Source organism: Felis catus, chromosome A3 (assembly GCF_018350175.1).
Source record: "Felis catus isolate Fca126 chromosome A3, F.catus_Fca126_mat1.0, whole genome shotgun sequence".
Taxonomy (NCBI): domain Eukaryota; kingdom Metazoa; phylum Chordata; class Mammalia; order Carnivora; family Felidae; genus Felis; species Felis catus.
The window spans coordinates 37,506,778-37,795,135 of NC_058370.1; the positions used below are offsets into that span (position 1 = coordinate 37,506,778).

The 288,358-nt window shown below is 40.6% G+C and overlaps 2 protein-coding genes across 7 annotated transcripts; one reads left to right on the forward strand and one right to left on the reverse strand.

Moving 5' to 3' along the window:
* Window positions 1-2,167: 2,167 nt before the first annotated feature.
* On the reverse strand, window positions 2,168-121,897 carry LOC109498084 (translation initiation factor IF-2-like). Of its 3 annotated transcripts, XM_045053881.1 has the most exons (6): window positions 120,321-121,897; window positions 120,032-120,163; window positions 119,495-119,554; window positions 118,728-118,820; window positions 110,388-110,512; window positions 96,085-99,246 (listed from the first exon to the last, which is right to left on the reverse strand). In XM_045053881.1, the coding sequence occupies exon 1, from the start codon at window positions 121,383-121,385 to the stop codon at window positions 120,465-120,467; it is 921 nt and encodes a 306-aa protein (XP_044909816.1). In that variant the 5' UTR covers window positions 121,386-121,897; the 3' UTR covers window positions 96,085-99,246; window positions 110,388-110,512; window positions 118,728-118,820; window positions 119,495-119,554; window positions 120,032-120,163; window positions 120,321-120,464. The 3 variants fall into 3 exon arrangements, with proteins under 3 accessions (XP_044909815.1, XP_044909816.1, XP_044909817.1); XM_045053880.1 differs by lacking the exons at window positions 96,085-99,246; window positions 110,388-110,512 and adding an exon at window positions 2,168-2,291; XM_045053882.1 differs by lacking the exon at window positions 118,728-118,820.
* On the forward strand, window positions 120,584-155,623 carry BTBD3 (BTB domain containing 3). Of its 4 annotated transcripts, XM_023251467.2 has the most exons (5): window positions 120,584-120,710; window positions 147,002-147,290; window positions 147,782-147,872; window positions 148,464-148,582; window positions 151,622-155,623. In XM_023251467.2, the coding sequence occupies exons 2-5, from the start codon at window positions 147,148-147,150 to the stop codon at window positions 152,652-152,654; spliced, it is 1,386 nt and encodes a 461-aa protein (XP_023107235.1). In that variant the 5' UTR covers window positions 120,584-120,710; window positions 147,002-147,147; the 3' UTR covers window positions 152,655-155,623. The 4 variants fall into 4 exon arrangements, with proteins under 4 accessions (XP_023107235.1, XP_044909814.1, XP_003983834.2 ...); XM_003983785.6 differs by lacking the exon at window positions 120,584-120,710 and having other exon boundaries at window positions 145,019-147,290; XM_019826836.3 differs by lacking the exons at window positions 120,584-120,710; window positions 147,782-147,872 and having other exon boundaries at window positions 147,152-147,290.
* The last annotated feature ends 132,735 nt before the right edge of the window (window positions 155,624-288,358 follow it).

The window sequence follows — 288,358 nt, forward strand, 5'->3', positions numbered from 1 at the left end:
TTCAAACATACCTTATGGGATCATTTTCTTTCTACCTGAATAAATTCCTGATGTGCTTTCTTTGTGCTTACAGACTCTGTTTTTATCTAAAAATGTCTTGGTTTCACACTTGCTCTTTCTCAAGTTATACATTTATAGATTGACAGGTATTTTCTCTCAGCGTTTTATAGATCTTATTCCCTGACTCCTGCCTTCCATTGTTGATGTGAGAAGCCAGCTGTCGGTCTAATCGTTATTCTTTTGTAAATTAATTTTGTCTTTTTTTAAATAACTGATTTGTAAGACCATCTATCTTCAGTTTACTACAAGTTCACTGCCATGTGTCTAGATGAGTTTCTTTTTGTTCATCTTTCTTGGGATTCATTGGAAATCTTCAATCTGGGGACTGATGTCTGATCAATTCTAGAGACAACTTAAGCATTATCTTTTAAGAACACTCCTACTTCCCTTATTTCTTTTCCCCAGTTTAGACATATTAACTATAGCCTTCACGTTCTTAAATGCTTTCTTCGTATTTTCCATTCCCTTGTCTGTCTGTATTGCTTTCTGGGTAATTTCTTCAGCTCCCATTTCCAGTTCACTAAGTAGCTCTTCAGTTGTATCTAATCTGCTGTTAAAACCATCCATTGGACAGCAAATCCATATCTGAAGCTTTATGCCTTGAAAATACACAAGTCCACATAGGTTTTATAAAGGATATTCCTTGTAGCCTTTTTGATATAAGAAAAAGCAAGAGAGAAAACTAAGTATCTCTCAGGAGAGAAATAGTTCAGTAAATCACACACATCTGTTCAATTAAATTAACGCTACAGGACTACCTAAAGCAAGGGTTTTTCTTCTTATATTCCAACTTGGATCAATGCCCATCTACATATAGTAGAAAAATATAAATTCCAATGTGTGTTTATGTGTGTATGTGTGTAGATAGAAGTGTCTAAAAGTAGGTACTTCAAATTGATATGTGCTTTTAGCATAAAATGCACTCTGGATTTCAAAGACCTGTATACAAAAGATGAAAATTATCTCATTAATAATCGTATTGATTGCATGTTGAAATAGTACTACAGTTTTACGGAGTTATATAAAATATGTTGTTTAAATTAATTTCACTTGTTTCCACTTTTTTTTTGTTTCTAGTAGATATTTTTAAATTATATATTATTTAAAAAGCTGTTGATTTTCTAATTGAAAATTTATTTTACTTCTCTAGAATTGCCCTCCAATCTTTTTACTGGTAAAGGCAATACTGATGTTCTCTATTTCTTTTCTTTTTTAATTTTTTTATGTTTATATTTGAGAGAGAGAGCACAGGTGGGGGGCAGGGTTGGCAGAGAGATGGAAACAGAATATGAAGCAGGCTCCAGGCTCTGAGCTGTGAGCACAGAGTCAATGCAGGTCTCGAACTCACAAGCCATGAGATCACGACCTGAGTCAAAGTCAGACACTTAACTGACTGAGCCACCCAGGCACCTCGATGTCCTATTTCTTAGTCACACTTTCAACATACCTTTATTGCTTTGAATATATCCATCACACATTATAGGCATGATTCTCAACTGTGTTGTTTCTGCTGCCTATCTCCTATGGTGGCTCATTCCCTCTTGCATTTATTAACATTTGGAACTTTGTGACAACTCTGGATATGAGTTCCATTTCTCCAAAGCAAATATGCTTGTCTTCTGCCAGGGATGTGGAGCTCTACCACTCCGGCACAAATTAGAACAAATGTTCACCTAATGAGTTTGGGGGGAAGTCACACAGCTAATGTGACTTTTTTCCCCTCACTTTTTAATGTAGTATAATATATATGCACGCAAATGTGTTTGTATCATAAGTAAAGGGCTCAGTATATTTTTGCAAACTAAGTATATCTATGAAGTCAGCATCCAAATAAAGAAACAGAGTATTACAGGTACAGGTACAAGTACGTCAAAGTATAAGATCCCCACAGGCTCTGCACTTGAAGGTGGCAGATATAGATATAGATATAGATATAGATATAGATATAGATATAGATATAGATATAGATATAGATATAGATATAGATATATAGATATATATAGATATATAGATACATAGATATATAGATGTATCTATAGATCTATATATATACTTGTTTTTCTTTCACTCCTTGGTAGTCACAGCAAAGGTCGGGTTCAGCAAATACCTGCAGGGTTTCCTCTATGGGTCCAGTCTGTTTCCTGGGGCTTGGCTCTGCTCTCTCACTTGGTAGGGTTGTCCTCCGAGTATCTTCTAAGTGGCTTTGTCCTCCATCTGTCTTGTAAGTGGCTCTAGGCAAGGAGGGAAGTGAAAATATCCGCATGGAAACTTTGTTTCTAGCACTTCCATATTCTTCAGATTTGAGTTTTTCTTTGGCTTCTGACCTTAGAAAAAGTTCTTATTTTCCCACAAGCTCAGAAATGTATGATGAATACATATGTGTGTGTGTGTGTGTGTGTGTGTAATACATATATACACACACATACACAGACGTATATATAGAGAAAAATGTTGCTTTTAACATTTAAACCAGCAATAGGAAATTAGTTCAGTAAAATATCATGAATGATAAAGATGAAAAATTCTCAGCATCAAAAATCTTACTTTTTTGGAGAGTATTTTAATAATATGTGAAAATGCCCAGGATATTATTAAAAAGAAGACAATGACTGAAACCTGTAAAATGTGGTCTCAAATTTGCATATTTATATATACAGACCTAAGATAGAAGAAATAAATGAATTTAAGTATTAACTGTGGTTTTTTTCTTGGGAAAGGATCCAAACATTCTTTTCTTATACTTTTCTGTATTTTATGTGAGATACATATCCTCATTTTACACTATGAAGAAAATTAGGAAGAATTAAGAAAAAAGAGCAGGAACCAGAAACCGCCTTTCCCATCCACTTGCACTCCTTGTCACACATTCAGACTATGTCAGTGACATGTGAGAAACTGGAAAAAAACTGAACAGTCCCAATAATGCTCAACAAGCCAACGCTGCAGCGAGGCGGGCAGCAAAAGATTCTGCCTTCTTCACATGCTGATCGCCAACAAATGGAAAAGGTGACTTCATTGTGAAGGAGGCTTTGACTCTTTCCCCCTGTGGCTTTTCTTTTTATGTCGTAGCATTAAGCTGCCTCCTCCAAACAACACACGGCAGGTATAAACAGGATATAACAAAACTCCTCCTCGTATCCTTTCATTTAAAACTCGGATTTTTTTTTTTTTTTTTATTTCTCAGCTTGATTGACTTTGTGGAATCCTGGAAGGCATAGGATTCAGGGAAGGAGGAAAAAGCAATAGCAGCTTATTACCAATTTGTGTTATTTGCAAATAAATTATTAGGAAGAACTGTGCCTTTTTCCCAATCTTTTTCCATTGTTGACCTGCCCTCATGCTTTTTTGGGCACTCATTAGAAAGTAGGACCAGTTATTTAAGACCACTTTAAGACATGACAAAAAATAGTAGAAGATGAAAATAATTTGCCTACAAGTATACTTTTATGATTCTGTCTTTGGAACTGTGAATACAGGTACTCCAGTCTCTAAGGTCTTGCCACTCAAATGTGGTACACAGACCAGTAGCATCGGCATCACTTGAATGCCTGCTGGTAATGCAGGTTCTTAGGCCCAAGCCCAGACCTGCTGAATCAGAATCTCCAGGGATCTATGGTTCTACAACTTACCTAATGATTCGTATACACACTAGCACTTCAAAACCACTTGTGAGCATCCAAAAATAATACCAAGCAATCACAATTCAAATAGATAAGAAAAGGAGACAATTTTATTCCTCCAAATATCTGAATTTCCTCTCTCATATGAAAGGAAAGCTTACTGTAAGTTCTCACCTTAGTAGCCACAATTAAGTGTGGGAATTCTATGTCTGTCAATAAACAGAGGTCGGGGCTACATTTAAGCAGCCTGGTCCATAACTGCTTCCCTTCCACAGTCAAACCCCAGGAATGGACTTTTTGTTCAATTTCTTCTTTCATCCTCTTTGAAGAGATGCAACTTTGAACTAACAGTGTGGCTGCTGGGAACTTCTTTGTGCCTGCCATAAATTGTGTCTTTCTCTCCATGACCCTCTGGTGAGCCAGTGCAAAAATAGGGTCGAAACCAACAAAAAAATGCAAGGAAACAGGAAACACTGTAACCATAGGAGTTGGCCAGCTTAATTTACTTCTTTTTCTTCTGCACTGCCATGCTATATGATTTTCTACCTTCCTTTTTAGACTCATGGTTGATTGAACACATCAAAAAGGTTTTGACAACAAGCATATGACAGACTATGAAAAGTAAGCAAAAAATCAAAACTATGCTTTTGGAATGTTCTTTTTTTAGTATCATTCACCACTAAGAACCGACACTTTTATCGATCTAACTTTTGAAAAATATTGACTAATTATTTACCATGTATGTGTTAGGAAGATTTCAGGTTAGAAATTTCCTCACATAAAAATGTATTTATCCTATTTCCTATTGTCTCAAATGCTGCATTGTGATAATATATTAAACTCTGCTATCATAGTAATGTGTATGGATGACTGTGCTCCACATATTTTTCTCCCTTGCTCCTATTTCAGTTATCTATTACCACAATAATGCCATGTAACAACAACAAAAAAATCACAAAACCTTGGTGGCATAATACATCAGTGTTTATTGCTCACATGTCAGGGGTCAGCTGGGTATCTTCTCAGAGGGCTGTCTGTTGGCTGGGCTTGCTCACTTTTCTGTACCCACTGGCTGTCCATTGACCTAGATCATACTCAACTGGGCTGCCTGTATCCATCGCATTCTAGGAAGCTACCTCAGGTCTTGTCTCATGGAGATGACAGAGACATAGGAAGAACAGGGCTTCTTGAGTCAGACTTGGAACCACTGCACTGGTGCTTCTACTTCATTCTACTGACCAAAGCCAGGTACATGGTCAGTCCAGAGACAGGCAGAGGACACCACAAAGTTACATGGCACAGGGGGTGGATGCAAGAAGGGTGAAGAATCAGGGTCATGTCTGCAATCAATCTACCCTGCCTCCTCATCCAAGCCATCAACAAGACCTGCCAATACCACCTTGGAAATATTTCCCACATCTTTCCAACTTTCTCTCTCTTATTCCTACCACCATTTCAGGTCACTCTGACCTCTTGGCTTTAGGCTTCTAACTGTCCTGTCCATGTATTTCTTGTCCATTGCTCCTTAGGCTATTCTCAAAACAGTAATCAGAAGAATCCTTTTATTTTTTTTTTTATTAAATTTTTTTTTAACATCTATTTATTTTTGAGACAGAGAGAGACAGAGCATGAACAGGGGAGGGGCAGAGAGAGAGGTAGACACAGAATCTGAAACAGGCTCCAGGCTCTGAGCTGTCAGCACAGAGCCCGACGCGGGGCTCGAACTCACGGACCGTGAGATCATAACCTGAGCCGAAGTCGGACGCTTAACCGACCAAGCCACCCAGGTGCCCCCAGAAGAATCCTTTTAAAAAGAAAACCTACTCTTGCCACTCATTTGCTTAAGTCCACTCCACTTGGTTTCCTACTACTCTCAGGATAAAGGCAGAAATCCTAAATATGAGGTGTAAGGCTCTGGGCCATGTGGATGAGGAGCTTGCCTCTCTCATCATCCCTACATAGCTCCCCTGTATACTCAAGGCTCTAACCTCACCAGCATTCCATCACTTTCTCCAAAGGTGCACTTCTGCACATCACAAGGCCTGTTTACCTGTGGATCCCTCTAACTCAGATAATCTTTGCCCAGTTCAGTTCTTAGAGATCCATTAGATCTCCTTTCAAACATCTCTTCCTCACCCCCCTCACTCCCCTGGCACCATAATGAGTGCCCTAGTTTCATGCTCTCAGAGTCTCTTGTAATTTTCCATCACTGTCCTTAACAAGTTAACTAACAATTATCTGTGTCATTCATTGATTAACGTCATCCCTCATTAAACTACAAAACTCCATTATATCAGAGGTCATGTGTATAAGTTCAATGTGGTTTCCTAAAACATTTACCAAACTATAAAAGAAAAACACATTCCATTTTACTTAATTTTTTTTTTGAGAGAGAGAGAGCCAGTAAGGGAGGGGAAGAAAGAGATGCAGAGAAAGAATCTTAAGTAGGGTCCACGCTCAGTGTGGAGTCTGACATGGGGCTCGATCTCATAGCCCTGAAATCACGACCTGATCTGAAATCAAGAGTTGGACAAGAGCCACTCAGGTGCACCTTTTTTTTTTTTTTTTTTACCTAATCTTGAATGCAAGATTTTTGTATCATTTAAAAAATTGTTTTTGTTTGTTTATTTATTTATATTATTTTGAGAGAGACAATCACAAGCAGGCTCCATGCTGTCAGCCCAGGGCCCGATGAGGGGCTCGACCTCACAAACCATGAGATCATGACCTGAACTGAAATCAAGAGTTGGACCCTTAACGGACTGAATCACCCAGGGCCCCAAGATTTCTTGACCTTAAATGAAATGACTATGTGGTGCCGTGTACCTGGATTCCTTTAAAAAAGGCATTCCAAGTAAATGTAGAAAACAGCAATCATTTCTCTGCCTTCCAAATTTATCAGCCAAATCCTCTGTTTAATTTGAGCACATATGCCTTGCCCATGGGAATAAAACAATGAAACAGATTAACCAGATTGCTGGTAAAATTATTTTTGAAAGTTTGTGTGTATTTTTTGGTCATTTTAAAAATGATTCCTATGTCCTCTGTAGGAATTCAAGTCTGTGTCAAAAATGAGTAAAGCAAAGTGTTAAGTTTGTATTCTGACAACTGAAAAGCACTGCCTACACATTTGACATAAATAGTATTTCCCTCTTTTACAAAAACCTGAATTATAATGAAAACTATAAAGCATATGTATACAATAGTATTTAACAGCGATTTGGCATAAACAAATTTAAGTATTTCAGACATTTAGTTGATGTGTTTTTATATGGGTTGACCTGACTGATGAGCCAATGTAAATATGATAGACTGTCCTAGTAAAGGCACTTATTATATTCAGGAAACATTTTCCTCTAACCTTACACTTTTCTTTTTTTGTGATCCTATACTCATCCCCAGAAAGGGCAGTCCCAGAGAACATAGCATCTCCTCCCTCCTTGTCATGAGTGGTTTGACCCAGTTTGGACCTCTGATTCAAACCGGACCTGAGTCCTCCTACTGGCAGTTTGAAATTAGGACACAAAGACATTAAGTTGTGTGCAACTGCTCAGGTAAATTCCAGGACTCCCCCTTTTCAGGGAGCTATTCAGTACAGTGTATGTAAAGGAAGAAAGGGGAATAAAGGATATTCATAGGAAAATCAGAGAATTCTTGTAGTGAGACAAGCAAGGAGAAAGAGAAAGTATACACAAGCAACCAAAACAGCCTTGTTTCCTGATACCATTTGTTTCCGAGTCCGCGACTGGTAAAGCTTGGCTGTGTTTTCTGTCATGTATTCTGAGACACTTCCTTCAGTCTGTGTAATAAATTCCCTTACGATTCAGAGTGCCTGTTTCTTACAAGAAAATAATTTCTGACCAATACGGAGATATTCAAGAGGAAAGAAGAGACTGGTAGACAAGCTCATGGCCCAGGGATGATTGTGTTTTGCTTTTTCAGAATTTCCCTATAGAGTCTGAGTGCTTTCATTCTTAGAATGGCCAAATATGAGTCTGACTTTATCTTGGCATTTAATTCTTATGGTGAATTGCAACCCTAAAAGGGTTTCTGTGGGAGAATCCGATGCATTAACTGTCAGCAAAAAACTTTCAAGGAGTTCTTTCACCGTAGCTGAACATCAGAGCCACTAGTAAAATGTATAAGAACACAGAAGTTACAGCCTGGCTACCCTGATTCAGTGGATCTGGAATGGACACAGAGCTGCCAGATTGACATCCACAGGCGATTATTGAGCACAGCATCAGTTAAAACTACAGTGCCCAGAAAATCAACCCACCAATCCTGCCTTTAAAATGGAAATTGTAGGGGCGCCTGGGTGGCGCAGTCGGTTAAGCGTCTGATTTCAGCCAGGTCACGATCTCACCGTCCTTGAGTTCGAGCCCCGCGTTCGAGCCCCGCGTCGGGCTCTGGGATGATGGCTCGGAGCCTGTTTCCGATTCTGTGTCTCCCTCTCTTTCTGCCCCTCCCCCGTTCATGCTCTGTCTCTGTCTGTCCCAAAAATAAATAAAAAACGTTGGAAAAAAAATTTTTTTAAAGGAAATTGTAGGGGCACCTGGGTGGCTCAGTTGGGTAAGCATATGACTTCACCTCAGGTCATGATCTTGCAATTTGTGGGTTCCAGCCCCACATCGGGCTCTGTGCTGACAGCTCAGAGCCTGCAGCCTGCTTCAGATTCTGTCTCCCCCTCCCTGAGCCCCTCTCCAGCTCTTGCTCTGTTTCTGTCTCTCTCTCTCTCTCAAAAATAAAGAAACATTAAAAAAAAATTTTTTTAATGAAATTGTAGAGGTGCACCTGGGTGGCTGAGTCTGGGTTAAGTGACCAACTTCAGCTCAGATCATGATCTCACAGTTTGTGAGTTCGAGCCCCACCTCAGACTCAGTGTTGGAGCCTGCTTTGGATTCTGTGTTTCCCTCTCTCTCTGCCCATCCCCTGCACACACTCTGTTTCTCTCTCTCTCAAAAATAAATACACATTTAAAAAAATGAAATTGGAGCAGGGAACCTGGGTGGCTAAGTCAATTAAGCGTTGGACATGAACTCAGGGCATGATCTTGTGGGTCACGAGTTCAAGCCCCACATCAGGCTCTCTGCTGTCAGTGCAGAGTCCACTTTGGATCCTCTGTCCCCCTTTCTCTCCGTCCCTCTCCCACTTATGTGTGCTTTCTCTCTCTCAAAAATTAATAAATATTTTTTAAAAAAGAAATTGTAGAGGCCATTATCAATTTATTGCTGTTTAACAAACAGCCCAAAAATTCAATGGCTAAAGTAATAGGAATTATTGATCATGAGTCTGTGAGGCAACTGGGAAGATCTTCAGGTTTTGCTTGGATCCACACATTTAAACAGGGTCATGTAGATGCCCTGCAGTCATAGCTGGACCCTCATGTATTTGGGGTCAACAGGCTGGCTGCTCTCAAATGGCCTGAGTTGGGACAACGGGGTCTCTGCTATGTGGTTTCTTATCAAGTAGGCAGTTTAAGATTCTAAGAAAGGAGAGCAGAAGTGTATGAGGCCTCCAGAGGGGAAATTCAGAACTGTCACAGCATCATATCATCTGAATTCTATTGGTTATAGCAGGTCACAAGGCCAACCTAGATTTAAGGGGTGGGGAAATGGACTCCATTTCTGATGCGGGGAACCCCACAGTCTTGTAAGTGATATGGATACAAGGAGGGGTGTATCATTATGGCAAATTTTTGCAATCCACCTATCAAAGGCCCATAAAGAGTTAAGTAAAACTCAAGGTAAAAAAGAAACAAATTTCCTGATATTTGGTTGAGTATTTTTCTACTACCCATGCTTAAGATCCCTTTTTACAAGTTATAAATACAGATTCTCCTTTCCAGCTTCCCTTGGACAAACACCTGAGAATACTAATGGCAAAGGTTGGCTTCGGTTCCTTTTTGTTCAAGGCTTCATGTCAGATTATATCAACTAGCACTGCCTGAAGAGAGTCACTAACTGCCAGGTGGCTTAGAAGGACTCAGAACACAAAGCCAAGAATGCTTCTCAAATTCAGCCTAAATGACCCAGTCACCTCCATTAGGATGAATGCATCTTGGGATAGTGCAAATTATGAAGATTTCATTCTGCTTTCAAATGCAATTCTTGGGAGTGATTGCTGTGTCTACTAAGCAGCCAGATAAGCTCATTTCAGCAGAGGCAGAACTGGATGCAAATCAAGTGAAAGCTAGATGCAGAAACTGGAGGAAAGCAGAAAGCACAAGTGAGAAGAGAGCAGAGAAATCAAATGTAATAAATAGCCATTTACATGACAGCTTTGCTCTAGGAAATGGTGTGGAGAGGGGAAAGGGCCATCATTGACATTCCAGGTCTTCTGACAACAATGCTTCTAGAGCACTCGCTACTTCCTGCATCCCAAATCCCGTATCACAGAAATATAATTAGATCTTAAGCAGAACTAACAAATATTAGGACCTGCCTCTCTCAGAGCAGTAATCACAACTTTGGTGGCCTAATGAAATCTTCTGGTGAGTTTTGAAAATACTGACGTCTGGCCCTAGCCCCAGTGACGTTAATCCAGGTATGACTTGAGCATTGGGACATTTTTTGAAAACTTCCCACTTAGTTTTAATATATGCCTAATTTGAGAACTTAACTAGATGCATGGGTAATTCTTAACTCATGCAACCAATATATTGTTTTAAGCATCTGTTGTGTGCAAAGCATTTTTCCAAATGCTGTGACCAAGAGGAAGTAGACCATTTGGTCCAAAAAACAAAAGTGCCTATGCAGGTGAAGGCACCACAAGTTGAGCCACATAAAGACAAATCTAGTGTGAAAAAGATCAATGGCATGCTAGGACAGTAGGCAGGAGGGGTTAGCCTTCCACTGCTACTAATGCCCAAACTTGTTCAGAATTACCCACAGGCTTCCACTGAGCAATCAGTCACAGGCTGGACAAATGAATCACTCAGGATTCAGAGCCCAAAATCCCAGATGTGAATAATCATTCAGCCCCATGCCCCGTGAGTGACCCTGGATGAGTGATTTAAGTCTTCAAAGCTTCAATTTCCTCTGTTGCAAAATGAGAGCCATACTTGTTTCCATCTCACAGAGTTGTGAAGTAAATGAGATGGGTTTGGTTTAAGTAGAGCAATAAGCACAATGTCTGACGTATAGTAAACGGTCACTAAATGTTAATAAGTGATTGATAATTTGACATAATTAATACTAGAATAACAACAACAACTAATAATATCTGATCTTCAGATCCTGTCCTGAGGAGATTTCTTTGACCAGGGTAAAAAAAAAAAAAGTAAATTCTCAAAGGTAGCGGAAGTGAGAGTCAAGGTGGAAATAGGAGGCAGAAGAGATAAGTGAAGAGAGAAGAGAGAGGCAGAACTCAAGTGAGGATTGGTGCAGACATATTTTGAATAATTTCAGATGTGTTGCAAGAAAGCCAAGAGGTCCTGGTAGGTCCACCTCCACCCTGCTTCAATAACACATATGAAAGGATTTAAGGAGACCCCAGAGGTTCTCCTTCATGCCTGGCAAGTCACTCTTCATTCCCCACTAAAAACTGCTTCAGAGAATAGCCCTGAAAGACATCAGAAATAATCCCATCACGCCTTGCTTTCCTCTTTTCCTCTAGTCACCAAACATATATAGGTCATCCTACATGTCCACAGCTCTCATGCTTAACTAACCTTGTTTATCCTCTTATCTAACCCAACATAACCCCTTCTTGACTCCTCAAACCCATCCTCTCCATCATCTTTAACTTCATATGGTGCATGTTCAGCAGAACCCCCAATATCCTTATCTTCTTTCTGAAATGAGCCCTTCGCTACTTTGGCTCTAATTGGAACCAGTCTTCCCCAAGGATATGACTCCCTGAAGCCACCCCAAGTACTAGCTGTAATTGTTTGATTCTCACTCCATTTACTACTAAATTTGGAAGAAACTTACTCCTTATCACTGCTTCCAGATAATTGGTCTTTTCTTCTCTCTAAGCAATTCCATCTTCTTAGAATCTATTGCCATTAGGCTACACCAGCTGCTATCTCTCCTTGTTGCTGCCATTTACAGGTCCATCAGAAATTTTCTCATTCATTAAAGATTTTTTAACAATCTCTTTACTTCCAGAATTCCAACAGGATTCCAATCAACATTCTTGGTCATTTCAATGGCCACATAGCTTATTTATCCAATCACCCTGACCTTCCAGAAATCCTTATCTGCCATAAGCCATCCCTTCCCTCTCCCTACCTCAGCCACACATTACCCTGGCCATCTCTGGACCTTGACATTTCCTTGACATTACCGCTAACTTCACCTCCTCCAAATGTGAAGTTTAAACATCCCATTCTCTTGCCACTACCCCCTATCTTTCTACCTTTCTTTTTAAAAGCCTGACTCCCTCTATAATGTGACTTCTGATCCGTTTACTCTTCCCCCTTATCACTGTTTTATCTCCTCCATAGCTTCCCTTTCCTCCTCTTCTGGCTTAGACTCCACTCATCATTATGATGACACCTTCATCCTAGCATATGCATGATCATATTCTCATGTATTAATCAGAATACTGCTGAAATAATCCTACAAATGATGCAAAATCCCTATGGCTGATAAGAGGAGTGCATAGATGCAGATTTCTGAATCATGCATCTGCAGGGCAGCTGGAGCAGTTCTGCATTAAGACACAAGCTTGGTTCAGTTTCGCTCCACATGTCCTCATTCTGAGACAGGAAGTTGCCTAGAGCAGGCTTTCCTCTCAGTGCTGGCAAAAACTTAACAGACCAGCCAAATCACGCAAACCATGTTTCAAGTCTCTGCTCCTCTGACATCTGCTCTCATTCTACTGGCTAAAGCAAGTCACATGGTCAGACCCAAGGTCAATGAAACAGTGGTTAGTGACATGCACTGTAAGTCACATATTAAGGAGTGTAGATGTATAATCCTATTTATTGGATAAAGTGAAAATCGGGAGCAATAATACAACCCACCCTATCTCAACTCTAATCTCTGTCTTCCTCTGTTGAAATCACTTAAAAAGAAAAAACCTGCTCAAATTCCCTGAACCCACCCTCAGAAATCTTGAACAGAGACAGAGAAAACCTCCACAGCCTGCTCACCTTATAGTGACCTCATCTGATATTCATGACCACTGACCTCAAGTACTACTTAAGTGATGCCCAGAAATTCGCTAATTCTCTAGTAAATTTGTTCTTCTTTTTTGAGATAACTATTTCACACCCTTCAGTTCTCTCATGCCCAGCACCCAGCCCCTCCATCCTACCAGCAGGTGACTTCTTATTTCTCTGAGAAAATTAAACAAACAAACAAACAAAAAACAATCAAAGAGAACTTCCATATTCTACAATATCCAATTCACAGCCTTTCTGCTCAGAGCCTATGGGCTCTGCCTCCCCTACTGGAAGATGTTTTTCTTCTCATGGCTCCACAGGGATACCTAACCTAATCACCACTTGCCCACCTAAGGATTTTGCTCTTCCAGGTATTTGTCCCTTTCCTCCATCATGAATTTCCCCATTTCCACTAAAACATTCTTAGCAACGTACAAACATTCTGCAACATGCTGTACCATCTTTCAACATCAATGAAAGCTTCTTTAACACCCTGTCTCTCTTCAACTACACCACCATTTTCTTTTTGCCCTCAAAAAGTTACTCTTTTTATCTCTACTTCCTTGCTCTTGTTCAGGCACTGATCTGTGCCAACCCAGTAAATCACTCTTGTCAACATCACCCATGACTTCCAGGTTGTCAAATACAATGGCCAATTCTCATGTCTAACTTACCAAATCTATGAGCAGCAGCTGAATCACTCCATGACTCAGGGGCTCTGTAAATCATTTTCTTCACATGGCTTCTGGGACACTGCAATCTCCTGGTTTTCCTCCTACTCTGTTATCTCCTTTGATGTCTGTTCCTCTTCATGTTGGGAGCATCTGAGGGCTCAGTCTAAAGACATCTTTTTTTTTTTATCTAACTATAATTATTGCTTAAATTATGTCATTCAAAGATATGGCTTTAAGTATCATTAATGTTTGGATGTCTCAGTTTTATTTTTCCAGTTCCACTTTTACCCTAAACTGCAGGCACATCTAAGTGTCTCTCAACATTTCTAAACTCACTTAAATGCCTCTGTTATCAACCATTGTTGGTTGCTCATTCCAGATCCCCTAGAGTTATCTGTGACTTGTTTCTTTCTCTTGTGCCTTTTGCCTGATCCATTTGCAAGGCCTGTGGGCTCATCTTCAGGTTATATCCATAACCCCACCATATCTTTTATCTTGTACTAATACTACCTAACCCAAGCTACCATCATCTCTCTTCTGGGCAACTACAACAGGCTCCTAACTTGTCTCCCCATTTCCATTTTGCTTTGCTATATAGCCCAATCTCTACTGAATAGTCACAGTCATCCTCTTAAAATATAAGTACCACCATATCACCTTCTGAGTCGAAAGCCTTCAAATAGAAGTACAATCATATCTCTGTCTAAGTCAAAAGCCTCCAACGCCTCTGTTCCAGTTACTATTGCTACATAACAAATTACCCTTAAACCTAGTGCTTGAAACAACCATTTTATTATGTTCAAAGATTCTGTGAGTCAGAAATTCAGACAGGGTACACAGGGAATGGTTTGTTTCACATTGTCTTGAGCTTCAACTGGAAAAACTCAAAGGCTGGGATGATTCGATGTCTGGTGGTTGAATTATAGGAAGGTTCATTCATTCATTTGAGCTGGTATGACCTGAAGACTAGACTGCTGACCAAAACACCTGTTCATGGTCTCTGCATGTAGCTTGGCTTCCTTATATAGTATGGTAGACTTGGGCATGATTGTATAAGTACTCCCACAAGCAAGGCAGAATATATTCTGCTTTTTTATTACTCAGCCACTGAAATCATACAGCATTACTTCCTCTATACTCTATTCATTGAAGCAGTCAAAGGCAGCCCAGAATCAAGGATGGGAAATTTAATTCCCGCTCTTCATAGGGGACTGGCAAGGTCACATGCTAAAAGAGCACAGGTGATAAGTTTGCTACCAGCTTTGGAAAATATAATCTGCTATCAGCCTCCCATCACACTTGTAATAAAATCCATAATCCTAAAGGGATCAAGCAAGAGGATATAATTTTGTAAATATTTGTGCACCCAACATAGTACCAGCTAAATATATAACATGCAATATTAAAAGACCTTAGGGAAGAAATAGACCATGATACAATAATAGTAAGGGACTTCAGTACACTCCTTTCATCAATGGATAGACCATCCAAATAAAATCAGTAAGGAATCACTGAACTCAAACTTCATGTTGGACCAGATGGACTTAACTGCATTTACTAAACATTTCCACCAAAAGCAACAGAACCCACGTTTGTCTCAAGCTCACATGGAACATTCTCAAGGATAGATCATATATTGGGTCACAAAACAAGCCTCAACAAATTTAAGAAGACTGAAATCGTATCGATTATCTCTTCCAACCACCCGGTATGAAACTAGGAATCAATTACAAGAAGAAAACTGGAAAATTAACAAACATGGAGATTAAATAACATGCTACTGAACAACCAATGGGTCAAAGGAGAAATCTAAAGAGAAATAAGAAAATGTCTAGAGACAGATGAAAATGGAAATATAACTTACCAAACTTACAGTATGCAACAAAATCAGTTCTAAGAAAGAAATTCATAGCAATAAATGCCTAAATTAAGAACCAAGAAAGATCTCAAATAAGAAACATCCTGCCCAACCTTGTTTTTGAATAGTATTATTCAATAAAAGGAGCTAGGGCTTCTAGCAGAAGCGTCTGATTCTACACAAAGGAAGGATACATACAAGATGAGCCTAGACATCCTGTAGTGCTAGAAAGTAAATAAGGGCTCAAAACAACAAACCTCACATTGAGGGGAGAATGCCAACCTGAAAGAATCCTCAATGGTTAATTAAACCTGAATTAATTTAACAGAAAATAAGATAGTGCTAGATTATAACCAAAGTATAAAAATAAATATTCATGAGTCCTTAGCAATATAATTTTTTAAAAAAGGAATAACTTTACTGTGGAAAAACCTGAAAAGCACTGCTTTAACCAAATGATCAAGGTCAACAGCAAGAGTGATAAATATGCTCATTGTATGTACCCTCAATATGATGTGATGATCTATCTCTATGATCTTCCTCCCCAAAACCCATAACTCCATCCTTATCACCAGAAAATTATTAGACAAATCCCAATAGAGGGGCATCTTAAAATATAGCTGACCAGTACTCCTCAAAAACAAGCAAGTTTAAGAAACTGTCACACAAAAAATACATGGGGCAAAAACCAAGGAAATGTGAATGAAGTATGGACTTTAGTTAATAATAATGTATTAATACTGGTTCAAGAGTTAGCAAGGATGTAGATAAATTGGAACCTTCAAGAACTGCCTGAGGGAATATAAAATGGTTCAGCCACTTCAGGAAAACAGTTTGACAAATCCTCAAAAGTTGAAACATAGGGTTACCATATGACCCAACAGTTGCATTCCTAGGTATATACTCAAGAAAACTGAAAACACACATTCATGCAAATACTTGTATAATAATGTTAATGGCAGTATTCATAACTGCCAAAAAGTGGAAACAATTCAAAATAATTCAAATGTCCATCAGTAAATGACTGGATACATGAAATGTGGTAGATTCTTACAATGGAATATTATTTGGCCATAAAAAATAATGAAGCACTGATTCCTGCTACAACACAGGATGAACCCTGAAAACAGTATGCTAAGGAAAAGAAGCCAGGTATCACATATAGTATGATTCCATGTATATGAAATATACAGAACAGGCAAACACATAAAGAAAGTAAATACAGTAAAACCTTGATTTGTGAGCATAATTTGTTCTGGAAACATGCTTATAATCCAAAACACTTGTTTATCAAAGCGAATATCCCCATAAGAAATAATGAAAACTGGATATGGAAGCTTACTCTTGTGTGGAAAAGCAAAGGACTGTCCATAGGTGCTTTGAGGTGACAAAAAATACACTAGTGCCACTTGTGGGCACCTCCCAATGTTCTGAAAAATCACTGATTTCTAACAAACACTGTGGCCTGAGACCAAGCAACTGAGCATGGGAGAAGATCACCCACAATCCCGCAGCAAGTGAGAGAGAGAGAGAGAGAGAACGATTGGCTCAGTTGTGATCATGTGATGTTTGGTGTCACATACTAATCATATTACAAGACATCGCTTGTTTACCAAGTTAAAGTTTATTAGAAATGTTTGCTCACCTTGTGGAACACTCGCAGAACAAGTTGCTCACAATCCAAGATTTTACTGCATTTTTTTTTGTTTGTTAGAGAGAGAGAGAGAGAGAGAGAGAGAGAGACCATGACAGTAGGGAAGAGGGGCAGAGGGAGAAAGAGAGAATCTTAAACAGGCTCCGTGCTCAGCACAGAGCTCAACATGGGGCTTGATTCCACAACCATGGGATCATGACCTGAGCTGAGATCAAGAGTCAGATGCTCAACAGACTGAGACACCCAGGTGCCCCTACATTCTTTCTTTAGAAAGAAAACCTCGAGGGACTCCTGGGTAGCTGAGTCAGTTACGTCCCGACTTCAGCTCAGGCCATGATCTCACAGCTCATGAGTTCGAGCCCTGCATCAGGCTCTGTGCTGACAGCTCAGAGCCTGGAGCCTGCTTCAGATTCTGTGTCTCCTTGTTTCTCTCTGCCCCTCCCACACTTGTGCTGTCTCTGTCTCTCAAAAAATAAATAAACGTTAAAATTTCTTTTAAAAAGAAAGAAAACCTAGAAAGTAGGTTGCCAGGAGCTGGGAAGAAGTGGGAATGAGAGAGAGTGATAGGCAAAATGTATAGAGTTTCCTTCTAGGGTCATGAAATGTGCTGGAATTAGGCAGTAGTGATGGTTCCACAACCATGTGAACATACCAAAAACCACTGAATTGTGCACGTTAAATGGAGGTGATTTTGTATTTGAATTGTATTTCAATAAAAATATCTGATGTGTATCTTCAACTTACAGCACATTTCAATTCAGCACTCAATATCCACATGCAGCCATCAAATACTGTGTTAGATAGTGCAACTATAGACCCTTGTTACTCTGATCAGAGTGTGGTTTCAGGACCAGTAGCATCAGCATCACCTGGGAGGCAGTTAGAAATGTGGAATCTCAGGTCCCAGTCCATAATCTGCATTTTAATGAGATCCTTGGATAATTTTTTTTAACCTTGCAAAGTTGTATTTGAGAAATAAAAATGTAAAGGAAGACTCAAACAAACGCTGAGAAAGTTCACCAACACGAGATTTGTTTTTTCTTAAACGTATATATTTTATTCCATTCTATCATCTCTTTACATTTTAATTTTATTCTGAGGATCGTTGACACACATTACAAGAGCTTCCCATTATGGAATGACTAAGTCACAGGAACAAAAGGTAGAGCTGAGGGAATACAGTTAGCGGTATTGTGTGGTGGCAGATGATAGCACACTTGTGGTGAGCACAGCATAGTGTTAAATCACTATTTGCACACCTGATTCTCAGGTAATGTTTGTGCACACCCAAGTTTGAGTAGCACTGATTATAAAAATGTTGCTGGCAGCTAGCCCTGTGCAGTAAGTCTATGATTGCTCAGCAAAGAAGAAATCATTCCTTAGTTAGATACAAATTATCTAATATCACCCAATCAGCATTTCAATTCTTTTCTACTCACCTCTCACCCAGCATGTCAGAATCCAATCTTGTTATTGGCCCCTAATTGCTCCTTAGACTTTAGGACAGCCCTGGCTGAGAGTACCAGTTCCAGTTATTCCAAGTTCAGGGTCACTGACTAAATTTAGTGACAGCTCTTTGTGTCTGTAAATCTACTAAGGATGACAGTTTTGAAAACCATCCAACTTTGCTTACCCAGGGTTTTGTCTCCAGCAGCCAGGAGGCTGTGGAAGAACAGCCATCCATAGAGTATCCACAATGTTTAACAAACTGGGGCAACTGTGGGTCAGATATTTTCCACGTTCATGGGAGCAGTGTGTGCTAATTTTATAAACAATTCCCGACATTCCACATCTCCCTTTCTCCTAATATAAAGACAAAAAAAAAAAAAAAAAGAAAGAAAAAGGCAGAAGAACAGGGGGAGTACAACACATTCATTTTAATTTATATTTTAGTTTTACTTAAAACAAACTGCAGTGAATTCTTTCAAGGACATTCGTTATTCATTAAAATCTATTCTTAAAAAGTTGAGGATACATTCTTACATTTCCTGGCAAGTGATTCTATCTTTAAAGGACTCTGGGTTCTAGGCCTTTTCCTGTTACTATGGAGTAGGAAATTTCAAACAAACAAAACATGATGGATATTTACAACATTGAGGAGTTTCCTTTTTTTCTTTGTGTATCCTGAACCTACTTTCCCTTTGTCACTGTAACGTTTATGTCCTTTTTTTCACCTGAGAAATACAGAATATTAAGACTACATGAAATATTACATTTTTAATTGAAAACATTGACATCTAACTTGATATTATCCCCAATGTATTCATATACATAAAATAAAAACATATCATGAGTGCTGTAAATACGTTGTTCATCCATATATAGAAGACTTCCTTTGTACAATGAACTTTATACAATGGAATGGAGAATACAAAACAGTAGGAGACATGCGCTCTGCCTCCCCAAAGTGTGTGATATACTAAGAACATACACATAATGAAACAGAGCCAGAGTTATAAAAGAAAGTTTGAGGTATGCAACAAGCATTTCTAAAGTTTATGTTATAACAGTGAAAGAGAGAGAAGTCACTCTGGCATGGGGGAAGGAACAGGTGGCCAAGAGAAGCTGCTGAGAAAAAGTGGCTTTTGAGCTAAAATTGGAGGATGAGAAGAATTTGGAAATATGACAACATTGGAATACATCATTTGAAGAAAATGGAAGAAGTTTTTCTTTAAGCTTATTTATTTATTTATTGAGAGAGAGAGAGAGAGAGAGAGAGAGCGCGAGCGAGCAGGGGAGGGGCAGAGAGAGAAGGAGGGAAAGAATCCCAAGCAGGCTCCATACTGTCAACACAGAGCCCAACGCAGGGCTCGAACTCATGAACTGTGAGATAATAACCTGAGCCGAAACTGAGAATTGGTCGCTTAACCAACTGAGCCACCCAAGTGCCGCTGGAAGAAACTTTTAAAGGGCCATGGAAGAAGGTAAATAAAAAACTAATCAACTTCTATCCTAGGAACCATTTTATTAGCATTATCCTACAGAGATTGTGGCCAGATCAACTCCATGTTCTGAAGACCAAAGAGGAGGAAAATAAAGTTGAATTGCAAGGTATAATTGCTTGCCACTGAAACAGCTGGGGGAGAAGACGAAATTCACAGTTTTCCTCTGAGGAGGTGAATATACTATCATTGAACAACCTACTGATGAATTAAGTAAAAATGGAGGACTTTTACGGTTGTTATTTTTATTTTTAGGTTGAACCTTGTATGCAACCAGTATTAATTAATTAGTTAATTAAATCAATACTAAGTAGCTTTAGCTTTAATATATACTAAAAAATTTGTTTTAATAGAATTTCAAAATTGTTTTTCCTTTGTTCCTTAAAGTTACAAAGCAAAAAGAAGAACGCTATTGATTAAGAATTTGAAAGCACATCTTTTTAATGCATAAACTATTTTCTTTCAAAAGTAAAAACTAGGAAATTAGCGAAGTAGTTGTAACTTTAAGAGAACCATCAGAGTCCTATTAAAAGTACTGGCACATTCACTGAAAAGTTTTCTAAAAACTCAAGGGTCTTTTACACATCTTCCAGGAGAAACTACCTGCTAAGTTTTGCTAAGGTAGAACTCATGAACTGAGATAAGCAAACATTTTATATTTTAATACACATGCTTGTGATTCACACACGGAAGACCAGCATTTTTTTGGCTTTTTTTTTTCTCATGAAAAATAATGTAATGTTAAAATGAAGTGATTTTTCTGAAATCTCCAAACATATTTATCTTTTTTCCTCTCATAATGTCAGGCATTTTTTTTTTGGCAGATGATGTTGAAAACAGAAAGTGTTTAGTTTAACTACTTGGGCAGCTGTGGGTTCTTTCCTTTTCTTTCCAATTAATGAATAAGCGCTTCCTTGCAGCAAAGAATGGGACTGAAGTTAGCATTTAAATGACAATATAACAATCTTGCATAAAAACAAGTATCTGAGAGGGAAGAAAAATGCCCTCAAGAAACATTGTATGTTTATGCATCTCACGTATGTAGCCATCTCTGCACCTGTTTTCAGAGGGGAAGAATTCCAGGTCATATACAAGAAATAAACTTCTCTTTTCAAGTTGATTGTTTCTAAATCCAGCTCAACATAATGGATCCTCACAGTTTGCTTTTCTTTCAACAAAACACAAAAATCCCAAATAGTTCTGATTTGTACAAATAATCACCCCCACTTCAGAATATGTGTATGTCTTCTTAAAAGTTTCATTATTAATAATTATAGTTAACTTCCTCTCTCCCCTGCTATCATTAACCCTGTCCAGTCCACATTAAATTTTGTTGAAGGCTTTGGTTATTAGAATGTGGTGGGGAGATGGGGACGGGGTGCAGAGAGATCCTCTCTGGTTAAGAAATGACAATGTCAGCAATATTTTCAACATCACCCCCACAGTGTTCCTTTGGGATACAGACTGAAAGCTCTCTGAACTTGCAAAACGCTGCATCCCCCAAAAGAAATGTGGTCAAAGAGGACACTACCTTATTTCTCTTAAACTTTGATTAGTTTGAAAGGCCTGCCGTTGGCATTTTGAATGATGTTACCAATAATTGAGGAGCTCCAGATTCTACTCTGAAACACGCCTGCAGCCCTGAACTTCTAATATTTCTGGGGCATGACCTCTAACTGTCAATGATCACTTACTTTCCACAAAGGTATTTTGGGGCAAACACTGATTGCCTGAGGAGTCAGGAACACATTAAGCTCCAGATGCAATAACGTACGGCAGTGGTTGGGAATTTCATCTTCATGGGGACAGTCATCACCGGGGATCACCAATGGGTAACTCACAATTAGTCACAAAGTGTTGAGGGTACCAAGGCTGTATGACCCTCCAACAACAATCAAAGCTTGTAGCATCCAAAGGAACAATTATGTCCCTTGTAAAAACATGGCCTTTTGGAAATATGTAAAAGACCAAACTTCAAAGCTATATAAGTGGTTGAAGAAAATATAACTGAAAGAGAATGAGTATCCAGAAGAACAAATAAAATACCCTTTTAAATATATTAAGAATATTTGTGCTACTTCTTTCTTTAAGATGAAAGAATATTAAAGTTTGGAAAAAGCATCCTAATTTTTTAAAAGATTTATTTAATATGTGGGGAGCCTGGGTGGCTCAGTTGATTAAGCAGCCAACTTCGACTCAGGTCATGATCTCACAGTTTGTGATACAAGCCCCACATTGGGCTTTCTGATGTCAACACGGAGTCTGCTTGGGATCCTCTGTCCCCCCATCCCCCTGCCCCTCCCCCACTGGTTCTCTGTCTCTGTGTGTCTCTCTCTCAAAATAACTAAATAAACTTAAAAAAATTATTTTTAAAAATATTTATTTATTTATTTATTTATTTATTTATTTATTTATTTATTTATTTTTGAGAGACAGAGAAAGCTCAAGTGGAGAAGGGGCAGAGAAAGAGGAGTGTGGAGCCTGACTTGGGGCTTGAACCCACAAACTGTGAGATCATGACTTGAACCAAAATCAGACGCTTAACCAACTGAGCCAGTCAGGTGCCTCCAGAGCATCCTAATTTTTAAAACTGAGGAACAGACTGTGAAGGGAATTGAAACTTTTCCCCAATAACCACAAAATATTTTCCAGAGCCTGTAGAAATCCTCACAAGAAGGAAACTGATACCAATTCCCCAGAGACCTTTCCCTTATAGGGAGCCCCACAGTATTCTGAAATGCTTCTCTCTAGTCTTATTTTATGCATATATATGCTTCCATATCTTCTTATGACATTGAAGAGGTTTGTTATGACAGAATTCCTCCCTTAGCAGCTTGGGACTCAACTAAGGAACACGCAAAGTGTAAGGAGACTCCACATTTCAGTCCTGTGGGCATATGGATTTTGTGGCACCCCATGAACCACAAAGAATCCCTATCTGTTATAGGAAATATACTATGTCCTTTGACACAGTGAAAAATGCTAATTTAGGGAAAAAAAGAAAGAGCAATGGTTAACTGATCTTAAGACAGAGTATGTATCTGAATTGTTTCATTTGAAATTTCATAAATAACTGATTTTTTGTACTGTGTTTTTGGTCAGTTGCTAATCAAACAAAAGAGAATTAACCAAAGTTCTTGACTGATAAGTGATGCAGTCCTTTAATGCTTCAGTATCTAGCTTAAAGAGAAATTGTCACATAAAAGGGACAGAGAACTTGACAACATGAATGAAAATCACGGGTGTGTATGTGTGTGTGTTTGTGTGTACACCCTCTCTACTTTGATGAATTACATCATGAAATCAAATTTTGCTTAAGGTATTCCACTAGTCACTCAACTCCAACATGTCATTTTGTACAGCTCCCCTTCTGATCACAAGACATTCAAACTGGAACAGGCAAGTTTCATTCATTCGTTCATTCAACACAGATTTATTGAGTGTTACTATATGCCAGTCTGCTCTAGTCATATGGAATATATCATTAATTAAAACAGACAAAGACCTCTCTCTTCATGTGGTTTCATTCCAGTGGGGAGTGAGAGGATAAAAACCATAGATGAATAAGCTAATCAATAATCAATACCACTATGCATTGTAAGAATATAAGTACTATTAAAAAAGTAAAATAGGGTAAAGGAAATTGATTGTTAGCTAGGGCTCAGGTGCAATTTCAAATAAAAAGGTTATATTTGAGCAAAAACTCAAAGATGAGAGAGGGAGTCATGAAATGTATCTAGGAATAGTGTCCCAGGCAGAGGGAACAGCCAGTGCAAAGGCCCAAATGCAGAAGCAGGTCTAGTGTGTTTGAGGAACAGCAGGGAGGCCAGTGTGCAAGGAGTGACTGAGTGAGGGGAAAGCTGAGTATGATGAGCTGGGGCACATCAGACAGGGTCTTGTAGATCAACTGAAGTCTTGCCTTTTACCCTAGAGGAAATAAGAGCCAGCAGTGTGTAACTAATTTCCACCAAAAGGATTCTCCGGCTGTTTTGCTGAGTATTAGCTGTTTGGACGTAAGAGGAGTGGGGAGGCCAGTTAGCAGGGTTTTGCACCAATTTAGACAAAAGATAATGGCAGCTCAGGTCATGGTGGTAATGGCACAGGCTGAGAGAAATGGTCAGATTCTGAATGTATTCTGGATGTATATTAAAACAGGACTGATTCTCTGATTGATTGGAGGTAAGAGAACAATAGCAACCAGGAATGCCTTCAAGGATTTGGGCCTGGGCAGCTAGAAGAATGCAGTTGCCATCAGCTGAGTTGTAACAGGCTGCACCAAAGGCAGTCTTGGGGGGGTGGTGGTAATAAGATGCCAGTTCCAGCATGAGTTTGAGATGCCTTGGACATCCATGTAGAGATACTGACAAGCTGGAACAAGCAATTCAGATCTAAGACTTGACCCATGGTTACCAGCATATGGTCATCAGTATGGTGTTGGTACTTAAATGCACAAAGAGACAGAAAAGTATTTTAATGATCTCAGCTACTACCTCTGCATAAAAATTACATTAAGAAATAGTTTATTATAAAGTTAGAAGAGCTGAGATTTGAATTCCAATTCTTCCATATACGAGCTGGGTTACACTCAGCCAGTTTCCGACCTGTGCGAGAGTCCAATATTTCATCAATAAAATGGGGTGTCTTGAGTCAGTTTCCTAAGAAGCAGAACCTGACAGGGGGAATTTTGTGTAAGCAATGTATTGAGTGTGCTCTCAGGATAAAGAAAGTGGGGAAAGAATGATAGGGCACGGGAGGAGCTAAAAAAAAATTAAGCTTCAGTTCTGGTGCTAGAAATATACCAAAGTTGGTCTTAGCTTGAAGCAAAGGAATCAGCAGCATCTCCGACATGGGGGTCATAACAAATACTACACAAGTTTACTGTGAAATTAGGAGAGCATAGTGAGTGTCACATAGCAGGGCTTCTGTGAAACTTTCCAGTCTTTCCTCATTAAAGATTCACGTCAATTCTAAATATTTACTGACAGGTGTATCCCTTCCTCTCTTGTTCAATGAATGGCTTGCTGCTGGATGGGCTTCTCATTACATACAGATCTATTGCTGTTCCCTTCCATTAGAATTTCCTTATAGAGCTAATAATTCATATATTTTTAAACAGCCTGGCTCTCCAGTAATGAAGCTATGAGCATGTTTCTCTTTTACAGGCACCACAAAAACAAAGCCAGGCAAAGTGCTCTCCTTACCAATCCTGGGCAGAACACTTTAGTTCCAGAATCAAATACCTGCTGCATATCAAAAATGTTTTGTTTTCTTATAAGAATCCTGACCCATGGCAAAGAAAAGGAAAAGTAGGTAAGGAAATGGGATAGATTCTAAAACAATGTTATGTTTATTGCTAAGCTAGAGACCTAGAAACCAAGGCATTTGATCGCTACATTAGAAAAGGACACAATGGAACATATTGATAGCAGGAAGAAATAATTTAACAAGTAGAATCAGCCTTGATTTGTAAAATGTCATAAGGCTAGAGATCAGCTCTGTGTTTTGCTTCTGTCCATTTTCTATGGCAACAGTGGAAGGTTGTGTGTTATGGTTACCTGAGAGTGTTTATCAAAAGAACTATTTTCCTCCTGCCAAGTTTATTGTCAAAAATCACTCTAGGGGGCGCCTGGGTGGCTCCGTCGGTTGAGCGTCCGACTTCGGCTCAGGTCACGATCTCACGGTCCGTGAGTTCGAGCCCCGCATCGGGCTCTGGGCTGATGGCTCAGAGCCTGGAGCCTGCTTCCCATTCTGTGTCTCCCTCTCTCTCTGACCCTCCCCGTTCATGCTCTGTCTCTCTCTGTCTCAAAAATAAATAAACGTTAAAAAAAAAATCACTCTAAAATCAGCCTAAACTGTACCTTTGCACATCTGCAAAAGAACAATTGAAAGATTTATACTCTTTTCCACAAGGGGGTGCTAGGTAGGGTGAGAGCCAAGCAGAGCACCACAATCCATTATCTCCAGCTGCCAGCAGCTTCATCCATTTTCTTCCATGGGCCATAGAATTATCATCATTTTGGCTGTGAGCCAAAGTGCACAAGACTGAGAAGGCTCTGAGCAGGGACGGTAGATGAAGGAGATGTAAGAGACTGACATGAATGCATCTTAATTCAGTCTTCGTTTGATTTCCTCATGTGTAAAATTGGTAAGAGTATCTACCCAGGATATCGCTATGAGAACAGTTAATATGGGTAAATCACCTAGTATAGTGGTATGTAAGCATTCAATACTGTTCTTACTGAATTAGAATCTAAATTCTCCGCACATCAGAGGAGTTTTGTATGGGATCTGTTGTAAAATGCATCAGGAACCTAAAATCAGGTACTTTATGAAAGGAGATCCCCACAGAACAATAAGAGGAAACTAAACTGGACCCTACTAAGAATTACACAAGGTTTTTCACACTTACTATCACATTTAATATTTTAAAAAGCCCTGAGGGGTAGATACTGTGGTTTCCATTTTATAGCTGTGAAAACTAAAGCTTTAGAGAGGTCAAGTGACTTACCTAAATTCAGATATTCACAGAAAAGATCTCTGTATGTGGCTGGGAATATGTTTCACAGCGTAACAATTAAACACATTTTCTGATTGACTGACTGTCTTGGCCCTTCATTCACAAATTTTGGGGGCTCACTGGCCACCCTGATCAAATATACTTTGGCCACCAGGTAAGGTGCCCTTGCAGTAACTTGTTGACTCCTCATTACCCATGTGGATGAGGGAAGGGGCAGTTCCTGGAGAAAGGACTGTGGGGCACACCAAACCAAAGGCATCCATGCCCTAGGAGAGCATATGCTAAATAGTCTTGTATGATAAAGGTAGTCAGTGATTTTAGGATCCCTACCTTCATTCAGTCACTCAACAAATTTTTGAGACTTGGTAATGTATAAGGTCCCTATGATGCTAGATGATTTGCCTTAGGAAGAAAAATAAGGTATATTTACAGGGATGCTTCAAAATAGAGGAAAGATTTATTTTTTTAAGTTTATTAATTTATTTTGAGAGAGAGAGTACAAGTGGGGAGGGGCAGAGAGAGAGGGAGAGGGAGAGAATGTCAAGCATGCTCTGCACCATCAGAGCAGAGCCCAATGCACGGCTCAAACTCATGAACCATGAGATCATGCATGACCTGAGCTGAAACCAAGTTGGATGCTTAACCAACTGAGCCACCCAGGTGCCCCAAAATGGAGGAAAGATTTAAAGAATCAGGCTTCAAGAAGGCAAGAAACCTCAGCTTCAACCAAATTCTCTCCTTAAATGGATCTACCAGATCAAATTTCTGTAAGACTCCTATTGTCCCAGCTTTAGTTTTATTCTGATCCCCTGACCAGCTGTTTGGGCTAGAGCACCCAATTCAGAACCCATAAATGCCCCAGGACCACATTGGATGGGGGGGGGGGCGGTGAGAGAGTGCCAAAGTGTAAGAGAGAACTATTATCAGTTGACAAGGAGGAGAGATGCTGTGAACTTAAAACCAAAAGAAGTACATTCTAAGCAACACCATTAATACTATTATACAAGATGATAAAATATTGACTTATTTTCAGGATTTTAGCCTGATAGAAAATATGTATACAAACATGTATGTGACGCTTTCATTGCAAAAAGTCCTCAATCCTTCACCTTCCTCTGAACTATGTTCTTTGTAACGTGGTTTTGCAATGCCTCCCATCAAGAATTAGGGCCAATTTCTCCCTCCTTGCATCTGGTCAACCTTGTGATTTACTTAACTAATAAAACATAGAAGAAGTGATGACGTGCCAGTTCCAAGCCTAGGCCTCATGGGATTTTGCACACTTTCACTCTCTCTTAGAACCTGCCCGGCCACCATGTGAACCACCATGTGGCCACCATGTGAACAAGCCTGGGCTAACCTTGTTGGATAAAATCTTAAGAGACTACATGGACGACAGCCCTGTCGTCCCAGCAAAGGTTGTCATGGACCACTGAAAGCCTGCTGGGCCCCAGATATGTGAGATCCCTGCAAAGGGCAGAGTTACTTTCCAATCTATAGCTGACCACAAGCACATTTGTGAGCCCAGATGAGACCAAAACAACACAGTTGACCCATAGTCTTATGAAAGATAATAAATTTTTATTATTTTAAGCCATTCAGTTTTAGAAGTCTGTTATGCAGAATAGCTAATTGAAATTTATGTAGTTATAACCCATAAGGGCATTCAATGGCAGTTTAAGAGGGCCGGAACTAAATATTATGGGAATTCAGGGAAGAGTTGGCTTCTGGATTAGATAATCAGGAATAAATGTTATTTCCTTTAGCCCCTCTCTCATAGAGGAAGTCATATTCTGTCTTAGCCTGGAGGTTAAGTAGGATTTCCTTAGATAAAGATAAAAAGAGATCATACATCTCAATTTTAATAAGTAATACTTCATTGGAAGTATTCAATGGCTTTCTTATGAATTTAATATCTTAAATAAAGGTTTATTCCCTTCCTCCATGACTGAGAAGAAATCATACAGATACATAAATTTCTCCTCCTCACATGGCAAGAATCAAGATTAGAGTTACAGTTTTGGAAAGGTAATTATATTTCCAGTGAATAAAGAAACACTCTACAGCAAACACCTACATCACCCCAGCACTTGTCGAATGAAAACCAGCATATTTTATTCATAAAGGTCAACTAATTACCAAGAGTGAATTTTTACAAAACAGAATGTAAAAGGCAATTGTTCTAAGTGATTGTAGCCTAACTGTTATATATTTAACATGTTGAGCTATCCAGCCAAGGAAGGAGGGAAGAAAGAATGGAAGGTAAGAAAGAAGGAAGAGAGGGAGTGAGGGAAAGAAAGAGAAGGAAAAAAAAGAGAAAAAAGAAGACTTAAAATATTCAAGTGATCCCTAGCAGGTCACCAATGAGTTGGTCACCCTTCTCTCCCATGATCAATTATTAAAGCTCTAATTCTTTTTTTCTTTTTTTAAAATTTTATTTGAGAGAGAGAGAGAGAGAGAGAGAGAGAGAGAGAGAGAGAGAGCGCAACCAGGGGAGAGGGGCAGAGGGAGAGAGAAAAAGAGAATCCTAAGCAGGTTCCACACTCAGTGAGGAGCCCAACATGGGACTCAGTCCTACAACCCTGGGATCATGACCTGAGCCCAAATCAAGAGTCAGATGCTCAACTGACTGAGCCACCCAGGCACCCCCATTAAAGCTCTACTGCTAATAATATTGTGAAATAATGAACTATAGGACAAGAATGATTTTCAAATAAAGTACATGGAAATGAGAAGTAATTACTGCCACAAGAAACATGATAAAACCACTATTGGCAATTAAATAAAGGGGAAAATTCTGGAATGCAATTACAATAAAATAATAAACACAAAAACTCCTTTTGTACTTTTCTCAGATGCAATCACATAATCACACTCTCACAGAATTAGAATCACACACATGCATACATATATACCCCTCCTTAAACTGTGTAGCAAGAAGTCCTACCAGAACAGTGTTTAAAAAAAATTTTTTTTAACGTTTATTTATTTTTGAGACAGAGAGAGACAGAGCATCAATGGGGGAGGGTCAGAGAGAGAGGGAGACACAGAATCAGAAATAGGCTCCAGGCTCTGAGCAGTCAGCACAGAGCCTGACACGGGGCTTGAACTCATGGACCGCGAGATCTTAACCGACTGAGCCACCCAGGCGCCCCAGAACAGCGTTTAAATGTAGTATTTTTTTACATGAAAAGTAAACCAGAGGGGGTGGCTGGGTGACTCAGTTGGTCAAGTGTCTGACTTTGGCTCAGGTCATGATCTCCTGGTCTGTGAGTTCAAGACCCGCGTCAGGCTCTGTGCTGACAGCTTACAGCCTGGAATCTGCTTCTGATTCTGGGTCTCCCACTCTCTCTGCCCCTCCCCCACTCACGCTCCGTCTTTCACTCTCAAAAAATGAATAAATGTTAAAAAAAAATTAAGTGAACCAGAGGAATTATCCTCCAATTTACATTCAAAGTTATGACAGTTACTTTTACAAAATGCAATTCAAATTGAACCACTCCACTGATGTAACATTTTCAATGGCTCCCTACTATTCATGCAATCAAAATTGAGGTCTGAGGCCAAGCTCCCTAAAAGCAGAGTCTGAGGCTGGGATTCTTGTGTCTGCAAATTAGTGAGGTGTGTCCTCCAATGAGGGGGAATGAGGGGGAATGAGGGAGAATGAGGGAAGCAGGAGAGGACAGCTGGAAGGAGCTAAGCAAGGATGTGGTCTCAGCTGGAGTCTAGGCTCATCCTGAGCCTGTGCAAGTTCTGGAGCATGAACAACACTGCTCCCGAATCAGTAAACTTTTGGCTACATGTTTCCCCAGTGGATGAGGTTCTATAACCTCTGGGTATTTCTGGGTGAGGTGGCTCTTGTAGTTTAAGGGAAATTCTCTGAGAAGGGGGACTCACAGCAGCAGGAGAAGAACACACTGGCCAACCGAAGGGGATCTGGGCAGAGCACCAGCAGCATCTTCTAGGCTTTGATAATCCAGGCCCCAACTCCCTTGCCGTCTTTACTCCCCTTCCTCCCAACAGGAACATCACAAAGTATGCACTCTCACAGCAATGACTTTGCAAAATCTGTTCCCTTGGGCTGGACTCCCTTTCCCCCTTTGAAACCAATAGCAATTGTTCCCCTCTCAGTACAGTCTCCTTTGATCCTGAGAAAGGATCAGTTACTCATTTTTTTCTTTTGTTTCAAGGCCCTTTGTATAACTGGCTCTTGTGGCATAGCCCATCATTTCAGATGTCTGTTAAATGAGCTAACCCCCTGGCTAGATCATTAGTTCCATGAGGACAGGGATCACATGTCACTTTTTCCTGTCCCCAGCATTTAAATGCAGGGCCTGAAATACAGTAGGTGCCCTATGACTGATTGATGCATAAATCAGTGCCTACGTGAGAACAACGGTCTTCTTTGGGGAAGAACAAAGTCATTCATTCAGATTCTGCTTTCTATTTAAATTAGACAATCTCCAGTGAGCTGTAGTTTACTCATAATCTGGGTGGCTTTGAGCTAAAATGTTGCTATGCTCATTTCACTGACATAGGACATGCAAACAATTAAGAGGACAATAAAAGAACCTTGCTCAAGCAAATGCTGATTCAATTACTGGGGCTCTTTGGCATCAGCCACTGGATTCAATTGTCTCCAAAAGAACAGTCAAAAACCACTGTGTTAAAAGAAGGCACTGATATTGAATCACAGAGGTCAGACTCATCTTTTCCCCTTAGATCACTCTAGATACAATGACTATACTGAACTTGATTTTCTGATAGATACTTTTGACCAGTTCTCCCCACTTCCATGTGTTATGAGAGAGACATAAATTTTTTTTGGAAATGTTTATAGACATATGCCATATATACCGAAAAGTGTACAGATCATAAATAATTATTTTGTAATAATAATCATACATTTTTATAAAATGAGCACATGTATAAAACCAGCACTCAGATCAAGAAGTAGAACATCACTAGCAGCCCAGAAACTTCCAGTTACTACCCTTCCAAGATTAGCCCAGCCTGCTCAGGATAAGAAGAATCATACAAAGGACACTTTTATATCTGGCTTCTGTCACTGAACATCATGTTCATGAAATTCATCCATGATGTTGTGTATAGTTGTAAATCACTGTGTCATAAAACATTGTAAGATATGTAACAGCTGATTTGCCACTTTACTATTTATTGATTAGCAATTGGGTTTTTTTCCAACTTGGGGCTATTAAAAGTAGTGGTGCCATTAAAATTCTTATATCGGTTGTCTGGTAAATATAGCATGCATTTCTGTTGAATTCATTAAAATGAGTGCAGCATAAATGTATTTCTGTCTGAGAGTCATCATTCTCTGTCAGATTACTAAATTGTTAGGTAGAAAATAAAACCATCCACATTAAAAAATAAATAAGTGAAAAAAAGCATTATCAAAAAAAAATAAAGAAAAGGGGCACCTGGGTGGCTCAGTCGGTTAAGCGTCCGACTTCGGCTCAGGTCATGATCTCGCGGTCATGAGTTCGAGCCCCGTGTCGGGCTCTGTGCTGACAGCTCAGAGCCTGGAGCCTGTTTCAGATTCTGTGTCTCCCTCTCTCTGTGACCCTCCCCCGTTCATGCTCTGTCTCTCTCTGTGTCAAAAATAAATAAACGTTAAAAAAATATATAAATAAAAGAAAACTCAAATGCATGAATCAAATGTAACCAAACTTTGAGAAAAAATTGATGCATAGCAATAGGCATATGGGATTTATTACACTCATCCTAATTTTTTGCATATCTTATTTCTCAAATTAAAGTTTAAAACACATATTTCAATGTGATCACCAGAAAACATCAATAACTATTCCCAAGTAGATATAAAATCCACACCCACTTGGGACTAGATAAAGTAACTTAACAAGTACCAAAAGTGGTAATCTAAAAAATAAGGGAAAAAGAACATAGTATGCATTTCTGTTGAATTCATATCTAGGAACAAAAAGACCAGATCAGGGGGTACATGAAGACCCATCTTCTGTAGATACTGCCAAAGCGTTTTCCAAAGTAATAATACCGATAAAGGAAATTTTCAACTTTTAATGTTTGTGGGCCCTGCTCCTGCACTCCCAGGGAAGCTATACTGTAACATTAGCCAAGGTCAAAATGACTGGGCAAAACCTCAAAGCATGGACTGTATTTCTGCCTGGAGCACACATTGTACATCTGCCTTGTTAAAGAAAATAACCAAAGGGAGCATTCTGAACACAAAAAATAAGTAAAAGTAAGAAACTTCCCTGGTTCCCATAAGATTAAAGCCATACAGCCCTGCATATACTAGAAATTTAAGGTCTGCAACTTTCTGAAATGTTCTTTTCTAATAAGTTGTAACTTTTAATGTAAAAAACGTATGTAACCCTACACCAAATGTTCCCTTTATAGGAGCTGAGCACTCTCTTCTACATGAGGATTGTGTATCCCCGCCGCAGTCCTAACTTGGGCTCCAATCAAACTTCTTTTTTCAGAAATCCTAAAAAGTTTGTTCATTTTGTGTCGACGATACCAATTTGAACCTGAATTTCTCCCCAGCTTTATTAGAAATAATTGACATACATCATTGTATTAGTTTAAGGTGTAGAGCATAATGGTTTGGTTTACGTATCTTGTGACATGATTACAGTAGGTTCAGCTAACATCCACCTTCTCATATAAGATATAACAAAAAGAAAGGAAACACATAATTTTCTCCGTAAATTCTACATGAGAATTCTTAGGATCTACTGTCTTTACAACTTTCGTAAGTATCACACAACAGTTATAGTCATTATGTTGTATATTACATCCCCAGTACTTACTTATAACTGGAAGTTTATACCTTTGGACCACCGTCCTCCAATTTCCTCCCCCATTCCCTATCTCTGGTAAATGGACATCTGATCTCTTTTCAAACCTGAATTTTTAAAATCCAGAATTTCATGGTATAGGTCAACCAGTGCATTCCTGCTCATAGACCTTCGCTGGATGGCTAGGCTTATTATGTGTGAGAAACATAATGACTATGCCTGGGCTTATTCACTCTCTATCACTAAACTGATCATTATGAAGGATGAGAACACATCTTATGGTGGATTATTTACTACATACCCTTTACCCTGTGTCAATCAGGTGATGCCAATTTCTATTCCATTTCACTTTTTCTCCTTTGTTCAAAAGTCTTCACTGAAGTTATCAAATCGTTTTTTGTTTTGTTTGGTTTTGTTTTGTTGGCAATAGAATACTACATACTAATTCAAATATGCATATGGTCTTGGAGCCTTATTATGTTAGTAGGAAATAGTCAGTGTCCTGTAATTGAGAACTGGGCTCAGAGGAAATTGTTAAATTTTCATGGAAAGAAAGAGGAATAAAAAATTCTGTGAGAGGGCTTGTAAATATTTTTTAATTTCAATTTTCTCTTTGATACCATGATGTCCAGTATTACGATCACTTAGCTCATACCACTACCCTGGCATCCTGTAAAGTGCCTGACAGAGTAGTTTTCAGTGAACATTTTTAGTCTTAATTGCTTATGATATTCATCAGAGTAAGTAACTCCTGTGCATTTAGCTGATAGTTCTTGGGGGTGGATAAATTGCTCAAAGAAATGTGTGTGTGTGTGTGTGTAACTATTCTGATGGATGGACGACCTTGCCCTCCTCTTATGATATCATGGCTTTCACTGATTCTGAGTGACCATAAAGGTGAACATGTCTAGTGCTATTTTTCACATGACCTGATCCAAACCACTTTGTATCTACACAGGGCATAAATAAAACAACTGAGGTCACAACTCAGTCCAGACTGAAACTGAGAAGCTACAACTGGATGATAAACTGGCCAATTCCATGAACAAACTGCAAAAAAATCAATGAGTGCCCACTGTGTACCAGATACAGTATCTAGACTAGATACACAATCTCTAACTCCTACCACAATGCCACAAGCAAGAATCATTATCCTCCTCATTCAAGTCATTCAACTTACAAGGAGAATGAGGAAGGGGTTGTCTAAAGTAGTAAGCGACAGGGTTGAAAGCAAACTTGGGTCTGATTGATTCCAAACCACTTTGCTATTGCTGCTATATCTCAATGCCCCACAATTATTTATTTAGTGTCAGGATAGAAAAGTAGGGGAAAAAAAACAAAGCCTAATAAAATGTTGAGACTTTTAAGACTGAGCAGATACGGAGAACACAATGCAAGGTTTCTCCCAGGTGAACAAGTCAGCCAGCAGCCCTATTGTGGTGCCATGGCAACACGCAGCATCTTTAGCAGAAGCACCTTAGCTGATAAATGCCTGCTTTCTAGTTTGTGGCATTTTTAAAAAACAGATATTAAGAGAACAAAAACATTCTAGCTTTGGTGTCTTTATTTGAAAATCGTTCTGCACATGGACCTCTGGGGAAATGCTGCTCCATCTTTCAAAGGCAACTTTGCATTTTTACACATGGACGAGGGTTCTTTTTTGTGATTTGCTTTTTCCATGGGAGCTTTCCAAGGCCCCTTCCTTATTTTAAGTTTCAAAATGCTATGATTCTACATCTCATCAAATATAATAGAAAAGTTCAAGTTTAATATATCTTACAAAAATTGCCTTTCTGTAGATTATGCCCTTCAGCTATCATTTTAAATTGTAATTTGCAGTTTTGAAATTCTCCCATGAAAGAAGATGTTTTCTTTAGTCAAAATAGAAGTAAGTTAATTTTTATTGTCTGGCTAAATTGATCCACTTTTCTTCTTTTGTTTGAAGTCATTGTCATGAATTTGTAGAGTTGCCCCATTTTCCAGGGAAATATATGGACTCTTTGGGTCTCAAAGAATCAAAGAAATGTGACTTTAAAAAGCACTTAGGATAAAATAGCTATAATTCTGCTGTAGTTTTATTATTGAATCCAGTTTTTAAGGGACAAAAGATAATAATTAGTTCAGTCAGCTTTCAATACCATCCAATATATATTTTGGAGTATGTAATAAATATGAGGGTTTGGAGACTTGGAATTAAGATTTTTTTGAAAAAGATCTATTCCCTTAAAGAGCTCACAGAGGAGCTGCATTATTTTTGAAAGCCAGTTAGACAAAATAAAGGGTCAAGGAGGGGTTGCCTTAAGGCTAATTAAATGAGTACACTGGAAATTGCATAAACTGCCTACCAAGGTTCTGTAAACTCAATAAAGTATCCATGCTTAAAAACTGTGCTGAAAGAATAGATGCCCTTGTGACAGGTACCTGGAGACAACTTTATTTCATTTATGCCTTAGTAAGCTCTAGAAAACCTAAAAATTATGTATGTCTCATCTGCACCGTCCTCAGATCATCTCTTCTTCTTGGATGAATGTCAAAGACATTATGGAATTAAAAGACCAAAGCTTTTCCTGTGATATTGCAAAGTCCTTGTAAAAATACTTTTAAGTGGTATTTAAATAGCAACTCTAAAAGGCAACAAAATCATTTTCAGTTTAAAGAAAAGTGAGGCAGATAGGAAATTCATATAGATCAATGTAAATGATGTGCAATGAAATTAAATTGAGAGGAGAAAGATACTTGTCAGACATAATTCACATCATTCATTTTAAAATTCACCCAAAGGTAGTTAGAGTTTGGGAATCCCTGCCATTGCTCACTTATCTTGAAACATTTTCTGCTGATTGACAGAAGAATGCTCAATGATACTAGCATATGACAAGGCACATGAAACAGCCACACTCAACTTTGAGAATTGTTGCTATGTGGGAATATTAGTCTTCTCAGACTGTCACAACCAAATGCCACAGACATATTTTCTCACAATTCTGGAGGCAGGAAGTCCAAGACCAAGGTGCCAGCAGGACTGGTTTCTTATGAGACCTTCTTCCCACCCTTTCACTGTTACTACCTTGCCTTTCCCCTGTGCACGTGGACTCCTGGTCTCTCTTCCTCTTCTTATAAGAAGAGGTCACCAGTTCTATTGGATTTAGGCCCCACCCTTATGATCTCATTTAAACTTAATTACTTAAAGACACTATCTCCAAATATGGACATACTAGGGACCCCAACACAGGGATTTTAGAGGACATAATTCAGTCCATAAAAGTGGGGCTCACTCTCAATCTCAGCATTGAAATCTCTAACATCTTAGAAAATCAACTTTATACATTAGCCAAAGTGCCTGGGCTCAGAGTCTTGAGAAAGAAAACTTTCTTTTTTTATTTTTTTAAGTTTATTTATTTATTTTGAGAAAGACAGAGACAATGTGCGTGGGGGAGGGGCAGAGAGATTGGGAGACAGAGAATCTCAAACAGACTCTGCACCGTCAGCTTGGGGCCCAATATGGGTTTTGAACCCACTAAACCATGAGATCGTGACCTGAGCTGAAATCAAGAGTTGGATGCTTAACTGACTGAGTCACCCAGGTGCCCCAGATTAAGAAAACTTTCAATAAAAATTGTTAACCCAGAAGGTTACCCTCTCTCATATACCAGCAACATTTCAAATGGAATGGTGACATCCTGGGGGCAAATCTGTTGAGTAATGCTATACTTATTGTACCCATTAAGAATTGGTTTAATTTACATTTAGACATAATTAGTTTTCTTCTTCATCATCATCCAATTCATAAAATTCACCCAAATTGTTCCCCTTTCACTGGAACAATTCCAGCTTCAGCAATGCTTTTGTCTTTAAAATGGAAGCTCAGGGGCGCCTGGGTGGCTCAGTCGGTTGAGCATCAGACTTAGGCTCAAGCCATGTTCTCACAGTTTGTGAGTTCCTGCCCTGCTCAGGCTCTGTGCTAACAGCTCAGAGCCTAGAACCTGCTTCGGACTCTGTGTCTCCCTCTCTCTCTCTGCTCCTCCCCTGCTTGCCATCTCTCTCACTCTTTCTCTCTTTCTCAAAAATAAATAAACGTTACCAAAAAAACCCATTTAAAATGGAAGCTTGTAGGGGTACCTGGGTGGTTCAGTCGGTTAAGCGGCCAACTTCAGCTCAGGTCATGATCTCAGGGTTCGTGGGTTCGAGCCCCTCATCGGGCTCTGTGCTGCCAGCTCAGAGCCTGGAGCCTGCTTCAGATTCTGTGTCTCTTTCTCTCTCTGCCACTCCCCCACTCACCCTCTTTCTCTCTCTGTCTCTGTCTCTCTCTCTCTCAAAAACAAACATTAAAAACAAAACTTGTTCTAAATAAAATGGAAGCTCACATAAGGAATTATCAGTATCTCAGCTTTTGACAGTAACTCCCTTTTCCCAACCTGGGTACATAAATAGGAAGCAATTATTACTTCTCCTATAAATTATTTAAAATACTGTACATCAGTATGAGTATACACTGCACACAAAATTGTCACACTACTAACTTTATGAGTCAGGTTCCTTTTGGACTGTTTTGTGTCCTTTTCTTGCAGTAAAATTTCCATCCATCCAGTTTTCTCAGTGTGATTGTGTAGGACTTGACACCATACTAACATAGTTTTTCCTTTGATGTCTACTGTTGTTGATGTTTATGGGCCTTCTTTGCTCACTGTAAATTCATACGCAGACACTTTGAAGGTGAGAGTAAGAAGTGTGCTTCTGCAGGTGCATGAGAGACAGTGTAGTGGAATGACAGTCCCATTTTGGATGAAGAAGAACCGAGTTCCAATTCTGATTCTGCCAAAGACTAGGTGTGTGCCCTTGAGAAAGTTGTGTCTTACTTTTCTCATCTACTAAGTGTAGAGAATAAAAGCAGCCTTGAAGAATTGTAAATGCCACTGATTAAAAAATATACTACATTTTGGGCATATAGAAGGGGCTCAATAAATGGTCATTATTGCCATGTCTTCAATCCTCACCAGTGTAGAGGTAATAAAGCTGTCCTGTTCATAGCAATAATTCAGATTTCCTTGACTGAAGCATGATGGCAAAACAATGGTCTTAAATTCCTCCCCTGAGCCTCAAGTAGTTATTTCCGGTCTTCCCTAGGGTGGGTCTCACTTGAATTCACAGCACTTCTTTCAGTCTTCCCTGCTAATCCCCCTGGGGTGATAGCCTCCATCTGAGAAGCAGCTGCCCTCATGATTCTCTGCAGTTCAGTGAAGACTCCACTGGCTGAGCTGCCTCCTTGAGCTTCCCAAGCTCAATATTGTCAGTGGAGCCACTCAATCTTCCCTGGAGCCCCCACAGGCTGCAGAGGGAAGAGAATGCTTCTCTTCCAAACCTTGCCACATGGGCACTTAGGCAGGGCCCCTGGGTCAGGAGAATACCTTGGCCTAGGCATCCTTGTAAAAGGCCACCGTTTTTCGCTTCTCTCCAGACAAAAATAAAGTAAAAATCCATTTTGCAGGTTGGCTTCTGGCAGCATAGCCCACCATTTTCCCAGATTGTCCTTCGGGTCTAAATCCTGGTGCCAGACAAAAGTGGGACTTCCATCTGCCTGATAAATATAGACACCCAGCTTTGTGTTATTTAAACCTCGTGACCACTGGATCTATCACTCATAGATTTTTAGATCAATTTGTCATGGATTATCAAGAGCGTTTGTTATTTCAGGCAACTTTGTGATTCTTTCAAAAATTAAAACATTGTTTCTATATCCTGCTCCAAAGGACACTGGTGTATGTACCTCCCTACAGGTGTTTCCCCTCACAGAGATTATGGATACCCAGTTCAAACTTTTCTGTTCTACATAGAATAGACAGCTGTTTTCCATACATAAGACGTAGGTAAAATGACATAATTCAGGAGGCTTCTAATGTCCTCCTATGTCACTGCTAATCAAGTTAAGCTCCCTTTAGTCACTGGACAATGGACAGCTACAATTTCCAGAAATAGGGTTTACTTTTTTTTTTTAATGTTTATTCATTTTTTGAGAGAGACAGACAAAATGTGATCAGGGGAGGGGCAGAGAGAGAGGGAGACACAGAATCCGAAGCAGGCCCCAGGCTCTGAGCTGTCAGCACAGAGCCCGACACAGGGCTCGAACTCACAGACCGCGAGATCATGATCTGAGCCAAAGTGGGACGACTGAGCCACCCAGGGTCCCCTAGAAACAGGGTTTCGAAAGAAAAAGAAAGCCAGAAATTTCCCACTCAATTAGGTTTTTAAAAGTAAAATAACTTTTTTTTTTAATTTAAAAAGGTTAAATAGAAGGATAGAGACACCCAAAGTATGACATAGTACCTTTGTTTTTACAATAATTTCTTTCCACTCACTGCTTACAAGCTAACCCCAGTTTTACTCCTAGGCTTGAATAGAAGCTATCTGCTAGCTTGGAGTTTGAAACTCAGCACTGATTATTAGTTATTGTGTTAAATCTCTGAAAATACATTTTAAATAGTTTCCTCAGTTATCAGTGGCTTCATGGAGTTGCAAGTTCAAATAGTCTCTATACACTGTGCTCTAAACACGGAAACCGAACACAGAAGGTGCTCTTGGGGAGCAAAGGAAAATAACCATATTAAAAACTAACACCCACATACTTGCATGCTTATAATACTTACACTGTATGCCCAAAACTCTTCCCAGCATTTTAAGTACAGGGATTAACACCTGAGTTTTAATTTTGAGTTTGAGACACCTGAGTTTGATTAAGACTCTGGAGCACCTGGGGGCTCAGTAGGTTGAGAGTCCGACTTCGGATCAGGTCATGATCTCACAGTTAGTGGGTTCGGGACCTGTATGAGGCTCTGTGTTGACAGTTCAGAGCCTGGAACCTACTTCAGATTTTGTGTCTCCCTCTCTCTGCCCCTCCCCCGCTTACACTCTGTTTCCTCTCAAAAATAAGATAAACGTTAAAAAAATTTTTTTAAGTGAAAAAAAAATCTTTCCAGCTGAAGTGGTGAAGCATGGACCTCAGTGAACCCACTCTCCCACAAATAATGAAAATACAAGCAAAACAATCAGATTCAAACGTTTCAGAACTCTGCAATTTAACCAAAGGCACAGAACAAACAAACAAAATCTACTCAAGAACAACTACCAAATCTCATTAAAAAAACAGTGGAGCCTATGCCATTTTCACTCAGGAATATCCCCAAACCCCGTCTCCCCCCAGATCAGGGGTGACGTGGACGTGAGATGCCTGCAGTCTCACAGCCGCTAGAGAACACTGACCTCTTTGGAGCTCCGGTAAAAAAGTTCCATCTCGAGAGGACGCTCAGTCTTTCTTTCCATCAAATGAGCAGCTCCCTGAAACATTCTCAAGCCCAGGTTGGGGTTTCTACTTGATTTGACTTAAAGCTCAGATCAGGTGAAACACGTCCTCATTCCAGGCCATTAGTGAAAACAATAGCAATCTTCTAAAATGATCTTAAAAATTAAAACCTTCTGTTTCTATATCCTGCTCCAAAGGGCACTTCTAGTGGCCTCCTCACAGGTGTTTCCCCTTGCAATGATCCCCTACTCAAAGACACTGGAACCTCAAAGCTGCCTAAGGCTATGGCTTCAGTGGAGGCAAATGAGAGCCTGGACAAAAATTTAAAAGACAAATTTGGAGAACCAGAGGACCATAGGGAACTTTGAAAATCCCTGACCTATTCCTCAGGATCTAGAAGATTCTGTACAGATGCAGGGCTATAATCCCATGAAAAGGGATGTCCCTGAGCCCAGGAAACATGTAAGGAAGGATGAAGCAGGAAGCCCAGTCCTTCACCTCTGACTGACCTTGAAGCCCTAAGCAAGCAGGAAACGAAAGCTAAGGCCAACTCCTATATGACCTGAGGTTCGAAGATGTACTCCAGATAAACCCCCTTGGCAAAAGGTGGAAAGAACACGTACTGGGTCCAGGCAGTTATAAAAACCTGACCTTTCTGTAACCCATCTGACCTGTAAAGTATACCGACCCAGGGGCAACGACTGAATCCTAGTCTTAAATATAAAAATAAGCCAGGGCACCTGGGTGGCTCAGTTCGTTAAGCAACCAACTTCAGCTCAGGTCATGACTCATGGTTCTTGGTTTCGACTGTTGGGCTCTGTGCTGACAGCTTGGAACCAGAGCCTGCTTTGGATTCTGTGTCTCCCTCTCTCTGTCCCTCCATGGCTCGCACTTTGTGTCTTTCTCAAAAATAAATGAACATTAAAAAAATAATAAAAACAAGCATCTTCTTTTTAAGAAAGCTAGCACAGAGGGGTGCCTGGGTGGCTCAGTAGATTCAGCTTCCAACTTCAGTTCAGGTCATTATTTCAATGTTCATGGGTTCGAGCCCCGTGTCAGGCTCTGTGCTGACAGCTTGCAGCCTGGAGCCTGCTTCAGATTCTGTGCCTCCCTCTCTCTATGCCCCTCCCCTGCTTATTCTCTCTTTCTCCCTCTCTGTCTCTCCCTCTCTAAAAAATAAATAAACATTAAAAATATTAAAAGAAAGAAAGAAAGAAAGAAAGAAAGAAAGAAAGAGAGAGAGAGAGAGAGAGAGAGAGAGAGAGAGAAAGAAAGAAAGAAAGAAAGAAAGAAAGAAAGAAAGGTAGGTAGGTAGGTTGTGTTACCGAGTGAAGCTGGAACGCTGGCGGAAAAACCAAGCAGCCCTTGGAGATCTTGGTGGATCAGAGATTTATTTAACACCAGCGGGCTCAGAGGAGACTGTTTCTCCAAAGATCTAAGCGCCGAATGCAAGTGGGGAGGGTAAGGAAGAACCTGGAGGAGGGGTCTCTGAGGTAGAGACCAGAGTCTGTTTTAGCCCCATCAGCTATCTTTGGCGTACTTTATTCACTTCTCCAACATTCCCCCCTTTGATGCCTTTAAAAAAAACTTTTAGTAGGCATCACTTTTCAGGTTTACAGGTTGGTATTCTCGGAAGGCTAAGATACATGCAGTAGTTTGGCGAGCAACAGTGTTTTCAATAAAACATACCAGGGCATTCAGTATACAGGGGCCAATAGATACAAGTAAAATTATGGGGAGGAGGGGCCCTGCCAGGGCAGGAAGCCAGGATGCCCAATCTGTGAGATCCCATCCTTTCCATTGATTGATACTTTCCTGTTGTCTACATTGAATTCTTTCCTTGAGTTGCTTAACCTTAGTTGTAACTATTCCTGACTGGTTTATGAAATAGCAATATTCCTCCCTCAGAAAGATGCAAGGCCCTTCTTTTTCTGAAGTGAGGAGGTCAAGGGCTCGTCTATCTTGCAGGGTCACTGCCGCCAGAGAGTTTATTTGGTTTTGTAAGGTTACTAGAGAATCTGCCACCTGTTCCATATTTTCATTTATCTCTTGAGATAGTCTATGGTATAGTCCTATGGATGAACCTATGCCCCCTATTCCAGGTCCTATTCCTGTTGCAATTCCTGCTCCTATCAGAATGGGTAGCAGGACTGCCCCTTTCGCCCGGGACTTGGGGCTAAAGGCTGTTAGGAACTGATCTTCAGTGTATATGGATATCTCTGGGGTTAGGAAGATGGAATAATGTATCTGAGTCCATTTGGCCTCTAAGCATTGGTAGGCCGAATTAGAACACAGATAGAACACCCCAGGGGTTGAACATAGTAGGGTTGTATTCCTCTTTAAGGTTGTATTTCTTCCACATAGAGAGGTACCATTCATACCTTCAGGGACTGTACAGATTAGATTGTTGGCATTTGTGAGATGGACCCCAGTGGCCAGCGGTCCAATGAAGACAGAGGTGTTGGTTTTGAGATTTTCAGGAGCTTCCCGGGTTAAAGGGATGGGAGTGGCTAAGTAAGCCCTCTGGCTGATGGGCAAGAACATCCAGCATGTTTGGGTGTGATTATCTGTTTTATGGAGGACTTGTAGAGTAGTGTTGGCCCAATGCCAGAGTGGGGAATTGGTAAGCATCTGATTGAGGGCTGAAAGGTTCAAACCTTGGTAGGCTGCGGGGGGAGTGGTCGCCTTTATGGCTTGTATTACCCTATCTTGGGTATCCTTTATAACTTTTTGAAGGGCCCTGTCTTGCACCCCTCCCCCATCCAAGATCCCCCATTGAGGAAGGTAAGTGTAGCAAGCTCGCTTCCCTCTCTGGAGGCCCTTGTTGTGACATGGGTTCCTGACATTTTGGGTTATCTCTACAGTCCAATACTTAGTCCTTGGGGCACCGAGTGACTGACAGAGAGTGGGTGTTTTTCCCTTGTATAATCTTTGTGGAGGGAGGCGAAGGCACTGAATGCCCTTGACCCCCTTATTGTCATATAACAATCCTGGGGGCAAAGTGGGTAAGCGGCAGTTGTGAGGGTGAGAGAGATTATCATAATATACAGGCAATACTTAATAATCCTCCCATCCAGAGGAGGTATGTGAGACCCAGAATGCATCTTTTGTCCCATGTCCAGCTTGTTGGTGCAGTCTCTATCAGCTCAACAGTAAGAAGTAAGATCAGGGCTATGACACCAGTAAGGGGCAAGGGCTGGCAGAGTTGCATCCAAACCCCTGGGCTAGGTTCACGCATTGATTCCTCAAGCTTCTGCTGTGCACAGGCCAGCCAGTTTCTAGGGTGTGGCTGGAGCAGGGCTGGAGGTCTCAGGGGCCAGTTTCCCTTTTGAGGGCCAGTTTAAGCGGGTTGACTAGATCTGGATCACTTTACCAGGTTGTGGGTTCTTCTGAGTTGGCCTTCTTAACTCTGGAGTGATGAACCCATGGGGTGATACCTGAAACTTTAAGGGCTGTAGGAGTTGTTAGAATAACAGTATGAGGAGGCCCAGTCCACCGTGGTCTAAGAGGTTCCCTCTTCCAATCTTTGACCCACACAGAGTCTCCTGGCTGAAAGGGGTGAATGGGAGTCCCCAAGGAAATGGGGGCCCTCTCTGTGGTGTATCTCTGTAACTTCTTTAGGACTGCCCCCAAGGTCTGGAGCTGTTGTCTTATTCCCTTGTCTCCAATCTGGTATAGGTCTCCTGGGAGTTTTCCTAAATGGGGGGGGGGGGGGCATCCATATAATAACTCAAAAGGTCAAAAGGGGAGAATCCTAGTGCCCCAGGTGTGCATCGGGCACACAAGGGGGCCAGTGGTAGAAAATCTGGCCATGGGAGATTAGTCTCTTGGTGGAACTTAGCCAGGGTTTCCTTGGAGGGTGCAATTCATCTGCTCTACTTTCCCTGAGCTCTGGGGTCAGTAAGCAGGTATGCAGTTTCCAGGTAATGTTGAGGGACTTTGTTAGGGTTTGTATAATGTCTGCCACAAATGCAGGTCCCTTATCACTGTGTATGGTTAAGGGTAGGCCAAACCGAGGCACAATCTCCCGTAGAAGAGCTTTGGCCACCTTGTGACTTCATTCCCATCTGGTCGGGAATGCTTCGACCCATCCCGAATATGTGCAGATTATTACAAGCAGGTACCTGAACACTTTATTTGGTTGTATGTCGGTAAAGTCCACCTCTAAGTCTTCAAAACAGGCAGCCCCCATCCTTTGCATGCCAGGCAAGGGCTGTGGGGCAGACCAAGCATCGTTTTTGGCACATGTTACACATTGTTCACTGACAGCTCAGCATAATGCCGGCAGCTGGCTGATATAGTAGTTATTTTTGAGGAGGGCCTCTAGTGCAGTTTTCCCTAGGTGCATGAGTTGGTGATATGCCTTCACTAGGTGTTTTCCCATAGACAGCGGGACAAAGATGTGTCCATTTGGCATGACCCACCATCCCTCTTTCCTTAGCGTGCCCCCTTCTGTAGAGGCCCAACTTCTTTCTTCGTTTGTGTACAGGGACAGGGAGGCTTCCCTCTGGAGCGCAAGAGTCATAGTGTAGGTAGGAGTTTCGCCTGGGTCACCACAGGCAGCTGCTCTGGCTGTTTTGTCGGCCAGGTGATTTTCTTGAGTTATGAGGTCGTCTCCTTTCTGATGTCCCTTATAGTGTAGGATAGCTACCTTATCTGGCAGCCATTCGGCCTCAAGAAGCTTTAGTATTTCTTCCTTATTTTTGATAGTTTTCCCTACAGCAGTAAGGAGGCCTCTTTCTTTATAGATGGCTCTGTGTACATGCATAGTAGCAAAGGCATACTGGGAATCAGTGTAGATGTTAACTCATTTACCTTTGCTAAGGATGAGGGCTCAGGTTAAGGTGTACAGTTCAGCTCATTTGCTGGCCATCCTTCCGGCAAGGCCTTGGCTTCCAGAACTTCGGTGGTTGTGGTCACCACATATCCTGCTCTTCGGCTGCCCTCTTTTAAATAGCTGCTCCCATCGCTCAACAGGGTGATCTCCAGACTTGTTATAGCCTGGTCTTGGAGGTACGGGCAACTGGAGTAGACTTCATCCACTACTTTGGAACAGTCATGGTCGGGTTCTCCCTCCTCCATGGGAAGGAAGGTGGCTGGGTTTAGTGTGTTCTTACTGTTTTGAGAGTGACCCTTGGGTTTTCATAGAGAAGGCCTTGGTATTGTGTCAGCTGGGAATTGAAGAGGAAATGATATCCTTGGGTGCTCATGAGGGACATGACCATGTGTGGGACCTTAACATTAAGCGTTTGTCCCAGTGTGAGTTTGTCTGCCTCCTTGATGAGCAGGACTGTAGCTGCCAGCACTCCGGGGCATGGTGGCCATCCTGCAGCCACAGGATCAAGTTTTTTTTGACAGGTAGGCCACTGGCCGTTGCCAAGGCCCTATGCTCTGAGTGAGCACTGCAAGGGCTATTTTGTCCTTTTCATGTACGAAGAGGTTAAAAGGGTCTTTCTATGTCAGGCAAACCCAGGGCTGGGTTTATTCTGTGACTTTATTTCTGTGAAAGCGGCCCTTGCCTCCTCAGTCCATGCGAGGGGCTCCCAGTCTGGCCCTCCCAACAGGTCATAGAGGGGCCTCGCTATGGCTGAGAATCTGGGAATCCAAATGTGACAGATCCCTGTAGCCCCTAAAAATTCACGCAAGCCTCGTTTTGTTTGGGGCTGTGGCAGTGTGATGATAACTTTCTTCCTTTCCGGTCCTAGTTCCCTTTTTCCTTTTGTGAGGAGGAAGCCTAAGTATTGGACCTGCTGCTGACAAATCTGTGCCTTTTCCCAAGAGGCCCCATACTCCGAGTAGGATAGGAGCTGCAGGAGGGCCTTGGTACCTTTCATACAGTCTTCTTGGGTGTCGCTGGCAAGGAGGAGGTCATCTACATATTGTGGTTTCCCTGGGAAAGTTGGCGAGGTCTGCAGCTAGTGCTTCCCCAAAAAGCGTGGGTGTTTCTTAAAACGTTGGGGAAGTCATGTCCAGGTCAGCTGCATCTGGTGCCCTAATGGGCTCAGTCCATTCAAAGGCAAACAATGGTTGACTTTGAGGAGCCAGGAGGAGGCAGAAAAAAGCATCCTTTAGGTTGAGGCATGTAAGCCATCTGGCTGACCCCGGAATTTGGCTGAGGAGAGTATATGGGTTCAGAACCACTGGGTGTTAAGGAAACAGTCACTTTGTTAATGGCCCTCAAATCCTACTAGTCAGTATCTTCCTCCTGGCTTCTTGACTGGCAAGAGTGGGGTATTCCAAGCTGATTGGCACTCAATTAGAATACCTGCTTCTCTGATCTTGGTCAGTTGCTCTTGTATACCCATTCTAGCCTCAAGTGGAAGGGGGTACTGCCTTTGTCTCTGAGGTTGGGCTCCAGGGATCAGGTCAACAATGATGGGGGCCCGACTCCAAGCTAGTCCAGGTGAGTTATCTTCAGCCCATATGGAGGGGAATGTAAGCCTGAATTCTGAGGGGCTACAGGGTAAGGCCTGGGCACAGAATAGTCTCCATTCTTCTTCCCTTGGCAAGGTAATCACCAAGACCAGGGTTTCCTTCTGCTTGGGTTTAATTGGAGGCTAGTGTGTCCAGTGGGTTCAAAAGTTATGTGGGCCTCAAGTTTGGAGAGCAGATCCCAGCCCAGGAGAGGAATCAGGCAGTCAGATAAGTAGAGGAACACATGCCAGACCTTGTGACCCCCAAGTTCACATTGTCAAGCTTGACAGAATTGCTGTTGCATTGCCCGTGTCCCAGTAGCTCCAAGTATGCTTGCTGTCTTTTTGCTTAAAGGTGCCACTAGGGAAGTAACAACAGAGTATTCAGCCCCAGTGTCAACCATGAAAGTTATTGTTCGGCCCTCTACCTTCATGTTGACTGTGGGCTCATGGGGGGCCAAGAGAGAAAGAGCCCATTCCTCTCAGTACCGGCTGGGTTTTGAGGGCCCCTTCCGATTCGGACATTCATTCTTCCAGTGTCCCTTCTCTTTGCAGTATGCACGTTGGTCCTTTCCTAAGGGGGTTCTGGGCTTTCCCCCTTTTGGTGGTTGGGGTCTTCCATCTTTGCAGTGTCTGTTTCTTTTAGTGCTGATGCAAGAAGCGTGGCCTTCTTTTTTAGTCTTCTCTCTGCTTCCCTTTCGGCTGAGACTTCTCTGTTCATGAAAACTATATTGGCGACCTCTATCAGCTGAGTGATATTCATCCCTGCAAAGCCCTCTAACTTCTGGAGTTTTCTTCTGATATCTGGGGCAGCCTGTGCCACAAAAGAGGTATTTACCATCTGTTGACTTTCTGATACCTCGGGGTCAAACGGGGTGTACACATGGTATGCTTCACATAATCTTTCATAGTAGTCTCTGGGAGACTCCCCAGGGTGCTGCATGACTGACGATATTTTAGTCATGTTCATGGGCTTTTTGGCTCCAGCTCAGACTCCCTGAAGGAGGGCTTCCTGGTATCATCAGATGTGGGCCTGTCCTTCTTCTGTGGTGAAATCCCACGTTGGGCCTTCTTCAGGCTCGGCAGCTTGAGCCCAGACAGCAGGGTCATTGATCCCTGGAGGTGCGTGATCTTCTAGGTACTATCATGTTTCTCTCATTATTCTTCTTTCTTCTGCATTAAACAGAGTACGGAGTAACCGTTGACAATTGTCCCAAGTTGGTCAATGGGTCTGGAAGAGGAATTCCATCAAGTCGACCATTGCTTGTGGCTTTTCAGAGTATGATGGAGTGTTGTGTTTCCAATTGAGGAGGTCGGTTGTAAGAGAAAGGTTGATAATACATCATGGAACGGCTGTACTGTTCCATCCTCATTTTGTCTTTCAGGCTCTCTCGTCTCCCTTACAGGCATTTGGAGGACGTTAGGTCTGGGTATGGGGTGCAGTCTGGCTGCTAGCCCCTGTGGGGGAGGGTTCTATGGGTCTGAGAGGGGCGGGGAGATGGGCAGCGCTGACTGCTACGGTGATGGCACCCACTGTGGTGGCGACTGAGGCGGAGGCTGCCACTGCAGTGGTGGCAGAGGCGAGACAGATGGTGGAGGAGTTTCAATCTCAAGGGGAGAGGGGAGGGAGCGTGATGAGTCATAAGGAGGCAGAAAGACAATATCTTCCTCCATGTCTCCTTTAAATATTAGAGGAGCAGTAGGTCGCTTCTTTGACTCCCTGAGTGAGCCTCCAGATAAAGTGGCTAAAACCTTTGCCTGGCTCTGTATACTAATGATGAATTGCACCCAAGGCAGGGGATTTCAGGCAATTTCAAGCCAGGAGTCGATGTATGGAAATTGATCAGGGTGGCCTGGGTTCCCAGTGACCATTAGCCAAACATGCTGCACTATTGGAGCATCTAATGTCCCTTCTGGGGGCCATCCTACATTGAATATGGGCCATTCTAGTTCACAAAAGGTCCTTAACTTCCTGGGTGTCATTTTCACCCTGTAATCGCCTGAATATCCCTTTTTAAAATTTCTGAGCATGACCTCTAAAATCGTAGGCTTACTCTGTTTTGATCTCATTATTAATTTCTTTCTCGTGTTCGGTGTTGCAAAGACAGACAAGGGGAGGGTATCCCCTCGGGTGAGACGACCAATCAGATATTCCTCTGGTTGCGTTCCTGAGGGAAACTTTAGGTGAGGTTTGGCCGTATTGGACTCAGCTTTGTGACTTGCCATTGGAGTCTGATCCGATGCTGCCCTAGACCTTACACTCTCACCACGACACAGGAGAGCCCATTCAGACTCCATAGACTTTTGGGGACCTTAGTGCCCATCTGTGGAGCCACAAACTCAAATTTGACTGGCAAGCCTGGCCGAGCCGCACATTCACACACACACACACACACACACACACACACACACACACACACCCCAGAGTCTATTACATTCCCTCCTGCAAAATTTTCTACCTGTGACACCTATTAAGGCCTCTGGGGATTGATCAGGCCCCCTTTCACCCTTTTGGCTGGATCTGACTTCTTTGGGGCCCCAGCCTTACTGGTTCCAACGTTGGGTCCATGTCCTCACTTACCAGGTCTCTTTGAGTCCAGTGGGAACAATGGAGCAGGGCAGGCCCAAGGCAACCAAGAAGGAGACTGCCGAAATTCAGGCAGGGTGTGCACCTTCTCCCTTGTGATCCCTTGCTCCCACCACCTCGCCGGTCTCCCAAACTGGTGGCACAATGGGCCAGTGCGGTCAGGTTTCCCGGTCAGGGAACCAAGTATGTAACTGAACCAGGCTGGAACGCTGGCAGAAAAACCAAGTGGCACTCAGAGAGCTTGGTGGATTGGAGACTTATTTAACACCGGCGGGCTCAGAGGAGACCATTTCTCCAGAGATCTGAGCGCTGAATGCAAGTGGGGAGGGCATTTATAGTCGTCAGCTTCCATATCTGTGGGGGTTTTCGTGCACACAGCAAAGGAAGAAGAACCGGAGGAGGGGTCTCTAAGCTAGAGACCAGAGTCTGTTTTAGCCCCATCGGCCATCTTTGGCATACTTGATTCACTTCTCCAACAGTATCAGGGAACTCAGAGAACACACTGCAAAGAATATAGAATCTACAGATTTATAGGAAAGCTACTGAACAAAAAGTAGCAAGAAAGACAAAAACAACAACAAATAGGAGTGGAAGGGGTAGGGGAGAAAGGTGTTACCAGAGTTGTTATAATATATTATCTCCAACATCCAGATTTCAACAACCAATTATGAGACAAGCAAAGAAACAGGAAGGTATTGCCTATGTAAATGAAGAAAACACCGAGTAGAAAATGTCTCTGAAACAGCCCAGATGTGGGCTTAGCAGATAAGCACTTCAAGTCAACTATTGTAAATATACTCAGAGAACTAAAGGAAATCACGTCTAAAGAATTAGAGGAAAGTGTGACAATGGTGTCTCTCCAAATGGAGTCTATCAATAAAGAGAAAGGATTATAAAAAGGAACCAAATAGAAATTCTGCAGTTGAAAAGTTCAACAGAAAAATTTCCCTAGAGGGGCTCAACAACAGATATGAGCTCAGTTGAGAATACCCAGCCTGAAAACAACAGTGTGGCAGCTCCCCAAAAGTTGAACAGAGGCTTAGAATACAACCCAATAGTTCCACTATACTGTGCACACGGATGTTGAGTGCACTATTATTCCTGACAGCCAAAACGTGGAACCAACCCTAATGTCCATCAACTGATGAAGAAATAAAATGTGGCACATTCACACAGTGGAGTATTATTTAGTCACAAAGAGGAATGAATTACTCACACGCGCCACAACATGGGTGAGCCTTGCACACGCTGTGCTAAGGAGCCAGTCACAAAATCACACATATTGTGTGATTCTGTGGAATGTCTAGAATAAGCAAATCCAGAGACAGAAAGTAGATTACTGGTTGCTTAGGGCTGGAGGGGAAGGGAGAATGGAATTTTCTGCTGATGGGTATGGGGTTTCTTCTTGGATGACAAAAGTGTTCTCAGGTTTGATTCTGACAATAGTTGTACAACTCCGTGAGTATACTAGAAACTGATGAATTGCATGTATGCTTTAAATGGGAGAGATTTATGACATGTGAATTGTACCTTAATGACGCAGGTTAAAATTATTTTACTTAACCTCTCTGAAACTGGAATCTGACATCTGTATAATAACATGCTGTGTAGTGAGATTAAATCAAATTGTGAATAAAGTCTCTGAAACAGCCCAGGATATAGCAAGGAATTTAGACCAGCAAGTTTTCTACCAATTTCCTATGAAAGGTAAAAGAAGGAAACAGCAATATAATGAGCATATTTTGTTTTGTTTTTTATTGTGGATTCAATTAGAATAAAGTCATAGTTCCTTCTTAAGTGAGAAAGTATGTCCCTTCAGTAGATATAAAAGACTGATATTTAGCTGAAATCATTCACAAGATAAAATAACACTTTTCATTCATATAAAAAGCTTTATGATAAACAGGTTTCATTAAGAATTTACACATGGGGGCACCTGGGTGGCTCAGTCAGTTAAGTGTCTGACTCTTGATTTTGGCTCAGGTCATGATCTCACAGTTCATGAGATTGAACCCTGCGTCAGGTGCTGTCAGTGTAGAGCTTGCTTGGGATTCCCTCTCTCCTCTCTCTGCCCCTCCCCTGCTCATGCTCTTTCTCTCTTTCTCAAAAATAAATAAACTTTAAAAAAAATTACAGTTGTAAATTTTAGCAACACATGTGACTTCAACAAAGATTTAAATCAAAGAAATACACTGTTCCAGAGCCACAAGGTGTCCACAAATGCACAATAATGTATCTACAGTCAGAGTTGGAATCTGGTAATTTTTAACTATCAAGTAAATTTGGTCAAGTCCTATAATGTAAAAAATAGAGCAATGTGCATTAAGAATCTCCAAAAGTATATATAGTAGGATATGTTTCCTATGACTTCACGATGGAATCCCTTACCTCTTGAAGATGCTTTTGGGACTATCGTTCTCAGAACACATTTTGGGAAACTGGTATGTGAGCAATATACAAAATCACTCTTCTTTTCTGCTCTGCAAATGGACTTTCATGTATCTGCTAAGGCACTAGCTGTTCTTTCTGATGCTGATGAAAGATACGTTCCTTTTCTACAGGAAAAAAACAGGTAAATTTTACCTGCAATTTCAGGATGTCGATAGCCCCTTTCTAAGGGACAATACTTGGTTTTAAATTTTTCCAAACAGTGAAGAATCTTCATGAGCCATGTGAGCTAACTTTTGCCATGGAAATTATTAATCTTCACGGTTCCTTCCAATTTTCTGTATTCCAGACATGAAAGATGAAAGTGTTTTTACACACAACATTGCTATCTGAATAAGAGCAGCCTTTGTCTCTTCTTTTGAAAACAGAAAACATGAAATTACTAAGTCTCTTCTGAAGAATATGAAACACTATGAAAATTACTTGATGATCAAAAATAATACTCCCAGTAATGTTGAAGTGTCTGAGTTCAGAAAACAATGCAGAGTAATTACACTGGGAATCTGTAGCACCTTTCATCCAAGGTGCTCAATACTCCTTGAAGATAACCAAAGCTTTACATTTTCTGCGACTATCTTCATTTCAAATATTTTGTTGCTCAAATACACTGGTATTTGTCCATATGTTCTGAACTTTCATTTGTAAAACAGAGTCCCTGTGCTTACATTCACTTGAAAACAAAGGATGAATCTACATGCATCTTCCTTGATTCAAATGAAGAACAGGAATATGTCAAGAAGGGGAGAATGATCCTCCTGTTTCTAAGGAACTGGAGGATGAACTTGAAAAGGGAAGTAGGGCACAATGCCAGGAAAGTTTTCTAATTCACGTATGAGTCTAGCGTATATTTGATAGGTAATGATGTCTCACAACAGCCACTGTGCTACTCAGGATAAAAAGGTGTTCTTTATTTTTGAGATGGTCTAGACCAGTGCTGTCCAATAGAAATACACCGGAAGCCATATATGCAACTTTAAAACTTTTCAATTTTTTTAATTTACATGAAATAGGGGCACTTGGGTGGCTCAGTTGGTTAAGCATCTGACTTCAGCTCAGGTCATGATCTCTCGGTTCATGAGTTCGAGCCCAAGTCAGGCTCTGTGCTGACAGCTGAAATCATTAGCAAGATTCTGTGTCTTCCCTCTTTCTAACTTTTCCCCACTCAAGCTCTGTGTATGTGTGTGTTTCTCTCTCTCAAAAATAAATAAACTTTAAAAAAATATATATGAAATAAAATTCACTTCTTTTGATACTTGTGTCTATAAGTTTTGGCAAAGGAATGCTGTATTAGTTTTCTACCACTGTCATAACAAAATACCACAAAATTAGTGGATTAAATAACACAAATGTCTTGTGTAGGTCAGATATCTGGCAAAATTCTCACTAGGCTAAAATCAAAGCATTGACAAGGCTGCATTCCTTTCTGAAGGCTCTGAGTAAGATCTCTTTTCTTGCCTCCTCCAGCTTTTAGAGGCTTCTTTGACCTGTGGACTTCTTGCTCATATCCACAGCTAGCAATAGCAAGCTGAGTCCTTGAGGCACAATACAGTGACCTCCTTTTCCATCTCCCTCTTTCATTTTTAAAGATGCTTGGTGATTATACTGAGCCCACCTGGATAATCCAGGATAATCTCCCTATTTTAAGATCCACTGATTAGAACTGTTAATTCTGTGCACAACTTTAACTGCCCTTGCCGTGTAACCTAACATGTTTACGTGTTCAGAGGATTACAAGGTAGACATCTTTGAGGGCTAATATTTTGCCTATCTCCAATGCATAGAGTCATGTAACCACCACCATTACCAAGACACCGAATAGTCCCAGCCCCCCAAAACAACTCCCTCTTTCTATTCCTTTGTACTCATCTATGCCTCCTACTCTAACCCCTGGCAATTACTGATGTATTATCCATCCTTATTGTTTGCCTTTTCCAGATGTCATATACATGGAATCGTTCAGTAGTAGACTTATGAATCCAGCTTCTTTAAATTAGTAAAATAAAGTCATTATCTACCTCGTGCCAAGTATCCACTGTCTGCTCCCTTTTTATTGCTGAGTTGTTTTTCTTTTAGGGATTTGCCTTTTACCCTTTCACCCTTTGAAGGACATTTGGGCATGTCCAATTTTGGAGATTATGAATAAAACTGCTTATAAACATTTGTGTAGACTTACGTGTGAATATAACTTTTCATTTCTCTTGAGTAAATACAAATTGTGAGATTTGGTCTATATGGTCTAACTTTGTAAGAAACTTCCAGGCTATTTTTCAAAGTGGCTGTACCATTTTGCATTCACATGAGCAATGTATCTGTTCCAGTTCTGGGACATCTTTATCAGCATTTTGTATTGTTTTTATTTATTGCAGTCATTCTAATAGGTATGTAATGGTATCCTACTGTGGTTTCAATCTTCATATTCCTAATGGCTAATGATGTTGGATACCTTTTCATGTGTTTGTGTGCCACTTATGAATCTTCTTTAGTGAAGTATCTGTTCAAATATTTTTGAAAATTTTATTGTCTAGATTCTTATTAATGAGATTTCACTGTTCTTTATATATTGTGGATAAATGTTCATTGTGAGATACCCAATTTACAAATATTTTCTCCTAGCCCATAATTTTTCATCTCTATCAGGGTCTTTCAGAGACCAAAAGTTTAATTTTGAAGAAGTATTTATGGATTGTACTTTTGTTGACATATCTGAGAACTCTTTGCTTAACTATAAGTCACAAAGATTTTTCTTTATTTATTGACTTGCTTTTTAATATGGTGAATTAAGTTCACTGACTTTTGAATGTTAAATCAGTCTTGTATTCCTGAAAGACACTCCACATGATCATGAGGTATTACTTTTTTTTCTTATATTTATTCTCTTTTTTAAAGATATAAATGGCATGTAACATTATATTAGTTTTCAGTGTACAACACAATGATTTGATATTTGTGTATACAATGACATGAACACCACGGTAAGTCTAGTTAACATTCACAATTTTTTTTCTTGTGATGAAAACTTTTCACATCTATTCTCTTGGCAATATATACACATGTGCACACACACACATATGTATATATATATAATTTATTTTTGAGAGAGAGAGACAGAGTGTTAGTAGGGAAGGGGCAGAGAGAGGGAGACACAGAACTGGAAGCAGGTTCCAGGCTCCATGCTGTCAGTAGAGAGCTCAAGGTGGAACTCAAACCCATGAACCATGAGATCATGACCTAACCTAAAGTCAGAGGCTTAACTGACTGAGCCACCCAGGTGCCCCAGCTCTTAGCAATTTTTAATATATTCTTCATATTATTAGCTATAATCCATGTGCTGTACATTACATCCCCATGACTTACATATATTATAGCTAGGAGTTTGTATTTTTTTAACCCCTTTTAGTCATTTTGCCCACCCCCTAACCCAGCCCATCTCTGGCAACCACCAATCTTCTCTGTACCCATGAGCTAGGTTTGTTTGTTTGTTTTTGGTTTTGTTTTTTTAGATTCCATATGTAAGTGAGATCATACAATATTTGTCTTTCTCTGAATTATGTCACTTAGCATGATGTGCTCAAGGTTGATCCATGTTGTAGCAAATGGCAAGATTTCCTTGTTTTTTATGGCTAAATAGTATTTCATTGTATAAATATACATATATAAAATAGTATTTCATTGTATATATATTCACATATATGTCATTATATATATTCATTGTATATATGTTCATTGTGTGTGTATATATATATATATGTAGATATACATATATGTGTGAATATACACAATTACACATGCTCTCTCCCAAAATAAATAAATAAACTTAAAAAATCATAATAAAATAAAATATGTTTTTTGTAGGCAACTTGTAATTGGATGTTGACTTTCTCAATAATCTGAAAATCTGTGCCTTTTAATGGAGGGGCAGTTATCTATCCACATTCAATGTAGCTACTAACAATGATTAAATTTAAGTCTATCACCTTCCTACTTGTTCCATTAAATCTGTGTTTCCCTTTTCTGCTTTTTCTACCTTTAACCCATGCATTTTTTAGAAGTGTGTTATTTAATTTCAAAATGTTTGAGATTTTCCTGATATCTCCTGTTACTGATTTCTAATTTAATTCTGAATAGTGAGACAATGCAATTCATATTATTTCAATTCTTTTAAATTTGCCAAAGTTTATTTTATGACCCAGAATGTGATCCATCGTGATGAATGTTCCATGAGCACTTGGAAATAATGTATATTCTTCCATTAGGTGGAATGTTCTGTATATGTCAATAAGATCAGGTTGATTGGTAGTATTTTTCAGTTTTCTCTATCCTTGTGGATTATTTTTTGTTGAATGGCTCTATCCAACCCTGAAAATGGGGTGTTAAAGTTGCCAAGAACAGTTGTGAATCTGTCTTTCTCATTTCATTTTTATCATTTTTTGCTTCATGTATTTTGGAACTTCTTGCTAGGTACAAACATATTTAGGATGTCTTCATGGTGAACCAACCTGATTATTTAATGTGATAATTTACCTCACCCTCCAAAATTACTTTTCCTGATATTAAAATAAGCCTTCCAGTTTTCTTTTGAACAGGGTTTGCATGGTACATCTCTTCCCATTTTTTTAACCTAACTTTATCATAAGATTTAAAATGGGTTTCTTGGGGCGCCTGGGTGGCTCAGTCGGTTGGGCGTCCGACTTCAGCTCAGGTCACGATCTCACGGTCCGCGAGTTCGAGCCCCTCATCGGGCTCTGGGCTGATGGCTCAGAGCCTGGAGCCTGCTTCCGATTCTGTGTCTCCCTCTCTCTCTGCCCCTCCACCGTTCATGCTGTTTCTCTCTGTCTCAAAAATAAATAAACGTTAGAAAAAAAATTAAAAAAAAAAAAAAAGTGGGTTTCTTGTGTACAGGATTTAGTTGGGTCTTAATTTTTTTATCTGATCTAGCTATATTTGATTGGATTAGTTCTACCATTTTATCATTTGTTTTTTATTCTTTTGCTTCCCCTTTCTTATTTTGGAATATTTGAACAATTTTAATATTATCTATTGACTTTTTAAGGTATATCTCCATATCATTTTTAAATGGTTCTTCTAGAAATATATATATATATATATAACACACATATATTTCATATATATATACACACACACATACACATATATATATACATATATATATACATATATATACATATATATACATATATATGTATATATACATGTATATATACATATATATACATATATACATATGTATATATATGTATACATATATACATACATATATATATACATATGTATATATGTATATATATACATGTATATATACATATATATATACATATATACATATGTATATATACATATATATACATATATATGTATACATATATACATACATATATATATATACATATATATGTATATATATATATATATAATTTTCAAAGTCCCCTTAGAATTACTGTTTTACCACTTCAATTATATATAGAAACCTTACAACTATATAGGACTCTTTACCATACTCCCCTTTGAAAATAGTTTTCATATATATTACATGTGATTATATTTAAAAATCTCAAGGCAATGTTATAATTTTGCTTTCAACAGTCATACATGTTTTAAAGAGTTTTAAGAGGAGAAAAATAGTCTTTTATCTTTGCCCAAGTATTTATATTTCTTTCCCTCCTCCTTTATTCCTATTGTCTAAGGTTCCCTTCTGGTACCATTTCCCTTCAGCCTGAAGAATCTCCTTCAGCAGCCCTTCATAGTAAGTCTACTGGTGTCAACTTGTCTTAGTCTTCTTTCATAGGAGAATGTAATTGTTTTGTCTTCATTACTGAAATGTATTTTCTCTGGATATAGATTTTCTAGGTAGGCAGGTTTTTGTTTGTGTGCTCATTTTTTTTGTTGTTGTTTCTTTGTTTGGTTTAATTCTTTCAGTACCTGCAGAAAGTTATTCCCATTCACTGGCTTCCATGGTTGCTGATGAGAAATCTGTCGTTATTTGAATCATTGTTACTTATGTCATGTGCTGCTTTACTCAAGCTATAGCAAGCTTTTGTCTAACTTTGGTTTTCAATAGTTTGATTGTTATGCATCTGAGAAATGCTGTCTTTGAGTTTACCTTTTTTTGGACTCAATGAGATTCTTGAATTTGTAAATTTATGACTTTTGACGAATTTGGAAAGTATTCATTTTTTATTTCTTCAAATACTTTTTTCTGCAACAAACTCTTTCTCCTTCCCTTCTGGGACTCCAATGGCATGAATGCTAGACCTGTTGATATCTTAACATGGTCTCATAAGGCTCTGAGGCTGTGCTCATTTTTTAACATCTTTTTTCTGTGTTGTTCATATTGTTTAGTTTCTTTTGGACTCTTTGCTTTCTACTTCTATTCTGTTATTGAGCCAATCCAGTGTATTTTTTAAATTCAAATATATTTTTCAATTCTCAAATTTCGAATTGGTACTTTTGTGTTATTATTTCTTTTACTCCGCTGAGAAATCTTTCAAGAGTATTAACTTTATCTCATTGAAAATGGTTATAATGGCTGCTTTTAAGTCTTTGACTGACAATTCCAAGACTTAGGTCATGCTATGTTTGGCATCTATTTTTTGTCTTTTCTCTTGAGCATTTGTCAGATTTTTGTGATTCTTAGTATGTCACATAATTTTGTATTGTATCCAGGACATTTTTATCTTGCAAGTTTTTAGGTCCTGATAAAACTCTTTGGAGAACATTGATTCTTATTTAACAAAAAAAATGGTAATCAACATGATTAGCATCAGACTGCCAAGATGTTTCACCTTCAGTGGTAATGGTCCCAATGTCATTTCTGTTTCCAAAATCTTTGCTCTGTTATTTGAGTCTGCCTGGTGCATTCTGTGCTCAGAGGACAGCCTGAGATTTGGGTTGTGATTTATATTGTAATTTGGTCCTCAAAACCTTTGCTATGCTATGCTGGAAAATTCCACACATACTCAATTAGGGGGTGATTCCAAGAGTTATGTCATTACAAACCCAGCATTCAGAGATCCATTTTTCTGGCTTTCTTTCTCTGGGTCTTCTCCCACTCTAACTCCCAGAGGCTCCTTTTCCTGGTTCGTGGAGCCAGAAAGATAGAGACTTCACAGATATTTAGCTTCTCCTCAATGTTGTGTACTTTTGTGTAAATGGAACTACCTTGGGCTTAAGTGGTAAAAGAAAAGAGAAAAAGAAAAATAACATGGATTGTGCATACTTTTTGGACAAGAGATTCTTTTCTGGTACTTTTGGCTAGAAATACAATGTGTCTCTCAAGGTTTCATGTTCCTGCACTCTCACCACATAGTTACAGCTCAGTCACCAGGCTTACCCTGGGCAGGGTTGGGAGAGAAAAGGAAGAAAAAAGAAGATGGGAGGATTCCTCCCACAATCTCCAGCATGTAGGGGTCCCTTTAGTCGGTTAGTCATAAAAAGGGGGTTTTCCTTGAAGTTTTTGCTTTCAGAATGTGCCATGCAGTTCGAAGATTGGCCTTCCCTCAGGTCACAGCTGGAAGGCAAAGGTGTAAAAAGAAACCATGAAACTGACGCCAAAACGTCAACTCTACCCCATATATGGGTCATTACTCATGTTTTAACTTCAGTCCCCAATTTATTTGCATATTCTTACTTTGCACAGGCCTCCAGTAGTTGTTTCTCATATTTGGCCCAGAGTTTCAGTTGTAATCAGTAGGAGAGAGGCTATAGTAACTTTATTCATCTTGGCCAGCCAACATATGTAACCACATCAAACAACCAAAAATGGATAGGTAAATCTGGTTGTAAAAAATACATTTCATTTGACCCAATATATTCAGCACATTATCATTTCAATATGTAATCAATATAAAAATTATTGAGATATTTTACATTGTTTTTCTTACACCAAGTCTTTGAAATTCAGTGTTTATTTTTCACCTATAGCCTATTTCTATTTATATGGGCCACATTTCAAGTGCTAATAGCCACAGGTGACTAGTGGCTACTTGGTTGGACAGTACAGGTCTAGACTCTAGGACAATGCTTCTCAAACTTTAGGGTGTAGAGAGTATCTTGTTAAATTCAGATTAAGATTCAGTAGATCTGGGGAGGGACTCAGGAGATTCTAATACTGCTGCTTGTACACTCTGAGTCACAAGGCTCTAGAGCCAAATCTGTTACTTCTCAAACCAATTTTTTTTTAAGATTTTATTTTAAGTAATCACTACACCTAAGGGCTTGAATTTACAACCCTGAGATCAAGAGTCACAGGCTCCACCTGCTAAGCCAGGCACCTCTTCTTTTTTATATAAAATGCTTATTTATTTATTTTGAGAGAGAGAGAGAGAGAGAGAGAGAGAGAGAGAGAGAGAGAGAGAGAGCGCTCAGGGGAAGGACAGAAAGAGGGAGAAACAGAAAACCAAGGGCAGAGCCCAGCACAGGGCTTGAACCCACAAACCGTGAGATCATGACCTGAGCCCAGATTATGACCTGAGTCGAGATTACGACCTGAGCTGAGATCAAGGATTAGATGCTCAGGAGTGCCTGGGTGGCTCAGTTGGTTGAGCACCTGACTTCAGCTCAGGTCATGATCTCGCGGTCTGTGAGTTGGAGCCCCATGTCGGGCTCTGTGCTGACAGCTCAGAGCCTGGAGGCTGTTTCAGATTCTGTGTCTCCCTCTCTCTCTGCCCCTCCCCAGCTCATGCTCTGTCTCTATCTCTGTCAAAAATAAATAAACATTAAAAAATCAAAAAAAAAAAAAAGAATTAGATGTTCAACCGAGCCACCCATGCACCCCGCCAGGCACCACTTCTTAAACTAATTCTATATTCCAGATATCTATAGAGGCACATAGAATATATCCTATATGAGGGTTCTGTTTCTACATTTCTGCCCTGACAATATGACACTGTTATCCACCCCACAGCATTCCCCATCACAGGGAATATGCTACTCTGGTACTGGCCACAAGTATTTACTTTTGTACTTTTTTTATATCCCATAAAAACCATTCCTGAAGGAACAAATTAGAGAAATGATTTATGTGGATGCTTCTATTTAATCCTTGACAATTCCATCTCCACAACCTTGGTGGCCATTGATAACTTAGTAGAAGGAAGACATTACTAATATTTGGATTTTGTAGGACCTATAAGTCCTAGTTCCATTGTTGAAGCACTTCTACAAAGGGCAGATTAATCATCTTACTTTTTGTTCTGTAATGATAGCTAGTCATCCAGACTCATTTTGGAATGCTTCTTGGGCACACACATCTTAGGTGGTGGCCACAAAAGAACTAAAAGTGAGCTGCATTTGGATAAGAGATTAGCCTCATTGTTAATCCTTGCCTTCATCCCACTAGCTTCTCTTACTTGAAGTGTGTCAATCACTTCTACAAATTCCAAAATACAAGAAAACTTACAGCAGAAGGGAACAGACCCTTCTCTAGGTAAATACCCTCAATTATGAGCTTTTGTGAGGCCCCTCATACATGTGGGACCAGTTTTCAAAAGCTGTACATAGTAGGATCTCACTAATTATTTCCATGAAGGAAAAAAGAAAACTATTATTGTATCACTGTTCATAGACCAATTGTTTAAAAATTCTTCACACATTCTCTTAACCAGAATAAGTATGTGTCAATATCCCAGATATTTTTGACTATAGATAGCTCACTGAATTTCTAGAAGATGTGATACTTTTCACCACTAAGATTTAGAAAACCATATAAAGATCCCTTCCTTAAATTACAAGGGCACAATTTTAAGCAATGTCGCCCTCCTTTTGAGTAAGCCCTAGAAAGATTATTAACCACACAAAGTAATGGACTGATCCATTTGGCCTGTAGGAAACTCAAGCATGACATCTTCGGCAATGACTTGAACCCTGGCACCGGTGTCCTGTTCTCCTTGTGCTGTTTGAGGGGAAAGAAGAACCTAACCACGTTAGGAAATTTTGGTCAGGACAACCTGAACTCCAATCCTCTCTGTATGACCTGGGCTACTTTACTTAACCTCCAAATTGTGAAGAAAATGGTCTAGTTAATCCCATAAAATGGAGAGTTTGAGTAGACCAGACCATATGGGGTTTGAGGACAGACTATGCTGACCTAACCAACCTAACCTGGTTAAAAAAGAAAAAAAAAGCAATATGAGAATGTTAGGCAACATTAAAACTCTTGCAGGAAAAAATCTGAACTGGCTGTGAATACTGCTTTGAGGAAAGAAGATACAGATGATTATAAAGGCCAGAGAGCTCCTTTAAATCTAAAACACTAAAATTTTCAGTGATGATAACAGTAGTATATGAGTACCAATAGTTTACTGGGGGATGGGGAGCAGATTCCAGGAAACACCAGTAAGAGTGGATAGGAACACAAGGCAAGGAAGGAAGCCAATACTGGGTGCATCACAGGCAGGTAATCATTATGAGCAACAGGAGCTCCACCCAGCTGAGGACATCTGGGGGAGAATGCCGATTATCTCAGAGTTGTTTCATCTGAAGGGTTGAGGACAGCTCCCATGGTCAGGGACCTCCCTGTACCTCTTACCTGCCTAGTGAATGTGCAGAGCCTGGTTTATATTGCCAGAGAAAGTCTCAGGAACAGGGTCACAGGTGCCTACACTGAGAAGCAGGCAGCATGCAGAAGATGAGGGCCAAGGGATATGGGCGGGGCATCAGGAGCTTGGCCACTGTCCTCTTTCTCTTTGAGCATGCATGACAATTAGAGAAAGCTGCTTTGCCCTCCACACAGGCCACAAAGAGACTGATAGTAGGAAAGGGGAGGAAGGGCAATAATTTAAATGACTCCTCACTATGTAATCTCATTGAATATGAAATCAACCCTGAAGATTGGATCGCCTGTCTTTTCTGTTTTAATATATGCATTGTCAGTAACGGACACAGTTAACTAAAGGTCTTTTTCTTTCTTTTTCCTTTTTCAGTGTATATTTTCACTGTGGTTCACTTGTTTAACAGTATCATTTACCACGTTTCTATTCTATCTCAAGCAAGAAAAAGAGCAGTTTGCTCACTCTTTGATCTCTATTATATTGGTTAAAAAGATCATCCCTCTCTACACCCTACAGTTTCTCTTAGTTCCACATTTATTGGAAGCAACCAACCCCAGTGGTGGCCTATTTAACACTAGTACAAAACCCAGAAAGTTTAATTGAAAGCACTGTCATTCAAACTGTGCTAGTAGCTTTCAGGGGGAAAAAAAACTGTGTATTTAAGACCAGTATTGAGTGGAACCCCATGGGTCTCAGGACACAGAGCCCAGGGAGCAAAATTTGAAAGAGCTGAGAGAGGATGCCCAGTCATCAACAACTACAATTGGTGACTTAACCTAATAATATAGAGGAGAGAAATCATTAACAGTTTAGGTAAGGGACTGACAAAATAAGATTAAAATAGTGTCTCTTCCAATTAATAATAGAAAGGTATTATAGCACCAAACTGTTCTTTTTTCTTAATAACTGGCAATTAGTCAAAGAAACAAAGAAGATCAGCAAGGTGATTTTTCTATCACTGTACTGCTTGACAACAGTTTTCAATTATTACCCATTGTTTAAGATTAATGTCATTTTTCTCTCCATAATACACAGGGTTAGAAGGTTTTCATTGCTGTAATTTCTATCACTATGAAACTGAAACAAAGCCAGTACATTTTTATATAATTATACTTTCAATGCTTAGCATGTCCATTTCTAAGTTGCTAAAGAGATACTATGTATTAAAAATACGATTAAGCACACCAAGTAAGAGCCTCATAGGATGGATAGAAAAAGGTATCACTGTGTCTACATTCAGTAAGCCAGAAGACTGTTTCTGTGTTGACATTCCATGTGCAGGCTAATCTTTTATAAAATTGCTTTTTGGGGGGAGGCACCTTATATATACATATATATCAAAATGTTAACCCTTTTTCCTCAAAATAACTCTCCAGATGGATTACTATTTACTTCTGATTGATCACTTTACTGATTGCAACAATCAACATATGGAGCTTCTAAAAGTCCTCAGTGAGTAAATAAACAAGCCATTACAATAACAAGGGACACAAATGCTCTACAGAGACCTAGTACACTAATTGGATGGTCATTGATGGATATTAAACAACCAGTGAATAATAATGTGGACAGTAATTCTCTCTATTTAAACATGTACTCATGACATTAACAAACACTTATTGGCCCCTTTGTGTGGAGAACTGTGCTAAGGCTTTTTGGGACTACAAAGATGTATCCTACTTCCCTTCTTTATTCATCTCCATTGTGCTTATGACCATCATATATACTACATATTGTATTTATTTATTTTCCTTGTTGTTAGTTTCCCCCCCCCACTAGAGTAGAGGCTCTTCAAAACAGAGATTATATCAGATACTGTCAGCACCCCACTTTGATCACCTATTATGGGTTAAATTGTGTCTCCCAAAAAAAGTTAGGTTGAAGCCTTAACCCCTAGTACTTCAGAATATGTCTGTATTTGGAAATAGGGTCTTTACCAAGATAATCTAGTGAAAATGACATCATTAGGGTGGGCCATAATCCAGTATGACTGGTATCCTTATAAAAAGGGGCAATTTAAACACAGAGGTAGACATGCACAGAGGGAAGTCAAAGTGGGTACATGGGGAGAAAGCCATGTGTACACAGAAGTTTGGAGTGATATATCTATAAGCCAAGGAATGTCCATGATTGACAGCAAACCACCAGGAATTAGGAAGGGGCAACAAAGGATTTCCCCTACGGGTTTCAAGCAACACTGCTTACCCACACCTTGATTTCAGACTTCAAGCCTCCAGAAATTTGAGACAATATATTTCTGTTGTTCTAAGCCATCTAGTTCATGATACTTTATTACAGTAGCCCTAAGAAACAAGTACATCCCCTCATTATTTCAGTCCATGCTGGCCCACCTTTTATCACAATTATTTGCCCTAGAGTTTTCTTTTGCTGTTGGGATCTGCTTTTGCAGAGGGTCCCAGGAACTAATGTGGTCCCCTTCTGGTGAGCAGCCCTGATGGGGACTGATGGGAGTACAAACACCCCAGCTTCTTTACCCCCTGAGGGGGATGACTCAGGAATGTATTCTGCACTGTTTCCCAGGGTTTCCCAGTGGAATCAGACTCCTATTGTCCACAGTGTTTAACTCACTGGAAAACATACCCTTGTTGGCTCCTCCCTTTGCTGTGCCACTACTCCCTCTTCTACTGGTGATTTCTGACATCAACTCCCAAATAAACTACTTGCACATGAATCCATGTCTCCTTATCTGCTTCTGGGCGAGCCCAGCCTAAGACAGGGAGTTTCTGTATCTCACTGGGAATTCCCAGCATTGAGAACAGTGTCTGGCCAGTAGTAAGTTAAATATATATTTGTGGATGCAAAAAATTAGCCAAGTAGAGTACACACCATTTTATCCTCAAAGACTTGACCAGCTTTCATTGAAATGCAGCAAAATGTAGAGCTAAAGAGTAAGAGCAGGTGGACAGTTGAGAGACAACTGTCCAAGAGAGGCCACTGGAGAGTTTGGATTTCGTGCTAAATGAAATGCAGAGAAAGCAAGTTCTATCAGGGTGGTCAATGGAAGGAGAGAGCACAGGGCCACCAGTGGACTCACGGTTTCCAGTGAAGGGGAGGAGTTTCCCATTGGAGTGTGTGGCACATGGCACACACTCACCACTACTGAAGAGACTTTTTCCAACAATCTAAATCTTCTACAATGGAAGAAGTCAACCCTAAGGCAATGGTATTTTGGCGGCCAAAATGCACAAAGTTTACCAGCACAAGTTCCACAAGTGATTCAACTGGCTGAACCAAGAACAAAACTAAAGTATTATTTCTAGAGAGAACTTGATTTGATTCTGTTTAATTCAAACCAATGTACATTCATTAGATACACTTGAGCTTCTAAGCACTAACGCTTATGAGCTTGAGAGGTATAAAACTAAGAGAAGCCTACTAATTGTGAAATTTAGAGGAGAAGCAGAAGAAAATCTATAGAGATGATTCAAAATACATTTTAAAAGTACTTCACTGCTATTACTACTACTATAATTTCTATCTTTGCCACCCAGTAGCTATATGGGCAGGTATTCTGCTCAAGGTTTACATGAACTATCTCATTTTGACACTGTAACTACCCTGAGATAGAAATTCTCCACTTTTTGGCAGATGAAAAAACCTGAGTTTAAAATGGCAGAGCCGACAGGGCACCTGGGTGGCTCAGTCAGTTAAGCGTCTGACATCAGTACAGGTCATGATCTCACGGTTTGTGAGTTTGAGCCCCATGTCAGGCTCTGAGCTGTCAGCTCCAGCCAAAGCTGGAGCCTGCTTTGGATTCTGTCTCCCTCTCTCTCCGCCCCTCCCCAACTCGTACTCTGACTCTCTCTTTCTCTCTCAAAAATAATAAACATTAATTTTTTAATGTTTATAATGATAGTGGGGGAGAATTCATAGGTCTGCAATTTAGCACATGTTAGATAAGCAAAATCAAATATGGCAGACAGTATTTTTTAAAGATGGCCAAAGGAATGTATATCGTATTCCACATGCTCTTCCTACAACGTAACATTGACACTCCTCCATTGAGAGTTGGGATCTACGTCTCCTCCCTTGAACCTGGGTGGATAGTAGACTTTGGCAGACTTGTGTGATTTCTGAGGCCAAGTAATAAAAGGCAAAATGGCTTTACCTGACACAATCCTTTGGGATATGTACTTTGAGAACCCTGAGCTAATAAGTAAGAAGTTTGGCTACACTGCAGAGATGATCAAGGGGAGACCACATGGAGACCTCCTGTAGAGATAGAAAGCCATGCTGGAGAAGCCGTGGCCTTGCAGCCCCAGTTATTTTCACCTTCCCAACATCAATGACTAGACACGTGAAGGAGTGGACCTAAAGATGATTCCAGCATCCAGTCCCCTTTCCAGCAGAAGCCAAGCAAGGCAGTGATAGCTTTTCCCCATTGAGCACTCCCCAAATTAATGATTTGTGAGCTAAATAAATGCTTCCATTGTTTTAAGTTATTGTGCTTTGAGGGTAATTTGTTATGCAGACATGATAACAGGAACTCAAAAACAAAGGTATATAACTAAGAGAAAGCTAGTCTAATGCAAATTAATTATTCCTTCTTAAATATTTTATTCCTAAAAATGCATGTAAGGAAGATGCCAATATGGGCTCGTAGTATTTGTATTTTTTCCCCCTCTGGTTCATGCCATAACTTTTTTTCAGCTTTATGGATATATAATTGACATATAATATTGTGTGAGTTTAAGTTGTACCACGTGATGATTTGATACATGTATATACTGCAAAGTACTTACCATAATATGGTTAGTTAATGCATCATTTACTTCATATAATTACTACTTTGTTGTTGTTAGGTGAGAACATTAAAGCTTTACTCTCATAGCAGCTTTCAAATATATAATACAGTATTATTAACAGTATAGAGTCACCATGCTGTAATAGATCCTTAGAATTTGAATTCATCTCATAATTGCAAGTTTTTATCTTTTGACAAACACCTCCCCACTTTCCCTACCCCCCAGCTGCTTGCAACCACTGTGCTACTCTGTGTTTCCATGAGTTCAATGTTTTTAGATTTCACATATAGTATGATGTCGTATATTATTTGTCTTCCTATCTCTGGTTTATTTCACTTAACACAATGCCCTCAAGATCCATCTATGTTGTTGCAAATGACAGAATTTTGTTCCTTTTTATGGCTGAATAATGCTCCACTGTGTGCGTGTGTGTGTGTGTGTGTGTGTGTGTGTGTGTGTCACATCTTCTCTTTTTTAAAAAATTTTCTAAATGTTTATTTATTTTTGAGACAGAGAGAGACAAAGCATGAACGGGGGAGGGTCAGAGAGAGAGGGAGACACAGAATCCGAAGCAGGCTCCAGGCTCTGAGCTGTCAGCACAGAGCCCGATGCAGGGCTCGAACTCATGGACCGTGAAATCATGACCTGAGCCAAAGTCAGACACTTAACCAACTGAACCACCCAGGCGCCCCAACATCTTCTTGATCCACCAATCTGTTAATGGACCCTTGGGTTGTTTCCATGTCTTGGCTATTGCAAATAGTGCTGCAGTGATCATGGAAGTGCAGCTATCTATTTAATATCCTGTTTTCATTGCCTCTAGATATATGCCCAAAAGTGGAAATGCTTGATCGTATGATCATATTAAATCAATTTTTTTTTAATTTTTATTTTTTTTAGTAATATCCATACTGTTTTCCATAGTGGTTGCACTAATTTACATTCTCACCAACAATGCACAAGGGTTCCTTTTTCTCCACATCCTCACCAGCATTTGCTCTCTCTAATCTTTTTAATAATAGCCATTCTTAAAAAAATTTTTTTTCAACTTTTATTTATTTTTGGAACAGAGAGAGACAGAGCATGAACGGGGGAGGGGCAGAGAGAGAGGGAGACACAGAATCGGAAACAGGCTCCAGGCTCTGAGCCATCAGCCCAGAGCCTGACGCGGGGCTCGAACTCATGGACCGCGAGTCGTGACCTGGCTGAAGTCGGACGCTTAACTGACTGCGCCACCCAGGCGCCCCATTAATAATAGCCATTCTTACAGGTATGAGATGATATCTCATTGTGCTTTTGATTTTCATTTCCCTGGTGATTAGTGATGTTGAGCACCTTTTCACATTCATGGCATAGCTCAAATCCTGAATGTGTACCTTTTATCAAAAGTGAAATGGATTTGGATACCTCTCAACTTGGTCTCCAGGGAATGTTCTGTCCCTCAAAATCACAGAGTCTTATAGACTTTGATCAATTCTGAAATACACGGCAATGTCTCAGGTCAATAATTAAGTTTATTTTTTACCTATGCAGAAAAGGTTCATGGCCTCTGGTCTCAGATCCAGCCGGTTGGGGTTAATGCCTTTATCCCCTGGTATGGGGAAGACTTATGTCAAAATTTAGGTTGTTTCGTTTTTGACATTAATAACATGAGAAGGCAGCACGAGTATGTGTAACCAAAATCCAATGACTGGTGTATCTCGGTCTGAAAATGGCTATTATCTCTGCACAATTCACAGACTGTCATTTTGATCCCTCCACAATACCTAACCCAACAACATGTGCTGACTTCATATCTCTTTCATGAATAAATATATAACCTCATGTATTCAATTTTCTCTGTAACAAGAAGATCCTAAGGTTTGTGATTAGTTTGTGTATTAATAACATTAAAATACCAAGAGAAATGGCCTGTGTGCATTGATAATATATTTAAGATCCATTAGACACTGGTGATATTCATGAGAAATATTACATTTCCAAAGTTATCAGCCCAGAAAAATTCTCGTCAGCCCACTTGTTCTCATCTTCACCCTCATTCCTTATCTGAAGAAGGGGAAGGTTGAAATGTTCCTACATGAACTCATCTCAAGCTCCAGTCATTTTTACTCTTGCTTACTTTACCCCAGTCTTACTAATAATATCTTAGTACTTACTAATATCCTTGCAAACACCAACAAAATGTTGGCTGCCCAGCCATTGCACTTACTGTTCTCTCTGCCAGGATATCCTCTAGGTTTGCTCTCTTCAGTTTCCTGCCTGCAAAAAGTTTTCACTTTAGTAGGAAAGACCATGGATGTGTGGGTTACTGCTAATCATAGTAGAAGTTAACATTTGTAGCCTACTTTTGGGTTCCCCCAAAAGCAGAATTTGAGACAATTATTTGAGTTTATTCAGCAGGGGACCTCAGGAAAAAATCAGTAAGAAAGTGAGACAAAGAAGGTAGCTAATAAAAGGTGATATCAAGCCAGTTATCACTGTGGGCAGCTGGAGATTAATCCCACTTGGGAACCCTGGGCAATCAACAATCCCAAGTAAGGGGTGAAAAAGTTGAGATGCTTGTTCACCATTGGTTGGGCTACTTTCAACACTTCTGCTCAGTAAAAGCAGCCTCTGGAAGCCAGAGAAAGCCTCAGACAGGGACGAGTGGTTGCTGGCACAGAAGCCAATGTGCAAAGAAATGCCAAGTGCCATATGGATAGGGCACCAACAGCATATACCAGGGTGCTACTGGAAGCTATTTTTAAAACATTTTCTGCCCGTTTAAAGGACTAATGATTATGCATATTTGGTAGGAAAAGTCAAGGCTTCCTGGACGATCTGTTGTTTGATCTGAGTCCATTAGGACTTTGAAGTTACATCACTAACCACTGTATAATGGAGACCAAAGGTCTAGGAAGTGGCTGTCCAGATAGAACAGAGAAGATGAGCAACATAACGAAGGTGAGGAAGCAGAGGCTCTCTGGACACAGGTGTGAAGAACTGCTCATCACTAACAGAAATAAAACCTGTAGATACTGAAATAGGGGGAAATATTTTTAGTTATTTTAAGAAGCTAAAAATATTGACAGGATTAGGTAAAAAGGAAAAATAAAGGCAACAAAATGAAGGAGAAAAATTTTGAAAGATATTTCACTCAAGAGGCTCTGTGAATGGCAAATAAGTACATGAAAAGTTGTTCAACATCACTTGCCATGAGGGAAATTAAAATTAAGACCATGATGAGGGGCGCCTGCGTGGCTCAGTCGGTTAAGCGTCCAACTTCAGCTCAGGTCATGATCTCACACTGTGAGATCTCACATGATCTCATGATCTGTGCTGACAGCTCAGAACCTGGAGCCTGCTTCAGATTCTGTGTGTGTGTCTCTCTCTGCCCCTCCCCTGTTCATGCTCTGTCTCTCTTGGTCTCAAAAATAAATAAAAACATTTATAAATAAATAAATAAATACATAAATAAATAAATAAATAAATAAATAAATAAATAAATAAAATTAAGACCATGATGAGATACCACTACATACCTCTTAGAAGAGCTGAAACCTGGGGCCCTTGGGTGGCTCAGTGGTTAAGCATCTGACTTTGGCTCAGGTCATGATCTCGTGGTCTGTGAGTTCAAGCTCCACATCAGTCTCTGTGCTGACAGCTCAGAGCCTGGAGCCTGCTTCGGATTCTGTGTCTCCCTCCCTCTCTGCCCCTACCCCACTCATGCTCTGTTTCTCTCTCTCTCTCTCTCTCTCTCTGTCAAAAATAAGTAAACATTAAAAAAATTTTTTTTTAAAGAAGAGCTAAAACCTAAAAATGGTGGTAATACTAAATGCTGGCAAAGATGTGGTAAAACAGGATCTCTCGTACACTGCCAGTGGGAATGTAAAATGGCAGAGCTACTGTAGAAAATAGTTTGGCAGTTTCTTAACAAAAAAATAAAACACTAAACGTATGTACCATAGCATTCCTGAGAATTTACCCCAGAAAAATAAAAATTTATGTTTGTACAAAACCCTATACAATTTGTTCACAGTAGCTTTAACAACCAAAATGTCCTTCACTAAGTGAATGGTTAAATAAACAAGGGTATACCATACCATGGAATACTTCTTAGCGAGAAAAAGGAATATACATGTAACCACTTGGGTGGATCTCTAAGGTATAAAAAGCCAATCTGATTCCATTTATAACATTCCAAAAGGCAAATAGAGATGCCAAACAGAGCAGGTATTACGAGGGGTTAGGAGGAAGGGTTTGTGTTACCTATGACTAGGTAAAAGGAGAGATCTTTGTGGTAGTGGAATGGTTCTGTCTCTGTGTAGTGGTCATTACAGGTCAATCTCTGTATGATTAAAATGAAATAGAACTATACTGAGGCGCCCGGGTGGCTCAGTGGGTTAAGCTACCAACTCCTGATTTCAGCTCAGGTCATGATCTCACATTTCGTGAGATTAAGCCCTGAGTTGGGCTCAGTGCAGACAGTGTGGAACCTGCTTGGGATTCTCTCTCTCCCCCTTTCTCTGCCCCTCCCCTGCTCATGCACACGCTCTCTCTCTTTCCCCCCAAATAAATAATAAACATTTTTTAAATGAAGTAGAACTATATATACACATGCACCCAGGTCCCATTTCCTGGTTTCAGTGTTATGGTCACATAAAATATAACAACTCAGGGAAACTGGGCGAAGGTTACATGGAATCTCTCTGTACTATCTTTTGCCACTTCCTGTGTATTTATAATTATCTCAAAATAAAAGGTTTAAAAAAAGGTAATACCAAGAGTCATCAACTACTTCATACAATGGGACCTAAAAATGAACAGCATTGTTCAAACATACCTATAAATTTGATAGTCTTATTATCAAAGTTTTCAAAAGTACACAAGACTTAGCTTGCTAAATCTTCCCAAAGCACTATAGACAACACTCAGATCCAGATACAGAATGTGAATCTTATCTGTTCCCTTCTTGCCACTATCCCCCATTTTCACAAAGGATACTACTGTCCTTACTTTTTTTTTTTTAACGTTTATTCATTTTCAAGAGACAGAGAGAGACAGAGCATGAGCAAGGGAGAGGCAGAGAGAGAGGCAGACACAGAATCCGAAGCAGACTCCAGGCTCCGAACTGTCAGCACAGAGACCTACGTGGGACTCGAACTCAGGAGCCATGAGATCACGACCTGAGCCAAAGTCGGATATTCAACCAACTGAGCCACCCGGGTGCCCCACTGTCCTTACTTCTAACAGCATAATTAAACTTTGACTAGTTTTGTGTTTTGCATAAATAGAACAATTTATTTTGTTTTTGAGTATCCCAATTCTTGTCAATATACTGATTACACTTTTGCATAACACAATTAATCTTCCTCCTTGCCCTAAACCCATATTTTAAGAAAAGAAGGATGATACCTACTCCAGGACTAGGTATTAAGTGCCTCAATTGCACTTAATGATGTAAAAGCCCTTTTCACTCCCAAATGCATGTGAAATGCATCCTATATATTTCCCTTGTGGGCAGTGAGGGGAAGATGTATAGAGGATCAGGCCATTGTGAGATGAAGGAGAGGGGGTATTCTGTGAAGCTGCGTTCTAGAAATGATTTTCAACTCAGTCTAATGCTGCTTTTTGAGATAATTATGTGTGAAGTGTGGTTATTTGTGCCTTCACTTTTTTAGTTCAGTGACAGGAAGTGAATCACCAAAGATGTTTTGATTGCCTAAACAAGATCCAATTTCAAGCAAATCTTGGTAATGTGTACATGTGTGATGCAGACAGAATTCCTTTTTGGGAACTGACTGCTAAAGGAAGTTCTCCAACCTGACAGGAGGGAACGTTCTGTGAATCTCTCAAAGGGAGGTGGAGGCTAACAGTGTAGCCCCTTGTCTACCCTTGTGCCCTGGTGTAATCCCTCTTGGTTAGGTGCCCCCCACCTCAGCCTCACTGGGTTCAGGTACAACTCATTTTGACATGAAGGACCCTCCAAAGATCCTTTTGTCCTGAAGGCTACTGCTATTCAGAAAAAAAAAAAAAAAAAAAAAAGTCCTTTCCCTTAGAGCTAATATTAAATCAGGAAAGGTGTGACTTTATGACCATAAAGCATTTCTAAGCACATGAGAGGTTTTTGTTGATGTATGCAAACAGCTATTAGTGAAACAGGATGAAGGTTTTGATAGCTTTTTCTGTCATAGCCTGTAAATGAGAGATACATTTTATACCCACTATACCCACTATAACTCTCTTCCACATTTGGGCTGCATTTGTTTTACAGGAATAAAGAATAACAGGAAATTGTAACTCGAGGTATACACCCATATGGTATAGTAAGTGCATCAAGGAGATAAGCTTCCAATTGAATCTTAGTCATGAAATCAAAACATCTTTGATGATTCACTTCCTCTCCCTGCCTCCACTGTACTTACGTTATAAATAGACACATTTGTATATAAAAGTGTTGGAAAGCAGTATTCCGATGTCAAATTTATATTCCGATTTTAACTTTTAGGTTATCACAATGGTGTGATATACTCATAGAATAGAATTAGTAATTACCTTTTGTAATTTACAGCCTCTTTTAAAATGTTTAACAGATTAGTGTATTTTCTTTATTGCACTGAATATAATTTTGCACACACCTGCTCCCCCCCTTCCAACCCACCATTTGATAAATCGCTATGGACTTTTGAGTGACAGTCTATGCAATTGACAAGCCTAGATTCCTGTCTTTGCTTTTTCCTTATTTTTCCTCCCTGATGTTTTGAAATAAGGTGAATGAAAACAAGCAAAAAGAATCCCATAGCAATGGATTAATTGATACTAAACTTTCCTCACTATCAGGTAGATAACCAAGAGCACATTAGGAACAACCGTGTAGCACAAAGAAAAGCAGTCCTGTAGAATACATTTTTTTTTTACTGTTTATCAAGGGAAAAAAATCTATTTTCAAAAAAAAGAGAAAAGCAAATCAATGTCAGTTCTGTTTTTTACCACTGCACTTTAATTTGCAGTGGCAAAGACAAGTTGGCCTTTTAGGACCATTGATTTCATTCCAAAGTATTACTGTGTATAATATTAGCTACCTTCCAAATTCCAATAAAAAATGATAGTCAGTGGGATGATATTTGTGATTCAAAAGGTTTTCCAATTGAGGAAACAGAGTAATAATTGAGAAAACAGTAGTAGTCATTATCTTTTTATGACTATTATATGTTTAATCATTGCTTTGTGGGAAAAAACATCCCACATCTTCTCCAGTTTCCTTATAGGTGCATCCCTGTAAAAGAGCTCTAAGGAAAACAGGGGCCCCTTTAAGGAGCAAGTGACCTGGTCAGATAGCCACACAAAATGCAAGACATTTTCAGGATACATTTTCAATTCAATGCAGAATAGAAATTCCAAATGAATGACTAGTTCGTACCAATAAACACGCTGATGTTTCAGTTTTGCTTCTGTTCAGATTTTAGAGAATATAACTTTGTTCCCAATATTTTCAGCCCCACTAAATGCATTTGGGTTTCCTTTCAGGTGAACTTTACAACACGTTTAGCTGATATTTTGATTTCATTAAGCATCTGTTAAAATATAAGTTCAAATGACCTTTCTAAAAGTTTGCATGTTTATAAACATCTGGAGGAAGAATTTCATTTTAACATACCATCTCTGAAATGTGTGTGTGTGTGTGTGTGTGTGTGAGAGAGAGAGAGAGAGAGAGAGAGAGAGAGAGAGAGAGAGGCAGAGAATGAGAAAGAATTTATATGCACGAAAATTTTTTATTAGTGAAAATTTGTTGATTTTTAGATAACGTCAGAGTGAGGCTTTCGGGCCCCATCACAAAGTATTATGGTTTCAAACACTTTATTTTAATCCATTAGATCTCACAGCTTACTTACACTACTTAGGAACATTTTCTCTTCCTTATGCAGAGCTGTGAGAACAAAAGAACCACAATAAAAATAGCTGGCTCCAGTGATGGCTCTTCTTGTGTATAAAAAAGGGAGCGTAACCCTCCCACCCAGCCCTGAAAGACTGCTGGGCTTTATACAAAGCTACCGCATTTTGAGGTTTCTTGAAAGCGTTATTAATGTTTTGGTAACTTTTCAACTCTCCTTTCCCTTTTCCCTGCATTTCACTCGTTATTATTGGGCTGTTCCATTTAGTGACATGAAAGGAAATTGAAGTTGTAAGCTTTGTGATACATAGCTTAGCTTAAAATAGCTCTTCCACTTTTAAACTGTATATGCAGGTTTATCTTATTTTTGTCAAGATTTCACAAACATTCTTGCTCCTATATGTGTGACATGGGATTTTCAGTCTTTCTTCTGGAGATTATGTTATTAGGACAGTACACAATATGTGACACTGACTGAAATTAACATTTTATGCCCTAGCCTTTTATTATACTGTAACAGTGTTAACATTTAAAAGCATTACATAACCTATACTTATTTTTTTGAGCATGCACTATATTTTGTTACTAAGTTTATCATCAAACCTATGTCAAAGAATGTTATTATTATTTTTTCTATAGGACTAAAGTGTTCCAACTCAAGGAATATTCTGCTTTTTGATGAAGCAGTTGGGAAGTGGTATATTGACCGTGCCTCATTTAAAGGAGATAGTTCATTAACTACTTAATAATGCCAATGATTCTTTGTGCATAAGGGCCTCCTTTTAAAGAAAAATCAATTGAGTGTCTTGTACATAATAGTGTTACCCTTCAACATTTATTGATTGGTAAAATTGAGGATGACTAAAAGATATCAATTAATCCAACAAAAATAATTTGTGTTTTACTGATCACAAAAGCATAATTTTGAAAAGTAACATGCAAGTAGTATTATTTCTTCATTTCATAAATAATGTTTTTTGTACTCAAGTACTCAACTTCTGCAAACATGTTCCAAGTTTTCTTCTCCCATTTGTCTAGGATCCATCCCAGAGTAGGAGTCTGGTATATTACTCTAGACAGGTAACTCTAGGCATTAAAAATATAATGAGCTACTCAGTTCAGAAGAAACAAGTGATTAAAAAATGAATAGCCATATGATCTAGCTGAAGTCCTGAGTAGATAATTTGCAGCCCCACGTCTAATGCAGCATTATTCACAATAGTCAACTTAGACAACCTAAATGTCCTTTGACAAATGAAGGTATTAAAAAAATGTGATGCACACAGACACACACAATGAATTTTTTTTAAGGTTATTTAATTTGAGAGAGAGAGAGAGAGCAGGGAGGGGCAAAGAGAGGGAGACAGAGAATCATAAGTGGGCTTCACATTGTCAGTATGGAGCCCCATGTGGGGCTTGATCTCATGAACCATAAGATCATGACCTGAGCCAAAATCAAGAGTCAGACACTTAACCGACTAAGCCACCCAGATGCCCCCATGAAATATTAAGTAGCCTTAAGGAAGAAGGAAGTCCTGCTGTTTGTGACAACTTGGATGAGCCTAGAGGGCTCTACGCTAAGTGACATAAGTCAGACAGAAAAAGACAAATACTGTGTGGCATCAATTATATGTGGAATCTTTTTCTTTTTTAAAGTTCATTTTATAGTTCATTTTATAGTGGTTGCCAGGGGCTGGGAAGAAGGGGGAAATGGGGTCATGTAGGTCAAAGGGTACAAATCTTCAGTTATAAGAAGAATAAGTTCTGAGGATCTAATGCACAGCATGGTGACTATCGCTAACCATCCAGTATTATACACTTGAAAGCTGCTGAGAGTCAATTGTAAGCATTCTCAACACACACACAAACGGTTAACTATGTGAAGTCATGGATGTGGTAATTATCTTGATGTTGGTAACCTTTCCACAATGTATATGTTTATCAAACTCTCATGTTGTACACTTCAAACACATATAATTACATTTGTCAATTATTCTTCAATAAAGTTTAAAGAAAAAAGAAACAAGTGACCTTATATGACTGTTAGCTCACAAGTCGGAAAAAAAAAACAGGCTGGAGCCTCAAAAAGAGTCAGATGGATAGAGAAGGGGCATCAATTACTTCTTTGTTTTCAAACCCCAAAAAGTTACACAGCTCTCTCAGAGCCTCATAGTACAAATATTTTCAATTTCAAGGAGCAGTAGTAATTACTAAGTACTCATTCATAAGAAATGCAAATCATTAAGCTACTCGTTCACTCTTTAGGTTCGTAAATGTCAAGTCTGAGGTGGTTTTGAATTTGATAGGCAAACTGTGTTCACTTGGGTACATGCAGTAGCTACATCTAGACCTTCCATGGCTGAACAAGGTTTTTACATACGTTAACTCTTTAAAGACAGAGATGTAGACAGTATTGGAAAGCAGTCTCCAAAATAGTCTTACAAAAGCATCAGATTATCTCTTGTATCTCTTTAGGAGCAAAGACAAAGAAAGTGACTGATCTTTCTAGAAGATGAAAAAAAATAATAACTTCTTTTTGGTGAATGAAGACACACAAAACTAAAGGCAATGTGTGAACCAGGATTGGATCTCCAACCAGGAAAAAACAATAGTGTAAAGGACATTATTGATATGATTGAAGATATTTGGATAAAATCTGTTGATTGGAAGTTAGTATTCTATCAATATTAAATTTCCTGAATTTGATAATGTACTGTGGTTAGTGATGTGAGTGTTCTCATTCTTAGGAAACATACCCTTAAGATTTAGAGGCAAATGGGCATAGCTTCTGTAACTTATCTTTGGCGGTTCAGAAAAAAAAAGCGTTTGTGTGTGTTTGCGCATGTGCAGGAGGAAAGAATGAGAGAGAACGATAAAGCAAATGTGGCAAAATATTAGTAATTGGTAAATCTGAATGAATGGTATATAGGATTTCTTGTACATGTCTTGCAACTTTCTGTAAGTTTATAATTCTATAAAAATGGTAACATTAAAAAGAGAATACCTCTACTTTCAAAAAATAGTTATGTCAAAATACCCTCAGCATTATATGCTCACTTACTATTTGTTGTTCCAGCTGTTGAGAGCAGCAGTTATCATCTCCAAACTAAAACACACACACACACACACACACACACACACACACACACACACTCAGTAATTAACTGCTCCCCAGCTGAGGTGCAAGCCTGACTTCTATTCTCACAGGAGATGAGACTGGCTATCACCAAAAAGAAGGGAGGTATGTGAATTGAGCAACTCTTTTGTTTTAGTTAGTACTGTTCATAACAAATCACTTTACAATTTAGTGTTTTAAGGGGCGCCTGGGTGGCTCAGTCGGTTAAGCGGCCGACTTCGGCTCAGGTCATGATCTCGCGGTCCATGAGTTCCAGCCCCGCGTTGGGCTCTGTGCGGACAGCTCAGAGCCTGGAGCCTGTTTCAGATTCTGTGTCTCCCTCTCTCTGACCCTCCCCGTTCATGCTCTGTCTCTCTCTGTCTCAAAAATAAATAAACGTTAAAAAAAATTTTTTTTAAAGAACACCAATAAGTTTATTATCTCTCATGATTTTTGTGGACAGGAATTCAGGAACAACTCATCTGGGTGTTTTTGGTTTGAGATCTCTGGAACAGCCAGAGATTGGAGCAGCTGGGCACTCACTGCAAGGGCCCCTCTCTCTCCTAATGTTGTTTCAGAAACTTTCCATGTGATGTCTCCACATGGACAGACTGGCCTTCCTCACAACAAGGTGGCCTCAAGTCAGCTGCACTGATTACATGGGAGTGGAGAATTCTAAGAGGCTGTCCTAAGAGAACCAAGTGGAAGCTACATCACTTTTTGTTAAACAGCCTGAGAAATCCATGGGCATTCATTCCTTCAGACATAATCATAAGCCTGCCCAGATCAAGAAGAAACATAGACCCCACTTTTTGATGTTAGGAATGTCAGGCTCACATTGTAAAAACAGCATGTGGGATGAGAGATTTTATTATGGCCATCTTAAAAACTATACTCCGTCACATCTTTCTAACACATAGTTGTGAAATCACATGAATACAGATGAGCTCATAACGCTCTTTCTCATAGAAGGGCCCCAGAAAATTATGATGTAGTCCTAGACTGTTTAAAGTCCCAGGGCCTATAGAGGAAGAAAAGTTATCTGTCTTTATATCTGAGTGCCTAAACCACTGCTTTTCAGTGTGTTTCATTTCTACAATTTCTAGTCCAAATATCATAGCCATTCTGTTTAAAAGTGAAAATGATACCCTTGAATCACAGAAGCTCTTTTAGTAGAGCAATACATAAAGGTAAGGATGGTCAGTGACTTAATCAAGAGTCCTCTGGAAAACAGCCTGAGGCAGGGTCTTGGGTATAGGTAGTTTACTGGGAGGTTTTCTAGATATCAGGAGTGAGGGGAACAGAGAATGTTAACACAGATAGGGAGATATTCAGTCCAACTGTCCATTATGAAATTGGCCACAGTTGTGGGAAATTGGAGCTTTTGGTAAATGAGTATTAACAGAGAGAAATTATGATCCATCACCTTCCTTCCCCATCAGCTAAGGGTTGCTCCAGTGGGTATCGATTACCCCCACGCTTCCAATTAGTCTAAAAAAGGTGCAGAGCATAAATCAAAGGACAAAATAAGTGTCATGAGTCATATAAGTTCTTTATACATTTTGGATATTAACCCCTTATCAGATATATCACTTGCAAATATCTCCTCCCATTCAGTAGGTTGCCTTTTGGTTTTGTTGATGGTTTCCTTCACCGTGAAAAACAGTAAAAACACAAACAATCTGACTAGAAAATGGGCAGAGGACCTAAACGGACATTTTTCCAAAGACAATATACAGATAGCCAACAAACACATGAAAAGATGCTTGACATCACTCATCATCAGGGAAATGCAAATCAAAACCACCATGAGATACCACCTTACACCGGCCAGAATAAGCAAAAATACAAGCAATAACAGGTGCTGGGGCACCTGGGTGGCTCCATTAGTTAAGAGTCTGACTCATGATTTCAGCTCAGATCATGATCTTGCAGTTGTGGGATCAAGCCCTATGTTGGGCACCCCGCTAAGCATGGAGCCTGCTTGGAATTCTATTTCTCGTTCTCTCTATGTCCCTCCCCTGCTCGTGCTTGCTCTGTCTCTCAAAATAAATAAATAAACATTAAAAAAAAAGAAATAACAACTGTTGGTGAGGATGTGGAGAAAAGAAACCCACGTGCACTAGTGGTGGAAATGTAAACCAGTATAGCCACTGTGGAAAACAGTATGGAGGAGCTTCCTCAAAAAATTAAAAACAGAAATACCACATGATCCAATAATTCCACTACTGGGTGTTTATCCAAAGAAAATGAAAACATTAATTCAAAAGATATATGCATCCCTATGTTTATTGCAGCATTATTTGCAATAGCCAAGATATGGAAGCAGCCCATGTATCCATCAATTGATGAGTGGATAAAAAAGATGTGAGAGATGTGTGTGTGTGTATATATATATATATGTACATATACATGTATATATGAATATTACACAGCCATAAAAAAATGAGGTTTTGCTATTTTAAAAAAAATTTTTACATTTATTTATTATTGAGAGACAGAGCAAGACAGTGCATGAGCATGGGAGGGGCAGAGAAAGAAGGAGACACAGAATTTGAAGGAGGCTTCAGGTTCTGAGCTGTCAGCACAGAACCCGACGTGGGGCTCGAATTCACCAACTGTGAGATCATGACCTGTGCTGAAGTCAGATGCCCAACTGACTGAGACACCCAGGTGCCCTGAGATCTTGCTATTTGTAACAATGTGGATGTACCTAGAGGTTATTATGGTAAGTGAAATAAGTCAGAGAAAAACAAACAACAAACGATTTCACTCATATGTGGACTCTAAAAAACAAAACAAATGAATAAACAGACAAACAAAAAGTAGAATCAGACCTATAAATACAGAGAACAAACCGATGGTTGCCAGACTGAGGGGGTGGGGGATGGGCAAGACAGGTAAAGGGGAGTAGGAGTGACAGGCTTCCAACCATCGAATGGATAAGTCATGGGAATAAAAGTTACAGCATAGGAATATAGTCAATGATTATATAACAGAACTGTGTGGTAACAGATGGTAGATACACTTGTGATGAGAACATCTCATAACATATAGCCATGTCTAATCACTATGTTGCACACCTGACATTAATGAAACACTGTGTATCAACTACCCTCAAATTAAAACAAAACAAAACAAAACAAGTGTCATGACCTTGATACCACCAGCTGCATCACAAGTGATTCTAAAGGATGTGAGGTGGGGCCCAGAGACATGCAAAACACTTAATAATGCTAAACAACACATTCAACACTTAGTGACAAAAAGGCTGCTTTGTGTCAGGAAAATAGTTATAAAATATTAACAATTGTATGAAAAACATTAACAAGTGTAGTGTGCTGAGAGCCTAATTGTTAAATTTTCAGGAATTTTGTGAGACAGTTAAAACCATTATTAAACATTAAATTATATAAACTTTCAATTAAAAAAGTTATTTTAAAAACAAAGTTAATAAGCATTCATAATTCATCACTTTCTAATTAGTTTACTACATTTGCTCTTATATGTATTCTTGAGATTATTTGTCTTTTGTGTCTATATGTTTAAAATACTACATAATGGTCCCAAAGACATGGTCAGTGGTATCACACTGGCAACTTGAAATCAGCCACAGTAGGACTATTTATACCGTGACAACTGGCCACCACTACAAATCAAGGTTTTGTATTTAAAAACGAATAAAAATTAAAAAAAACAGATTGTTAAATATTTTCCAGTTTCCCATCAATCATTTTTGTTTGTGCTTTTATTCCTGCTACTTCTTGTTAATGCCTATTTCCTCCCTTCACTCCCATTCCAGCAACATCAAGTTTATGTTCATTCTCTCAAGGAATAAAAGATATAATAAAAGGAGAGAAATGACTGTTTTCCAGACTTTTAAGTTTTAAAAGCTTAGACCTTGTAAGGGGAAAAAAAAAAAAAGCTTATGTGTACAGATAATAAAGTAGAATCGGGAGAAGGTATGATGTACAAAAGCAAAGCTTACAGTTTACGCACTCCTCAAACCAAATAAAGGACTTTAAGAGGAAAGAGGAACCTGAAGGTGGTTATCCAGAAAAGGAAAACCATGAGATCTTAGGCTCAACTCCTTGGGACAGGATTAATACAAACAAAAACAAACAAATAGGACAGATTTGAAGGCGTGAAGTAAGGAAGCAGATTAACCTCTTTTGGTAAAATCCCAGGTAGTCAGCAAGACCCCAGGATAGAATAAAAGCAGATTATGTCTAGACAATTGGCCCTGATCAACCTCATAAAGACCCTGCCTTCAAAACCATCATGGTATGGGGCTGTAGAATATCTCCTGCAGACCCAGGATGGCATGGCAATAATGAAGGGATCCAATATCCCCTCCAGGCTGCCCACTCCTGATGTGGCACAGTAGCGCATTTGTCTAGCATGCTTGAGGTGGGAGAGAGAAAGCCCCATCTAGGATCTTGCAGACAGAACCTTAGGACTATGCTGCAGTAGTCTATAGGGCCAAAGACTGAGAACCAAAATTAAGGATGGCTCAACAGATGTTAACATGATAGAGAACCCCAGATCACTAATCCCACACCACTTAAGCTATGGCACAGTGAAAGCCCCTGAGCTGACATGAGCCCTAAGCAAGCATGTGGAAACCTTGAATTAACTAAAACCAGATTTATGCTTTATTGTGGTGCAGGGTCTTATAATAGTAATTAACTAGAGTTATAGAAGATAAAAACAGCTGACTTTCTTGCATATATTCGTTTGTGAACTTGGACTGGTACCTGCTGCACCTTGATGGGATGAGAAACAAAGTTTTGAAAACACACCTATTTTCTGAGTTCTTTTTGGGTTGTACTATTTACCACATCAGGCACAAAGAGTATACCTGTTACTTCCAAAGCTCAGACTGATAATAGTCTGTATTGATTGAAGTAGAGGTTATGACAGTGGTAGTCCCTAAGTGATCTAGGGACTTTTAAAGGAGGACCCTTTGGAAACATGAAAAGGGTATTATTAACTCTCTCATGTCATGTCTAACATCTGAGAAACATTCTCTATCAAACATCTATCTGAGGCATCAACATGCTGGAAGAAACCTGTATTTTTCCTTCTCTCTTTATTTGGAAGACTATTATTTTTACAAATATTCATTGCCCTTCTGTGAGAGGGAATTCCATTTCCCTATCCCATTGACATCTGGCTTGCCATATGACTTGCTCTGACAAAGAAATGTGGGATAAGTAACGTATGCCATTTACAGGAGATTATCTCCTATGTTCATATTACCGTTTTTGATCAGCAATATTCTAAAGGTAGGAAATTGAATGTAAAGATGACTTCACTTCTTCACCTCTCCCTTTGTCATATGACCTTGTAGCAACTCCCATCAAAGGTAGAGTTTCTCTTCCTTAGAATCTGGACTGGCCGAGGACATGATTTGGCCAATGGAATGTGGTAGAAGCAGTGATATGCTATTCCATGATCTAATTTGTGGGAGGGCTTACACTCACTGTTTGGGGCTCTTAACACTGTCATGTGAACAAGCCTGGATTAACCTGTCAAAGAATGAGAAAGAAGGATGAATAAAAATAAAGAATAAGGGGGCAACAGATGAGCTGTCCCAGATGAGAGAATCCTAGACCAGCCGGCTACAAGTCAACCACAACATATGTGAATGAGCCAACCAGAGACGAACTGAGCCTAACCTAGATCAGAATTGTCCAGTGGGCATGCAGACTCAGCAGAAAATGTAAATGTTTATTTCTAAATACTGTTTAAATTTTGTGGTGGTTTGAAATTGTAGTATTTAATGTGCCACAGTACACAGATTGAGGATGCTTTGTCTGAACCTCAGGGTGTAGAAGATGTGAAACAGAGCTATAGCCAGCACATAAAGGGCATAAAGTATTAAGAAGAAAGAAATCATTTTTTATTATAAACCCTGTTATGGTCCATTTGTTAGTCAGAATACCCTAGCCCATGTTGACTGATACACATTCCTAACTGTACTTGGTTCCTCGATTTCTGATTTATTTTTTTCCCACTGGTTTATTTCTATGTTTTTCATTCCATAGAAACTGTGTTTTCACATATCTTCTATGATATGAACATCCAGGTACTTCTTTCTTGGGTGTTCATCCTGAATTTTTCCTAAGTTTGGGCCTTAAGGTTCATTCCAAGATCTCTGGGCCACAAGACAGGCTTTTACCAAATTAAAAATTAGTGCACTTTGTTGACTGCTAAGTGTTTGTGACAAAGGCCAAGGTCATGCTTTTTGAAGTCATCTGTAAATTACCTTTAGTATTCATTTACTTTCATTTTTATTCACAAGAATATTTAAGGTGTAGCACCAAAGAACTAACAAAGCATGACTCTTCTTCTACTTTTCAAGTTGCTTGAAATTGCCAAACCCTACTGTGGTATTTCAAACAGCTACCGACCTAAATTCAAAAAAGCCCATTCATATTCTCTAGAAAAATATAGGTACCATCAGAGCACTGTATAAGATTCTTTATTTATACCAGTACATGCTTGCATTCAGCCTATAAAGAGTTGTAGAAATTGAAAGTTTTCAAAGAAACTGTCACCCCACTGTATTTATTCATGTGAAGTATCATTATTGCTTTGGAAAAAATGCCTCAACATTAACATTTTCCTCACTCACTGCAGAAATTAGTTTGTCCTCTCCTGAGTTCTCCTACCTCAACTTTCCATGCTCAGAATGGTAATGGCTGCAACGGATGCAAGGTGACTGGGTAGCACCTACTGTTGAGGAGAAAGACAAGAACAAACACAGGGATGCACACCTGGTCTGAAACCTTTGCTGACTCAATCTCCCATGCTGGTGGGAGTGGAAATTGGTATAACCACTTTGGAAAACTGGCACTATCGGTGGAAGTTCAACATTTGCACCCCTCTGACTCAGCAACCTTATTCCTAGGTATATACTCAATAGAATATTTATATCAGCATTATTTCTAATAGTCTCAAGTTTGGAAACTACCCAAATTCCCAACAGATGTAGAATGGAAACTGTGGTATATTCATACAACAGAATACTAGCCAGCAGTGAGCACAAAAAACTTACAATTACATGCACAACACTCTCAATCAATCTCACGGATACAACATTGAAGGAAAAAATACTCAGACACAAATGAAACATACCATTATGAGTCCATTTTTATGAAGTTTCAACATAAGCAAAACTAAGTTATGGTGTTAGAGGCCAAACTGTCATTTGTGGTGGATAGTGATGTGGAGGGGTTATGAGAAGGGCTTCTGTGATGCTGGTGATGTTTTGTGTTCTGATCTGGATAGTGATAACACGTGTGTGTTCGCATGAGAAAATTCTTCAAGTTGTACATGTTATGTTTTGTGCATTCCTCTGCGTGTCTGTTATCTTTCACTGGAAAGTTAACATAGGCGGGAGGGGTAAGACAAGAAAGAAAACAAATAAAAATTACTGCAAGTTCTTTTTTTTTCCCTCCTGGTGATATCCCATGATTTTCCCAACTATCCCTTTTATAAAGTCTCCTAGCACTGTTGACCTCTCTTTGTTGCATTTGTTCCAGCTAATATTTTAGAATACTAAAATGTATTTTAGAATACATTTATCTGTCAATCGTGTACATGCCAAAGACAGTGCCTGGAACATAGTGGATATTCAATAAATACTTTCAAGTGAATGAATGGATGGATGAATGGATAAATATCTACAGTTTCATAAAAATATTAGGTCAAGGACTGTGTCTAGTTTTGCTCACCGATAACACATGTCTGGAAAAATGTCTGGGACATAGTGAGTCCTCAGTATATATATTTTTTTAATTTTTAAAGGAAGGAAGGAAAGAAGGGAGGGTGAGAGGGTGGAAAAGAGGAAGAGAGAAAAAGTCTAGTTTTCCAAGGGAGAGAGGGCAGTTTTCAGGGCCATAGTATTCTGTTTCCACCATCCTGCCCATGAATTTTTCATGGAAAATTTATGATTTTTTTCCAATGGTAACTTTTATGATGATATTTTGTTGTCACTGACCTCTCAAGTGAATAAACATGGACTGACCAGATTATTATCAGATTTCTGAATGGGGGGCTCACGCCCAATGAATTGGATACCTCCCCACCCTGCTGCTTGTCAAAAGGTAAGCATGGTCCTCAGGTCTGTTTAGAGCTCTATAGCATTGGCTGTATTTAGCGAGAATCATTATAAATGGCATTAATGTAATGGTAATATTTTTGGGTGCTTATGTCCCAGGCACAATGTTACACCATTCACATCTTTATAAAATGCCCAGCAGATAGTTGCTAGTATCGTTCTTAATTTAGAGATGATGCAGCTGAGCTCTGAAGTAACTTGCCTCTGGCCTGAGAGCTAACATGGATTGGAATCCGCATTTAAACCCAAAGGTCTTATTAACACACTGAACATCCCCACCCACTAGAAAATAGCCAGTATTTACCAAGCTAAGTACTTTAATAATGATGACAGGCAATATTTCTTGAGCATGTACAAGGTGCCAGATCCTGTTCTAAGTGATTACATACCTTCTATTTCACTATTCACCATTATACAGAAGAGGAAGCAAAGACACTGAGTCTTAGGGAACGTCCCAAGATTGTCCAGCTTGCAGATGTGGAGGCAGCCTGGCTCCAGTGCCTGCATTCCTAATCACACTCTGCCACCTCTGAAGTGCTGTAACATTTAATCTGCTGCTTCTCTAACATGAGCCTGCAAGGGATAATATGGAGGGCTTATGAAACAGATTTGAGGACCCCATCCATAGTGCTTCTGGTTCAGCACGTCTGCAATAGTCAACTCTCTGAACTTCTAGTAAGCACTCAGGCTTTGCAGATGTTGCTTGTCCAGGGACCACACTTTCAGACAGGCATTTTATCTTAGAAGGACCCCCGACCCTGTCCCCCACCACTGCCAAGAAAGATGCCATCACCTCCCTGTTTTAAAAGGAGGCTTAAAATTACATTATCTATGGTGCTTGACATATGGTAGGTGCCAATCCATGGGTTTTGAATACAGCAATGAAATGAACTGCCCAAGATCACATAGCTTAATGGCACTGTGAAGATTTACATTTACTCTGTTTTATTTCAGAGACAGACCTTTGTAAGGGCTTTCTAGTTTGCTTTTTAAAGAACATACCTCTCAGGGAACCTGGGTAGCTCAGTTGGTTAAGTGTCCGACTCTTGATTTCAGCTCAGATCATGATCTCACGGTTCATGAGTCTGAGCCATGTCTTGGGCTCTGCACTGACAGTATACAGCCTACTTGGGAGTCTCTCTCTCCCTCTCTCTCTGCCTCTCTCTCTCTCTCTGTCTCTCTGTCTCAAAATAAATAAATAAACTTAAAATAAGAATGTACCTCTAACACATTAAACAAGCAGGCCATTCAAGGAGCCAAGGCTCATACATTCTCCATCTCCCACAAGATCTAACATAGCTTCCTGCATGTAAAAAGCACCCAGGAATCATTTGTTAAATTGCACTGAAGTTAGAACGTGGTACTCTCCTTCACATTTCCCCCTGGAGTTAAGATTCCAGTAATTATGTTAGATTAGGAAATACTTGTTCATTATTTTCTCCAAGTGCCTGGTCCATTCCCTCATCTGTCACAATTTAGTTTGCTTGCTCCAGTTTGCTCTTGTGTATATTCTAACCAACAGCAGTTGTTTTTTTCATTTAGACTAACCCTGGAGGCCAGAGAAAATGCAAAAAGTTTCTCATTCATTCCTGTTAAACTTGAACAATATACTGTGATCAATATCTAGTTCAACTTTTATCACTAGTAGCAATAAAATAATGGCATCCAATTATATATTTCCTAAGAGTAAGTATAAGCATTTAATAATGCTTTGTTTTGATCACCCTCATGCATGAAAATTAGGTAGACATTTTTTGTAACATGAAATCAATGCATTGAGGTAGGAAACAGCTACAGGAGCCTTGAGTTCCTATAATTTGCAAAGTTTTAGGGACTTTGCACCACTTGGAAACTGAGCTGAGCCTCTGGTATACTCTAAATAATGGGTTTATGAAAAATATGGTTTTGTACATTCTATGTCCAAAACTGATGCTACCATCTTCCATTTTTCTCACTTGACCATTTTCCTTCCAGATATTTCCATTCCTATTCCTGGTACCACTATTTTCCCAACTGGTATTGCCCTCACTTCTCTTCATCCTGCTTGCCAGCATCTCAACTGCCCTGTCCTCAAGTTGCACTGTCTCCATCACTGATGCTGTTGGTGAGTGCTCAGATCCACTGGCTTTCTTTTATCATTTCTCTGTGCCCATTTTATCAGTTCTCTGTACCAGTTTGTGTTGTTTTGTTCCCAATGGTTATACCTGAGGTGTTCTTTGGAGAGCTTCCCTGTATTGGAACTCTGTACTCTTGATGCTTAGGAATTTATATCACTCTAGGGTGGTCTATAGCCAATGAGTGACTAGTGCAGAAATATGAAAGCCCAGTCCCCTTGCCTTCAACAAAACAAACTCTGAGATGGGGTTTATGCTCCAGAGCTCCTTGTGGGATCAGGCTGAGGCTGGGACTTGCCCTGAAAGCTCAGTCTTGTTTAGTCTCTCCCCCTTCCCTTTGCTGCTTCCTTCACCCCCTTACTGGTTTCTCTTTAGAGTAGTGCCTTGGGAAATTACTTCCCATGGACTCTCATCTCAATGTCTGCTGCTAGACAGCTTGACTCAAGAGAGTCTCACCAATAGTGTAAGCACTTCTAATCACCATCTTGGCTTGTGACTCTTCCCATTTAGCCTACTGTCAGATGACCTCCCAATGTACGTCCCTGATTGCATCATTTCGCCAATCAAAATCCAGCAGTCATTCCTTATTTGCTGTGGAAGTAAGGATAAACTCCTCAGCATGAAGTTTAAAGGCCTCCACATTGTGACTCCAGTCTATCAGTCATTAAACCCTGATATTGTATGCAACTCTCCTCTGACAAACTCCTACCCACTTTCTTACCTCCCTCCTTACCTCAGAACTGTTCCTTCCATCTTAAATGTCCTCTCATTTAATCCAAGTAACAAAGTCCTGCCTGTCAATCAAATCCATATCAAGTGCCTTTTCTGTTATGAACACTTTTTGATCCTCCTTTTTATTAGTTTCCTATTGCTGCCATAATAAATTGCCACCACAAACTAATGGCTTTAAACAACACACAGTTTATCTCACTGTTCTATAGGTTAGAAATCTAGGCAGCCTTGCTTGGGTCCTCTGCTGAGGATTCACAAGGGCAAATTCAGGTGTTGACCATCTGTGCTTTTACCAGGAAGCTCTTTGGGGAAAAATCTATCCTAAATCTCTTTCGAGCTGTTGGCAGAATTCAATTCTTTATGGTCATAGTAGTCCCTGGTCCCCTCTATCATCATAGGCAGTCCTTCTTGGGCTTTGATTCTCTTTAATTTCCCCTTCTGTCACATCTCTGCTACTGCCTCCAACTGAAGTTCTCTGCTCTTAAAGATCACTTGATTAGACTGAGCCCACCCAGAGAATCCAGTGTAACTACCCATCTCAAAATCCATAATGTTAACCACATCTGCAGTCTGTTTTGCCACGTAATATAACATATTCATAGCTTACATGGTTTAAAGTATGGACGTCTTTGGGGGGCTATTCGGCCAACCACAGTTCCCCCTCGAATAAAAATGTTTTTTTCCTACTCTGAAATCCTATAGCCTTTATACCCTCCTTATGGTAATTTTCCTTACACGCAAAGTAGGAATAGCTAACTTACTTCAATCATGTTTACTATGTACCAGGCACAGTACTAAGCACTTTACGTATGCTGACTCAATCTTTCATTAAAAACCGTTTGAGGTCAGTACTATTACTACCTCCATTTTACAAATGAGGAAATTGACACATAGAGAGTTTATAACTACTAAATTATAAAGCCCGGAATGGCAAAGATGATGCTATGTGTTTGTTAAGCTGTTTAATTTTCCTTCCAGTGCCACAGGAAGACTGCCCTACACAAAAGTGAGGCCATGTGACTGCTTCCGGCCTATGGAAAGTGGTCAAAAGTGATGACAGTCACATTTTTGGCCTGGGCCCCTGTAATATATGGCATGGTTTTCTATGCTCAGTCTCTCTCTTTGGCTAGAAGCTAATGACGTCAAGATGGCAGAGCCATCCCATAAAAAACCCTAAACCTCTGGGTCACCTCCTGCAGGAGAGGCCAGTAGGTCCTCCTGATTCACACTGGACAGTGGTATGTGAGTTAAGTGGCATGGTGTTAAATCACTGGGATTTCAGGGACCTTTGTTACAGCAGCTAGTATCACTTACTTTGATGGATACCCTAAATTTCATACCTAGGAAATCTGGCTCTGGAGTCTGTGCCCTTATCTACAATATTATCCCTTCCTCCTTCCTTTTCTGAATAATAATACTTGTAGGATTGTTGGATGAATCCAACTTTCATGGTGATAAAACAAGTGTGGTTTAATGAGTTCATAGTATAGCTTATATTGTGGTGACTCAAACACTTGTATTCTGTCTGGGAGTCTGCAGTCTGATGTCACTTGCCTTTCTACCCCTTGCCATACTTATGCACTGTTTAACATAGATAATAAAGATTTGATGAATTAAATGTAGAAAATGAGATATTTTTAAAACATATCTCAGAAAAAATTCAGTGTACTTGAAAAAGTTAGTCACTTTCGAACATTAAGAAAGCATCCTGCTGACACAGAATCTGCACAAGCTAACAGGCCCTTACCTGTTTGTTTACACCTGCCAGGTGGTACCTTCTTGCAACAAGTTTCTCAGGAAGAAACTTAGGTTACATTGGAAATATCAAAATACAGTAAAGACCTGTCATAAAGTGTTCTACCTAATGATAGATGTGGTTATGTGTTACAAATTTCAGTGTCCTCTCCAGTGAAATAAAGTAGGTCTCTTTCCCTAATACTCAAGGGCATAAGGTAGAGCCCTTTTTTCTCCACCAGGAGAGCATTCAAATAAAACATTTATACATATTTCACTTTGGACTTTCCATCAATTTACATATAATTTGGTGAGATTCATTTGGCAGGAAAACCAGCAGAGAAGAGGGGGATGACTAAACTAATCTCACTCTACTACTCCTGCCTGAGACAGCAGACTCTCAGAAAGACCAAGAAGTGGACATAAAACCAAAGGAACAAAAATACAAACTGCTTATTATAATACCAAATGTCGGAAGTCTGGCATAAATATATCCCAGAAGTGGCTTCAAAGTAATATGCTTCTAAAATGCTTCCAAATGATTCTAAGCTCCTCTAAAATTCATAAATCCCACCTTTTGTTCCATCTATCTGGCCTTCACCATTTGCCACTGTCCTAGAACATGAAGCTTTTTTACGTTTACATTTATGAAACACATGTTTACATATAAACACTTATTTATATCTATAAATATATTTATACTTCAAATGTTTATAAGCATATATGTTACCAAGGGTTGCCAAATTATAATATTTGCAGAAATGTTTATCTGTAATGATGATGACTAAGGCTCTGCCTCCAGCCCTCCCCTCTTTCCTGAGTTTCAGACCCAAATTTTGACTGTGCAGACCTCTTCTCAAGTATCCTGAAGCATATAAGACTCTCAGAGTCCCAAATCAACTTCAATACTTTCCCTCCAAAATGCACTCTTCTGAGGATAGTCCTGACCTGGCTGATAGTCCTGTCATCCACTGCATAGCCTGCCTTTAACAAGAAATCTAGGAGTTACCCTCCATCCTTCCATTTCTCCATTCTCCCACACTCAAACAGTTGCCACAGCCTATAGAATTGACCTCAGAAGTTCTTCATTCATCCCTCCAAAAACTGGTCATTGAGTGTCTACTAGGTCCTTACTTCTGTGTTATGTGCAGATTACATTATTGTGAGGGAAGCCAAAAAATAAGCTACAGCAGAGGAAAGAGAGAGACACAAAGAAAGAGAAAGGAGGGAGGTAATAAATGCTATGAAGGAAATGAAACAAGTCATGTGACGGAACATGATGAGTAAAGCCATGTGATGGAACATGCCTCAGGAAGGAAAGAGAAGAAGGGCCTCTCTGAACAGAGTGGTGTCTGAACTGAGACCAGAATGTGGAAGAGAGGCAGTCCTGGGGCAGCCAGTAGAAGAGCTCTGGGCCGAGGGAACAGCCAGCACAAAGCTCAGAGGAGGACACTCTTTAGTGAGTTCAGGAAACAGGAAACCCAGTCTGGATGAAGGACGAATATTAAGGGGGACAGAAGTGTAAAATAACACCAAGGGAAGTAGACAGCATCAGTTCATGGACAACCTTCCTTTTTAGCTCTATCACCAGGGGATCTTTTAGCTTTGAGCAGGGTGCAAGATGGTCTGTATTATGTTTTGTCAAGAATGACTCTGGCTGCTCTCTGGGTAAAACAACCTCTAATCTACCCTTGATTTCTATGGATTTGCCTTATCTGTGAAGTAAATGTGAGAACAGGAGAAAGCTGGAGCCTATTACTATCATCAAGGCTAGGAATGTTATTGGCTTAGACTCAGATTTCTGCAGCATAGATAGTGAAACATTGCCAGATTTAGAACATTGCTGCGTGGAAAACTCAGAGTACTCACTAATGGAATTGCTATCTCTGTGTGTTCTTGGGTAGGTAGGTGGAGGTACAGAGAGAGAAAAGGGAGAATCCAGGATGACTCCTTTATTTGGTGCCTGAGTAAATATATGATCTCTCTCCCCTATGGCCCCTGCTTTAGTTCAGATTCTCTATAACTCGAACCTGGACAAAACTGCAGTAGTGACCTGGTCTCCATTTTTTCCAGTGTCTCACTCTCCCCATCCAATCCTCTTCAAAGTCTCCTCTCTGTTATCCTGTAAATCTCAGAATTATTTCCCTTAAAATTTGAATCAATATATGGTTAGGAAAAGAGAATCCACACTAAGTATTCTCAGAAAGGATTCAATAAAAAGAATTTTTACTCAGATTACAAAGGGGACAATGTCACTTCTAAGGAGGGGGCAATCTAGATCATTTATACCTGAAAAATGCAGTTGCTACCCTGAAGGCTGGCATACAGAGAGGGAAAAGGCAGTGTCTCAGAACCTAGGAGCTTGGAGAGGTTCCTGAATTTCCTAGATTGCAGCCTTAATATTCTCTAAACCCATCAGGTTTTTTAGAATCTAGTCACCTCTGCATGTGGCGACTCTATTTGGAATCTCATTCCCCTTACACAGGAAATAGCTCTGGAAAGCCACCCTCAATTTCTCCAACCCAAGAACATCACTCTCTTCTTTGACAGCCTTTTGACTCCTTAGCTCTAAGGTCAACATGGATCATACTGGATTACCGTGCATCTATTTACAGCTATCTCACCCACGGGACTACAGATTTCTTGCAAATAAGAATTATGTCTTGAAGCCTTCTTAGCACTACTCCAGAGATGTTTATCAAATTAATAGTAGCCACAGACAAACTACAGGATCTACACTGAGATTTAGACAACGTTTTGAAGTTCCAATTGGAATCAAAGATTAAATACTACTCACCCCACCACAAAGGGATACAGAATAGTGGTCATTTTGCATGTATGACACCTATATCAGTTCCTTTTCGTGCCAAAACCACCCCCCCCCAAAAAAAAAAACAAAAACAAAAAAACCAAAAAAACCTCCTAGGGGCACTGAGTGGCTCAGTTGGTTGAGCATCCAACTTTGGCTCAGGTCATGATCTCGTGGTTCCAGGGTTTAAGCCCCGCATCAGGCTTTGTGCTGACAGCATGGAACCTGCTTCAGATTCTCAGTTTCCCTCTCTCTCTGCCCCTCCCCACCAAAGATAAATAAATAAACATTAAAAAAAAAAAACCTCCTAAACTTTGTGGTTAGCTCAGAATTCTACAGTTTGACTGTTTGACAGTTTGGGCTGGGCTCAGCTGGGTGGTTCTTCTGGCCTCGCTAGGCTCACCTACACATCTCTGGTCACCTTTGGGTGGGTGAGGGGCTGGGTACTCTAGGATAGCTTGTGTCTGCTCCATATGGCATCTAACCTCTAGCTGGCCAGCTTGGGCACAGCTGCTGGACTAGTTCACCGTCACTTCTGCTGCAATCTATTGTCCAAAGGAAATCATGAGGATAGACAAAACTCAAGAAGTTAAGAAATGACCCCATCTTTCGGTGGGAGGAGATTCAGTCCTGATTATGGTGTGCTTGTGGAGTGTCATCTGTAAGCCTAGCCTCAAAAGGCTTTGAACTCCCCTGCCCACTATCTCTGTTGAGACCTTGCCACCACCATGAGAAAAAGCCCACATTAACCTGTGAGAGAACGAATGACTGCATGGAAGAGAGTCCATTTGCCCCTGCTGAGACCATCCTAGATGAGCCCAGTCTGCCGACTCTCAAAGTGCAGCAAAGACCAGCAGAGTTGCTGCCCAACCCCAGGCTAACTAAAGATGCATGAGTGAGCTGAGCCAAGACGAGAAATACAATAATAAATTCTTATTATTTTCAGCCACTGAGTTTGAGGTGGTTTGTTACATATTGATAGCTAACTGATACAGAATTTATTCCCAGTCTGCCACAATACTAATTGCTATGTTGTTCCAAAGTAATCTTTTTGTTGTTGTTTTTAATTTATTGTCAAAGATATTTCCTTGAGTCACTCATTTATACACACAGTCTCTTTCTCAGTCTTCCAATATCCAGTGGCAGGTTTTGTTTCCATGCTTTTTGCAAGGAAATACAGCCTACAGCTAGGGTCAACTATATTACCTGTTTTCAGGACAGTCAGTGGGCAGAGCACAGCCTCTGCATCAAAAGGTTTAATCCTGGTGCTAACACTGACTAGTAGCATATCTTTGGGCAAGTTTCTTTATCTGTACAATGAAGATAATGATGCAGACCTAGCACCCCCACATGAGGCTGTCCAGGTTGTGTACTGCTCAATTCCAACTGTCACCAACTGCTGCTCTCCAGTATATATGCTCTGTGGCTGGACATGGCAGCCATAGGTTGTTGGGGGTAAATACATACATAGTAGTCATTTATTAAGGATTAGCTCTCCTTCCTTCTGTCTCCTAACTTCCAGACATAACACTAAACCCTGAAAGAACTAGCACTCCATGTCCTAACCCAGGGATTAGCAAACTATGGCCCATGGGCCAAATCTGGCCCATCGTGTCTTTTCATAAATACCATTTTATTGGAACACACCCACACTCATATGTCTATGGCTGCTTCTGCTTCACTGTGGCAGACATGTGGAGTTATAACAGCTCATGCTACCCACAAAGCCTAAAGTATTAACGATCAATGATCCAGCCCTTTACAGGAAAAAGTTTGCTGACCCCAGAAATAACCTCCTTCCATCTCAAATATTTGTTGCACATAAGAAGCACCTGGAAATCTTATTTAAAACAATTGGAAAATGAGGACCCAAGATTCTTGGGTCCCACCTGCCAGAGATTCTGATCTATTGATCTGGCTAAGGCCTGAGTAGCTGCATTTCTAAAACACCCAATTTCTGATGCTGCCTGTTTAGGCCCCACACTTTAAGTAGCACTGTCCTAACCATCTGAGCTACTGTTATTGTACCAAATCTTTATTCATAAAATGGCAAGGTATTAATAAATTAAAAACATGTACAAAACTGAACCCACTTTGTGGAAAAGCTCAAAATTATGCCTTAGGAATTGATGAGTTAACAACCGCAAGCCATTTTAAGGCTAAGGTTCCTTACAGATAATTCATGTTTATTCACAGGAGGAAAAAGTTAATCTGGGCCAAAGACAGTAACCACCAGCCACAGTCAGAAATCAAAACGCATGCACAAAAATAAAGAATATATATCAAGCTTTAATTATTAGGCTGTGTACAAAATGAAAACTCCATCTTGAGGTTTTCCTAAATTAGAAGGTTTCCTCCTCCTAATTGTGCCGTTTGTCCAATTCTCTCAAAAATATCTAATAATGGTGTGCTCAGTGACAACCACATACTCCACGGCTCAAAATAATTTATATTTTTCCCCACTAATAACAGATTGCTGATGCTCTTCTGGCAGTCCTCAAGAGTTCGGATTGATCACTAACGAAGCGGCTTACTTAAGATGAACCAGGTCAGATCTGTTGTGAGCCAATGAATGATACCTGAAAATCATCCTACAATGAGCCTTTATAATTATTATAATTAAGCTGGTTGTTATTAGCCTGCTGTTCCTTGATCCCTAATTTAATTTCCTTCAATGATTTCTTCCTTCTACCTATCTTTCTACATCAGTGCTTAAAATAAAAAAAGCAAATCACTTCCTTTTAAAATTGCATAATGTACCTTCATTTTATCTTGATCACTGAGATCATATTCCTTTTATGAGCAGAAAAATGACCTGAGTATTATTTTGCGTCTATTTTAAATATGGAGTCAGCCTCAAAGAGAAAGAGATTGTTAAATGGCTATGGGAGAGTTTACAGTCACTTAGGTGTCCAGTTCAAAGGTATAAAGTTAAAAGTAAATGCTAGCTTCCATAATGTGGGACCTTAGAGGAACGACTAGAACAAAAATCCCACACACTCCATGTGCAGATTCAAAGATTTATGAGCTCTTACAACTAAACAGACACCCACACACTCCAACAGAACTGTCCTTAGATCTCAAAACGTGTTCCTGAAATAAATCCCTTATTCCAACTGGAGTATTACAGTAAACTGCTTTGGATGGAGAAAAATCTGGTTTACATCCTGGTTCTTCCTCTGTCTTTTCCCCTTCCCTCCCTGCTTTGTTTCTTTTTGCCACAGTTCCTTGAGTAGCTTTCCTCATTTATGAGACTCCGAGCTCTTTCAGCTTTAAAGCAGGGATTGAAAATTCCTACCTCAATAAATTCCACAAGTTCTGCTAGGATCATGGTTTGGAATGAAACAACTGTTTGCAATTTTACTTTTTTCCTTTCTGCCTTTCCATGTTTTCCAAATTTTCTACAGTGGATGTACATTTCTAGAATAAATCTGAGAGGTGATATGTAGCATAATACTTAGGAGCATGGACTTCTTCAGAGAGTCTGGGTTCAAATTTAGCTCCACTGTTTAGAGTTGTGTGACATTAGGCAGCTAAGTAATCTATCCATGCCTTAGTGTGTCAGTCTGAAAAATGGGAATAAAATAAGCTTCCCACCTCAATGGATTTTTTGAGGATTAATTAAATTTAGTGAAAAGTGAATGGAAAATGCTCAAGATGTGTTAATCATCATCATCACTATCATCATTTCTGCTACTTTGGTGATTATAAAATAGGGTGCTATTCATTTAATCTTCTGTCATTGGCATATATCTTACAATAATGTATAACCCAATTCTTACTGACTATGTTCTCTACTTCCTGGACACTCACACTGACACATTTTCATAATACAGAGTTTTGGTTGTATGGATGATCCAGCTTTCTGGGATCACCTCCCAAATAATTGCTTGTCTTTGAATCCTTGACTCAGGGTCTGCTTCTGGGAGTTCTCAGACTAAGACATACATTTAATGCTGAGAATACTAAACCTAAAATTCACAGCAGACTACCTAGGAAATAGAGAAGAGTCCAGTGGAATGAAACAAATATTACTTAACTCTGGAAAGCAGGACTTGAAGGCAAGAATGTTTGTTCAACAAGTCCCTGTGTGTAGAGAAAGGTGGGGGTGGTGTCCATTTTGATTTTACTAGTGGTTCTGGGATATAAACTAGCCACCAGAGATCACAGTGAGCTGAAGGAAATGCCATCAGGACATTTCTTGGAGCACACTTGGTGCTACTGTCCAGTTAAAAAAGCAGATGTGAATAGGAAATGCATAAAAGCAGAATGAGATATCTGTGGAAATCGTGAGAAACACATAAATTCAGCATAAATTTAAATTCCTCTAAAAACAAATGCCTTATTCTTCTTCTGGCAGTATTGAAATTTACAAAACCACACTGACCTTCTTACTGAAAACAATTTAAAATGCTAGCTAAAATATAAATAACATATTTTTAAATGTAAGCATGAGTGGGACAGAAAATGTAGAATTCTCAGAGGCCAAACATTGAGTGAGAGCAGAAATCCAGACAGGCCAGCAGAGAGTCACGGCCAGCTTGAAGCTAAGGGCATTTGCAAGTCCAAGGGAACTTGAGAGTTGGCAGTTTTCACAGCCTGTTTTGGGACAGGGTTGGCTGGGATCAAGAGATGCCAGAGCTCACCCACATTAAACAGGGTTCACAAAGGGCTACTCTCAAAGTAAAGATAAATGAAGAAAAAACTGTCCTTGCTGCCTACCTCCTCCAAATCTTCCCATGCTTCACATCACATGGACCAAGAAGGAAAGTTGATGATCTCAGACCTTGGCAATGGGTAGAAAAGAAAAGACATCACTTGAGAGACTAGAGTCACAAAATGTTCCTTGCAAAGATTTGCAATCCAACTCACATTACCTATATGGTCTGAAAAACCCCATGCTGAAAAATTAGCTTATAGTTCTACTTTTAGGGTAAGATTAGCTGCTGTAATGAACCCTGAGATACAAGTGGTTTACTACAACCCACTTCATTTCTTATTTACATCATGTCCAATTGCCAGAGAATGGGAGCTGGAGGTGAGGAGCTCTCCAACAGAGGCGCCTCTGTCTTCGTTACATGGCTTAACAAGGCTCCCTGAACATCTGCATCTACCTGTCAAGAGAATTAGGAGAGGGTCCTGTGTGGGAATGTTCAGGGGTGATATGGTAGAATGTTAAAAATGGTCCCCAATGAATTATGTCTCCTTTTGCCTTTGCCCCTTCACACTGTGACGTTGGAGCTCCTCCCAAGAACAGTTGGAATCCACTTGTCCACTTTGAATCTGAGCTGGACTTAAGACATGTGTTGGCCATCAAAACGCAGTGAAAGCAACATTCCAAGGCTTCTGAGCTCAAGCCTTAAGAGGGCTGGCAGCATCCACATTTTCTCTCTTTTCCCAACTGCCATGTTAAAAGGATGTCCAGGAAATCCTGCTGGAAAGAGAGGCCACATAAAGGCCATAAAAATTTGAACATCACATGGAGAAACAGGCCACAGAGGGCAAAATCATGGCACCCCAGCTGACAGTGAGTGACGAGGCTTCTGATGTGTGATAGAGACCATTGTGGGCTTTCTAGCCCAAGCAAGTGCACAGCTTAATGTAGCCACATAACCAAGCCTAGCCAAAACTAGCAAAATACTGTCCAGTCAACAGACAAGCTCATGAGAAGTAATAAGATGGTTGTTAAGATTTTTTTAAACATTTTTAAACGTTTACTTATTTTTGAGAGACAGAGAGAGACACAGCATGAGCAGGGGAGGGGCAGAGAGAGAAAGAGACACAGAATCCGAAGCAGGCTCCAGGCTCTGAGCTGTCAGCACCATGAGATCATGACCTGAGCTGAAGTTGGATGCTTAACCAACTGAGCCACCAAAGCTCCCCAAGATGGTTGTTGCCTTAAAGCAGTAGGTCTTGGGGGTTAATTGTGATCCAGAAATAGGTAGTTGAAATGGGTGTTCATTCAGCAGCAAGGTGTTTATTGGCCAGATTTGGAAATGGATGCATGACACCCCCACTCATATTCCAGTGGCAAAAACTGAGGCTCAAGGCCATACCCAACTCCAAGGACAGCTGGGAAACAGAATCTAGCTACACCCCTGGGATGAGAAACAAAATATTTTTGTGGACAATTAGCTTGTTTCTACCACAGAAATTGTCCCTGTTCCATAGTTCCCAAGCACTTAGCATAGGCAGAAACAGATACTGTCTGAAGGAATTTACTTTTACTTTAGACTTCAAAGAATTAGAAAAAAGCTAGAAATAAGCCTAAAGACAAAGAAGGAGATATAACTCTGGCTATTACAGTTTTTTCAATAAGAACATAAGAGAACGCTATGCTCAAAATTTTTTAAGTTAAACAATTCCCCAAATAATGATGCATCAACACTGACTCAGGAGCAACAGAAATCTGAGTGGCCCTATGACCAATAAAGATAAGGAATCAGCACCTAAAAGCTTCTCCTCAGGGGCACCTGGCCGGCTCAGTTGGTTAAGTGTCCGACTTTGGCTCAGGTCATGATCTCATGGTCCATGAGTTTGAGCCCCACTTGGGGCTCTGTACTGGTAGTTCAGAGCCGGAAGCTTGCTTCCAATTCTGTCTCTCTGTCTCTCTCTCTCTCTCTGCCTCTCCCCACTAGCACTCTCTCTCTCTCTCTCTCAAAAGTAAATAAACATTAACAAATTTTTTTCAAAGCTTCTCCACAAAGAAATTCTCAAATCCTGACAGATTAGTGGGCAAGTTCTAAAACACGTTTGAAGAAATAATTTAAACATTCAAACTCTTCTAAAAAACAGCAAAAGGAAGAATATTCCCTAACATTTCATGAGGTGAGTATAATCATGTCACAAAAACTAAACAAGAAGCTGAGGAAATAGAAATTTAAAGCACATGTTCACTCACGAAAATATGTATGAAAATCTGAAAGAAAACTTTAGCAAACTGCATTGAGCAGAGTATAGAAAAGACAATACATCATGACCAAGTTAGATATAACTTATGAATGTGAGGTTAGCTGAAAAAATTTGTTTACTTATTTATTTATTAATTTACTTACTTACTGATTTCTCTACATTGACAAAATAAGAGTCTAGTTTCCAGTCTGGAATGTAAGGAGCTTGGAAGTCATTGCTTTGTCCTGACAGTACGTAAAAAGTCGAACAAACTGAAAATCAACAACTCTTCTTAGATCCACCAGAGAATTGAGGTCATAGGGCAAACTGCTGCCCTCAATACTGAAGATACAGATAGGCAGAATGAATCACAACGTACAGGAGTAGAAACCTCTAACCAGTTCAGGGATAGGAAAACTTCAATTGGAATTGATGAGTTGTTAGAGGCTCAGTGGGGATAAAACTGAGAGTTAAGAACTTCAGGGATACAGGTTTTTTTTTTTGGGTGGGGGGTAGTAACCACATTTTTAAGAGTTTTACTTCCTGGAGTAACATGTTCTCACAGTGAAGACAGGAGAAAAATCCCCTGGGGCTCCCAGGGGGAGGGAAAAAGTAGCCCTGTTTTGAAATACACCAGATCATCCTGTTCTGCCCTCAGGAGAAATTATTCAACCACAGCCTAATCTTTTCGAGTTTCATCAGAGCCTAACTGGCCCTGCAGGAAGGGAAATACCCATCTCCAATCCACTCTGGCCCTCCAGTCTCATCGGGAGGTGGGGGGTGGGGTGGGGGGAGGGAACTGAGGGGCACTTGTGAAGTTCACAGCTCAGGGCACAGGCTCATTAAAAGACAGACCTGAGTGGCTTAGTGGGTTAAGCCTCTGACTCGTAAGATGGAGCCCTGACTCAGGCTCTGTGCTAAGCAGCACGGAGTCCACTTAGGATTCTCTCTCTCCTTCTCACTCCCCATGTTTTATCCATCACCAAGTTCTAGAGCTTGTTCTACGTCCAGTGGCTCCTTGCTCCTCAAATCTCCCGCGTATAAACTCACTTCTTTGAGTGACAAAGTTGAAGGACCCTGAAGCACCCTTTTGAGTTCCTACCGTATCGACAAATCTAGAAGCAAAGGAGCCCAGGTATCCTGCATTCCTTTCTGTAATTACTAACGACGCTTCTCCTGCTCCTATCTAAGGGAAACCCTCTGCTTGTTCACTGGGTGCCCATAATTGCCACTCTTTCCCATGGATCCTATCTTTCTCCCCTCTCTATTGAATCATTCTCTTCAGCATTAAAATGTGTAATTTCTCCCAATTTAAAAACATTTTCTTGGCCTTATTTCTCCTCTAGGTAGCACTTCTGTTTTGTGTCCTTTCAGAGTAAAACTTTTTGTAAGAATTGTCTATTCTTCCTTTACACTGCCTCCAACTTCTTTCTCCCATGAACCATCAGAGTTAGATACTCACCCCCAACATGCCAACACTACTAGGATTTTAAAAGTCACTTCCAATGTAAAGTTTAGACAGCAGAGCAACAGCCAGAAAAGGAGAATGAGAAAGACATGCCAATGAAGTGGGAGGAAAACCAGGACTATGTGCTGTCCTTGAAACCAAGGAAAGGAAGTAATTCAAAAGGAAGAAAATCGGGGCGCCTGGGTGGCTCATTCGGTTAAGTGTCTGACTTCAGCTCAGGTCATGATCTCATGGTTCATGAATTCAAGTTCCACATCCTGCTCTGTGCTGACGGCAAAAAGTCTGCTTTGGATCCTGTGTCTCCCTCTCTCTGCCCCTCTCCAGCTTGCACCCTCTTTCCCTGCCTCTTTCTCTCAAAAATAAATAAACATTATAAAAAAATAAAAACATCAAAAGGAAGAAAATAGTGACTTGATTCAAAAGCTGCTAAGAGAAATAACCTTTAGACTTTGCAACCAGTGGATCTCATGGAGACACTGGAATGAAAATCCTACTGCAGGGGATTCAAAAGAGAATGGGAAGTGAGGAAGGCCACTCACTCCTAGGTTTGACAATTTGCTGGGAGAACTCACAGAACTCAGCACAGAGTTGTACTCACATCTGAGATTTATTCCAATAGCAACAGAAAACACAATCAGCAAAGGGAAAAGGTGTAAGGGGTGAAGTCTGGGAGAAATCAGGCATAGCCTTCCAAGGGTCCTCTCCCAGTGGAGTTACACAGAACACATTTAATTCCCCCACCAACAAGTTCAACATGAGTGAACCTGTGCCAACCTGAGAAATTCATGAGAGACTCAACCCCTAAGGTTTTTACTGGAGGCTGGTCATGTAGGCAGCCTCTGCCTGGCATATACCAAAATTCCAGACTCCCAGAGCAGCCATTTTGGCATAAGCCATACTGTTCATGCAAATGGTTTAGGCACAGTCAGCCACTCATTTTTTCTCAGTAAAAGTAAATTTAATCATTAATCAATCAATGCATCACCACCTAGATTTTAAAATTATAAAGGAATTATGTCATTTTTTTTCTTGTTAGTATTTCTCAACTTAAAATATGATCTCCAGGTCTGATATTACATTCTATCTTTATGGTTCTTGAGTCAGCCACTCTTAAAATTAGTGGTGCAATATTCAAGCTCCCTTGTAAGCAGGCCTTTTAAAAGCAGACCTGCTACATTAATTCTTTTCTGCACAAGGAGAGAGTCAGCAAATAGAGACTATTCCTTTCATGAATTTTGATTTAAAGAAGATAAGAGAAATCGGATGGCAGTTGGAGAGAACATAAGATGTAAAAGGATTTTATTTTATCTTATTTTTAATAGGTGCAATCACAGGATGTTTTAATAATAAAGTTCCAGCGAGGAGAGAAAATGTGATGGAGCAAGAGAGAAAGAATACTTAAGTGGAAAAGAACAAGATACTGCACACAATTGAAATATAAGCCTTATGATGCAACATGGGAAGTTCACCCATCATATGAGAGATCATGATTGTTGACTGACATTAATAAATATGTATCTGTGCTAGTTCTAAATTTTATTGACAACAGACTTCAGCAAGATGACAACTTAAAAGATTAAATATACAAAATCAATAGCTGCCCTATTTCAAAAATCTAGTGAAGAAGGAAAACTTCTGTTCATAGTACTAATAGGAAAAATACATCTGGACAGAATATATGAAGGACTTTTATGAAAAACACTATAAAATGTGACTAACTGGTATAAAAGCAGACAAGGATAAATGGAGAGACATATCAATCACTACTCTTAGAAAGAAACACTAAATATTGTAATATTTTCGCCTCAAATTAATTCAACCAAATGTATTCAGTCAAATTAAAACCAGTTTCAGAGGGAAGAAACTTAAAAGAGTAATTTTTAAACTTTTTATTAACTGAATTATCCTCAAGTTATCTGAACCAAATTAATTTTGATTTGCATCAAAACCTAACGGGATTTTATAGGAGTATAAAGTATTAATTTTTTTCAATAATGTTTATTTTTGTATTTTACAAATAACGATTAATTGCAGGAAAACTTAGAATACACCTAAGCACATTTTTTTTCAAGTAAAATAAAATCATCTGCAAATGTAAGACCTGGGGATCACCACTCATTCTTAGCTTTTTGTTGCATGTCCTTACAAGCTTTTTCAATGCAGTCCTTGGTTTGCATGGGCTGACAGGCAAAACTCTGTTACCATGGTTCAGTCATAACTCAATGCCCCAACAAAATGCTTCAAATTTCAGTCTCTATGTCATATTAGCTGTGAGTAACTGTATAAAGAGCAAACTTTGCTTCTAGCTCTTTGGTCACAAATAACAGATTTACATCACCATTGGTGACCAATAGCACGATTCCTTTCAAAGTCTGTCAGTGATTGGTCATTGCACATTGTTATTCTATTCATACACAGACAGCAAAACTTGTAGATGTGTTGCCTCCTTGGTTCCCAGGAATCAACCCATGTCACATTTTAGAAAAATGAATAACTAAAAGGGGAAATTGTCCAACAAAATGAAAGTTCACCAAAAAAAAAAAATCCCTTTAGTGTTAATGTTAAAGGTGAAATTTGAACAGAATGTAAATATTGATGATATTTAGGGATACTAACACTGTTGCCATTGGAGAGGAATTCTGTGAAGGCAAACAAAAGACATGAATGAGGAAAGTAGTTCTGAGGAAAGGATGATGATGTTCCAGGGGAAGGGATGTCAACAGAAATCTCTCCATTAAAGAACCTCTCAGAGATATTTCATGACCTCATCAGTGCAAACGAAAAGTGCTGGAAGATGACCCAAACTTAAAAAGGAGTATGACAATTCACCACGGCATAGACAAGATGTTTGCTCTGTAAGTTATATGACAGGAAGAAAGCAAGCACTACCGAAGCCACTCTTGATAATTTTTTATTAAAAAATAAAACAACTCGAATGTTTCTAACAATTCATATTAGTGTATTAAATACATATTAATCTTACTATTTTTTTCATTTTTATAGACACATATAACAGTAACAGCTTGCACAGTAGTACCGTTCCACACCACCATGCAATACAAGGGGTGCCTGCCTGTCTTTTTCTCATTTATTAATTCCCTCTTTCTCTCTTTCCTTCTCTATTTCATATCAGTACATGTACTTTTACAAAAGTAGCACCATAATGGAAATGTTTTGAGTCCTACTTTTTTGCTTCACATATACTATTTTTATGTCAACAAACAGAAATATATACCATTTTGCATTTAGTGAGTGTGAAATATTCCGCTGAGTGGCTGTTGCAACATTTGTACAATAATTCTCCTATAAAGAACATTTAAACTGTAGCTTTTGCCTTATGATTATGAACAGTCTATACTGCACTTCTTCAAGGTAGAATTGCTAAATCTAAGCAAGGGTAGGTGTCTGTATTTTTTAATTGGATAACATTATTGAACTGAGTTTCTGAAAGTTACACAAATTTATACTTCCTCTTTCAGGACAGAGAACCCATACTCAGAATTCACATCAAAGATGGGTATTTTCAATCTTCCTAATCTTTCCTAATCCAATAAGTAAAATGCTATGTTGCATTTTTTTTTTACTGAATTCAATTTGTATTGTAGCAAAATAAGAAATCATGGCAAATTTCTATTTTACATTAGGAAGTATACGTTTCTTAGGTCAGATAATTTAGAGATAGCCATATTCAAAGAGCCTTTTTTGGAGTTCTCCAAAGACTTTAACCATTGTATAACAATGTTACCTCCATCTTCAAAGACTAGAAAACAGAGGTTGCACAGATAGAATACATGTTTTAGAGTCTGTTTTATTGCTCTTTTCATTGGTCTTCTGGCCACAGATGTTTAGATATTCATAATGGTCTTTGTGTGGACATCTTTGCATGCTAGAGATGCTTCTAACATTGGAATCCCCAGAAAATGGATTAACAAATATTGGTTAAGGGATTGGTTTTATATAAAAAATATAAACATTAACACTCAAAATGAACAGGCATGAGAAAAAAAATCAGCATTAAGTTAAAACTAAGCAAGAAATCAAACTTTTCTTTCTTTCTTTCTTTCTTTCTTTCTTTCTTTCTTTCTTTCTTTCTTTCTTTCTTTCTTTCTTTCTTTCTTTCAGATTTTAGTTTTAAGTAATCTGCACACCCAACATGGGGCTGGAACTCACAACCCGGAGATCAAGTTTCATGCTTCACCAACTAAGCCAGCCTGGCGCCCCTCAAACTTATTTCAATATCAGAACATTAAATTATAAACTTTAATATAATAATAACTGCAAAGTTAAGCAATAAGTTCATAGTTTATTCTGTTGTGAAATGATGTCCTTGCTATCTATGAAGCTTGGCTAGCATAGTAGTTTCTTAATAATTGACAAAACTTTAATATAGAAGTGTTCATACTTCCATTTTTTTTCTGAATCCTCAGAAGGCCTGATAACTTGAGACCTCTCATTCCCACATGGCAACTATAGAAAAGGGCTGAAAAAGTAGCAGGTTCCTTTACAAAGGGGCAAATTTAATAGTCTCTAGCTCACCTTCTTTATTCATTTATATCGCCTGCCTACCTTTGCTCAAGAAAGTAAATCAATCTTGAACTTCCTTATAAATTTATATTACTAGAGGAAAAGAAATGAAAACTTATTATGGATATGATTAGCATATCCATTATACTTGAAAGGGACAGCAAATAATTTTATCACTCTCTTCAGACATTTTATTCCAGGAAATTATTTTTTTCCTTAATATTGTTCTGTTAAGTTCTTTTGGACTACCTGTCCAAATAGATAACCTAATGCTGAAACACTGTGTGAGTTAATGCACCATTTAGGGGTTACATAGATTTCCACTGAATTTTCCACGGTCCTAATGGAAGCACTTATCAGACTTGGTGCCAGTGTGATCTTCTTTGTAGCTAAGAAATCTAGTGCTTTCATTTATCATCCCCACTAATTCCAAGCCACTTTTCTCTAAGAAAAGTGTATAATCTGTCTGAAGTCACTCTCTGTTATTTTGTGGGCACATTTAAATGTCCTCTGAGAAGGGTTATATTCTTCTACTCTAACTGTAAATGATTTGCTTCAGGACAGATTTGGCTAACAACAAAATTCTCAAAATATATGTTTTAGATAAGCAAGTGAATTTACTTACTTACATGTCCTTCAAAACAACCGTCACCTAGCAAAGATGGGCACTGTGTTGGCTCAGCCACTTCTGTAAAGATCCTAAAAGAACTTTTTTGAGTCTTATTCATTTTCAAACATTAGAAAGAGAGAATGAAAGACATTTACTGGTTTCCCATTAGAGGAATAGAATCTATTATGGCAAAGAATAGAGACATGAACAATCCAAGCCTAGAATGATAATTGCCAGCTCCCTAAAATAAAAGCTGACTAATCAGGGTCATTCATCCTTATCTTGAGGGTATCATAGCACATTGACCTTTCCTTGATAGAAGCTTTCTTTTAAAATTATTACTATTCTGTGACTTAATACAGCTATTTGGTCACTAATTGCCAGAGGTCTATATCTTCCTCATCTTTATAGATACACCACAGTGACTAGCTCCTTCATCTGCCCAAAGTAAGGGCTCAGTAAATGCCAATCTGTTGACTTACTCACACAGTGCCTGACTGAACGCTCTTCATGCTCCTACTGTAGGTGGGTATATCCCTTTCACTCATCAAGTCAATCACAATATCCCATTAGCATTAGTTATTTTCTGTCATTTCCATCCTTCTCTTCATTCCTTCCTCTACGGACCAGGATCAGGGACTGGTCATCTCTCACCTGGACTCTTGCAATATCATCCTTATTGTCCTCCCTGCCACTGTGGTCTTTCTAATACTAAATTCTGAATATATCACTCCCCTTTAAACTCTTCAGTGCCATCCTCTCCCTACAAAATTAAAATATTGGGGATAATATAAAAGGCCCTGCAGGAATGCTCTAACACTTGCCCACCTTCATTTCCCACTACACCTATGATCCTATTATAAATTCCAGTATTACTGGACTGTGTCCAAACATGCCATCTCTTTCCGACTCTTTCTTTACATAAACTGTTTCCTTGGCTTGGAATGTGTACCTTTTGCCTGTGGGCCTGGGCAACTCCCACTCATTCCTCTCAGATCCAAGGGCCTTCTCTGAAACTGGCTCTCACTTCTCTAAAAAGACTTCACCTCATCGGGCACATAACCCCCAATACAGTATTCCCCACATGGTAATAAAACTTATTTGGAAGGGTTTCTTACCCCTAAACTGTGAATTCCTCCAAGGAGGCAGCTGTCTCTATTCTTACTTGCATCCTGGTACTTGTTACTGACTGGTCATGGGAGGTGTACACAGAGAAGACACTCAATTCATTTTGATTGAATGCAAGAAAGGACAAGGTTGACTAGTCATTTCCTTGAAAACTTCATTCATTCATTCATTGGGTACTTCCTAAAAATGGATAGGCTATTGTAATGGAAACCCCTGGGAGGCTTAATAAAAAACGAGGCCAGGGGCACCTGGGTGGCTCAGTCAATTAAACTTCCGATTTTGGCTCAGGTCATGATCTTATGGTTCATGAGTTTGAGCTGTACATTGGGCTCCATGCTGACAGTTCAGAGCCTGGAGCCTGCTTCGGATTCTGTGTGTCTTTCTCTCTCACCCTCCCCTGCTCGCACTCTGTCTCTCAAAAATAAATAATAAACATTAAAAAAAAAAAAAAAAAGGCCACTCTATTCATCAGGGCCAGAAGCATTGAAAGCCAAGTCAGAATTCTGCGAAGGGCCAACATATGCCAATGATTAGGGCCAACATGTAAACAAAATAATGAGAATAATGTCCACAATAATTATGTCTTCTTATATGTATACATCACTGAACAGTTTGTGAAGCACTTAGGTGTTTGCAAGCTATTTATCACATTTTAAATCATTACAAGTATTTGAGAAGAGGGTTCTGGGTTATAATCATCTCTAATTTATTGAGAAGGGAACTGAGGCTTAGAAAGATTAAGTGACTATCCACCCTGAGTAGTTCTGTGACTTCTCAGGGAGAGTGTAGAGATACTTCTTTTTATCATGAATGGCTCATGATTTTCTGACTTCCAAAGCATCTTTCTTATGAAAAAAAATATTTTTATAGCACATTATCCAAGACCAAGCTAAACTGTGATGTGGAGACCAGTTGTGACTGGTCATGAAGGCACCCATTCATGGGAGGCAGGGGATTATGTTAGATTGAAATTGTTTGTGAGTTCCTGGGTCAGAAATGGGAAAGATGAAGAGATGTGTAGAAAGGTCAATGGGGGGATATTTTTTCCAAGCTCTCTCTAGCAATCAAGTATAATGACCCTGAAGAGAAAGAGAGGAAAGCCATGAGACATGAGCTGGAATGTGGGATTGGGATGGGGATTGGCCAACTGGATCAAGGTAAGGGGATAGAAGCAGAGGCAGACAATGCTGTGAAGACCAGATAACAAAGACTTTTCTAGTGGAACGTGGAATAGTACTCCCATACAGGGAAAACAGAATGGAACGTAGCACATGTTCTTCAGCCTCACTGAACTTTCTGGCATCTGACATGCTGGGCAAAATCCCTCTCGGTGGAGACACAGCACTTACCTAAAGGGCTTGGTGTCCATGGTACTGGTTAAACCACTTGCCACACACCTTGTGGGCACCAAACACTAATGAGTGGTCAGAGACAAAATCCAGAAGAAAGTCCCTCTGGGCTAAATGGATAGTTGGAAATAATTGGGTTGTTGTGAAGTGTGTTTAGGCCCTGCATTTATGTAACTGGGGACACGGGAAAACAAAGCAAATTTCAGTGTTAAAATCAGTGTTTAACCTACAGGTTAGTGATACCAAGAGGCTCAGTTTCCAACTATTAAAATTAAAATTGAGGGGGCACCTGGGTGGCTCATTTGGTTAAGCATCCGACTTCGGCTCAGGTCATGATCCTACAATTTGAGAGATGGAGTCTCGCATCGGACCCTCTGCTGTCAGCACAGAGCCCGCTTCTGATCCTCTGTCTCTCTCTCTCTCTCTGCCCCTCCCCAGCTCGTCCTCCCTCTCCCTGCCCCCTCAAAATAAATAAAACTTTAAAAGAAATAAAATTAAAATTGAAATCTAGTATCTCGATGACATAATACCATACCTAAAAGAATGAGTAAGATGGAAAACACAGCGTGAAGTTTTGGTGAGGATGAGAAATGACAACTCACATGATGCTGGTGGGATTGTAGATGTGTACAACCACTGTTGGGAGATGTGTACCAGAGCAGAGTATATGCATATCCTCTGACCCAACAATCCTACACATAGGTTTAAGTCCAACAGCAATATGTACCTGTGGCCATCAAAAGACATGTATAAGTAAATTCAGGGCACCACTGTTTGTAATAGGAAAAAAAAAAAAACTAGAAAGGACCAAAATGCCCATCAATGATCATATGGATGAATAAACTTTGAAACAGTCACACACAGGATACTATATAATGATGAGAAAGAACAACTTACAACCACACTGAATAATCTGGATGGAGCTCACAAACTTAACATTGAGCAAAAGAAGACACAAAAGATACATACCATGATTCCACTTACATAAAGTTCAAAACAGGCAAAAATAAATGAATGCTGTCAGAATAAAGGATAGTGTTATCCTGGGTGAAATGGTCAGTAGTGTTCACAAGGTGCATGAAGTAAACTTTTGGGAAGAGGGAGGGTCTGAGTGCTGGTTACCTGGATGTTTTTAAATTGGGAAAATTCATTGAGTTGAATACTAATAATTTGCATGCTTTCTTATGTGTATGTTTTACTTTGATAAAACATTTAAATCTTGATATTAAACATCAAGTCAAAGTAATATAAAGTTATATATATATATACATATATATATATATATATATATATATATATTACAAATAGTGGATATTCTGTCTTCATAACTGAATCAGTAAATTATGATCTCTGAGTTTTACCTTCCTCATTTTAAAAATGGGGAAAATGCTACCTGTTCATAGGGTTGATTTGAACATCAAGTGAGTTAGTGGGCATGAAAAGTAACTTTGCAAACTGTGAAAATGTATACACATGGAAGGTATTCTTGTTGGAACAAAGCAAAAGGAGGTTTTAATTCTAATTTTTAAATGATTTTGCACTGTTAAAGAATAACTCCCTTTGACAAATGATAGTAATTTTAAGTGTTTTGGGTCAAGTTTTAAAAAGCAGGTTTGTCAATTATATAATGGTCTTTAATGTACCCAGATTGTTGCTTTTGTTTCAGAAAACAGAAAATTACATGATAGCTTGTAAATGGCACATTCAATTTCACACACTGAGAATGTTTGAAAAGCGAAAGGTCCACGTATAATGCAGGAACTCAAATTTAATGGCATCAAATGATACATAATTTGATTCGTTCAACACATTCCCAGAAATTAATCACTGAGTGTCAGTATCTTTCCGTCCTTCATGACTTGGTTTGTCAAAAGAAAACTGCCCTTTTTGCCACAGCACTACTTATCAGTAGTAGTTGGTTCTCTGGGTTTAGCATTTCAATCTGTGGTTTAGCATCTGGAAACATTTTAAAAGGTCAGATTGCTACTCCCTTATTCAATTTAGCAAAATTTCAGGAAGCATAATGAGCTTCCTTTCTGTGCCTCCCAACATGCTTAGCAACACCTTTACAAATCAATGGAAACTTTGTCAGAGTAAAAATGGGGAGTAAAGATTAGGAAAGGAAATTGGAAAGCATGACCTATAGCATCTTCCTTTCCCACTGATGTTTCTCGAGATCAAGTGTCTGAACAGCATCACAACAGAACTCTTAGGATAGCTAATTCCTTGTTGGGTGGAAGGGGTTATTTAGCAGCATGGCTGACCTCCAACCACCTGAGGCCAACAGTACCCTCCCCCAAAGTGGTGACAAGCAAAAATGTCTCCAGCCACTGCCAAACATTTCCAAGGAGGGAAGTGGGGGGGGGGGGGTTAAAATTAACTCCAGTTGAGAACTGAGCTTCAGATGGAATAGCTGCTAATGCTTCAGATGGAATAGCTGCTAATGCCAAACTTTCTAGATACAGTTCAGATGTAAGGTGCACCAAGGATGTGAAAATAGCCTGTGGGGTTGACAAACCCTATTGTCCTGCAGGCACAGTGGGTCACTGTGTGGTATGCATTTCTTTAGAACATACCATTATTGAAGGTATTGAATTCTGAGAGGATCAGAGAGGACAAGAAAACAGAAAACATGGAAAAAGAGGTAATCGTTGAAGAGGATGGAGAGGATATTCAGGTCTGCCTGGGAAGGCATGATGCCACTTTGTGTCCCCCTGTACCTGGTGTATACTGGTGCTGCCATGCTCATATTTCTTTACATTCACTGGTGCAAGATGCCTTACAATTAGTAGCACTTGACATTCTTTGCCTTTTTTTCTGGCCACAAAACCACCTTCAGCTTATGAGCAAGGGCTAAATCAAAGTGCAGGGAAGGGTTTCCTTGGGAGCAGCCCTCAGTCTCTGACAGACTAGATGGGTAAATAATGATTCCAGCTCTCTCATCCCTTGATGAATGGGGGTTAGTAGATAATGATCCCAGCTCCCTGGTCCTTGACTGGAATATCCCTGAAGTACATGTTCCATGCTGGCTCCGAGTTTTCCCTGCATGACTGAACTCCAGCCTGTAACTTGGCTGCCTCCCCTTCATTGTTTTCCTTTCCTACTTCACAACCAGTGCTTCCCTGGATCACCTCCAAGTAAACTACTTGTACCAAATCCTGTTTGAAAGTTTTATTCTAAGGAAAATCAGTGCAAGAGTGTCTGGTAAGATACAGCTTAATGCTGTCACATTAGGTTTCAGAATATTCCAAACCCACAAAGCTAACCTTGGGAAAATTAGAATCCATAAGGCTTCCCCTGGTCCAAGAAAGAATATATTCTCCAGCTTTATGAGGAGTTACATAGTAATCATCCTTTTTAAAAGGGCAAACAGCACAACATAAGTATGTGGTGTTTTCTTAGTCTATTTTTTGTCATTTACTCATGTAGGCACAAAATGTTGCATGGTAATTCAAAGCTCTATCAACTGTAATTTACTCTTACAAGGTTATAATCTAGTAACAAACAATTTATAATGCTTGTTTATAGGGAAAAAGAAAAAAATGTTTCTATAGGACTCTGAACCTCCACCAAATAAGTAACCCCAGAGACAGAAATGTACTTGTTTTATTTCTTAAAACATAGCTTAGTCACATCCCCAACTGACAAAATACGATGGCTTTTATTTAATGTCTGGGTTTACGAAGCTCTCCATATATAACCCTTTAGTATATTTTCCTCAAAATTCAATCAGAATGGTTTTACATGATGAATTAAACCATCTATTGTAAAGAAATGCAGTGAAAAATGCATGCTGAAATACAAGTGTTAAGTAGACAATGGACAAGCCGGAAGTGAGCATCAATATTTTATTCATATGAACATTTTTTCACTTATTTAATTGTTCTGAAATCAGGTTTAGAACTTTGGCAAAATATAAAGCATTTAAAACTTTTTTTGATCTCAAGATAATGCATGAAGTCTTTTAAACACATTGTATCTATTTACTGATTGTCTACTTGATCAAAGATCATATTTATTTTCATTATTTATCTACACAATCAAATTTAAAAAGAGGCTTTAAAAGCATAAAAATGACTAAACCACAAAGGAAAGTTCCTAAAGGCAGATACTAAGAAAACTTTGAAAGAAAGATTTCATTTATAACAGGTAGAAATATTCAACACTGCAGCTAAGATAGTTAAAAAAAAAACAAAACAAAAAACATTGCAGAGTAAGAACAACTGGCAATGAACAGAAAACATGATAGGACGAATCAAATCAAACACCAGACATGGCAGACTGACTGCACTAATGCCTGTGCCCTATGGTAGTACCCTCCTGCGCTGACTCTGGGTTTGCCCCTGTGGCTTGCTTTGGCCAGTGAAACAGTGTCAACTTGATACAGAGGCTTGAAAATATGCTTGTGTAGTTTTACACCATCTCTGCAGGGCCACCACTGCTCTCAGAACAAACCTGTACTAGCCTGCTAGAGGATAAGAGACCACAAAGAGCAGAGCTGAGCTGTTCTAGCTGAGACCATCCTAGATGGACCAGCCTCTAGGTACCCCACTAGCTAAATGTGGATGCTTGAGAGCTCAGACAAGTTAGCCAAGCCTGGCCCAGACACAGAATGGCACAGTGGACCCACAGACTTAATGGAAGTAATAAAGGTTGTTATTTTATTTTATTATTTTTTTTTTGCTGTTTAAAAAAATTTAACATTTATTTTTGAGAGAGAAAGAGGGAGAGAGAGAGACAAAGGCACAAGCAGGGGAGGGGCAGAGAGATAGAGAGATACACAGAATCCAAAGTAGACTCCAGGCTCTGAGCTCTCAGCAGAGAGCCTGACCTGGGGCTCAAACCCAAAGACTGCAAGATCATGCATGACCTGAGCCGAAGTTGGACATTTAACCAACTGAGCCACCCAGGCGCCCCTAAAGGTTGTTGTTTTAAAGCCACTAAGTCTTAGGATGGTTTGTCACTGAGAAATACTAGATGTACCAATATATTAAGTACAGATGGACAAAGACTGCTAGAATAGAAATCAAGAGGAGAAATATTTGTCATGGGTGTGGGTTAGCTCTTATACTAACAATAGGATACTGGACACAAGAGTTAAACATATGAAACAAATGTAGCATCACAGAAAGTTTTTATGACCCCATTGTCAGAGGTGATTTCTCTATTAGGACATTTGCTAAACAAACACAAAGTAAAAAATTCAGAGAAGACATACAGAAATGCCACTATTCAACAAATCTCACTCAGTACTGAGATTAAATCCTCACCTGGAATCTTCATGTTACATTTGAACTCCTGGCCAAATTAATCAAAGCTTTGGAATTTTACTAGCAATTATTAATTATATTTAGAAATAGTAGTAATGTAAATACGTCATCTATGCTATTATATATGTTACACCGTTAGTATGTTTCAGCATGATTTTTAAATAATATTGATTTCAAGTAAAGTACAATTGCCATTGCTTTCATAATATTGTTTTGGTAATACTTAAAAAAAATAAACAAGACTAGTAAATCTCAAACTTTGCTGTGTATTAGAATCACCTGAAGAGTTTTTTTTTTTTTAATCCCAATGCCGAAGTGACACCCCAGAGCAAATACACTAGGATCATGGGACTGTGACCCAGACATCGAAAGTTTTTTCAGGCTTCTCAGGTGATTCCCATGTGGAGCCACGTTTGAGAACCAGTGACCTTAGTCCTAGATCCACGCTGTCTAATATGATAGCCACTAGTCACATGTGGCTACTAATTATTTGAAATTTGACTAGTTTAAATAGAGGTGAGCTGTAAGTGGAAAATACACACCAGATTTTGAAGACATAGTATTAAAACAAATGTAAAATATGTCATAAACAATTTTTATAGTTATTACATGCTGAAATGATAATATTTTGAACATGTGGATTAAGTAAAATATATTATTAAAGTTAATTTCACCTGTTTGGTTTTACTTTTTAAAATGCGACTACCAGGAAACTTAGTATTACATATGTATTTGCATTTGTGGCTTTTTTTCTTCTGTTAGATAGCACTGACCTAGACTGTCCCACTAAACTAGACTATAAGGTATGGAAATAATTATTTTAATATTCATATAACTTTACAAAACCTTTCCTAATGAAGTATGGGTTTACATTCCACAAAACTGGATATAATGTTCTAGGAGTTTCATTTTTAAAGAAAAAAACCCTCTTTAACCCAATATTGCATTTATTACAGTGTTTTTATCATTGCTTATGCAAAATCATTTATATGCATTTAATTTTTATGATTATACTCAATTTTATATTAAATTTTTTTATGTTTTATTTATTTTTGAGAGAGAGAGAAAGAGAGACAGTGTGAGCAGGGGAGATACAGAGAGAGAGGGAGACACAGAATCTGAAGCAGGCTGCAGGCTCTGACCCGTCAGCACACAGCCCGATGTGGGGCTTGAACCCACAAACCACGAGATCATGACCTAAGACAAACTCAGACGCGTAACCAACTAAGCCACCCAGGTGCCCCTCAATTTAATATTTTAAAGGGCATGCTGATGTAAAGTTTATTTAATATTCAAAAATAAACGTATAATTAAAATGTGCAAAAGTCAGCATATTGAAAAGTGTCAACTGATCACATTTTATCAGTGGCATAAAATATTAAAGAGGGAGGTAAAGCCTGTAAAGAATAACCAATATTGTGCCACATTATTGAATTCTGATTTCTCATGATCGAATATGCTTATAGGAAGAAACATTTATACTGCCATTCTCTCTACTGGGTGATCGACATTCTACTTGTGATACTGATCAAAATTGAATTCATTTGAATAGCGTTACTAAAAAATCACATGGTGAGTGCTACATATGAATAGCACAGAGCTCATTGTGTTTTAAGTCTAATTTTAAACCATTTAATGCTAGCACACTGGTTAAATTTATAAGGCAACATTCCAGGGTTTGTAATTTAAAAAAAAAAAAATCTGGCCCAGGAAGTATTTTAACTTATTTCACATCTCCTATTATCATCATTATTATTCATCAGATGGTAATTAACATCCATGGCTGGAGGCCATTCCTTTCGATTTTATTAAAACTCTTCCTTTTCTAGTATAGGGTTTTCTTTAATCCCAGATTAATTTATTTCGCATTCACCGTGGCAAAGCTCCTGAAATGAATATATTCACAAACTCTCAAAATAAAATATCCTGAGTATTTAAATTTTTCTTTTTTAACATTTATTCATTTTTGAGAGGCACAGCATGAGCAGGGGAGAGGCAGAGAGGGAGGGAGACACAGAATCTGTAACAGGCTCCAGCTGTCAGCACAGAGCTCGACGTGAGGCTCGAACCCACGAACCATGAGATCAAGACCTGACTCAACCCACTGAGCCACCCAGGCACCCCATCCTCAGTATTTAATGATTACTAAAATGCTAGGTAGTTTCCCCAGAATCATTACATTTTGTAAATCCTGGAGTTAGTTTACTCTCACCCATGGTGGAATATTTCATTTATAGCCAAAAGGAAAAAGGAGGTCACGTTATGACAGGACTGTTATCGGACAAACAGTAGGGTCATCTTTGTCAACCTGTGTAATAGTTTCCAACTCAATCATTCCTTATCTTTTTATGAACCCAAACCCCACCTTTTGTTATTTTCATTTTAGGTTGTTTTTGTTTTTTGTTTTTCCTCATAAATCTCCATTAGGTCAGGAAAAATTTATGTTTTTTTTTTTAACTCCAAAGTTAAATTCTCACTTAAAGTTAAATTCTCCTTTAAACAAAATAACAGCCACAACAATACAGAGAAAACAAAGAGAACAGGAGCTCTCACAACCTGAATGAGTGATAATGTCTCTTCAACCCTACCACCTCTGACAGCTCAGAAGCAAGTGAGGCAGTGGAATGTGGAATGTTATTTTATTTGATATTTATCAACTTTGCTCAAAACAGTTTTAAAAGATGCTTGCTGCTGTGCCCCTCTGGCTTGCGCCACAGGGAACAGCACAAAGCTGGGGGCCACAACGGAGGAAGGTTTAGGAGAGAGAGCCCCCAGCATCAATCTCTTGAACAAGGTAAGATTGACCCATTCATTTATGTGTCTCCTAAAGAATTTGCCACATTCTGCCTTTTAGTTATGATTATTCATTTTTTTCTAGGCTGTTTGATAAATTCCCTGAGGGCAGAGATGTTGCCTAGTACATAGTAAGTGGCAATATTTGTAGATTAAATGGAATATTTTATCCATTTTTGCAAGCTCGCAATAGCTATGGGCCTGCCCCAAAAGGAATTCAATAATACACTCAATACTGTATCATGCACTACTCTGGGACTGGGAATTATTTCAAAAGTAAACTTTTCTTAGATTTCTCCTTCCAAAGTAGCAAGTAGAGTGAATTGAACTGACACTTAAATTGGAATAAAATATTCAGATGTGAATTCATATCTCTGCCTTGCATGTCCAGTGTTTTAAAAGTATAACTAAAGTCTATCTTAATAGCTCATTTGGCATTTACTTGCAAATAATTAAAATATTCATATATATCACTTTTTTAGCAGATCAGAGTTAGGAAGACCAAAATTTTCTGTCATCTCTAAAGTCCATTTATTAAATTTAAAATTATTACTCAGTGAACTGAGGAAATGCTATCACAGTGCCAATATCTACCTTTTCTCCTCTTTTGGTTTTGCCTCTGCTATTCATTCATAAGTAATTCAGACCCTAATATATGCTGCATGCTTTACCTATTTTCATTTAATTTTTCATAACCTCACAAATTAAAGATTATAATCTCTTTTTTTCAGATTCAGATGGTAATTAATTTACGTAATCTTCAGAGATTTGCAAGGGATATTAGTCAGGTTTCTGCAGAAAAACAGAACCAACATGGCTGTCTATCTATCTACCTGCCTACCTACCTATCAAAAGAGAGAGAGAGAGACTTATACTCACATGATTGTGGAGGTTGGCAAGTCCAAAATCTGGAGGGTGGGCTGGCAGACTGGACACCCAAGGGAAAGATTGCAGCTCACATCCACAGGCACTCTGCTGGCAGAATTCCTTCTTATTCAGGGGATGTCTGTCTTTTTCTATTAGGTCCTTCAACTGATTGTATGAGCCCTACCCACATCATGGAGAGCAATCTACCTCACTTGAAGTCCACTGATTTAAATGTTAATCTTAACTTGAAAAAATACCTGTTCACAGAAACATCTAGAATATGCTTGACCGAATATCTGAGTACTGTGGCAGAGCCCAAGTAACACATTAAAATTAATGTGTTCCATTATTCCATTTAATTCCATATCCATCATAATTCCATTTTACAGATGAGCACAGTAAGACTCAGAGACACTAGTAATTTGCACAGTATCAGCAGTTTGTTATGGAACATTTGGGCTTTAGAAAAAGGGGTTTTTGTTTTCCAAAGCCTATACATGTATATATATATATATATATATATATATATATATATACACACACACACACACATATATACACATATACACATACATATATACACATATATGTATACATATATACATATATGCATACGTGTGTGTGTGTATACACACACACACACACACACACACACACATATGTTTTTCAACTGAGTAGAACTAAGTTTTTCCAGGGCTCTCATCTCATGTTAAAAGAAACATTTAGTAACTGTGGCTGTATATCTTAGAGGTCTAATTTATCCACTAATAAATACCTACCAAAGATGATGATCTAATTGAATGAAGTAGGTGTCTGTCATTATAAACAGCTCCGTATCCCTGAAAAGGCAGTGACAAAAGCTAGGGAATCTTGTTCTTCACAATCTCTGAAGACTTTTCCGTGCTTTCCATTCCTGGTGCCAACACTAGAATTTGGGACACTACCACTTCGTACCAGAATATATACTACATTGTAGGTCTCCAGTCTTTATATATTTAAGTTAATCAGACCACCGCCTCCCCTCTCCCCCATCCTTAACATTTTTTAAGTACTCACGAAAAAAAGCAAAATTTTGAGGTTAAGCGTTAAAAATGATTTCCAGAGGAGCTTCAACTACTCTTCCACCCATCGTTTCGGCTCTATGAATGATACATCCAGGTTTTAACCCCCAACAGAGTGTGCAGGGTGTGTATGTGTGTGTGTGTGTGTGTATGTACATATACACGTATATATATATATGTGTATACACATATATGTATACACATGTATACACACATATATAATTTTTTTCCACTTATTCCTTTGTATTCATTCACCTTTCTCTCCAGGTGAACTTCTGACTCCAGCTCTTATTCTTTCAGGCTTCTCAGTGAAGTTTTATCATCACCCCGATCCAGCAGCAACTCTCCTTCCCCAAACTGCCGAAGAGTGTAGTGCACTCGCCTTATCTGTTCAAAGAGAACGATGCAATCACTGCAGGAAAAGCAATCTCAAGCCAATGGTTCCCCCATTAATGGAGACGCCCTGGTCGTCCACAAAGGGTCTGCCAAAGTAGGTGCTCAATAAATGTTTAACACATTAGATGAAGGCACCCGAGAAAAACACCTGCAGTCTGTGGGACAAGGGCGAATGCGCCTCATAGTGAGGAGGTCTCCTGGCCTTCTTCGCCTCTTCTCCCTTTCACTGGTCCAGGGTCACCAGTCTCCCAGAAACAGGACCCCAGGAAGGGACAGGCAGTGCGCATGCCCCTTATTTATCCAGGGCTGCCTCCAGGCGCGTGGCCAGCTTGGCCCCACCCCCTCCCGGCTCCCGGGCGCGCGCGCGCGGCCCCGCGGAGCGTGCCCTGCGTGCGGGTGCCCGCCAAGCCCGCCGGGCGCTGGATCCCCGAGTGCCCGGGCCGGGGCCTGAGGAGTGGGCACCGGGCCGGGGTGGCGAGCGGCGAGCAGCAAGCACCGCAGGCGGCGGCGACGCCAGAGGTGACGAAGAGCGCGGACGGTGAGTGAGGGCGCCGCGGGTGAGCGGGCGGGCGCCTCCGCGCGTGCGCAGCACCGGACCGCCTGGCCAGGGGCGCGCTCTCGGCCCCGGGCCGAAGGGGCCGTGCGCGGCTGGGCTGGGACGGGTCCGCCGGTCGGCGTCGGGCTCCGGGATGCGGGGTGCCCGGATACCCCGCCTTCGCTCTGGAAACGCTGGCCGCGCGGGAAGCCTTCCCGAGGGGTTCCAGGCGGGATGGTGCCGGGCCCGAGAAGAGGTCCTGGCGCTGTGGCCCGAGGGGCTGGGCCAGCTGCAGCCGAGGGACGCGGGGGTTAGGGGGGGCGAAGCGAGCCCACCCGGGCACCAGCCGGTCACACGGGCGCCCGCAGTGTGCGCGACCCGCGGAGGTGGCGGAGGTCCAGGGAGGGGGCGCGGCCGGAGAGCTTTGGCGCCGAGCAGGTGGCGGGGGCCGCGCCCCTGGCCCGGGGAGGCGCCTGCTTGGAAACGCGAACAAACTTCCCTGAGTAACTTTATTGAGGCGCTGCCAGCGGGGCCCGGATTGGGGGCTTCAGAGACCCACACCCCGTCCTTGCCCAGCCCTGGTCGCCGCAGAACCCCAGCGAATGATGGTGGGCTACTGGGGGTCTGTTTTTCTTCTGGTGCTGGAGCTCGTACTCCCAAGTTGTGAGCGTCATTCATGGCCCATTCGCTCTTAAAATAGGTGTATAAGTTTGGTGTTTGGGTAAGAACGGTGTTTGCTGTCTTGGGAAGAAAAAGATTATGCTGCCTAGTCTTTTTATCTCAAAGAAAGTATTGTTAGAGCATTCTGGGGATTCCTATTTATCAAGAAACCTATTGTCCTGTGTGTGCTTGGGGAAAGCCAGTAATTCTATTATTAGCCTTAAAAAGACAAAGGGAGATAATTGTGCTTTCTTTTTCTTTTTTTCCCCTCCTTTAAAAATACTCTTTACCACCTCACCAAATCACGGAGTACAGTAGTTCCCAAAATTGGCTGAAGAAGAGAACCACTGGAGAGTTTTAAAACTATGCTCAAGTAGCACACCCAAGACCAGTTAAAACAACGCATATTTTAAAGGTCCCTACGTGATTCCAATGTGCAAGCATAGTTTGGGAACCGGTGGTTTAATATAAGAAAGTCAAGATTTCAATTTTACGAAGTAGCATTCAGTTTGTAATGGAGGGGATAAAAGTCTAGCTTCATTTTCCAAACACAGGAATCGACAAAGGGTGGTTTGTTTGCCACCGGGGAGGGAGGGAAGTGTCTCTAATGGTTCAAACTTAAACTTAACTATAATGTGACTGTGGCGTCCAGGACATTGTTCTAACTGATGTTTTGAGTTTCCTTTGGGGCTCCTCAGCCCTCCTTCTCTGACCCTGTCATACCCAAGGGGTTTCATTGTCTTTTAACCTCTCAACCCCCCCTCCCCCATCTTTACCCTTTCTTCGTTCCCTTTTTTTTTAACCATCCCCCAATCCCTGGGAGGATCCCCCTCCCCCGGACTGTTCTGGCTCTGAAGGGTTACTGCGGGTTCCTATAGCAACGAGTCCTCCAGGGGAAGTGGGCGGGTCCTCCTACCTTTGGGTTTCAGAATAGGACTCTTCTTTTTCTGAAGAATTTGAATCACTCTTTCAGTTCTTGGCCTCAGTGCAGGTAAGGGTGAGCTCATACAGTTCCAGTTTTTCTTTCTAAGTAATTACATAACTATTAATGCTGTTGCTTGGCATTAATACTGCTAGCAGCTACGAGAAATATTCATTTTTCCGTGTTTTTGCGCTGAGAACTTGTTTAAGAAAGTTCCAAAATGAGGTGGAAACGATGTTTTCTGAAACAGTTTTTTCCTTTGGGGCACACAGACCTAAGAATTGCATACATCATTTCTCCAAAGTCCTAAGACATCTTACATTTAAGAAATTTTAAAAGTGAAATATAATCCTACAGTCATGCAAAAAATCTCTGGTAATTTGTGGCAAAAAAAAAAAAGTCATTATCAGCCTTTAAACAGTTTGGTTCCTAGAAAGTGCTTTGCCTAGATTCTTTACATAAATTAAACCTACAAATTGTAGTGTTATACTTTAACAAAGGAAAGACACAGTTTGTCTACAAATTTGCCCACTGTTTTCCCTTCCCCAACACAGAAAACACATCCAAACAGATAATTTTATGCTCAAAACAGGTATCCTATAGCCATCGAATTCCAGTTTGCCTTTCAAGGAACTGTTAAAACAGTTCTGAACAAAAAAGTACGGAAATATTTACATGTCTTAGGCTTTTTGCTTTTTGAAACCTTTCAAACTTTACTGTGTAAATATCAGAATTCAATCCCATCAATTCCAAAATGCTTTTAGTAGGCCAGTGATTCTGAGCATGCGTTGAGAGTTGAAGAGGTTTTCTCTTGCAACTATCCCCTGTTCTATGTGGTATTTAAACTGTTAACTGGACTATCAAGCAGATTCTGAAAGGCTGATTTTTTCCCATTTTACTCTGAGAAAATAATGATGGAAATCCCTCTCTTTTGATGGACCTTGTAGTTCAACAGTAATGCTCTGCTAAGATAGTAACTTCTCACCTAATCTTTCCTTTTTGCATCACATGCTTCAAAATTGAGGGCTTCTAAGCAACTCCCATTTGAGAGGATCTATTGTTTCTATGGCTTTTAAACATTTTAAAATAAATTATTCTTGCTGTACACATTTAGGGAATTAAAAAAAAAAAAAACCAAAGAAAATAAAACTCACAATCACATCATCCAGAAATAGAACTGTTCATGTGATGGTATGTTTCCATTTGTCCCTTTTTCTTTGCATATTAAAAAAAAAAAGGCATTTCAGTTTCATCTGTAGTTTTAAATATGATCTTTTCGCTTAACCTTTTCTGTGTCTTTAAATCTTTGAACATAAGTTTTAAAAATATTTTTTTGTTTACTTATTTTGGAGAGAGAGGGCACCAGTGGGGGAGGGGCAGAGAGAGAGGGGGTCAGAGTATTGGAAGCTCTGCCCTGATAGCAGTGAGCCCTGTGCGGGGCTCAAACTCAGGAACCACGACATGATGACCTGATCCAAAGTCGAATGCTCAATCAACCGAGCCACCCAGGTGCCCCTGAACGTAAGATTTTCTAATGATGGATATGCCAAAGTTTATTTAATGAGTTTTCTGTTGTTTGACATATTTCCATTTTAGTGGTTGAAAATTTGATATGAAATACTGGTTGCAAATCTGACCTTGATCACTTTGGGTTGGAGTGAACTTTATTAATTACCCAATTCTACCTAATAATGCCTACAGCATAGAGATTTGGAGAGATGGAATGAATCATAGAGGAAGGCCTTCAACAGAGTCTGTCTGGCAAAGGAAGTAGGCTCAGAAAGTAAGAACAGACTTGGAGGCAGAGCTGGGATAAATGCCTATGCCTGAAAGTCTTGGGGTCTCTGACTTGCTTGGGCTGGATTTATAGCAGAATTCCTGAGGCAGAGGTGAACTCTTTTATGACTCTTGAGGCACAGTGCCAAACTGCTTATGCTAAGACACATTGATTCCCTTATGCACCTAATGGTCTCCCACTGTGTCAGCATTCCAGTGCTTAATCTTTCCTAATTTTCTATAAAAATGCAATCTTATTTTAACTTATCTTCTTTGGTAAGTAGTGAACTTAGTGATTTGCTTCTTGTTTACCTTTTCAAAGCTGTCTGTTCAGGTACTTTGCCCTCTTCACTCTTAGTTGGTGATTTAGAAAAATAATTTTGAATACCCGTTTTATATAGTATTCTGCCTTTATCATATTTGCAGTGATTTTCCCCCCACAGCTCATTGTTTGTCTCTTAATTTACTTAATGGTGTTTTCCAAACAGCAAAATAGTTTTACTTTAATGTAGTCGAGCTTTGTCTTGTCTTTTATGATTTTTCTTTTACACATTTATGTTTGAAAAACCCAGAGGTGAGGTAAATATAACTGAAATTTTGGAAATATATTAGATTTTTAGGTTTAATTCTGTATTAATGTATGTATATGAATTGTCTTATACCACCTCCTCCTTACCAGTTAGTCAGTTCTACCAACACCATTTTTTTTTATTTTTTTAAGGTTTTTTTAAAATTTATTTTTGAAAGACCAGAGAGACAGAGCATGAGTGGGGGAGGGGCAGAGAGCAAGGGAGACACAGATTCCAAAGCAGGCTCCAGGCTCTGAGCTGTCAGCACAGAGCCCCAAGCTGGGCTTGAACTTAGTAACTACTAACTGCGAGATCATGACCTGAGCCAAAGTTGGATGCTTAACCGACTGAGCCACCCAGGCACCCCCCAACACCAATTCTTAAAAGTCCATCCTTTCCTCATTGGTTATGGTCTTTCCTTTAAGATCTTGACTTAGTCTTGGGTCTGCTTCTGTTTTATGTCTTACTCATCTATGCACTGATCTCTAAACTTAATGCCAAATATTTTGTACTATGGATTTAGCATACATGAAAATACCTGGTAGAGCAAGTCACGATATTCTTTTAAAAGTCAGAAGTACATTCATCTGTCCTTTCAGATAAAGATTACTATCTTGCTGTCTTTAAACTAATACAGGCACATAGTTTAAATCCAAAAGGCTTACTGTAAAATAAATGGTCCCTTGCCCCTCTCCCCACCAGCCCCAATCCCCTGAGTCTTCCTCCCCAGTGGCAGCCTTTTGACTGTTTACTGTTTCTTCTGAGTTGTTCACTGGGGCCTACTGTAGGCTTTTTCCTCTTGGTCTGGTCAGAGGATTGTCTTCCAGCATCCTGAGCTGAGGAAAGGATCTAGCTGCTAGTGTTCCCGGAGGGATCTGGCAGAGGTTTCAGAATCCTCTTTGTATAGAGGTCACTTTGGGGAAGGTTCCTGTGGGTTTACAACCCAAAGACTTAACTGTTTCATCTACTTTGTCAGGAATCCATCTCCATTCTTGATGGGTTCTGGGACTGTCAGCCAGACCTTTGCAGCAAGTTAGGTTGGAAGGGCATCCAGGGATGTAGAGCTTCCTAAACAAGCTTTATTAACCTAATTTTAGCTTGCTACCCTATGTCACTCTTCTAGGTCAGGTAAGTTGCTACTTGTCTTTCTGCTATCCACATTTGTGATTTTGTTGCAGTTTTCCACTACAGTTAGGTGCATTTTTGATTTTTGGTGAGGACTCTCATCTACATGTACAGTAGTCAGTGTCTCTATTAAGGGACCTGAAAAGTTGTTATTCAGACCTTCTAGCTGTCCTAACAGAGGGCTTTTGTTTGTTTCTTTTTCACTGAAGTCCTGATATTTCTTGTTAATGTTTTTCTTCAGTATTTATCTTTCTGTTGCCATTGTGATGGATTCTTCAAATTGGTTATTGTTAGTATAAGATGGTTGTTGATTTTTGTGTATTTATTTATAGCTGGCTATTCTAAGAGCTTTTAATCTAAGAGCAGTTTATTCTCTTGGGTTTCCTCGTTATATAATCAGTTACCGATAATGATACTTAAATCTACTTCTTTCTAATAATTATACCTTATATTTTGGTTTTATGGCATGCTGACTAATGTTAACATTCTGGAACGTTATAAAATGCTTCTGGAGCATTTGTTATCAATAGTAATGGTGGTAATGTGCAAACCTGCGTTCTTTAATAGGAAAAACAGTAGTAAAATATTGGTTTTTGGTTTATCATAATTCCTCATCAGTAGAAATGAAATATACATTCTATTTCCAATTTACCTAGAGGTTGCTTTCTTTTGTCTTGTTTTGTGAAGGGATAGGAATTATATATTAACAAATTACTGTTAGTAAAAGATTATCATTGGTAGTTCTTTTTGTTATTAATGTTTATTTTTGAGAGAGAGTGTGAGCAGGGAGGGGCAGAGAGAGAATCCCAAGCAGTCTCTGCACTGTCAGTACAGAGCCAGATGTGGGCTTGAATTCACAAGCCATGAGATCTTGGCCTTAGGTGAAATGAAGAGGTGGACTCTTAACCTGCTGAGCCACCCAGGTGCCCGTATCACTGGTATTTCTTTTTTTTTTTTTTTTAATTTTTTTTAACGTTTATTTATTTTTGAGACAGAGAGAGACAGAGCATGAACAGGGGAGGGGCAGAGAGAGAGGAAGACACAGAATCTGAAACAGGCTCCAGGCTCTGAGCTGTCAGCACAGAGCCCGACGCGGGGCTCGAACCCACGGACCGCGAGATCATGACCTGAGCCGAAGTCGGACGCTTAACCGACCGAGCCACCCAGGCGCCCCTCACTGGTATTTCTTAATGGATCAAGTGATTTGAGTCCCAAATATTAAATTGCAGTAAATCCTTTCTTTTGGATAATTCTTTTTTTTTGTTTGTTTGTTTATTTATTTTGTGGGAAAGAGACAGAGCATGAGCGGCGAGGGTCAGAGAGAGAGGGAGACACAGAATCCGAAGCAGGCTCCAGGCTCTGAGCTGTCAGCACAGAGCCCGATGCGGGACTCAAACCCACAAACCATGAGATCATGACCTGAGCTGAAGTCGGAGGCAATTCAATTCATGAGCAAATTGAACTATAACATCATATTCAATCTGTAATTGTCCTCTGGGGTGAGGGAGGATAGAGTCACTAGGACTTTTTCTAAAGAAACTATTCCAAGTTGCTAAATCCAGCAGTCAGTTCTCATCTTTACCTATTGCCTGCATTGATATAATTGGTCATCCCCTCTCTTTTGACATATGTCATTTGATTTTGAAGATTCCACATGCAGCTACTTTTCCTCCTTAAACTACTAGACCACTAGTTTCACTTTTTCTGTCATTTTTAAAAATTTGCACTGGGTTTTCCTCACCAACCTATTAATTTGGAATGCTTCAGGGCTCAGTTCCTGTAGGACTTTTGTCATAAACAGTTGGGAGACTTCAATAAAGTACCACGTAGCTGTTTAAGACTCCCCAATGGATATCTCCAGCAGGGATAGTGCTCTGAAACTTCTGGAGCACATATCAACTACCTTTTTGACTTCTTAACTTGAATACATAAAAGGTACTTCCATTTTAACAGGATTAAAGCTGATTTTTTGTTTTTCTCTACACACCTACTCTCCTTGCAGCCTGCCCCGTTTTGGTGGGTGGTAGGTACAGTTTTCAGATTATTCAAGCCAAAAACTTTGGAATCATCCTGACTCTTCTCTTTCTTTCCACATCAAGACTACCAGCAAATCCTACTTATCTTCAAATGTACCTAGAATGCTGTTTTCCAAGTAAATCCAGGATTTCAGCCCCTTTCCTCACCTTTATTGTTCACATCTTTGTCTAAGTTTCCAGGCCTCTTGACTAGATTATTACAGTGACCTCTCTTTTCTCCTTCCCTGGCTTGCTTTTTAACAAGTTATCTGAATAACAACCAGAGTGATCTTTTTTTTTTTTTAAGTTTATTTTATTTTGAGAGAGAGAGAGAGAGAGAGAGAGAGAGAGAGAGAGAGAAAGAATGAATGGGGGTTGGTGGAGAGAGAATCCCAAGCAGGCTCTGTGCTGTCAGTGCAGAGCCTGACATGGGGCTTAATCCCACAAACTGTGATATCATGACCTGAGCCGAAGTCAAGAGTGTTTAACTGACTGAGCCACCCAGAGTAATTTTTTTTTTTTTTGTTTTAATGTTTATTTATCTTGAGAGAGAGTGAGAGGGCGAGTGCTAGTGAGGGAGGAGCAGAAAAGACAGAGAATCCCAAACAGGCTCTGTGCTGCCAGTGCAGAGCCAGACACAGGGCTCCATTTCACAGACCAGGAGATCACGTCAGGCGAACGTGATAACCTCTACACTACGGAAATACACAGAAACCAGGAGATCATGACCTGAGCCGAAATTTTGAAGAGTCAGGTGCTTAACCGACTGAGCCACCCAGGCTCCCCCAGAGCGATCTTTTTAAAACAGAAGTCAGGTTACACTTAAAACCGTTCCATGGCATTCCATCTTACTTAGAATAAAAGTCAGATTTCCTCATAATGATTCACGAAGCCCAGTACAATCTGGCTAGCCCTAACTCTGACCTCTTCCCCACTTCCCTCCCTCTCTTGCTTTCCATGCTAGTCATCTTCACCTCCTTGCTGATCCTGAAATACATCAGGCACATTCCCACTTTCAAGTCTTTGTGTTGGGTTTTTCCTGTGCCAGTAATATTTTCTCCCCAGATACATTCATGGCCAGTTTCCTCACCTCCTTTGAGTGAGTCTTCACTAAAATATCACTTTGGCAGTGAGGTCTACCTTATATATAATTGCAAGTTATGGCCTGGATCCCTCTTACAGTGCTCTGCATTTTCTTTTTCTGTAGCATCTATTACCTTCTAAAATACAACCTGACTGACTGACTGACTGATGGTGAATTGTCTTTCCCCACTCCTGCTAGGCTGTAAGTTCTGTGTGGGCAAATATTTTATGTCTGTTCATTAAGGTGCCACACGCGTCCAGTACATAGAAGGTGTTCAGTAAATATTTTTGTATGAATGAATGCAGTCTGCCTTCTGGTTTGTTTTGTTTTTTTCTGTTTCAATGATTTTCTTATAAAGTAGCATAGGCCTTGGCATTATTGGGTCCAACATTAATGATTTAACACCCTACCGGCAATGGAGAAGTTCCAGAACATGTATAATTTACAATGATTGTAATAATACACTGGTTATGAGGATTAAGTAGGATACTGCCTGTTAAGTGCTAAATTGTGCCAATGTGTAGGAACAAGTCTCTTAATTGTCAGAAAAGCCTAGCCAAGAGCCTTTATTCATATTTGAATCAGGTGAATTATATTCTAGAACCTGCTCTCGGATTTCAGCTCTTAACCAAGGGTGGACAGCAGCCTCACTTTGGGAACTTTTCAAATTACCTGTCTGAACTCCCTGGTAAATATCAGTGATTAACTGTTACTATATTTGTTTTTTAACCAATCTGTTAAAATGGAATGTAGCCATTTTTTGTTTTCTCCTTTTGTGCCTTCTTGCTGTTCAGGACATCTCTCTATCTCTTATGTCCCCTTTAAACTTTATTCCTTAAGGTTGAAATAAATTCTTTTATAAAGTGATTTTGAAACCACTCAGAGCCGCAGAGAAGCACATAATTGAACATGATATTGAATCCACAGAATCAAAGCATCTCAAGTCCTTTACCTTCAGCTTCCCGGACTACAATCCCCACAGCAATCATTATAGCAGTCATTTTAGAGTTTTGCTTACGGTGTTTCTAGAGCCTCCTTTTGTGTCCTTCCAATTCCATAGTACCTCAAAAACATCAGACTCCCTTCCCTTCTCTTTTGATAGAGCAGGAAATGTTTGTATGGTTTATCCTGTTGCATTTGCTGTGCAAATAAATGTCATGTGCAGGAAAAAGATGATTTTTTAGAGATCATATAATCAACCAAAGAATAGACAGGAAACCAAAATGTATCTCCAGAAATGCATAAACCCAATAGCTGTTACCTAAATAGAAAAATGTGCAATTTTTCTTCAGTCTTTACTTTCTTTTTCCCTAGGCATATCTAGTTCCTTGTATATTATCTACTTAATTTTTCTGTAGTAGTATATGAGCAAGAGCAATCCCCATATTCAGTTAGAGGGCGTAAACGTTTTAGCCATGATTATCTTTACACATTAGAAATAAAATTTCTGAAGCAACACTGTTCTGAATGCATCTGCCTGATAAATTTGCTCTGCCTTTGAAACTCATATTAGCATCTGGGTTTTATTACAATTATTTTATTTTGAACCCCAAACAAGGTCTTATTGGCCAAGTCTGAATGGAGAGCATTGACCTGCCTCTCTGTTGCTGAATCACAAAATAACCCTTAATTTAGGCTATTTATTAATTGATAGCCCAGTTAGAAAACATGCCATGTTTTTAAAGTTCTGCACTTGGTTTGGGAACATATGTAAACATTTGTTTTCTTTCTAAAGATTTTTTTTTTTTAATTGCCACCTTTTATATGCATTCAGTTTTGTTTTGTTTTGTTTTGTTTTGTTTTGTTTTGTTTTGTTTTGGAAGTGGTGCTCTTGCCTACTCAGCACCAGCAAACATACCTACTCTATAGTGAGGGACTAATTATTTTACTTTAAGTCTCTGGACAGATAAGAGATTACCAAGACTCCCACCTATTTTCATACCCTTGTTCATGGAAAATGTAGTAAAAAGTCAAGTGTAATAGTCAAACTACATTTAGATGTCTTATTTGGGGAATGATCTATATTCCTGGAAAGTCTAGAAGATGGTAATATTTTAAGTTAGACCTACAGCAGGCTTCTTTTCCCCAAATCTTATTGTCAACATTAAAAATGGCGAGAATCTACCCAGAAGTACCTCCTGCTCAAGATGCAGGTTCAGGCTCCAAACAGCTATTGCTGAATGTTGCTATTTCTTGCATATAGCCTTCCCCCCACCTCCCACGTGGGACATCCATTCTCCATGGGTGTATCCCAGAGTGCTCCCTCCCTTCCCATGATTTCTTCTGGGATCTTAGGAGACAGGGTAAGTAAGTGCTAGAAGCTAGCACCCATCTGTTGGAGGGCAGGCAATCAGCACTGGAGGGATAGTGTGCAGTGTGCAGTCACTTCCAGTCCCTGCTGGTCATTTCTTATGGCGGACTCCCCACCCTGTCCCCCAGATGGCTTCACATCTTTCAATAAGTGTTGTGGAACTTCTTTATGTGAATTAGTAGATTTTCTAGTTAATACTATTCAACAGTATTTCTCTGGGACCTACAGGACCAGCCCATGCTTACCTGAAATTCTAGGTTACTTTATTATCTACTTTCTCTTGTCAGTGCCATGAAAGACTCCTCAAAATGCCAAATTTGATCCTGAGTTCTTGCTAGCATACAGCTGCCGGCAGGTACTTAAAATCATCACCAGGCAGTGATATATTCTACCAGGTGAGTATTGGTTGGGGATGTCAATATATAATGGTATCTGTCTTCAGTTATAGGAAAATCAGATGCTCAAGTTCAGACAACCTGTATTCTGATTTTACTGTCTTTGTAATAACATATAATTGTTGGGTATAGAGTAACTATGAGGATCACAATTCTACCAACATACACAACCCCTGAAATCCTTTTATGAGTGAAGCTAAGAAGGTGTTTGAACACCAGCTCTTTAGTAAAAGGCTGGGTTTTTTTTAAGATTTTATTTTTAAGTAAGGTCTGCACCCAGCGTGGGGCTCGAACTCATAACCCTGAGATCAAGAGTCGTGTGCTTCACCAACTGAGCCAGCCAGGTGCCCTAGAAAAGGCTATTTTTAAATGAAAAGTTACTGATGGTAGATTAAATATTTCCTTTTGACTTCATCAAAGTCCTAACCTAAATTTTATTTCCAACAACTTCTCTACTACTTAATACGTATACAGATTTTGATATTCTATAACCCAAATACTGTAGTATATAGGAAGGTATTAAATTAGTGTGAGAGAGGCATGTTGTAACTTAATGTGTCTTTCTTTAAATGAAGGTCAAAAGTGAACAGGGGGGCTCCTGTGTGGCTCACTTGGTTGAGCGGTGGACTTCAGCTCCGGTCATGATTTCATGGTTCGGTTTCTAAGTTCAAGCCCCGTATAGACCTGCTGCTGTCAGCATGAAGCCTGCTTCAGAGCCTCTGTCCCCTTCTCTCTGCCTCTCCTCCACTCCCCCTGTCTCCCAGAAATAAAATAAACATGGTTTAAAAAGTTGAACAGCAAATTCTCTTAATGTTGGCAGCCATCCTTCCCATCGGGAAACAGCAGAGGTTGCTACTTCTAATTCTCCTAAGGGAATGTAATATAGGAGAAAGTAGATTATTGGGGAGACATATCTGCATCTTTCTTACTGCTTTATGTGAAGTTTCTAGGGACAGTTGTCTGCTCAAAATCTATTTTTATTAGAAGATCTCAATATCATGAAGGTGTCAATTAATAAATCATGCACTTCATGTTTGGTGAATTTTGGGAGGCTGGAGCAAAGCTAAGTTGCCAAACTGTCGTAGAAAAAATAGAATAATAGTTCTTCGCAGTTAATTTTTGTGGCAGAGATTGTCATGTTATTCTTGCTTCCTCTGTCTATCTACAAAAAAAATTTTGGGGGGAGTGAGCAGTTGAGAATTATGTTTCGAGGATTATTGTTTTCTAGAAGAGTAAAACCAAAAGATGGTATGTATAAACACCTTTTTAAAAGACTCTCTGTTAAAAACCTCTAATGACTGACCACATTATATGCTTACAGTAAAATCCAAATTCCTTAGGATGCTAGGCAGGCATCCATAGTTCTCATACTTTTTGGTCTCAGGATTCTTTTATTTTGAGAAATCCAGAGAACTTTTGTTTATAGGGGTTATATCTGTTGTTATTTATTGGTGCAGAAATGAAAGCAAAGATAAATTTTATATATTTACTTACATGTTTAAAAATAAATATTTTCTGGCACCTAGGTGGCTCAGTTGGTTAAGCATCCAGCTTTGGCTCAGGTCATGATCTCACAATTCATGGGTTCAGGCCCTGTGTCGGGCTCCTTTCTGACAACCTGGAGCCTACTTCAGAGTCTATGTCTCACTCTCTGCCCCTCTCGCATTCATGCGCGTGCGCGCTCTCTCTCTGTCTCTCTCTCCCTCCCTCAAAAATAAATAAACATTAAAAAAATAAAAATAAATATTTTGGTTTGAATCCTATGACAAAAATCTGGTCTTATAGATAGGCAGCCGGAAAAGAAAAGACATTTTAATACCCTTTTCAGATTATTGTGAATGTTTGATACCTCATCAAAATTTGAATGGTAGATTTTTATTTTTATTTTAAAAAAGTTTTTTAAGTTTATTTACTTTGAGAGAGACAGCATGAGTGCAGAAGAGGCAGAGAATTCTAAGCAGGCTCCGTGCTGTCAGCACAGAGCCTTATGGCAGGCTTGAACTCATAAACTAGGGAGATCATGACCTGGACCAAGATCAAGAGTCAGACGCTCAACAGACTGAGCCACTCAGGCCCCCCTGAATGGTAGTTTTAAAGGTTAATTGCCATGTGAAATGTAAAACCATCAGTGTACTCTTGTTATACTGAAATTCATTGGTCTTTTACTTTGAATGGACCATTTCCCCCCGTGCATGATTCTTTACTGTAATTACATTATTATTAGAAAACATTGGATCAGTGTGTTATGCAAATCCTTCAAATGTTATGTTTCATAATACAATATAAAAAAATTACATTCATTTAATAGCATCACCAATCTCATTAGAAACAGTCTTTAAGTATTGGGAAGCTATCAAACTCAAACTCACCGTGGTGTAATCAAGATTTCCAAAATTTTAAGTTTTGCTCGAACGTTTGAATTTTATCATTGGCAATAATTTTGTTTTGTTTGAAGTGACAGTCTCACTTCATTTTTGAGAAAATGTCTGGTAGATATTTAAATGTGAGTAAGCATATTTGGCAAATTTTCTCAAGTTCATTGGTGTTCCATGGAAAAAGTGGCTGGTTCAGCTCTAACACAAACAATTGCAGGAGTATTTTTTTTTTCCTCAAGGCAACCATTCTATTTCAGTTTCACTAGAAATGCCTTAAGCATACTTCCCATTTCATCACACAGAATATTAAAAAGATGTGTGCTCAAGGGTTAAGGCGTAATTAAATCAACAGTTTTTACTGCTGCATCTCCCAGAGATTCCCCATGAAACTGCATTGATTAAGGCAAAGGTATGCACAGTAGCTAATCTGCATTTGCCCAAGCTGTTTCACCACTATTCATAATTACTCCCATTCCCTAGGTTTGGGCAGGGAAGAATGGGGAAAGAAGGGTGATTTGACTGGTCCTTTGGCTGCTCAGGATTCACTGGAATGATCTTTAGGTGGCTTCAGAACTAGCAGCATCAGTAGTGAAAAGAGTCACACAGCCAGGCTGTGGACCAGTTCTTTGGAGCTTCTGGACAAAACCTTCCCATTTCTAATTGGAGCAGATGGCTCCTCTCATGAGGGTTCTTGGTTATGCATCGCCACTACCAGATGTTTCTAGGGGGGTTCAGAGGGCTTCAGTCACTTGTACCTACTTCAAATACTTTCTTCACCAGTACATTTCAAAACTGCTTACAATGCTATTTAATACTTTAAAATCATGCATACTCACACAGCAGGCACAAAACAATATATTTACCTTATCCCACCTTCCAAAAAATACATTTTTATAACAAATTTAACTTATTTAGAAATCCACGTTTTTTATTTTTTGCCAACACACAATTCAAGCCATTGGTTTATGACAGTTTGTTAATGTTGTCAACCCTACTAATGATTTTTAAAATCCTTGCTGGTGGTAAAAAAAGTTTCCTTTATAAACATGCAAGAGCTTTTGCAGCCACAGTTAATATATTCAGTTGTTCCACTATTGATATTACTATCTCCATTTATTCTTACTCCAATATTGTAAGAGAATATATAGACCGAAGTTGAGAATTCTTTATTTTTTTGGGAAAAAAAACAAATACTTTTTTACCTAACACTTTGGTTCTTTGTAAAGCATGGTGTAGAGACATGTGTAAGAAGTGTACTTTTCTACTTGTGCTCATGCTCCGCAGTAATCTTAATGTGACATTGCCCATCCCTGGCACTGTGTTTGTTTGCCATGTAGGCGTGAGTTTCCAGACTGTTCATATACCGAGCCCTGTACACACAAGCCTGTTTTATTACTTTGTTTGAAGATTGGGTGTGTCTAATGTAGTGGAAATTTATCCATTCAATGTTAAATATAGACGAAACACATTTCAAAGGAAAAGTCTCTTTAATTATCTGTTTTTTTAGATTATTCATATGACTGCTTTCTTCCTTTCATGTGAATTGCCGAGAATTTATTATCCTTTCCAGTTCATTAAATCACTAAAATTCTCTACTGGTGCTATAAATAAATATGCCAGACCATGAATTGAGACTAGTTGATAAAGGCAGCTTTGTCCTAGTAACTGGGTCTTGCCATGGTTAACTCACACTTTGAATATGTGAATATCCTTACTCCAGTAAGTTTTACACTTCTGGTAAAGTAAAGCCTTGCTTTTTAAGCACATGTGGGGACATGCTTTAAGTTGAACTTTAGTATTGTCAGTTGGCCTAGCTGCAAGATGAATGTGATATTACAAAACCACATTTATGCTTAGACATGTTCAGGAGAGCCTGGGGACACATTTAATAGATGTCTAGGTTCTTTACCACTGTACCTAGCATAAGCCTGCAGCTCAGGCAGCTAGAAACATCATAGACCTTAGTTTCAGACCATTTTAAGCCCAGGACCAGTTGTACTCCACAAATGCCATCTAGGGTTCTAGATGGACTTGGATGTGTTGGACTAGGTCCTTCCTGTTACAAAGTGATTGAAAGCCTGGTATGGGTGTGGTGCTGTTAGCTCTCTTTGGGAGATGCAGAGATGCAGCCCTCAGAGAACGTCTTACTAATCAGACACCATAAGGCAAAATGGAATGTGAGAAAGTACTGCATGGATAGTTTCTAAGCACCAGAAAATCTTCCTTGTTGAGGTGTCTTTGGACTACATTGAAGGATAGATAGGCTTCTGGTGAGTAGATTTGTAGGGAAGAAAGAGCAGTGAGGATGGCAGGAGACAATTAGTTCATCTGCAGTGTGGGAATAGTCTTGTTTGCAAAGTGAGCTCATGAAGAGGACAAGTTAGCTCACAGCCATGTCATGGCGATTCAGAACGCATTGCAAAACATGAGGCTTCCTCTCTCTGAGAAAGATGAGACAGAATTTCTTCATTTCTTCCTCGAGAGATATTTGGTCTGCAGTCCTGACATGCACTTGGCCACATGCCACCTAATATTCCTTTTTGTTTCCTGTTTGATGCTATATTAAACTTTATGAGAGAATGTTACCTTAAATAGTGATATCAACCACGTTTCCAATTCTAAAGTCTTAGTGGATCACGGCTTCCCTATAGCTGGCTATTAGAATGCGTATGCAGAGACCTAACTCCTATAAATTGTGATCACCATTTTCAGAGACGGTCTGAAACCCATGTATGGGTCCATGTACCTCTGAATTATGGTGAACTGGCTGTTTCTCTGTTATTGAAACAATAACAACAGAATTAAACAGTTGAATTGCCACTTGTTGAGGATATATTTGGATTTGAATGTTCATTAATCTTTAATTGCATTATAGTTAACGTACACATGTAAACACTGTCTACCTGTTGTTTTGTGATGCAGATTCAGGAAACCCAAATTTAAAAACATACTCTTATGAATACTTTTGACTTTCTAAGTGAGACTCATTGGAGCATTATTTTATGAGAAATTAACTTCTTTTATTCTGTACCTCTGGGCAGTTCAAGTACTGACCTACTTATATAGTAGCTCTTAATTAAAAAAAGAAATGCTTGCTGAATATATATTACAATTGAATTTTTCTTTGAAATACCTTATTTTTCTACTTCTGGTGCATGCAGTGAAACTAAGTACAGAACCCTCTCAACTTTATTCCAATTACAGCAGCATGAGGGGTGGAGACAACAAGGGAATACTTTATCAGTGCCAAATTATTATTTTCTGCAGCAAATGGGGGCAATTTCTGAATGTTACTTGGTGTTGATATAGTGAGGGTTTTGCCAACCTTTATAGGACAGTGTCCTTCACAACAGTCATGGAGAATTGTGTACTTAACAGCTAATTAAAAGTAGCATAAAATCTATTTTTTAAATTTGTGTTTAGGATAGATTTTACTGTGAGTTTTTGCCAGAAGCTGGTTTCTATAATCATCCTCTGTCACAGGCTTCTAATTCTACTTGAATTTTTTGTTAGGAAACGTTTTTGTGGCTTAGTTTAGAATGTATGTGCCTTTTTCATTTTCATTTGGTGGTCCCTACTCTAGAAAAGATAGGTTAGAAATTGGGTGTGAAGATGCCTTGTATAACTTCTCATATGTTTGTATTTTCCCGTGGCACAATTTATCTCAGTGGAACAGATTTCTTATTTTTAGATCTTGCACTGTTTGCTTAAAATAACTATATTTCATTCCAGACACATACATTGTAAAAGTGAAGGAAGGCATTTCATTAAATAGTAATTAATTGAGACCCTTGTCGATGTATTGATTATGATGACATAATCACCACATTGGTAACTAGTCTTTTTCTATGTGATTTTGTTAAAATAAGAAATAAAAGTCATGCTCACTTGCCAACCCCCCCCCCCCGCCGCCCTCAGCCTTGCCTTTACCAAACCTAATTCTGTTCACTTTAGAGTGATGAAAATTTTAAAGCTAATATCATGTATATCATTACTTCATTGTTTTAGGAGGTAGTGGTAAATTGAATGATAGGAGAGCAGTGTTCATTTCTAAGCACCTTTTAGTGACTAAGGGCACAACACATATTTAGATGACTGGTATTTGGTAATCTTTTTTTTTTTCATCTTGTAGAGTTTTTTTTTACCAGTAGAATTGTGAATGTTAGGGAAATTGGTCTGTGATATTTACCCCATTAATAACCAGTATTGATATACAGTATCTGATGATTAGAGCATTGTCCCATTCCATGTGCTTATTGGAAAAGTGACTTTCCCAAATACAGCAAGACATTCTTTGGTTAAGTTTAGGTTAGGCCTTAATGAAGAAGGGCTTTGGATTTTATTTTAATGATCTGACTATGGAAATGTTTTTAGTTATTCCTAATATCAGGAAAAAAAAATCACCCACTGAAGTTAAAAAAAAAAAAACAACTAAGAAAAAATGTTTTTCTTTGACTAGCACACAATTTTCTTCCTGTGAACTGAAGCCAACAACCAACCTACAGAAGGTCACAGCAAGATTGTTCCATTCCAGCATTTCTAGTAGGATTAATGTCCCCTGTTGGATCACTGTAGTCTTCTTTCTGGCCTTCTCACAAGAGACTTCTTGAGGCCTGATTTTACTTTTCTTTGGATAAATTGTTTTTAGGTACCTAGGTGAAAGTAATACATAGAATAGAATCATTGTATTATAGTAACAATATGTCTCCCTCTTTAGCATTTTAATATAGATTCTATTTGTTTGAAAATAATGATTTCTAAGGACTCATTTAGCTCCAGGTTTAATCTATGTGTAATGATGTTGTAAGTTAATCTTACATTGATTGGTAAAATATCTTTAGTAAACATTACCCAAAGAATTAACAGGCTTCTATTAACCAGGTTTGTGTACGTGTATAGTTGTTGTGCCCTGAGAAAATAGGAGAAATGCATTGCATTAATGCTGGATCTCTTACCGATGGAAATTCTCATTTTGGAATTTCCATCTAGACTCTCTGCATATTATTGGTTGTCAAAGTAGCAAACTCAGTTGAGAATTGTGATTATAAACTTTAACAAAGGACTTCTTGATGAAACCTTAGTTATTCTAGTGTAGTTGAGCCAGAATTTTGAGAGGCCATCTTGCCTGGTTGGGGGAATAATTAACCAATCTAAAGAGAATCCTTTCTTTCCATTGACTTGTGTACCTTTTACCTTATTTCACTGATTATAAGGTGTCATCAGCTGTAAGACATGGTATTATTTTATGTACAAATAAGAAAGGGAAGAAAAAGTCCTACTAGTTGTACTATTAGTTGCCATCAATTATAAGATAAATCCAATTTCAGAGACGTTAAAACAGGGGAGGTCTTAATAATTAAATAATGGCACATTCAGTTGGGCGTCTGACTCAGGTCATGATCTCAAGTTTTGTGAGATCAAGCCCTGCATTGAGCTCTGTACTGACAGTAAGTGCAAAGCCTGGTTGGGATATTCTCTCTCTCTCTCTCTCTCTCTCTCTCTCTCTCTCTCTCTCTCTCTCTCTCTCACACACACACACACACACACACACACACACACACACACACACACACACACACAGTCTGTGAGTTTGAGCCCTGCGTCGGGCTGTGTGCTGACAGCTCAGAACCTGGAGCCTGCTTCGGATTCTGTATCAACCTCTTTCTCTGCCCCTCCCCTGCTCATGCTCTGTCTCTCTCTGTCTCAAAAATAAATAAAAACATTAAAAAATAAAAAAAAAGTTATCTTTAGAGTATCTCATATGATAAATTTTATATACTGTTTCTTCTCACGATCACCTCATTTAACATGATAGAGAATGACTTGGGATTTCAGTGAGGTGTTTAGTATTCCAAACAAGTGTATACAGACACAGCTTATAGAAGCATCAAATATCATGTTAAATATCATACAAAATTTTAAAAAGAAATCATTGTTCCTGCCTTCAGAGATAGTCACATTCTACCTTTGGGCATATTTCCTAAGTTTAAAGAACAAGTGAAGGTTAACTGGAGCTCTGTGTGGTGAGAAGGAAATAACTTAATGAAACTGTCCACGAGTCTTATCCTTTCAGCCACACTGAGGTATGCTTCGCCGAAATGCTTGTGTTCTCACCCTTGGTGCTATAATTCAAACTAGGTCATGGCTGAGAGAGGTCAAGTCGAGTTGCTAGTTCCGTAGATGGGTAAGTTGTAGCTTTGGGCCCTCTCAGAAAAGGGGTCCAGCAGGGCATCTGCCAACAGGCGGTCTCACAGGCGTGAACTCCAGGGGACATCTGGCCTGGAGTATGGGTTCCAGGTGTAGATTTAGGCATCAGGTGGGGACCTAATCACAGTGTACAACACAACCTCACCTGCAAAATCCCCACAAAGAGCCTCAGCAACCCAGGACCTCTTGGCCTGTGAGTGAGGCTAGAGCAAGCCTGCAGATGGGATGGAATGTCATTAGTTGTGAGACCTGGAAGATTATAAGGGCAGGGAGCCAGATTAATTTTTGGGTTTTTGTTGTTTTGGAAGATTGTATCACAAATATTTCCTGCTTTGGGTACTGTTGTTACTAATAGTGAAAGCTTACCTTTTGGGAAGCGTTTTAGACTTTTATCAAAACGCTTTCACAAACATGTAATCTTGCCTTCACAGTAAACCTGAAAGGGCTGAATGGGTATAATTACCCCATTTAGCAGATGAATAAAATGAGACTCATGGATATTCAGTACCTTAAGGTCACTTCTTGATGGCTCTTGCTTTTTTCACTATACCATGCTGCCAATGCTTGGCTCCATATTTATTTCTAAATTTAGAAAGTATATCGTCTATTTTCCAGCAGCTGTTGCTATTTTTAGGAACTGCCAACATTTTGCTGCTTATCTTTTTTATCTTATATCACAAGCGTATTTTTTTGCTCAGTATTGAAAAGTAAGCAAAAACAATACCCTGTTCCATTGTGACTTAATCAGGTTAGATTGAAATTTCTCTCCTCTGTGATGGTCTATCAGTAATTTTTAGAAGTGATCCTTTCCACAGTTTATCATGTTAACTTCACTTGTAGCTGTTTAGGTATCTTGTGGTAAACCAAATGCAAGTTCAGACAAGGAGTCCAGAGTTAGAGCAAGTTAAACAAGAGTTGCCAGCATTCTTGTTGACATAGGATTTGTTGGGGTAGACCACGAGTGCCTGGTTTTTCCAACTTTCGTTTTACCTGGAGAGCCTCTTCTGTGTGTTTCAGCAGCTTCCTCATGGCTGTTAGGCATTTATGTTCCTTCCTGTTAGAGTTCCTCTCCATTTCTTTCCAGAAAATGCCCTAGAATTCTTTCTGCAGGGTATGGAGTGTGTGTGTGTGTGTGTGTGTGTGTGTGTGTGTGTGTACACACACATACACATGTTCATGGTTTTCATATCTGTAATTTTTGCATATATTTTTTTTCTTTTAAAGTAGATAAAAATATGAAAATAAAGCATTATGTAAAAATGTGGGGATAATTAACTGTGGATGGAAATTAGAGTGGAACAGACAACATTAGGCAAGCAGTCTGGAAATCTTTATTCTAGTCCAGACATTACCCCCCTCCCTAACTATTCACAACTCCCTTAATCTTCTGGACACCTAGTCACTTTATCTGTGGACAGAGTTGCATTAAATGTATTAATTTGTATTGTCCCTCTCTGTTCCAAATCTCATTCAGGTCCCAAACTGAATATACAGGTTTCTACTAAATGAAGAGAGATGTCTGGCAAACCTTCCAGTGGTGAAGAGTGATGATCTAAGTGAACTTAAATTCTGTTGATAATTTTGTTATTATTGGGAATTGAATGAAAAGAGAGAAAGATGATTGAACTTTCTGACAATTGTAAAAATTATCTAAAATCCACTTTTACTAGCTAACTTGTTAAGTTTGGTTCGTAATCTTGCTCACTATCGTATGCCAGTCATTTAACATGTTACATGATTAGCATGTTGTATTTTAAGAGCACGTGTTTCCCCTACTATCCAGAAGTACAGTGTACCTGTGAAACCTTTTGTAGGCCAAAATGGCACAAAGAAGAAGCAATTACCATTAGTTTATTTGGAAAAAGTCTTGAGTGTTCCCAGACCCCCAAAAATAGCCTCTCTTTGGCTTTTCTGATACTTTAGGACACATGTTGCTAATGGATGCGCAAAATAAATCAAGGTGTAAAGCACAGATGCTCATAGAGTTCAGAGCTATGGAGCTTGATGCTGAGTAGAGTTCCTGGGGAAGGGGAGTGGTGGTGCCACTTTTCTCAAAATGTGTACTGCCTCTGGAATGGCTCACTGCAAAACAAATGCTGAAGGCCTGTTGTGCTTTTTTTCATAAAAGCAAAATTTCTCTTTGTATTTCCTCTGGCTAGTGAAAACATGTATTAATGTAGGTCCTTCATAAGAGCGAAGTCCATAATGTGAACTTTTGAAAAGTGGGAGATACATGCGTATACTTCATAAAAGATTGGTGGCTCCTTGACCAATATATTAGGGCAGATTAACCATGTCTCAAAACAGCTTTAAAATTCAGGAAGTGTAACGCTAGTTGTTGTAAGGAAATTTTAGAGGTGGAATATGACAATAGATTTCGAGCTGATATCCTTGATTTATTCACTCTTCAACATAGTGGGTAATGTTTCTGGGTTGTAGATTCAACAGATGGAGTTTGAACTCTTTACATTTAATTTCAAGGGAGAAAAAGAAGCTATAATTTGTGTTTAATGAACTAAACTGTAGAAAAGAAAGCAGAGAGGAAAGTGATATAAATACTTTGTATATTCACATCAGTCTTAGATTTTCATAATATTTTATTGTGTTCTGGATCATGGATTACTCTGAAGGACAGATGATAACTATGGCTTCTCTTTCTAGAAAAATAAATGCACACTCCCAGTTGTGCATGTTATTTGTTGAGCTGCCATATCCTCCTTCAAGTGCAAGTTCTTGATAGAAAAGAACCCTAGAATATGAAACCTTGAAAGCTATTAAAAATAAAGCTAGACCATTATTACTTAAACTGTGGTCATGAAATCAATGGAATGAATCCAGACCAACAATAAAAATAAAAGAGAAAAATAAGATAATATCTATACTGTCGTAACATGCTAAGAGTTTTTGTTTTGTGAACGGTCTTTCCATTTTTGTGTGTGTTTTCACATTTGTGCTAATACTGAGTCTGAATATAAAATGCATTTCTTACTAAAGTGGATTGAAGGTACAGATTGAAAAACAGTCATCTATTCTAGAGAACCTCTTCATATTGTAGCTGAGGAACTTGAGGCCCTTTAAGGCTAAATGATTTGTTCAGGCACCCCTCACCTTCAACACACATACACACAGTCTTTTGTGGCTGCACCAGGACTGAACCACATTATTTGATTACTAGTTTTGCTGTGTCACAATACTAATTTTTTGAAACAGAATTATGAAGTAGATTATTGTATAAATATTAAGTCGTTCATCTTGGCATTCTTTAATCCTTAATGTTTCTGACTAAAATGGTCTCTGTCGTTGTCCTGTAAAATAATCTGGGCATGAGCTTTTCCAGAGCATTGAAAAATATTTTGAAGCCTCTCAGTTGGCTGTGCACACACGTGAATCCTAGAATTTTGACATTTTGGGCCTAATCAGAAGAATTTCAGAGTAAGACATGAAGGTTAAGTTTTATGACCAAGCCAAATTAAATCATTTTGTATTTTTTCTCCATTTACTTGATAATGGAATGCAAAACATGGCACCAGGTGTTGATACTGGATCTTTGGGAGACCCTGTAACCCTCTTATTTTAATCTTACATGAGGTGTTGTCAAACTTGAACATCATACTTATTACCTGGAGGGTCTTATTAAAATGCAGACTCTGGATTTCTAACAGGCTCCCAGGAGATGGTGTTGCTGCTGATGCTGCTGTTCTGTGGACCACACTTGTAGTAGCAAGGACTTTATACTACCTGTCTTTTAAACCGTGGTAGGAAAATGAAGCTCTTAAGTTTTCCATGTCTTGATTTTATTATCATTTTCATGCTTTTCAGATTGGCCACAAAAATTGAAATGTCATTTTTGTCTTTTAATTGGATTACTTTTTTGTAGTGAAGAACACATCTTTCACAGCCATGCTCATCAGCCCCCACACCTCATGAAGGGCAACACCCTCTTGGCAGCACGGTTTTAGGGGACTCCAGTTTAGGACTGCTTCTTGTAACTAGTATATTCACAAAATATTTCCACGAAACTTAATTGTCCAAATACCTGAAACCTTTAATTTCAGAAAGAGCAGTTTTTAAAATATTCTGTAATTTTCGCTCAAACTATTAGGTGCACTTTTTATTTTAGTGGTGTAAGAGCAGTGTTTGTTTGAGGCTTTCTTGGTAAAAGGTGTTGAACAACATGTGAAATGAACAAAAACCACGAAGTCTTCTACTTTTTATGCTTTTCCTGTTTTTTTTTTTTTAAGTTTATTTATGTATTTTGAGAGAGAACATGCACAAGCAGGGCAGGGGCAGAGAGAAAGAGGGAGGGAGAGAGAGAATCCCAAGCAGACTCCACACTAGCAGCTGGGAGCCCACAAACTGTGAGATCATGAGTTGAGCCCAAAACCAAGAGTCAAATGCTTAACCAACTGAGCCACCCAGGTGCCCCTGTGCTTTTTCTATTTTGTCTGTCCAGTTAACAATTATTAGTGAGTCGGTCTTGTAGCAGCTCGTTTCCCTTTCCATTCTAATTGGTTACTGTCAGACCTGAAAGCCTGGTATGTGTGGACTATCCTGGTCAGAAGGACCAAGGACCTTCCTGTCATCCCGTCGTGGGGGCTTTCCTAGGAGGTTGTTGTCAGGAAGTTCTGTAGCCGACCAGCAAGGAGAGAAATCCTTTGATTTTAACGTCAGTCTGGGAGTTAGTTCAAATAGGAGCTCATTTGTTCCTTCTTTATACCTTTCACCATGGGCTTTAAAAATGAGTCTCTAGAGCTCTCTTCCTGTAACATTGTGTGATTTGAAAGTATGTGTGTATGTATGTATGTATGTGTATATATATATATATATATATATATATATATATATATATATATATGCTTGTGGTAGCCCTGTGATCGGGAACACAATAATTGTAGTAAATAAGCAGCACTTCAGGGTCCATCTAAAATGGGGGTGAATAACCTGTGGTAAAGGCCGTGGTCCTACATACACAGTCTGCCTTGCACTGGCTTTGCAATAATGATGTAAGGGTTTTAAGGGTAATAATGATGACAATACAGAGGATATTCCTTGGCTCAGTCTCATGACCGAGGGTCCCAGGGATTAAAGTTTGATTTCGGTGTGTTATCTGCAGCAGATTACTAGTTATAATCATCATCATAGCTCCATTCGTTGAGCCCTCACTCTGTCAGGTACTCATTATTCAGATGAATGCTGTGCAACAAGCAGGACCATGGCCATGAAGTCTGCGTTCGGGGGTCGCGGAGGGGGCTGGTGGGAGTAGCAAATAGCGGCTGTACCTGGAACAAATGAGAGTAGTCCAGATAGCTAGGGGTGAGATTAAGTCTCCTGATTAGTCCCTCTTTAAAAATAAACAAAGATGTGTGGATCTTACAGCAGGTGTTTTGTTTTTTCTTGTTCAACAAAGCTAGAAATTGTTGAGGGGTTCACATCTATGAAAACCATATAGGTAGTAGTTTATGTTCTTCTGATTCCAGGCGGAGAGAACCTGTTTGCATTTTAACTAGGCGGCATCAGAACATGTGTCATCTTGAATGGCCTTATTATTGTTTTCTGTTAGAAGATGTGGATTATATTCTTCAAAATTATGACAAATTAAATGTAGCCATAACATTTAGGCTGGATTTTGAGGTCCTGAACAGGGCCCCCCATCTGACATATTTTTAGTGAATTACAGCTTTTAAAAACTGATTAGCAGACTTGTCTCATTTGAATCTTATTTTTATTTGTCTGTAGTTTCAGTGCTGCTAAACTACTACTGGTATAATCTTAGACTAATTTAAAAGTATTTTCTGACCTGAAACTCCTGTCAAAGATCATTATAGGAACTAGAAAATGTTGGGAGGTAAAATGAACACATGACCTCATCTCTCTTATTTTGCACTAGACTATAACTTGCATTCAAAGAGACTGGAAAAAGAAAAACAACATTCCTTTCCATTAAGCTGTAATAAATGTGTTGTTTAGTATGGTTTTGCTATTAATAATGCATTTTAGCTGGAAGAAAGGAGAATTTTGTTTGAAGTATTTGAAACTAAGTACTGCCGGGATAAAGATTTTACTAGAAATACAGAGTACATATCAGTCCCTACCCTTTGTTAATTGATCCTGCTTATTTAGCTAGGGAAATTAAAATGTATGTCTACTGAAGGGAAATCCGTGGGCACAAACTGTTCCTTTCCAGTTTGCAGATATATTTCATAGGTTGTTTATCTTATTTAAATATGCAATAATACAGGAGGCAACAGAATGCAACTGCTGTTCCTTTAATATGAGAGCTATGCACGTTACAATAGGTGTCACTGTTTTGCTTGGTCCAATCATGATTGGTGACTTCAGCTATTGGCTCGGAGCACTGGCTGTCTGACTCCATCTGCAGGGCTGTAATACCTACTCTCCTCCGATCCATTCACCACACAACTTCAGCCGGCTGAACAGACTCGCGCGGCTCCAGCACATCTTGCTAACCTAATTCAGAGAACAAGCAGTGCGGCTCTCTGCCTGTCATCTTCGCTCAGTGTAGCATTTGCAGGTGATCTAGGAAACTGGGTTATTTTTATGAGCAAATAAGAGAAATAGGAATCATGATGGAGATGTATTTAGCAGACCCAGTACTGGATAAAACTTAAAGGCAGTTTCTATTCAACATAGTGAAAAGGTCACCTTGTCCGGCTGAGAAAAGAAGCAAAACATCAGCTTGTTGGTTTCTGTTAACATCTTGGCTCATGCTAGCCTCCTTTCCTTGATGTTTACACCAATTTGGGATCTCTAGCCGTAAAGAGAGACACACTGTACTCATGGTAGATGACAAGGAAAAGAACATGAAATGTCTCACCTTCTTCTTGATGCTTCCAGAGACGGTAAAGAATAGGTCCAAGAAAAGCTCGAAGAAAACAAATAGCAGCAGCAGCAGCAGCGGCAACAGCAGCGGCGGCAGCAACAGCAAGTTGCCCCCAGTTTGTTATGAAATAATTACCTTGAAGACTAAAAAGAAGAAGAAGATGGCTGCTGATATATTCCCTCGTAAAAAACCAGCCAGCTCCAGCAGCACCACTGTCCAGCAGTACCACCAGCAGAACCTCAGTAACAACAACCTTATTCCGGCCCCAAACTGGCAGGGTCTTTATCCTACCATTCGAGAAAGGTAAGTGCAGGGCCAGCACATTTACTTGCAAAGTTTTCCTGTGTTGAAGTTTCTGCTTTTGCACAACCTGTAATGGATTTTAACGTAAATCTGTGTTTCCTCTTTTCCCAGAAGCTTTACTGGTAATGGAAAACTGCCTTGTATCTTTTCCAAAACAGTACAGCTGTTTTCCTCTTAGATAAAAATGTTTTTGCAAGCTGTAACATTTAAGTGACAGGATTGTGTCTGTGGACCACAGAAGGTTTGAAGATAGAAACCTTTTATTTGTCCTTAGCCTGATGAAAAGTTTGTGTAACTTTTTTTTGTTGTTGTTACTTCCCATGTGTTTGCAATGATCACAGAGTTGTTTAGTTGGAATCTTTATTTGTAGTTTTACCCCGAAGTTACTAAACTGTTGCTTTAGCTTGTGACTCTTTTGTGGGCTTTGTATGTTGGGGAGGGGTTTTAAAAATGCCGACTGCTGTGAATTAATGAATTGCCTCTGTTTATAGAAATGCAGTGATGTTCAATAATGATTTGATGGCAGATGTACATTTTGTGGTTGGGCCACCAGGTGGGACTCAGCGGTTGCCAGGACACAAAGTAAGCAACAGCTGCATTACTGGTTTAGTCCTGAGGTTTACAAAGAGGGACCCTTTCCATGAGCCTGAAATGAAACTTGGTTGGGGTGGGCAGCTTGCCGATGGCAGGCAGTGCGTGTTTCACCCATCACAGAGAAGGCACAGCCTCTCCAAAGGGTCTTGGCCACGCTTAATTTTTTTCTTTGTTTCTCTCTACCCTGCTTTACGTCCCACACAAAAACATGCCCTCTTAACTCTCCAGTCATGGAAAGTTGTTGGGACAGGTTAGGAAAGTCATGTTTATTACTCTTCCCTTAGAAATTGGTTAGATACATTTTTATTTTATTTATGCATTTATTTATTTATTTTGTAATGAGGGAACTTGTCCATTAATCTCTTAAAGCCTTGAGGTAATTGGCAGCGTAAAGACTGGCTTGCGTGAACATCTATCATGCTTTCACGGCAAGATACACTGTACCTTGGCTTTGAAAAAAGAGCAGGTGTAGGTGCTCTATGTCCACTGAACCTGATTGCCTAGACTTGTTTTTCTGGATTGATTTACTGAAAATGCTTGTAGTTTAGTGCATGAAATAAGATTTCCCTTTCTCCACAGTATGTTTTAGCTGTTGGGAGCTCTGTGTTCCATGCAATGTTCTACGGAGAACTTGCTGAGGACAAAGATGAAATCCGTATACCAGATGTCGAGCCTGCTGCTTTTCTCGCTATGCTGAAGTAAGCACCGTTCGTTTGTTTAGAGTTTGTTTATGCCATGTCTGTACTCCGCTGGTTTCACAGTTAAATGTAAGTTCTGTGTAACAGAAAGGGAGAATGATGAAGAAAGAGGGAGCTGCTTACCTTGTAAATGTTTTTGGAGAAAACTGCTGTGCATCTTTCGGTGGAAAGCATGTGGAATGGTGCAGGCATTTATAATAACACTTTGGCGTGAGATTTTTGGGAGCAAGTGACATGTACAGTGATTTCATTTTTAATGACTTAAAGAAAAATAACTTCCTAGAGTAGGCATTGTCTAATAGAGCATATTATCTCTGACAGCATCATGTATGAAGAAGTCTTTAGAGACATATATTTTTGTTTCACAGTTCCAGAAATTGTATACCTCATTTAAGTACCACCAGTTAGGAGATTTTTGAGTTTTCCAGGAGTTACTGTTTTCTGTCAACAAATGTAAAACTTACTGTGTTGAAATAATCTGATCTTTATATATACATGCATATACATACTCTTACATAAAATCACATACCATTTCTCAAGGATAAGAGGCATTTGCATTTGGTAGCAGAGGAGACGTTTTTGAGACAGATGAATAGTTTTCTATAGTTTTATATGTATTTAATGGGTAATATAAAAATGTAAAGCTGTAAGGTACATACTTCTTTAAAAAATAGTTTTTTTATGTCTCATGGTGCTTTTCAGAATCCAGTACATGTTAATCAGCTAAATAGAATCCGCTTCTTTGATGTGTATTGGCGCTAGACAGTGTGATTAAAATCTGATGATAATTTTAAATAATACTTAATGATTTGTGTTAAATCCTTATTCTAGCACACCAAGTATATCAGGAATTCAAGGATATCTGCTGCTGTAGGGATTTTGGTTCACTGGAATAAATAGGTTTGTTGAAAAAAATTATTCTGTGTGTCAACAAGTTGGACAATAATCCCACAAATAGTTAAAATGTTGCAATATATTTATTGTCTGCTTCTACTGAAAAATAAGTACTATAGTGCTAGCACTTGAAGTATTCAATTCTCTATGTTGTAGTTTTGAAATCTAATTTCTTCTAACTGAAACTTTGACAGTGGGAAATAGGGAAATTAAAGATAAGTGAGCATATGAAGTACCTACCAAAAGGTGAAACTAATTCACCACTTTTTAACAACCAACAGTTAGTGACGAGGGATGTGTACAGAAACCAGTTTTACCTGGAAAGGGTTTTGTTCTGTTTTGTTTTGTTTTGTTTTTTTCCCCCATAAAGTCAGCTTTGTATATTTGACATTGTCTCTGGCGGAGGAGAACGGCAACACGAGTTCAGCATTTTGACTGCACTGCAGTCCAGTAGTGTTGTGTTGTTGATTCAGCCACATGTATACATAATTAGGAAACATGAATAAGAAATTACAAAGTTACATTTTACCTAAGTCATTTGCTAAGCATCTTTTCTTACAGATGTATTACCTAGAATATATCTCAATACAGCTTTTTAAAATTATACATGCAGTCCACCAAAAGCGGTAAGAATAAGAAATGTAGTAGGGTGCTGTTTGCCCTTGGGCCACTGTTGATCAGTACTGCACTGTCTCCAGAGTAGTGGAGGCCAGGTCTTCCAGACAAGTGCACTGTGTGGCCGAGTAGCCAGTATTCCTAGAAAGGGAATTGTCAAGAAAAAGGGAACACTGCTTACTGCTCAGTGTTCAGGGTAAGAACTACAAAGTGCTGACTGTGTTCCAGATTCCTCCCCAAGGTCCTGGTTCTCAGGTCAGGGCATCACGAAGCTGCCAGTATTTTGTGAAATCGGTCTTGCCAGTGGTGGTACATGGCTTAGCCTGTCGGAAGAAAAAGAGCTTCCTGGGAGCAAAACTGGAGGTTTCATTTGTGGTTGTGGGCATTTTACTTATTGTCATTATTGTGGGGTTTTTTTACTTTGTTCACAGAAGCCATTGCTAATCTTTTGTTAAAAGTGTTTCATGAAGTTAAAATATAGTAACGAAAGGAAAACTTCACAGCAAGTAGCTAAACACCTTAGCTAGAAAAATTTTAAAATTTAAGTGTTATCAGTTTGTATTTTTCACCCATACGTACTTCTCACTGACTCTTGTACTCAACCATAGCAATCTAAGAGAAGCAGATGATTTTTTTTTACCTTTACATACCATTTAGAGAGACTGCCACCATCCCCCCCAAATCACCAAGAAGTGTTTTATCTCCTGACATAAGGATGCATCACAGAATCCTAAAAATAGTGCATATTTAGGCCCTCTTGCTTTCGTCTTTTAATTAAATATATCTGGAAACAATATATTCTTTAATTCTGAAGGTAGAAGAAGTGCGTGGGGGAGAGAGAGAGGAAAGAATTTAGGGTTTAAAAAAAGAAGAGCCAGATACAAAGTGTATGTTGGATTCTATGTAAAGGCAACTGGAAGATATTGTTGAAATCCATGTTTGATAATCTTTTGAGGTTAGAACTACTTGCAAAATATCTTGTTTAATTTCAGGTCTTATTTTGTGTTTAGGAAAAATTCAAGTCATACTTTGTTAATAGCATTAAGATGCAGTCATTGCCAACATTATAGTATTGAAGGCATTTGTTTCTATATGAATGCAGAAAATTATAAAATAAAACTATATAGCATCTAGAACATAGGGAGATTATTCTTTGATTAAATATAATATGATGTATATAACAGAAACTTTGCTGTTTTTCGCTAATATTAACTCTGACATGCAGTTCTTTTTCAAACAGTTCTAATATCTTCTATTTTTTTTTTTGAAGACATTGAATGCAGGTTATAAAATAGAGGCTAGAATGGTAACACAAAGTTAATGTCTTTAATTATACAAAGTTACTGCTGAGTTGAAATATTAATAATTTATTAACATATTTCAGAGGTTTCTTTAATCCCTAATCATTTTTGTAATAACTATCACATAAGACAATTTTCTTGGAACTAACTTGAAAGTAGTTGCATCTTTTCTTGCTGGACACGCTCATTTTGTGAAAATTCCATTTATATGCTGTGCGCTGTCTTTCAGATATATCTATTGTGATGAAATTGACTTGGCTGCTGACACAGTGCTGGCCACTCTTTATGCTGCCAAAAAGTACATTGTCCCTCACCTCGCCAGAGCCTGCGTTAATTTCCTGGAGACCAGCCTGAGCGCCAAGAACGCCTGTGTGCTCCTCTCCCAGAGCTGCCTGTTTGAGGAGCCAGACCTGACCCAGCGTTGCTGGGAGGTGATCGATGCCCAGGCTGAGTTAGCTCTCAAGTCTGAGGGATTCTGCGATATTGACTTCCAAACTCTAGAAAGTATCCTCCGCAGGGAAACTCTGAATGCCAAAGAAATTGTGGTTTTTGAGGCAGCTCTCAACTGGGCTGAAGTGGAATGCCAGCGACAAGATCTAGCTTTGAGCATTGAAAATAAACGCAAGGTCCTCGGAAAGGCGCTTTACTTGATCCGCATACCCACGATGGCCCTGGATGATTTTGCAAATGGTGCTGCACAGTCTGGAGTTTTAACTCTCAATGAGACCAATGACATCTTCCTCTGGTACACTGCAGCCAAAAAGCCTGAGTTGCAGTTTGTGAGTAAAGCCCGCAAGGGCCTCGTGCCCCAGCGCTGTCACCGCTTCCAGTCATGTGCCTATCGGAGCAACCAGTGGCGTTACCGGGGCCGCTGCGACAGCATCCAGTTTGCAGTTGACAAGAGAGTGTTCATCGCCGGCTTTGGGCTGTACGGCTCTAGCTGTGGCTCTGCAGAGTACAGTGCCAAGATTGAACTCAAGCGGCAGGGCGTTGTTCTGGGGCAGAACTTGAGCAAGTACTTCTCAGATGGCTCCAGCAATACCTTCCCCGTGTGGTTTGAGTACCCAGTGCAGATTGAGCCAGACACCTTCTACACGGCCAGCGTGATACTGGATGGCAATGAACTCAGCTACTTCGGACAAGAAGGCATGACGGAAGTTCAGTGTGGCAAGGTGACTGTCCAGTTCCAGTGCTCCTCAGATAGCACCAATGGCACTGGGGTGCAGGGAGGGCAGATCCCTGAACTTATATTCTATGCTTGAAAACACCTCCTGAAGCAGTGTGAGCTCTGAGGTGCACATCTGGTTCCTTCTTGCTTGATGCTTAGCTCATCTGCAGATACATGATCCACGCAGGTAGTTCATAATGAATGAAGCTGTAGGCAGTTTCTAATTTCTTTCAACCTTTTAATTATGTACAGGCAAAAATGCAGCATTCAGCTTTTAACTATATGCTTAAAAGAGCCAAGTTCTTATTAAGCCTTTGTGGTTTTTAGAGTTGCATCTATACACCTGGGGAGAATTTGTGCTCTTTTCCAGCTGCCCACTGACCTCCCAGCTTTGTCCCACTTAAAGCGTTTGGATCACCTTGAATTTCCTCTAGGGCTTTATTTTGACAAATAGAAATAAATAGTCCAGAACAACAATGATAAGAGTTATTTTTAAGAGAACTCCCTCTCCCCCCCACCCCCTGCAAAAATTATAGGTAAATCTCAGTGTACAATTTCTGAAAGAAGTTTTGCTTCATAATAAGTAACATTTAGAAAGTAGACAGTCATGTTTAGCTCTTATTTCATTTTAAATATTTTACTCTGGGCATTATTTTTTCTCAAATCCTAAATTCATAAGATTGTTAAATGTTAAACACTGCAAAGGAAATTGGATGTTTGCTTGGGCCATGACTTCTACAAGCAGTTTTTTATTCTTTTAGTTTAGGAGATAAACTATTACTTCTTTTAGAACTAACTAAATTACAAATTTTTATTGTCAGTAGGGAAGAAATCACAGGCCTATTAATTTAAACTAAAACAGCTTATAAAGTAAACCTAAAAAAGTCCCATTCTACAAATAGTTTATTTGATGGCATGGTAGACTGCACCATTTGAAAAAAGCCAGTCTTCTCCCCACTTTGCTTCTGATTGTCACCATATGCTTGTTTTTATAAATCACACTGTATAGAACCTTATTCCCCTTTTCCCATGAAAAGAGGACCAAAAGTTCTTCAAACGTATGGAGTAACAATTAGTTTTGTAGCACTACGTGTTAATGTAATAAGATACTTTTATTTGTTGATTTTCTTTTTTTTAATCTGAAATACATTTTATCTGATCTACTTTGACCACATACATACTATCTTCTTAGTTATAATTATGTCCTGTTCCTAGACTGCTAGAATTTGGCCTTTGGCCATCTTAAAGTGCCAATATATGCCTGCAGGGTTTAAAAAAAAAGGTTTGGAGTGATATACTTGATTGTACCTAATATTCATTGTATCAGCATCCCATCCAGCCCTCTTATTTGTACGTGGCTAATGTAAACAAAGGAGGGGAAAGCTCATCCAAAAATTCTCCTTCAGTGACGGCTTGTGATGGTTTAGTGCCTGTGACCCTGGGAGTGTCCAGTGTGTTCACTTCCAGCTAAAGTATCCATGTGTTTCTGAGCAGCTTTTCTGCTCAGTGTGATCCTGAGATGGCTTCCCCCACCACCCAGAGTGTGGTCCCTGGCCGCCTCCTTCTCCTGCTCTGTGAGCCCCATGCTGGCTTGTCTGGAGCCAGGGGTTAGTCCTGGGGTGGGTGGGCGTGTGCGCGTTGTGGGCGTCGGTGCGCGTCCGTGTGCATGCAGGTATGTCTGCCGACTCAGGAATTGTCTCCTCCCTGCCTGGCCAGTAAGAGGTGAGACACAAATGGTCCCCCTGCTGGCCTGAGGAAGGCCCCAGTGAGTGACTACCCTGATCTTATTCACTGTGCTTCTGGGCCACTTTTTCCCCTGTAGACGTGGGCTTGTTGCTTTTGGCCGGCTTCCCTGACGGAGGAGAACACTGGATTATGGGAAATGTTTTAATCATGTTTGCCATTACCTATGCCTGTTAGCATAGATGATCAGAAGCTGTTACTGGTGATTATAGATGAGTATTCCCAGGACAACTTTCCAAAATTATCTAACAATTATTTCTTATTAGGGAGATGACACACAGTAGTTTTGGCAAAGTATCTATGAAACAAAGGTATGTTTTCAATTTAAGAAATACTTCTATAAAGGACTTAGCTTTTAAATTATGGTTAAACATTTCAGTAACTCATAGCTACCATGCAAATTGGTAGACTATGCACTTGTTTAGAAGGCACTCATTTTTAAGCCAGAGGAGAAAAAACTTGATTTAGCACTAATTTCATCATCTCAGATTGTTGAGGTGGGTGTGATAACCTCAGAGTGAAGATTGCTCATTTGGTAACGCTCACTGTCAGTGCTCCTGTTAGCAAGATGCCCTCCACGTGGCTAGGGAACAGCTGGTAGAGAGCAGAGGGAGATCCTGTACACTGGGGGTGTCAGCGCTTCATTTTATGTTAATTACTATTACTTAAAAAGAAAAGACACATCCACCACCTGATTGGCTGGTGTCAAGAGCTGTGGGTTAAATTTGAAAATTGTATTTAGACTGAGAAATTTTGTATTTTAAATCCTGTTCTCCCTTTTGCATTTTCAACAACATGGAATGAAAGCTAACGTGCTTGCTTTATTTTCTTTGGTAATCTCGAATTTTGTAGCTTTTACTGTTCTGACAAGGCAGGCAACTCTAGTGTATAAACACAACTTATTAAACAGAATACTCTGTAGATGCTTTTCCCAATGTATCTGGCAGTCTTTGTTGTTGTTCATACTGGGGATAAAGGGGAACTAGGCTAGCAGTTCTAATGTAACATTCTTTAAGCATATCTTAATATAGTATTTAAGTAAATGGTCTAATTTCTACATAATTATTGCACTGAACTGTCTTTTTTGTTTTTTAAGGTGTTTAAATAAGCTCAGCTAATTCAAGACACTAGCCACTTGTGCATCAGAGTGCTTGAATTTAGTAGCTTACAGCATTATTTATGAAGGAAAAATATATAAATATGAAGTACCTCATGTTGAATGTTATTGTACTGTATTTTTAATGTAACAGTGCAGATCTTGTTAGACACATGAATGTGTATAATCATGTTAAATGCAAATAAAAATAAAATTGGTTCATAGATTTGTTTTCCTTAGCATTTTTGTAGGTCCCTTGAAACAGTAAAAAATCCATTCTGGCACTTTTGGTGCCACTACATTTTACAGAGCTGGTTTTGCTGGGTCATTTGTTTGCTAAGAATTCAGATATCTTTGATCCCTAAAGAAGTAAGAATTTGAGGCAAAAGCATAGGAGAACAATGGATATGTTAATCAATCTCATTGTTCAAAGCCTGACTGTTAAGTTAATGAGAGGAAGTGAATGGATGCATTTATATTCCCTATATGGAATTTGTGGTTTGCTAGCATTCTGATGCTATAGTTGCTCAAATGTCTGTGGGTCTGGCTATACTAAGGGGGTGTTGATACTGAATCACATCTAGCTTTAGATGCAACCAGTGCTGCTTGTTCTTGCTGCGTTATAATAGCTTAAGTCTCTGAATGAAAAAAATAAATGTCATGTGAGAATTTTGAATATAATTTTTACATGCTCAACTAGTTTTCAATTATATTTGTCCATATCAAGTAATATATATACACACACACACATTCACACATAATTATATACACGTGTACTATATTTTTTCTCTGCAGCCATCTTTTGCTCTTCTACTATAGTTGATTGTGAAATCCTTTATATATTTGCTTAATCACTTCATCTACTCAGGGTTCAATTTCTAAAGCATACCTCTTAAAAAATTTTTGGAATTATTCCAGAGAATAAAGAAACTGGAAATATTTGTTCTAATCAGATTTAATTACAGATACAACCTAAATTGCAAAGGTCTCTAATCCGGGAATGTCATCTGTTTTCTCTGTCGCTATTTAAACGTAGTCCATATGGTTGTTTTCAATATCCCAAAACAATGGAAATGAGCTCCTTTGCTGGCACCCAGGATCAACATGTCACTGAAATTACACATTCTTCTCAGTGGACTCTATGGCTTGCCTACAAAAGGGAAGAAATAGGAAGGGAGAAAGCATTCTTGAGGACCTAAATCATGCAATGTAGAGGCTGAAACAAGCAAATGGCTCTGAAAATGTGTGGTTACCCTAAGTCTTTGTTAGAGGAGCACTTTGGGTGTCCTTGAGATGCCTCAATGGAAGTTGAGTACACTTTTGATTTCTAATTAATACATTTCAGCCTTTTATTTCTGAGCCATTTACATTTATTGACCAGGTATTCCCTTTGTTCAGCATTTCCTCTTATTCTTCATTCATCTTCACTTTTAAAAATATAACAAAACTGAAACTGGGGAGATATTTCAAAAGAAATTCTGCATGTATTTCTATAAGCAATATAGACACTGGTGAGAAAACCTTCTCAAGATATGGTCAGGTTGGTGAGATGGAAGTATTTGTGAGGAAGGGATGAAGACAGTGGTTGACTCTGCCAAATACGCAGCATAAGACACTAGCCAGCAGCATAGATCAGTTGCTGAAGAACCTTTGGGTACATTTCTAACTTGGGCATCTCTCTCTTTTGCCTCTCTTGAGCCTTTTTTGAGGGAGAGTGGTGGGAGAGGTGTAATTCCCATCTATGCCAACCCTAACTGTCCTTATGACCCTTGTTTTCTATTTGCCTGTTTACTTAAATGTCCAATCGACAGCAGTTTCACTAGCAGATGCTGTTGTTTTATACTCTGTCTATAAAGTTCTTAACCTCAAGATAAATAGTTAAACAAAACATCTGCTCTTTACTTTGTCAAAGCTGTGCTTTAAACAGTTCTGTAGGGGCGCCTGGGTGGCGCAGTCGGTTAAGCGTCCGACTTCAGCCAGGTCACGATCTCACGGTCCGTGAGTTCGAGCCCCGCGTCAGGCTCTGGGCTGATGGCTCAGAGCCTGGAGCCTGTTTCTGATTCTGTGTCTCCCTCTCTCTCTGCCCCTCCCCCGTTCATGCTCTGTCTCTCTCTGTCCCCAAAAATATAAATAAACGTTGAAAAAAAAAATTAAACAGTTCTGTATACAGGGCACAATTATAGTTACCCGTTCGACTACCAGAACTTCAATGTCCGTTTACTCCGACTGATTTTCCTTTAAGCTGGCTTCAGTAGTAACCAGTCAGAGGCTATGAAGGAGGGGGAGGGGCTGTATTAGACTTCAAGAATGGTGTCCTTTTCCACTTTGTGGAGCAATAGTACAGAAAATTATTTCAAAATTTAAGGTACTTTTTTGTGTTTATGATGTTGGCAAGCAGTTCATATTTAATAGACTATCTCTTACATCGGTTTGTTTTAGAGGAGTGATATTATACCCGAAAAACGTTTAAAAATAAGTCCTACTAGTGGCCTTCCTAATTTTAACATTAAGTGCTGCAGTAAAGCTTTCTGAGCACAGATAGCATAAGGACTGTTGTGAGAAACCAGAAGAGTCTATGAGATATTTTGATATGTAGCAGTCTTCACTGTAGCTGTACAATTTGCATTTTCCTTCCTAAACTATATTCAAAAAATAGTCTAAAGAAAGATGACTATTTAAGGAAAGCTGCAAATAATCTTTTAAAGCTTGAAGCAGAGGGGACCACCTTCTGCTGTACAGTAGAATACATAAAAATGTACTTTTGAGAGAGATTCTATACATTTTTGTGCTTGTCTTAACCAGCTCTAAAGTTTATTTCAGTGTCCTGTATAATAGTGCCAAAACAAACAGTACACCTGAGCCTTAACCAATTTGAAATTAAAGACAAATTCCAACTCTAAGAACATTTGGCGGCATCAAGGGACTATTCAGTGTTTCTTAGATGAAAGACATAAGGTTTAATTAGTGAAAGGATTAGCCCAATGTTCATTCACTCATTGGTCATTTATTGATCCTTTGCTTCATCCCGGTCAGTAGAGAGACCCATTAAGACATGGTGTGTGCTCTCAAAAGGTCCAGGGCAGTGCTGCTCTGCCCTTAGCATGCACAAGAATTATCATGAATTGCCAGGCTCTATCCCCAGAAGTTCTGATTTGCTAGGTCTTAAGTGGGGCCTGAGAAATTGCACATCCAACAGGCTTCCATATGCTGCTGCTGCTGCTGCTGCTGCTGCTGCTGCTGCTGCTGCTATCTGCAGTTCACACTTGGAGAGGCCTGTGCAGGGCAGGAGAGAAATGACTTGGCTACGACAGGAGCACTGCAAAGGGCATCCACATCAGTGGAAGAAGAGGTGATGCTTGAGCTGGGTTTTGAAGGATGCATTAGAATTATCTAGTGAAGCTTGGTGTGTTGCAAGTTGGAGGGAGCAGGGAAGGGCGAGGGGAATTCTAGAAAAACAGCAGAGCAGATAGAAGGGCAAACAGCTCCACGTGGCTTAAGAAAAGGGACATGTGGGAGAACGAAGCCACCTAACTGTGTGCCACGTATGGAGCCAGCTAATGAACTGGACCTGAACACACACTTCCATCTGCTAGGCTAAATTACCTGGCTTTTATCACAGAATGAAGCAGTGACATTAAAGAGATTTGAAATAGACCAGAACACAATTTTGTGTTTTTGAAACATCTTTCTGAGCTCTAGGAAGTACAGGCTAGCTCAGAATGAAAACAGAAGTACTTAGGGCTAGGCTGTGAGTAGTGCAAATGAGGACCGAAGGGGGCCAGGGATTGGAGAGAATGACAAAGATTCTGGAAAGTGGAAGGGTGATCCCCAGCGTGTGGTGGTTGTGACATCCACTTAAAAAGAGGGCTTGGTGAAGATGTCTTGCCTTACATTTATCCTAAAGGAGAAGAAGTGTTTTGTTTTTTTTTTTGTTTTGACTCTACCATCCTGTGTAGATAATTGATTTATAGATACCCACTCTTGATTCTAAGATTCTTTTAGAAAGAAGGGAAAAGGAGGGCGCCTGGGTGGCTCAGTCGGTTAAATATCCGACTTCAGCTCAGGTCATGATCTCACAGCTTGTGAGTTTGAGCCCCGTGTTGGGCTCTGTGCTGACAGCTTAGAGCCTGGAGCCTGCTTCGGATTCTGTGTCTCCTTCTCTCTCTGCCCCTCCTCTGCTCACACTGTCTCTCTCTCTCTCAAAAATAAAATAAACATTTAAAAAAAAAAAAAGGAAGGGAAAAAAGTCAACAGACTGTACTGGTTAATAACACGCTGGAGCAAGACTACCACGGCTCTAAGCTGCATGTGACTCCAAGCCAGTCACTTAACCTCTCTGAACCTCAGTTTGCTCAAGAAAGATGGCAATAATAATAGTGCCTTCTTTAGGTAATTATTATGATGATTAAGTAAATTAAAGTTTCTAAAGCACTTATAACAGTACCTGGCAAACAGGAAGTGTCATATGTTGATTAAGTAAAACAAAGTCTAAAGGGCCACAAATTAAACCTATGCATTTTCCTCATATATGCCCTTATGAGAACCAGTTTACTTTCATTTTACACACACATAAGTTGTCAGTGCAGACAATTAAAAAAGCATCATTTTGGGGGTACGCGGCTGGCTCAGTCAGTTAAGCGTCTGACTCGGTTTTGGCTCAGGTCATGCATGGTCTCGCAGTTTCATGGGTTCGAGCCCTGCTTCAGGTTCTGCGCTGACAGTGTAGAGCCTGCTTGGTATTCTCTGTCTCCCGCTCTCTCTGCTCCTCCCCCACTTGCACTGTCTCTGTCTCTTTCAAAATAAATTTAAAAAAATCATTTTGTTGTTCTTTCAAGTCACTGGTGAATAGCTAAGGAGTATATAGAGCTACAAAGAGCTATATTGTTGAGGAATTTCTTACTTTAACCAAATTTCTAATAAGTATTTCAACTTTGTCATGTTAATGAGAGACATGATGTAGATGGATTCTAGCACACCAGTTAGAATTTCTCAAAACTGTAAAAGCTGACTGGGAGTACACAACAGGTGTGTGAGAGACCCTTTGAAAACATTTTCCAAGAGGAGTCTGTTTGCTGGTAAAAAAAAAAAAAAATCCCCTGTATTTGTTCTGCTAGAGTCAAAATATGCTCTTTATTCTTGGCTTACAATCTTAGACAATTTTGGATATCACCCCTTCTCCAAATATTTGGGGATTCAAATCATTTTTAGCATTGAAATTATTTGTTGCATGTTGAAAGGAGGTTTGACCTGATGAGTGATGTGAATGTCACAAGGAGTCACTGAATGGCTAATTGTCTTTCTTCAGGTAAACACAGGTGTGCCAGGAGAATTCGAGTTTGCCTGCCTCCCCCCACAGTCTTGCTGGCACTTTACCTCCTTTCTACTGCCCTACCTGTGAATGTCCCCCGTTCTGTGGGCTCACCTCCTGAGCCAGTGCCGGGGCCTCATTTGACAAGGGCCCTGACATCAGCTAGTTTTTGGTCCCTGGTTTAGGGCTGGATTCTCTGTTTTGCAAAATACGCTTTGAGGAGCCTCACTCTCCAGAGATTCTCATTCAGGGACCAGTCACTTTTATCTGAAGCTCAGAGCAGGTGTGTGGTGATCCTGATGCGCATGAAAATTTGGGAACCACAGGTATAGACAAGCCTCTTGGAACCTTTTCTTACACCCACATGGACATTTAGCTTCAGCACCCTGCTCTTTGCTGGGGACCCTGGCACCACAGACTCTCAGAAATCAGTCTCATGCATGTGCCCTGAACTCAATGAATCTTGGAACTGGCCCCAAGCAAGGCCACAGTCAGCATTAGTGGATAAAGTAAACCAGGGGAATCGGAAGGCCTATTCTCTGACTCCCTGACTGCTTGACACTGACCTCTGCTTGTTATTCTTGCTCTCATCAGTCTCCCTATATCCCCCCAGCCCTGCATCTGCACCTCAAATGCTCAAAGATCCAGTTTTTTCAGCAATGTCCTGGTCCCATCTCTAGTCCACTTGACCATGCCCCCTGCTTAAGTTCTAATCACCTTTATTAAGTGGTCTTGGTGCCCGCCCATGTTTGGAACCCCACTTCTGAGTCCTGTCTCTGTAACCATTCCACTTCCTTCAGACATGTGCCAGCCTGTTCATTCAGCGTGCAGCGTCTCCTCTTCCAGGCTGATATTCTTGGCCACTGGTCCTGACAGAGCCCTGTGCCCAGCCTCTTCTGTAGCCCTCACTCTCTGTTCTCTTCTTCTCATCTTCCACCAGACCCCCACAATGGCATACTTAAAATAGATTTTTGGCAGCTTTGTGTTGCACAAGTATCACGTAACAAATACAAAACCTCAGGAGTGCACGGCAATACATTTATGCTCTGGTGCCTAAGAACGGCTGTGGGTTGTCTTGGCAGCGACACATACTTGATTGGGTTCATTCACATTTGGGTACTGGCTGTCTTCGCTGGGGCAACTTTGCTCCAATAGTCTCTTATCCTCCAGCAAGCTGGTCTGGGTGGTTTCAGGCCAGTGGCCAAGGCACAAGAGAATTACCTACAACAGGAAGGAACGTGCCTGGCCTCTGGGGGCTTGGGCTCAGTATTTGTGCACCATCACTTCTGCGTTGTGTTGGCCAGAAGATGTCACAAGGCCACCCAGAAGCAAGGGGTGGTGAATTAGACTCTACCTCTTTACTGAGAAGAGCTGCAGAGTCATGTAGCAAGGGCTGTGGATAAAAAGGTGAGTATTGTATTGGGCCATTTATGCCATCAGTGTTGGAGGTACCTACATGCAGACCCTGTGCTCCTTTCTAACCAGGACCTCAGAGTCAGTGCCACTAGAAGTTACCCACAGAGAATCCACAATCCCCAAAGGCATTAAGTGAACATGAGGATTTCATAGGGGAGAGGAGGAGGAATCTTTCTCATACTCATAGCATATACTTCCCAAATATCCATTTGGCAAGGGTCCTCACCACGTAGTTGGTTCTGCTAAGGAGTTGCTTCTTGGCCTCAATTCCCCGGGGCAAAACTGTCTTCTCATCAGACCACATCTCATCCCCTAGCTCCAGCTCCTCAAACTGGAGACTTCACCTGGAGTATTAAACACCTTGTTAGATGTAATATCGTCACTGAAATCACTTCCACTCTTGTATACTTCCCCATTAGCATTGCTGTACGATTTAACTCAGAAAACCAGGCCCTAGTAAAGCAAAAAGTTGTGGAGGTGGAGAGGAAGGAGCCTTTCCCTTGTGTGTTTCTTCATTATCATCAACAGCAACACCCCTAGGAAACTTTAGATGGTTCATGATCTTCTTCCAGGTACAGGTGGATGGAGAGAGACTGGGTAGTCCCTCAGGGGCAGGAAGAAAAGAGGAAGTCGTAGGTTGATACAACAGCTCAGCCATCCCTTGGGGCCAGAAGGAACTGGAGGGAGAGGGTTGGTTGGAGCAGGGAGCAAGGATGGGGTCTCACTCAGGTGAGCAGGAAACCTCACACAGCTTTTCTACCTGGAGCCTCTCTCCCATTTCTCAAGTCTTTGGGAATCCCTGACCTGGGACCACACAGTGTTTGATCTGGGGAAGTTCAGCAGAAAGGACTGTTTTGGGTGAATCTACCAGCCAGTGGGATGGGCATATCACTTGTATTCCTCTAAGGTCTGTTTGCCAAGAGCTTTCTTAATCTTCTCTGCATATTGTGACCATATCACCAAGGCCTCATCAACAGAACATTTGCTTATCTAATCTTTCCAGCAGTGCTTTGTCACCTCACGTGAACATTCATAAGCCAGCTGTGTACTCTCTGGTCTTTGGGGGAATATGACAGTGCCCTTGACCCTACTTCCATTCCTTTCTTCTCTGAAGAACCCCTCCCTCACCAGTGCTCTTGGAGGAAAGCCCTGGCCACTTTGTATCTGTTTTTCTTCTACAGGACAGAAAATTTTAACTACTGGAGTGTCCCAGATCTTTCATTCCCTACAGAGACAGTATACTTGGTTACTGCTAGTAACCAAAGTCTTGATTGCTGAAAGAGTTGCTAAATCGGTCCACTCCTTCCTCACATTTCAGATTTACTTGACAAATAGGTTTATCAGAAACCTCGTGCCATTCCTTTTGTTTAGGCTTATTTGCCTCAGATAAAGAAAGAATTACAGAAATAGAACAATTGTGATAGACTTTAAATATTTTCACATTCACCCAGTAAGAGTGTCATTACCCCTTGTAAAAATTCCAGACTATAGGCATAATTTGGGTTGGAGGTAACATACAGTGTGAGTGGGAACCATGTCACATGGTGGCTTCCCAGAGACTGACTCTGTCATTCACCCCAATCACAAAATTGGCTGAATTTGAGCACCTCTTGGGACAAACTTCCTTATGTTAAAGTTTCTCATCCCCCTTTCCTCCCTCCTCAACTGCATTCAGGAAGAATGTACCTTCCAAGGGAGTATAGTCAAGCAGATTGAACTACTGCCATTTCCAGTAAGATTACAGTGCACAGACCAACGTGGTGTGCAAAAACACTCTGTTTGGGGGTGTTTTATAGATGTTCGTGGTAGGTTTTATTGCCATTCTTTAATGTTTCATTTATTCAGAGTTCAGAAGTCATGTGGGAAATGAACTAAGCCCTTCCTTACAAGGGCAAAGAAACACCTACCTACCTTTTCAGGTAAACAGTTGTTGGATTGATAACACCAAATCCTCCATATATGCAAGTCACCTTGGCCTCCAAGAAAGCTTCAGAAGTGAGTATGAATGGGACTAGAAACAAGATAGTACAGGGTCAGAATGGGGGGTGGGGGTGAGAGAAAGTACACTGGTGCCTCCCCATTTCCTCTGAGATGCAAACAAAGCCTTTGGATGAAGAAGGAAAGGAGTTCTTTGGGTGGAGTGAGTGATGTCCAGTAGTGACAGGTGGCCAGAGGGAGAGGAGGTGGCTCTGTTAGACCCCCCTCGTCTACCACCCACACTCTGTAACGAGTCTTTGTGGGTTTGCTAAGCTTTCTGTGAGAGCCCCATGGGTGACTTTCTCAGGTCTGTTTCTTAGAGGCTTTTTAGCTTCTGAGCCTCCAAATCGAGCCCAGAGTGTAGGCCAGACCCACCAACCATTCAGAGTAGAGGAGTGAGGCCAGAAACTAGGGCTTCCTTTGCATCACGTATTGCCCTCAGGCCATGTAGCAGCTGGAAAGATGTACAAGCTTTGTCCTTCATCAGGAAGAGCCACATCTGGTTCATGGCAGCTTCAGACATACTTGGAATCCAGAAGATGGTGTTGAAGTTTCCTTACTGCTCTGCTGTGCCCAACCCTCAGGCTGGGTGGAGTCTGCCCTGCATGGGGAGCCAGAGGTCTTCTTGGCACTGCATGTGTTCATCCTTCCTTTTCTATCCTTCTTGCCTCAAAGACACCGTTCCTCTGCTGCTCACGGACTCCACCTATAGCTTTTGAACTTGAACAATCCATCTCATTTCCTGCCCGCTATCCCCACATTCATTCATGAAGATGTTAAAGGTGAGGGAGTTCTTTGCTACCAGAACTGTGTTCACCTCTCACAGCTAAAAGGCCACTTAACAGGCGGTGGGGGAATAGGTAGGGACAAAGCAGGTAGAAGAGCCCAGAGGTGCCATGTTGTCACAGTAATGAAGATAGGTCAGAACAAAGAGGTGAATGTCACCAGACACCTAATCCCTGACCCATAGACAAGAAAAGACGAGTGGCTTCTTACAGCCTACATGTGCCACTTGTCAGGCTTTGCCATGTGACTGCCATTTACACAAGGGCTGTGCAGTCTTCCCAAACTCCCACTAAGGTGCCCTGGTTAGAAAAACAAATTACTGCATGCGTCCAGAATGCAGTCTTTCATAGGTCATTATCAGAGTGGGTCTCTTGTCAATACCATGCCTGATTGGGAGAGGCTCTCAGAATCATTTAGTTTCTGTCTCTTGTCAGGGGAAGCTTTTTAACTGCTTCCTGCTGTCCTGTCATTCTGTGCTAACCCCAAAAGGCAGTGTTAAATTGATGTCATCTTTCCAATTTCTTCCCAGAAGCATTTTCCTTTCTGGTTAACAATGGAAACATTTGTGCAATAATCAAGGGAGAAAAGTGGCCAAACACGAATGCTGTGAAAACCCTTCAGTGGGATGAATGCGTTTATTTATCTGCGTATCCCATCATTCTGGATGACACAAAGAAGGATGAATCTCATTCAGGTACTAAGATAAGGAAAGAAAAATAAAGAAATAAAATGAAAAGCAAGTCCAAACCAAGAAGAAACCCATTGCCTTCAGTCAAAGAAAAGGATTTGATTTGAGGCTATTAGAGAATTACCACCAAACAAAAAACTGAAGAGAATGTTGATTATCATTGAACGAGGTGAGGAACACTTGGCTTTCATTGTGTTGTGCAGTCTACATTTGTGTATGTTTGAGAATTCCCACAAGAAAAAATTATTTTAATTCAGGTAGGAATAGATCAATGAGCTCATACCTGTCAGGTAGGTCCTAGGCAGAGGCCCCTTTCCCCCTACATTTAAATCTGCAGTGCCAGCGGGACCCATTCCAATAATGTGCAGCTGAAAGCATGTTTGAAAGTCAACTTAGTTTGTTTTAGACATACACGTAGACAAAGGCTTCTCTGTGATCAGCCCACCTCTGGAGTCGTATAAACACAGACGAAGGTTTTCACAAATGCTAGATGTCCGAATTTTAAAACTTAAATTATGCATCTTCTTAGATGCAGGGATTGACAGTTATGTTTAGTTGCTTAAATGAAGACTCCTACTTCATAAGATTCCTAATTAAATGGGAAAGGCATTCTAAATTCTTGATCTTTGCTAATCATATCTGGGAGAAGCCTGGAAGTTTAGATCATGATTTAATTAGGGCATTCTTACAGTTCCCCTGGTGGCAACATGATCTAATTTTAGCAAATTTTAATTGCAAGTGCAGAAAGGATTTATGTGGATTGGAGTTGAGTATGAGATATTCTAGCTTCCTTAAGTAGCACCACTGTCCCCTACACCTCAGATCCTCCATTTAGCCATGCCTGACCTTAACAGTTATAGGGCCCAGGGCGATTGAAACAAAGTTACCTATATATTCTATGTCTAAATATTAAAAGTTATGTATCAAACTAACACATGCTAAATAAGCATTCTATCTTGACAAATAGGACTTCATAGCAACCTGGAAGGCCAGGTTGAAATTTTAAATTCTTGGCCCTTCAGGGTTCTGTACTGGGGAATGTGGTTATTAAGAGCTTATGGGTCCCTTCCCATAGTGTATTTCTTTTCTCTTATAAACCTTGATTGTATGTCTCCTCAGGCCCATACATGCAATGTTGTCTATCCCAATCCAACAGCAAAGAGCCACCCCTGGGGGCTAAGGGTACACATAATGGTGCTATATCTGTCCTTGTGAGGAAGTGGCTTTGAGGCCGTGAAGACAGAGAATTCTAGGCTCCCAGGTACTGCACGATGCAGAGATTGAGGCATGGGTTTTAGGTAAGCATGTCCTCTGGATTGATTTGCAAAGAGTTAATGAAATCCATGACAAAGAACTTTGTCTGCTTCTCCTCCATCAGGTCCTAAATGTTGGCTCCATAATCTTTCCTCTCACACCCAGGGCTTGGTAATCTTTGCTCTCATCCTTTATTCCTCAGTGATCTAATCTGGTTCCATGGCTTTATATTCCTCATTCATTCATCCAACAAATATTCATATTTCTAGGTACTGGGGATACAGTAGAATACAGAACATAAGACAAAAATCTATGTCACAGAGCTCATTTTCTCATGAGTAAACAGTTGATAAGGAAGATGTGGCCATTTTAACCATGATCCTAAATTCTTTGGTATTCCATCCAATGCAAAGTAGAGTCAAATTCTGATCTCTTGAACTTGGGTGGTCCATAGAGCCTAATGAAAGGGATGCTGGGTGACTTCCGAGGATAGGTCATCCAAGGCCATGACACTGGTCACTGGAAACGTTCACTCCTGGAGCTCTGCATGGTCACATAAGAAATAGACCACCATGCTGGAGAGTCACATGTTGGTGTTCTGGTTGACATTCCCTGCTGAGTGAGTCCTTTAGCCCAGGCATGACACAGGAGTGGAAAAGCTACCTTGGAAGTGGATCCTCCTGGTCCAGCTGTTTCAGCCTCAGCCACTTATGTCACTCCCAACGGAGGCCCGGACTTTAGGGAACAGCGAGGTTCTGTCCTCACTGTGCATTTTCCAGTACTGATCCACAATATCTGTGAGCAGAATGAAGTGGTTTTTGTTACTCAGCACTAAGATTTGGGTCAGGACATACAGTGACTTCTAAATGTATGTCCCCAGTCCAGACCTGAGTTCCAGGTTTGTGTGTTCAGCTGCCTTCTCATAACTCCACTGGGATTTCTTTCCTTTCTTTTTTTAATTTTTTCTTAATGTCTTTTTTTTGAGAGAGAGAAAAAGAGAGAGAGAAAGAGTGTGAGTGGGGGAGGGGCAGAGACAGAGGGAGACGCAGAATCCGAAGCAGGCTCCAGGCTCCAAAGCAGGCTCCAGGCTCTGAGCTGTCAGCACAGAGTCCAACGCAGGGCTTGAACCCACGAACCGTGAGATCACGACCTGAGCCGAAGTCGGACGCTGAACCGACTGAGCCACCCAGGCGCCCCTCCACTGGGATTTCTAAGTGAGCATCTGAAAATGTCCACTTCGAAAATGAAAGTCTCGATTGTCACCACTGCCTCCCAGCAACAAACAAACAAAAACAACTTGTCCATCTTCCCAGTATTAGTACAGGTCACGAGCTCCCATCTAAATACTGAAGACACAGTCATCCTAGATTCTTTTTGCATCATTTCCCACATCTAATCTGTTAAGAAATCTCGCCGTTTTGACATTGAAAATAGACCTCTCATCTATTTTGCCTCAACTCCACTGCCCATAGGCTAGCCCTAATCACCACTGTCTTTCACCTGAAACAGCCCCCTAACACGTTCCTGGTATCCAAACCTAGCCACTCTAGAATGTTTTCCCAACAGCAACGAGGAACTTATTTCAAAAACATAAATCAGGATTTCCAGGCAAAGGATGGTGTAGTGAGTGAAGACTTCAGTGCTTCCCAACCACCACTCTCTCCCCAACTACCCACTTCTCTAAACAAATAGTAATGAACGTATATATTACATGTGAAAAATTGGACAGCAAAGCTGGGATTAAATACAGAATAAACAAGTCCAGGAAAAGGAAATGGAATGAAACACACACTCACACACATGCACACACACAGAGTGAATGGGATGGCAGCTCCAGTCTTGCAATCAAAACAAGCAGTAAGTAGGTCCTGGAAAGGCACATGGGCTCCATGAGCTATTTCTTCTGAGGAGACCCCTGCTTGAAGTATATAGACTGGGGGTTGTCATAAAATGAGGTGGAAAAAGACCATCCCACTACTGCCACTGATGATAGCTCCTGCCAAGTAAAGGCATGGGAAAGTGGATGATACAGGCACATCCTTGAGACCAAAAGCTGAGCCAAGCCGCCACTGGCTCTGCACCACCATCTGAGATCTAGTTCTAACTGGTGGCAGTGGAGGTCCAGGTGCAGGCAACTGTAGTATTAGACAATGAGAGAGACACACAGAAGGAAAGAGGTGTGTACTGGGGGAGGATCTCCCATTAAAATAAACCTGTAAACTAAAAGTCCTATACATGTGAAATAATCTAGTGCTAAGAGAGACAATAAGATAAAACATTAGAATGTAAATTCACTCTTAGAAGATTTGTGTATCAGTTAGTTATTGCTATGTAATAACATGTCACCCCAAAACTCAGTTGCTTTAAATAATTTTATAAAATATTCCCACAAAAACTTTCAGTACTAAGATCTATGTGTCCAGTAGATAGATCTGTTGGCACTAGAAAGAAAGTAAGAATTTATGGACCACAATCAAGTTTCAAATACACAGAGACACATTTGATAGACTTGAAAGGTGGGACAGTTGAAGCCAGATTGCAGGAAGTGGCATTGGGGTCAGGAGTGGAAAACAAAATCAGCATAAGTAAGGAAGGTTACTGTTCACTCTCAGTAATGGGACTGGGCTGGGAGAGGAGACCAGAAGTGTTAGGTTAGTATGAAAGCTCCAATAGGTGGGGTCTCTTCTGCACCATGGTTAGGAGCAAGATGTAGCTTAAAATGGGAAAATACATTTCACTAAGGGACTGTGCAGTTTTTTCCACATGCAAGTGTGGATACATGCATGCATGCACACACACAAACACACACACAGACACACACACACATGTGAGCAGAAGGAAAGTTCCTTCCAATCTGCTGGAGAGATGAACACACGAGTTCATGGATTGCCTGGTGCCTCTGAGAACATGACCCACTGGAAGGCTTTTCAACACCAGGGCATCTGGGGGTATCTGGGGGTGGAAGTTCAGGTAGCAGTGACAGCAACAGCAGTAGCATCAGAGAGAAAAGGTGCCCAGGAGAGGTTCCTGCAGAAACAGCTATGTGGACCAGTAAAGTAGGAGAGGCGTCTACAGATGTCTTCCGTAACGGAAGAGGAGGTTACAACAAATTAAACATGAGACAAAGAAAACTAGCCTCTACCAACTCTGTTGACTGTTGGAGAGATATAAGGAAAGGGGTGGGATGAGATGCTACCCTTTGGCTGTGGTAGCCAATGAGTCCACGGATATTAGGAGAAACCACTGAAGTAGTATTCCCTTGGTGCTGCAAGCTGGGGAGGCCAAGAGGAAATTCAGGTAATACGAGAGACTGATCTGGAAAAAAATACAGAGGTCTTTGAACACTAAATTGTAAATCTAATTCTGTAAAACCATTATGGCAGTCAGCCTCCAAGACGGCCTCCAATGATCCCCACATCTGGGTATTCAAACCGTTGTGGGATTTGGCACACACTGGATAGGCTGACCTGGGAAACCAGTAGGCTATCACACAAATAACGGTGTGTGATTTTAGCTGCTAGGCCGTAAAATACATCATAGCCTCTGAGCTACTCTTTTGGATCACTCAGTCTGTGGGCAGCCAGCAGTCATGTGGTAAGGACCCTCAGGCTATCCTACGGGAAGTTCCAAGTGGTGTGGAATTGAAGTGTCTTGGCAATAGCCTTGTACATGTGCCATCTTGGAAGCAGATATTCCAGCCTCAGTCAAGTTTTCAGCTGACTATCACTTCAGTCCACATCGTGACTTCAAACTCTTTGGAGACCCCAAACCAGAACTACCCTGTTAAGCTGCAGCAAGGTTTCCGACCCACACAAAAACTGCATAGAATAATAAATATTCATTATTTTTAAGCCCTTACATGTTAGGTTACTTTGTTATGCCCCAAGAGATAGCTAGTACGGATTTTGGCACCAGAAATGAAGTCGGACAACAGATCCTTTAAGGATTTTAAGAATGTGTCTGTCTTCTCCTTGATTCTATGAGTATAATATTCTCATGGGTTCAAACCCCTCTAGGCTGCATTGACTCAGCCAGCTTCACATGGCTGCAGCAGGCTGGCCTGGACTTGCAAACATGAGGGTGACAGGAATCCAAGAGAGGAAGAGAAAATTCACAAGCATTTTTCGAGCCTCTACTTGAGTGAAATTTGCTACTGTCCTGTTGGCCAAAGATCACATGTCCAAGCACAGAGTCACCTGGGAGGGTGGTACTCAAGGGCATGGATGAGAAAGTTGTTATAAACTGGGGCTGTTAATACAGTTAATGTACCACCACAATCCACTAAGGTTGCTTTAAATATGTCAAGTTATAGGAATATTTTCAAGATGGCAAACCCCTCATTCATGTGTCCATGTTTTCTACAGCTCTTTAATCCAACCCAATTTTCCTTAAGTTTTAACAAATGATTTCTTAAATGTACACAGAATTGTTCTTGTTAAATCCTCTCCAGCATATTTGGACAGTTTTCACACCAAAATCTCTTGGAATTACCTTCTTTTGTTGGTTGCCAGAGGCTTCCCCTAAGCTTTAGTATGCTATCTAGTAATAAAAACCTGACTACTTCCAAATACTATTTTTAAAATGTCAATAAAATTGGTGTTTTGTTTTGCTTTTTTAGAACTGTAGATGACTTTCCTCCTCACATACATTCCTTGGCTCTTTATCTTACAAAAGTAAAAGGGAGATTCAAAAAAGAAAATGCAGAGCATGGGATGTTTGTTACCAGAGACCCATGATTATCTTTACCCCTGATTGAAAAGGAAACACTGCTCACTTTCCCTTTAGTAGTAGCTCTTTGCTCTTTGAAGTCCTACTGCCATTACTGATTTTATATTAGATGATTCTTTCACAACATTTATACCCATTGCTTAGTATCCTTCTATTTCATATGGTTTTTCTTTCTCTTTCTTTAAGGATGATTTCAATCCCTTTCCAGTTGCATTTCAAAAAGACTTAGAACATGGCATTTTAAAAGCATATTTAAGTAAAACCTCGTGTTGTAACTTACCTCCAAACAGAGTTACAAAATGGCTCCATTGCACTAGATGTATTGCAGGAGGGATCCCTTGTTGCAAAGGGCACCTGGAGAAAATGATGTGTGAGTTATGGGCCTACAGTAGATACTCGTGGGGAAATGTGCCCTACTTAGTGCATCAGCTCTCTTCTTTGAAGGATTTCTGAGCTTAAAACCATGGGATTTGATCTATTTATATATTTTATGTGGAGTGGGAGAAACCATTAGTACTTAAAACATTGGCTTTGGTGGATTTGACGTGGTTTTAAAAATGTTCAAGAAATTTCAGGGAAGTTAGTGACTTGTAATTTTGCTGAAGCAGCCCATTTACTCTGAATGTGCTGTGAAGGGGAAGAGTATGCACCCAGTGGGCCACCTCATCTCCCTTGCCTCATTCCATCATCACCCACCTGGGAATTCTTTTGCAGCGATGGTAGCAGTTGTTTGCTCATAATGCATTCATCCCCACCTTTCTCCTCTCTGCCTCCTGATCATTTTTATGTTCCTTCAGGTTTCCACTTCTACTTCCCCATTACAGGTTAAGGTGGGCCTTGATTGGATGAGAGTCAACCATCGTCATTGGTTTGGGAGTGACCATGTGGCTTAAAACAATGTAATTAATCAAGGCAACCTTAGAAAATCTGGGTATCATTTAGCTATTGCTGTGTAACAAACCACCCAAAAACTCAGAATCGCTTCCAACAATTTGTCATAGCTCTCCAAGTCAGCTGTGTGGTTCTGATCTCAGCTGAGCTTCTCTATGTGTCTGTAGTTAGCTGCAGGTCTGCACGTGGCTTTGCTGTTCCAGGTTAGGCTCTCCCATGTGTACGGAGGTCAGCTGGCTGGAGATTAGCACAGGTCGGGCTCAACTGAGATAGATTGCTTCTGCCTCATGTGGTCTTTCATTGCCCAGAAGGGCAGCCGAGGTTTGTTCTTTTAGCGGAGCCAGGCTTCCAAGTGAGAGTGAAAGGTGACCCTCTTCTGAGGCCCAGGCTCAGAACTGGCACCTTGTTACTTCCACCTTATATAGTTGGCAAAAGAGGCGTGAGGCCAGCCCACATTCATGGGGTGGAGAAACAGACTCCACTTCATGATGAGGGGAACTACAAGCTCACATTGCCAAGGGCATGGTTTCTGGGATGTGGAGGTAAAGAATTGGAGCCATTTTTACAATCAGTCTACCAGGGTCAGAGTGAAATGTCTTTGCTCACTTCTGGATATGAATAAGGAAGTGGACGGAAATCCCCAGAGCTCCTTGCAGCCTTCTTGCTATACAGGGGAAGCCAGCCTGAGGACAAGGACAGTATACAAGGGAAGACAGAACCAAAAGAATTGCAGAAGAACCATGTCACAGCTCTCAGGATCCTGAAGACATCTGCATCAAGCCAGCACCCCCGGACTTTAGAGACACATAAGCCAGTGAATTCTGATGTCATTCCAGCCTGTGTGATTGGAGTTTTCTCTTTGGAGAAACTCAATTGAGATTCAACAGAACAGTGCTTTGCTCCTCCCTTAAAATTGCTCCTCATCCCAAAAATTCAGCTACTAGTGCTTCTAGGAAAAGAATGCATAGATATGTAGGAGACAGTTCTTAGTCAGAAAGTCAAAGTTTACTATAAATTAAAGAGTGAAATGTCTTACTCAGCAGAAGTTTGCATCTGTGACTTTAATCCTATATTTATGGAATATTCAGGAGTCTGAATGGGTCACTTAAAATTTCCAGTTATAATTTACTGTCTCTTATGGAAAAAAAATTACATGTTTTAGTAGACAGTTACTCAGTCTGTTTTTTTTAATTATATCTTTTGAAATGCTCTCTCAGTTTACTTTCTATTTCTACCACAGTTTTATTGACCTTTGTGCTCTATGGCTTATGTTAAAAATACTATCTATCGGTATGTTGAATTTGCTTTTCCTAAACTGTACACAATCCTTCATGATTCCAACAAAAAATTTAACGGGGGGTATTGAGCTCATACCCTCCTTAGCCAGTTTGAGAACTATAGCTTTAATAGCATTTGAAAATTTGTAGATTTACGAAGGACCTTGGGACATAATCTTCCCCAAGTGTCGAATGTCTATTCTATTCATTCATTTAAACAGTAAGTGGATATATGAAGCTTGATGTAGTCACCATTTGTTAGGTGATATATTAATACTTTCAAATTCCAGTGGAAAGAACCCTGGGAAGAAGTCCAGGGATATAGCTTCTGGACCCAGTTGCATTCCTGAATGGCTGTGAAGTACAGAAGTTTAGAGTACCAACAGAAGCAGTAAAGTCATGTGATCCAACTTGGAAGGTGCAGGCTGTCACTCCACTGTCATGGGAAATCAAACATTGATGGAAACACTCTCAAAGAGCATGGGAAATCATGTAGAAACTCAAATCTGCCCTAAGTCTCAGGAAGAAAAAATGTTGCATCAAGTTTGTGTTAGGCCTAGTCTAGAGAAAGTTGCCACTGTTCCAAAGACAAAGGAATAAGATCTGAGAATTTCCACATTAGCTTAATAAGTTACAAGTTTCCACCTAAGCAGGGTCACATGTACAGCTGTGCAACTTGTACACTGCACAACATCAAAGATTGCTGTTCACAGTCTGTGGTATCAATAGCTCCTTCGGGCCTTATCCTCTGACATAATATACACTTTTGTATGTGACATCCCTGCACTCAAATCCCTTGTGTCATTTATTAATTGGGTTGATACGAGTCCTGTCTAATTTCAGAAGCTGTATATCTATTTTCTCTGGCTGTTTAGTGTTCCAGCGTAAGCTTTTCCCTATTAAGGAAAAAGTGGTCCTGGAATATCATTACCCCTTGGTTGCTCTGAGCCTAAGGAACCAATCCCTAGGTCTTTTCCCATTGAACCTCTCCTGGGAGCACGACAGTACAAAGGGAAAGAGCGGCCTCCATTTCAAATCAACCAGTTAGCTCATCAGCCAAATGCAGGCAGTTCTCCTTCTTGAGAGTGTTTCTTCATCCTAGTAAAGACTGTTGGCTTAAATATTCATCAAGTCCTTCCCATTGTCAGTGAATCGGTTCCATTAATACTTGTCACTGCTATGAGGTGTCCTTGCCCCACTCTCTTTTCATTCCATCCACTCTTAAGGAACACTAGTTTTGTCTTCCCAGATAATAATGTGATCATTTACTTAGCACATACTCTGTGCCTGCCACTGTGCTTTTCTTCCCTCTTTTGTAATATGAGAGAATTGAACTTGAAGACACTGAGTAGGTTGGGTCAGAGCTGGCATAGGACCCATGTGGCCCTACCTTTCTTGAGGCTGAGTCTAGGACAGTATTTGCTTCTTAGGCTCCTGACAGTTGACTGGTGTTTGCTGCCCTCTTGGCATAGGATTAAGGTTGTGCCTTGGAGCAAAGGTAAGCATCTTTGCCGAGGCACTCACTTTTGCTCACTGCCTTGCCTCCAAGAATATATCTGTTCACCTGTGGACAAAGCCTCTGCCATGCTGAAGTCTTGTGAAACTGGCACTTTAGGCTTAAAGCCACCTGCCTGGGTCATAGCACTTAGGGCTCAATCACAGAATAGTAAAACCAAGCCTCAGGGCTAACATAAGCATCTGTAATTTGCTGGGTTCGCAACCCCACACTGTGTCACAGACCCATCCTAAGCATCTCCATTTGTTATTGTGACCCACCAATCACACACCCATGACATGCTTCCAGGTTCCTGGACCAGTTGCCCAGTTGCTGCAGGTTATTAGGGGGTGGAGGGTGACAATAAAGGGTATCTCCCCACCTACACTCTGAACCAACTGAAAAGACTAAATAGATGGCAGATGGAGGTAAATGTTCTAAAATGCAGTTGGTGATGGAGACTTTGGCTTATATCTATGAGAAGGTGGGTTTCTGAACACTGAGCCTCACACTCAGGCAGGCTCAGTGCCCCTGATGTGGTAGAATGCACTGGGTAGGCTCCCTACTCAGGGGGCTGGACATTTCCTGTGTCGGGAAGGCATTTCTCCCATAACTGTTGTATGGATGGCTTTCTTGTCACTTACATCCTAGCCCCAAACTGACCTTCTGAGGGTGGTCTTCTCTGACTCCTTGGCCACTCTCTATTATCTCTGGCAGCTCTATGACATGTCTACACATTCTTAGACACTGCTTTCATCTAAGATGGGGCTTAAATCCCCACCCCTTGAATCTGAGCCAGTCTCAAAGACTCTGTTAAAACCAACGAAACATAGCAGAAATGACACTGCATAACTCACAGTAACTTCTGGGGTCAAGTTATTAAAGGTGATAGAATTTACACAGTGTCTGCTGGGACACTTGCTTTTGGAGCTCTGAGCCAGCAGGAATAAAGGCCAGCTATCCTGAGGCTGCTGCCATGGTGGGAGGAAGCCCAAACCACATAGAAAGGCCATGGGCCAGGGCTCCAGTTGGCACTCACAGCCCATATCCTTGGTGACAACCAGCCTCAGCCACCAGACGTGCACAAGGTGCCTTCAGAGGGTTTAGCCTGCAGCAGCCAAGCACCCCAGTCTTAGAATCTTCCCAGATGAGGAGATATCGTGACAGAAACAATCTATCTATATTGTGCCCTGTTAAATTCCTGAACTACCGAATCCACGAGCATACTCAAATGGTTTGTTTATTGCCATTTACTTTTGGGGGTGGTTTGTTATGATGAAGTAGTAACTAGAACACCCTGTTTAATATCTTTTCCATAGCAGTACTTATCATGGTCAGAAATTATATTGTTTATTTATGATTTATTTACCGATAGCCTATCATTCCTACAGAGTTGCAAGTTAGCTCTGTTAGTGCAAGGGCTTATCTGTCTTAGACCTAGAACAGTTGTGGCACATAGCAGGCCGTCAATAAATATTTGCTGAATGAGTGAATGAATAAAGATCTTTTCCCTTGTAGAACAGAAATAAGAGTTCCTGGGAGAGTATTTCAATCCTTTTATTCTTCATCTCCAGGCCCTGGGCAACAAAACCAAGGCTGTTAGTGTGAAATACAAAGTAGACTGTTCTTGTTATAACATTCAGGCAAACTACCCTGTTGAACACTCAATTATTCCTTCAATGCCATGGGCTGAGCACCTGCCCTCACCCTACAAACCTGCCACTGTAATTCTGACTGGGGACAGTGAGAATGGAGTGTTCAAGGAGTCATTGTTTAGAGGGCACTGACAAATTAAATAATGGAGAAGCGTCATTAGCAGAACGCAGCCTCAGTGGCAAGCCCCTTAAGAGTCAGGGGCAGTGACTGCCGTCTGCACACCACCCTATCCCCAGAGCCCTGCTCAGAGCCTGGCATGAAACAGGTGCTCAGAAGTATTTGTTGAGTAGAGGAAACAGAGATTGTTCTGAGCCAGGGCAAAAGTAAAGGCGTGGATCAGAAGAGAAGGAAAACTATGAGTAAAGGAACTATGAGTAAAGGAACTCTTGTGAAATGTTGAGGGAACATTTGGTTCCCCAAACAGCATATTCTGCCATCATAAAGCATCCTTACAGAAGCCAATTTAAAATACCAAGGACCCTGGCACAAACACGCCACTGTTTTCTTAAAGCAAGTCTATTAAGATGACATGAAAAAATAATGGCATCTGCCTCAGGTTTCTGCTTGGAGATGGATTCATGCAATCTCAGCATTTTATCCTGAGCAGCTCCCCTGAGAAGATGCACTGGGGAAGCAATTTGTATATCTTTTAACTAAGACAGGAAGCCTTGAAGTCTGTGGGTTGTCCACTTCCGTAAGACTCCAAACCAGTCGCGGGGAAAGGTGTCAGATCTGAAGATCTTGTGTGCTGTTAACCGCATGCGGTTCCCCCTTCCCCCCCCCCCCCGCCCCCCTGGTATTTACATCTAAGGCAATGCAAAGCCTTCGATTTTACAGCCAAGTTAGGATGCTGAGAATGTTCCTGAGTGGAATATGCCTGAAATTAATTAAGATATGTAGAAAATTTGGGCACATCACCAGGGACAGGGGATGTATTGAATTATTATTTGTTGAATGAATGAATGGATGGGATAACTGCTAAGATTGCTTTATGCTGTCGATGGTTTTACTGAACATATCAAATGCAGTCTCACCCAGACAGGCTTTACCAAGACAATTTCATGGAGGAATAAAGGGAGTGTTTAAAAAAAGCAACACCAAGAGCAGTCACTCAGTGCAGAGGGATGCAGCACTTACTGACTCACTGAGTCCTTACACATGGTGCTTTTTTGGCACATTGCACTTTGGTAGCTGCGTGGACCTTTCTGCACCTCTTTGTCCCCCTAAGCATCGCCATCAGAGAAGTCAAGGATGGGGCTCAGTCACAACACAGACAGAAGAAGACTCATTAGTGGGCAGCCTCGCCAGGAGAAAGTGTGAATATCAAAGTAATTAGTGATTGCTGAATATTGTCAGCATTTCAGCATTGCCCTCTCGTGCCATTGAATCCTCAAGCACTTGCCTAAAGTTCCTATGAGCACGCCTCATGTCCCTTCTAGGAAGTGGAATGATGTCTTGGGAAAAACACAGGTGTTTAACTCAGGAAGTTCTATGTTCCCAGACTCTGTAAGCCTCAGGTAACTGAGACTATTATGCCTATATTGTAATAAGTGTGAAGATCACATGTTATAATGTCTTATACATGGTCTGCCACATAGTGAGGCAAGCAAGCATTAGTAGCCTGTCCTTATTTTTAAGCCAGCGTATAAAATCCTTGAAGTCAGAAAGCTGGCACAGTGCCTTGCATATGAGAAGATTTTATGAATATTTATTGTATGAGTGAATGCATGAATAACCATGGGATGAAATAGTGTATTAATCAGGGTAACTCTAGCAGCAGAAATAAATATATTTCAGTGGCTTATCAGAATAGAATGCTATTGCTTACTCACCAAAGACTCCAATTTGGGTGTTCTAATCAGCAAATGGCTTTCAACCACATGTTGACTCATGGGGCCAGGCTCTGTCCAGCCGATATATGGCTTGGGCCTTGGCATCTATGTAAATCAGCCCCAATTGCCTGAAAGGGAAGGGACATTCACCAACTTCCACTCACGTTCAGCTGGAGAGACCTGGTCATATGGCCACACTTTGACCCAAGGGAGGCCAGAAAGTAAGATCCCTCATTAGGCCCGGTGTGCCTTTCAACTCTACACACTTGCGTGAGGGGGCTGATTGTTACTGTCAAAATAGTTTAAAAAAAAAAAAAAAGAAGAAGAAAAAGAAGAAGCCAGAAACTTAGAGATGAGTGAACACATAATAATAATTTGAGTAAAAGGTATTCCTATAATATTCTTTATAAGAGATAATAATTTAATAATTATTAAATTGTTATTAATAATAGTTGGCAAATGCAGGTGCTTATAGGAAACAGGCAAGAAATAATGACTCAAGTAGGGCAACAGGATAAAGGGGGAACTGTGCTAATTTGGATTTTCTTAACTCTCTGAGGCTTCCAAAACAGGGAGTTAAATTCATCGTCTGCCTCTGTTCATGTTGTAGGCCTGGACTAAACGAGAGTGCTATTTTACCTTATTTCATTTTATTTCGACTTTTTTTTAAAGTTTATTTATTTTGAGAGAGAGAGAGAGAGAAAGAGAGAGAGAGAGAGAGAGGGAGTGAATGAGCAGGGGAGGGGCAGAGAGAGAGGGAGAGAGAGAGAAAAGAATCCCAAGTAGGGCCCGTGCTGTTAGCACAGAACCTGATGTGGGGCTCAATCTCACGAACTGTGAGATCATGACCTGATCCGAGATCAAGAGTTGGACGCTTAACCGACTGAGCCACCCAGGTCCCCCCTTTTTTTTTGATTTTTAATTAAAGTTTAACAAGTCTACAGAAAAGAGCAATATCTAAGTGTACAGCTTGATGAGTTTTTACAAACGAAACACCTGCAGTGCAACCAGCACCCAGATCAAGAAACAGAATGTCCTCAGTGTCCCCGAAGGCGTCCTCATGCTCCCTTCCAGACTTCTCTTATAATATTTCCAAATAAGCCAGAAGTATGAAATTTAAAGTAAATTTTCTTCTGATTTTTAATGTATTGTGTGGTGGCCATGTAAGTGACATTTGCAAGGTGGACTTGGTTGAAAGTAACCAGAATGTAACCACCCTCCCTCCTCTCAGGATGGGTGTCTGTTGTCCACTGAATCTAACAAACCACCCTAAAATGTACTGCCTGAACACAACAAACATTGATTATTTCTCATAAGTCTGGTTAGGCTCACACAAGCATTTACAGATATCTTGAAGGTCATCTGGAGGCTAACTGGTCTAGGATGACATCAGATGGCATGGCTCATCTCTACTCCTTGTGGCATCCCATCCTCCAGCAGGCTAGCCCAGAACTGTTCACATGGTGGCTAGGCAGAGTTTGAAGAGAGAGTGTGAGGCAGGAGTGAGGTGGTAGGGTCAGATGGGATGTGAGATGTGATGATGGAAGCAGAGATCCGATTAATATGGCCATGGATGGAGGAATATGGGCAGCATGTGGAATCTGGAAAGGCAAGGAGTGGATCTCCCCTAGAGCTTCCTGAAAGGACACAGCATTTGACTTTAGCTGCCTAAGACCCATTTCAGACTCAGGACCTCCAGAACTGTAATATCAATTTGTGTTGTATTAAGCTGCTAAATTTGTGGTCTCTTGTTGCAGCAGCAATAGGGAACGGATACACCAAGCTTTTGCCATGCTGCAGACTCTGCCTTTCATAAGTCCCTGAATGGCTGTGGACGTTCTTGCATGGCCAAGAACATTATCACTCAAGAGCCAGAAACCAGGCCTTGCTTTGGACTCTGTACTGCAGACACAGCCCCTTTCTGGCCACCCCCCAGCTGTGCCCATCCCCATGGAGCCAGGAGTCTTGCAGGCCCATGCTACTCCCACTGGGTCTACACCACAGCAGTGGCAGCCTCACCTAGGCATTTGTTAGGTGTGCCAATTCATGACTCTCAGACCTATTGGATCAGAACCCCTGGGAGTGAGACACAGGAATTTGTTTTGTTTTAAATTTTTTAATGTTTATTTATTTTTTTTGAGAGAGAGAGAGAGAGAGAGAGAGAGAGAGAGAGCGAGCGTGGGGGAGGGGCAGAGAAAGAGGGAGACACAGAATCCGAAGCAGGCTTCAGGCTCCAAGCTGTGAGCACAGAACACAACATGGGGCTTGAACTCCTGAGCCACCAGATCATGACCTGAGCCAAAGTCAGACACTTAATCGACTGAGCCACCCAGGCACCCCAGGAATTTGTATTTTAACAAGCCCTCCAGGGATTGTGAAGTAGGCTTATGACTTATGACTTAGGATTGTGAACCATTGCTACCCAGGGTATGTGTGGGAGTCTTTTCCCAGCGTCTGTCCTTCTCAGCGTAGGCCATCCTAACATGAATGCAGTCTGGGGCCCAGGAGATGGTGGTTTGGAAGAGGGTTGAGAGGCTTCAGCTTAGTCTTATGGTCTGAGGTGTCTGTATTATTGCACAGGAAGTCCTCGTTTTGCTGGAAGTAGCCAGGGGAGGGGAGAGAAGAGGGGATGGACTGGTGTTTTCATTTAATATCTTGTTCCCAGAAGCATCTGGTCGTAACAATTAATGGAAACAGGGGAAAAGCAAAGTGCTTTGAAAGTGCTGATTTCTGTATACTTAGAGAAATGATGAGTATCACCTTATATAGAATCAAAATCACTTTTTATGGCATGACTGCAATAATAAAAATAGTAACAATAAAAATAAATCATCACCGTCATCATCGTTACTGTCTCAGGTCTGATTCCCTGGAAGCAGAACCCGAAAGGATTCGTGAGTGAGTGATTTATTGGGGAGGCGCTCTCAGGAGGAACCTAGGAGTAGGGGAAGCAGGACAGAATAGTGGAGGAAGCCAAGGAAGGCAAAGCCCCAGGCTCAACCTGATCCTGAGTAAGGGCAGCTTTGGAGTGTGAGTTGCAACTCATCTTGTATCTGCCCAAAGGCAAGGGAACTGAGGCTTCTGAGTGTGGCTCCTGTGTAACTGTCTGCTTTGGACAACACCTGGCATGCAGGCTCCCTGCTTGTGCAGGGAAAGTGGCTCCAGGGCAAAGCATACAGGAGCTAGTGCGCGGGCACTGGAACCAGTACCCTGGTCCCTGAGCACTGGCGTGTCCAGTTTGGCTACCCTGAGCTCTTGTTTCGTGCTGGGCACTGTTTTCAGGGCTTCTCTTGAATTCAGTCATCAAACCCTTACCAGGGAAGAACAGTTGCCATCCCCATTTTGCAAATGTAAACCTGAGGCACAGGAAGATTAAGTAATTAGACCAAGGATCCACCTGAGGTAGGAGGTAGCTGAACTGGGATTCAAACCCAGGCAGTGCAGTCCCCAAACATCCCTACTAATGGCCCCCTTTTGCCACCACTCTCCCATGGGCCTCACCTGCCCGCCCTGCTTCCAACTCCTTGCAGGGACAATACTTCATTGAGGGGGAGCAAGAAGGTGGTTTTCCAAGTCTCCTTCATCCAGGAATCAGAGTGAGGCTTGAGAAGAAAAGGGAATTTTTTATCAACCACAAGAGAAAAATCTTAATCTATATGCTTAATTAGGTCAGATACCCATTTTCCTCTGAGTCTTTTCTAGTTCTTTGAAGTCAGAGGAAGCCCTGGGCATTGGAGGGGGGAAAAAGTAGAAAGAGAATTGGGAGGAAACCTCCCACATACACACAGAGGAAAAAAAAAATCAATCGTCAATCTTTTTTAAGGATTGAATGCAGATAAAGTCGGCTATCAACCCTATCAACATGGAAAAAAATGCTTAAAATAAAAACTAGGGCAATCCCCTGAAGGAGGAAAAGCTTGGCATCCGTCTGAAGACTCTTCTACCTTGTCAAGAGCCCCCCTCCCCTTCTCTCTCACTGAGATACTGGAATTGTTTACAGTCAATCCAAGGACTCCTTGATGGTTTCGATATTCCAGGTAAAACAGAAAACTCCAAACATAGATCTGAAATTTTCAGAGGGTACGTGAGGGGCATTTGCTATGGAGCAAGGTGTGCTGGGGGAGCAAGTGTAGACAAGGTGGGTCAAGAGGTCTGGTGCTACCATGGATGGCAGCATCTGATGCATACGTCTATGATTCTGGAAATGTTCTGTGCCTGTGCTGCCCCAGACAGTGGCCACTACCCACACGTGACTAGTGAGCACTTGAAATGTGGCTTGTGCAACTAAACAACTGAATTTTACTTTTATTTAATTTTAATCAATTGTTTAAATTTAAATAGCCATATGGGCCTAGTGGTTACCCTAATGGACAGATTAGTTCTAGGTGTTAACCTTTTATGGATTTGGTATTTCCAAAAGCACCTAAAAAAAGAGCGATCTTTTTGTTCCAGCCTTTTTGTGCATTTGTGCAGATGAAGAAATCAAATACATCAGTTAACTTCGGCTGCATAACGAGACAGTGGCTTGAAATAACAGCCATTTATTTATTTCATGATACCCTCGGTCACAAATCGGGGATGGGCATAGTTGGATAGTTGTTATGGTCTCCTGATGCTAAATTTGTACATTTGTGGGCAGCTCCAGCTCAGCTGAGAACTGGCTGGTCTAGGATGGCCTCAGTTGGGGGCTCATTTAGGCTCCATGTGGTCTCTCATGCTCTCAAAGGCTAGCCTGAGATCTTGCACATGATGGCTGGATAGAGTTCCAAGAAAGGGAGCCATAGTGTGCAGGGCCCCTGAGGCTTAGTCTCAGAACTTCTGTGACATTCTGTCGGCCAAAACAAATCACACGGCCAGCCCAGATTAAGGAGCCAGGAAATAGACTCCTCCTCTTGATGGGAGATACAGTAGAGTCACATGCAAAGAGTGTGGATATGGGGAAGCATAAATAATTGTGGCCATTTTTTAAATCAACTACACTAAGGCCCCAGAGGCACAGTGATTGGCCTGAGGTCACAAAAGGGAAACTTTGAGTAGGGCTGGGATTCAGGCCTGGGGCTCTTGACTCTCAGACCCCAGGGCTAACCTTAGTTTGGTTCTTGGAATCTCTGTATAACCCTTGCCTTTTTGGACCTCAGTTTCTGCATCTACAGAAAGATGGAGACAGGGAATGATTTCTCTGACTTCCCCAGGCTCATTTCCTATGTTGGACTTGGTGGATGCCCAGGGTGAGGCTCTGGGGTGGGGCGGAAGCCTGAGTGTGGGCAGATCTGGGGGAGCCCATGTGGAAATCCTGATGGCTGCCTCTTTTGCAGAGGGGCTCTTTGAAAGCCAGAAATTGTCACACTCCACAAACGTAAATTTACCGGTGGGCTGGCTCAGCCTTTTGGAAAGAAGTTGGTAAAAGACTGAGTTTGGAAAGGATAGCATTTCTTCTTCCAGGTTTTTCTCATTTATAATCCACCCACTTCCTTTTTCTTTCATAAATATGATGTACGTGAGTGGAGCGATCTAAATATCTTCCCAGTTCCAGAAGCTTGACAGTATTTTCACATCGATCTCCCATTCCATACATCACGCCCTGCAGATCTGTGAACTGCAAGGCCAATAAAATGCCTCCGGTAAGAAAGAAGCCGTGTGTGTGCTTCCACTTGGGGCCCTGAGTCTCCCAGGGCTTTGCTGCCCACTGCAGCACCCAGGAGCAGCCACCTCACTATACAGGCAGTCCAGATATGCGTGTTGTGCCGAATGTCTGGCCCACAGGGCTTTACTGGTGAAAACAGACAGACATTAGAAGAGCAGTTCTTCAGAGGGAAGGGATCATGGAGAAGCTGGCAGTATTCTGAATATGATAGTGAAAATGGTGAGCTGGAGAGAGCAGGAGGGATGGGGGAGGGGAAGAAGGGAAGGGAAGAAGAGGAAGACAGAGAGGAAGCAGGAGGAAGGGCAGAAGGCAAGTAAAGAGAAAGAAAGAGGAGGAGAAGGGTAGGGATGGAAGGGGGTGAAGGAGGGGAGGGGCTGTGGGGTGGGAGGATCACAAGGGCAGGGCCACTTCTGAAGCCCCAGTTTCCCAGGATGCAGACATTTTTCTTTCTTGTCCTTCCTTCCTTCCTTCCTTCCTTCCTTCCTTCCTTCCTTCCTTCCTTCCTTCCTTCCTTCCATTCTTTCATTAGGTCTTTCCTTCATTCTTGCTCTCTTTCTCTTTCTCCTTTTTTAAAAAAATTTAAATATCTAATGGCTTTACTGAGTGACTTATGAACCAAAGAACACCCCATCTTGCTGAGGTGCCCCTGTGGCTCTTCCCTGTGCACAATTATCTTCCCTTTCTCAAGGGGCCTGGACTCTCAGTGAATCCAGTGGGAGTCCCCAGTTTAGTATCATAAGAGAATGTGACTCAGGTCCAAGGAGCGCTGAATTTGTTCTCTACCCCCAGGCTGTGTGCCTTCCAGCCAGTTGCTTCACTTCTTTGCCTGTTTGTCTTTTCACCTACATAAGAGGCTGGGCTGTTTGAGGTGGTTTTTATTTTAAACTCTCTTTGGCTGGGAAAATCTATCTTCTAGTGAACTTTTGTGAAGAAACACGTACATTTCCCACAGATGTACAGGGCTGCTCTATGTTCAGTTTGAAGATGGTTGGGTCAGACCAGCTTTCTTAGGTTGGGATCTCTAGAAACACACCCTGAGACAAGCCAATGATCTCTCTCTTTCTCTCTCTCTCTCTCTCTCTCTCTCAAGTTTATTTATTTATTTATTTTGACAGAGACAGAGTTGGGGGGGAGGGTGTGGTGCATGTGTGCAGAGGGAAAGGGAGAGAGAGAATCCCAAGCAGGCTCCACACTGCCAACGCACAGCCCAATATGGGGCTCAAAACCACGAACCACGAGTTCATGACCCAAGCTGAGATAAAACATCAGACCCTCAACCCACTGAACCACTCAGGTGCCCCCAAGCGAATGATCTCATAAGGAAGTGCTCCCATGAGGGAGTTGGGAAAGCAGGACAAGGGTAGGGAAGAGGATGAGAAAAGGTGCAGTTTCAGGCAAATTACCAGCCTCAGCCTGATCCTGTGAGGTTTCTAGAACATCGGTTAGGCCTCAAAGTTTATCTCCTTTGAAGTAAGGAGCTGGTTTTCATCCTCTGGACTAGAGGCCGGTCAGGAGGATATACCTCTCAGCAACTCCCAGCTCTCAGTGCTGGTAAGGAAGCACTAACCTAAGGACAACCCTCTGAAAGGGGTCACAGGGGCCACTCCTTAGCAGCAAAGCACTGCCAACCTGGGGGGCAGGCACAAGGAACCAACAGAAGGGATCCTAGGGAATTTGGGCAGGGCACCAACAGTGTCTACCATGCCATCTTCATGAGCTTCTCCAAAAGCTAGTGGTCCACAGAAAGTGAGGCCATCCTAGACCAGTAAGCCCTTAGGCAACCTGCCTTCTGACCACATGATAAAGTCACATGGTGGAGCCCAGCCCATGTCAGCAGAACTGTGGGGTCGGCCCAAAGAATTCTTGGCTAAATTAATGGTTGTCTTCTAAGCCATTAAGTGTTGGCATGCTTTGTATGCAGCAATAGCTTTCTGACACAGGGGGAAGGAAATTATCTGAATCCAGAGTCTAATTTCTATCCCAACAAATATCTGTAAGTAGAAACTAAAGGTGGGGTCAGTATTGGAGTCAGAATTGACCTATATACAATTTTTTATTTTACTTTACCTTACAGTGGCATTGAACTTCATGAGACACCAGATAGTTCTGCCTGGAAGGAGGCAATAAGAATAATGTCTCTCCAGTTATTACTGAATTAATACTAGACAATTGACCCTTTCTTTCAAATCATCCCCAGCATTTCAAGCTACTACTGGGTTTTAATCTACTGCCTTAAAATCCTCACGGCCACTGCTACAATGGAATTTGTTCTTGAAAGATAACTCCGCTTCTTTAAGAAGAAGGCAGCAAATAATATAAAGAAGGAAAGAATAAAATAAGATTACATGGCTAAGCAAAAAAATGAGGGGGAATAAAAGAATAATGAAGGAGAAATTAATTGAACTGTGCTTTGAATGATTGGTTTGGTGACCAGCTTCTTAAACAGTTAAGATTACAGTAGGGAGGTTAGGTTATATATATATATATATATATATATATATATATATATATATATACATACACACACACACACATACATATATATACACACATATATATATAACATAATATATATACATATATACATATATATACATATTTTTTTTAATGGCATCCCCATGACTTTAATTGAAGTTATTTTTAAGCATCATAGAAGCCCAAATACAAAAGCTTGCTTCAACATGACCTTTCTGGAGATTTTGCAGATTGCACTTTACAGGTGTATCTTATTCTGGCTCAAGTGAGGTACCTATCACTTTGCTTGACATCATTCCTCCCTAAAATCACCACATTTGCATAAAAAATTAATATGAAAAGTGTGGTGAGCCACTAGGCAGATGGAAGCCTTTGACTAATTAGTTGAGAATGGTGACAACTTCAGAGACACGCTTCAGAACAGATTTAGCACTGACACTGCTCTGCAGATATGGGAACACAGTGTCACTTTCCCGGGAGATGGGGGAGGACGAGGTGCCAGCCTCAGAGAGCCTGGTGTCTTGGCTTTGGAGGAGGAGCAACCAAGAGTCTGTTCACAGGTGACAGTCCTGTTTGTGGAGCTCCACAATGCCTTATTGGGTCACATCCTTTGTCACACCCTTCCCTTTCCTCTTCCTCTTCCTGACCCAGAGGGCTGGATCCTTTCCACAGCATCAGCCCCAACCATTTCAACCATTTCCCACGTGATGTTGATGTCACTGGTGCAGGGACCACACTTGGAGTAGTTGTGCCTTAAGGAAATGATAACATTGATCTTAGCACAGTGTTGCAAACTAGCCTCCTGCAGACCAATTTCAGCCAAGAATCAGTTTTCCTTCATAATATTTTAAAAAGAAATCACCCCCAAATATCTAAAGGTTTTGTCTTCTTTTGTAAAATAAAAGCATCCGTCACTGTCAACAATTGCCTTGATGTTAGTAGTAGTGTGTCCATTTAGAAGGGACATGTGCTCTTCAATTTGCTATAGCCCTCAGCATCTGCTCTCACATGACACCAGGCTCACTCCATCATTTCCTTTATGTGTCTGGTCTCTGTTGGTCCCTAAGTTTGTGTCCCTTACTTTAAATTTGCATAATACAAATTAATTCATATTAACTTTCACAGGTAGTTTATCTGCATTTTTGTAAGGGCTTTCTGGCAATAGTGCCTTAGTTCAGAGGTGTGATACTGATGCTGGAAATCTCAGACTGGAGTGGTCATCTTTGTGGAGAATTGTGGGGCTTCTCTGAGGCCCTGGTAGAACAGTCCCCTTGCATGTCTCCGTGAGAAGATTAACCTGGTTTCCCAAAGGTTGCTGTCTAATAATGTGGCAATAGATGAGAGAAGACTATACATGCCCTCTTAGAAATGAAGATCATTTATAAAGCAGAATTTTTACTCAATGAGGCTGGGGTAATACAGCCTTAAATTCAGAGAACAAAACGTTTACTAGGGTTCTGCTTATGAAAAATCCCATTTTCTCCCTCCATTTCTCCTTAATCAGTTCCTTGAAAGATGGCATGTATAGTTGACCATGGTTTCTGGAGTTTTGCCTGGATTCAAATTCTGGCCTGGCCATTTACTTTCTGCATTACCATGGTTACATTACTGATTGGTGGGAGTGCCTTGGCTTCCCCATGCATAAATCACACTAACTTCACAGGGCTATATATGATGGTTAAATGGGCTTTAAAGGTCTTATAATAGCCAATGCCTAGTGAAGGGTTGATAAATGTCATTAACACCTGCTTCCTGTTGTAGAAAGTACACAGGCAGAAGAATCAACCTAAACTCGAATTCCTGTCCTACTAGGTATTGATCATGTGGCCTTGAGAAATGTTGCCCATTTCTTTTATTCATTCATTCAACAGATATTTATTAAACTTATATGTCCTCACTGGTAAAATGGAGATAGGAGGTAATCTACTTCATAGAATTGTTGTAAAGATTAAATGAGATAATTCATATAAAATAATGCTAGACATGTGAGAAGTACTTAACAGTATTAGGTCGGCCCACATGAAATTGCTATTATTGTAAATTAAAAATGATTGAATCCTAACAGTTTTCTGCAGCTCAAACCATACGAGTAGTACTCTTCTTGCTTTTAATATGGTGGTTGTTGCAATTTTATTCCTACCAACTCTATAGGGAGTGCATCAGTTAGCTCTTGCTGTGAAAAAAAAAAAAACAGCTCCAAACCCAGAGGGATGAAAGTATGAACCCTATTTTCATGAGTCTCATGAGCCTCTGGACCAGCTGGGTGGTTCTGCTCCTCTGGACCAGACCTGACTGATCTTGCCTGGACTCACTGAGGAGTCTTTGCCTCATTATGTGTATTATTTCTTTAACTTAAAGAATGATGTTTCCCGAGCAGTAAAATGTTCCTCTTCCTTTGATGATTAAGTATTTTTATCTTCCCCTCCTTTGGTTTTCCTGGAGTTTTAGGAGGCTCTGACTAGGACACGCATGGGCAGTCTTCTTTAGCACCATGAAGACTCTATTTCTCTACCTTAAAATACAAGAAGCAGAATCACCTCTGCAAGAAAACAAAGTAACTACATACCAACTTGGTTGGTTTAACTCAGGTTTCTTGCTAATGAAATGCACAGTTGCTCTTGATATTCTTTTTTTTTAAGCATTTTCTAAAATTTATTTTTGAGAGAGAGAGAGAGAGAGAGCAAGCAGGGGAGCATCAGAGAGAGAGGGAGACAAAATCCCAAGCAGGCTTTGCGCGGTCAGCACAGAGCCCAATGTGGGGTTCAAACTCACAAACTACAAGAACATGACCTGAGACAAAATCAAGAGTTGGATGCTTAACCAAATGAGCCAGTCGTGTGCCCCATATTCTTTTTATCCAGCACCTCTAATCACCAGCGGCAAGTTCAAAGACACTGCTAAATGAACTCTAGTCATACCATAAGGAGGTGAAAAAACTCTGAACTCTCCAATTTTGAAAACCTCAGTTACAAAGGACTTTATGAAGCCTTTACAAAGTCTTTATGTATTGAAATAATAAAAGCTAAAATTTCCATGTCACTCTGTACATGCATTAAATTGTCTTCTACACTCACTATTCTGATAAATATTGATGGTACAAATACTATTCCCATTTTACAGATTTAGCAAAATCGAGGCACAAGTTAGTTAGAAGTTTGCTCAAAGTCACCCAGATAAGAAGTGGGGGAGTCAGGATTTGAACATAGAAACCCTTGGTTGGGACCTACACACTTAAGCATGATCAAATGTGCGCTAAAGGTAATGGTTGTCCTCTCTCTACCCAAATAATATTAAGAATAATAAGTCCTTTCCAATTCAACTGAAGATCCAGAAACTGTGACTAGGACCAGTGAATCGACAGAGGCAGATTGTAGCTCAGTATGAAAACAAAACCATAGTCTGATTTTTAAGAGCTGCTTAACAATAAAGTGCAATGTAAGGTATGGATTCCCAGATACAACTGAACATCACTGACACAAGAACTCAGGGACTGGGTTCAAATCCTGGCTCTTCATTTTCTTTCTGTTAAAGTGTCCAAGGCACCTAAGTTATCTTAGCCTCAGCTTCATCATCTTGAGAAACAAAGAAAACAAAACAAAATAACAACAAAACAACTCTAAGTCACTCCATAAGTTATTGTGAGGATAAGGTAATATATTTAAAGCTTGTGATTCATTAGAGATCACCAGCAAGGACTCATTTCCTTTCTTCTACCATCGTAGGACTTGCCCAGTGGAGCTTCCAGGGGATCTTACAGGAAAAGGAGATGTGGGACTACATCTTGTATCAGAAAAAGGGTTAGTCTAGCTACTCTGTACTAATAGCATCACCTGGGGCTTGTTAGACATGCAGATTCATGAGCTGTACCCCAATCTTCTGAGTCCAATTATCTTGAGGTGAAGCCCAGCAGTCTATGCTCCCAGGTGATTCTCATGCTCCATAAAGTTTGCAATGCCCTGGCCCAGGTGACCTCTACAGACTCTTCCAGCTTTAATTCTATGGTTCCAGTTTATCCCTCCCTCTCCACCACCCATGTAGTAATTGCTACCTTGTGTTGAATACCTCGTCTGCTCAAACATGTGAGTAAATACTTGGCATGCATTTATTTAATCTTTGCACCAGTGAGGTTGCTGATATTATCTATCATCCACACTGTACAGATGAGGAAACTAAGAAGGAACCAGCATACTAAGATTCCCATCTGAATGCATTTGGAGCTCTGACTACTACTAAGCACTCTGCTTAACTAATCACACAGGGTCTGTTAATCTCCGAGAAGGACCTAGAGGGGAGTTATTTGTCTTTCAAATCCATTCATCCGATAATGCCATGGAATAAAGAAATTAATCTAATGATCCCAGACAAGTCCTAGAGAGTGCCTCTGTGGAAGGTCGTTGGCTGATCACCTGAGTTTTCTTCAGACTAGAAAATGCTGGGAGGTCACAGGGTTGTGTAGAAAGGGGTCAGGAGGTTCCCCCCAGGGGTGTGCTCAGCAAACAGGGACCTGGTGGGTAGAAGTGCTGCCTTAAGTGCCCTGCAACTGAGAAACACAGCTGTAGGTAATTATTTTTTTTCCTAGCTATAAATAAAATAATCCTAAGAAGAACGAGGTGGGGGAAGAGCACTGGGGGGAGCTTCACTTATGCTCTCCCCCGCGGTTGGCTGCTCTGGATGATAAAGCAATGAGTTGTTTTTAACCACTTACTGCCACCTGCTACCTTTTTTTGCTGGTGATGTCTCTCCAGGGAACAGGTCTTAAAGCAGAATTTATGGTCAGCTGAGCCTACACAAGAGGTGACCATGCCTTTCTGTTCTGTGGTCCTGCTTGACACAGAAGAAACTAGCAGCAGAGGTCAGGTAGTTTATTGTGTGGAGGGAGACCTTGTGTCCTGTCATGCTGGGGCCCTTACCTCCCCTTTGCATCTGCTTCAGCCACACAGATAGCACTGGTTAGGCTAGGCTACACACTGCTCCCTACAGGGGGGGCCTCAGGGTACAGACAATAGTCAGGATTTCTGATGATTTGAGCAGGGTGCCCTGCACCTAACTCAGACCCGCTAGCACTAGAATTCCACAAGAATACTGTCACTTCTTTGGCAAAGTATTCTCAGTCCTCTAAAATGGAAAATGCTCCTGGGGATGGAAACACACCAAGGCTCCCCTCTCATTTGAACCTTCATGGTCCGAAGTCACTTCCAATGGTTAGATTTTGGTGGCTTGGAGGAGGCTTCTAGAAAGGTCTAGATAGTCGCTGTTGGACATGTAATTCTGGGTCCGTAGCACTTCACTCCCTGGGTGCCTGTTGGAAATGCAAAGTCTTAGCACTGTCTCAGAACTCCTGAATCAGATTCTGCATTTTATTTTTTTTTAATTTTTTTTTCAACGTTTATTTATTTTTGGGACAGAGAGAGACAGAGCATGAACGGGGGAGGGGCAGAGAGAGAGGGAGACACAGAATCGGAAACAGGCTCCAGGCTCTGAGGCATCAGCCCAGAGCCTGACGCGGGGATCGAACTCACGGACCGCGAGATCGTGACCTGGCTGAAGTCGGATGCTTAACCGACTGCGCCACCCAGGCGCCCCCAGATTCTGCATTTTAAAACACATCCAGGTGATTTGTGTGCATTTTAGCATTTGAGAAGCACTGATCCAGACGTCGGAGACTCAAATGGGGCTACACAGCCACCGTGCTGGGGGAGGGAAGAGGACCAGAAAGAGATAGTTTAGCCTGGTGAGCAAAGCATACATATTCTGGAAGTGTATCAAATTGCTTAAAATGTGCGTGGAGCAGAAAGCAGGTGAACGATGTAGGACTGATCTCTGACCACGAGTCGACTTTTAGATCAATAACAACATCTCTTGGTGGCCCCATGGGGACAGAACCTTGGACCTCCAGTGGACAATAATGAGGGTAAGGATGATATTGCCTGGCTGTCACCTGCTAGGCAGTCTTCTACAACAAAATGCTGGTTAACAGAAAACTTCAAACTGTGATGCTCTGACAAATTGTCAGCCACCTACCCAGGGTACACTTTGGTTTGCAGCCCCTGTTGAATGTTTCTCACAAGGAGCTTGCTTTAGGTAGAGTCAACCTGTGAACTTCCTGGAACCTTGCTTTGATACATGAGGGTCAGGAGATCTCCAGGTTCTTGAATCTGAAGGTGAAGAATGATCGCTGTTCTGGGTACCACATGCAGTGGAGGCATAGGAGGCCAGGACCTGTCCTGAGGCCTGGGGACCCGCTGTGAAGTTTCTTCTGATTAGTTCAGTCAAGCCTGTGCCCAACCCTTGAGAAGGCATACCATTGAGAAGTCTATATGGGCCATATTGCCTCTTGTGATGATGAACTGGAGATAAATGTTCAAATTAAATCACATTCTTGTTCCTAAAACATTGTGAATTATATTTTAGTAATTTCAGTGATATCTCATCGACTTAGACACTCTGAGAGCCTTTGTTATGTCCAGTGGACCTTAGGCTGACTCAGGTTCTCTGTCTCAGCTTCTCAGTCAGTGACTTTACAGCCATGATCTGGAATGTGCAGGGATAGGACCACGAGTCTGCAGGAATCCACAGTGCATTTGTACACGTACACGTATAGGGAGGTGACTTTGTAATCCATGCCGCCCTTAGGGTGGCTTGGCATTCCAGGTTAGGAAGCATCATCTTTCATGAAATGGAACACAGCTCTAGGATGATTAGCATAAATGGAAATGTCAAATCCTAATGAGATACACAGAGACTGGCCCAGTCCCTAGGACATCTTATTGCTAACCTGTGCCATGCTATCCTAGTATAAGATATAAAAATCATCACTAGCTTTGATATGGTCCTCATGTATTTCATCTTGTTTAAAATTCTTGAAGATTATCCTCATATCCACATAGTGAGAACTGAGGACCCTGGTCGGGGGGGGGGGGCAGACAACAATTTATGAAATGAAAATAGATAAGCTTTAGATTAAATAAAATAGATATCAACTACTGAAATGAAATGAGAAAATTCAAATGAGGTAATTATCTGGAGTTCATTTCATCAGCTCTAGATTTTCAGGAGAGGCCACTTCTCTTGTTTACGGGCAAGGTTCTTATTGCACAAGATTTAATTGGGGATACTAACATGTGTACCTCTTTCCAACTGCAATGTCTTACCCACAGTAAACCCAAAGGTTGTATTTGAATCATGAGTATTTTGGAGCATGTGGAAGGGTCTGTCAAAAGGTGTGGAGGTCTTTCCTTTAATGCCTGCTTTTCACATTTCCAGCAAATTAGATCTACCCCAGTGTTCACATTCCTTCATGCACTCATTTACTCAGGTGCTGTTCTAGAAATAGGGCAGATCCTGCTCTTCCTGGATTTACATTGTAGTGGAGGAGACAATAAAAATATATTCTATAAATACACAGTGTGTATATGAGAATAAAAAGGGTCCTAAGATGAAGTGTAATTAGGATAGATGGGCTACCTATTGTCGATGAGGACAAGGGAGGGTGAACTCCAGACAGAACAGCAAGAGCAAAGGCCCTGAGGTAGAAATGAGCTCACATGTGTATTTTTCTTTTTAACAGACTTTTATAGCTCTTAGCATATACCAGGAATTGATCTACATTGCGAATAATACATTGCAAATAATACATCATTTAATCCTCATAGAAACCCTGTGAGGTAAATGCTAGTATTATTTGTAAAATACTACATTTTACAAATGAGACAGTCGAAACACGGAGAGTGTAAGTAGCTTTCCCAAAGTCACACAGCTGGTAAGTTGGGGAACAAGGATTCAAACCCAGATCTGACCCCAGGATCTGTGCTTATAAGCACTTTGCTGGCAGTTCCCAAATTGCTGCACATGGGAACATTTAGGGGATCTTTAAAAACTACTCATGCCTGGCCCCCTCCTTCAGCTATTTGAATATAATTGGGATGAGCTGAGAGTTGGACACTGGGATTCTTGAGAGATCCCAGATGACTGGGATATGCAGCAGATTTGGAGACCAAGGGCACTGTGCCATGGCTTTTAGCATTTGTGTGTTTGAGAGCCAGAAAGAACACCAGCATGTTTAGGCTTGAACAAGGGAAGGAGTGGACTTCCCTCTTGTCTGGCCCCTGTTGGTTGATGTTTGCCTATTTACACATTTGCCAAAATCAACGGCATCCACATCAAAGGAAATGGTCTACTTTTGAATCAAGAGCACCCTGATCACACTAGTGGTACCATTCTCATCAGCAGTGCATACTCTGCTCTTCCTTCCTACAGAGCGCACAGCCACATTATCGCCTGACCTCAGAAGAGCACCCCACGTAGGCCAGAGGCCAGCTCTGCTGAGGCAGGAGCAGGTCAAGCTGAGCTAAGCCCTGAACCCAATAATATCGTCCCATTATCTTTGAATGATCCCATTTTATATTTTCTACGTATGTTGATGCTCAAAGTGGACCCTAGTTCTCATTCCCCATACTAATGGACTGGTTCACACTTGTGCTACAAATTGCTCTTGCATTCACCAGGAAGTCGGGTGAAGCCAGCTAGTGATTGACTCTAGGCAGGGAGGGAAAGTCTGCATTATACCTGCATTGGGGTCACATTCAGCATGGACACTTAGGGAGGCACTAGATAATTTATTTTGTCTATAGGCCCTATGGAACTGGAAAGGGACAAGAATCATGTCATTGATTCCAATATTTGGTTCAGACACATTCCTAGTGTCTTACCAAGACAGGAACTAGGACTGTTTTCCTGGTGCCAAGGTCTGCTTGACAGAACTCAGAGCAGGTTAAGTGGTCACTATGTGACTTTGGCTTGAGTGTTGACTGGTGTGTGGGTCAGTTATTTTGAGCATCTATAATAGGCCTTCCAGAATATCCCATACCTGAAAGAGGGAAATGACTGCTCTAGAGATTGAGAGGAAATGCCTATTAAATAAGAGCACAGGGAAGTTAAGAGAACTTCCTGAAACCACCTTTGGTGAGTTGTTGAACTGGAATTGGAACTGGAATTGGAAATGAGGGTGTCTTTGCCAGTCGTGACTGATTAAACTCCACACCCCTATTCATATGAAAGGAAGCCTTCCAAAGACTCCTAAGTGGGCAGTGAAGTGATGAGAAGAGATGATTATGGTACAGATGCCAAGAGCAGGCTCCATATTACATACAATCCTACAGCACATTTTACGTGATTATAATGTTTCACGAGGGTAGCAAAGGCTGTGCTGTAAAATGCCCCATCAAAGTCCCAGCTGGCAAGCGAGGGATTATGAAACAAAGCTGCAAGTTAGGAAGCCAGTGTCATCCACATTCTCCATTAATGTTGTGTACAATTAGCATTCACAAGTAAAGGTTCAGAGCTGACTGCCAGCGTAAGGATTTATGGGGCTTTCCACAGAACAGAGTGAAAAGTCAGATATGTGTTGAAGACACTTGATTAGAGTCTATCCCTCCAAGAGTCCTAAAATTATGACACACTGAGGACTACAATGAGTTGTATTTGCTCCTAATATCAAACACTTTAGAGATTTCATGAAAAGCAATATGCCAAGGTAAAGTTTTAAAATGTTGGTGATATGTGATTAAGTATTAACTAAATTAATTAAGTGACAGATGTCTATGGATTCCTGCATGTGGGTAGTGGAGAAAGGATTATGGTGAAGGGGCTGTGGGAGGACTCAAACTCTTGGCAGGATTGGAGAAGCAAGGCATCTAGTACTGGGAGTCTGCGTGTGTATGTGTATAAAGACTTGCATACAGACTCTAATACATATATTTTTTAATTGAATGTGGATGCTAGTCATTAAATATAAAGTTTACTTATTTCATATTAGCTTTGTGCCATTTTAATTTTCTTAATCAGCAAAGACTAGAATGTCAATAAAAACTGCCCCACTCCTTTTCCTTGAAATATTAGGAGTTAATTCCTTGGGTTAATGATGTGGTTGTGCTGATGAATGTGTCAAGACAATATGAGAGAATGTACACCTGCCCTCTCTTCACCTGGGTGGTAAATTTCCAAGTGGAAGAATTCTAGATCTGCCTCAAGCTACTGGACCAAATCAGGCTATTGGGCAGAACAACAGGGCTGACAGGGCCAGGTCATGATGGGCTGATGCTGGAGAGATTGGAAAAAACTATTGTCATAAGACTTTGGAAGAACAAATCCAGAGAGGAAGAACGTTGCTGATGAAGGGTCGATGTCCAATGGGTCTGGCTAGATGGGGAGTTAGCAGAGTTTTCAGAGAGGCAGGAGAGAGAAGACATTCAGGCAGATAATTTTTTTAATGCTAATTTATTTATTTTGATAGAGAGAGGAGAAGGCGAAGAAGAAGAAAAAGAGAGAGAGAGAGAGAGAGAGAGAAGGAGAAGACGAAGAAGAGAGAGAGAGAGAGGGAGAGAGAGAGAATTTCAAGCAGGTTCCATTCTGCCAGCACAGAGCCTGATGCGGGGCTTGAACTCACAAACTGCGAGATCACAACCTAAGCAGAAACCAAGAGTCGGATGATCAACTGACTGAGCCACCCAGGCACTCCCAGGCAGTTACTTTAGATGTGAAATATTAAGAAGGACAAAAAACAGGAAATGGGACTTTAAATTTTCCTTAAAGTTAAAATGAACTAATGGAATCCACTTTCAAAAGATTTCAGGAAAGATTCAACTTCCATTATAGATACAGTTTGGCTGATGGATCATATTTCTTTGAATATAATGCCATACAAGAATGAATTTTAGGGCTGAAACCATGGAAGGCCTTATCTTATATAGGTTGTAATGATTCTGCAATATCCATACCTTTTCTCTTTTCCTTGTCTAACTGATACCCCATGAGACTGGGAAGGATAACTTGGCAGCTAAAAAAGCTTTCTAAGCCTAAGGAGGCCAGAATCTCTGATATGGCAACTAGATTTGGACTTTGTCATTCCTTTTTTTTTTTTTAATTTATTTTTGAGGGAGAGAGACAGCAGAGTGTGAGCCAGGGAGGGGCAGAGAGAGAGGGAGACTCAGAATCCGAAGCAGGCTCCAGGCTCTGGGCTGTCAGCACAGAGCCCAACGCAGGGCTTGAACTCACGAACCATGAGATCATGACCTGAGCCGAAGTCGAAAGCTTAACCAACTGAGCCACCCAGGCTCCCCTGGACTTTGTCGTTCTTAATGAATAAATACTAAAGACCTTGGTGTTAATCAGGGTAATTTGCTGGTATAGCCAAGTCATAGTTCTAGGTAGCAGATCAACAAAAGAGGTCACAGGAGGAAGAAATTAGAGTATTATACTTGCTGTCATTTTTGAGCAAGGAGGAGAGTTGACTAGAATTTGGGAGGGAACAGCTTGCCATTGCAGATGGCCAGCACCATTATCAAGGGGAGCCAAGGAGCAAGAATGACATGAGGCAATCCAATATTAATTTGGAGTTATGGAAGTCCAGGACATGCTTGCCAACCATAAGCTCCATGCCATGCTCATCTTCCTGCCAAAGGAGCATGTGGCCATGAAACACCAAGTGCACAGTAGTGGCCATGGTCAAGAGGAAGGCAAAGGACCATGAAGGAAACTTTTAATCCTCTGCCTCATCACAGACAAGGTTGAGTTTATATGAAACTAGAGGAAGTCACACAAAGTGCAGACCCCAATAGCCTAAGAGACTTGATTAGATTTTCCCCATTATTTGCTCTCAGACATCCTGTAATTTCCATTCTTAGCACTCCTGGCAATTATAACTAATTGTTAACTAGTTATTTATTAATGTCTTTCTCTTTAGAGTAGAAGTTTCATGTGAGCAGGGATGATCATATTTGTGGATGTATCCCTAGTGCCAAGCATGATGTCTAGCTCACGGTAGGTGCTTAATGATAACTGGTTCATTGAATGAATAAAGTTAGTGTGTTCAAGGGTAGAGCAAGAATGAATACCAATGTCTAGGGTATTGATGGTGAAGGAATGTGATCCAAAGGAGAGAGGTAAGAAGAAACAGTACATAAGTAGAGTTCTAGGAAAACAGTAAGCTCCTCCCATAGAGGGTTAGACTAGGTCTTGGAGAACATTGATAGGTAAAGTGTGGCATGGACCAGAAGCATCAACATCACCTGAGAGCTTGATGGGACTGGAGGATCTTGGCCCCACCTGCTGAAATAGAATCTGCATTTAAACAGATGCCCAGGTGATTTGTGTGCACACTGAAGTGTGAGAAGCATTGTTCTATGGCAGGAACAAATATCCTACTCTGAGGGTACTCAGAGCAACAGTGGCTAAGGAGAATGGAGGTAAGGGGGAAATCTGCCCCACTGAAACCATGACACAACAGGTGTGATGTTTGATCTTCAGATAGGGAAGTCTCTTGCTTTTAACACAAGGACAAAGATGAAGCAACTTAATGTAGACTTACCATTGTTAGTCCTGAAGTTGGTCTCTGTGAGGTGACTAAAAGACAGCAAATCATACCAAGTTCTTGTGCTTTAAAAATTATTGACTCACATGGGAAAAAGTCACACCATCCAAACAGGGAAATGGACGGGTTATAGTGTAGGGACTGTTTGTCCACAATATATTCTTACCAACTGGCTGAATTTGAGTGACAGTAAAGAGAAAATGAGCATGAAGGAATGAGCCCTGGAGGTAAAGAGTTGATTATACCAATGGTATATGTCAGTGGTAGTCAGACTGTGTCTTATGGAATTTGCAGTTCTTGAGGGGTCCCTCATGGGATGACATAGGTGTAAGAAGGTGATGAGGAGACAGAACAAGAGGCCATATTTAGCTATTTAGCTAGAAGAGCTGTTTTATATCTCTGGGTTATACCAAGTCCTGAGTGATACAGTGGGGACATGAATTGGCTTGCATGCCATTTCAGATAGATAGCTAAAAGAGAGTTTGGGGGCACCCGGGTGGCTCAGTCGGTTGAGCGTCCAACTTCGGCTCAGGTCATGATCTCGTGGTCTGTGGGTTCGAGCCCCACGTCAGGCTCTGTGCTGACAGCTCGGAGCCTGGAGCCTGCTTCAGATTGTGTCTCCCTCTCTCTCTCTGCTCCTCCCCCATTCATGCTCTGTCTCTCTCTGTCTCAAAAATAAATAAACATTTAAAAAAGTTTTTAAAAAAATAAATAAAAGAGAGTTTGGTCAGTGTGAACGGCTTTAATCTAAACAATTGTAAAAGGTCATGGAGTATTTTCAGACCCTCCTCTCAGGAAAGGAGAGAAAACATAGAGACCTATTTTTGTAGGTACCTATTATTTAACTCAAATATGTAGCACACAGTGGCATCATCACAACTTGATCCCAGATCTCTTTCCAACTGAGCCTAGAATTCCTCCTAGCATGTAACTCTAGGCAGTCATTAACACTTGCCTGGAAATGGTACTGGAGATGAAATTCTTTTACCAATTTGAGTTTCAGGTATTAGGGAGACATGTCAGTAGTTTCTCTAATCATCTATATTTTAGTAATGTAATGATGATTTTATATGGGACAAGAAGTGAGCATTTGTCAGTTTTCCTAGCTGCTCAGCACCATTTGGACACCCTTCCTATTTCTGGGGTATTTCCTATCTTATAAATAACACCTCCCCAAGAATGGAGCCCACAACTCATTTTTTCCCATCTTCCCTTGCAGATAGACTCCAATAATTATATGCACCTGTATAAGACCTCTGACTGGAAGAAAGCAGAAAGATGAAGCTGGCATTTCACAGATTCCATTTTTTGGTGGGTGGGGAGCATGAAGGCATCCAGCTTTCCAGGATATTAATGGTGGAGATTCTGGTACCTGGCTACCAACTTTAATGTTGCAAGCCGAGATATCTTAATCCAGCTTCAGAGGAATGGGGTTCTGGCTGGAGCATGGGTACCCTGTGCTCTGGGCATTGTTGTTACCTGTTTAGCTCTAGACCTGACACTCTGGCCCTCCTGTAGATACTTCAGTACCCTTTAATATGTTTCTTTTCTGCATAAACTAGCTAGAGTAGATTCTATTTTTTGCACCTAGAATCCTGAACTGTGGTTAAAAATAAAAGCTCTAATTCTTCATCATTCCTTGTATTAGTTATTGATATGTGTAATGAATTATACCATAACTTGGTGGCTTACAATAGCAATAGAACTTTATTATCTATCACAATTCCTGTGGGTGAGAAATATTCAGGAATATCTTAGTTTTGCACTTGAGATGTGGGCTGGGACAGCAGTCATCTGAAAACTTGACTGGGGCCAGAGGATCCACCTTTAACATGATGGCAAGTTGGTTCTGATTGTTGGTAGTTCTTTTCCATGTAGATTTATCTACAGATCTGCTTGACTATCTTCATTACAATTGGTTGGCTTTTGCCAAAGTAAGAAATCCATGAAAAAGAAGGAGGGTGGGAGGAAGGAAAGGGGGAGGGAGGGTGAGGAGAGAGAGAGAAAGAGAGAGAGAGAGAGAGAGAGAGAGAGAGAGAGAGAGAGATTGAGAACCAGGAAGAAACTGTCCTTTTTATGACCCAGCCAGTGCAGTTACATCACTTCCACCACATTTTATTCATTAGAAGTGAGTCAAAGTCTAGCCCACATTAAGGGGAGGAGAAATAGGCCCTTCCTTTTGAATAGGTCAGTGCCAAAAAATCTGGGTACACGTTTTAAAACCACCAACCATGTTCTTTGCCATATAAATTTGCAGTGCCTTCCCGCAGTAGGTGAGCTAACCTGCCCTGCCCTATACTCTGAGCTGAGTCATTTGACTTAATTTGGCCAAAGGGATCTTTGGAGATATGTCATGCAAGTAGAGATTTGAAAATGCTTGCATGTCTTCACCTGCTCTCTTGCATCCCTGCTGTCACCATGAGAATGTATCCAGGGTAGACTACTGAGTGGTGAGAGCTACATGGTATAGAGTCATGTATATTTGTTATCTGTGACTGCATAACAAATTATCCCCAAACTTAGCAGCTAAAGACAATAAGCATTTATTATCCGTCAGAGTTTCTGTGGTTTAGGAATTTAGGAGTGGTTTAGCTGGTTGGTTCTGGCTCAGGATTCTGGCTCAAAGGTTATGGTCATTGGAGGGCTTGGCTGGGACTGATGAATACATGTCCAAGATGGCTCATGCGTGTGTCTGGCAAGTTGATGCTGGATGTTAAGGCCTTGGTTCCTCACCATATGAATCTCTCCATAGGGCTGATTATGTGTCTTCACCAACATGGTGTCTGGCTTCCACTTAGCCGAGTGGTCCAAATGAGCAAGGTAGAAGCCACAGTGTCTTTGGAAACCAAGCCTTGGAATGACTGTCATCCTTGCAGTATTCTATCAGTTACACAGGACAGCTCTATTTTATGTGGGAGGTGATCACACAAGGACATGGATACCAGGAAGCAAGCATTACTGGGGACCATCTTGGAGGATCATAACCACATCAAATTGCCATAGTCATTCCAGTTCAGGCCCACTTATGCCAGCCAATAGCTAGCCTAACCCTAGGCATGGGAGCAAGCTGTGGAAGATCAGCAGAGCTGCCCAGCCACCCCTGGCTGACTCTAAATGCGTGAGCAATAAATGAAGTTTTGTGGGTATTTGGCAGCATTATTGTGCACAGCCACAATAATGCGCCGATACAAGCACATTAGTGACACCGGGAGACATTTAGAGGATTATGAATTAGAACTGCAGTGAGAATCACTAGGCTTGGTTTTCCAATTGGCTGGTACAAGATTCATATATAAATAGGATCTCTGTCTTTGAGGACTTATATTTTGATAATACATATACATTTGAGCATTTGAGCCATTGATTTACTTGTTTCTCCTGCAAAATGAAGGACAGGAATAAATGCAGGCAGTTGCTTTTATTCTGAATTTGTTCTCAAACTGCTTTTGTGTGTAGAGAGTAGGATTCTTTTTCCTAAACTCTTTAAACTTTCTAAAAAGTTGGCTTTATTAGGTATAATTTACATATGATAAAATTCACCCAACTTTAAGTCTACAGTTTGGTGAGACATTTAATGAATATCTATGGTCACATGATCACCATCACAACTGAAATAAAATACAGTGCATTTTCTTCATGCCCCAAAGTTTGTTCTTACCACAGACACCTTAAGTAAACTTTTTTACTGAAGTAAAATACAAGCAAGTACAAGCTTGATGAATTTTCACGAAGTGTATCCATCATTCGCATCAATAAAGAGAACATGACAGACACTCCAGGGGTTCCCAAATGTTCCCTTTCTCCAGTGGTAGCTACTAATCTGGCTTTCATCACCATAAATTAGTTGCCTGCTTTTGAATGTTAATGGAAATGGAATCATCTAATAAGTATTCCGTTGCATCTGTTTTCTTTTGTTAAACACCGTGCTTGTGAGATTTTCTCCTATTGCTGCCCCTAGTTGTCGTTTGTTTATTCTTATTGCCAGTATTCCAGTGTAAGACTATGCCACAATTTATTTATCCATTCTATTCCTGATGAACGTTTGGGCTGTCTCCAGTTTTGGGCTGCTCTGAAAAGACCTGCTGTGAATATTCGGTCCGTGTTTGCATGCATTTTTTGGATGGCTTTGTCTGTTTTTAGGGGATATTAGGAATATAATATAATCAAAAACTGCCCATTCGTTTTGATTAAATTAACTAATTTGGACCACTCACCAAAAAAAAACAAAACAAAAAAAAACAAAAAAAAAAAGGAAAAGCAACAGGCTTTTCAGAGGACATTTTACCTGCTAGAAGATGAGGCCTTGGGTTTGTGTTTGCTCCATTTTATGAGAAAAAGAAAATAGAGTGTGTTTTGAAATTGGAGAGGCAGGTACAGATATGGTCAAATTGTACTTCATGTTCCAGGCTCTGTGTACCAAACTTTTCCCCCCTCCCTCCCTCCTATTTTCTTTTCCTTCTTCCCTCTACCTCCTTCCTTCTCTCCAGTCATTTTTAAGTAAAGAGGAATTTCAAAGATGGAGTTGAATTTCCCTCAGATGGGGATTTTTTTTTTCCATGAAAGTGAAGATGAAGTCAACTGATTTTCAATTTGCTCCAATGGCTTCTTTTTCTGGAAATAGTTTTGGGCTTCCATAAACATTGAAACATTTTTGTTGTATCAGATTTTGTTCTGCTTATTACATCCTGCCAGACAGGTCTCAATAAGCCATGATGAAGGCCACGACAGACATCATAACCCACATCCTCTCCATCACTGAGACCCTGGTAGTCCTGCCATTAGAGGCAACCTAACATTTCATCTGCCATTGTTGATGGGCAAGTTTCAATTTGGGCTGGCCGGGCCCCGAAATGATCTACAAATGGCAGGTTGCAAGCTGTTATTTCATAGACTATAGGCTAGTGTGAAAGTCCTGTTCCTTTTAAGGAAACTCATCTATTCAAAATTGAAATTACTTTTGTGCAAGGACTGTTGGAGGACAATTCTATGTTCCACAGGCCGCATGTGTTTTAAGGAAAAAATTGCAAATTCTAGTTGTTTCTAGTTCTTGGGCAAGCCACCAGTTAACCCATTTTTGAGAAGTCCTTTCTACGCATGTGAGCATGTAGTAGATGTATGGTTTCGGCATCCACTCCCCATTGATCCTTTCACAAGAACACTTAATGACCCCATTGATTGGGTTGATCCCTACACATGACTTCAGAGTGGGCTCTGGTGGGTTAAGTCAACTGCACTTGAGCCTCTGATCTGGTCATCATTAGCCATACGTTATAAGTTAGGCCTTTGGTTTGTGCTATTAGGACAGCATACTGTCTCATTTTGTAGGATTTGAAACTGGAGATTGGGGTGCAACTATCTTCTCTGCAAGGCTAGGGCCTGTTGTGAATGGAAGCAACACCAAAGAAGCAGTATTTGCCATATTTAGGCTCTATCATTGGTTCACTCTTAGTGAAGCTGGAAAAATGAGTTTTTTCTCCCTTCCTCCCAGTTGTGATCATTTCAGTAAACACAGACCCATTTTTGCCAACTGCACTAAGGACCTGTGAGTGGCCATAGAAGCTGTATATGCTTTCATTTAGGATAACTTCAAATTGAGTTTGAGAAAGAAGCCTCCCAGTAGCGACAAGGCTGGGGTTCATGTGTCTCCCCCTTAATGCAGATTGGACTCTGAAGTACACATGTGAGAGAGAAGGCATTCTTTTTTGAGGCAGAAAACTCACTCAATAGAAGTCGTTTGCATTTCTATTTGAGCAGCCTGGAGACAAATATAGTGAAATGAATAGCCTTTTAATTTAATTGGCTTCCCAGTGTGAATCCAAAAATAGAAGACACAATCCATCTTGGAGTTACTGTAGAAATCACTGAGATCCAAAGCCCAGCACATAACCGCCCCCCTCCCCACAGAGTGTAAGCATCTTTCCCACTGATGCCAGACCTCCCACAGAAACCGAGGCAAAGTGGGGGTTTTGTGGGGAGGAGTGTCTAGTCCCAAACAGACAATTGGGTCTGTTTATTGGTGATTAGCTGCCATTGTCTTCTGTTCTTAAAATATAAACTTTGCATTAAAGGAATGAGAAAAAGAAGTGCTATTACATGTTGGTGTACTTTTCAAAATCAAAATAGAGCCAATGAAGAGGAACAATGTAATACATTGTGACTTTTTAAAATGAAAATAGAAGAGGGTATCATAGCATGGCTAGAAGTAAAAGCCTGGTGTAAAGCTGTTGGAAAGTCCTTCTGACATCTCAGTCTTCTGCCTCTCAGAGGTAAGATCCTATTGGAAAGTCCTAGGGTGAATTTTGCCTTTGGGTTGAAAATGAGGTAAAGGGGAGAGGTATATGCTGTCTGGGTTTCAGGCCAACGTTCTAAATTGCTTATACAGTTGAAACGCATTTAAGCAGAATATCGGCACCTCGTGGTCCCCCAGAGCAGGATTTGTATGAGAAGGCACACAGGAGGTGGCACCTGATGCAGAGGGAAGGAGAAGCTGATGGGGAAGAACATTAACCTCTGAGGAGAGCAGGTGTTTTCTCCAAAAGGCCTTTCCCATGCTGTCTAACTAAAAGAGCCACTTGTGTCTGGCTTCTCTAAAATTTCAATTTTTCCACTCTCAACTGACACGTGTGCCTTGGATTAACTATCACGTTCTTTGCTAGATGTCTGGTGGAATTCAAATGCTGAGGGAAAAAAAATGATGGAAACACCGTCTAAATATGTCCTTTTGTTGGAAATAAGAGAATAGATAGCATGATTTGGTGAACCAGAGGGTCCCAGGAAGAGAATAATCAGTGTCCTCTTCGTAGCTGCGAGCTGCCCACCTGATTCAACAACTCTCGTTGCAGTAGGAAATGTAGCAGAGCCCACCTCCACCTGACAGACCCGCCTGCACCTGTCCTCACTTGGGGCAGAGTGGGAACAGTTCCCACCAGGGAAGGATCGTTTTTTAACCCAGGTTGTGTTAACCCCAACCTGGTCCTAGGTAAAACTGTATAGGAGTTTACAGCAAATTTTGGTTTTGTAGCACACCTCCTTTCCCTCCCCAAGCTTCTTGGGTGTCTCTCTTCCCCCTTGGTCTCTCATCTGGTTCCTGGCCATCCTCACCTAACCCTCTACCTGTGTTCAGGTCATTAGTGCATCATCTAACTCTCACAACAACCTGATGAGGCAGGCCATACCATTGGCCGGCCCCATTTTGAGACTCACAAAAGTAACTGCCCCAAGTTCCTGCAGGGTTTACATTGTAGTTGGGATTTTCTGAAGACGGGCAACCTTTACACCTCTAAGGATTATATCTCCCGTTAGAGGAATTCTGGGGGCTGGGAGAGGCTGTGGACATTGATGTTCTTTAGGTACATCACTTAATGGCCCCACCTGTGCATGCTCATTCTGCACTAGGTGTCTCTGGGTGATTCTATTTGCATTGGAAAAGTGGCAGGGAGCTTTGGAACACTAAAATGAAGGCTGATTCTTAGGCTTTGCAAACAATGAATCCCTTTATTTTAGAAAACACTTGTCCTCCCTGATGTCAAGTGTGACATTGATAGAGGCAGAGTTAGAGAACAGGACAGCAATAAAAAGAAATATGTTTCACTGCTTTATTGTAACTCAAGGCAGGCAGTGTTTTGGGCTTCAGGTTTTGTCCATCTCTGGTATGAGGCCTTTTCATTAGATGATTGCCAAGGCCTCTATTTTAGCTAAACTTCTGCTGGCTCTTTGAGAAGAGGAATTAAATTCATTTAATATGCAACTTTTTTTTTCCCCCCACTAGTGCCTTTATCTCTCTCACCTTTGGGATCATTCCTGACTTCCTTCTTGGGCTGTTAATAATTAATAGCACTGGCGTTTATAAGCCAGTGGTAATATGTTTTGATTTTATCATTTCTTTTCATGAATTATGGATATTATTAAAAAGGAATTTTTTAAAAGTCCAGAAAGGGAATGGAAATTGAAGGGGGGGGGCCGGTCAGAGGCGATGAGAGGGCATACTATCCTGCTCCTCGTCGTCTGTCAGGTTTAATAAGTAGCTTACAACTTGAAGGAGCCCCTGCTCTTTCTCCACATCTCCCTTCGTGGGTGGGAAGACACAGCTGTAGCTGGAATATAAATTTATACTAGAGCCTTGAAATCTTCCACCTGCCAGATCACTACATAAAGCAGGTTTCTCTTAGATGCCATTCAAGATGGGAAACCCCTGAATTGCTGTGTGAACACACACAAATTCTGTACAGATCTAGAATCAGAAAACTGAAGATTTCGTATTGACACTGTCTTTGATTGACCAGCTGTGTGACTTTGAACCCGGCAATGAAACTATGGGGCCTCTTATCTCTAAAATGTTAAAACAATACCAGGCTCACCTAGGTGATAAGACTCTTTGCGAGTAAGATGAAATTGTAAATGTTAAAAATAAAGTAAAGCAAAATGGCTGTTCCTTGAAAGACACCATTAAGACAATGAAAAGGCAAGCCACAAACTGGGGGAAAATATTTAAATATTTGCTAAACATATCTCTAACAAAAGATCTGTACCTAGACTATATAGATAACTCTTACTGCTCAAAAAGAAGAGACAATCAGTAATTTTTAAATGGGTAAAAATATTTGAATAGATACTTTAAAAAAGAATATGTATGACTGGCCAATAAGCACATGAAAAGATGCTCAACGTTTTTAGTCATCACAAAAATGCAAATTAAATCCATGAGGAACTATGACAGGATCATTAGAATGTCTAAAATTTTAAAAATGGGAAAGAAAGAAAGAAAGAAAGAAAGAAAGAAAGAAAGAAAGAAAGAAAGAAAGAAAGACAGACTGATGATACCAAGTGCTGACAGTGGTGTGGAATAGCTGCAGCTCTCATACATCCTGGTAAGTATATAAAAGAGAATAGCCACTTTGGAAAACAGCTTGACAGTTTCTTATTAATATACACTGACTGTTGGACCTAACCATTGCATTCCTAGCTATTTACCCCCCAAAAGGGAAACTTTTTGACACAAGACTTGTATGTGAATGTTCAGAGCAACTTTATTCAAAATTATTCAAAACTGGAAACAACTCGTGGGGCACCTGGGTGGCTCAGTGGGTTAAGCATCCGACTTCAGCTCAGGTCATGGTCTCATGGTTCGTGAGTTCAAGCCCCATGTCAGGCTCTGTGTTGACAGGTCAGAGCCTGGAGCCTGCTTCGGATTCCGTGTCTCCCTCTCTCTCTGCCTCTCCCCCATCCATGCTCTGTCTCTCTGTCTCTCTCTCAACAATAAATAAACATTAAAAAAAAAAGTGGAAACAACCCAAATGTTCATCAGCTGGTGAATGGATAAACTAATAATGGCACATCCATACAGTTGTATACTACTCAGCCATAAAAAGGGGTATGCATAAATAAAAGGGGCCAAACTCAGAGTACTTATTATATTACCTCATTTATATAAAACATAAGATGAGACAAACCTAGTATATACTGGCACTGGCAAAAAGCAAGTTAGGAGTTCCTAGAAACAGACACTGTTGGGTGGGGTTGGTGATTGCATGGGAACTTTTGGGGATGATGGAAGTGTTCTATATCTTGACTGCAGAACTGATTACACAGGTGTATACATTTGCACAGATGTGTCAAAATATGCACATAAAATGAATGTATTTTCTCTCTGGGTTTCATCTTGAACAATTTCTACTTCTAAGTCCTCAAGTTTACTTATCTTCTATAGTATTTTTTGTTGTTGTTGTTGTTATTGCAAACATTGTGTTGCATTGTGTTTTTCATCTCTGGAGGCTCATCTGGGTCTTCTATTACCTCTGTGTCTTTCCTTATGCTCATGCTTTCCTCTACCTTCTTGAATATGTGGGATGCATTTATGATCCCATGTATTACTTGTATAAGGTCCTCGTATATTTACTTTTATCGTTTGTGTCATTACTCTATGATTGATTCTTCTTTTTATTATGGGGTCTCTTTCCCTACTTCTTTGCATGCCTGATAATTGTTGATTGGATATCAGGCATTTTAATGTTTGTATTGTTGGGTGCTGGATTTTTTTCTTCTGGTATTCTTTTAAATACACATGAGTTTTACACTAGGAAATAATTTGATTCATTTGAGGCTTGCTTGTGAGCTTTGTTCGGCAGGACCAAAGCCTTTATTCTATGGCTAATTGGGTCACACTGCAGAGGCACTATCTTTCTGAGTACTCAACCAGATCTCAAATAAGCATATGCAAACAGGTGGGTAATCATTACTCAACCAAATGTATATTATGATGTTTCTCCATTCTGCTGTGGGAAATGGTAAGTATTTTTAATTCTGAATGAGCTCTGAGTAATTTTCTACCTGCTCTTTTCCTGTGGTTCTTTCCCTGGCCTTGCATAGTTTCCTCACATGAAGAGTCTTATCAGTGCTCCGCCATGGACTTGATGGGCACCACATGCAGAACTCTGCAGCTCCCTCTCTCTATGCTTCTGTCTCTTTTATGGTTTTATGCCCTGCAAACTCTAGCTTCCTTGGCTACCCCATCCCCCCTCTGACTCTGTGAGAGTTCCTCCTCCCTGTATTGAAGCCTGAAAACTCCCCAATTGGTAAGCTGGACCAATCTCAGATTCATGTTGCTCGTTTCTCCTCTGTTGTGGACCACTGTCCTGCTAGGTTTGTTGTCCAGTCGCTGAAAACCATTGTTTCATATATTTTGTCCACTTTTTTTTAAGTAATCTCTATATCCAACATGGGGCTTAAACTCATGACCCTCAGAACAAGAGTCACCCGCTCTATCAAGTGAGGCAGCCTGGTACCCCTATTCTGTCCAGTTTTCTTAGTTGTTAGGAGAGCATTTCTGGTTTTTGTTACTTCATCATGATTGGAAGTGGAAAGTTCAAATGGGTGCATTTTACTTCATGTGATTTAGACTTCAGCAGATGTCATGATGCATTCTTCTCCTTGAGGCTGCACCATAGACTGGATGTTCAGAGTAGCTTTGTGAGACTTTGCCATATTGTGTAGGGGCTAGAATGTGGCAGGAGAGTCTGACTAGAAACTGCAGAGCAGTTTATCATTGACCCACTTGGCCACACCACACATACATCACCTATAATGTTACTGCAGCCCTTAAGGCTCTTACCTTTTCAGAGTTTACTGGCTAGGCCTCACTCTGCCTGGCTATGCTCACAGCAGGTTGGGCATACAGGAGAATCAGATCCTCCCAGAGCAGCCTTCAACAATGTCTGGGAGCACTTCATGTGTAGACACTGTAGCTACCTTGCCCTTCAGGAAGGTAACTCTGGGGTGCATCTTCCACACTGTTTGCAGACATACCCAGCAAGATCAATCTTCGGCTGCTCGTAGTGGTAACTTGTTTGATAGCATACTCTTTATTATCTACCTCTCATACCCTGTCTTACTTCTTCCTTCTTCCACCCATACCCTACAATTAGTATGTCCTGAGATTACCTCCCAAATTAACCATTTATAAATGAATCCTTGTGTTAGGGTCTGCTTCTGGAGTGGCCCTAACTCTGACAGGAACCAACTATACCTTAAACAGAACCAGGCTGCCCAGTGGCCAGCCATTCCCCAGTGGAGAAGAGCAGGGACCTGCAAGCCCAGTCAGTCCTCAATTCTCTGCTTATTGTCGCCTGTGATCTCACACGAGTGATGTAGCCCAGGCCTTTGGTGCTGCAAGTATCAAACGATAATCCATTTCTAGAGGACAATTTTGGCAGTAAATATAGTTTTAAAGATGCCTATAATTTTTGGTTTAGTGGTTGTATTTCTAGAAATGTTCTTAAAGAAAATAAATGAAGGTCTGTGCAGTATTTGGCTCTGAGACTTTGCATTGAAGCTCCGTCTATAATACCAGAGGAATGGAAGCAACCTGGATATCAACAACAGGGTATGTGACAATGACAACCCATTCATATAATGATATACATTGTAGTCATTACAAATACTGTAAAAGATTAATATATTTTGGTAGAAGACATCCTATGTATCATGAGGTACAAAAGGCAGGTTATAAAGCAATACATATAGTATGATCTTATTTACTTCACTTTTGTCATAAAGGAAATTTCTTTCCTTTTTATTTATTTATTTTTTAATATTTATTTTTGAGAGTGAGAGAGACACAGAGTGTGAGTGGGGGAGGGTCAGAGAGAGAGGGAGAGATAGAATCTGAAGCAGGCTCCAGTCTCTGAGCTGTTAGCACAGAGCCTGATGTGGGGCTCGAACTCACAAACCGTGAGATCGTGACCTGAAGTCAGCCACATAACTACCTGACTCCCAGGCACCCCTCATAAAGGAAATTTATGTTTGAACCTTGACCATTCACAGAAAACTTGATCCCCGTATAACCCAAAGCCAGCTTGAACCTCCAATAACTCATACTGGACTCAGTTGAGAACTACACTCCAGTATTAAACTGGAGAAGCAGATAACACCATGCAGATGACATACAGTGATAATGACCAATCCCAATGACACTTTTCAGTCCCTTTCTGTAACAATTGCAAAGTGCCATTTGGATCCTTCCTAATTTAGAAAATACTTTCTCCTACTTGCCCTCTGTTTGGCTCTTACTACTTATTAGGAGAGGCCTGCTTTAACTCCTCACAGAAGAATCTAGCTTTCCTCATCTAGCATACTAAGTTTGTCTTCAACAGAGACCATTTTGGGTCTTTGGTTATTCTTGGACATATTTGAATGAAGTTGATCAAAAGTTGTATCCAAACAAATATCATCTACAAGTCTTTTCTGGATATCTTTTGTGTGCCTCATGTCTGTTCAATGTAAAACATAATAACTTTGAGTGACTGACCCATGGGGATAGAGGACCTTGAAGAAATCTGAATCAGAAATGAAAATTCTTCTATCTTCTACCTGCTCTCCTCTTTCTCCCCTCTTTTAATTTTCTTTTGCTCGCATTAGGTGCCTATTGAGCCATAGGGATGAGAGTCAAGGAGATGGCTCATCCATCTTCAAGGAGAGTATTTTGGGTAAGAACTTGGATATCAATGAAAATAAATAGTTCCTTGGGGTGCCTGGGTGGCTCAGTCGGTTAAGTGTCCGACTTTGGCTCAGGTCATGATCTCATGGTTCATGAGTTCAATCAAGCCCCACGTCGGGCTCTGTGCAGACAGCTTGGAGCCTGAAGCCTGCTTCAGACTCTGTGTGTCTCTCTCTCTCTGCCCCTTCCCCAGCTCACACACACACACTCTCTCTCTCTCAAAAATAAATAAACATTAAAAAAAAGAAAGAAAAGAAAAGAAATAGTCCAGAGCTTATTCCTGACTTGGTGTATAAGAGAGATATATAGTCAGAGAAGTTCTACCTAAGTTGATGTTACCAATTAACAGCTGAGGGATAAAACTCAAGAGAGATTAAATGATTTTCTAAAGTCTAACAGGTAACAAGTAATGAATAAGGTCAATTGAGTATATTTGCATTAAGTAGAACTTCAAATTGTTTCTATTTATTTATTCAAAGGAGAACCTGCCTCTCCTTGCACCACTTTCATCTAGAGGAGGTAAGGGCAGGTAAGTTTGCATTAAAGTCACTCATGGGCTTGAGTGGAGGCCATGGAGTTGGACTGCCTGAAGGACGTTTGCAAAATATGAAGCCCCATGTTTCATCTTTTGCAAGACCTGATTCGACTAGTGTGGGGTGGGCACTAGGGAGATTAGTTTTCAACTGCTACCCAGCTAATTCTCAAGCCTGCCAAATGTTACACTCTGGGCTTGACCAAGCCTCTGGCAGTCCGGGACCAGAAGGCAATAAAAGGTGGGAAAAGAAAATAGGAAATTGACCCATAGGATTTGGACCATTTTTTTCACCCAGAGCAAATTCCTTTGTCTCCCCTGGTTGCTGTCTCCCCTCAAGTGAACAAATGGAATCAGCACATTTACAAGGATTTACCATCTTGGGTAGAGATGGATTTTGGGGCCTGGTAAACAGTCTTCCAGCTCCTCCAATGCAAAAATGAAAATACAACTAAAGGCTAAACCTCATTCAGTCTCCATAAGCAGTGTGTGTGACTCTGCTCTGTCTTACTGCAGAACAGGGCTTTCACACTACACCATTTTATTTAAAAGCCGTTCCCTTCCCTTCTTTCTAACATGAGCTTCAATCACAATATTTTGTCTCCTTTTCTAATAAAAAATGGGGCTTCACTATTTGGGAGGACTGACAGATTTTCCTCACCCTTTGTTTGATTAAAGACTCCGGAAACTTGTAGGAACTCTGCTGATGGTTTCTTCGCATATTTGAATGAAATGCAAAATGAAAGGCTGGAAGCCCAGGAGCCTGCAGGTGTGTTTATATTGATGCTATCTGCAGCTGCTGTTTAGTTTGCTGTTAGGGAATGGGTTTCTTCACGCTGCAAACTTTAATATTAAGGAACTCTAGGCTAATGTTAGGTCAAAATGCTCTTTTACTCTCTTCTCATCGTTCAACTTCGTCCACTTTGAACCTTAAGCAGGTCACATTCATGCAGTTATGGAGAGCCTCTATTAGAGGTCCCACCAATGACACGCAAGAGACCCTATGTATCCTGGAGAACTTGTGGTTACTAGCAGAAGAAGGAAGCCCTCTGGGCCAGGGATTGGCAAACTTTCCACAAAAGGCCAGGTAGTAAATATTTTCAGTTTTGTCAGCCTCTGTCACAGTTATCCAACTCTGCCATTGTGTGAAAGCAGCCATAACTCAGTAAGTGTGGCTGGGTTCCAGGAAAACTTTATGTGCAAAAACAGGTGGGTGGGCTGGATTTGGCCTTTGGCCATAGTTTGCTGACCTAGACCTCTGGTCTTGGACATTAGGAATCTACAAGGGGCAGCATAGTAAGTGTGGTCACCAGACAGGTCTGAGTTTGAATCCTGGACTATCCACTAACAGTGTCACCTTGGAGTAGTCACTGAGACTGAGCTTTGCTGACCTTCAACAGTAAAATGGGAATAAAATCGGGGTGCCTGGGTGGCTCAGTCAGTTAAGCATCCGACTTTGGCTCAGGGCATGATCTCATGTGGTCTGTGAGTTAGAGCCTTGAGTCAGGCTCTGTGCTGACACCTCAGAGCCTGGAGCCTGCTTCAGACTCTGTGTCTCCCTCTCTCTCTGCCCCTCCCATGCTTGTGCTCTCTTTCTCTCAAAAATAAAGATTAAAAACAATTAAAAACAATGGGACTAAAATCACTACCTTGTAGGTATCCTGGAAAGAGGGCTGGAACAATTCTGAGATTGATCTTCAACCAGGTAGGAACCCGGCCCAGACTATCACATCACTTAGTCTAGAGACCAAACTAGAAATCAGACTTCAGATGATGGGGCCCCAGGGGATGTATTTAAGCCAACTGAGGAGTTTTATTTGGATCACACAGTGTTTTAAAGACTTTTGCAGTGTGAATGCTTTTAGATAAGATTGTATGTTTTCAATTCATCTGTAACTACTACTTTGCTGTCTTATGGCTGGATCAATTCTTATTTATTTATTTATTTTTATTTATTTATTTATGGATCGGTTCACTTTTAAAAAATCCTTCCTGGGGTCTTAAGTTTCTTCCCAGGAGCATTTAAGTTTGTGATATCTTAATTGGAAGATCTGAAGACTCTTCCAACTCAGAAATACCATGACTCTGCCACTCTCCAAGATTGATACATTCACATTTAGGAACTAATCACCCAAAACAGTGTTTTCTTTTTTTTATTAAACAACAACAACAACAACAACAACAACAACAACAACAACAACCATGCTTTACTTCTCCTGAGTCTAGGAGCTGCCCAGGCTATTCTGCTGTCTTAGGCTAGGTACAGCTCACCTCACTGGCCTCTCTCATGCATTTGTTGTCAGCTGGGGGCTCTGCCTCATCTTAGATAATGCCACTCTCCTCCATGCACCTCTCATAAGTCTCCAACAGGACAGCTAAGGCAGGTCCTCAGAAAAGCAAGAGGAAAAGCAGATAATATGCTTCTACAAGTTTCTGCTTGCATCAAGTTTGCTGCTCTCCTGTTGGTCAAAACAAGCACACAGCCAAGTCTAAAGTGTGGGAGGTCACTACCAAAGCCATAGGAAAGAGTAGAGAACTAGAGCTACTAATGCAAGAAATCTATCACAAACTTTAAAGTGATGGTTGTGTGAGGGTAATGGAGCCATTATTCCCTTTGTCACTGCTGAAAAATGTGGTGACTTTATGAAAACAAAGAATGGGATCATGGTCACGTAACGGTGAGTGCAGGTGACTCTGAGTATGTGTGTCTGTGTGTGGAAGGGTGATGTTTCTCATTCTTTTCTCTTTTTCCGCCAAACCAAGAGCAAAAAACAAACAAACAAACAAAAAAAACCAACCCAGAGTTTTGTAGGCCTTTGCAAACGCTTCTGTCAATCCTCTTGGGAACTATAAAAGGAAGATTTTAAGGACACTGTCAAGTGGGAGATCTTTCCAAACAAACACTGCTCTCGCTTTTGACATCATGAGCTGCTTGCATTCTTAGCTTGGGATTCATCTCTGGAAAGATGGTTACTTTTTTCTGACACAAATCAAGAAAAAGTAATTATTTTAAAAGTGACAGTGAATAGAAATGACAACAACAACAAAACCCACCACTACCATCAGCAACACAACACGGATAGGTTATTTTTGCAAAGTAAAAGTTATGAATTTTCACAGACCCATGTTTAGTGAAGATAGTAAAAGATATAAACCAATACTGATTTTGTAAATCTTTTCCTTTGCATATAGGTGTTGCCAATAGTCCTACAGGTAAGCATCTGAAATAAAATAAGGAAGGCTGAAATGTTGAGACTACATATTACTTACATTAATTTCTGTATATAGTAGCTTAGAGTTCAATAAGAAAATAACCCATGTTTTTCCAAAGCACTGTCTTCAGGTTTGTTTTTTGTTTTGTTTTGTTTTGTTAGACAGTGTGAGTGGGGGAGGGGCAGAGAGAGAGGGAGACACAGAATCTGAAGCAGGCTGCAAGCTCTGAGCTGTCAGCACAGAGCCTGACATGGGGCTCGAAGTCATGAATCAGAAGATCATGACCTGAACCGAAATCAAGAGTTGGATGCTTAACCAACTGAGCCACCCAAGCACTCCTCAGGTTTTTAATGGAGATGAATGATTCCAAAGCACAGAACTCTCAGTCCATTTCACACTCACTACATTTGCTAAGTGCTTAGTAACACAAGGAAATAATGAGAAAAAAGCTAGAGCTGAGAAAACTGAATCCACAGAGGTGAGGTTGAGTTCCTTGATGCCTGAAGTGTGGCCCATGGGTAGACAGCATCATATCACCGAGGAGTTTGTCTTCCCTGGGACCTGCTGAATCAGTCTCCATTTTATCAAGCCCCTGAGCATTTGTATGCACGTTAGCATTTGAGAAGCACTGGTTTCCAGTTAATTATGTTATAAATTAGAGGCTACATCTGGATTTAATAGAAACATTGTATTACAAAACATTTATTCAGAGACCACTTTAATAAAGACCCCAGATCTATTACGATCTTTGGGCCTCAGTGTTTATATCTGTCAAATGGGGACTCATAACTCTCTTTCATGATTTTCAAAGGAGTTGAGGCAATCAAGCTATAGCTATAATAAAGTGCTCTGGAACAAATAAAGAGATATATAAATATGGGGTCTTAATTAACAAAGTGCTTTGATTTAAATCTTTCAGCTAAGTACAGCTAAAATTTACGGTAAGGAAATCTTTTCAGCTAAGTACTTTCAGGTAAGTACTTTCCTAAACACTGAGGAAACTCATGAGATCAAGAAAATGCTATTGTGCCTTCATGCTCTTATGAATATCCAACCATCCACCTTGGGTAGCTGGCGTTCTGGCACACTGTGGCATCTATGAATCTGTTCCATTCTGTCAATGAAGACCCATCACTTCAATGGAAGGTCTTAACACCTGGCACTAGATTCTAAGATTTTGTTGCTAGAAATGTCCTCTGGCCAGCAGCATCAGCCTCACCTGGAGGCTTCTTGGAAGTGCAAAACCTCCAGTCTGAACTCCAATCTACCAAACCAGAACCTTTTTTTTGATGAGATCCTCCCAGATTCTTGTGCAAATTAATCTTAAAGAAGCACTGATCTAAGTGAATACTTCTCAATTGTCCAGAAGGAAGAACTTCCTCTGCCTTATGGTCCTTCTATCTGGACCAAATTGACATGAGACAGATTAACAGGAGAAAATCAAATTTAATAGGTGTATGTGCAGGGAATTCACACAGACAGGGAAATCCCAAAGACAATGAGGCAACCTGAAGCTTATATGAGCTAAAGAGAGGGGTAAGGGTCTGAGGATACAAAGGGGAGTCAGGACATTAGCAGCAAGGTGAAAGGAGATGTTTTGAAAAACAAGGTTACCTTAATATGCAGGTAAGTTTCTTAGGTAAAGGGGAATCTCTGTTATAGCTTTCTTCCTGGTACAGGCTGTCCTTTCCAATACAAATGTAGGCTCTTGAGGGAGAGACAGAGCTTTTCCTGAATTTGCTGGGTTTGGATGACTTTTCATTGGAAATAATCTTTCTGCCAAAGTGGCCCATCTTGGGGCAGCCTGTCCTGGGCCCCTACAGAAACTTGGCTACACATTAGAATCTCATGGAATTCCAATACCAATGCCCTGCCCTACCCCCAAGCAATTAAATTAGAATCTTTAGGAGTGAGCCCAGGCATCTGTATGTATTTAAAACTCCTAGATGACACTTCAATATACTATTTGGAGGGGTGCGACTTGATCTCGGTGAGATCCAGAGAAAGGCCAGAAAGAGTCAAGGGAAAGAGGTCTTAGAGATCCTTGGCACATGACAAGAATTGGAGTTTGGGTGTGAGAAGAGTAAGAAAATAAAGAGTGAAGGTAGAGGAAGAAGCTGAGCCATGTGAAACCTCAGGTGTGGAATTGGCTGAGGTGCTTTGGGGGGAAGCTGGACCCCACACTTAATGTTAAGTTATATGGACTTCTGTGACATAAAGACTTCTATCTTTCCAGAACTGTAGTAAAAACTACACATGCTTGGCACCTCTTATGGAAAATAAGGAATAAGGGCTGAGCCCAATGCCTGAGTTTATACAGAAAATGTACATTCAGAGTGGGGTGATGATACAGGTTGCCAGGTAAAATATGGGACACCTGATTAAATTTTAATTTCAGCTAAACAATGAAAACCTTTTTAGTACAAGTATACACTATGTGATATTTGAAATATCTGAAATTTACATTTAACTGGGTACTCTGTATTTTTATTTGCTCAATCCAGCAACTTTATGATGAACCCTAAATTGGTTCATGAGAAGCAGGAGCTGAGGTTCTGAGCCCTCATAAAACACAGTTTGTATTGACTTGGCAGAAATCTTGGCAAGGACATTGTACTTAGAATGAACTGAAGCATCTTACCTACCTTTGGTTTAAATCAGAACCTTTCTCTTTACTCTCCCGGTTCCAATTTTCTTGGGTCTCCCCACTTCCCCTCCCCCATTCGCCTTTCCCTTACCTTTGCTTAGTTTTTAAAATGAACTTTTCCTTGACTTGGTGTTTATTGTTTTCCTGGTGCCCTCCACTTCTGGTAAAAGAGAAGCTCTATTCTTAAAGCCAATTCAAATTCATTGATATTTTTGGAACAGCTCTTATTTATTTACCATATTCTAGTGTGGCCACATCTTTGGAGACAGGTCCATAAATTTCATAAATTTACATTTCTAAAGTGCTTCATTCTTCTCTACTGTGTGGTGGACAATTTCCTGAGGCCAGAACGGAGTCAGCTCAGGGTGTGGGAGAAACCGATGAGGGTGGAGCTGAAAAACAACAGCAAACTGAAAACAAGAATTTTGTCTGAAACCAGCCCCCACCAACAACCCTGTCTCCCTGTGCTGAGTACAAAGAGCTTTTTCAGATGGGGTGCTGAATGGGCAGGGGACCTCTTTCAAAACCACCAAGTCTGTTTACGTAGATATTATTTTCTTTTGAAAACTGCCTGAATTGGAGTCTTGTGAAGCATTTCTTAAGAGCCACCCTAAACCATTCCCAAGCTGGGGTGGTGATGTTGTAGGATTTTTTTTTTTTACCTCAATACCCAGGTTTGTTGTCTCACTGCTTTGAAGAATGAAGAGGTGGACACAAAATGAGCAGCACCCAAAAGTTTATTAGAGTAGAAGATCAGAAAGGAGGAATAGTATGGAAGCTCTCTTTACAGAGAGCGGGGAATACCTATGACAACAGGCAAGGGTCTTTGTTTTATAAGGTTCTGGTCAGCCCCCCATCCCTTCCCCTTGTTTCTTCTCAGGTCCTACCCTTATTGGCTTGATAGCTCTAGGTGCTGGGTTGTCCATCCTGATCGGCTCAATTCCATCGTGTGAGGGGTGGGCTGTGGCCATATCCTTCCTTGTGGGTCATACACGTTATGGTCTACTACTTATTCTTAGTTAAGTCTTTTGTCAAATTCCTGACAGGAACCTGAGGGAGAGTAGGTGGTGTCTGTTACATTCTTAAGAGGGACCTTAAGCCTGAGGGGTTTGCTGTGGTCATCTGCTGGCTCCCAGCATTGTTCCAAAATATGTGTTTTTCCCCACCCAGGAACCAGAGGTCCAAACCTTTCCCTCTCTGCCTATCTTATCCTATCTTTCCCTATCATAGTAATGGAGGCACAGAAAAACGAGAGACAGGCACTTCTTGCTTGCCTGACAGAAAGGAATGGGATAGAGCAGTGGTTCTCAAAGTATGGGCTTTAGATGAGCAGCATTGGCACCACCTGGGGACTTAATAGAAATACAGAATCCCAGGGTTTACCCCACACTTGCTCACCCACAAACTCCAAGGGTGGGTCCAGCAATCTATGGTGTAAAAAGTCTTCCAGGGGACTCCAATGTACGGTAAAGTTTGAGGACTACTGGGACTGACAATTTTACTTCTTCACTGTCAGTAAGAAACCCTCATATCTGTTGCCAAGCACCACTGGTTAGGAGGATGTGGATTGCCCAGGTGTGCAGGGCTGGGCTTTCCAGACAATGTTTGTGTGTGGGGGTAGGAGGGTGGGGAGTAGGTTCTTTTTCATGTAAGGAATACTTTTCTTTAGTAGGATGACAAAAAAGGGACCAGGATAGCTAAGGACAGAAGGAATAACAGCTAGAAATGAAACTTACAAAGCGGACAGGGTCCTCCACAAGGGAGAATAAACTTTATATCCAGAGCAGAAATTTGTTGAAACAGAGTTTTAAGTTTTTATTTAAATATCACATGAACCCATAATAATATAGCTACTATATTTCTGTTTAACATATGACATGCATTGTACTAAACATGATTCTATGATAGGGAAAGATAGGATAAGATAGGCAGAGAGGGAAAGGTTAGGACCTCTGGTTCCTGGGTGGGGAAAAACACATATTTTGGAACAATGCTGGGAGCCAGCAGATGACCACAGCAAACCCCTCAGGCTTAAGGTCCCTCTTAAGAATGTAACAGACACCACCTACTCTCCCTCAGGTTCCTGTCAGGAATTTGACAAAAGACTTAACTAAGAATAAGTAGTAGACCATAACGTGTATGACCCACAAGGAAGGATATGGCCACAGCCCACCCCTCACACGATGGAATTGAGCCGATCAGGATGGACAACCCAGCACCTAGAGCTATCAAGCCAATAAGGGTAGGACCTGAGAAGAAACAAGGGGAAGGGATGGGAGGGCTGACCAGAACCTTATTAAAAAAAAGACCCTTGTCTATAGTCCTCAGACATTCACTTTCGAATGCCCCCTCTCTGTAAAGAGAGCTTCCATACTTTCTTCCTTTCTGATCTTCTACTCTAATAAACTTTTGGGTGCTGCTCATTTTGTGTCCACCTCTTCATTCTTCAAAGCAGTGAGACAACAAAACCTGGGTATTGAGGAAAAAAATCCTGCAACAGTTCAAACTGATGCTACAGTTGGCCACATAAAAGTGATGGGGTGAGGTCCTTGTCTGTGAGACCACAGCCCCAGAACCAGGCTTTGGATTGGCAGCTCTGCAGTGGTGAACTCTCATCTGAGTGGTTCTGGGCCTTTGCTGCATCCTGGACGCACCCAGGAAGCTTTAAGAAATGTGGATACTTGAGTCCTAGCCTCAGAGATCCTGATATATTAGCTCTGGGGTATACCTGAGCATCAGGAGTTTTAAGGTCTCCTAGGATTCTAGTGGGGAGCCAGGACTGAGGGGCCACTGTCTTATTAAGTCTGTAGCTAAGTGGTTCTCAACCTGGATGCAAATGAGAAGTACCAGTTCTCTCTTTAAACCATACCGGTGGTCAGGGCCTATCTCCTGAGATTCAGATTTAATTGATCTGGGGTGGGGCCCAAGCATCACATTGTTCCAGTATATCCAGGATGTGGATCACTGCTCTAATTCTTTTCAATGTGTTTTTTTTTTTTTGAAGTTTATTTATTTTTGAGAGAGAGAGAGACAGAGTGCAAGCGGGGAAGGGCAGAGAAAGAGGGAGACACATAATCTGAAGCAGGCTCTAGGCTCTGAGCTGTCAGCACAGAGCCCGACAAGGGGCTCAAACTTGGGAACTGTGAGATCATGACCTGAGCCAAAGTCTGATGCTTAACTGACTAAGCCACCCAGGTGTCCCTGCTCTAATTCTTAATGCTGCTGAGAGCTCCAGGAGATAGACAAGCAGGGTTTGCAATATGGCCTTGACCCTGACTTATCACTGCTGATAAAGTCCTCACCCAGAATGACTTTGGGTTGTCTCAGAACAGCAGGAGTCAGACAGTTTAGTTCAGTATTATTGAGGATTCAAATAAGAGCTGTGTGTGAGTGTGTGCATGCATGTGCGTGCATGTTAAGTGCAGCATAAAGACAAATATGAATTAAGAATAAAAGGCTTATTTTCCCTGTTGAAAATAAGGGAAGATATTCCCGTTTTCCTTTTTGTCAGAACATTAACCTTAGAACATTTACCTTCAGAAACCAGCTTTATGACCCAGGAGTGTCTTTCTTAAGGACCTGGGAGCCATCTCCTTGAAAAGTAGACAGCATCCCCTACCTCCCGGGTCTCTGAGGGAGGCAGAGACCTTGGTGGGCACCTCCTTTTGAGTTGTAAAATTACCGCCTGTCACAGAGACAGGAGTTTATTTTTTTTCCTTTGGATAAAGTCAATTAGCTAAGTTGCAAAGTTAGGGTGAACTATGTGTGACCCACAGTGCAGTCAAGTCCTCTCGTCTGAGGCCTTGTTATTGTTTATCTTGAAACTGTGCTCGTAAACTGGTGGTCTCTGCTTGGCTATGCAAAGTGGTGGGCGCGATTTCTTTCCATCTTTGCAGTCTTTTAGCAGATTGCCTGTGACTGCACATCACATTCTAGTTTCATGCTTATCCAGGAGTAGAACTGTTTTCTTTCTCTACCGACTTTGTGGAGAGGGTTTCTGGATTGGGAGATTTGTTAAAAAATTTTACTCCCTCAATTATGTGTGTGGGTGTGTGAGAGTGTGTGTGTGTGTGTGTGTGTGTGTGTGTGTGTGTGTGTTCAGCACACACTCCCCCCCCACCCCCACTCTACTTCTGTGCCTCATTTCTGCAGTTTTTATCACTTTTTTCAGTTTGGTTTTCCTTGCAAGGTTTACTTGAGAAGAGGCTTTTCTCTGCTTAAGAAAAAGGTTTGGGTACCAGTGAACTTCGTTTCTTTGGGGTCCCCTCTAGCCCTGACATTCCAGGAACCTGAGGCTCATGCTGGCACCACAACCTCCATCCTCCTGGAGTCCCCCGGTAATCAGAGCCCCACCTATGTGCAGAGGGGGCTGGGAAGAGGCCTTGTACCACCCCAAAGGGTGAAATTGCTCCTGGCAGTGGCTTGTCTACAGAGCAGGGTGCAGAGACAAAGCAGAGATAAGAGAGTGGGGGTGGGCAGCAGAAAGACAATAGTAAAAGTAGAGAACTGGAGAATGTTCTTCCACTAGGGAACAGCTAGAACTTCCAGAGCCTGTGACACATGATTCCAGCCTCATTTAGAGTAGTGTTTTCAGTAGTCCACGAGTAGACAGACTAGAATAATATTTGAGCTGATGAGAATGGATGGAGGTGGCTGAGTTTGACTTGTAACAAGATCGTTTGGCCGGGTACAGTGACCTGCGGAACTGCTTCCAATGACCCCAATAGAGGTCCAAGGTGATTAGAGGTGACGGGTGCTCTCTTTTCTCTTTTCACTCCCACCATTGCTACCACAATTTTAGTGACTCATTGGGGATGTGTGGTGGAGAGAGTGAACACCAGACCTCCCAGATTCTCTCTCTCCCCTTCCACCCACCCCCCAACAAAAAGCCTCATTGTGCTCACTGAACGCTGGTGCCATGAATGGAGCCTTTATTCCAGCCACATTTCTGAGTGTGCTGCAAACTTCCCTGAGTGCGATGGTTTTGACGTCAACTTATAAAATCATAAAACAGAAGGCCTGGAAAGAATTTCTAAAATGGTCTGCTCCAACCTCATTCTTTTCCTTTCTTTTTCTTTTTTGTAACAGAAAAGAAGTGAAAGAAGATAGAAAAGTCAAGAGACTTGTCCAAGATAAAGCAGTCGGTTGGCCACAGAACCGATCTGCCAAAACTCTGCAGATAATTTTTTTTTACAATTTTGTCCTGTTTACATTCCTATGGGAAAGATAATGGACACACAGTCCCATTAAGTGATAAATGATTTTCCCCTGTTTACCAGTCAAGGAAAAGTTTAGAGCTGGAGTTCAGAGTCCCTCTCCAGTCCCCCGTCCCTCTCCATACCCTTAGACTGGGGTGGGGTTTGCTCTAGAATTTGTTCAACACATGGATTTCCAGCTTGAAAGATTTCTGCCTCTTCATCACTGTCAGAGCAAATGGGGAGACATATGTGGGAATGAAATTGGAATCCTTGCTAGTTAGATGCACACATTTTACTTGAGTCTTAGAACTACAGATTTCTGTTGCCTTAGTCTCTAGACCTAAGTATAGGGCTCTTTGTATTTAATAGCTTTTCTTTTTAGGAAGGAAGCTTGTTCTAATGTCTCCTTGTCTTTGCCCATTGGTTCCTCTACTTATCAGGCTCTTTCCTTATCCTAGTAGTTGATGCTTGCCATCCCCCTCCTCCTTTCCCTTCTTTTTCTCCTTCTTCTTCACAGTTTTTGAGAAATAACTAACACATATCATTGTATAAATTTAAGGTGTACATCATGGTTCGATTTACGTATATTGTGAACTGATTACCACCATAGGTTCACTTAACATCCATCTTCTCATAAGGATACAACAACAAGCAAAGAAAGAAGAAAAGAAAAAAGGAAAAAAAAAACTATCCTTGTGATGAGAACCCTTAGGACTTAATCTCTTTGCAACTTTCCTATATAGCAGATAGCAGTGTTAGCTACAGTCTTCATGTTGTAGGGTATATCCCTAGTGCTTATGTATCTTATAACTGGACATTTGTACCTTTTGGCCACCTTCCTCCCATCCTCCCTACGCTACCCTCTCTACCTTCTTTTTTGACCTCAAATACTGAGAAGGCTTCTATAAGCTCTCGGTAATGTTGGTGGGTGACTCTATGGCTTCCTGGATACACCTGAGTATAGCACTTGTCACACAGCCTGGCAACTGTTAGCTAGACTGTGAACAAGCTGAAATAGAACATTTCACTCTTAAATGCATCATTCCAAGTGAAAGACATGGGACTAAAAAGGCTAGCTACTGTATGATTCCATTTATATGACATTGTGGGAAAGTCAGAACCATAGGGACAGAAAACAGATCAATGGATGCTTGGGGGTAGGTGGAGGGATTGACTACAAAGGACATGAGGGAATTTTTTGTTGTGATGGAACTGTTCTATATTTTGATTGTGGTGGTAGTTACAGGATCATATGTGTTTGTCAATAGTCATAGAATTGTATGCCAAAAAAGGGGTGTTCTATTGTATGTAATTTATACCTTAATAAACATGACCACAGAGAAAAAAAAAGAACACAAAAATAACAGCTCTTTAAAAAAAAGTTCCAAACCAATCAAAATTGTAAATTCTCATTTAACAACTGAAGTAGAATAAATATAGCCTTCTTTATTCTGAAAGCCCAGCTATTATTCTTTATTAGAAATAAAACTCCACTTAGCCTCAAAAACTGAGTTATTTTGAAAGTTAGCATGGAAGTCCCCCCAAGATAAGCATAGGATTCTCTTTCTGGTCCCAATTCTGTCACACTGGCCAAAAAGGGCATCTCGGGACTGCCTTCCTCTCTTTTCAGAAGGGTGACCCAGAGTTTCATTTGACCTTGAGAAAATGGGCATACTAAACACAAGTGGTATTTGGGTGGCCTCAGAACCTACAGAGTTTAGGTCTGGTGAGTGGGCCATGAATGCCCCTGCAATTCGCCAGGGATTGTGGGTGCACACTTTGACAGAAGACCCTGCCAGAAGCTGAGCACGAGACATTATCATGGCTAAAAAGTGCAGGCTGCTGCTCAAAGCTCCAGAACCATCAGAGACATGAAGACAAGGGATTTAGGTAGCACTTGCTCCCACAGTGAGTGTAAACATGGCAGGGATCAGATGGAGGTCACGGCTCAGTTAGTACCTGAAGGATCCTATGATTTGACAAGGCAGAGGATGGTATTTTCTGCCTTTGTCAAGATGGACTCAGAGTGGGACTACATTACATCCAAAGGCTGATTAAAGTAGGGGCAAGAGCTAGGAGAGATGAGTTCACCTCAGTGCCTGACCATTTCCTGGGATGCTGATTGGGGTGGCATGCTTACGTGGATGAGACTGGATTTTTCAGAAATCTAACAGCAATTTAGCATTCAAAGTGGACCCTTCAGGAATTCATAATCATGGATGTGTAGCAAATGAGCCAAATAGAATAAGCTTAGCCACACCGAGAAACTACACTTTGTTCTATTAATTATCATCCGAACTTTATTACTTACATTCCCCCTGATTGAATGCTATTTCCCAGCTTCAAAGCACTAGAGGTGCATTGTCCAATACAATAGCCATGAGCCACACATGGTCATGTAAATTTAAACTCAGAGTAATTGAAATTAGGCCCCATTTAGAATTCAGTACCTGAGTTGGGTTAGTCAAGTGCTCAACAGCCCATGAGGTGGCTGCTGTGCAGGGTGGTGCATATGGTTAGAATGTGTTCATCTCTCCAGAAAGATCTATCAGACAACACTGCACTAGGGGCTATTCCCTCAGAAACCTAAAATGTAAAGTGGTTCCTACTTGTCAACTGAATAAAAACATGTAATCTAAAAAGTCAAGTTCACCACATGCACGGAGCACCAGAACTCACCTTTCTCAGCTCCCATGGTGATGCTACTGTCTCTGAGATGACAGAGATTTTGCTCTTAACTGAGTCTGTGTCCGGATTATTTCGGGTTCATGGACAATCGCGTTTGTTTCTGTCTCAACGATCATTTGGACTTCGCTGCTAGTAGCAAGTGTTAAGGGGCCACTGCCAGCCTGTTTTAGGCTGTATGTTTTTGGAAATCTGGGACTGAGTCCCTAAGAAAGGGGACCCAAACACAGGGACTGCAGACCACTCTGGGCAGCATGGTTGAGAAGGTTGCTCTGGGTTCCATCTTATGCCTCTGGCCTTAGTGTCACCCTCAAGTTGTCTTGTCTGCATCTGTCTTTCCTGTTGGCTTTTTTCCACAGCTGTGTCCAAGCCTGTGTTTGCTTTGGGCCTGTGGCTCAAGCTATGTTGCTTACAGTTCTCTGGGAGAAAAGCCTCTTCCCCAATGCCATGCTGCTAAATGTTTAAAAATGGGCTCTCTGGGCTAAAAATGCCTTGATTTGTAGCATTTCCTGAATATCATGGCATAAATTCTCTCACCATGGTCGATTTCAAGTTACCAACCTGATGTCAAGCAGCACAGGGCTGGGAAGTATTCCCACCAGTCAGATATAATGGCTGTAAATAACCTCAAGAGCATGGTGATAATAAAAGAATTAGATGAGCTTTAAGTATTTGTTATTTTTGTTTTTATTATTATTTATTTAACTTTGAGTTTCTATAATTAAATTTTCATAATGGCTCTGTTTAACAACCGGCTCACAGAGTTACTGAAAATTTCACAATCGGCTCTCCTGGGCTGCTGTGAGCTGGCTCCAGCCCACCACTGCCCCTCTCTTTTTACCAAGGAAGAAATAGAATTAGCCTTTGCAATGAGTGGTCTGTTCCTAATTTAACCCCTTTGTGTGTCTGACAGACACGGGGGGAATACCCCTGAAGATTCGTAGATTGTAGGAATCTGCCATCTGTGGGCACCATAGGGATATCTAATTCAATCAGATCCACCATCAAAAGAAGTGAACAGGCACACAGAGTTAGAGAATTAGAAATGACCAAGAGCAGAAATCTCTGCCTTCTCAAAGAACGTTGTCTGCATGACCATTGTAAAGATGAGCCAGAAAATGTGCTGGTTGGGGAGTGCAGGTAGATTAGAATGACTCCCGCTCGGGTGCCCTACTATTGCTTGAGAAATCTGAAGCATTTGCAGGTGTGCGCCATTTTCTGTTTTTATATGGGAAGCTCAGTTGTTCTGAAAGCTGGACTCTTGTGTTATACTTTATTGTACTTAGAAACACCAGTCAGTGCTTCTTGGTTGCCTGTTGAGTTTTTCTCCTGTAATTGAGAATCCTTGAAAGCGGGAACGAGTGTTTGGTGTGGTGGTTTCTCTAGTTCCTGGTATGATGTCTAGTTCGCAGAAGATACTTGATACATGTGGGTTGAATAAAGGCTGAGATTCTGGGTTATCCAGGTTCCAGTTAGGAGGGGAAAACTGCTCCATATCATTAAAACTGTTAGGCACCAAAGGACATCCCTGTAATGCTTTTCTACTGTGTTCCCCAGGTCCTTATACCCTCGTGGACCAAGAGGGATCCAGGATGGCAGAATAAATAGAATAAGAGCCTGGGATCAGAGAGCTCTGTTGACAAACCCCAGGTCTTTTGTTTCCTGGCTGCATCACCCAAGATGAGTCCTGTTGATGGGGTTTGGAGTGGTGGGGTGTCCAAAGTGGTGGGGAGGTCCAGAGCCAACAGCCAAGAAAGAGTTCTTGAGACGTCTTTAGTGCAAAAAGATGATTTTATTGAAGCACAAGGATAGGACACTTGGGCAGAAAGAGCTGTGTTATAAATGTGAGAGATGACCATTTATATACTATGGAGTTGGGGGAGATCAAGACAAGAGGTTTCCAAAGGGATTCTCATATGCTACAAAGAAGACTCACAGGATACTGGAGGCCTAGCTATTGTCAAGCTAAGGTTGTTTTCCCTCTAGCAAAGCATTAACATTAGGACAGCAGGGAGTTCCTGGAGAACTGTTACACTCGCCTGCCTCAAGTATTTGTCAATGGGCTGCATGTTATAAGGGAACCGAATTTTATCTGCCATTTCCTCCTCCCTTTGTTTCTCACATCACTATGGAAGGGACGGAGATGTTGGGGCTCCAGGAAAGGAGTCTATAGGTTTCTGCAAATTAGGCTATTGATAAGATTGCCTTTTTCTTGTAATTTACTAAGATATTTGTGAACTGATGGAGACTGTCAGTTTAACCATTTGTTTTCTTTCCTTTCCTTTGTCCTTGGGCAGCCAGGAGTGCCTGAGGAATGTCACACAGATCCCACCTGGGTGGATGGAGGGGGTGTTTTCAGGGTGTCAGCTTGCCTTATGCTCCCTCATCACTATCTCTAAGACTCAGTTTCTACATCTATAGCACGACAGTATCACTTCTGCTTCACTGAGTTGTCAGAACTGCATGAGCTGGAACATGCAAATTGCTGGCATGTGTCAGGCACTCAAAATATGAGGGTTATTAATATTATGAGTTTCCACTTTCTCATTCTCCTTCCTTCTCAGTTGCATTCATCAGACATAGAAATAGCTTAATATATGGATACTATCTTGACCCAGTGGAACCACAACATGAAGCGATATTCACCCCCTCTGTGGTTTCAGGTGCTATAGTATAGACTAGGGACAAAGAAATTCGTTAGACATAGCTGCTACCTTCAAGGAATTTAGAGATCAGTCAGTGAGTGAAAAATATAGCCAGATTATTGTGATATGGTATAAACTAGGAATTTTGCTACTAGAAACAGAATTTGAAGGGAAATTGACCAAGAGAAACATTTTGACTCTTAACTTTGAACAAAAGGGGCCAAACATTTCCCAGACCCCTGTCCCATGACCTCTTTTGAGAGCTCTTGGCATTCAAAGTCAAATCCAGGTGCATTCCCAAGGTTAGTGGGCAGTCCTGTGGTCTTTCTCTGGGTCATCTGAAAGTAAACGATGAAGCTAGATATCACAGAGTTTTTACCCTTAAGGCTTAATATCTCTGCCTGCTAAAAAGTAAAGCCAAGGTCTGACCCCTCAGGGTTGTTACAATTTTGATTATTTTTGGACAGAGGCAACACTATCATTACCTCATATCTCTCAATTATGCCTAGTATCTCTCAACTATTCCAGAACCTTTCCTCTACAAAGCAAGAGATCTCCTGCTGAGGTTTTCACACATCTCTCTGGAGTCTTTTTGAATTTGGGCATTTCGAGGAAAATGCATTGAGTGTTCTTTCATATATTTGTACTTTCCTACTTCCCTTTGCCACCCTTACCCCCCTCCCCACCTTAAGACAGTTTCTCCTTTCCTTTATGAAATATGCATTATCAATTCTAAAGCCGGCAGCACATGAGTGCATACTTTCAAGAAGGTGCCTCTTTAAAAAAAACTAATTAAGCACTCTCCATCTCCGCTTGCCTCTCCCTAGTATGCTGAACCCCTTCTGAAACAAAGGAGCCTCAGCTTGAATGGCATATCAGGTGTGCAGTCACCTTGGTCTCTCAGTCTGAGTGTGGTGCAGGACAGGTAGAATCTCCATTTATGCATACGTTTTCCCAGGGTTTTTTGTATTAGTTTTGAGCTCGTTGGTATTCAGGTATATCCTATTAAAATGAAAACACTCTGGAAAACGGTGCTACCTTCAGCAGTTCTCACTTCAGCCAGGAATTGTGAAGGGCTATTAAAAACTAGAAAGATTTCAGGGCTCAGAGATGGGAGGGAGAAGGACCGTATGCGAATAGAAAGGGCCTTGTAAGAGTCCACCTAGGAATTTCATCGCAATGCAGAATCTCCGGCCACCCCAGATCTGCTGAATCAGAATCTCTGGGAAAGGGGTCCAGAAAGCTGTGTTTCAGCAAGCCCCCCCGGGTGGCCCTGATGTGCATTTAACTTTGGGAAGCACTGAGCTAACGCGCTGGCTCAGATCCACTTTTCTTCAACTTCTCTGCATAAGTAGCAGTAGTGTGCTTTTATAAAATATTAGACTTCCTCCAGCATGAGAAGAATTTAATGATTGTGTACCCCATTAGCAACGACGATGTTTGTGCTGCAAACTTACATCGTGGAATGATGTCATTTCTCACTGGGCTGCACACCCCGCTTGTGTTTCTTCCCAGAAAAGAGCAACTTTTGATACAAATCTTATTAATGATAATTATAAATGATGCAGGAGATAATTTTCCACAATTTTCTTTGATCCAGTGAAAGGGCGGGCCTACGCCAGCCGTCGCCATCTTGTTCTGTGTCCTTCACCTTGACCACACCTCCTCCCCTCGCCATCTTGTTCTGTGTCCTTCACCTTGACCACACCTCCTCCCCTCGCCATCTTGTTCTGTGTCCTTCACCTTGACCACACCTCCTCCCCTCGCCATCTTGTTCTGTGTCCTTCACCTTGACCACACCTCCTCCCCTCGCCATCTTGTTCTGTGTCCTTCACCTTGCCTTCACCTTGACCACACCTCCTCCCCTCGCCATCTTGTTCTGTGTCCTTCACCTTGACCACACCTCCTCCCCTTGAGTAAACCCTCCCTCACCTGCCAGACCCTTCCCCAGGACCCCTCCCCAGCCAATCAGCTGAGGCCACAGCCATTACCTCACCAACTGCCCCCAGGCCCCAATAAAACCTTTGTCCTTTTGAAACTCGTGCTCTTTCCCTGGTATCTCACCGCTGCGTCGGTGCAGGTAGGGGATTGAGCTCGAGCTAGCTCGAATAAAGGCTCTTTGCTTTTGCATCGGACTCGGCTCCCTGGTGGTCTTTGGGGATCACGAATTCTGGGCATAACACCAGAAGAAGTAAGAGAATCATGTGGGCTCTTAAACCCCTCACAGGTTTGTGCATAGAGCTGAACACCTGTCTGAGTAGCAATAATGAATATGAAGAAAAAAAATATGGCGGACTAAAAGGAGGAACAGCTATTGAATATCTGAGAATTTTATTTGCTTTTTTTATTTTTTTATTTTTTTGCTGCTAAGATAACAGGATAAGAGATTTTTACCGCTGGTGCCGTATTTTTTGATGTGTTTGGGAACTGAGTAAAGCAAACTGCACTTTTGGAAAACCACTAGGGTAATGAAATTACTGGACTAGGTGCCAGAACACTTGAACACTTGTTCTGTTCTGTCCTGATGACTCACTAGCTATGAGAACTTGGATAAGTTGACCACTTCCTGAGCCTCTATGCTCTCCTCTGTAATATGGGGTGAAATAGTCTCCCTCTCTATTTTGAAGGTTATGGTGAGGGTAAAATGAGAAAAAATATATAAAAGTCATACAAATAGGTACTCTTGGGTGGCTTACTTGGTTAAGCGTCTGACTCTTGACTTTGGCTCAGGACGTTATCTTAACCGTTTGTGATTTTGAGCCAAATATCGGGCTCTGTGCTACCAGCACAGAGCCTGCTTGAGATTCTCCCTCTTTCTCTCTCTCCCTGTCTGTCTCCTCCTCCCCTGCTGGCTCTCTCTCTCTCAAAATAAATACACTTAAAATGAAAAAGTCATACAAATATGCAGTATACAGGCATGATGACACCCTGGGGCATATATCAGAATTACTCTCTGGACCCCTACCCCTGCTGCTTCCTCTATGTAGAAAGAAAATAGTCTGAGAACTGGAAGGGAATATCTGAGGCCACACATGCTCCAGAACTTTCCAGGGAGCCAGTGGGAAGGAGAGCCCAGGACCCCACACAGAGGTGGCTGGCTCATTCTAGGAGGTCCACCTTGAAGTCCATAGATTTGCTGCTCTCTAGGGAGGCCCACCCAGCAGAAGCCTTGGAGGGAAGATGCACGTACATACTTGGAGCCTTTGGAGGTACTTTCTGAGCCTGTGACTCTGTCATTCTAGAGGAGAAGCACCAGTGGGCTGTGCTGTTGCTGGTCCTTGTAAGGGGAGAGGGTTGGCACTTGCACCTGGAATGCTCAGCCCTGGACTTCTCATTAACAAGCAATTTAGAGAAAACTAGGGTTCTATGATCCTATACCCAGCCAAAATATCAAATGCCAGGGCATCTATTCTCAGAGTTGCAAAGTCCCAGAGAGAAGTGTAGAGAGAGTATTTCTAGAAAATAAAACTTCATGAACCTTGAGGGAAATATTTAAGGACACAGTCTAACAAATAAGAATTGATTCACAACATGGATCTCAAGATAGGAAATATGTGAAGTACAGAATGACAAGACCAGCAATGCCCCCTGCTTTTATGCATGTATAGTTATAGGGAAAAAGAAAACACAACAGAGGGCAAAACTAAAATAATCTGGACAAATATACTATTAATAATAAATTTACAAAAACTTATTTTTATAGATTTATTTTATTTTATTATCATATTATTATTATAAATAGATTTATTTTTATTTATTATGTAAATAATAAATTTATAAATTTATAAAAATAAATTTAATAAAATAAATTTAAATCAGCCAAATTCCCCTTTCAGAGTGGAAAGATGATCAGATTGCACACGTTGAAAATAATCAACTACATGGTATTTAGGACTATTATACATAAAACCAAGTGATAATAAAATACGGATGATAAAGGGCTTACCAAAAATATCCAGGAAATCAATTCAAAATGATGCAAATGGGAGACTCTTAATGTTTAACAAAATGAAATACAAGGACAAAGCATCAAATAGGGAAAAGGAGAAAAACAGATAATGGTAAAATTTTTATTCAGCAAAGAAGATATGATAGTTGTAAAAATGTACCCATCAAGCCATCACATCTGCCAAATACAGAATGAAACAAAACAAAGTAGATATTTAAGGAAACTGTGACAAAGTACAATTAGAATGCAGATGTTGATAAGTGGCTTCTGTGTTTCAACTATCAAATAAACAAAAAGTAAGAAACAATGTGTTGAAGAACATAATCGTTAAACTGTAGTAGAAACATGGTAGGATATGGACGCTACAAACAGTAACTATAGACCTTTTTCTTTGTGATCTAGAAGCAGTATACCTTCCTCCCTATTTTGATAGAGCAACTACTAGTGTCAATCATGTATTCAGCCACAAAGAAAATCTTAACAAAATATCCTAAATAGACATTTTATAGACTATATTCACTGATTAGTTGCAATTAAGCTAGAAATCAGTACTAAAAAGGCCAGAAAACACCTTAACTAAATTGAAGTTAAAACTATTCTTCTAAATAATTACTGGATCAATAAGGAAATTGAACTGAAATTACACACTATTTGAGGTATTTGGAAAATAATGTAAAAAGATCACTTGTACAAAAGAAAAAAAAAAACTATGGGATAGTGTTAAAACTATATTAGGCAAAAATAGGTCTTTATTGCTTTTATTATTTACAAAGGATGACAAATAAGTGAACTTCATTTTCAAATTAAGAAATCTAAAGGACAAATAAAGTAAAAAAAAATAAGTGAAGAGGAAAGATGCAATTGATTTATTAAAGAAATAGAAAAAATAATAGAAAGGAAACATCAAACAAAAAGCAATTTCACTGAAGAGATGAGTGAGATAGACTGGCAAGCATGAGTGGTGAGAAGAAAGGCAAAAATGTGCACTCTGTGGCACGAGGAAGGAGAGAAATCACTGATTTGTGAGAGATTTAAAAATGTATCGGAGAATATTACACATGAATATGTTGTCACAAATGTTATTGCTTGAAAAAGTATAATTGAATAGAATGGATTCAACAAGAATTAAAATATCTGGGTAGGCCAATAACCAGTAAATTGATGGTCAAATACTTAAGTATCTGACATTAAAAAAAAAAACACTAGGCCCAGATAGTTTTCTAGTAAATGTAAACTTAATCTAACTTCTAAAAATATGAAAATTTCTCTGTAATTTAAGTGATTAGAGACTGCAGTGAAGTGATAGAAAGCTATGCAGCTCAACTTATTAAATGTACGTAATCTTAATACCAAAATCTGGTAAGGTTCAAAATAAAGCTCTTAATTAATTTACTCATGGGTATAGATGCAGATTTTCTGAAGCAAAGTGTTAGTAAAGGGATTCCAATCAATAGTAGAATATTAATGCCACACCCAAATAGTATTTCTTCAAAGAATTCAGAGAGATTTCAAGTTTTGAACTATATCAACCCAGCTTTTTACCTCAAGAAATTAAAGAGAGGGAAAGCTATATGATTATAGCATATATACGATATAGCATATATACTGAAGGAGTATTTAAAATGTTCCAGCACCCATTCCTCTTAAAAATTCTAAGTAAAACTTGAACAGAAGGAAAGAAGTAGACATGATAAGGACTATTTACTTAACAGAAAACATGGGGGTGCCTGGGTGGCTCAGTCGGAGACTTCTGCTCAGGTCATGATCTCAGGGTTCCAGGGTTCCGGCCCTGCATTGGACTCTGTGCTCACAGCTCAGAGCCTGGAGCCTGCTTTGGATTCTGTGTCTCCCTCTCTCTCTGCCCCTCCCCTGCTGGCACTCTGTCTCTCTCTCAAAAATATATAAATATTACAAGCAAATTAAAAAAAAAGAAATCATGGGAAAAAATGGTAAAACCCCGAAGCTAACTCCATTAAAATGTGGAAAAATTAGGGATAACTTCTATTACTATTAAAATTGAATAATGTTTGACAAATGCTAGTTGATGCAATAAAACTAGTAAATACAAAAATCTGCATAAATACAGCATAGAAAGAGACTTAGTTATTGTATCCTTACCAAATTCAAAAGGTCTCAACTAAAATAACTACTAAAATCACTAAGATAACAGGGAAATTGAGATTGAGAGGGATAGGATGAATATACACGATCATTAGGTTTTCTCCATAACTGAAATATCAAGTTATTAATAAGAAAGAACTATTATTCATAATAGTGACCAAAACAGAAAATATTTATTAATGAATAAAGTGAGAAAAAACATAGGTCAGATGGAAAAAAAAAAACAATAACATCTTACCCAAGGATATAAAATAAGACAAAAATAAATGAGGAAAATATCTTCCTGGATGTGAGGATGATTATAAAAATACTAATTCATTCCAATTTAATATATACAAATTTAATGCAATTTCAATCTGAATTGGACCTGGTCAAAATAATTAAATTCCATTGGAAGACTAAATGATTAAGAAAGCCAAGACAATTTTGGAGAAGAGTAATGTCTAGGAACTTGAGTTAACATTTATTAAAAATGCAAAAAGTTACTATATTCGTTTCCTGTATGGTGCTGTAACGAACTACTACAAACTTGGTGGGTTAAAACAACAGACATTTATTCTTTCCCAATTCTGGAAGGCAGGAGTCTGAAATCATGATGTTATCAGGATCCTGCTCCCTCTGGAGGCTCAGGGGGCTGGGGGTGGGGTGCAGTGGGGCAGTGGTGGGGGTCAGAGTGGGGTGGGGAATCCTGTCCTTGCCTCTTTTAGCTTCTGCTGGCTGCCAGCAGTCCTTGACTTGTGGCTGTACCATTCCTGTCTCTACCTTCCTGTTCACACTGCCTCCTTCCTCCTCTTCTGTCTTGGTAACTTCAGTCTCCTCTTATAAGAACACCTGTGATGGCATATAGGGTCCACAATGAGAATCCAGGGTAATCTTCTCATCCCCCAATTTTTAACTGAGTCATATCTGCAAAGACCCTTTTTCCAAAAAAAGAATATTAGCAAGTTCCAGGGATTAAAGTGTGGCTATTTCTGGAGGGCCATTTTTCAGCTCACTGTAATAATCAAAACCTGTTGGCTATGGGGCACCTGGGTGGCTCAGTGGGTTAAGTGTCCAAGTCTCAGTTTTGGCTCAGGTCATGATCTCACCGTTTGAGTCAAAGCCCTGCTTTGGGCTTTGTGCTGACAGTGTGGAGCCTGCTTGTGATTTTCTCTCTCTCCCTCTTTCTCGACTCCTCTCCCACTCACACTGTCTCTATTTCAAAATAAATAAATAAACTTCAAAAAATTAAAAAAAAAAAACTTGCTACTAGAGCAGACAAATAGATGAATGTACAAAATGGTGGAGAATTAGAACTATCTACTAATAGGAACTAGACATATGGCAAAGGTGGAATTTCAATTCACTAGGAAAAGATGCTTTATTTGATCATTGGTTATGTATAGAAGAAAATAAAACTACATCCATGTCTCACTGCCATATAAAAATAACTCCCAAATGCATCAAATATGCAAATGTAGAAGAAGAAAAGTTAGCAGATATTCTAGGGGAATATCTATATATATTTGACCAGTGAGAGACCCACCTATATGACTAGATAAAAATAAAGTCTTTAATATGACACAAATGCCTTTCAAAAGGTCAGGAGTCTAAAGTTAAACAATGATTATCTTATTTTTTGTATGTCCTATTTTTTTTTTAATTTTTTAATGTTTACTTATTTTGAGAGAGAGAGAGCCAGACACAGAGACAGAGTGTGAGTGGGGAAGGGGCAGAGAGAGAGGGAGACACAGAATCTGAAGCAGACTCCTAGCTGTCAGCATGGAGCCCGACACGGGGCCCGAACTCACAAACCATGAGATTATGACCTGAGCCAAAGTCAGACGCCTAACCGACTCACCCACCCAGGTGCCCCTGTCCTTCTATTTTGCATGAGGATCATTTAGTGAGCATTATTATGTATGTAATAAGAAAAATAAAATGAGTAATATTCAAAGGAGAAAAATGCTACCTGTGTTTTGGAGCCACAATGATATGGGTTAGAGTCTTAGCTACTATTATTCCTTAATATTTCTGAACCTTACTTTCTCCACCTGTGAAAGGAGTATAGCATCTACCTCTGTAGGTTGACATGATTATGTGTTCACAATTTTTACATGGAGTTGTAGGTATAGCAAACTGTGGAGAAACGGGCGGGGTAAGGGCTAGCATGCATATCTGTGGTTGATTTGAAAAGCAGTTTACATACAAATCAGAAATCTGAGAATGTGTGTATCCACCAGTAGAATGGGAAGCCAGAGATGGGCCCAAAGCCCCACATCTACCCCAAATCTCACTTGCTGCTACTACGAGTGGCTTGGGCACAAAAATATTAATTGTATATATTCCCAACTCACATGGTGATTAGAGGACACTTTCTGTCAAAATGTGTATTTCTAACTTTATCATCAAACTTCCTATCTCCTGTAAAGTCTTGAACATCTTTTCCCTTTACATTTCCTGTTCCCAGGTTCTGGATTTACCTTGCTGAAAGAGAGATTTTCTGAATTTCACCAGCAAGGCTATTACGGGAATTTCTTAAAGCCATTAGGTTTGGGTGCCTTTGAATGACAAAAGTCACAATTTCCTAAACTAATATTCATCAGTTAAGACACATTCAAGTCTAGGAGATTATCACACACACACGCACACACACATACGCACACACACACACACTTTTTCACAATTACATCACTTACTTGAATAATAAATTAACATCACTCTTAGAGAATAGAATTAAAGAGCTGAAGAATTCTTTAGTTTACTTCCTTTTATTTCAGAAAGGAAGGGTCCAAGGCCAAGAATGGATGAGTGGGCCCACAGATGTCACACAGTTTGTTCCTGCTGAGTGGGGATGAGACCTACACCTCCTAATCCCGGTCCAGTTTCCTTTCCACACACATGGCCCTGCCTAAGGAATATGCGGACAGGGTCTCCTCCAGTCTGCTAAAAACAATCTATTGTCTTTATCTCTTGGATCCTTGACTGGCTACTATTTCTTTCTTTGAAGGTGAATAGGAAGTGTCACCTCCAACACTCTGCTGTGATTCTTTCCATTCTGAATTCCACAGGCATCAAAGAGTTCCAGATACTTCCAAATACTAATGAAGGGTCTTAGATTGGAATCCACCAACTATCCTGATGGATGAAATGGGCACGTAGACCAGACAGGCTGGCTAATAGGGACAGAAATGGGAGAAAATGTCCTGACAGAGATATGCTATTTAAAAATTACTCTAAGAAGGGCTCCTGGCTGGCTCAGTTGGTAGAGCATTCAGCTCTTGATCTTGGGGCTGTGAGTCGGAGCCCTATGCTGGGTGTAGAGATTGCTTAAAATAACTAAATAAGGGGCGCCTGGGTGGCTCAGTCGGTTAAGCGTCCGACTTCAGCTCAGGTCACGATCTCATGGTCTGTGAGTTTGAGCCCCGCGTCGGGCTCTGGGCTGATGGTTCAAAGCCTGGAGCCTGCTTCCGATTCTGTGTCTCCCTCTCTCTCTGCCCCTCCCCTATTCATGCTCTGTCTCTCTCTGTCTCAAAAATAAATAAATGTTAAAAAAAATTTTAAAAAATAACTAAATAAAATGTTTTTAAAAAGCAAAAAAATAAAAAATGAAAATTACTCCAAGAGGGCTAGGATGAACAATTGTCTTCCTGCTGGCATGCCATACCCCTGTTCTTGAGTAGGGTTAACACTATAGGGAAATGTTATTTTGGCCTACATAGTTGAGGAAAAATAATTTCCCTGATCTGAGTTTAATGTCAGACAACCAGACAGTCCCCCACTGTCTATAATTAGAAGTTCAGTCTGGATTTCTCCCATTTTGTTCTATCACAGGAGCAGTTGATACTTCAGAGAGAGAGATCAGTGAGGGAGCCTCTTTTTTACTTTTCTTGAATCGCTGAGAGCTTTTATCAAGATCTAGGCAGCTAGGCTGGGGTCTAACCAAAGTCAGATAACCAAAACCCTGTTTATGGTTATCTAAGTGTGGATTCCCCAAGAAGCAGACTCTGAGACTAAGATTGGAGTGAAAGTCAATTATATGGGTTGTGATTGCAGGATGTACCCTACAGGGCAGTGAAGGGTTGGTACAGGGAAAGGAAGGAAGCCCAGGCTGTGTTAAGGACAAATTACAGCCTGGGTAACCTTGGCTCAATACCACTTGGGATCTCTAGGGGGCAGTGTAGAGCACTTCAAAGATGTTCCACCTAAATGGTGAGAAGCTTGGGGTAGGTCTTCACCAATTCTTGTTCCTTATCTACTGATGCTGGTTTCTGGAGGTATTAACTTTCCAGCAATTCTGACCAACCCTGTGGGGGGTGGGGAGTGGGGAGCAAAGAGAAAGTCTTTACACAGGAAGCTGGCAGATGCTTGCAGCAGGTCACCATTATTGGAGCACCAATACCATCTGCTACAGCGACCTACTAAAAAGAGAGTTCACATCTTAATTCTCCACACTTTATTTCATAAATAGGTTAAGACTCATAACTTGACCTCATAAAGATAATTTAGCCTATATTCTTAAGCAGAGTGAAAACAGTAAATTCATTCATTGATTAGCATTCTGTTTTTAGTTCTAATATGAAGGAAATAATATTTTTAATTAAGATTCTAAATCTTTTTGCTATTACCTGAAAATATTGAGTGTGGCTGGCTGGGTCCTGACCAGGAAGTTAAAGACCCATGCAGTTCTCTCTAATTATGACATTTAAGCCCATAATATGTCATTGGAAGGAAATGAGGCTCCCACAAACATTTTGCCTTTCAAACTGACGAGCAATTAGAGCTGAAAAAGATGTATAAATTAGAATATTCAGTGCATTTGTATTAAGACTATAAATCACCATAGTTATCCTACTCACAAAATCCAACCAATAGGGATAGACAGAATCCCTTGAGTATGTACTTCTCTGGATTTTTCTCTGTCTGTGCTTACTTTTCCAAGGGTAGACCTAAGCATGGAGGCATTAAAATCAATCCTGTTTTGCTTATATGAGAATATTCCCTGGCAACGACAGTACTTCTTTTTTAAGTCGTGATGATTTTCTTTAAATCTGGACTTGCTCTTATATTATTAAGGCTGGTACCATTACATGTTTGCTGTATTGCCATCTGAGGCTTGTCTTATTGCCGGCAGCTCTCAAATTCTAGCTTTCTGTCTAAGATATAAGGGTGGAAATGCTATTTATGGGTAATTACAAAATCACCTTGCTCCAATTGATTTATTGGAGAAATTTCAATCAAGGCTTAACGCTCATCCCAAGCAGAAAACAATGCTGATAGTATTTAATGATTTATTGAATGCTGCCAACTCTAGCTCTTTCTCTCGTTTTTCTGTTGTTTTGTTTTGTTTTGTTTTGTAGGTGGATTTGGGGACTGTTTCAGATGCACTCAGTGCTATGGAGACATTTGGTAGATCCTAAAACACAGCCCCTGGTCTCTTTCCTTTTCCTTATAGTTGATTTGATTGGGTGTGTTTCTGCTAGTGTGCACTGATAGGAAGGTCTGGGGTGTCACCTAAGGTTCTCTAGCTACCAATTGTAGAATGTACTGTCAAGATGTTGGGATGTTTGTTTAACCAGAAGTTACAAGGACACTCAGAAAGACTGAGTTAATGATGAACTGTTTAATAACACAAAGTGAACTTTTTTGCATCAAGTGTATAAAACCCATCTGTGTTATGGAATATAGTTTCCAGATATGCCAATATTATGGTTTTGATTAAATCTTTTTTCATAATGGAGATATCATTTGAAAGGAGTGAAATGCATGGATATTAATTTCATAGGTCAATGGATGTATATACATCCGTGTAACATACATCCCGATCAAGATACAAAACATTTGCATCACTCTAGAAACTCTCTCCTGTTTCCTGTCAGCTCCCCCCACCTTCAGTCAATCACTCCTCTTCATTCCATCATTACAGAATAGTTTTGTTTGTTCTTGAATTTCACTAGTTTCTTTCACCCAGTGTTACATTTGGTTTTCAAGATTAATTTGTAGAGTTGAGTAAATCAAGTTTGTTCCTTTTTAAAAAAAATTTTTTTTTAATGTTTTATTTATCTTTGAGAGAGACAGAGACAGAGTGCGAGTGGGGGAGGGACAGAGAGAGAGAGGGAGTCACAGAATCCAAAGCAGGCTCCAGGCTCCACACTGTCAGCACAGAGCCTGATGCAGGACTCGAACTCACAAACTGTGAGTTTATGACCTGAGCCGAAGTTGGACGCTTAACCAACGGAGCCACCCAGGCACCCTAAGTTTGTTTCTTTTTATTGTTGAATAGTATTCTATTGTATGATTATATAGTAGTGTCTTTCTCAAATCTCTTGTTGATGGATATTTGGAGTGTTCTCCATTTTTGGCCAGTATGAATAAAGCTGCCATAAATATTCTTGTATAAGACTTTTGGTGGGGTTTTCTATTTTCATTTCTATGGAATAAAACCTGAGAGTGGAATTGCTGAATCATAGGAAAGGTCTGTGGGTAAATTTACATTATATATATGGTTTAGAAATGTTGGCTTAGGGTTGGTCACATGATGAAATGTAATAGACTTCCAAATAGACCACTCCTAAAATTGAAAGTGAATTTTTACCAATATATAGTATCCCAGACATTCCTACCTATATAGAAGGTGTTGTTTGCTTTATTGGCATGTGAGGGTGTGGCCTACAGGCCATTTGGAGGAGTGCATTCAGCTTGGGATGTTCCCAAAATGCTGTTACCCTCTTGAGCAAGAGAGGAGCCCATAACATCAATGACAGCTTACTGTACTATCTTGATTGCATATTCAGGTCTGTCCCTAGAAGAGAGCACTCCTGGGACTGGGTCCTGCAGGAGCTGGAAAATATGATGACTTCTCTGACCACTCACAAATGGTGTGTGTGAAGGGGTGCAGGTTAGATACCTCAACAACAAAGGAAAACGTAAAGTCAAAAAAGCTTTTGGAGGAGCAACTAAGACCAGAATCAGGATTACGTTATAGACAATGATGATTTTAAGAACTGTATAAGTTGCTCAATTGTTGTCCTCTCTCTGTTTTCCCTGCAGCAATTTGTAAGAAGTTCAGTAAATAAATAAACCTCCTGATGGGGTGGGAGTGGGAGTCTTCTACATTCTGGGGGCTGAAAAGACACTCTATAGGACAGGGTAGATTGCCACAGAAAGGGAACCAGACATGGAAATCCAGTCTGTGTGACCTTACAGATTCATGGTTGACAGGCTGCTGTTAGGATGTGCTTTTCAGTTCCTGGAGGCTCACGCCTTTGGGGTTTGGTAAAACCCACTGATTACCATGAACTGACCAACTTCTAGCCTTGTGCTGGTCCAAGTAGTCTGGGCAGTTTATGTCTCACTGTTATGTCATTGTGTGACCTTGCCAAATCCACATGACATGGCACTTTAGTAGGTCCCCTTGGGCAGTTTAGCTTGATGAGGGCCATGCTAGAGTTTTTCGCTATAATCCAGGCAAAGGTGATGTAACTCCTTAATTAAATGACTGGATTTCAGTCCTTGTTCTCTTTTAGCCTATGAATTTCCTACATGAAAGATCACCTAATTTGATGATGTAGGAATTTTGTTGCTTGGGCTGAGCTCTTGTTGGCAACTCAATATGATAAAAATGTCTGGAGAGCATCTTGAAGTAAAGCAGCCTTTGGTGCCCCATTGTCATCAGATCCTTGAGTGGACATCTGTGTCTCCTGGCTCTCTCTCTCTCTCTCTCTCTCTCTCTCAAACTGTATATCGTTTATGCAAATCTGGCCAGGTGAGAATGCAGCCTCACAGAAGATATGGGGAGGTTAATTAAGGCTTTAGGTATTTTGAGACTGAAGGGTTGTAACTCTCCACTTGCACAAGTGCCAAAGTGTGGCATTTACTGGAAGTAGGTTGCTCAAAGAACAGATCCCCGTGTTCTGAAAAAGTATTAGATGTCAAGCCCCCCTTCCCTCCAATGGTTGGAATTGCAGTTTTTAAAAATTCAATGTTGGATTCTCAGTTTTTCCAACATTTTTTGGAACCCCAAATTGGACTGAATATATTTGATTACTCTTTTGTCACCATATGCCCCTGGTCACCTGGTGAGAAGGGAAGCAGCAGGCAATTTAATTTCTTCACAGTATAATCTCAAGTCCCTTTGAGTAAGAGCTTTTAGCAGCTCTGTTCCCTAATTGTGGAATTTACTACCAATTTCTAGTCCCTGTGCCCTGTCTCTGCTTAAACAAATGAAAGCTTTCTGCATTCCCAGAAGTGTTTGAAACCCTCAGCTGGGGGCAGGAGGGGGCCGGAAAGAGGTTAGGAGAAGTGTTTATTGCTCTGCGTTTAGGTTCTCCTCTGGAAAAAAGCATGTACAAATTCACACTCGTGTTACTCTTATTTCTGTTTCAGGAGTCTGAATAAAGAAAATAAGAGTAATGATGATAAAATCAAGGGAAACATTTGAGGAGACGCATGGAGAAATATGAGAGGGAAAAAATAGAGGGGAGAGCAAAGATCTTGGAAGAGCTGAGGAGGGAATAAATCAACCTATTCTCTCCTGTCCTTTCCTCCTACTTCTCTGTGACTGCAGTGAATTTAGTGGCTTTCTTAATTCAGTGACATTCACATATATCACAGGGCAGTTCTATTCACTGAAATATTTATTTGCCTTGAGTTGGACTGTATGAAACGTTAACCATGGACATAGTAACTGACATACACTACGTTCCTTTGCTTTGCTGGAAGATTTTGCCCAGGGGATCAAGACCCCAGGGAGGGGTCCTGCACCCCGACCACCCGCAAAGCTGTGGCAGCCACACCCCAGAGTTTGGCAGTAACAAGCACAAGTAATTTCTATGACCATTTCACCTTTTGGCCTGCAATGTGCTCTGAAGCCCAGCATTTTTCCTTTTGTTACTTATTCATTTAATATATGAACTGTAAGACAGAGAGAGCACATTTACAAGAATCCTGGTAAAAGCAAAGTGGTGGAAAGAGTGAACAGATTTATGAATATGGTTTCATTATAAGCTTCCCAGGGATGTCGGAACTCCTTTCCCATTGCTATACAATGAGGCTATAGGAGGACTCATTGGAAATAGATGTCATAGCATTGGGTACAAAAAATTTTGTGAATCCTGAGACTCTTGATATCCTGTGTTGGGGATATAAAATGACATGATGAGTAAATATTTCAGCTTTCAAGGATATGGTTGATAGCACTTAAATACACCCCCACATAGACACAATCTTGACATGAAAGGGTTAACAGCCACTGTCCTTTCACAGTGAGAAGAGATTTTTATTCAGAAGGCCAAGTAGGTACCTGGGGTTCTGAGACTCTTTACCCAGCCTTTCATGGAATCTGATTATTTATGAGGCTTTAGGGATTAAGGACAGCATCTCTGCTCACAGCCAAGCTTAGCTCTTGCCCCTGTTATAATGTGTGAAGAAAATCTAACATAGAGCTCTCCACTTTGTGCAGAGATCCACAGTGTGTCCATGGTGAAGGAGTTTCCTCATTTATATTTAAGGCCAAGAAGGAGATTAGTGTGTGCTTTCTATGAGAAAGGAATGACTTTCATGTTGAGAAAACTTAACCCTCCATCTTTCTTAGGTGTCAGCATCATTTTGACATCGGAGATGGGCCAGGCAGGGTGGGGAGGGGTCAGCAAACTAGACAGATTTGAGGGTAGGATGGTCACAGGGGTATGTGGAAAATGGGTTCATCAAGGTTTGCATCAGGAGAAGCAGAGAACCAGGCATGAGTTCTAATCTAATGTGCCTAGATTCTGGGTATGTATCCAAAAGAATTGGAATCAGGATCTTGAAGAGATATCTGATTCCCCATGTTCACTACAGTCTTAGTCACAATAGTCAAGATATGGAAACAACCTAAATGTCCATTGATGGACGAATGGATAAAGAAAATGTGATATATCCATACAATGGAATATTATTCAGCCTTTTAAGAAAAGGAAGTCCTACCATATGTAACAACATGGATGAACATTAAGGACCTTATGTTAAGTGAAATAAGCAGGCCACAGAAGGAAAAATACTGCATGATTTCACTTGTTTACAGAATCTAGAATAGTGAAACTCATAGAAACAGAATAGAATGGTGGTTTTCAGATGCTGCAGCAGGGAATGAAGAGTTGCTGTCCAGTGGGTGAAAATGAATAAGTTCTTGAGGTCTGCTATACAACATAATGCCTAGAATTCACAATACCATATTGTGCACTTAAAATTTTGTTAACAGGGTAGAGCTCATGTTAAGTGTTCTTACCACAATTTAAGAAAGAAAGAATTAGCTGGGAGGCCTGCTTGATATTGAATGTCTCATCCTCAGGTCAATGGCCTTTACATTCGTGCTGATTAGACATAGGGCTGTTATCTGGGCCTGGGATGGAGCAATCTCTAGCACAGGGACAAAAGGCCTCAGCTAAACAGATCTGAAAAGTGTAGGAGCCAGTTTTCTTTGGCTCAACTGGCTCCAGGAAAACTCATATTGTAGGGCCATGTTTAAGAATGCAGGCAAGTGGGGGACCTGTGTGGCTCAGTCAGTTGAGTGTCTGACTTTTGATTTTGGCTCAAGTCATGATCTCATGGTTGTGGGATTGAGGTTTTTTTTTTTTTTAAGTTTATTTATTTATTTTGAGAAAGAGAGAGAGAGAGAGAGAGAGAGAGAGAGAGAGAGAGAGAGAGAGAGAGAGACTGAGCCGGGGGAGGGACAGAGAGAAGGAAAAGGGCAGAGGGAGGGAGAGGGGCAGAGAGAGGGGGACAGAGGATCTGAAGCAGGCTCTGTGCTGACAGTAGAGAGCCTGATGTGGGACTTCAACTCAGCAGCCATAATATCATGACCTGAACCGAAATCAAGAGTGGGATGCTTAACTGACTAAACCATCCAGGCTTAAATAAAAATAAATTAAATCTTAAAAAAAAAAGGAGGCAGGAAAGGAGATTTAATGTTGCTGTTCATGCTTTAAGTGGGGTGTATGTGAGAATATGTGTTTGTGTCTGTGTTTAAGAGAGAATTTCAGGTAGAGGGAGTATACAGAATGAGAAATTAGAGAAACACAGAGATATGGAGAGAGTGTGAGATAGAGAGATACAGAGGTATACAGACAGAAAGAGAACAAGAAAATTGAAGGTATAGAAAGAGTTAAGGATAGGCCTAGTGGAATTTCTTCCTCCCCTCCTCCCCCAATTAATCGTATGGTTGGAATGACTGAGGATGGGGTCGCTTTTATTTTAATTGAAACTCTAGGGGTATACTTCTTTTAGATCTTAGGAAGATTAGAGAAATTGAGATTTAAAAAAGAAGAAAATTCCCCTCAAAACAGAGAAAAAGTACTCTTTACAAAAGAGAATCCTGTCACTTATGATGACAAAATTAAGTTTGAAACACAGAAAGTGCATCAAGATGGACCCTAGTCCTCCAGGATGTAAGCTGGGTCCAGGTGTTGTTGGACTTCACTGGCAAGCCATTGTGCTGGATATTTTGGTTCTGAGCATTCTGCCGAGATTCCCCCATATATCTATATCCATGTAGATCCCTGACACGATGATGACTGGAAAAATATTTATGAATCAAAACATTAATAAGCAGATGCCCTTTTCATTGCTCTTACTCATATCCAGGTGAACTCCAGGCCAGTTTTCTTCCTGGCACCTCTGCCCCACCTATCATGTAAACAGAAGTAATTATAAATTATACCGCAGGCTAGTCAACAGGAAATCTTCCAAGCCTGGGCTTTAATTCATTTTGGGTGATAGTTCATCTGACACACAGCCCCACCAGACAGGAATAACTTACTTTAATTGGCCATCATTCGTGAACTGGAGCGTGGTCTACTTTAGAAATGACACTGCCACTTTATTGTAACTGTATTTCTCTGACTCATGGTTATCTAACTGAAGGGAGTAGATCAATTTTTCATAAATCATAAAAGTATGTAGAAAAATAAAGTCGATTTCTTTCCCCAGCCCTTTCTAGCTGTCTACACAATGACAAAAAATAAAAAAAACACCACATTCAGTGACCATACAGCTATTCTTGGAATTCTCCCCAAAGAAGATGGGCTTAGGTAGCAAAAGACAATGGTCACAACCCGAGGTTGGGAAAGGGAACAAGATAGGCCATTCTCTAAGGGTCTTTGGCATTTTGTTAACTAGGTTGATGTAATCAAGACTCTTATAGCCCTAAGATAGCAATTGCTTCAATCAATAGAGTCTTTGTTCTTTATTAGAGAGTTGTTCCTAGAGACTGAGATGGTTATATATGTAATCGCATTAGGACTCCCCTACCTTTCAAATGCCAGGGAGGTAGCAAAAATATGCCCAAGAGTATGGATGAAAGGGTGACTTGGGGCAATGAATCCCTGCAACTCATCAGAGGCCTCTGTGGCCACATTGCTTGTGGATGGAAGACCTTGCCATGAACCTCAGTGTCATTTTCTTTCTCTCCTTTTAACCAAGGCCTTTTTTTTTGAAGAGGTTGGAAAGGCATGAAAGGAAGCCATACTCATTCCATCTTCATAAAGACAAGATCTCAATGAACAGGTTAATCCAATAGAGGCAATGGTATCATGTTAATTCAACCCATGGTCACTCTGAGTGCCTGCATGATGGGTGAGGCCTAGGCTTTGGTGGCTCCTTTGCTGTCCTTTTCCTGGGGTCTCTCTACAAATAATTCTGTGGCACTGGTTTAGAAATCCACACCCTTTCCCCATGGAAGACAGCCAGTTTTGGTTCCACTAAAGTATTTTGGTCATATGCTTCTAGATTACAGGAGAAGTCCCGTGGGTAGTTAAGAAGGATTTTCTTTTCAACTGCAGAGTATGGATTTCAAGAAAAAAGAGGAACACAATGTAAAAAAGATGTAGGTGCACGTGTGGATGTGGATATGTGTACAAATAGTTTCTATTCTATCCAGAATCTAAATTATAAATATTTAAAAGATAAAATTTTAAACAATGCCCAAGAGCCATTAAGTATCTATTCATACACATGGTTTGGAAAAATGCATGTTCATGCATAAAGTGTATTTGGAGGCATTGAATCTCTTTTTGGAAGCATTCATGCTTCCATTTCCTTTCCTGTAGCTTTTCAGAGTGAGTGAACATCCCTACTGTCTTCCTAGTAAACTCAAGGTTCTTACTACATCAACTCCCATACATTAAGAAATAAATGAAAGCCACCATGTAAGTTTAGGTTTGGTGGCAAAGTTTGTTGTACATTGGGGCACATTTTAACATGTTTGCATAAAGCAAACTCATGTGTGTGTGTGTACATGTACATTCTTACACATGTATGTATTTTGGGTTTTTTTAAAAGTATAATTAAGGCATAGTGTAACTGTCATCTGTAAAATATTCAGGAATAACCATCTTTATGTGAAACTGGTATATTTGGAAGACTTTAGAAGGCAAAATTTTCTGACAAATCACTGATTCGGAAATATTTTTACTTGATCCATTCCTGCAATATATTTCAGTATAAAGTACATTTATTTTTCCCATTTTATTCCTAATAAATGGTGCAATTTAGTAATGGATAATTGACTCATTGAAGCATATAGGGGTAAGGGGATTCTTAATTCTAGTTTTGTAAAGAGTAGTTTTGGCTGTTTGCCATAGTGTCCCAGTTCTAGAACTTGCTCATTTAGTATTCCAGAATGATTTGTTTGGTTGCCTTCCCTGTTAACACACCTCTGGCCGCATCTGTAAATAAAATGAGTTTGAGTCAATTTTGCTGTGTCTATCTTTCAGTGTTTCAATTTAGTTTTCAAAGGCTTCTCTGTGAGCATACCTTTAAAAAATGGGTTGCCGATAGACAGATATAATAGAAAGACAGAATTACCCAGTTAAGAATGCCAGGAGACATCTCTGAGCAGTTATGGAGATGGAGATGTCTGGAAAGTTTATTGCCCTTAATTTGCTCAGCATTTCCTCCCCTGCCCTCCCCTCCCCCATCTGTAGGTGTTAGATCTTTAAGGGAGCCTGACATTTAGCTTTGAAATGAACGCACTTTTTTTTGGTTCCACTTAACAACCAGGGTAAGTTTTCATAGGTAATTTAGCAAATGTCAAACTTTTCTAATAATGTAGATTTGATTTATACAGCCAAGCTTGTTATTCTCACTACCCAGAAGCCTTAGAACTTTGGTGGCTTTCAAACCAAGGCACCCCTGTCTCCACTCACCTTCAAATGCCATAGCCTCCCGGGAAGACCTGTGCCTCCCTCACTGTCCTCAGCATTCTGGCTGGTCTCTTTCTCACCTATTCTGAATTCACTCTAGCTCCACCAATCAGTGTGCTAATGGGCACAAATATCAACTGTTTCTTCTTCTTTCTGATTCCTCCTTATCACATAAACAAAAGTAACTTCTCTTGATAATAATACATTTTCTTGTCTTTTAACGATGAGAGCAAATTGGACAATTTTGGCTTACCACCAGGCAGTCAAGATGTATTTGTCCAATGCCCACTGCATACACAGGCCTCATTACACAAAATTCTTATTTGTTTACCCTATATCGATTTCTTTCTCACCCCCCACCCCCACCCAATCCCCCGATAATCCTTCTTTTTTCTTGGTGTATGTCATTTGGTTGGCATCAGTGTCTTCCCAGTATGAAACAGGCTTGGCTCCTATTTCCCTGTCACATGATCTATCCCTGCCAATTGAAGCCTAGCATACCCACCCCTACCCCACCTCCGTGATTGGTTAAAGATAGGCATGTGACCTGATGAGCACCAATCAGTGCTGAGAAAGACCAAGAATAAGGACGTCTTTTCCCACTGGGATGGGTGAAAAGTAAATTGTAGGCATAGAACTGTGAGTGTCAGTCTATGGGGATAGTTTGCGTGAGAATTAAGATATCTCAGGAAAAATCAGTCATGAAATAGAGAAAGAAGCACATTTGGTTTCCTGTGTCACCACATCTAAAGGCAGAATCTACCATTGGCCTTTTCTTAATTTTTCCTAAGCTGATATGAGTTTTCTGTCATTTGCAACAGACTGAGACATAGTCCTCTTTCCCTATAGCTAGTGTGAGGAGACAATATTACCAGGTCGTCTTTGGTATATGGAATGATAGAAATACATGTAGGATAGGAGATATCAGATGAGTAAGGACCATGTGTGAAGGCTTCACATTTTGGAGGACATAAAGTTTCAGCTAGGCCTTGAAAGATGAAGGGGATTTGGAGACCTAAGGAAGATCCTTGTATGAGTGTTTGTTCTTCCTTCTACTCTGCCTTCATGACATATCTTGGGTCTCTGTTGGGTGTCTCCTCTCTCCATTGGTTCTTTAATAATCCTTTTTCTCAGGATTCTCTTCTTGGATGACTGCCCATCATATTCTCTAGCTCTAGGTTCAATCAATAGCATAGTTTTTGATTACCATTTCTGTGTGCAAATGATTCCCAAATCCATTTTTCTACCAAGACATTAGTTTTAAATTCTAGCCCACATTTACAACTGGGAACAATTACCACCTTTAAATCTCAAAGGCCTATCACAATATACTAAACATAAGCTCCTTACCTTCCACACTCCTACCTCTTTCTTTTCTTCCAGGTTTTAGCCCCAGTGTTGACTAATGACACTATGACACTGCATTATCCCCCCTAGGTCATCCAAGATTTCTCCCTCTTTGAACTTAAAATCATCAGATTTGATTTATTTTACTCCCTCAATATCTTGGAAACATGTATTCTCCTCTCCACTCCCCTGCCCTTAGTCAATTATCTCTGCAGATTTTTTTTCAAGAGTCTCCCCTTGGTTGAACTTACAACATATGCCTTTCAAGTGTCAGTAAAGTGTTTTGTTTTGTTTTGTTTTGTTTTTCAAATATGTTTTTATCATGTCACACCCATATCTTGGATTTCTTTGGTCTGATAAGATTACACTCAAATTCTTTAGCATGGTGTATAACACTCCTCATGATCTGGTCCCTGAATTCCTTTTCTTACATAATTTTTAACAAATCACCAGTGAATTCCTAGCCATATTGAGCAAATTGTAGTTTCCCAAACTCATTGTGTTCTGTGCACAACCACTGAATTGGCAAATGATATTTGTTGGCTTTGATGGGCAGAGATAACAAGCACTGGTGCTGTTTGGGGGAAATCAAGGATACAGAAAGAAGTCAAGCACAGTCAGCACTCAAGGCAGAGGGACTAGCCACCTTCTTCAAGGTGGATGGAAGTGCAATCTTATTGGCTACAAAATCCTCACCAAAGAGATGCATAGCAGAGGATAATAATGTATGAATAAATGATCTTCATGGTAGACCTTTGTGGGGCCTAACTTGCAGACCCAGTCTTACTGAAAACTGGGTAAGTTCTTCCTTTAAGTTTAGGTAGAAATATGTCAGGAATCACATCACTTGGGCTAGGTGCTTCACTTAAGTCTTGGGTTAAACAATGTAAATTCCAGAACAATCAGGCATGAACACAAATCTCATGTATCACTCTTGTGATTAGGATAATGCTACCCAGCCCAAAATCACTCCTCAATTTGTGTTGGTTACCTAGTCTTCTCTGGGGTCATGCTAACCAGATTCTTAGACCACTGTAAGGACCATGCCACAAGGTACAATGATTCCCACCTTTGAGCCTTTTCATATTCCCTATACCTAATTTACCTTTCCTTGCCTTCTCTATCTGGTGAACTGCTTATTCACCTCTCAAAACATACTATGGATGTCATGAACTTTGTAAAAATGTCTCTGCCTTTTCATTGTTGTTAAGAAAAACAGCTCTTTATTCTGGTTGCACTTTATTCACCCCCTCTTCCAGAGCTCAGTGTGTTGTGACTATCTTTCCTTTGACCATGTTCTATTTATTCCAGCATCCAGTACATGGATAATGTCTGGCACATAGCAGGTGCTCACAAATGACTTTTGAATAAATGATTGAATGAGATGAGGGATGGAATGAGCAAAGGTAACAACACTGGTGAGTCAAATATACACAACTTGCTGTGAGATCTTGTTGAGGATGTAGTGGAAAATACATTGCAGAAATTGATTGTCAAGGTCAATCAATTTGTTTTAATACAACTGATTAAAACTTTGTTTTAGTGAAACTCTGCTTTAAATTCACAATACTGTGAATTTGATAAAGTAAAATGTGAAATATGTAAACAATGAATTACAGGTTCCCATTAGCATGCTGTAGAAATAGATTAATTGATAAAAACTGTTCAATTTAAACATCAATTTAATGTATTGATGTAGGACAATGACACATGAGATTGACTCTGGGAATAAATTACATGATATACCAGTCAGTGTAGGTTAGCTGCTATAACAAATTTAACAAGTACTCCTCAAATCCAGTGTCTTGACTCAATGGAAGTTTAATTGTCATTCATGTGCAAAATGCAATGAGGATATTTTTGGTTGAGTAGCTGTGCTCCAAGCAGTGAATCAGGGACCAAGTTTTTCTATCTTGTGACTGTACTAGGTTATGACAAGATTATGGACCAGAATTCAGTTTTGTGGTCCTGCCAAGGCTCAGGGGGACTAAGAAATGTGACCTTCCTGTATGTCTAGGAGGAAAATGAAGTGGCTTCATAACCACAGAACACTGTCCCTTCCACACCAGAAAATTTTAAAAAATAAGAGTACACCTTTAAAGCAAATTGTACTTCAATGGAAATAATATTTACAGTTATATTTTGTCTATCATAAGGTGTCTACCTTAAAAAGACCTGTAAAAAATTACAAAAGGCATGGGACATTATTTTTCAACTCTGAAAATGGTTGCTTTGTACTCATTTAAGTAGACAGGATAATTTAACAGCAGTGATTCTATCAGCATCATCATCACCATCATCATCATCATTATCACATCTTTATTGAAAGCCTAATATGATATATAGGTCAGTGCACTAGGTAATGGAGTTTCAAGGAGGCATAAAGGCCTTGAGGATTTTATAATCAAGTTGGGAAGTCAGAGTAGCTACATTTATAAGGTAAATCATAATGCAAGACTGCATGTGCTTAGTGCTAAATGAGTGGCAGTGATATCATGGAGAAACAGGCCTCCTCGAGATAGGTGTAATGGACTCTAAGAAATATGGGTATTGACTGTATCAGAGAATCATATACTGTAAAAACCATAGACTATAAAAACCTTTAGGAGTGTAGGCCACTTCCTTCATCTTGCAAGTGAGTGTACCAACTTGTTTCTAAAAATTTCTTCCAACTCCCAATCTTATACAATCCCACTCTTATTTCTTAAGGTTGGGCTGACGTCATGACTTGCTTTTTACCCAGAGAATGTGACAGAAATGGCATTGTGCCAGTTGCAGGCCTAAGCCTTAACAAGACCTGGCAGCTTCTGCTTTGGTCTCTTAAATGCATACTCTGGGGGAAGTGAGCCACTATGTGAGAGGTCCAACACTCTGAGGCAACCATACTATAAGGAAGCTCAAGCTAGCCATGTGGAGAGGCAATATGGAGAGAGAGATGCCCAGCTAGCCGTGAGCCATTCCAGTTCAGATGCCAGGCATGTGAATATGACAGTCATCTTAGACTTCCAGTTGAGCCAATCATTCAGGTGACTCCTGTCTGGTTACTACCTGGTTCAGGCACACAAGAGACCCCCAGTGAAAATTTGCCAGCTGGGTCCACTCAACTCATTAAACAATTGTTGCTTTCACACAGCAGTAGATAATCAGAACAATGAAGAAACTGAGGTCACAGAGGCTAAATTAGCACCCCCCCAAGGGCAAACACAATTCATGACAGAGCCACATTCTTAGATTGACTGGTAATCCAGTGTATTTGAGACTTGGGACTTCTTGAACTTTAGTGAACATCAGAATCACCTGGGGAAGTTGCTAAGCCTCAGATTCCTGGGCTCACTCCTTGGATACTGTGATTCATTGGGTCTGAGGATTTGCATTTCTAACGAGCTCCCAGGTGACATTGACGCTACAATGTCCACACTTTGAGTAGCCCGCCTTAGACCAGGCCAGAGGTGACCAGCTCAGGTTAGGCAAACAGCATCTGCCGATTTACCATTGTGCTTCCTCACAATTACCTGCTTGCTGTGTTTCCAGGTAAGTAATTGAAAAGTGCAAAGTGACAGGCCTTGTTCAGGAAGTGCCCAGTTGCAGCTGAGCCCTATTTTAGCTTTTTCAGCTGTAGGCTGAAGAAATCCATATGGTCTGTGAGAATAGACCCACTTATCTGAGTTCTGCTTTCCCGAGGTATGACAGCCCAAGTTTCATAACCTTGTTACCAGAAGCAATTAGGGGCATCATCCAGATTTTCAGATCCATTTCCCATGGAGACACACGTTAGGAATCTCCCACAGTGAATTTAATTAGCAGAAAATGTGGCTCAGCCAGCGACCTGCAGTGCAGATAACAGTCATGGCTGCCCAGCGATAGCAGCTCCTTTTTCTTAAAAAATGACAAGTTTCCTAAAAGGTGGTGATGAGTCTCAGCCAGACATCAGGTGGGACTCTGTGCAGCCTGATTTCATGTAATCAAGCAACTCACACATCTTGCTTCTATTCAATTTAAAGGACTCACCGAGGCATAGATGCTAGTGAGAAAAGATAATGGCTTGCAAATGACAACGTTAGGCATTTCCTTCGTGTACCTGGGCCTATGCTGGCCACTGGTATATCTCTGCAGATGTTTTGGATGTGATACTGTAATCATATTTACTTCTGGAATCGTTATTGAAGAAAATCTAATGAGTATTTATATCCTACATTAATGGTGGGTTTGCTATGAATTTGCTTTAGATATCTCTGCATAAAAAGCCATAGGATTATAGTCTTTCATTGTGTGCTGGTGTTTAAACATGACCTTGTTATGCATTAATGAAAGTCATGGGCAAACATTTGTCAAGCATCAGTGGGTGAATAGACCCCTCCTATGCAGAATATTTATGCTATTACAACACCTATTAGATATGATGTGAGAAATTGATTGAATATGCTCCTTGTAATATAATCCTACATGAGGATTAATGAATATATTATGTACCAGATGGTATAATTTGGCATTGACTAGTTATTGGTAAACTGAGAATTTTTAATATCCCTAGTGTTTCTGGTTTGGACTAATTGATTGATGGTCAAAATTTAGCCAGCGCTTTTGCATTAATGGGGTTCTGTAGCTTAGAGTGGGTGGTCACAGTTGTGTGTAACTCTGAGTTTTAAGGGGAGGATTTATTTACGGAAAGGGAGCTGTTGGGTCAGCTAGTAAGTGACTTTTATTTTCCGTTGTGATACCAATTCACACTTCCATGAGCCGCAACAGCCGAAGAAGTTCTCCCATTTTTCTTCAGCATTTCCAAGATAGAACAGTATTATTTAAAAAAAATCTTAGTCAATCCTAGTCACCCTTAATTTGTTTTTATTTGGTCACTCCTGAAATAGACGTATTTTTGTCTTATGTTTATTGGATATTTGCTTCTTTCTCTCTCTTTCTGATCTATTCATCAACACGAACCTTTTTTCCATTGGTATTTTTGCCATTTTTTGTTATTCATTGGAAAGATTTCATTTACAAAAGTTTGTTGAGCCTTGAACAATGTTGGTCCTTGAATGATGTCAGTAGCATGGGTATTGAGGGCACTGAGGAGCGTACATGAGCTGTGTGGGCCAGGTTAAGTTGGTTATATAATGGTGCTCGGAAGCAAAGGTGGGTTTCTGTGAACCACACCTAAGTGCTTGCATACAGAGTAAATGAAGAATATTTGTAAATGTGGGACTAGCAGGCAGCTCTCTAAAGAAGTTGAAGTTTTGGGTAATGTATTGCTGTAATTTACATTCACTTTACAGTCTGTGCGCATGATAATTATTTGGAAGAGGTTTAATTTTACTAGCTGCTGAAAGCAGTAAGGTCGCTAGCAACAGAGCAGAAAGAGCTGGGCTGTTTGTTAATGCACTTGGGCCATACTGTAACCACACAAGGCAGGGCTAACGGGGGTGGAGTCAATAAACATGCAGTTCTCTGACTTTGAGGGTTATTTGTTTACTGAGCCAATATGTTTTTTTCTAGTTAACATTTTCTGTAGCGTTCTGTTTTTGCCTATGTTGGAAAGGCTTGTAAATACAGTTTGAAGGTGTGTGGAAGGAAAAAGTATTGCCAACCTCGTCTTGGTGGCTAAAACTCACTAGGTCCACTTCTTTCCCCATGAAACCCAAACATGCTGAGCTTGCATGTCTTTTGAAATATGACAGAATTGAACTTGAAACCTGGACTTTCTCATCTTCAGTAGCCCCCCAGAAAACTCTTAAAATGGCCAGAAAAATCTAATTTAGTTTTATCATGACCCATCCCAATTTTGTCACATTTATTGCTTGGAGTGATATGAATGTTTGGGCATTTTAATCAGTGAAAAAAACTCTCTTTGGTTGAAGATTTAGTTTGTTACTACTGGGAAATTTGATTTATCTGTTTTAAGCAACCATCTGGAATAAGTTTATTTGTATTGCGTGTCATGAATATATTTATGCTGCAAGATCAAAATCCTTAAATTGCATCCTTTTGAAATTTTATATATTATATAATGACAATTGCCAACACCACAATGAAGTGATTACATGGCTTTCAAAAATGGAAACATTGTGCAACAAAAAGATTACAATGTATAATGAACAAGTTCATTTACTCGAATATAAATGTGGTAAATAATGAAATGCATACACTATGAGCTGAGATGAATCTTCTGTCATTAGAAATACAATTACAGTGTATTGAAATTTCCAAGGTCTAACAAAAGTAAATAGATATATTGTCATCCAGCCAAAAATAGATCCAATTCATTTGTGAAAGTTTTCCTTAATTATGTCATAAATATATAAGTCAACTTATATAAGTCAACTAACTTATAGTTAATAAAAACTGCAAGATATTGATAATGTGTATGTGTATGCATGTATGCATATGTGTATTTTTTTCAATCAAAGAGAAGTGTTTATCTAGGTCTGTTTTGTGTATAATTTGATGTCTTCCCAGGTAGTTTTCAAGTGTTCTGTGATTGTCCCTTTACCCCATACTCTCTCATCTGTCTGAGAGCACCATTGCCTCTCCTTATACCTTAAATACTCCTGAGAAAAATCATTCCACAGGAAAAGATCTGAGGAACACAGTCATACAAAAGGATGAGCTAATGGAACACCTAATTTTCATGTATGTAACATGGTGGATCCCTCCTGACCTTGGAGTCATACCAACTTGGTTTGGAATACCAAAATTGCCACTTCCTACTTGACCATCATTAGTTACTTAACCTTTCTGAATTTTCTTTTATAAAGTAGAATATCCATTATACCCTTATAGGGTTTTGGTGAGGATTGAATGGTGAATTTCATATATGACGGTTGATAGAGTGCTACTCATGATGAGTTAATAATATTACTTCCTGGAGTGGCTAGGTGGCTCAGTCAGTTAAGCGTCTGACTTCAGTTCAGGTCATGATCTCATGGTTCATGGGTTCATGCCTGCATTGGGCTCTGTGCTAACAGAGGCTCAGAGCCTGGAGCCTGCTTCGGATTCTGTGTCTCCCTCTCTCTCTGTCCCTTCCCCATTCATGCTTGCTCTCTCTCTCTCTCTCTCTCTCTCTCTCTCTCTCTCTCTCTCTCTCAAAAATAAATAAACATTAAACAATTTATAAATAATAATACTTCCTTTCCTCTGCTGTAATATTTTTTTCTTTTGCTAATTGCAGTGTGGTCTTTTTGGCCAAGGTAATTAGCTTCTCATGTCCTCTTCTTTGTTGTATTAGGTAGGATGTTTCAGCTACAAATAACATAATACCTATCCCAAAGTAGCTTAAACAATGAAAATGTTTATTATATCACATAGCAGCAAGCATAGCAATAGGTAGTTCCCAGGGTGAGAGAGCAACTCAGTGGTGTCATCAAGGACCCTCTCTCTGCTCCCTATCATTGCCATATTGAATTGGTCCTTTAACTCTCTCTCCTCAAGGTTGCACGATGGCTACTACTGTTCCAAGCATCGCATGTAGCCATGACAATATCCAGCTGAAGAAGAATGGTGTTTCTTCCTTGCATCTCTTTTTGCTGAGGTGAAAATATTTTGCTATCTCTTATCCCTCCCCAAGAAGATTTCCCTTCAGGTCCCACTGGCCAAAACTGTGATATATTCTCATGTCTTAGTTTCAAGAATGGGTGGGGAAAGTAGTATTTTGGGGAGCTCTTTTTTGAGGACTAGAACCAGGAAAATTGGTAAGGCTCCCAGGAGAATTTCCCCATCCCTAAATCATGTAAAGTACTTATTTTTGATGAGGTAGTATAGAGATTAAATAGGTATGTGGCAGATATGTATATATGTTTATCAATAATGGATCATTTTAAGGAAACCTAAGGGAATGCTTCTCAGAGACTGAAGTTATGTGTATCCAATATGTGACTCATGGGGCAGAAATCGATTTGAACAGCAGAGAATGCCCTCCAAATGTTCTTCTGTTGCACCTTGATCAAGACCTTTGTGGGAGAGTTTTGGGGGTTATAGAATACCCTGATACTTCATTCTGCCTTCGTTATGAGTAAGAAACAACAATCTGGAGGACCAGAGTGGTAGACCAGTGATGGATAAGGAGCTATGGAGAAGATGATGAGTGGCAATGCTTCTGTTCCACTCAGAGACCCAACAGTGAGATTTTCAGGGTTGGGGAAAGCACCAGCCACTTCCAGAAGGTCCAGCCCCAAATATTTATATTCTGTTCATTTATTATAAAAATAATTCATCGAGTATCTTTTTAAGTAGGCATTGGGCTCGGTCCTGGGGGTTTAATGGGAAATAAGACAGTCCTTGTCTTTGGGGAGCTCCTGGACAAAATGACAAAGGCAGCTATGCATGCAGACAACTTTACTTGGTTCCGTTTATTGGGTTATTTCAGTCATATATTCTAGGTGTGCTAATGGTGAGCATGGGGCTTATAGCTCTGTGTGGAAGAGGGGTTGTCAGGAAGTGTCCACATTGATAGGTGTCAGGGTTTCAGTTAATGAAGGAGGAAGAGGGCATAAGCCCATACTGAGTCATGAAATAGTAATAAATTCCACCATTGACACTGTATTCCATGCATTAAATATATCCTTACAGTCTTTACAAGAGCCAGGCGAGGAGGATCATGTTTCACATCCTTTCCTACATTTTATAGTTGAGTTCTCTGAGGCGTGGGAAGGTGAAGTGCCCTGTCCAAAGTTGCACAGTAAGTGGCAGAGTTGGCATGGCAGGCTTGGGGTGGGGGTGGGGGGGAGTGTATATTCTTTTTGGCCAATTATACTGCCTTCCTATTGCCCCAGAAACACCCAGCTCTGAGAATCAGGGGTCAAGAAGGTGACATGGGAGACACATTCTCAGGTTGCATAGAGAAGTGCTATATCTCACTGCTTGGTATTTCTTACAACGTAAGCTTTCTGCAGAGTGATATTGCAAGCTGGTAGCCCTCACATTCCTCATTGGGGAGGGCACCCCAAGAGCTCCACTTGAAAGGAAGGGTTGGAAAAAGAATATAGACCCTGAAAATCTTACATGAAGAGTCCAGAGAAACCCCCTTTAGCCTAGCATTTTGTCTAGCATTTATATTTGATCATGGTATGAATCAATTCAGAATCCTGTGTATTGTGATACTCCTTGTATCAGAACACTGGCTTGTCTCACTGATATTCCACTGCATACCTCTATTTTTTTTTTCATTTTTGTATCACTCAGTTTCTGTATTTAGCAAATAAGTTTTTTGATTCAGGTCTTTATTTTATTTACTTTATATTTTTTAAATGTGTATTTAATTTTGAGAGAGAGAGAGAGAGCAGAGAGAGACAGAGGGTGAGCAGGGGAGGGGCAAAGAGAGAGGGAGACACAGAATCTGAAGCAGGCTCCAAGCTCTGGGCTGTCAGCACAGAGCTTGATGTGGGGCTTGAACTCATGAGCTGCAAGATCATGACCCAAGCTGAAGTCCGTCGCTTAACTGACTGAGCCACCCAGGCGCCTCTCGATTCAGTAAATTCCTGGTGCCACAACTTGCTGATTTTGGAATTGCTAATTTGGAATCCTGTCTATGTTAAACTCTCAAAGCCTCAATTTTTATTATTGGTTAAAGGGTTCTACAGATAGCATGTTCTCAGGGCTATTCATGGAGTCTAATGAGCTAACATTTGTAATGTGTTTGGCACACCCATCTACCTCTCTTCCTTCTTTATACCTTTAAGCCACTTGCAAATTTTCAGCCAGGGAAGCTTGACATTTCTGAGTCTGTTGGTTTAGCCAGGGCATTAGGCTGTAACCCAAGCTACATATTAGAATTATCTGGGGAAATTTAAAAAATACTAGTGCCCAGGACTCACTGTGGACTAGTTAAATAAGAATTTTTGGGCCACATTAGTGCTTTTTTTTTTAAATGTGTGTAAAGTTTTTATTTTTTTAAAGTTTTTTTTATATTAAATATAATTTATTGTCAAATTGGTTTCCTCACAACACCCAGTGCTCATCCCAACAGGTGCCCTCCTCAATGCCCATCACCCACCATTAGTGTTTTTATAATTTCTTTTTTAACATTTATTTATTGTTGAGAGACAGAAACAGGCAGAGCATGAGCAGGGGAGGGACAGAGAGAGAGGGAGACACAGAATCCGAAGCAGGCTCCAGGCTCTGAGCTGTCAGCACAGAGCCCAACGTGGGGCTTGAACCCACAAACCGTGAGATCCTGACCTCAGCCGAAGTTGGACACTCAACCGACTAAGCCACCCAGGTGCCTCTCATTAGTGCTTTTATAATACTTTCCCAGGTGCCTCTAACATACAGTCTGGACTGATACCAACCAAACTATAGATAATGCTTCTCAAACTTTAATGAACATACAGATCTCCTGGGTTCTAGATTTTGATTCAGGAGGTCTGGGGTGAAGCCTGAGATTGCATTTCTAACAAGTTTCCAGGTGATGCTGATGCTGCTGGCCCATGGACTGCGCTTTGAGTAGCAAGAGGAGCTAGGTAACAAGATTACCCTGCAGACGGGAATCCTGTTTGCAGTCAGACAGGGGCAGCTAATGTCCCAAGCTCATGGGCCACCTCTTTTCTGGAATAAACATTTAGACAAGTGGACTGCATTCAAATGGCCCATGTATTTTGCCTCCTCTGTTTCTTCATATCACAGAGCCATAGCAGTGAGAAGCCTCAGAGAGAGAATTTAGAATTGCAAGCATGGAAGATCCTCGAGACTGTTGGATGAACTGAGATTCTTGCTGGAGGACTAATGTGAACCTCCTGAGGTGCTGCTGTAGGCTCAGGAAGCAGAGGATGTTAAGGCTTATATCTGGAGGATACCTTCAACCTTTAGTGGGGCTCAATACAGAGGGACCACTTAGGTTTCTAAAGACAATGCATCTCTTACTTAACATGCATGGATTGGGAGTAGGGGTGGGTGGTTGTTCAGATTCCTACTCCTCACTTTTCTGATCGATGGATTTGAGTTGGGGTCCTGAAAATTTGCATCCTAACCTGCCCCCAGGTGATGCTGCTGGTTTTGACCACACTTTCGGAAGAACTTTTTTAAAAGCCAGCAAGGGAACATTTGACTGGGAACGTCTCCATAGATTGCATAGATTCTTTCACAACAAAAATTCTTATAGATCATTTCTCTGGGCCAGAAACAATCTTCTGGGAAAAAGTGCAAGGACGGAACAGTCATAGGGAGGAGGGCATCATTTCTTCCCCATTCAGCCCCTAGAGATGAAATGAAGAGCCGAATTCAGGGTGATGCTACAGGTATTGGGGTGCAGGTGTGAGTCCAGAGAAGGGCTTTCTGAACATCTTCTGCCATGTGAAGGATGGAGGGTTTCTAAGCTGCAAGGCTATTCCCTGTTCATATCAGCACTGCCTCATACCCCCTTGCTGGAGGGCTGATTAGACTACCCTGATGGCACAGTTACCAACACTGAGCATTCTTGCCTCGAAAGGGGATGCCTTTACTAGAAAGTAGAGATATGAAAAAACAGCAATTTCTAAGGAGGAAATCTTGGAGGCTCTTGAAGCTGTTGTGATCTGTGATGTGGACACATAGGACAGATATGCAGGAGCACTAATCCTGATTTTATCCTGAGCTAGGTTCAGAGGATACACATCTAGAATGAGAGGAAGGGATCTAGTACATGCTATTTTATTTTATTATTTTTTTTTTAATTTTTTTTCAGCGTTTTTTTTTTTTAATTTATTTTTGGGACAGAGAGAGACCGAGCATGAACGGGGGAGGGGCAGAGAGAGAGGGAGACACAGAATCGGAAACAGGCTCCAGGCTCTGAGCCATCAGCCCAGAGCCTGACGTGGGGCTCGAACTCACGGACCGCGAGATCGTGACCTGGCTGAAGTCGGACGCTTAACCGACTGCGCCACCCAGGCGCCCCTAGTACATGCTATTTTAGTCATCACTGCCTTTTCTAGGGGACTGCCTCCACCTCCATGTCACATCAACTCTGGCTACTGGATGTGCTCTGCTATCCACTGCTCCTGTCTGTGGTCCTGGGCCATGGCTTCCAGTTGGAATGTCTACCTTCTTTGCTGGTCGGGGTTCCAATTCATTCTCTCAGAGCTTTCTGGATCTCCCTGTGCTGTGGGTAGGGAGAGTGGAGGTAGGTTGAGGTGGGTGTTCATGGTCTTTTTGCCTAAACAGGGCCTGCCTGCCACCCACGAGGCTGCCCTACAAACTGTGGGGTCTCCTGGGAGATTCTCCTCCCAGAGTTCCAAAAGGGAACCCAGGCACCTCTCTTCTGCTGACAGATTCCCTCTGGGTCCTCCCAACTAGCTCCAGCCCAGGAAGGCTTATTTCAGCTTTTGTGGTTCAGGAAATGCCCTAAGTCACACCCTGTCCTGAATCCTCCCTCCTTTTTGGCTTTTGGTTAGCAAAACAAACAAAAGTAAAAATACTCCTTTTTCTCCTTTGAGCCCTCCAGATTTGTTTTTTCTTTTCTTTTCCTTTTCTTTTTTTTTTTTTTTTTTTTTACATTTATTTATTTTTGAGAGACAGAGAGAAACCGAGCATGAGCAGGGGCGGGGCAGACAGAGACGGAGACACATAATCTGAAGCAGGCTGCAATCTCTGAACAAGCTGCCAGCGCAGAGCCTGATGTAGGGCTCGAACCCACAAAATGTAAGATCATGACCTGAGCCGAAGTCGGATGCTCAACCAACTGAGCCAACCAGGTGCCCCCCTTTTTTTTCTTTTACATTTCTCCTTTTGCAAATGGAAGCTTTGGATTGAACACTTACTCTTTTCCCTCCCTGAAATGGGCTTCCAGAGGCAAATTTGGAATTAAGATCCAGCTCTGAATGTTTTCTTCTCACCAAGCTCCACCCCCAAGCACCGGATGCCTCAGCTTAAGTGGGAGGGAGGTGGGTGGGAAGGGCAGTGAGAATCACCAGGAATGAAAACATATTGGGTAATATTTCAGACTGTCACACCACTGTGCTCTCAGGGGCTAAGAAGCTTCGAAGTAGCCCCTACACAGGCCTCCTTTGCTCTCTTCCTCCAGTTATTCGCCTTTTTTTCTCCCCTTTTTCTCCTCTTCTTCCTTACCTTCCTCTGTTTTCGGTTCCCTGAGGTATTACAGGTCAGACTGCAGGGGCAATGGGATTGAGCAAGATAAATAAAGTCAAAGATATTTCACCTTTTCTTGCCTGAATTCAAAGAAATCGCCTTCTCAGAGAATCCATATGCCTTTTATTCTCAATAGCATTAAAAAGTTTCTCTTCCTTTTAAATTTTTTTTTTGTAAGCTACAGCAAAAGTAAAATGTAAGAGAGTTTGCATTTCCTGCAAAATATTTCTCTTATACATGGTTTGAGATGTCAAGCTTGGGAGAATATTATTGTGACTTTAATGGAGTCTTTTTATGTTTAAAGCTACTGTGTGATAGTAAGGAAGGTGTACATACATTGAGAACCATTCTCTGGAACTCAGCATATAGGTATGTTTAAAAGATAATGATGCGACCAGAAAGGAAGCTCTATTTCAGTGAACTGGATGCCATTTCCAAATGCACGCAGGCCTGTCTGCATTGAAAATCCTTTTACCACCAGCCAGGGGAAAGTGCTGCAAATCTGAGAAGCAAACTGTAAAAATGAAAGCAGCACAGTAAGGCTCAGGACAGGGACCTCCTGAAGCCAACAGTGGTAGTGGGCTTATAAAGAAATGAGTTTTATTTTGAAGTAGATAGCATTTGGATTTCTTCTTGGTGGCTGAGTTAGTGTGGACATAATAGTTTCCTAAAAATCAGCTTTGTGGAATGTTTTAATGTTGAGATTATTTATCTCGATCCATATTTTTATTTTTCACATCCAGAAGGCTTTTTATTCAATTGGCTTCTTTTTTTCTAATTTAGTTCTTACTGTTGTTTTAATTAGAAGCAAAACCTCTATGTTAACAGTTTCCTGTATGTACTTATCTGGTAATACTCTCTAAGTGTATAAAAGAAAACATAATGATCTGAGACTCAGCTGGTAAAGTTCTAGTCCTTGATTTGATGCTGATTGCACAGGTTACCATCCAACCTGGAATTTTAATTTGTCATTTTTTTCTATTTGAATATCTTTTTTTTTTCAATAAAGAGCTTATTTTGGAAATTCAGAAAAATAGAGACACATCTACAAAATCCCTTTTATATAGTTTGCATGTAAAAGTTCATTTTATAATTAATTTAAGGATAGGAAAGTCTCAGGGCAATTGATAAAGGTATATGGTGTATAAAATATTTAAGATAAAAGGGATTTAAGAGTATTATAACTCATCCCCTCCATTTTACCAGTGGAGAGGAAAACCAGAGTCAAGTGACTTAAGAAATGCTAGCTATTGGGGTGCCTGGGTGGCGCAGTTGGTTAAGCGTCCAACTTCAGCTCAGGTCATGATTTCGCAGTCCGTGAGTTCGAGCCCCGCATCAGGCTCTGGGCTGATGGCTCAGAGCCTGGAGCCTGTTTCCGATTCTGTGTCTCCCTCTCTCTCTGCCCCTCCCCCGTTCATGCTCTGTCTCTCTCTGTCCCAAAAATAAATAAACGTTGAAAAAAAAAATTAAAAAAAAAATGCTAGCTATGGAACGCCTGGGTGGCTCAGTCAGTTGAGCTTCCATCTTTTGATTTTGGCTCAGGTCCTGATCCAGAGTCATGGGATGGAGCCCAGCATCAGGCTCCATGCTGAGTGTGGAGCCTGCTTAAGATTCTCTCTCTCTCTCTCTCTCTCTCTCTCTCTCTCTCTCTCTACTCCTCTCCCATTCTCATGCTCTCTCTCTCTCTCTCTCTCTCTCAAAGAAAAGGAAAAAAAATGCTAGCTAATAAGCAGTAAAGGCAGAATTTGAATCTGGGGCTGTATTTTCCACTATGTGTCTGTATAGCAACATATGGAACCTGTACTAGATAGTAACAAGGGTTTCTTGTTCATTGAAAACTAAACACTATGTATACATCGTCTCGTTTAAACCATAAAACACCTCTGTTGGGAGATAGGATCTCAACTCTCATTTTTTAGATCAGGAGACTGAGGCTTCTCAAGATAAGTGACTTAGTCAAGGTCACATAGCGAGTGTCAGAGTTGGGATTGGAACCCAGGTCTCTCTGACTCCTGACCTCAACTTCCTAACAGCCTGCTTTTGTCATTTTCCACACCTAAATTTTTTTTTTATTTGATTTTCTTTGATTTTGATCATTTCTGGACCTTTTGAAAATTCTGGACATGTTACCTTTTCTTTTTGGTGTGGAACATTGAATAGGGTAGGATAAAGGACAAGGTTCTGTGGCAAAGAAAGTAATGGCCAAAGTTTGTCTACTAGTATGTATAAATTTTTGTATACATTAAACACATATAGTTCAACTATTTATTTCCTTAGGTATTAGAGCCAGCATTCTATCTACTTAAATGAGAATGTTGCCAACCTTGATGTGTTTAACTATGATATTAAGCCACTGAGGGCAGAGGCTGCTAGAAAGAATCTATTCACTGAACAAAGACCACTTCAGCCCTTGAAATGGAACTGCAAGTTTCTGTGGTGAAACAAAAATAAACTGGGGGTGGCTTCTTACCCCAAGGACATGTCCTTTATCCACATCAGTTGAGGGAAGCAGATAGTCTGCCCGAGGATGCCAGCCCCTGCATTGCATATAAGCTAGACACCTTCACTCGAGAATTATGAGCCCAGCTCAGTGCTCTGTGAAAATAGGTACTTTTCTGGATGATTTTGTGATTGCTTTGATGATGGGGTAACACTAAATGCTGTCATTACTGAGCTATAATGGCCGGAAGTAATTTTCTCCCAGCATCAGGGACCATAGAGAACTTGTTCTGTGCTTGTTATTAGTCTACGTTGGAGAGAAATTCATTTGCTGGAGGAAAGTTATTAAAACACTCTAATTCAATATTTGTGTGAGAAATAATAAAATTGATAAATTACAGGTGAGCAAGAACAGTGAGCTCCGTTGTTTCTTTCTTCTGGGACCCACTGCAAATTTCTGATGTTTCCTGTGTTGTAGCTTCTTAGACAAATGATTTGTCTTTTTGAGCATGAGATTAAAGACACATGTTCTTGGTTTAAGAGCCAAATGCAGCCAAAAGACCTGCCGCTCTGCTAGAATATTGTCATCCATAGTTCTACCATTATCCAGAGGGGACCAAAGCCCTATTTTGTATAGAACAGTCTTGGTTTGTCCATGATGAATAGATTATTCTTGGAGCCACTGACACTAACTCTTACCTTATCCCTAACAGGTCCCATCACTCAGAGTTTAACAATTTATCAGGGAGCCTAAAATGAGTGCACAAGTAATTTTATTTTACCTTGATTTTCACATTAAAGTGCATCATAGTTTTTCTCACACTCCTTTGAGAGTCCCTCTATGGTGCATGTTTTGTTTTATTTTCCCTGCTTTTCAGTTCCTTCAGCTCCTCACTTCTTTTCTTTGAGGTGTATACTTTCTCCTTCCCTCATCTCATCTACTCTCTATCCCAGTGCTTCTCAAGTTTGGGGCACATAGAATCATCTGGAGAGTTTGCTAAAATACAGAAGACTGTCAGCCCCATCTCAGAGATCCTGACTAAAAAGGGCTAGGGTGGAGCTCAACATGGTGCATTTCTAATCTTTTCCCAGATGATGCTACTGTTATCTAGGTCATATCTGAAGTGGCACTGCTCTGGAAGTCAGATGATTGTATCTAATAGATGACACTGTGTTCTAGGTCTTTCTTAAGAACTTGAAACTGATTTTTCAGACTTCCTGCTGGAGGGCTCTCCTGGCTCATATGTAGACTGCCCTCAGCATTACCACACCATCTTCTTACCTTCCTGTGTGTACTAACAATGTTTCCTGTTGAAGCACTGTACTGTTCACATGAAACTAATATAACATCGTATGCTAACTATACTGGAATTAAAATAAAATTAAATAAAATTAACAACAACCACCCATCTCTTCTTTACTCCAGGTGGCCAAGCTTGAGGGCTCAAAGTGCATTTGTTCAACTTTCTCATCTTTTTAACTTTTGTTCCATTGGGTACCAAGTCCAGCACCCATTTAATCAATGATCCTCCTGGTTACTCCAGGCCACACACCCTTCTGTATCTCTGGAAGTCTTTCCCACAGCGACCCCACTTATGCTCTCTGATTTAGCGATAGCCATACCAAGCACTTAAATGCTTTTCTGTCTTTAACAGCACTGAGTCCTCAGCCTATAATAACTGTTTCCTTCTATTCCACTTATGACCTGGCTTCAACTCATGGGCCATGGGTGGATGAAGAACAGGTTTACATTACTTTAAAGACTTGGACAATTTAGATTCATAAGGGAGACCTGAAATAATCCAGTTCAATCTAGATAGGAGATTCTTGGGATAAAGTGGAGTAAGGATGTATTTCTTCCTCTAGTTTTTTTATTTTTTTATTTTTTTTTTTGGCTCTACCCAACTGCCTTTGAGATCTGTGTGTCATCCACATAGATGGAGTGAAAATGGAACCACATCCTACTTGATGATCTCAGTCTATCTTATGTGCACCCCTTGCTCTCCTCCCCACCTCCCTTGAGTAATAAGCTAATCATAATAATTATGGTCACCCTATCTTCCAAGTAAAAATCTTAAGGTCTAATGGGAAGTCTGGGACGTTTGAGGAACATTCCTTTAGTTTATGAGGACCTGGGTCAGAGTACCTGAAGTGGAAACTGACCCATGGAATCAAGGCAATTAAACATCCATGAATATTGTTGGTTTTCAAAGCTTTTTCCTTTTAAAACATGACCAATTTTTGGAATGTTTGCCAGAAGTCTTTCAGAAACACATTACACATTCCTCTGCCTTATTCAACAAAGATTCAGAACCAGACTTGTCTTTTCTTGGTTCACAATAGTCATAGCAAATGCCACTTTTTGTGTCATGCAGTGTTTTCTGTCTTTTCTCCAGTTTCAAGTTGTGGCTTCATAGGTGGCTAGCTGACCTCCTGCAGTTCTCCTGCCATAACAAAATGCTGATTTTAATCTGCTGGAGCTGGCAAGTTAGGTAACCAAGTATGCAACAAGTATTTGCAAAGTATCTCAAAAGGCTCAGGAGCTGAACTGAGGGCCTATCTGTTAAACCATGACCCTCAGCTTTTGTGCTTTATCACAGCCATTTCAACAAACCAGACTGACTCTTTCTCTCCTTCCTCTGTTCCCTCCCTTTTTCCATCCTTGCCTCCCTCTTTCCTTTCTTTTCTCCCTCCTACCTTCCCTCCCCCCTCCCTTCCTCCCTCCCTCCTTCCCTCTTTCCCTCCTTCCTCCCTCCCTCCCTCTCTCTCTCCTTCTCTCTCTTTCTTTCTTCCTGCCATTCCTTTCTTTCCTTTCTCTTTCTCCTCTTTCTTCCTTTCTTTTCTTTCCATCCTCTCTTTCATTCTTTTCTCCATCCCTTCCTTTCTTCCTTCTTTTCTTTTTCTTTCTTTCTGCTCTTTTCTCTTTCTCTCTTTCTCCCCCTTTCTTCCTTCCTTCTTTCCTTCTCTCTCCTTCTCCCTTCTTCCTCCTCCTCTCTCTCTCTTTTTGGCAAACTGACTTTGGATTGCTCAGCTCTGTCTGCTGTTTTCTTGAGTGGGGTTTCCTAGTAGAAGACTGCCCTTCAGATAAGTACAACTCAGTTACACTTTACTCTGTCACTAGTGTAACACGTCTTCATTCTGAGAAATACATTTAAGTCCAAGGTAAGGATGCTTATTGGAAGTTAATCTTCATAATTTAAAATTTGTGGCATGAAAATTCTGGGAGAGAATTTAAAGCCTCCTTTATATACATTGACTACATCTGTATATTTTGTGTCTTGCAACATAGAAGTTGAAATTGTAGATCATCTTGCATAATGTGCCCTTAGAGAAATGGTTTTTATGGTAGTGGTATAAATTGTGCTAATTACAAAAGATTTTTTAATTTAATTGGAAAAGAGAAAGGAGAGGTATTATAATATAGGAATAAAACTGTACTATTAATTACCAATCTCTATTGCTGTTTACATGCTATATTGACACACTTAACTTGCTGAGGGCTAAAAATTGATCTGTCCAGACTCATTTCCATTATAGTTAAAGTCATTATGTGAAACAACAGTAGCATTTGCAAAGGGGAAACAATGTATCTATCTTCACAATTAACTAGGAAACTTGGCAACTGGGCATTTCAGTCTATTGGGTCCTTCTTGTATGGAATATAATTGTTAAAGATGTGATATTCTGAGCTGGCAAGTCCCAACCACTTAGTTACCTGTGTGCTCTGACAGTAAGGTTAGATTTTGTGTACCCCTGCACTATGAGACCTAAGTGTAACTCTAGCCTTTTTCTTTTTAGCTCAGCAGATAGTATGTATCTTAGAACCAGGCACTAAATTATAAGAAAGGTACAGTCCCTAATGAGGACCTACTATTTTGTTAGAGAGACAAGACAAATGAGTAAAACACGTAGTGAAGGCAAGTGTGGTGCATAAAGACAACACATAGGGATTTCTTTCAGGGCTAAATTGCATGGGTAGATGTTAAGTGAAGAAGGAGGTTAAAGAGATCAGTGTGGGCTGGAGTTGGGGGAGGCAGTAAGGCTGGATTGTGACCTTGAGTACTTTCTTAAAAGGAGTGGAGCCAGAGGCACGGAGAGTTCCCTGGAGCCCTGGCCGAGATGGAGGCCATGCGGGATACATGAAGTCAGAGTGAAGGTTGGTAGAAAAAGACCTGGAAGGATGCAAAGGGTACTGGTGGAGCAGCAACAATACCCATGATCGGAGAAGATGGCAAAGAGTGAGCATCTGTGGGTAACATCTCACGGGAAGAGGGATGGCTCTTCCTCAGAGCCAGCCGAAGGGAGGAAGGGACAGACAGAGATGTTGACAGGACTTGAGCTAGAGACCTTCAGGAAAGCAGATCTTCTTAGGCTGGGTTCCCTGGAAGCAGAGCCTGAGATAGGGATTCTGGTGCAGCTGATTTATGGAGGGAGAACTCTTTGGAAAAGGAGGGAGGGAAGCAGGAGAGGGCAAGGGAAGAAGTAATCAAAAACAGGCTTTCTGCTAAAGTTGAGGCTCAGCTTTATCCTATGGGGAGTTCTAGAGTGTCAGAGGCACCAGAGGGCTGTTCTGCCTGAAGAAAAGAGCCCAGGGTTTCCTACTGTGTGTCCGTCGGTCATCAGCCAGTGGCAAGTTGCCTCCAGGTCAGGTGCAGGAGGGCACAACCTCCCAGGGATTTCCAGGCAGGTAGCTTCTGTCTGCTACAGACCATTTTCTGGCAAAGGGACTAGGTAGTGGGCCATTGGCAGGCGACATCTATACACCTGGGAAAGAGTTACACCTGCCCAGGAAAGAGGATTTGGACAGGGCACCAAGGAATCTACCACACAGATCTTCTTACTGTCCAATAAAAGTTCTTTTTCAAGTTTCTCCTCCCAGTGGATCACTTACTCTCACAAACCCACCCTCTGACAGATAATTAGAATATAAAAGCAGTGTAACCCCCTGTGAAAATCCCTCCCCCAATGCCCACTCCCTACTGCTGTCTGATCCCTTTTGTGTCTGGTTGTGCCCGATTCATAGCCTAAATTAAATATTAAATTGCAAAGGGGTTTAGGTCTGTTATAGCCAGCATCCACAGGGATGGAGGTGCCTTTGGGACCCTGAATATTTACTTTTGGGACAGAAATCACTTCTTATTGCCTGGACAAACTGGTGGACATTTAGAGGATCACTTTGCATGTAGGAAAATAGATTCATGTGCATCTTCTCAGTGATGCAAGTGCAAAAGCAAACAAATTTTGGTGTTATCCAGACCTAAGACAACAAATGCCTCACCCACCTAGAATTTTAATATTTGGAGAGATGGGGGCAAGAGGGTAGGAGATTTTTCTAGTCAGGAAGTTTTAACACTGGTTACACATTAGAAATCTGGGGAACTTAAAAAAAATACAACAATATCTATGTGGATTAAACAAAATCTTGGTGTGGGGAGAAAATTGGTAGGCATTGCTATATTTTACAGTTCCCAAGAGACTATAATGTACAGCCAGGATCTGTTCTCTGTCAGATAGCTGTTATTATTCAACAATCTGCCCAAAGCTCAGTGGATTAAAATAACAAGCATTTGTCCTTATTCTTGAGTCTGAGGGCCAGCTGACAGTATTTCTGGTCTAGGCTGGGCATACTCATGCATCTGGGGTCAGCTGTGTCTGGGATAGATGGTTCTGCCAATCTTGGTCAGGGTCTCACATTGTTGGGGATCATCTGGCTGGTAACTGGTTTAAGGTGGCCATAACTGGGACAACTGGGTTCTGCTCCCTGTGGTCTCTCCTCCTGCAGGGTAGCCCAGCATGTTCAGATGGTGGCCTGGCTGGGCTCCAAGATTTAGAGCAGAAACACAGAGAATTTCTTATGTTCTAGGCTCAGAGATGGTATGTCTTCCCTCTATTCCATCTTGTTGGCCAGAGCAAGTCCCAAGGCTGGCTCAGAGTCAGAGCAGGAAGGGATTCCAAAGTTAGAGGGCATGTGTATGGACAGAGGCAGGTCAATAACTGAGGCCAACAATATGTTGAATCTACCACCTAGACCTAAATCCCTAATATTACAGTGGTACAACTGACTTCTCAGAGCAGTTAATTTAAGGCTTAGTTCGGTATTTCATTCACACATCTGTTCATTGTCTCTACCTTCATCCCTCCCCATTCACACCGCTTCATTATGGGCAATATTTGAACTTTGACCTATAGCTATGGCATTGACATTTTGGCATACAATATGCACCTATTCTCTACTTTTAAAAGCCTAATTTGCTTTAATTCTATTTGTGCTCTGGACTCCATTTACAGAGAGTAGATCCACAGATAGACGGACAAGTGAAAGCACATACTTAAAATTCATCTTCTAAAGTATTAACTATGGAGCATTCATTGTAAAGTATTAACAACTGGAGTGTAAGCTAAGAAAGTAATCATGGAATTTAATCTCTCACATTTTGACAGTTCATAGCCTTGTGGGTTTCCTTACCTGAAGAACTATTGTTTTGAAGGGAGTGTAAGGTTCATGGAGGAGTGAGTCTCGAGGAATACCTTCACTCTGGTCAGAAACATGTCGAAATAGATTATATACCTGCAGATGATCTGTCATTCACTTTCCAGCCATTGTTCAAAGTGAGTATTAAATATATTGTTTTATCTTTGGGTTTTTCCATAATTGGTGCCTTTGCCATCTGGTCCTACCTTTCCTACTTAAACTCACACCCTCGGGCCTAAAATCTGACTGGACTGAAATCATTCCTGGCCCCTTATTCATGCTCATGTTGTTTGTCCCACTTACTCCACCTCCCTGGGATGCTATCCTCTTCTCTCCTCCCTGCTCTTTCAAATCTTACCATATTCTCAAGAAGCTACTCACACTGTCCTTGGGGGTTTCTGGAGACTATTTTGGCCACACCGATCCTTTAATCCATTGACTAGCCATGTAACTTATTACCTGAAACTACTGACACCATTCTGTCTTGAATAGCTTTGTGACTGGTTTAATATGTAATCACATCTCATCTGATTGGCCTGCCAGCCCTGGTCAAGCCAGGTCAACTTCTTTGACTGCTTAGTGATAGCTGGGCAGTCATAGGAATGTCAGCTCCATGAGGCCAGATCTGTCCATCTGATGTGCTCATTACTATATCCATGGCATTTAGCACATAGAAGATACTCAATCACATCTATTGAATGAGTGAAGAAGAAGAAGAGGCTTAATATATTGGTATTTCAGCAACAAGAAACAACAAAAATGTTAACATTTTGAGTGTGTGTGGTATCCAGCATTTGTCCATTTATCTATTGAAAATGATCCCCTCTTAGGCAATTTGCTAGACCCTGAGGGTGGAGGGGTCAGGCATAAACAAGACCCACCTGTGAAAGATCTTACAGGCTTGTGGGGGGAGGCCATCATTATTAAGTGATTTTTTTTAAGTTTATTTATTTTTAGGGCAGTGGGGAGAGCAAGTGGGGGAGGGGGAGAGAGAGAGCGGGAGAGAGAGAATCCCAAGCAGGCTCAGCAGAGCCTGTCAGAGCAGAGCCTGATGTGGGGCTTGAACTCACAAACTGTGAGATCATGACCTGAGCTGAAATCAAGAGTTGGACGCTTAACCAACCAAGCCATCTAGGCGCCCCAATTGAGTGACTTTTGTATATGCCAGGTGCTAATGCTGGTGATGTTGGAATGACTGACTTATGTATCAGCCACTGAAGTAAATAGTGTTAAGGGTCCTAAACTCTAGGATGTATGATTATTGGTCCTCAAACAGCTAAGAACTTTGCAAAAGAAACTTAACTGTTCTTTTAACTGGGCCTTAGGGTTCTCATCTTTGAGATGAGAAGAACATCTTGAAGAAACCCTTTAGTTCTCACTTTCTTTGACCAAATTCTCTTAAGAAATACTTAACATCCCTCTGATGGAATGACATGATTTTTAAAAAAAAAATTTTTTTTCAACGTTTATTTATTTTTGGGACAGAGAGAGACAGAGCATGAACAGGGGAGGGGCAGAGAGAGAGGGAGACACAGAATCGGAAACAGGCTCCAGGCTCTGAGCCATCAGCCCAGAGCCCGACGCGGGGCTCGAACTCACGGACTGCGAGATCGTGACCTGGCTGAAGTCGGAGGCTTAACCGACTGCGCCACCCAGGCGCCCCTCATGATTTTAAATCTATGTGAACAAATTAAAAATCAAAAAGTGTGCCACGAGGGCACCTGGGTGGCTCAGTCGGTTTAGCATCTGACTTCGGCTCAGGTCATGATCTTGCAGTTTGTGAGTTTGAGCCCCACATTAGATTCATTGCTGTCAGTGTGGAGCCTGCTTCTGATCCTCTGTCTCCCTTTCTCTGCCCCTCCCCCACTGACGCTCTCACAAAAGTAAATAAGCACTTAAAAAAAACTGTGCCGGTATTCTTCTATTTGCTTGGTCTACCCCTCATTGCAAGTACCACCCTCCTCTATCTCTCCATGAGAACATTAAGGTTCTCAGAGCAGCCGTGGAAGACATTTACCCGAACATTATTCAGCATAGCGCCATCCAATCTATGATCCTGTTTGTTAACACAAAACAAAACAGCAAGAACAGAAGTGTTTATTTCTTCCTGACTGGGTCTAATCTAATGGGTATTTTGCTGGATCCTATTGCTCATCCACCTACCCAAATGTTCCCTTTGAATCTGCCCAGGAACATAATGTAACATTTAGAAATTTATCACTGTTACTAGTTCCCTCAAAATGAGTGAATGACTAATAGAATGCTTGCTCCCTCTAGTCCTAGACCTCAGTCCAGAATCCTTGTCCCCAGAGGCAGTCAGACATGACCCTAATCCATTTGTGACTCAGGAGCAGTGACCTGTTTCCCTCCAGACTCATCTTAGGTGCCATTATCCTGGGGCTTCACCTCACCCCACTTTTCGTCTAGCTTTACAAATGCCCAGATTGAGGAAATTTTATAAATATGGCCCCAAATGGGGACAGATACTGCACGTCATCACATTGGTGCATTAACCTGTTTAAAACCTCAGCAAGGACGGATTATTTTAATGCTTGTCGTCCTGAGCCTCCCTTGAAAAACACTTTGTTTCCAGGATTGCGTTTGCCTGTCCTCCCACACGACCAAGCAAATGTCTCCATGACAGATGGGCCACACCGCAGCCCTCAAAGTCAGCAAACTAGAGGCTTATTAAGCCAGAGGGAAAACAAAGTCTAGAAGCCTCTGTGGAAAGTACCCTTTTCTTACCCCATTTGGGCATTTGTGGGTCTAAGTTGGCTGAAACCTATATAAGCATGGATATTGAAGTCTCCCTGTAACTGGAGGCAGTGGCTGGGCCAACATTCCTTGGGGCTTCCTTGGGGGATATTCTCTTGGCAAATATTAAAATTTTGGTGTCAGGAAACAGGCTGGTCAGATTAGCCTGTGTGAGTTTGTCATCATAAACGTAAAACTGTGGGAAGTAGAAGGAGGTCTCCCTCTCTTGGAAAAAGATCTCTGCTCAAGGGGGGTTAAGGAGATGTGTGCCTGTTAGAAGCTGTCTTCTTGATGACACCCAGGACCCAGAGAGGGACCAGCATTTACTTGTTAGTTCAGTAGCTTTCTGAATGGAGTGAAAGGCAAAGGATATGCAATAATCTGTAAACCTTGGAGGGTCTGGCTTGCCTCCTCTCCTCCAACTGCCTCCTAATCCAACTGCAACGCCATCCTCACTTGCTTTGGTTACCTGGCCCTCTTCCTACTCCAAAATAGAGTGGTTAGAAACAACAGAAACAATTTATTTTGCTCACAACTCTGCACTTTGACCAGGGATCAGCGGAGAAGGCTCATTGCTGCTGCACATGGTATCAGCTGACAGTGGACAACAAGGGGCTGGAGAAACTGCTTCCAAGACCAGTCATTCATGTGGCTGCTGGCCATCATTGGAAGCTCAGCTTTAGTCCCTCATAATGTGGGCTTCTGTATGGCCTGTGCTTCCTCACAACGTGGTGGTTGAGTTCCCAGGGTAAGCATCCCAAGAAATATAGCCAAGCAGAAGCTGTACTCCCTTTCATGAACTTGCCTGGAAGTTACCCTGTGTCATTTCTATCATACTTGACAGACTCTACAAGTCAGGGCAGTCACAAAGCCCTGTCAAGGTTCAGGGGGAGGAGGTATAGACTCCACCTCTTGATAGAGGGCAGGATGGCAAGGCTCTGGAAGGTCATATGGGATGGGAAATATTGTGGTGGCCATGTTTGGGGAATATAAAATCAGGAACCATCCCTTCATTACACCAGGCATGCTCTCTTTCAGGGCTTGGCCTTTGCTTTCTCTTTGTTTAGAAAGCTCTTCTCTTAAATATGCATGTGGCTCACTTCCTTGATAACTTTGGTTTTTTACCCAAGCATTTTCTTCTCTTCAAGGTTTTCTCTGGGTGGCCTGTGCAAAATGAAAACCCACCCCACTTCCTAATTCCCTCCCTGCTTGCTTTTTCTCCATAGAACTTGGCACAATCTCCATACTGTATATTTTACTTACTTATTCTGCTTTTTTTAATCTTACAATTCCCTTCATTAAACTGTAAGCTTCCATTAAGGGAAGGGATTTTAGTGTTTTATTCATTGCTTTTTCCCCAGAGCTAGAAGAGTGCCTGGCACATAGTTGTGGACTCAATAAATATTTGTTTGAGTAAATTAATGAACATCTGCCATCATAGGACACAAGAAATGGCAGTGACCATTTGTTCTCATTTACTTTGATCTGTAGGTCCCGAGTGCAGTGCCAGGCCTATAGACACTCTCTGATGATTTCATTAATGAACTAGTTAAATATAGTGGTTTTAAACTGTTTCTCAGTTTGAAAAAATATCAACGATAAACCATCAGCTTCCCATCTACAGTCATGTCTTCACGATGCATACCCCCTTCTCATCTGCAAAGTCATGGCACCAGCAAATGTGGATATTAAATTCTGCTCTAACAGTGCCACTCCAGCTTCCAGTTAGAGCCAGGAAGTTATAAGAATGGCAAGAGAGAAAATCACAGGGGATGACCAGGAGAATAGACACAGCTCTGGCAGTGAACCTCTAGGTGTCTGCTTGATCTTGCCTCCATTGTCTGTTATCTGAAGGGGTTGACCTGTAAGTCAGTCAGAAGGTGGCTTTCCCCCAATCTGGTCCAATGTCCACAGTTTAGATGTCCTAGAAAATGGGACATCTAAATTTGAAGTCATTGTTCAAATGTTATCACACAGTTGTCATTACACAGTTTGCCATCCTTGAAGAATGGCCTCTCTTGTTTCTGCGTGGCTCTTTAAACAGGTATTCCCTGCCTTGTGCTTATTAGCGTGTTCTCCGGATGTGTTTGGAGTAAAGGAATGACATTTCAAAATGGATTAGTAAAGAATCCTTTAAATTACATGTGCTTTTGAGTTTCTCTTTAGTAGTCAGTAAAGTTGGAATCAGACTGGAATGCCCTGGACCCACTGTCAGGTATATTTTCCAGAAGTTGAAAAAGACTCTGTTATGAGATAGGCTTACGGTGACATTTCAGTGTATGTAGCATTGGACAATTGTTCCCCTTGCCAAAGTAGAAAGAAACAAGAGTCATGGGCCCGGACATCTTCAATATGGTGGACAGGACCGTAATGGTGACCTAAGTGTGCCACCTGAGTCAGCTCAGCAGCATACAGGGTCTCCATTACTCCCTGTTGCATCAAGACCCTGAATCTGGGAGTGTCTAGAATAGAGGCAAATGGTAGCCTGTTCTCCATGTCTTGTGGGTGGTGTGGGGCAAGGGGGTTCCCAGGGCTCTTCTAGGGCTTCTTCCTCCTCAAGCAGAGGTTACAAGAAAGAAGGAATGGACATGCTTTGAGTTCTTTCTGAGACTAGGTAAGGAGAATATAAACTATTAATGTAATTTGTGGACAGAAGCATTTTGAATATAAATGAAGCAACCAATGGTCCTTTTGATTGGCATTTATATCTCCTTTTATAGAGATCACATAGAGTAGTGTTATAATTCTTGACAGTTTTGATTGTAAAATATATAGGACTTTAAGCTCTCTGGAAGAAAGCAAAGATGATTAATATTAATAATGGACAACTAAATACATAACAGACATGAGTAATATGTTTTCTAGTTATATAGCTATTGTTTTAACTCATTGGAAAACACTGTATGCTTTATTGTCAGGAATGAAGTAATAATAAGACACTATATTATTTAGGTCACATAAAAGAAGACATTCAAGCTAATCCCTAAATCCTTTTAATTTCCTTACTCACGTTACAGAAAAAACAATAGCCATTTGACTCTACTACTATTCAAACTAATGCATTCAAAGCAAGGTGCCTGATTAAAGATGTAGATCAAAATTCAAATAAGTTTCTTTGAATGCAGTCAGTCTCAGAGTCATTTGGAAGTGTCAAGGAAGACTGTGGATCTCTAAAAAAAATAAATAAGAGAGACTGGGCAAATCAAAGTATATTAATATCACAGTGATGAGCATGTTTTGTGTTTTCTTTTTTTTTTTCCTTCTACTACATGCAGAATGCTGAGTGAAGTAACTTGGCTTTGTCAGCAAAAATACGGTTCTAATAAGAGTGTGTATTGTTATGGGGGAAACTATTTCAATAGAAAATTCACATCTCTTTGATTATATCTAGCACTGGGAAAATTGCAAAATGTTTTACCACTTTTATTTCCCACTTCCTCCTCCCTTCCCATTACTCTGGGTGGCCATGTGGAAAAAGGTAGAAGGTGATAACAAGGAAGAATGGACATTGTGACTTGCCTATAGGTCAAAATAGAACAAATGAACAAGTGAATGTTGCATATATCATATATTCATTCAAAAACTATTTAGAATGCTATCAGGACAAATATAATAGGTAAAAGGTGAAAAAGCAGTAGAATAGAAGTAAAAATTTGTATATTATGTGGAAAATGTGATCCCCCAATAAATAAATGACCAGTACATGCATTGCATCTGAAAAATCCTAGTCACATGTTAGAGGCAGGATGTAAATATGGATCTGAATTTAAAAAAAATTTTTTTTAATGTTTATTTTGGAGAGAGAGAGAGAGAATGAGCAGGGGAGGGGCAGAAAGAGAGGGAGACAGAATCTGAAGTAAGATCCAGGCTCTTAGCTATCAGCACAGAGCCCGATGCAGGGCTCGAACTCAGGAACTGTTGAGAGCATGACCTGAGCCAAAGTTGGACTCTAAACCAACTGAGCCACCCAGATGCCCCTGAATTTGTTTAAACCAAAGAAGATAACATGGACAATTACATAATTTATGTACATATAACTACTCTTCTTAGAAAAATACACCCGTTTTTTTTTTCCCCTAAGATTTGAAAGAAGCTATTGTTTGGATTTTATCTTATATTGTTTTTTGTTGTTTATTTTGTCTTCTCTCCTATATAGGCTTTAAAATAAGATCCTGTTAATAGAGACAGAAATAAATTCTCCCATCCTATCCCCTTTGCAATTAGCTGTGGTGTAGAAAGCCCATCTTATACAAGGCATTGTTATGACTCCCCACTGCACTATTGTCCTCTGACATCGGGTACCTTCTTTTTAGTGATGCACCCATTAGCCTTTGCTGCGTAGACAAGCTATCCCAAAATTTTGTGGCTTGCACTAACATTTATTTGCTCACAATTATGTAAGTTGGCAATTTGGACTGGGATAAGGGGGCCAGTCCTTAGCTGGTTTTGCCTAAGCTCACTCTTGTAACAGCTGCATCTGACAACTCAGCTGGAACTAGATAGGAGAGGATGACCTCGTTTACATGTTTGGTGGTTGGACAGCTGGAGTGCTTTATCTTTCCTCCACGTGGCCTTTCCAGTAGGCTAGCTTGGGCTCCTTCAAATTACTACTGCAGAGTTCCAAGTACAGCAGAAAAAGAGCAAGCTTTAATTGAGTGTAAGCACTGTTCAACTCCCTCTTGGCATTACATTTGCTGATGTGCTATTGGCCAAAGCAAGTCACATGGTCAAGCCCAGATTCAGGGAGTGGAGAAATAGATTTCACTCTTAAAGGCAAGACCTGCAATGAATTTAAATTTTGAATTTTAAATTTGTGGACTTTTCTTTTCTTTTCTTTTCTTTTCTTTTCTTTTCTTTTCTTTTCTTTTCTTTTCTTTTCTCTTCTCTTCTCTTCTTTTCTTTTCTCTTCTTTTCTTTTCTTTCTTTCTTTTTTTGGTGCATATTCTACTGCAAGTTCAATTTTGCTGCTGCCACTTGAGGGAAGGGACCACCTTTCCCCTTGCTTACACTGTAGCTTAAAGAAAAGAACTATAGCTTCTACTCCTTGTTTAAAATCCTGTGTTCTATAGGGAGGTCAATTGTGGGGCCTCTGAGATGCTCTTTCAGAAAGAGGAATTCACCTCGGCCATTGATACAGCAGGAAATGAGAAACCACATGATGTCAGAGTTGTGGGGAGAGCAAAGATAGAAATGAGTAGAAATAATGCAGGTGAAAATTGTGTGTGTGAATGTGTGGGCATGCATACATGGGAGGTGAGGGATGAATGAACTTGTATTTCAACATTAACCAGCTTTATTCTTTTGAGGGCAAAGGAGAATCATTGAACGATTTTAGACTTTTGTAAATCATTTCCCAAGTGCATACCAGGTTGTGGGGTAAGATAGAGTCAAAAACATTATCACGAAGCATTCTTTCTTTGGCAGGACCTTTCAAGGTGCCTTCTTTTATACCTGGAAGTCCCCAGAGGCATCTCAAATGTTCTCACAAATATAATCTTCTTAGCTGCCATGTGGTGTCTACCATTTTTCTCTGCTTCAGTCCCCTGTAGGGATGTCAGCTGCTAAGGCCGCTGATGCTGGCAAATGCCCTTTGAAGATTCTGGGGATACTTAGGTGCTGATGCAGGCTTTGTCTCCCACCAGGGATGAAAGTGTAGCATCAGCATTGTTGGGTCTGCAGGCGCCCTATTGTATTCTTATAGCCTTATAAAGGTTGTCCTACAATGGCCACCTATGGATTTTACTGGTTGTTATAGTTGGGTTTTTGAATCAGTTGGATGAATTCTCTTGGAGTAGTGTTTTAGTTCCTCATGCAAATAGAGCTATGATGGGTCTGCTTCACAGGTCCTTCATATAACCCTTGCATCAGTTACCTGTGGCCATGAGATGCAGTGTAGCAAACAACCAGAAAGCCTCAGAAGTCTATGGGTCATCTGAGTGGCCATGGCTTGCGCATCAAACTGTGGTCAGCTGTGGGTAGTCAGGCGGTTTTGTTGATCTTGACCATGTTCTCTGACCTATCTGGGAGGGCATTTAGCTTAGGAGATGAGGCTCCATGCCACATCATCTCTCATCCCCCAGCAGGCTAACCCAAGTTTATTCTCATGGCAGAGGCAAGCTTCTAAGAAAGAGAGCAAGCACTCAAAATCTCTTGAGGATTAGGTTCAGAATCTCCACAATGTGACTTCTACTCAGAGCAAGTCACTCACTAGACCAGATTGAAGTGGTAGAGAAATAGACTTTATCTCTTGGTGGGAGGAGCTGCAAAATTACATTATAAGGGACATTGACATGGGAAAGGGCAGAGAATTGGAGCTATCTTTGCTACCAATCTGCCACACACCCAAATCACCTCTGAGTCCTGAGGTGAGCACAGGTTGGCAACCCAGACAATGTTAAATGCATTTGAGAAAGATTAATTTGGTAATCCTTCTAAAAAGGTAGAAGATAAATTGATTTAGGTAGTGGTAGGGGAGGTTGGTGTAACCAGCAAAATGGCTTTTGCCTTAATAAAAGTGATAAATCAGGAGTGTCTAGAACAGGGATAGCAAATAGGTTGCATGCTGTGTGATTGATTTATAGTAAATGCCTGGAGTGGGGTGTTGAGGAGAATTATGTGGGCACTTTCCTGGGTGAGCTGAACACAGAGCCTTGATGAATTGGCTATGTTTGCCATGGTCATTGATGGGAGGAATGACAGCACAGTACCAGGTACTTGCCATTTTTGTTCTACCAAGAGCAGTGAAGTGAGGTTAAAGAGTCTTTTGAAATTAATTAGGAGGCAGAATTAAAAAGTGTTGGCGATCTACTGCCAATGAAGGAAAACTATCTTTCTAGGATAATCCTAGATTTTGGATTTGGGTACTAGATAAATGATAATGTCATTTCTTGAAGTGGGTCATATTATGCAAGGTGTATATTTGAGTCTGTATTATATAAGCCAATCTTATATCATATTGCATAAGGAGTATTTTTTTTTCTCTCTCATGTCTTAGTACATAACCAACCCAAAGCTTACAAGTTGTGATGGTTAGTTTTATATGTCAACTTGACTGGTTAGGTCAATATTAAGTCAAACATTATTCTAGGTGTTTCTGTGAGGGTATTTTGGATGAGATTAACATCTTTGCTGATAGTCTGAGTTAAGCAGATTGCCCTCCCTAATGTGAATGAGACTCATTCACTGAAAGCCTTAAAGGAACAAACAGTCTGACTCTCCTTGAGTCAGAGAGAATTCCTTCTGCCTGACAGCCTTTGAACTGAGATGTCAGCTTTTTATTGGCTTCATACTCAAACTGAAGCATCAGCGTTTCTGGGTCTTGCGTTTTCTCATTTTAGACTAGAACTACATCATCTGTTTTGTTGGTTCTCAGGCCTTTGGACATAGACTAGAACTACACCATTGGCCTTCCTGGGTCTCCAACTTGCCAGCTTACCTTGCAGATCTTGGGATGTGTAGGTGTCTATAATCACATAAGCCAATTCCTTACAGCAAGCAAACAAACATATACATATAAATACACACACACATACACATCTGTTTCTCTGGAGAACCTTGCCTAATGGAGAAACTTAAACAACAATTATTTTAAATCTCAGAATCTGTAGGTCAGACATTTGACAGGATGGAGTGGGGATGCTCTGTGATATTTGGGGCCTCAATGCTCCTACCCTTGGCCTCTCCTTCTCAATGTGGTCTCATCACAAAGAAATCAAGTCTGAGCTACTTTAGAGTTTGGCTGATGTCCCCTGGAGCAAGCATTCCAAATAGACAAGCACTTCTTAAGCCTCTGCTTCCATTAGGTTTGATATTGTCCCATTGGCCAAAGCAAGAGTCAGTGTGACAAGGGACTACACAAGGGCATGAATGCCTGGAGATGTAGTTCATTGGAGCTATCAAAGTTAGTCTGTCACTCTGGGAGGTTTGATGTTCCATCTTAGGCATATTGATTCTGATGTGTCTATGTGATACCTAAGTGGGAAAAGTCAGGTGCAATATGGGTCTGAGGCTAGGAAAAGGTGATTTAGCTGGACAGATTCATATGGAAATCATGGATACATAGAGGTAATATGAAAGTTTTCCATACTCAGTATAACATGGATGCTAGCCAGTCAGAACAGTTACTGGCTGTAGCCTTTAAGCAGGATTCAGAGAGTCCTTGGTTATGCCGGAAATTTTCCCTTTTGGGATCACTGGGAGGTTGCAGGAGTCCCAGGAAAAGAGGTAGGATAGACAGGGTCATGAGATGGCACTGGTCAGAGGAGGGCACTGGTTGCCAACCATTTACCAATTGGTGGGAAATATTACAATATTTTGACAACTGAGTATCAGTTACTGTATACAGGTGATGGCTGAAGCCATGGGTAGTGTGGTCCACAGTGTACTGAGATAGGGCATTAGATTAAACAGGATGATGTGACCAATATTTAACCACTTTTGGCCTGCAGAAAGCACAGTTTCATATGCTTCAACCTAAGCCACAATGAGACAAAAATAACTCTAAAATGGATACCAAAATTTAACAGGCAGATGAACAAGAGGAGCCCCCGAAGGAAAGTGAAAGGGAAGATTCCATGGAAGGAAAGGAGGAGCACACGAAGAAACGGAGCCAATGAAGGTCTTGAAAACCACATAGCACAGTTCAGGTAAGATGAGGACTGCCTATCTTTTGTATTTGGCCTCTGAGCAGACCTTGGTGAGTTCCATTTCAGGGAAATGATCAGGGCAGAACTCATGTTTCAGAAGCTTATGAAGTACGTGGAAAGTGAGAAGTTAATCAAGACGAGTTTGGAGTATCTCCCTTTGCCTGATAGTGAGGGGAGAAAAGGTAATTGATTGAAAGTAGAGTTAGGGGAAGGTTATATTTTTTAAGATGACAAAGGCCTGCCCAAGTTTACATGAGAAATGGAAAGATAATATTTAAAGATCCTTCAGTGTGATGTTGTAAGATGATCTGTTGAAAAGGTAAGATGGTAAGTGGAAAGAACAAAGTCTACGGTTAGAAGCATGGGGTTCCTGTCCCAGCTTTTCTGGTCTTGAGGGCCAGGCTGGCCACTTTGTAGCAAATCTGTCTCAGTAAACAGAGGTTCTCATCTTGATTGCATAGCAGGATGACCTGGAGGAACTTACAATTTTCCATGCTCAGGTCTCACCTCAGACTCATGACATCAGAATCTCTGGGGTACGCCCAGGCTGCAGTGTCCTTTTAAAGCTCCTAATTTATTCCATATGCACTTTGTATTGAGCAAAAACTGTTTTAGAATATTAGTTATTTATCTCCCCTTGCCTCAGTTTTGGTGCTTAGCGACCAAAACATTCACTACTCTCAGTACCAGTGGCTTCCCATGACAATGTGGCTGTTGTAGACCTTCTCCCAGGGAAGAGCTGTTCAGCCTCAGCTGTGTATTATAACCTCCTGGGGGCAGTTACAAAATGCTGATGTCTGGGCCTCACTGAAGAGATTCTGATGTAATTGGTCTGGGATGTTGTTATGAGTTGAACTGTGCCCCTCCCTGCCCCCATCCCCGCCCCTGCCCCCTGCAAAGATTTGTAGAAGTCACAACCCCCAGTACCTCAGAATGTGACCTTATTTGGAAGTAGGATCTGTAAGGAGGTGATCAAGTTAAATTAAAGCCATTATCATGAATCCCAATCTAATCGACTAGTGTTCTTATAAAAAGGGGAAATTCAAATACAAAGAATCGCACAGAGAGATGACGTGGGGAGAAATAAAGGAAATGCCATGGTAAGATCAGATTGAAGTTATGCTGCCTCAAGATGGGCTCCAGGTGACCAGCAGCTGGAGGAGGCATGGAGGGATCCTTTTCATCCAGGTTTCGGGGGGAGCATGGCTGATCCCCAGATTTTGGACTTCTAGTTTCTGAAACTGTGAGACAATACATTTCTGTTGTGATAAGCCACCCAGGCTGTGGTACTTTGTTACAGCACCTCTAGGAGATTAACATAGATGGTCTTGGATAGCAGTTTTAAAAGTGGCCCAGATGATTCTAATGTGCCAGGATTGGTATTCATAACTATTAAGGGAAATAAATGTATCGCAGGTATAACCTGAGTAGAAAATGTCAAAACCAGTTTAGAAGCCATGCAAACATAAGTATCACAAGTATAATATTTAAAATATAGTAATCTGAAGAGTAATTTTAATGCTTAGTTATATATTTCTTCCTAACTCAGGGCTTTGCATTATAAAAGAGACATTTGCTGCCTTGCTCCTCCGCAATTTCTTGCCTGGATGCTCATTTTTAGTATCACATCTCACCTTGAGTGATGAGATTCTGGATTTCCCCTTCATGTGTGCTTTACAGGTCTCCTCATGGCACATCTTTTATTTTTCATGCCTAAGGGCACTGACTTGTACCTATCCCTACTGGACTTTATTCTGTTCATTTATAATGTAGCATTTCTTCAATTTGTCACAGTTACTTAGAATTCTGATCCTGCAGTCCAACATTCTAATTTCTATTACTCAAGGAGAGTCCCCAGGACAATTGAATTAAGAATTATATGAACAGTAGGAGGAATCAATTTCGAGAAGATCAGATAATGGAAGGTTTATTATATTATGTACTGCATTAAAGCGTAAAGATGTATGAAAGATAAATGGTCAATGCACGAATTATACAAAGAGTTTCTTAAACGAGCCTGTGAGATCAGTCCCTGTCCAGGCATAGTGTGAGATGTAGAATCTTGTCACTGTCATTCAAAATGTACACAGACCAGCAGCATCAGCATCACGTGGAGCTGGTTAGCAATGCAGCACTCTCAGACTCCATCCCAGAACTACCGAATTTGAATCTGCATTTTTATCTGGTCTCCAGGTGAAGCACATGCATATTAAACTTTCAGACACACTGGCATAGACATGTTTCCTGTCTTAAAGAACTCCCACCAAGTAGGCTGGTTGAGGAGCTAAGATACAAACATGGTAGATCAGTGCTTCCCAAAGCTTGGTCTGGAGGATCATCTGTATCTGAGTGACCTAAAAGGAAAGATACATTTGGCCCTTTCATAGACCCACTCAGTATTCAAGCCTTTGGAGGTGGGACTCAGGAATTTGAAATTTTGTAAGCTCCCTAGATGAATTGGATGCACATTAAAGTTGCAGAGAAACTGTCTGAGAACAATTGAAATTAATTTGGCTTCAACACATCTGAGGAATAGGGCACCTTTCCATTAATAACAGCTGTGCATAATGGCAGGGTCACAGAGATGGCAGCTGTTCTTTCCTAGAGCAGTGTTTTCAAAGGATGGTCCACAGATCAATAGCACAGATATCCCATGGGAGCTTGTTAGAAATGCAGAATTTCAGACTTAACCCTGTATCTACTATTATGGGCTGAATTGTGTTTCCCCCAAATTCATATTTGAAGTGCTAATCCCCAGTGCCTCAGGATGTAACCATATTTGAAAATAAGGAATTTAAAGAAGTAATGAAGTTAAAATGAGATTTTTATGGCGGGCCCTAATCCAACATGACTGGCGTCCTTATGGGAAGAGGAAATTTGGACACATGTGTGTGTGCATAGAGGAAAGGCCATGTGAAAATAGAGGGATATGACATCCATAAGCCAAGGAGAGAGGCCTCATACACCTTGATCTTGGACTTTTAGCTTCTGTAACAGTGAGAAAATAAATTTCTGTTGTCCGAGTCGTTCAGTCTGTGGTACTTTGTATGACAGTCCTAGCAGACTAACAGGCCAATTAAATGAGAATCTGAATTTTTTTTTAAAAAGATTTTATTTTTTAGGGGCACCTGGGTGGCTCAGTCGGTTGAGCATACGACTTCAGCTCAGGTCATGGTCTTGTAGTTCATGAGTTCAAGCCCCATGTCGGGCTCTGTGCTAACAAACAGCTCAGAGCCTGGAGCCTGGTTCAGATTCTGTATCTCTCTCTCTCCCCCTCCCCTGCTCATGCTCTGCCTCTCTCTGTCTCTCAAATAAATGTTAAAAAAATTTTTCTATAAGATTTTATTTTTTTTATTAAAAAATTTTTTTTAAATGTTTATTTATTTTTGAGACAGAGACAGAGCATGAATGGGGGAGGGTCAGAGAGAGAGAGAGAGACACAGAATCCGAAGCAGGCTCCAGGCTCTGAGCTGTCAGCACAGAGCCCAATGCGGGGCTCAAACTCATGAACTGTGAGATCATGACCTGAGCTGAAGTCAGAGTCTCAACCAACTGAGCCACCCAGGTGCCTCAAAAAGATTTTTATTTTTTAAGTAATCTCTATACCTAATGTGGAGCTCAAAATCATGACCTTGAGATCGAGTCTCATGCTCTACTAAGCCAGCCAAGTGTCCCTAGAATCTGAATTTTTAACAAGTGTATAAGGAGATTTGAGAAAGTACTAGTCTAGGATAGGGGTTCTCAAACTTTACGGTGCATCAGAGTTACCTTGAGAGCTTGTTAAAATACAGATTGCTGTGCCCTATTATAGAGACTGATTTGGTTGTCCTGGGGTGGGGCCAGAACAGTCTGCTTCTCTAACAAGCTCACAGGTGATGCCAAGGCTATTGGTTTGCTGGCTACACTTGAGTGGTACCATTGGGACCAGCAGGATCAGCTTCACCTCATAATTATTAGGAAAGCAAATTTGGAGGCCCCACCCAAGACTCAAATTAGAGATTTGAGGGCTGGGACCAGCAGGGTGACTTTAAAGCTTAGGTTTGAGAATTGGTGGTTGAGAGCTCAACAAAATCTGGACAAAAGGGCCATGGGTAGTTTGAAACACTTCTTACCTCCAGGTGATTATTTTGATGTTTTTCTAGAAGGCATGCTTTCATTCTTCCAATTAAGAATCATTGCCAGGAAATGATTCTCTCAACAGCCAAGCTAGTGGTTCTTGAGCTTGAAAGTGCATCAAATCACCTCAGTATTGGGCCCAACCTCCAATTTATGATTCACTTGGTTTAGGGTAGTGTCCCAGAACTTGTGTTTCTTAACAAATGCC

What these genes read in the sequence shown, in the direction of transcription:
- BTBD3 (XM_003983785.6), top strand. Translation starts at nt 146,944, where the DNA reads ATGGTAGATGACAAGGAAAAGAACATGAAATGTCTCACCTTCTTCTTG. An exon ending in TATCCTACCATTCGAGAAAG is followed by an intron (nt 147,291 to 147,781) that starts GTAAGTGCAGGG and finishes CTCTGTTTATAG; the next exon opens with AAATGCAGTGATGTTCAATA. An exon ending in GCTTTTCTCGCTATGCTGAA is followed by an intron (nt 148,583 to 151,621) that starts GTAAGCACCGTT and finishes GCTGTCTTTCAG; the next exon opens with ATATATCTATTGTGATGAAA.
- LOC109498084 (XM_045053880.1), bottom strand. Translation starts at nt 121,385, where the DNA reads ATGAATGACGCTCACAACTTGGGAGTACGAGCTCCAGCACCAGAAGAA.